Here is a 288,358-nt window from a genome sequence, read left to right on the forward strand (position 1 = left end):
TTTTGCATTATTTTATGCAAGAAAAGAGGACAATGAATTAGCAGAACAGCTTTATCCAAAAAGTTATTAACTATGAGCTTACAATTGCCTCTAACAACACTTTCTATAAAGATAACAAATCAGTAAGTATTACAGTCATTAGTGTTAATCTGATATTTTAAATCAATTAAACTATTTAAATATTAGTTTTTATCAATCATACTTTTTCTAGAAGACTTCACATATGAACTTTAGAATGAATTTGCAAATACCTATGTGTTTTATCGCTATCTGTGGGCTTCTTCTGGTCTCATCATTATGAAAAGCTGCACTGGGATGTTGATTGTGATCTAAAGATTGCCCAAAGTTTGGGTTGCTTGTTCACTCATGCACATGTTTATGAAGTTCTTCTTTTGGAGTTATCTTACTAATCTCAATGCAACAGAACTCTCTCTTCATTCTCCTGTGCTAGTGAGACCACAGCTTTCATCCTTCCATGATCCTCTTTGCCACTAAAAGAAAAAGAAAATTGGGAGGACTTCTCTGAATAGAAAAGAAGTAAATTGCTGGTGACATAGCCATTGGTTGCTCTGGGAGTACTCGTGGTATCCTTCAGTTTAATTTGCTTAATATATGTAATTAATTAAGCAACTACAAAGTGATAGAAATGTATTTGTGGATTCAGTCTCTGTAAATTAGTGATAAACAATTTGATACTGCAGGATGTTAGTGCTTTCTCTGTGGGACTAATGATCTCTAATGCCTCAGCAGTCGTTTGTGGAGCTCATCTTGTTTACCTATTAAAATGAAGTTATTACATTTTGCTGTAGAAATCTCAGAATGCTCTTGCTATTCCCTGTATTTGGCTGTGAATTTCTGATCATGAATAGGACCTGTATGTTTAGCTGAATCCTGGTGGACAGGACCCGGTGTTATGGGTAGATAGTCTTTTAGCTTTAGAGGGTGTTTATAGAGACATGGAGGATTCAGCTGAAGTATCAGCAGTTAATTCAGTGGTGCAGGGCATTCTGCAACCTGAAATTTAAGAGAATTACCCTTCTGTTTTTTTGTTTTGGGTTTTTTTTGTTAGTTTTTTTAAATTTTTGTTTGTTTGTTTGTTTTTTGGGGGTTTGGGTTTTTTTTGAAGCCTCATCTACTTGATCTTTCTCAAGTCTTCTACACAGCAACTATATGACACAATTTTTTAAGTGTGATGTGTTTTATGGGAGTCAAGGGATTAAGGTGTCCTCTTCAGAACTTGACTTATAAACATTTGGGTATGCACTATTCTCTGTAATGTCATTGGAAAACATAATGCTACTCAGGAGGACCAGTGACTTCAGGGTTAAAATAAGTATCTTCAACAAAGGCAGAGTGGTCTTCTAGAGGGTGGAGATTGTTTAAAATGTTTGGGCTGAATAGCTAGAACCTGTCTAGAGACAGCTTTAGTGTGCGCAGGTGCTGTGCCCACATTGTGTGCAGTTGGGGTAGCTACATATGCAGCTACTGAGTCTGCATGCACAAACGATAATTTTTTCTATATAAAAACCTGTAGAACAAAATTCGGAGGCTAAACTGAAAGAATTTTCAAAATTTAGGCTCAAGACCAAGACTTCCTACTTTCCTATACAGTATTTTTGCTGGTTTTCTTCCCTCAAACTATTTAAAGGAAACTGATAATTTAGCTGGAGTCCAGGCACATGGTTATTAGTGTCATCTGTACCCAAGAGATAAGTGACGTAACCTTAGTGCAAAGGAAAAAAAAAATTGCAACTTCACTTGTTTCTTGCAAAAGTTGTTTTTTTTTCTTGAGGAAATTCATGTGGTTTGTTGTCACTGTCAAGCAGTGTAACATACTTATGAACTTAATCTCTTAGAAAATATATTATTTGTTTATTTTTGCAAGCTGTGGCCTACATATACAGGAGATTTTCCTGTATGTGGAACAAAATGATTTCTCAATAGGGAAGTGTAAGCTGAAGGTACTGGTATTATTAATAGAGGTTAAAAATACAAAAAAGTTAAGATATTTTAGTTGGTGTCCTATGTCTGTAGCATATCTAGCAGAAGTGTTACGCAAGTCTCAGACCTAAATATTAGTGTTGTTTTAAAAAAATGAGGGTTTTTTCCTGCAGTTTTAAAAAAGTGGTGTAGTCAGAACAAAATTAATAAGTACAAAGATATGAGAGAGAATGATTTATCCCAAAACTTGGGCTGAGATGTGTGTTCTCCATCCCTTTTATTAAAGTTGAAGCATTGTGCAACAGAGCGCTTACAGGTCATGAAGTGGGATGAGAACAAGCAGACCCTTTGGCTCTGCAGCACTGTGTTGTGAAATCCAGCTTAGAGAAAGTGGAAGCATCTAACCAACAGGTAGCCCTAGACCATCGCTTCTGGTTTCACTGGGCTGAGACTGAAGCCATGACCTCGCTGTGCAGATTGAAGCAGTTCAGATCATGCCAAAAAAATAAGAGCTGCAGATCTTCAAGGAACGTTGCAATTGTGCAGGGAGGTATTAAGTTAAGAGTATTCCAGAGCCAAACAAATGAGCAAGAATTTGCTGAACTACGCTTTTAGCCTTGGACATCAAAGTCCTTTGAACCTAGTCGCAGTAACCTAGCACATTTTTCGCTTTACTTGTGCTTAATGCTCTCAAACCTGGCCTAAATTTTCACAGGGTTAAATTTGTCTGGTTTTGTGCTGTGAAGTGTTAACAGGGTTAGTGTAGCAAACACCTTGCTAAGTATGATTTCATTTGGTGCATGTGCTGGAAATGACATGCAGCTTTTAAACCCTCTGTCAACTAATTCCTTGTTTGATGTTCACATTGAGATGGTGGTCTTCAATCCTAGTACAATGTATTGTGCTCGGTACATCAGTTTATTAAAAAATGTCATACAGTTTGAATGGCAATGGCTACATAGAATTCTTTGCAATTGTAAAACACAAGCTCAGGAAAAATCCTAGCTCCATGGAAGTTAGTAGCATAACCACTCATTCCCAGTGAAAAGAGAATTTCAACTCATGCTTTTGGTTTCAGTGGTTGCTGACAAACTGTAGGTACGTGGAAGGAGTTTTTAAAGAAAGGCAAGCATCAGTGTCTTCCTCCCTCAGCTGGGCTTGGAGATCTCCTGACTTTGAGAAGCTTGGAACACAAAGCAAGCATCTGTGTATGTAGTAGAAAAGGACTTTGTGTGTTTGTTGTATCTTGATTTTCTGGACTGCTATTGCTTCAGGGAAAAATGTAGAATTCAGGGTATTCGTGTATCTTTGGCAACTTTAAAAGGATTTAAAATATTTAACCAGCTGATGTTAACTGTATTCTGAAGGGTAACCAGCGTCCTCGGTTAATGGGGCTTCCTCGCTGGGAACAGTATGTGACTGATGTACACATTTTCAATAACTAATCATTCTGTTCACATGAAGCAACAGGGCTTATGCAGTCGGTGATCTTGGTCCCTCATTATGTTGCCCGAGGTTTGGGACGTTTTTGCTGTCACTGATTTCCTTCACTGAAATTGAACTGCGAACAAGTGAACTAGGATGTCTGAGGCATGTGTCAGGCACTACTGAGTGCACAATACTTGCAACATTTTATTACGGCAGTCATGAAAGATGCTTAATTTCCTTAAAAAGAGCAGGATCCCAAAGGACCCACAGGAGCAGCTCTTTGAAAAGCATGATATAAAGATAAACATGTAAAGGTAGAACCAAATCATTGCTCTAGGCTCCAGCGCCGGCATGTTGGGAGAGGAAAAACCCCTTTGCTCCATCTGTGCATTTGTCCAGCCTATCAGTCAGTATGTGCTTTATTACAGATGTTACTGATCCAAAGCACTACACCAGAGTGCCAGTACAAGATGTACTCTGGCATGGGACTGTGTGCTACGGGGCTGGCGCTCTTTCAAGCTTTCCTGAACTTATCTTCTGTAAACTTTTTTTTCCCTTTGTGTGCCGTGGCTGAAGACTCTGCCTGGCTCCCTTAAGTAGTTGGGCCCTTTTCCAGAAGAGATCTGAGACACTGTGGGCTCACCTTTAGCTTTGGCCAAGGGCAGATATGCTGCCATGGTTGGCTGAATATTTGAGAAGCCGAGTAGGCTGGAACTGTGGTTTTGGCAGTTATGTAGGGATACCTGTGCTCACTGCAGGATGTGCCCGTTCCTCCTTTAGAGACACCTGATTACAGACAGTTGGCACTTTTACTTTGTCCCAGTACTCGTGCTTGAAAGTAACCTGCCTCAGATTGTCAAAGAAACATAAATGTGCCATGGTTTAAAAGCATGTCCTGGATAAGAGAGAGAGATTCTTTTCTGACTTGTGCAATTTGAGGAGCAAACACAGATGTTTACCCTGTGCCAAAATCTGCCCACATAAGCAAATCAGACTTTTTTTTTTTTTTTTTTTTTTTTTTTAAATGTTGTTCTGGAAGGTCAGAGACTATTTTGTTTGCTACAGGTTTTTTTTGCTTAGTGAAGCAAAGTTCACAGGAGCCACAGTAATGATTTGATTTCCAAGTTTTCTTCATTCTTCACTGTGTGTTTAGTTAAATATATCTGTGGCAGTATCGGCTTTGAGCAGTTGCAAGGAGGCTATAACTTCTAAATAAGCAATAAACTCCTTTGTCCATTTAAAACAAAAAAAAAGTAACTTCAGAATTAATGTTATAAATTGGTATGAAATTACTGGAGGGCTGTTTATGTCCTGAGTGCTTGGATTATGTGCACTGAAAAGTTACTATGCAGCTGTTTGAGGTTTTGCCTCTGAACATCTTCACGTGCAAAGATTCTGATACCTCCTGTAACTCTCATTGCTCTCCTAGACTCTGAAGCAGAAATTTGGGGTTAGACACAAATGCGGTGTTTAAGGATAGTTGACCTTTTGTATTGTGTATGTTTCAAACAGCACTGAAGGATTAAGCTATTGTAACATGTTAGGGCTGAATCATGAGATTGAGTCTCTTCGCTTTGCCAGAGGCAGTTTTTATTTGTATCTCTTTACCATTATGTCTCAATGTCTTATTTGCAAAATAGATACTAATTCTCTACCTGATAAGGGTACTGCGGCTTTTCTTATGTTTGTGAAGTTTTTACTAGGTGTGTATTTCTGATAAGCTCTTAGCAAAGTGGAAGCATAACAGTGTGGTCTGTGTTGTTTTGGTTATGTATTAATGCCGCCGGCCAGATACAGAGACAGTCAGCTAGGGCTGTTTGCTGCAGGGTTATGTGGCTCACTGATATATGGGATAAACTGCCCTGTTTATCCCAATACCCCCCTCCCCTTTTGGGGGGCAGGGGGAGAGATGGAGGAAGGGAGGTTAGAGAAAGGCTCAACTTCCCCCGTTGTGTAAAGGTTCTTTTGTGCTAGATATTCTGAGCCTCTTGTTCTGAGTTCTGTTTGATAGTGTTGAACCTCTGAATATATGTAATAGTGAAATGGAAGTACATGAGGCAGCTTTTATTACATTTATGCTGATTAAGCCTTTCTAAACTGGTTTTTGTGCTTACTTACACAGTGAAACTTGCAGAAAAGCTCAGCAATCAATATTGCCACAAGAAAAAGACATTTTGGTTTTCTCAGACATTTTCCCTATGTGTTAAACACTGAATAACTTAATTTCTAAAACATATAATTGGTAAAGTAAAATAGCTGAAGTAAACAAGAGTTGCCTATTTGTTTGCCTAGCATTTTCTTTATTTAGAAGTGATGGCTTCTTTACACCCTTTTTGCCTTACATCTGTGTGCTATTGAGCTAAAGTTACTAATATTTGAAGTAGGTTTCGGGACAACTGCGTCTGAAATCAGTGGACCTCTAACTATTTAGGGAGAAAATATTCCCTTTGTCAAAATTATGACTGACACATCCTCTAAGGGGGATTTCAAGCATGGAAACTGATTTCAAGCTGGTAACCTGAGGAGAGGGAGCTGTACCTATTGAGGATAAACAGAGTATCTCCTCTGCATTGTAACTTATGTCTAATTGTCCTAGGTCTGTTTTCTGCCATGGGGGGCATATGATCTCTTGTGGCAGACCTCAGTTTCATGGTCTTGGAAACCACTTTAAATTCAATGAACTGTGAGTCATCACATTTGGAAGAGGCTGTCCCGGGAGAGACCACAAATAGAAGAAACTCTGGGGCAATTCCATAAAGTACCAAGTGGAACCCAAAAGGGACACATGGAGAGTTACTTCCAAGATTTCTGCTCTTTCCAGAAATGTTACCACAAGCTGCTCAGAGCAATTCAACAGCTGATCTTCTTTTTTTAAGTTTAATCTTCTTCTGACTCCTAAGGATCCAGAGTTGAAGTTGCCACTTTTTTTTTTAATTTTTTTTAAAGTCATTTTGGCACTACGTTGTTCCTGAAAATAGAAATTGATTTTTGTTGTACTTCCACAATAAACTGGTACCACTACTTCACTTTTAGCAACCAGTTATCAGGATGCACTCCACAATCAGAAAATCTGTAATCAGATTCTTTTGAAGTCTTCTACGAGTCTTGTCAAAACACCTTTCTTTCACTACATGATTTCTGCCTGCACAAACACAATTTAATACGGAAGTTCATTTAGATTAGCCAGTGTAAAGTTGCTTGATGAGCTGCCAGATAGGCACGTGTATATACTTCAACTGAGATTTGATCTGTTGCTGCTAAACTTTCACTTGCCTGAGGTTTTCACAATCCATTCTTCCTGTACTTAGGGCATTACCTTGGCTGCTAATTACTTCTCTCATCATGTTCAAAATTGTGTTGTTTACCTTAAAGGTGATGCATCAGCTTCATCCCGCTTAACTTGCAGACCTACAAGTTAACTGCCTGCTCCTAGTTGTTCCCTTGAGGTTCTTGTTCTACTGGTTTCCTGTCAGCTTCTGCTTTTCAATTAGACTAATTTGGAAACACTTGGTTTCAGTAGCTGTACTTTTAGATTTTGGAATTTAGTAAATTTTAGCTATTGGGCATACCGGTTCCCACTTTGGGATGAATATACAATGTCAGCAGTTGCATATCTGTGCAATGACTGTACTTGATTTGCAAAAATACTTTAAGATACCTGTGTGCAAAATGTCATGGAGGTATACTTTGTACGGTGTTATGTCCTATAGACCAGGCCAAAGGAGAGGATATAGTTTAATCATTAGAAACCTTGGACTGAGAGACATGACTTTAGGTTTCTATTCTTGGTTTTAATGCTGACTTAACATGTGACTTGTGCAAGTGGTTTAACCTTTGTATGCCCCTGCCTACCCACACATCGAATGAATATTATAATCTCTACTTCTCATGTTTTATCATTAAAAACACTACAGTAGTCCCTCAATTGCAAGCACCCTGTTTGATAGCATGTTAAATATGAAATTCAGCTCTAAAGATTAATTTTCATCCCTCTGCATCCTCATCCCTTAATGGCACAGCTCCTACCTTACTGTGGTACTGGCTCATACACCCAGTTAGTGACTTCTCATAGCAACTACATTTCAATTAAAAAAAAAAAAAAAAAAAAAAGGAACTATAAACCAGAAGAATGAGGCTTGTGACCACGGGAGAAAGCGCATCTTTGGAGTATGGCCCGTGAATCTGCAAATCACTCCTACAAGCAGTGCTGGTAGCTGTAAACCTCAACTTCAGAGTAAAAGGAAATAACACACTACCTGAGTTTAGTCTTTTTGACTTCCCTAATCCAGACACACCAAAATTCAGTGCTTTTAGATAAGGAGAAGGAAGAAAAAGCCAGAGCACTGATTAATTTTTTGTGTGCATATTTTTGTGAAGTGGTCAGGTGACATGTTGCTATAAATGATGTATTTGGATTAGACAAAACTGTGACAACTGTGTTCCTCTATGGTCAATATGTAAACTGTGTGAGCAAGTTTTATTTCTGCAGGAGTTAATTTGTAAGTGGTATAGATTTACATATGCATGAGTCAAAATCTTTTTTTTCCCTTTCTCATGTGAGTAGACGAACTAGAGACAAAATGGACCTCAACAGGATTTGGCCCAACCGTGCATCTGTCTTATCTCTCTGCAATACATACATCTCTCACAGGAGATGTGAAAAGCTCTCTGGAAGTTCCTACTCTTGAAGATTAAGTACAAGCTAAAGTTTTGACAGTACTGGTTTAGATCCGTACTGTGTTCTTCCCCTCAAGTTTCTAATCTTAAAAATAAAGAAGGAGACAATGGAAGTAGAAGTTCTTAAAAACTGGAGCCAAAAGAGCAAAAGAACAGTTTTGAGTTTTAAGTGATACTCGGGCTAAGTTTAACAGTGGGGAAAAACTCAACTTTATGAGCTCCACCTTCATGTGCAGAGACTCTGCAAGAATTAGTGGAAAAGATTACAAGTATAAAAGGAGTATTATAGAATTAAAAAAAAAAAGGAAGAAAGAAAGAAGTAAATAAAAATATTTTATCAGACACAGCTGCAGCAGCATATTTCCAGGAAAGGCTGCGAAAAAAAGTGCTGAAAAGCCACATATTCTTTCCTTGGCTTTGTGCATCTGCTCAGCAATAACAGTCAAGAGGGAGACATTAAGGAACTACATAAACAATCAAAAAATTTAAATAAAATTTAATATATGAATGACTATATCCAATGAAACAACTTGGTGAAGGGACCAGAAATTCTGTGTATTAGTACAAAGCCTAACTCCAAGCCTGACATGCATTCTCTGAGCACTTCTGGAATGAGTGTTAATACTGATATAAAGATGACTGAGGCACAGAGTCTAATGACATTATTTATTATAACAAAATGCCTGCTTTACTGAGGGGGTAAAGATCTATTAGAGATGAAGGCTGAAATTCTGGCCCCACTGACTTTCATGGCTAAATTTCTACTGACTCTATCTCTGGCAGAATTTTACCCATCACCTTGAAATTTAGGCAGTGGAGGTAGTAGAAGACTACTGTGAGGTTGTCTTTCACTGTTTTGGTTGCTAATCTTTAGACTCAGACTGCAGTCAGATGTTTAATGCAGAATTAAGATAGATTTCTTTGACTCGTGTGGCTTGCTTTTACCATCCTCCTCTGTTTCGTTGTAGGCAGCCTGCTTGCTCTGGCACATTGAGCCGGCCACTGAGCCTTGTAGAGAAGTAAGTGAGGACCACTCTTAGGGTCCATGACGGTGTCTGCTGCTGCTATTCTCAGGCAGGAGTCATAACAGTGTCCTAAGATGCTAAAGATGATTCTGCAGCGAACAACTCATTGCTTTATTTAGATCATATGCAGGTCCTTTTTTTTAGCACTGTTTTGTATTATTGATGCCAATGGCTTACTCTGGTATGCTCCATGATATTCTTTCCTGGTTGACCATAGCTACATTAGTATACAACTTTATACCTGTAATGTTGAAGTAGTACAGGATGTAACCTTTTCTTTGTGTTTTCCATTAATTTCCAAAATTATTCTTCCAGCTACTAGCCCTTCAATTTTTCAATATTTCCTTTTAAAACATGGGAGTACATTATTCCAGGACAGTCTCAGAGCTACACTGCACACAGAGACAAAAGAGCATTTTCATTTCAGTTGCGTTACCTTCGTCATAAAGACTGGACTAGCTGCTTTTACAGTGCAGAGGGGTCACATTTGTTGAGTTTTCTACAGTAATTTAGATAGCATTTTTAATCGCTACTTTCTGAAACACAGCCCACCATTCTGCAAACATTCATGTTCTGTTCCTACATATATGGCCTTGCATGGCTTCCAAGAGAAATGTTTCCTAAAATATAAGAGGTAACAAACTTGGCTGTATAGGCAAAGGAAAACTAATTCTAGAAAAAACAAAAATATTGCCTCAAATCCAAGGAGTTTGAGACAGGAAAGTTTCTATCATTCCTCTTTAGAAATTAGAGCGCATTCACATTTAAGGTTTTCTCAGAAGCCAGTTCTGAACTTTCTTGGAAAGAATTCAGAAAAGTGGGACAAACAGCATTTCCAGTGATTCTTCAATCTTTTACAATGGACAATATTAAAAAAACCCAACAAAACATCATCATCCAGTAGAGGTGTGGATCTCTGTAGAGTAAATGCCGATTGACAATGGCTTTGCTAATCTGGATTACTTTTTATGGAGTTATGAGAAAGTAGTCTGTGAGCTCCCAAGGGGTTTGCAGACCACTGAGTGAAAAAAAACTCTGACCTAATCTATTCCAGTGTTTATAGCATAGCACAGCGGTGGGCACACGCTGTTTAGGTAATACAGATCAACAAAGTCTCCGGTCACTGACTCCTTTGGCAGTATTGAAAATTAGTGCTTGGGTAGGTTCCTGGAAGCTCAGGAGTGACATGATGGGTGTGTGAATGTAATTCTGGCAAGAAGTGGACTGTTCATCAGATAAAGTGATCTGGTGTGTTGCACAGATGATCACAAGTGCCTGATGGCTGTATCACTAATGGGAAAAAGCTAAGGCCTTGATCCCGAGAATAAGAATGACATCAGTGGCGCTACTTCTAATTAGACTGCTGATGTGTGCAAAGCTGCTCCGTCAGGTATCTTTATGGGTCTGGATGCCAAGAAAAGTATGGGGAAATGTAGAGAATGTGTGTGTTTTCTTATTTTCATGTAGATGAAAACAAGGGGAATCAAAGTCTTAGGCTCTAAAATCTGAAGATGCTTCAGGCTGTTCTATGAATAAAACCACCACTGTCTTATTTTCACAGTGAAAAAACACCTTGGGGGGGAAGGATATTTTTGTAGTAAAGTACAGCTTTTTACGATGCGTAGCAGTGTAAGTGCCATTTCATTATTGGGTAGGTAGGTGGGTGAAATGGCAGGATAAATGACTGGGTTTGCATGGAGGAATAACGACCCAATTCCTCTGTTGAACTTAGGTGTGATTCTTTGGCAGACTAATATTGCTGTGGAGGCTGCATTAATTTGTATTTGCATACTATGGGGATCACTTTCCACAGATCGCCTTAATTCTGTGTTTGAGATTATGCTGAATCTTCCCCGTGGTGTTTATTACCTCCTACTGTATTTGCTCAGGAATTCTGCTCAAAAGGGGGAGTTCTCCTTTGCTCAGGGAGCACAGGTGCATGGCGTAAGGTAAAGCGGTTTATGTGGAAAATAGAGAAATCCGCATTCAAACATACTTTTTTTTTTTTTTTGATAATGGGAAGTTTAGTATGTAATTTGGTGCCAACGTAAGATAATTTCGTTTCCTGCTAGAAGGACATGAACTGAACCGCAGTATGTGTTAGCTCTTTCTAGTCTTTGGGAAGTATCAAAGTTAGGGAGCTGGAGGGATAACGCCGGGGGCTGAGACTAGGGAGCCTGCAGTTTTATTCTTGCCCTGGCAATTACGCGCCATGTATGTGGCCACAGCATTTAACTCTTAACGTGCCTCAGTTTCTCCGCCTGAAAACCAGCGAGTTACGCGTTATGCATAGGGAGCCTGTGCAGCACTGTAATTCCCGGTTGTGAAATCCGCTTAGATTTCTTGGAGAGGAGAGGTAAATCGTTGCAGGGCACCGCCAGCAGTGCCACAGGCGGGATCTGGGCGCAGACACGTCCCATTTCCCAGCTGCCAGCCTCGCAACACCGCCTCCCATCTTCATTTCCGAGCCCGCCTGAACGCAAGCGAGGATGCGGGCGGGAGCCGGGCGGCCGCGCAGCCCCGGGCTCCGGCCAAGTCGGCGCAGCGGGGAGCGAGGAGCTCCCCGGAAAGCCGCCTGCCGCCGGGGGCGAGGGGGAGACGGCTGCGAGCCCCCACCCGGCAGGCGGGAGCCCCCCGCGCTGGCTGCGGGGCTCCGGCCAGGCCCGCGAAGAGTTAACGGCGGCTCCCCCGGGGCCGCCGCCGCCGCCTCCCCACCCCGGCGCTACGTTATTATTATTATTTCCCCCCCTTCCCTCGCCTTCTAGTTTTGGCAGGGGATTAAAGTAGCTCCCCCCTGTGGCAGCAGTGACCCAGAAACGAGTTTGATTCACGGAGTCCTTCCTCCATAACAAGTACAAACGTCAGTCAGAGGGAGTCTCTGTGTGTGTGTGTGTGTGTGTGAGAGAGAAAGAGAGAGAGAGAGAGAGAGAGAGAGCGCGAGCGCGGGTGCGTGCCTCTGTGTGTGTGTGTGTGTGTGCGTGTGTGGCGCAGGGAGCCGCTCTCCGCGCCCGCTCCCCGGCGCCGCGCCGAACTCATGAGGCGGCCCCGAGCCCTCCGCGCAGGGGGAGCCCGGCCGCGCCGCCCGCCCTCGCCGCCGCCGCCTCGCCCTCGCCGCCCCGCCGCCGCCGCCGCCAGCAGGTAACCGTGCCCGCCGCCGCCCCGCCGCCGCCGCCGCAGCGCCAGCCGGGGGAGCCGCCAGCACAGCCATATTTGATGGGTTTTTTTTGTCGCTCCGGAGGCGGCGAGAGAGCAGTTTCGTGCCGAAGGTCGCTGCCTAGTGGAAATAAGATAGTACGTCATTAACATGGCGCCAAGAGCCGTGCGGCTCGGTACGGGGCGAGGGGAGGCGGCCGAGTTGCGGCTCCGCTATCCCACAAGCAACTTGTGCCGGGCTGGGGCGGGCGGGAGGGACGGGGCGGTGGGAGGAGGGAGGGGAGGCTGTGCCGCCGCTCGGCGCGGCGGGCCGGTGCCGGCAGCGGCGGGCGGCTTTTTGTTCCGCTGCGGGCTCCGGCGCGGCAAGTCAGGACCGCGCGGCTTTCAAGGTGCAGCGGCCAAGTGAGCTCCCGGCTGAACCCGAGCCGCGCTCCCGGCCCCGCGCCTCGGGCGTCGCTGCAGGCTGCGCCGCGGGGGGCGCCCGGGGAGGGGGGCAGCGGCGGGCATCAGCCTCCGCGGAAAGTCGGAAGCGTCGGAGCAACTTGGTAGACAGATGGCAACGGCAGAGCGCAGGTCCTGCTCGGATATTGATGTGTAGGAAGGGGGCGGGGGGAGCCATGGCCAGTGTCTGTCACCGTGTCACCCACATGTCCACGGGAGCCGTCGCCTCTCGTCGAGGGCGGGGAGCGTGTGCGTGGGGGAGGAGGTGTTGGTGTGCAGGAGCAGCTTTGTAGTTACACCGATCACCCCCGGTCGCACTTGCCTTTCGCTTGTGTGTGGGGGGAAAATGCTTGGAAAGCATAAAAACTGCTCATCGGTGAAATTAAGCAGAAGTTGCCTTTCGGAGCGGGAGAGCCGCAGCCGGTTAGTCGTGTGCTCGGCGGGCGCAGGAGGGGGTGCTCGGGGGCACCGCTGGGGGGGGACGGCGGCGGGGCGGGCTGTCATAGGTGCTCCAGTGCCGTGTGCCCCCCTCTCCCCCGCCCCCCGAGGCGAGCGCACGGTGTCTCCTGCTAGAGAGCAACTTGCGGGAGCCCTGAAGTGCACGTGTTGGAGAGCGTTTTTCCGGGGGGGGGGGGGGGGGGGGGGGAAGCCGTGCGGAGCTGCCCGGGCCCGCTGGCGAGGGAGGCGGCGTCCCTGCTGCTGGGCCGGCAGCGGCCGGCAGGTGCACGGCGGCCCCGCAAGCGCCCTTACTCCCGCCCCGGGTCAGGGAGTTGAAGTGCGAGAGCGGGGCGCCGGCAGGAGCGGAGGACACGGCGGGGCCGGGCGGGGGGAGAGGCGGTGTAAACTTGGGCAAGGCGCGGCGGGACCCCCTCCCGCGGCTCGGCGGGTGCCTCGGGGCAGGACGTTGCTCTGCCGGCCTCCCGGCTGCGGCGCGCCGGGGTGAAGCGGCGTGGCCGTGCCGGAGTTTGTTGACGAGGGAACAGAACGTCACCAGCGGTGTCGAAACGCGAACGTAACGTAACAGAACAACAAGCGCGGGGGAGCGGCGGCGAACGCCTGAAGTTGCTCGGGCGGCAGTGAGGGTAGCTCCGCGATTTCGCTCTTCCCCCGGGGCCTGGCAAGCGAGACGGGTCTGGGCTGCGGCGTGCCGGAGAACCGCGTTCTGTCTGTGTAACGGTCCGTCCTCGGCCTCCCGCAGAAGGCGAGTGCGGCTCTAGCGATTATTCCACTTGCTGAAATTAGACAAAGCCGCCCTGCTGCTGCTGCTACCCTGCCCGTCACTGGGCTCGGGTAGTCGCCTGCTCGGAGGATGATTTTTATTATTACTATTTTTCTTTTTTCTTTTTTTTCTTTTTTTTTTTTTCCCTTTTCCCTTCCCGTTCGTGCCCGCCAGTTCATTGCCGATAGGCGGTGGGGTGTTCATTATTTTGGGGAGGGTGGAGGCAAAGGGTGTTTGTTTGTTTGCACCGCCTGCTGGTTGGTTTCCTGTGACAAGAGGTGATACACAGTTTCCAGAACTGTCTGGGAGTGGGAGGAGAGACAGACACAGAAAATGAGCTCAAGTCTCCTCCGTGCTGCTGCTGCCGCTCAATCCGCCAAACCACCGTCCCGTCCCGTGTCGTCCCCCGCCTTCCCCCTCCTCCCCCGGTCTCAGCGTGGAGCTGGGGGCGGGTGGGGAAGGTGCTTTGGCCGTTTTCGGCAGTGACAGGGGTTCGGGGCTTCGGGAGCGGAGCCGGGGGCACCAAGTTTGATTTGCAGCCGGGTCCGAGCGGATTGGTGCGGCCGGCGGCGGGGAGGAGCGGGAGAGGGAGCCGGGAGGAGGAGGAGGAGGAGGAGGTGGGGGCGAGCCGGGCCGTTTCAAACGGAAAGCGGCGGCCGTGCCGCTGCCCAGGAAGGTGCCACCCCCGCGGGGGAGGTGTAGCCCGGCGGCAGCCGGTCAGGGAGGCGGCTCCGTCTCCTCTCACCGCCGCTGTCCGGGTCTCGGCGGCGCCGGGAGCCCTCGGCGCGGGCGTTAACGGCCGGCGGGTGCCTGAGGCGCCGCGCGCGTGTGGGCAGCCGCCGCCCGGCCGGGAGCTGAGGCGGGATCGCTGCGGGAGGAGGAGGAGAAGGAGGGAGAGCCGCCCCGGAGCCGGCGAGCGTGAGGCGCCGCTTTTGAATTTACTCTTCAAGCCCCGGCTCCCGCCCTCTGGAAAGGCGGCCCTGAGCTGGCGGCCGTTGGCTCGGCGGGTGGCGACCGCTCGTTAGGATCAGTAGAAGCGCCTCTCACCTGTGAGACGGTTTCAAAAAGCCCCGCTTCCCGGGCGGAGTGCGTGCCTCTGACTAACTTCTCCCTCGGTCTCCTTATTTTCCTTCAGCTGACAGCTTTATTCCAAGAAAGTTTATTAGATTTCACCCGTAGGTGAAGTCCGTGGGCTTTTGAGACGTGTTAGTCGGTCCAGTAAGAACTGGCCATGTGTGACATGTAAACGACTGGTTTGTGCGGCTGCACGCAAGCGTTAAAAATAGATTGCCTCTCCTTGGATAGCTGTTAGGTAGTATTAGAAATTACGATAGCATTTAGCGACACATCTTAGTTGACGTTTTAACGTTAAAGCGGGAAGATGCTTTTATGCTAGCCCCATTTTTTCTTTTTAGAGAAAGATTTAGCTGTGATCGGGAATAATTTCTTTTTTGAGCAGGCGCTGTCTTTTAAGTAAGTCAAAAGCTGCCCACTCTTACAAACCTAAAACCTTCATAAAAGTTATGCCAAAATATGCTTGTTATGATTCTATTTCTAGAGGTTTCTCACACTCAGTGGGATATTGTTGAAACAGCAAGGGTTGTACGTTTTAGTGGCAGGATTTTCCCTCTGGCTTCAGATACCACTCGCTCCCTGCTTTTGAGCTATGTTTAATACATATGTTTAAAATAAAATAATAATAATAAACTCCCCTTTCTCCTCACAGCTGCAGATTTCCCTTCCAGCTTCTCTGGTTTCATTCCCAATTCACAGAATAGAGTAAAAAAAACTTCCAGTCTTTCCTCAAATGTTTTCTCCATGTGGTTAGTACTACTGCTTCGCCCTCCTGTTTTCAGCTGGAGCTGACCAAGCTGACAGCTTTTTCTAGATGGAAGAGATGAATTACAGTGGGTGCAGGGCGGGTTGAATTAATTCATAGAGCCCAATTTATAATTGCTCAAGATTTTGGGCAGTCGGTTTCACCAGCACACTTTGGGAATAATTTGCTGCCACTGCCCAGATTGTAAGGTAATGTTATGAGCTTACTTGCACAGGTGCATAAATGAACATGTGGATTGCTGAGAAGTGTTGGGCTGATACGTCCAAATTGTGTTTCTGCCTTTCCTTGTGAAATTTTGAATAGGTGCGCTGAAGGCAGTAGAAATACTCCTTGTGGAGAACAGTCTCGGCCTTGGAATATACTTTTTTGTTTCGTGAGACTTGGAGGATTTTTTTTCTGCAAATTTAAGGTCTGTGGCTTTTTTGTAGTGTGGACTGTGCTACATAATACTGTAGTATATCATTTAAGAACTCTTCTTGTATCTAAAATGTATAAAATGTAGCTGTTGAAGCTTTCATAGGTGATAAAGAAAAATTATAAAGTTTTAGATGGATGGATTTTAATAGTATAACTTCATTCTGATGTAGTTCCTTTTTCTTTGTTTTTGTTTTTTTTTTTCTGGGCATAGAAGGAAGAAACTATTTTTTTTCTTGCTATGTCAAGTGTCAGTTGGTGTCAGACGGGGTTGGTGTCATAACAAGGTATTTAAAAAGAGTACAGTAGTAGAAGCCAAATGTCTTCATCTACTATCCATTTCGTTAAAGAGTATGTCACACTTCACTTCCATTTGTACAATAAGTGTTTTGAAGCGATTTCTCGTGTACTAGAGATAATTAGGTCCTGGTTTCATTGCAGTTACTGGGCTGCTTTCAGGAGAAGCCAGTTTTTCAGTTTGTCTTCAGGGTGTACATCTGTCATAATTCTGCTTTCTTCCCATTCTGTCTCTGCAGCTGTTCAGTGCAGTTTATTATAGTGACATCCGTTAACACGGTTACAGTTAATTGTCTGTCAGAGTTTGAATTATGCACTCTTTTTACCCAGAGGTTTATACAGCCCTTAAAAACACTTTAGTAAGAGTTGTGCTATGTAAAACCTTTGACCTGAGGATGTAGATTTTTTCACGTATAATTTAAAAAAATTTGGTTCTGTTTAGCTATTTGCATAACAAAGACTGACACACTTTACATCTTTCTCTTTGATCATCTCTACTTGGGGTCAAACCGAGTGAAAAAGTATACAGTGTTCTTAACTGCGCAGCAGTAGCATAGAAAGTTCTGTGGTGTGTTGCACGTGGATGTACGTGTGTGCACACTGCCATGCCGGGGTAGTGTCTGGATTTCTGCTCTGAGGAAGCTAGGAGAAAGGATTTGGATTTTTTTTTCACTTGTATCTGTGCAACTCATGGGACTTCAGTGTGGGAGGAAAAAAAGTAAAAAGAAAGAGTCAGGCGTTGCTGTCCAGTGTGGTTTTTGGGTTTTGTTGGTTGTTTTAAATTAATCTCTTGCAGAACTAAGAATGCAGGAGCACGATAATGCATACTGGTAAAAATAGTGAGTTTGGTGTACTGCGTCATTCTAACCTATTGCACTGCATCTGCCAGCGAATACTGGGAAGTAGACAGAAACGTCTGTATTCCTAACTGTATCTAGCTATTTGTGTAGACTTTGATGTTTGTTGCCCACCTCTGCAAGGATATGTAAATCCAAATGTTATTTTGTGGCCTGACATTGATTATATTGGATTATCATCTAGTCATTTCATTTGCATAGCATTTTACAAGTAATTTGAAAAATGCTTAGTGCTCTTTTCAAAATAGAGTAGCCAGAAGAAGTGTTTCAGACATTGTAATCTTGCCTTCAAAAACTATCTGGGCAATTGTACCATGGAAGTCCAGAGGTGCGTTTGTATGTTTGAAGTTTGTACCTAATCAACAAGTAAAATCCAGAGCTTAGCTTTCAGAGCTAGTGTGATGAAAAAGGATGGAAAAGCCACTGGTGACGTGTCTCTGTAAAGCACAGTGCCTTCAGCCTCTGGAGCAGCACAGCAGAGCGCGTTGCAACCTGTGCCAGCCTCACCAGTACTGCCTTGATATGGGTAGCTCATCTGAGGGTGCTTGGTGGCTAAAAAGTCATGGCCTCTGCCCCATCTTTGCCATTGTGGTGGTGTGATTGCACAAAGTGCTCTTAGATACTTTGTCAACCCTTGGAAATTGGGTAACATTGCCAGCAGAGTTATGGTGGTTTCTATAAAGCTGTGTTTGCTTGAAGGCTGGCATTTGCCTGAGTCCACTTTAACTCCTCCCAATAGATGGGTAAATGTTATGATGGAGTTCTCGGGAGAAATAACTATCAGTGTGCTGTGTGTTGGTCTGTCTGATTTCTGAAAGGGTGATTTTAACATGAAGTAACAATCACCTTTCAAGGAAGGGAAAGTGAAACGATGTACAAAAAGGTCGCTGGGTTATTAGGAATTCACATGTGTCACTGAAAACTCAGGGAATGTTTGGCTTGGTGATACAGCAGCCTTTCTTACATGAAGGCTGCTAGACTCTGTTGTAGCTTTTCAAGTGTTGGGCTTACTGTGCAGGTGAACAGTGTATGGGCAAATGCCCTTTTGGGGCTTGTGTAAGAATTTGGGAAAAACAGCTGTAGAAATGTTTGTGATAGAAGATACAGGCTTCAAAGGCGCTGCTTCATTGGCTGCTTCCTTGCTTCAGAGAAGCATTCATTTTGCAAAGGGGTTTGGGAAGTTGTTCTGTGGCATGTGTGGGTGCAGTGAATATTTTGTGGAAACTTCTGGTCTAAACAGCAATTATGTGGTTGCGTGCAGTTGTTGGGAATCGAACTCAGTAACCTGGGTGGTCTCTTCCTGTCCTGCAAGTGTTGCAGGCTGAGTGCATAGTTTTTACTTATTATTGGTATGAATCTTAAATCTTAGCTTAAATATTTCACCCTTTTCATGCTTACATGTGAATTCTCTTTTGCTTACAGGCATAGTGATCATAGCCAATTTGTACCATTAAACTAGCTGTGGTACAATCAGTCTTCGTGAACCTGCCTCTACTTCTGACCCATTGGAATTGACAGATGTACTTCAGTTTCAGAATGTTTTAATAAGATCGGAGTTGGATCAGATGCATTTATATGCACCTGAGTATATTAAGTGTATGTCAAAATACAGTCAAGTGAAAAATGCCAACATTTTCATGACTGTGAAGAGCGAGAATTTGAAAGAAAAGTAATATTGGTGGCATTCAAATCTCAGATTAGGAAAGGAAAGAGAATGAAATAAGTAATTTTACTGAAAAGTTTGATAGTTTTTTCCATCCTGCCTTTTTCAGTGTAAAAGTACCTCCTTATTTTTAGTTAAGGATGTCCCATGAAGAATGAGTTACTATAGTTGTTTTGTTGGTTTGTTGTTTTTTTTTTTTTTCTTTTCTTTCCTTGAGTATTAGAAAAGCATTACTTGAATTCACAGTACTCTCTAAACTTGCTGGGAAAATGTGTATGTCTGGTTGAACAGGGGAAGCCTGCATCTTCAATCTGCACCTAAACCGTCACTATCCATAATCCATGTTTGTTTTTAATGCAGTTCTTGCATGACTTTGAGGTCACCATCACCTGATAGAAACTGGTAAGTCTTTGAGGCAGAGGTACTGTGATGCCCTTAAGAGCAGCAGCATTTCAATCTGTGTGGTTGTAATTCTTATTAGCTGTTCCAGTGTTCTCCCTAGAACTTATGTTCTGAACTGTGGATATGAACATCTGGTGGGAACAGTTTAAAATAATTTTAGAAGTTGAAATAAAGCTGGTTTTTTACTTCTAATGACAAAAATTCTAGGGAGTTAATCTTACGCGGTTTGAGACTTGCTCTAAGAAGCGAAATGCTGCTTTTCCATCTGTGATTTAGCTCCCTCTAAACTCAGGATCGGTTCAAAGATGGGAAAAAGAGATCCCTGGATTTTAACTCTTTTTTTCACATGCATCTATAAAGGAATCTCACAGAAGCGTCATCAAATGGGGTATTTCTTTTCATGATATTTTTGATAACACAGGCTTTTCAATGTGGCCAACTTCAGAAACCTGACTAGAGTGGATAAGGAAATTAACTGCCTTATCTAATACTCTGTGCTCCCGGACAGTGGCTGCTGTTCTGGCTTCTCTTACCTCCTGAAGAACTGTGGAGAGTGCTTGAATTGGGAGGTGTGAATACCACTCTCCTTTAAACAACAACAAAGATGTTTAGTTTGTTTTTTAAAGACACGTGGTAGGAAGGAGAAGCTTCTGGGTCTTTCCTTATTTTGTGAATTTGCAGAAAGTATGGCTAGGAGAAGATGAACTCAAAAACGTTCCAAAAAGATGTGGAGAAGCAGAATTTCAGATTTTATTGTTCATTGCAGGCTCATGAGTGTGTCTCAGTGCATATGCGCTGTGTTATTTTGCTTTACAGCACGTAGTACTTTTCAGACTATGTGGGAGCGAATCAAGAAGTTGAGGAGTTTGACCAGGAATATACAAGTTACATCTCTGAGATAATTAATTTTTCTGTATTTTCTTATATATCCTCTTTAACTTTGTTTATGGGAAATATTTCCATTCTAAGTGAGTATGTTCTTGTACATTGCTGCTGTTAATGTTTCTTTCAATTACAGGAAAGTATGCAAACTACTAGAAAAAGTACCTTACGGAATGGATATTTATCCCCCTGGTCTTGGCCTTGTAGAAGCTAATTGATTTTTCAGTTCTGTCTTACCCGGGTTTGGATCTGAATGTTGGCTTTGTGTCTTTATCAAGTGACTGTATCAGAACTTGGCTCTGGATCTACTACATTTATACCAGATCTGTATTCAGATGATTTTGATGGGCCAGGCTGGTCTGTGTATTGATTCATAGGCAGCATTTCCATCTGCTATACACACAAAGTTCTGGTCTGCTTCAAAGCAGTTCTTTTGAAGCGAATTCTTCTAGCACTGTAAGAGGTTGTCATTTATGATTCTTTATTCTCTGGCATAAGACAATAATACATGTGAACCTTCACTCTGTGAAATGTTGACAAAAGATCTTGGTGAAGTGAACCATTCAGTTTCTCTTTACCTTTAGTGAGCAAAGTTTTCAAAGACAGCCATACTAAGTCCCACTCTGGAAAGTCACTCAGTGGGAAGGAAGCTTCCCCCCACCTCTGTTTGCATGTACAATATGAAAAAGGAGGCAATCTTGCAATGCTCAGCCTATTACAAATATATTAAGTTCACTGGAAGTGTAAAATACAGTCTCTGGTTCAGTTGCTTGTGATTTGCTAGTGATGGTAAAATTAATTTCCTCAAAAAAAAAAAGCAGCTTATTTCTTTTATATGAATCACTTTTGGAAGGGAGGATATTTATGTGCTTTTTTGGAAATAGTGTCAGGCTTTGGTTAGGCTTTTTGGGTTTCCTTATTTTGGGAATTAGTCTTATAAAAGTTGAAAGCATTATTGAGTTTACTACAATGAGACGTGTTCTCAGTGAGCAAAGTTGAAGGAGTTAGCTGCATACTGAAGGGTCAGTGAAAAGAGTTTTGTTGAAAGGTTTCTTGGAAATCTCAACTCCCATGAAAATGAGGAGGTTAGATTTTCTGCACCTACCTAGAAGGAGAAAAAGTATTTTGGTATCTGATTTCCAAGTCTGCGCCCCAGAGGTATGTATGAGGGCTTTGCTGCTAGAACACCCAGACCTTGTTGATACCAGGATTGATATGTGGTAAGCAAAGACTCAGGGGATTTGATGTGCATCTAGAGTCCTTGTCAGTTTAACTTAGAGTGGATATGCCTTTCTGCACTTGTCTTGTCATGTTTTTTCTGCTCTTCAACTTACACTTTTTAATAGCTTTTTACATGTAAATGCTGACTAGCTATTTACAGGTTCCTTAATTTTTCTAATTTGATTTCATTCCACAGAGAATACATGCAAAAATACCAATGCTCTGTGAATAGCAGCTAAAAAGGATACAGAACTTTTTGCCTTTACATCACCAGTCCATGTGCAGTTGAACTCAGTATTAGTAGGAGTCTGGCAGTTTGGAGGAGCTTCTGTGTAATCAATTGGTGGTCTGATTCCTGAAAGACAGTTAGTGTTAGGCATGGTGCTGGAAATGTGCCTGCAGGAGGAAGCAACACTCTTACTTTAGAGGGTGGTGCCTTCCAGTGCATAGATGATGCATGTTTAATGTTTAGTTAATCTGGAAAAACTTGGCTTGCTACTGCTGATGTTTGGGGTTTTTTTATATGTAAGTGGATGACTTTAGTCTTTGATTTCATAAATCTGGCACTTTAAACAGGAATAAAATGGTGCCAAAACATACTAGCCAAAGTAAATATTTACACAAGCAGTAAAAATGTTATTGTATTGCGAATGTAGTGTCAGAATGGGCAGGGGAAGCTAAGTATGTTGACTGCAGATATTTAGTGATTTTAAGACCTTTCAGAACAAAATACACTTTTGTTTTGGGGTGAAAGTATTGGTGGGGTTGTCATTGGTGCTCTCCAGTTTTGTTCACCTACTTGTATGATGACTGTCTAATTAAGCATCCTCCTTGAGATACTCACTGTTCATATTTCAGATGCTGTTTAAAGTTGTTTGTTTTCCTTCGTGTGCTGTAAATCCTCGAATGCCATCAGAAACACAATTTGATGACTGTGTATTATTATCTTGGGTTAAGTGCTGTCTCATTGCTTTGCAGGCTGCCTGCTGTTTCCCGTGGAGATCATGAAACGACGTCGGCTTCCTAGCAGCAGTGAGGATTCTGACGACAATGGCAGTAAGTGCTCCTTTGTTGTAGAGTGCAGTAGGTTATGAGTTTGAAAACACGTTTTAATGCAGTGCTTTATGTGACAGAGGCATTTTGCATATTGGTTGAACTGGTAGAAATGTGTATTAATAAGGATCTAGTTTTGAACTCAAGTCATTCTGAGCACAGGTGGGCAGCAGATTTAGGATCCCTCCGCTGTATTGATTATACAGTGTTAGTAAGATAAAACGAGAAAAAGTCAGTTGTCCTCTTGAAAATCTTTGCAAGCAGTATAATTTATCATTACAAGGACAGAACTTGCATGGAGACATCTGTTAACATTATCCACAGCTTAGTATTTAATAGAAGTTTGCATTAGGATTTTAAATTTGCTCCAGTTTTCTCATACTTTCTCATGCAATGGAAAGGTATATTGCTTCAAACTGAAGTAGGAAAGATTGATGGTGCATAAAAGTTATTCCTTACTTCGTTTGAAGGTTATCTTATTTGAGGAATAACTTTCAAGAATTTGAATTCAGTAGATCAGTTATTTGGATACAGAATGTATTTAATTTTTTTAACTGTTTCTTTACTGACGTAACTAACACTGAGCCCTGTATGGTATATTTATCTGTTGTGTTTGGACTTGAGGGATTGATAATCTTTCATTTAAGCAGGAAAAAAAAAAAAAAGAGGAAGGGGAATAAAATGGCAGTTTGGGAAGTGTGCCAAGGTGTTTTATTTGCCCAAACAAGCAAGTTGATTGTACTTGACAATAGTGCAGCTTAGCCAGTTGTCCGAGAGATTTTCCTGGTTTTAATTTGATCTGTCTGGGTGCACATCTTCAAATCTGAAGTCTTTTGTGAGACTTCAGTCTGAAATGTAACAGAAAATAGTCAGGGAGATTTTCCAGGTGCTTTTGAAAGCTTTATTCTGAGAACCCTGTGCCTGCACTGTGGCCCTGCATAGGTGACTACTTCACCTGCATGCGTTTTTTGGGTGTAGCTGTGCTGCATGGGAGTCTGCTCAGGTATGGCCAAATCTGTGCCTTAAAACAACCTTAGGCAAACTATTGCTGAAATGAAGGAGTGATAGAAGGGTTGGAGGAGGTGAGAACTAGCAAGCTGATTAGGAGTTAGTCCAAATAAGGTTTGAGTAAAATCTTACTGAAGAGGTGTCGGATTTGGTTTGTTTTTGGAGAGCTACCTGCAGTTGGGGGATTTTGGAAGAAAAAAATCCTGAATCAGACCTGTTTTTTCTTGGTTAGAAGTTTACTTGCGGTTATAAAAATTTAAGTCGGTGTATTTCCTCAAACGTGACGTGCGCTTCCCCAAAACAAAGATGTGTTTTTACTTGTAAAATAGAGAAGTAGCAGCAAATGTGATTTCTTTCACTAGAATTTTGCTTTAACCTTTTTTCATTCCTTAGTGGCTTTATATAATAGTGTTTCTTTTTGATAATAGTGTTTGTTCACTCTCCTATCTGTTTTTTTTTTTTTTACTCTGATCCCTTCATGTGCCTTGTATTACAGGTTTTACCGAATAAAATATGAAGCAGATAATCTTGGAATTGAAGTTCTGAAATAGATACAATTGACTGATCTGTTGCTGATTATAATGCTTGTTTGTAATGTCATTTGATACATAACTATCTGGACTAGAGCTGTCGACTTACTGAATTACGTTTTCCAAAAAAAATGTATTTTCATCTGTTCCATAGATCAAGATCTAAGAAAATGAGTTAGGAAAAAACCCCCAAACTCTTGTCCTTTTAAGATCTCTCTATTTTAAAGACTAATGAATATGAATAACTATTTGTTGAATAATTTACATGGCAAAAGGCAGTGAAATTTGTAAAGTATTTTCAAGTATTGATTCAAGTACATACCACTTCCCTTTCATTACACTTTTTTTTCTTGACTTGATTATGTTTTTTGCCCCTTGTGAAGTTACTGGGCAAACTCAGGTACAGGTTCCTGCATATTCCTGCTGGTATTATACACGTCTTCAAAAAGATCAAGGGTTAGTAATCAGAAACTGAGATAACATTTAAGGGATGGTCAGCATCTTCAAGGCTTTTTGTCATTCACTCATCCCTGAGAACAATGTCTGGTGCTCAGGCCCTTTCTCTCCACTTGTCCTGTTACAGGAGATACCAGTACTTCTTTGCAACTGTGTTTGAATGTCAAGGGTCTCCCTGTACAGGTTTCATCTTCATTTAATCTTTTCTTGTCTTTAGTAGAATTGCTGATTACTCTTACTATTAATTTCTGTATTATCACTTTGTCAGTAGTATCTCCGAATCACTGTACTGATACTAGTGTTAGAAGGGTAAGCAAATTTTCTTGCCTAAAAAAAAAAAAAAAAAAAGTAAAAATTTATTTGAATTTCTGGGCTTCGTGTTGAAGGCTTTAAGTTTTTTGCTAGCTATTTTTCCTTCTCAGAGTTTCCAGAGGCAGAAAACAATTAAATAGACTATTCTGAGCACTTCAAACAGCTGTCTTCTAATTGAAAAGTTGAAATTTTAATCAACACTTAGTTGGAATCCTGTTGCCAAACATCTGTTTCCCTTCAGTCAGTGGCACCTCTTGACCCTCCAGTGCACTTTGTGCATTCCCATCATAGTGAACTCGATAGCCCTTCAGCTTAGAGCTCAGCACTGCTCTCCCTCATCTCACAAGGTGAGGACTGGGCCTCCAACTGTTGGGTTTCTTCGGTTCTGAGGTTGTCATACGGTGCCTTAGTAGACTGTGTGATCAGGCATCTCAGATTCATCATGAGTGTCACTGGATAGATGTTGTTGGAGTAACCTGAATGATGAAGCTTGTCTGGGGTAGACTCCAGTGTGTAGACTAGTGCCACTTGGAAAATAATTTGGTGTGAAGAAATACACATTTTATTTTATTGAACTCAGGAACCTGCATATTAATAAGGTAATTATAATGATGCTACTAATAATGGAATTTATCTAAAAAAATAAATGAACATACAAAGATTGTTTTCCATTAGATCACTGAAATGAATCAGTTTCCTTGGTAGTCACAAGGTGATAGAAAAACAAACCTCCTATGTCAAGCACTAAAAATGTATTATACTGAAGATACAAGCATATCTGTAGCTCTCCAGAGGAAGAGAAAGGTGCCTCTTCTTTTGTGAGATGAAAGAAGGGAGAATCATTTTAATTTAGGGGTGAAATATGGAACAGAATAATGCTTAACAACGTAGCTACAGTCCTAGAGAGCATACATGCATTTACTGACTTATGTAAGGTATTTAGTATGGGTGGTTATGTATTATTTGCCGTATTTTAAAGCCTTGCAGCCTGAAGACAGAACCTTTGCTTTTCTCATCACTTCTGTTTTGCCCTCTGACTTGATTCTTTCTCAAAAAGCTAAGTGCAGACTTCAGGCCCCTAAAAGTGTTTATTTTATGTCCTTCAACCTAACTACTGAAAATTGTTAAGCTGTGTCCCCTTAAAATCGGAGTTCTAAATCCTCATTTAGACATGGGGCCAAGACAACGTATTTGAAGCACTGAGCAAGAGGTGTCAGTGGAAGTTGTGCACAGCAGTTTTGCAGTTAGTCCCTGGATATCTGAGTGTGTTCTCAGTGATTTCATTTTCTGAAATTATAGGTCACTTTTGAACATTCTATCTGTGAAATATAATTGAATGAAAAATGGCTGCAGGCATAGTTCTGGATTTTGAACTTTTGTCTAAATACAGAGGAATGGTATTGGGAGAGGCTTGGGGAAGGGTTTAAGATTATTGGCACCTGAAAGTAATCCGTTTTTTTTGTCATCTGACAGCTTGTTAGTTTCTGTCCCTTTCCAGATAATGTATTACAGCAGCTATAATAGATATTAATATTAGACAGGCCCATCCTAAAAGCCTTGTGATGTATATGCCATCTTCTTCAAAACCTGTGTTAAGTAAATTAGTAACGTTTACCTCAAACTCATCTATGACCTTGTTATCTGCATGGCTGGCTAGGGCTTTGATAGTTTTTAAGCAATTTTTGTTACATTGTATTTCAGCTTGCTCCTCCATTGCAAAAACTCCTTCTCTTTATGATTCCAGGTCTTACTCTAATTAAATGCTAGGTACTGAAGCTGTTTTATTTTTCCTGCTCAGTGTTTGACCTTACTTTTTAGCCTCCTTGGTCTGCATATTCCACGTGCTTTGTTTCCTGGTGAGATAAAGTTGTGCAGTGGAGTAGTTTCCATTTATAGTTTCAGGGCATTCCTTTTGCACAAATTGCTTGGACATGTGGGCAGATTGTGTTTGAGGCAAGATCTGAAGCTCAGACAGTTGTATTGTAGGGAGCTTGGGTGAAATCCAGGTCCTCCTTAATGTCAAAGGGAGTTTGGTCACTGTTTTCCATGAGCAAGGAATTCAGAGCATGATCTTCTTCACATTTTACTTGCTCCCATGATGTCTTTTCATTTATTCTTGGAGGGGTTATCAATTCATCATAATCCTACATGCAGAGTGAGAGAAGAACTGAAGACACTTGCAGATGGAAAACACTTCTAAGATTTACAAGGTTTTGCATCAGTTCCGAGAAATGAAAGATTTAATACTTATGGATAATGGAATATAGTTCTGTAATTTAGATGGACCCTTATTCTATCTTTGCTAAACAAATGTTATTTTAAAGTTAAACATATTTTGCCAATATCCATCGCTCTGACTGAATGACGGGGATCTTGGGTTTAGAAAGGGCTTTTCATCCCAGTGGATTCCCGTTATGTTTGAGATGGATCCCAGAGTGCCTTCACAAAGATTGCCGAGTATATAACCTTAGGTGTGTACGTCATTTACCACAGAATTGCAGCCGCCGCTGGCCTGAAATGTGGCAATTACTTAGCAGCACGTGTAATACTGTGCAGCATTTTATGAAAAGGAAGTGAAGAATATTTTTCGGTTTTCAGTTGAACTGGCTGGTAGGTGAGGGATTGTGATTAAACAACAGAATGTAATGTAGTTACAGTGCTAGAATTTGGGCAAAGCAGCAAGTTTAGTGGTAACTACTATGCTTTTGAAAAAGGGTTGTGGCATTTGGAGTGATGACAGATGGTCAGAGTAGCATCTTACCTGAAGGTTAGGCTCACTGGGGCAGGGTGACTTTTGGTGAAGTTGTTAACGCTTTTGAGCACTCTTACAGAGTAATTTGAAAGACTTACCAGGGCTGATAGGATATCGCATCTGAGGAAGGGGACATCACATAATCATCACTGTTGTTTTTGGAGAGGCACATTTTTCTTTACAAGACTGCTAATACTGAGTACACCACTGGAGCTTTAAGGCCTGACAGCATCATGTTAACAACCTCTGAATGCTAGCTTGGGAGGTGCTTAAATTGACTTTGATAACCTGTATTAAACTTGTGCTAAAGCTTTGTATGCTGTTATGGTAAAACATTGCTACAGTGGGAGGCCTCGGAGCTAGGGAGCTAGGGTGGCTCTTGAGTCTTGTGATTAAAAAATAAGATGGAGTCTAGGAATTCCTCACTGTTAGAAGAGTGACATGTGCCTATGCATGGCTATGTGTGTGTTCTTTGAGATTATAAAACTCAAATCTGTGCTGCTGAGAAAAGGGATGATAGGAGGGAACTTGTATTGAGCTGCTGTGGCAGGGAGCTGCAAAGACTGTTCATTATGTGTGTCAGATACTGAGCAATTGTGCAACGTTGTAAAGCACTGCAGAGATCATATGGATCCATGCATTGTTCAGCAGCTGCAATTGGGTAGTTGTCAAATGACACTAAATTTTTAGTAGGATCGGTGTTGACTAGATAAAAGGCTGTTGCTTTTTCTGTTTTGATCTTGAACGAGATTATTGTATAATAATATGCTATTATATAAAGATAAGGAAGATAGATGGGCAAATCCTCCAGCAACAGAAACACAAGAAGGAGAATTTGGCTGTGTGAAATGATGTTGTAGGTTGTGTTTGCATACATGCTGCTTTCTCTGTGATAAGGCTTGGAGAGTTCTGCACAGACAGTTCTTTCTGTACCTAACATAATGGAAAACTGCCCTTAGAATATAGTCTGCTTCTGTTTTCTTTGTGCTGGAACTTGGTTCTAGACATGGAGTTATGTCTAAGTGACATGAAACCTTACTGTAAAGAGTTGTGGGCCAGGCACTAAATGGGGAGACTGAGCATCTATGTTTTCTCTTCAGGCTGCAGATCTTTCTGACAGAGTGTTGGCAGCAGCACCTAGTTGGTCTCAGAGTGAGTTGAGGAACAGTATAGGCATCTGGAAATGCCAGTGTTAAGTAGAAGTGACAGCTAGACATAGATCCACGTCAGGGATGTTTTGCTCTGTTGTGCTGCCTGGTGTAGTGGTGTAGCGGGAGTGTGTTTACGGTGGGAGAAATGCTTTCAGATGCCTGGTGATCTGAGGCTTTGAAGTGTTCAGAGGCTGTAGCAGAAGGTAGTTCTCCAGGGACACAGCTGGGTGCCTTGCAGGTGGTGTTACAACAGCCTTGTGCATGATACATAATAGCTGAGCCTTTTCTGCTCATGCTGAGTAGTATATTAGTTGTGGGGTAAAATTTCCTGAGGGCTTGAATTGCTTTATTGGTCCCAACGAATTTTCTGTTTTGTTAGGCTTTTTTGAATCAAAACATATTCTTGACAGATCATTTAAAAAAATTGATACAGTTAAAATTGATTATGTTTTTCCTTTTGGGAAGTGTGTGTTCTTCACAAATACAGAGAAAGAATTCACACTCCTTGATTGCTTTCTTTTATGATCAGGAGGTGTATGTGTTATATACACCCTGTAGCAGTATTATAAACCCACTATATTTACAGTGTAAGGTGTATATAATAGCTTAGGGCAACAGAAAGTTTTCCTACTCAAGTCTTAGAAGTTACCTTTCCAGCACCAGTAGTGTGCTAGAGCTTTTTCTCTCTTGCTGTGAATTACACCTCGTTAGTGGTTTGGGATTTCTTCTTGCTTTTTGTCTGTAAGTGGATAAATGCAAAGGGAAAACTGAGACATGTAGTAAGAGTATGATCCTCCTCCCATTGTTCTCAGTGGTGAAAACCTTTTAAAACACATGAACACCTAGGCAACCTGAAAGGATCCTAACTATAAAAGAATCAGAATGGTCTTGGTATATCTCCTGGAGTGATGATGCTAGCTAGCTAGGCTACTGTGTTCATCCTTAACTTGCACAATCATGTAGCAGGATAGGCACTTAATAATACACCTTTTATCTCTGATATCTAATGATGATAGTGATGCATGTTTTGAATGTGTTTGTTTAGCTTCATGCTTTGGAGTTGTGTATTTTTCATATTCACTGTTATTCACATGGCTTTTGGTAGTGTGGGCTCTCTTAACATCTCATTAATTTTCCATCTGCTGTAGAATTCATTTCTCCCATGAGGTATATAATATTATCTTACAAAAGTTCTACATCTTCCAAATTCCAGTGATGCAGACTTCCCTTGTGGTTTTTTTTTTTTTATTTTACCAAAACTGGGTTTAACTTTGTCTTGATCTTTAGTTGTTTATCTAGTCTTGGTGATCCTAATCCAGTTTGTGACTAACGCTAGTATTCGGAAAACTGTTGATGAACAATAGTAATTTTGGATACTTAACACAAGAGCATAATTTTGTTGAAAAGTGTCTGGAATCTTTCTAAAATAACTCAATTAGGTTCATGTGCTTCAATAATACAGAAGAGCTGTTTTGAATCCTGTGTTTGTTTTGACTACAGTAGATTGTTCCTTCTCTATAATCCAGGAATGGTTCTTACTTTGTCTATTTAGACATAAAAATCAGATCATTAATCACTGAAGTAGCTGTAATTACCTGTGAACTTTTTCCTTCAGTGAGATCCCTCTTCTGGATTAAGTATGAAAATATGGAAAGAATGCTTAAAAGACAAATAACATCCTTTATTTTCCTCTTGCACTTTTATTGGTATACTCAGAGTGGGTGGATTGCTTATTAATGAAAGCAGATTTGGGTAGTTCAGTGACCTGGTCTTGGCACTGTTGAAGGCAGTGATATTTTGCCATTAACTTTAATGGAAGCAGAGTTGAAGCTCTTATTTGAGATTTCTAAAGTCGTTAAATTTAATACTGTTATGGGCTGGATATTTTACTATCATTTGGCTGGCTCCTTCAGTTTTTGCACTTCTGTGTCTAAGTGGTGGTGGTTGTTTGAATCTGTGAATGCATGCCTTATAGTTGGGTTTTGTTTATTCAGTGAGTAAATGTTTTCCCTATTGAAGTGAAGCCCTTGCCAAAGGTCATCTGTTAGCTACAGTTACAGATCTTAGTGGGTAGTAAAATCTCAGTCCCAGGAGAAATTCTTCCACCTTTTTCTTCTAGTATTATGTACAGTCAGTTTACACTGCTCAAAAAAAATACAACAGTCTCTTCAGTAACTTACTAATAACATTGTGTGTTTTCAGTGTGTATTCACCAACTTTATGTGCAAGGGAACAGCTATTACAGAACTATGTAAGAAACTATTTTTTCCCTTATTCATTGTAGGAAGTTGGTTGGCATGGAAAAAATACTCATTATAATATATCCTGAGGAAGGCTGGCTGCGTTTGAGTTGTCCCTTATGCATGGAAATTTTACCTATTGTGCTTTCATATAGCAAACGTAATTTAAAATGAAGATCTGTAGTTTTGGTGCTAAGAGTTGACCTTTCATGTTGCATGGAGTAGTTAATTAATCAAGTGGCCTAACCCTTGTGTATATGGACTGTGTCTAAAGTAGAAGGACACATTTAAGATTGTTTTGATGTGTAGCATCTGTAGATGACACAGTAAAGAAATGGAGATGGAAGATATGGTAGCTATTATTGTATTTCTCACCCTTGTAGCTTCTCTGTGGCATGAGAGAGACCTGGAAATCCATCTTTTAATACTTACATTAAAAAAAAAAAAAGGTGGTCATATGCTTGCTTGCTTGTCTTCAGTTTATGATAAGTTGTCATCAGAGCTGAATTAAAAGCACACGGGTAAAGATCCAGAAGTGCATCATACTGCTACTGCTCTAATTTTGCCAGATGCATGAATTACTTGGGAAGAACTGCATTAAAACCTCCAGACTCACCAGCTCTACACCCACGGAATCAAACACCACTTCGCCAATACATCTTGTTGTTCTTACTTCATTATCTTGTATTCAGGCTCCCTCCCCCAGGTCCAACAGTGTACAAAATACTCATACCCACAAATGAATTAGAGATTTTGAAGTGTCTAACTCGTGCAGTGGTCCAACTAGCTGAATACCTCAGTGGCAGATAGTTGGTCAGATATTAATGTCTTGCCGATGGAAAATACCAGAACCCACGAGAAGGAAATACTAATCTGTGTAGGTATGTGTGTGGTCTATGTATTCTAGTGAGGCTGTTGGTTAAAGAAATCACATCTCTCTGAATGTTAAAATCTTAATATTGTTATATTGCAGGAAAAATCTGTTTCTCTGTTCTGAATTTTAGCTGTATATCTGACACTTTTTGAGTGATTTCACTTAACTCCCCTCTGACTTTTTTAGGTTGAGTTTGGGTATGGACTGATAGGATCCTCAGAAGGAGTTTATACTGCTGCTTTTGTTTTTTTCTCTAGTCTTCAAGAGAACATTTAAATAGAGTGGTAGTTAAATGATCTTCGAGTCTGGCTTCCCACACAGATTAGTAAGTGGCAGTTGGTCACTTTCCCCCCCCTTTTTTTTTCCGTTCAGAGAAATAGAAAAATACAATTGTAAAATAGTGTGGCTTAGGAAGAGTGCCCATGACTTTTTAAAAACCTTTCAAATCACCAGTTTTTATACTGAAACACTAACATTTGCTTAAAATAATATTTTCCGTGTTCTTACCTCAGAATATAAGATTTTTAGCTGTTTGCTGCGAACCTTGCTTCAATTTTGACAATTAATGCCCAGAGTTGCAAAACCTGTGTTCATCTGTCAGAGTTCAACATGTAGGTCCTAGCTTCCCTATCATATAGGCCTTACTACAAGTCCTTCATCTCTGCAACCCCTAAGGACTTATTGGCTTTTTTTCATTACTGCTGTGTAGTTGGCAGTGGAAAATACCTGCTGTACCTGTAAGTCTTACTGGATTAAAATTAGTTGATTTGCACAGGTGTAATATACTGTGGTGTCAAAGCACTACCTTGTCAATGGAGTGTAGATTCTTTCTCTTTTTCCTTTTCTTCTGTTAAAATATTTCTAAAAGCTGACAGAGACTCTGTCAAAAGGTTTCAAGGCAAAAAGGTGTAATTTGTTTGGAATGTAATGAATAATTATGCAGACAAAAATTGTACAACTATACTGAGAGATTTGCTCAGGAGAAGAAACTACAACTTGTTTTGCGGGCCCTACTGTGTGTGCATGACAGTGTGTGTCATTTTGAAAAGCCTTGCTCTGGTAAAAATTGGGTAACCGATACAGATATTTAGGACATCAATACATTAGCTTCAAAGAGTACATCTCAGCCTATCAGTGGACCTCCTGGTCAGTTACTAATTTGCAGAAAGTGGTTTATTGATGCTCAGGGGGAAGGATGTTATGAGGTAGCTTTCTTCAAATGCTGGGTGAAGGCTGTTAAGTGCAGTGCAGCCAATACATGCATGTATCAGTAGAAAATTATAAACAAAACCAGAATAGCGATCACAGAAGTTTACGACTGAGTAACTTATTTTCTGGCTCATTTTGAAAGAGTCTTTTGGAGGTTTGTCATAGGAGCCTGTCTTTGGCTTGACTTACTGATAAAGTCCAGCTGAACTCAGTTGGCTGCCTTGGGTGTGCAGAGAGAGTAAAGGCTTTTATTGATAGATGGCAGCGTGTCTGCAAATGATCATTTCTGTATCCTAGGTCTGTCCACCTGGTCCCAGCATTCCAGATCTCGACATCGGAGGACTTCATGTTCCAGACCTGAAGATCGAAAACCTTCTGAGGTATTTCTGGAATTTGATTTGCATTTTGTTACATCTATCAAATACAAAGCTGTATACATGTTTTGGTAATGGATCCATTTCTTCAGATTTACATTTTCTTTTCTTTTTGCTACATTTTAGCTGGCACCTGCCCTCCACCCCCCCCTTCTTACCAGGAGATTAGGGAGTTCAGCTGTTGGAACAGCCACTGCCAGCACCAGTTTCGATCTGTGAATTTTGTTAGTCTGACACCCATTCAACATAGCTGCTGAGTCTTTCTTGTAGTATTTTAGGCATCAGGGTTTATTTGTAGCTTGATTTGTGAACAGTGAAAATTTACATTAGGGGCATTTATTTCATAGTTTGTATTGGGTCTTGGTATGTGATCTTTGTTAAAGTGCTTGTCAAACTAGAAATCTGCTTCCTGACAGGTCTGTCTTGTGTAGTGCTTTGAGGAAATTTATCAAGGGAGATAGAAATCTTTGAACTTTCCAGGATGGATCAATTGTTAGTAACACATAAATGTGATCCAGTTCTTTGGAAATACTCTTGCTGAATCTCGCCTGTCTTCAGGCAAATACTACACTGCGGACTTTGTAGAGGTTGCAAAGAAAGCGTTAGCTTTGGGAGATGGAATTTCTTCATTTAACGTGTTTGCCCAATACATGTGTTTCTGATGCATTAGTGAGTGATTGATGATGAGAAAAAACTTGGTTTATTAATCTCCCCAATGACAGTATACCCAAGTCCCAGAGAAGAGTTTTCACAAGAAGAATCCCATTCATTGTTCAGTGTGAACTACATCTACTGCTGGTGGTTTCCAGCCTTTTTTGATTGTTGGCTGTTAAAGACCTTTTTTTTTTTTAGTTTGTGAATGTGGAGACCCCTGGTGAATTTATTCTTGCTGGTGATAGGCGTGATTTACTTAGTTACCTTTTCTACCTCCTTTGGAAGTAGCCCTTTAGTTTTGAGAACTACCTCATGAAAGGGTATCAAGAAATAATCCAAGATAATTACGAATCTTGTTGTTTTTTATGTGCTTCTGTGTTTTCCTCTCCCTTTCCTTGCATTTGTTGTCAGAATCTTTGCAAATTTGTGCTGTTCTCTCTTGTTTTCTCAGCCTGGATGGACTTCTCATATACTTCCCTTCAGCTTTGTTCGACAGTCTTTTACCCCTCTCGCTCCCTCCCTCCATTTGCATTGTTTCTGCTCATGACAGCACACTATGCTGATGATAAGTGTGCTGACAGAAAAGTGACGCTTGCTGAACTCCCTGGGTGAAATCCTGGTCTCACTGAAGTTGGTGGCAAAATTCCTATTGACTTCAGCGTGGCCAGGGTTTCACCCTTTAGCTTTGAAGTGTTCAGTGCTTCTGAGAGCCAGCACTTCTGTAAGCTCTGCTTTGCTCCAGGCAGTCTGATTGAATCAGAAATTAGAGCAGAAAGAATGGTGTCAGAGGGCCACTGGCCTGGGAAGGAGTTTCTTGGCTGTCAGGTGCTGCATTAGCTTTGCTTCTGAGGGATTTCTGCGACAAATTTATCTGAGAGCCTGAGTTACTTTGGCTCTCACGTTGAGCAAGTTTTGCGTCCCATTTTATATTTTTAGTCTTCTTTTCATTTGATGTTTGATTGCCTTAATTCAAATCACTTAGAAGTGCAGAATCCCCTGGCCAGCTGCGCTTGTTTGTTTTGTGAGCCAGTTTACTTTGTGGTTTATTTTTCATTTCTTGATTGGAGCCTCACAGGACTTGTAATTGGATTGTTTAAAACATTCCATTACATTTCATTACCTGCATTCACCCTTTCCTTCATATGGTAATATTATTTGTTATTTTTTAACGTTGGCAGTTTTTCTGAACATGTCAAGACAAGTGTTAAGAAAAATGTCATGATTTTATGCTATTTTTGTCACAAAACCAGAGTGGAAACAGAAACATACTGAGACAGAAGTGGGGTAGTATGTATGTGTGTTGGGAAGGAGGAGAGGTTTCAAGACGTGCAGTGTGGCAGGGCAAATCACGCTTTGAAATATTCTCAGAAGTATAATTAACGATCAGGTTCACTGTTTCCCTAAAATACTTCCCCAAAATCGTAGGGAATCTATTGAGATTTCAGATGTGTGAGTAGTGTATGACAGAAATTGCTGTCCTGGGGAGGCCTGCCTAATTAGCACTCTGTATAGACCTGGTTCTTCCTCAGCCATATGCAACAGTTGGTGGGAGCTCATGTAAAACAGTGTGGTTTGGGACTGGGAAGTTCTGTCACTTTCCTCCCCCCCCCACCCCCTGCCCCACCCCCCAGCAGCCCAATAAGAGAATGTAGGAGCACTGCCCTGGTAATCCATCTTTTCCTTTGTAACTGTGCAATGTGAGGCTGGGTGGATGTCCACCACAAACTGAGAAGTCTGCAGGGAAACTTCTCTTAAGACATTACCTATCTTCTTCTTGTCCTGGCGGTGCTTATTTTCTGTCACCTGGTTGCTTTTTAACCCTTTCTTTTGAATGTGGCATTGAGTAGTTAAAAATTTGTGGTTGGGGGGGGTGAGTGCAGTTGCTGTAGTCTGCAGCAGCCTTGCCTTACAGGGAGAGCAGTGTGGGGAGGGCATGAAGACATGTAAACAAGTGCAGGCTTGTAGTTCTGATGTCTGTGATAGCACCCTTTGCTTTCTGCAGTGTTGATAGGCAGTGGCCAACCAGGCTGAAGCTGCCACAACAGTACCACAGCATGGCTGCTACAAGAGTGAATCCCTTTTTATTTCATTCTATGACTTGTTGAAGACAGCATCGCTGCTTGTTCATGGCTGCTAACCCAAAAGTTGCCAAACATCCTGCTCATTTTAGAGGTGCATGCCTTTGCAAAGGCAAAGTAAAATTACAGCTGTGATGCAGAAGTGTCCGTAGCTGATCGAATAACAAGCACCTGTACTGAACAGAGAGCTGCCACCAGAATTCCAGTTTGGGTCTTATTTTATTTGATCTTTTGGGTTATTATTTTAAATACTTGCACAAAGAGTCATCTCCTTAGAATTTCCTCTTGCGGCTGGTCATGGTAAAGTCACGCCTTGATTTCTACCACAGGGAATTTGTAGAATGTCTTTGGGTTAGTCAGAGCTCCAATAATTAAAAAAAAACAACAAAAAACAACCAAAAAACCTTGGAGCAAAAATGAGTCTTCCTTGTGCTGCTGTTTTAAGACTCAAAGCTCCTGCAGCTTTTATTGCAGCCAAGACAGAGGTAAAAGCGGGTAGCACCTCTTAGCATTATGTCTGTAGTGCAGGGGGGGAGTGCCAGGGCTTGTAGTGCAGTTAGCTGGAAGTCATTCTGTCAGTATTTGCACCCTCAGCCACCCCTTTCCCTGCAATGAAGCTAAACATCGGTCCTGCAGTGGGCTGGGTTAGTTCATTGTTGATACAGTGACCTTGTTACACACTGTGCTCCATGGTTACCCTGAAGCTGTGAATCATAGAGTGTAAATATCAAATGTCAGTGTCTCTATTTTTCTCTCTTGGTCACTCTCTTTGCAGGTGTTCAGAACGGACCTGATCACTGCCATGAAGTTACATGACTCCTTCCAGCTGAACCCTGATGAATACTATGTGCTGGCAGACCCCTGGAGGCAGGAGTGGGAAAAGGGAGTTCAGGTGCCAGTTAGCCCAGGGACCATCCCAGAACCAGTAGCCAGGTATAGTTTGGAGGAATGTAAACAAATACACATACGTTTATGCTAGCAGCTTATGTCTACATTGCCTTGGCTTCTTGAGCTTTATTCCGCAGTGTCTAGCTAGAAAGCTCTTGGTTCTCGGAGACGAAGAGCAACCTGCCTCAGCTTTTTGAATGGTTGGAGAGGTCAAGAGTAAGGCCTGTTCTGCCTGTGTGTTGAAATATGAATGTCAGAGAATAAGTTTTGGCATTACATTAGGATGGAGTGTGATGACAGAACCTTAAAAATAGCTTCTGTTTTTCAGCCCAGACTTGACCTCATTCAGCATGGCTGGGAAAGCCTTTGTCTGAGGCTTCTTGTGTTTAGTTCCAAGCCATAGGTTCCTTTCAAGGAACAGTTAGACAAGCCAGATTTAAGGGCTAGAGAAAACAAAGCATTTATTTTGGTTTCACGTTATTTTTTTGGTTGTTTCATTTACTAACTTAGGAAATGGTTTGTTGTACAACATTTCACCTGCTTTAAGAACCATCCAGATGTCCATGTAACTAAAATACATTAATGTGAGATTTTCTAGCTTTTATCCAAGAAACCCTTATTTTCCTTACCTTGTTTGTTACGCTTAGATATTGTTTTCTTTTCAAATTAAACAGTACAGTTGTAAGGGCAGGAGTGTGTTGCGGCCCTTTTATGCTTAGTTGGGACTGGAGTTGGAGAAAGTGAGAAGAACAAGGATTACTGCCATTTAATCATACTAGATCTCTTTGAGTAAGTCCAGGCTGGCCCATAAGGCATTACCAAATGACCCACCAGTGCTGGTGGGGTCAGAACAGCCCAAACTGATACACAGCAGAAAATTCTGGGTGACACTACACTGCTTCTGTTAGGTCTGCATCTGCCAGCTTTAACCTTGGAGTAGGTGGACTACAGGAATGTTTGTTAGCGCTTTCTGTGTTCTGTGCACCAATCTGCAGGTGGCTGCACAGTGCTACTAGGTCTGTACAATGAGGAACTTACCCACACATCAGGTAAACCCTTTCCTTCCTTCTCCTTCTGAAGGATTGGACTGGGAGATCTAAGGAGAACTTGGCATTTTCCTCTCTGCTGTGCAGTTTAGAACATGGGAGCATATTGTTTCCCTGCAGTGCTGGTAGCCTACTTCACACTGACCTCACCCAGTCCCTGCATAAATGCACACACATTGTATCTGTGTGCTCACATTGTCTTCTCCTCACTGCTTTGTCTTTCAAGCACCTCCCAAGGCTGCAGGAGGGTCAGGAGACCTGTGGACTTTAGCAGAGGGAGACCTTCTGGGGGATCCCCACCCCATTTCTTTCAGGGAGGTGGTTTGGTGGCTGCATCAGATCCAGGTACTCACTTAGGAGAGAGCTTTTCTCTGCCAATCGCCAACAGAGATGTTGCTCCATATTTAAGATACTAAAGGAGATGGGGAAAGAAGACACCCACAGTTGTGGGTATCAGCTCAGGAGGCACCACTCTTTTTTTTAGGTGATGAGCTGTCTTGTATAGTCCTACTGGTGAGTTCCTCTTGGTCAGAGAGGTCCTCTGATGCCCGATTATTATCCTGTTTGCTCCCTCACAAAACACTTGGGGAGCCCTGTGGTGGTGCTGGAGCGCTGGAACTGTTCTGTGCTTAACTTTGGGAGGGGAGGGAGATGTTCTGTAAATTGAATCGGCAGCAGTCAAATAGTTGCTGGTGTAGAACGGAAGCAAAATACAGTACAGATAGCTGATGCTGTTGAGGTACATAATAGAGAATAAAATATTGTCGTCTTTTAGTGACTGGTCAGGGCAGCAAGAGTAGGTTCAGAGGGGTGAGGAAAGGAGCAAGTCTGTGTGGTGATTCAGTGTAAGCATGCAGTCAGATGGATAATTCAGTTGAATGTGCTTTTTGGTATGTAGGAAGTGTTGCTTTTTTTACTTCTTTCTATCACAGAAATAAAGAGATGAAGGTGGTTTGTTTTGAAGCCAAACTAGCTGTGTTTATTTCTTCTGTGCCACTGCAGTGGTATTTAGACAGCGTGTGCAGGGTGCTGCCCAGAGGTTATGATTTCTGCACGGAGGGCTACTTGGGAAGGAATTTATGGTACAGAAGATTCGGAGAGCAGTGCCCCGTTTCAAGTAAATTCTCTGTGAGATGTAGTGGTCTGTAATATTTTGATATTGTACAGTATGACCAGGAACAGTTTGAGCGGTACAGTTAGGCTGGCAAGATCATTCAGATTTGTATTCTTCCATAGTCCCCTTCTGCATCTCAGGAGCCCCAAATTCAGCATTTGGCTCTTGCCCACCATTTCTCAGATCTTTGTCTGAAATAAGCTAGATGAGGGGAAGATTTAGGTCTGTGCAGGAGACTGAAATAGGTAGAGGGTTTACTGAGACCTATGTGTGCAGATACAGTAGTGGCAGATGAGGGTCTTCTTATAGTTAACATGTTGGACCTCAGATGGGGGTAAAATAGGATGGAGAATCTCCTGCTTGTTGTGGAGCTTAGGCTATTCCCAGCACAAAGTTGTGTCCACATGGAGTGGTGCTATCTCCTCCCTTGTAGCACTAGAGTGCAAAACAATCATCAACACTAGTGCTGCAGGAGGCAGTCATTTGGCAGTGTGGCCTGTCATTCCTGGAGGTACCGGCATTTAGTTGTGAAGCGCATTTCATCCAGACTGAATTTCAATGTGTGCAGTTAACTTAAGAGAAGGTGCACTGTCCCCCTGCTGAGAGAACCGCACTGCAGGTGGACTGACAGTTACCTTGCTGTTTGCAGGCAAGTCACCAGCTTGCTGGTAGAATGACTGCTGTCCTTTGTGAATTGGGTGGTTTTTGCCCCCAGCTCCTGGCTTTGCAAAGTGGTGGCATTGCAGGAATCTGACCTAGAACAAGTTATGTGCTGTAGGTACTTCACCGTTTCCTGAACCAATGCCTGTGGTTGAACAAAATTTCAGTTGGCTTGCAGCTAAAATATGCTTTCATAGTTGGTTGTTGGCCAACTGGAGCCTTCAAAACCTGAGAGAAGGTAGTTTCAGCAGAAGCTGATTAATATTTGCACTTGGCCTGGCATGATATTAGTGATTGTGAAAGAGCAAATGCAGACCCAGGATGCCAGAGTTTGGATCAGCTTGGGTAAGCAAAGGTGAAGCTAGTTGCAAATTACTGATTCTCTGTGGAAAGGTCTCCTGAATTTCACGAAGATGGCAATTCTGTAGCTACACACACATGCGCACACACACACACGACAAAAAAATCAAACATACTGGGAGAAAGAAAACTTCAAATGTAGCAGGAAATACTAATTTTTTTTTTCCTTGAACTTTCTTGATCTTGGTATTGTAGTTAAACAGATTGATTTAAAAAAAGTCTTAAAACGGAGTTCAGCATCTCTGTATATGGCAGTCATCACTGCATAAATACAGTGTTCCTACTCTAGCTTTAAACAAGTGTGAATTTCAGGTAAGAGTAAGCAGAGCTCTATCCTCTAATCTTTTCATTTTATTTAGAATTCTGGTAATAAATTGGGTTTCTAGACAACTCCAATTAATTTCTTACAGTACTGCCAATCTGTTATGAAAGCGCACTGTACTGTTTTCTCTTCCCATCTCGGTGCAAGATGATTGCTTAGATGGTTAGATGGTCTCTGATGGTTGTTAGTCACTTAGAATGAGGCATTTTGAATTCTCTAGAAACAAGTCTCTCAGCAGCCCAGCATATCTGATGTCTGCTTGTCTTGTTTGTTTTAGGATTGTGTCCGAGACGAAAGCTGTCACGTTTACACGTCCCAGGAAGTACATTGTTTCATCAGGTTTGGAGCCTCCAGAGCTGGGCTATGTTGACATTCGAACCTTAGCAGACAGCGTGTGTCGCTATGATCTCAATGAGGTGGATGTAGCATGGTTGCAGCTTGCCAATGAAGAATTCAAAGAAATGGGTGAGCAATAAGTGCTTGTGGTTTTGTTACTTTTTTTTTTTTAAAGCTGGCAATCTTAATAATTTTAGGGAGGGCAGCAGTGGGAAGAAATGATAGATGTATGAAGAGGTAGTAATCATATGAGTGGGGGTAGCCACGGGAAACCAGGCCTGATGTGGTTAAGCCCTAAGATATATGCTTTCATTACTGCTGAGTTGTATCTGCTTAGACCAGGTCAGAATCTGGCCACATGGCTTTTTTCTATGCTGCTTTCTGTTTCAGAAGGGAGTTGTCACAAAGTTTCCATTTTGCCTCAAGGTTCTTGAAGAGAACATCAGGTAGACCATTCAGGTAGTTTTTCCAGTTAGTCCTTTTTTTTCACGTATTTATTTCTCTCTGCATCACACATCTGTATCATCTTTTTAGCTAGTGATGTTCAGTGCGAAGAAGTTAGACGAGGTTTAGAGAACCTACATGAGCTGAATTGCACAGGGAATGAGACAGTAAGGAATTCCCACAGTGATTTATTGGAGGAATCTCCCAAAACTTACTGTGACTGTGTGCTCCAGTTCTGAAGCAGAAAGAGGAGCTGTCATAAGGGGAGCAACTATTCCCTTTTCTACAGAATGGATTGTGTGTGGGAAGGGGCAGGGGAGCAGGGCATGAACAGGAACATTTCTTTGGTAAGGTGTGTGCTTCAGGAGAGGATTTCACTGGAATCGAAGAGGATGTAAGTCAGCACAAATTTTAACCACATTGTTTAGATAAGGGAAAAGATGCTGTGCCAGATGGAAGAGAGTTGGACATGTTGGTGAACACTGTTGATTTTTGTTTTAGCATTGTGGCTGTTCCCTGCTTTGGGTTACAGTTTAGTCATACAGGTTTTACCTGGCTGTAGTCCGTACTCGGCATGACTCAAGACCTGTTAAACCACAAACTGACCATTTGTAACTCTTTAGAAGTTCTCTGTTTTAAACCCATATATGGAAGAAACAGATGACCTAGCCTTGACCCAAGTCTCTTACCCAAGCCTTTTTTCCAGGTCTCAAGTCAGGCCTGCTCAGGTTTAGTGTTGGGCTTAGAGGATTTCGGAACAGTTCATGACTGAAGAGTTTAGGTTACCTGTCCAGTTATCTTCAGGAAAACAGCAGCAGCAAGTCACACAATCATAGAATGGTTTGGGTTGGAAGGGACCTTAAAGATCATCTGGTTCCAACCCCCCTGCCATGGGTAGGAACACCTTCCACTAGACCAGGTTGCTCAAAGCCCTGGCCTTGAGCCAGGTCCCCTTAGCTTTCTTCAAAATAAAATTAAAAATACTGTTTATGATTTGTAATTGATACCCATCTATCCAATGTAGATAACTCCCTCACAAAAGATAATTGTCTTTTGTGAAAACCAGAGGAGGGCTACTACAGTGTTACACTGGGGTGTAAACAGCATTAGCAATAAAACGGACAAGAGGGGCTCTTCCTCATGCAGATACGTACCTGTGCATAAAGCCCTGTGGTAGCCATTCTGCTACACCAGTGTAAGCCTTCAAAGTACATGTTGCACGTGAAACACTGAAACAGCTAGAATTTCACAGTTCTGATCTTCCATGCTGTATTTTGGTGCAGTTTGTTGTAGTTTGTTTGCTCTAATTCTTTATCCACTCAATTTTGCTGTACACAGACGGAAGGAAATGCTCCTGTCGCTACCAGGCAGTACATTGTGGGTCTTGAAACATGAACCTGGGTGCTCTGTCAGACACTGCACTCTGCAGATACTATTAATGGGCATTTGAAAAGTGAAATAGTTCCTGATTTGCAGTTGTAGCACTTCCTTTATGGTATCCCTGCAGCTATGAATTCCCTGTGTTTACTTTGGTATCTGTTGGGAGTGCTTCAGGTACTGAAAATGTATATTCTATCTTTAAAAGAATGAATGTAAACATTTGAACTGAAGCCACAGCCCCTTGATTCACTTTTTTTAACCCTTATAAATGCACAGCCAGTGATATATCTCTAAAGGTTGTTTATAAAGTGATAGCAATTGTGAGATTAGCATTTAGTTGCAAACTGGTATAAAACTTGTCAGCATCTGCTTTGCTGGTGCAATATTTCTGGGCTGCAGGGCAAAATTCACTGTCGTTCATCAGCAGGATTTTGGATGTTCCCTCTTACTACCTTTCAGCTGCTCAGTTTGGGTAGTATGGGATGCATTGATCTCTGCTGCAAGGATTTACCTGTCAGTAAGGGAAGCTGGAATTACTTTTGTAGAGTGTTTGTCTTCTGATCTGAGGGAGGTATAGAGTTTTTTTCCTTCTTTGTTTTGTGGGATTTGTGGCTCGGTTATTCACAGGGAGAGCTGAAAGGCGGATTTTCTTGTTAAAGCACACATCGTGAGGTTGCCATCTTTTCTGTATGTCACAGTAAACATTAGGTATTGGGAATTAGACCAGAAGTGGCATATCCTAAGCCTACCCTTCATTGTTGTGATTTAAGTATATGGCAATTCTTGTGCTAAACTGACTTTGCAAAAGGAAAATGATTATTTGCAGTAGCATAGCTTTCTTGGTTTCACTGGTCTTTGCATGGCATGATTTTGTGGTAAATGTTGGCATACTACCGACTTGGAAGTATTACAGCCATTGTCAGAGCAAATGAGAGATGGAAGCCAGAGGGGGAAGCACCGTGCTCTTTTTAGATACTTTTCTTGCTGCTTCTGTGATAGATATTTTTTCAGGTCTATGATGGTAATTTAATATAATGAACAAATCTGAACTGATAGAAATATAGAAAACTATAATGTAATCAGCCTGTAGCTGTGGTGTTATGAATAGTTTTCTGATGGATGCTGTTTGAAAAGACCAAATCCCAGATTAGATGTTGTATTTATTTATTGTCCCAGATTTGATGTTGCATTTATTACAACTGTGTTTTTCATTTGTTAAAACTAATTCATTGGTGTAGCAGGGTCTGATGGAGACCTCAGTTGAGGTTGCACCCATTTGCGTTGGAACTTGTAAAAACCCAACAACTGTTGTTAGAAACTGCAAGTTACAAGTATCATTAGCAAGTTTTGTCATTGATTTCTCCCCTCTGCCCCCATCACTTTTGGTTCAGAACACTCCCAAATCTTTCACCAAAGAGTCAACATCTGGGTTGCAAAATTGAAGCAAAAGCCATAGACAGTGCTGTCCCCGAAGGAAAAATGAGAATATGACCAGGAAGCCAAAATCAGTTTATGAAAGTTTTTCTCAGGATTTTGAAAGATTGGTTTGGATACTGTGCTTCTGTTTGTTTAATACAATTATAAGACTTCTCTGACTTTTTGGGTTTTTTTCACAGTTTCCCTAGTTCCTGCTGGAATAGGCATGATTGTCTAGGAATGACATGTGTACGTGTGGGGCTCAGCTCTGTTTACTCATCTGTTAAAAAAGAAGCTGGAGATGGGTGTGGCGGTGGTTATCACTCTTTCCTTTAAATAAATAACAACTCTTGTTTCCCAGGGATGCCTGAGTTGGACGAGTACACGATGGAAAGGGTCATAGAGGAGTTTGAACAACGATGCTACGATAACATGAGTCATGCTATTGAGACGGAAGAAGGACTTGGGATTGAATATGATGAAGACGTTGTCTGTGATGTCTGTCAGTCTCCAGATGGAGAAGATGGCAATGAAATGGTGTTTTGTGACAAATGCAATATTTGTGTGCACCAGGTATGGCAGCCAGGGCACAGTGTGGGGGGTGAAGGTGTGGTGACAGAAACTTTTCCAAACCATTAAAGATAACAAGATTCGATTTTTTCCAGTGACAGATGTTGATCTGTTAAGTTGTTGCAGAGCTCACCATTGAGTGGTGAGATGAATTCAGAAAATACGTAATTGAGAAAAAGAATTGTTACACTTAATTCTAGAAATGTCACGCTAAGAGGGTTAAAAATGGTGTTGCTTATGAGTGGAGGAAGTTACAAGGTGAGGAACTGCCTCTCCAAAACATACACATGTGTATTGTTGTATATTCTCACCTGGCCACTACTTTTGCTATATTCTTTTCCCCTCTTTCTGCACACTGCTGGGGCTAACACACCTCTAGTATCAGCAACTTTGGCTCAGCAGGGAAGGGAAAAAACTTTCAGGCAATCACTAGGGACACTAGTAGGATTTATTATAGTCAATTTAATTTAATGGAGGACCTACTGACCTGAGCTGAGCTAATGAAGCACTATTACATACCACCTTTTTGTGGCAGGTAAGATGTCATTCATCTTGCCATGAAAGAACAGAATTTTAGTGTATCTGTTTCCATGGATGCTTCTTACTGTAGCAGATGACTTCCTATCAGCTGTCTTTCCCTCCCAGCTTTAAGAAGTTTGCTTTGTCATTCAGTATTCGGAAAACTGTGGTGTCTGGTGAGCAAGAGTGGCATTTTCTTGCATGTGTTACTTAAATGCATTTGTACTAATGCTAAAGAAATATGCCTATGACAGCTGTAAGGTACAAATGGCTATCTTGCAAGATACTCTGATGTGGTGGTTTTAGATCTGCAGTGGATCTCTATCCTTAGTCTCAGATCACGTCAAATCTGAAACTTAAGAGAGGTAAAACTGACAGTTATTGGGACAGAGGTCTCCATAAAGACGCAATCTCCCGAAAAAAGTGGTCTTAATTAGTTGCTGTTCTGCACTTTTCCCTCTGATTAAGAAGTAAACCCCAGTGCTTTGGATTAACACTGAGTATTGCAGAGCAGAGCTCTTTTAATTTGCGGTTCTTGCCTTTTGAATTAGATACAGTCTAGTTCCTGTTACGTGTAGCCTTTGTGATACTGAACTTCATCGTAGATCACTGCTGGTAGGGTTGTCTGTCAGGAGTCCCCTTGCCCTTTGGGCTGGCAAACATGTTCTTCATTTCCCCAGTTGAAGTGGGCAGTGTTTTTTTGCCTAGCAGCTGGTCATGACTTCTGCTCCTTTCACTGAAAGATCTTTTTGGGGAACGAATGGGTAAAGTGGTTGGGTTAGTTTATGAAAGCATCCTGAGATCCTCCACAAGCTAATGTTTCTGTAGTGTTAGGAATTCCATAAAGAACATTTTGAGAGTTGCGAGAGGCTATGTGTGAACAGCTCATCCATGTTGTTTCCTTTGTTTTCTTTCCCTTTTCTGTAAATGGGAACACAGGCCTGTTACGGGATCTTGAAGGTGCCGGAAGGCAGCTGGCTGTGCAGGACCTGCGCGCTTGGCGTTCAGCCCAAGTGTTTGCTGTGTCCCAAGAAGGGTGGTGCCATGAAGCCAACCCGCAGTGGCACCAAGTGGGTCCACGTTAGTTGTGCTCTGTGGATTCCAGAGGTAGGTGCTGACCCTCTGGGAGTTCAGGGCTGCAGTGATTCTGGGAGAGAAGAAATCTGTCAAAAACGCTGTTCAACCTAGTGTGTGTTGCTACAATGAGTGTAGCATGTACATAGAACTTCTTAGGAAGACAGTGTAAAAGATTTTCAATTAGATGCAAAGTCTGGCAGGATGGAGCCTCTTCTGTAAAGGAAGTAATTACCTTTGTCAACCAAATTAGGCCTCAAAAAATTAGGCCTTTGCTGCAGGCAAAGCTCATTTAACAAGCACACAAAGTACTGTTATATTTTGTAAACAGAACTTTAAAGGTGAATCAGGAAGGTTTGGATGTGACAGTGAGAATTCTTGTGGGTTCTCATAATCAAAATATTCATCCTGTATGACAGTTTTAAATTGGTGGGCTTCACCTTGAAACAGCTTTGTTCATTCAGCGAGGAACTGGTTTTTTTTTAAAAAGGAATTTTAATTTTTTTAGTTCTTTATAAACTGAGGAACTTGGAACACGCTAATTTTGCATATGTGCCCAAGGAATTTAATTTCTTTGGTAAAATTGTTTCCCTTTTCAGTTAACAGTGTAATAGTCGCTCTGTGTTTTTTAACCTTTTTTCTCTTAGGTGAGCATTGGAAGCCCAGAAAAAATGGAGCCCATCACAAAGGTTTCTCACATTCCCAGTAGTAGGTGGGCACTGGTGTGTAGCCTTTGTAATGAAAAAGTTGGAGCTTCTATACAGGTAATTTAATTGCACAAATATCAGTGTGTTTTGTTTTGTCAGTTTTTGCAGATACAAAATGTGTATCCGCAGTAAACTTCCTTTGATTTCCTGTTTGTTACTGTGGCCTTAATTGCACACAAAGTGTTTTTGAGTATTGGTGTGCTCTTACCTTCTAGGCAGGTCATTCCATAAGAATTCCTGATTTGTAGATACGCTGATATGTTTATTAATACACTGAAATAAAACTTAAATGTTGTTGAGTAGAGGGGAAAAAAACCTGTATTTCTGTAATGTACCACATACAAAAAGGAAGCTTGAAAGCTGAAAGCTGCTGTGCTGAAACCTATCTGCTAGTCCTTATTTAGCGAGTTCTAAGACAAGTTGGATACCTCAGTGGGAGCTGAGTATTTCCTGTAACAGCCTGAATTTTGAAGGTGCTGAGCATGCCGAGCTCTCAGGGAAGTCAGTGGAAGCGAACAACTTCACTTTGATGATACAGCTAGTTGTAGCTTTGAATTTCTAATTTTGGCTACCGCTTAACATTGGACTGTTTTGGCTGTAACTATTTTTTCTTCAACTGTTTTATTGTTGGTCCAGCTTTTAAGTTGCTGAGGAGCATATCTGGTCATTTAATATTAGGCTTTTTGAGCAGTAGGAAAGAAAGATTGTTTGACTGGTCTGCCCTGAGATTCAAGCAAGCCACAAGCTGAAGAAATGAGCCCCATTTCCTCTGTTGATTGTAGGTAGATTCTGGAGCTCGTAGTCTTTCGAAGGAGAAAAAAAACTCCTGGGTGTGAGTTGCCCAGTTCACATTGCTGTAGCAGCAGTGCCACGTTACTGTTCTGACTTCTGGTGCTCACTTGAGCTCAGTGATGATGACTGCCCAGAAGAGCAAGCCGGGGCAGAATCAAAACGCATGTCTAGTCCTCCTAGTTCCAGAAAGAATGATTTCCGTATGCAATAAATAATTAAACTATAAAGCCAGCACAATGAAGCCATTTGTTTCATACCAACAACTCACATTCTTGGGCCAGTGCCAGTTTGTCTCATTGCATACTTCGGAAATTCTCTCTGCAGTTTCAGTTGGATTTGGATTCAGCCTTCCTCACCGTAGCCTGTGAATTGTCACCATTAAATAACTGAATTGATCTGCACCAGAGCGTTTCAGACTGGGCAGTGTGGTTTCACCTGCATATTTATATTGGGTTGCTAGCTGTAAAGCACTTGCAGATCCTTTACAGTGGAAAATCACTCAGAAATGTTAAATAATAATTTTAGGAACATTTTTAAAATCTAGAGAGATTGAGAAAACCCCTTACCAAGACCCAGATTTTTGAAAGAGGAGATTACTTGGTTTCCTGAGACACGAGACAAGACTTTGGTCTAGCTTACTTGAGAAGAAATGATGAGAGTAAGGACAGGTGACCCACTCGGAGTTGTGTTGTGATTGTGTAGAAAAAGACAATAAAGTATAGCTTAGTGTTGTGGTAATGTTCTTCACCTTCAAGGTGTGCTTCATATACTTCAGCAAAATGATCCTCAGAAGGCTCCCTGTGACAGATAGGGAGATATTACTGTCTCGTAAGGAGTCCGAAGAAGTAAAGCTCTTTCTATTTTGTGGCTAGGCTAATGTTACAGGATCCATGATGGTAAGACACAGAAATTTCTAAAGTCCTGCACTTTTTTAAACTTAGGTTTTATCCATTTCCTTTTTTCCTCTGCTCTGAGTCATTTGATGAGGTTGCCAGAAAAAGTTGTAAAACAGCAATGCAGCAGTAGTTCCAGTGAAACCTATCAGTCCGTTTCCATTTAAGGGATGTATAAAATAGTCAATGTTAAGTAGAGAAAATAAATCTGTCCACAGCATATAAATTTGCAATCGTAATACCTCCTTGCAGAGCTGTCCCCTTCCTCTTGGCCACTATTGCATAGTTGAAACTGTTTTGTCCGTTCTCCAGACGTGTTCTGAGGGCTAACTTACAGTAGTTTAAGTTAAGTTGAACACTTGAGTATTTATGTATGTTGGTGTGCAGGGGAGTGTCCTTCCATATTTCTTCTGATACCACCTCTCCAGTGACGACACAGGATGACATGCAGGCACGATGGCTACCACTTCAGACTGTTCTACATTTGAAATTATGGGGCAGAGGCAAACAAATTACAGTTTTGCCTGACATGTTATAGGAGTTGTATAAATCTCAGTATCATTAAAGCTAGCAGTGAGAAATACATAGATTGGTGTTGTGAAATTTCATACAGCAGAGAACAACATTACACAAAGCCACTGCAATAGAAAGGAAGTAGCGTTAACTGGATGAACTGAGAGAGATTGATCCTCCAGAGATGTTATGAGATGAGCACAACAATTAGAAAAGCCAGCAGCTGGAAGTATGTGTTAGGCTGGGCAGAGAGCAGCTGCAGTAAGCTGGGAAAAATGAGAGTGCATATTCTCCCAGGTTCAGCAGATTTCCTTCCAATGAGGCAGGCTTTCCCCTCTTCTCCCAAGAAAATATTAGCCATGCTACAAGCTGATTGTTCTAGACAATAGCAGCCTGGAAACCATGGCTTAAAGTACTCTTCTGTACTGTTTGGTGTTCCAGTTGGGCTGCTTTTGCCGTGTTTGCTAGTAAGAGTGGAAAGGGCAAAAGATGCTTTGGTATTTTTTAATTCCTTTTATATGTTGATTTTACTAAAGAATGTTCATTTGAAACTTTGGCAGTTTAAACTCTGTTGTACCTTTATATGCCATCTGGCTGCCGAGTCAACCTGAGCAGGAAAACCTGGAGGAGAAAAGAGATTTGGCTTCTTTACACAGTACTGTACAAACATCCTAGTGCAATGCGTTTCTCTTTAAGGTTAGATGACTTGTGTTAAGCACAGTTTTGTTTCCTCCTAGTTAATGTTCATTTCCACTTTTAACATCTTTTCACTGGAGGCAGAGGTGCAAGTTGACACAAAAGCATATATATGCGTGTGTGCGTGTACATACATACATATATGTAAACCTTTCAGTTTGCGGCTGGCAATAGCTATGACAGCATTTTGCAAGAGAAAGTTACATGTAATTGAAATGAAGTGCTAAATCAGTTGAACTAGTGCCTGTCACTCCATGATGGCTGGGTTCGCTGGGAGGGAAGAAAGATGACAAAAAATTGAATTTCCTGTTCTCCTCATCCCCCAGGTGAAGGCTGTAGTCAGTGAAGTAGTGACTGACAGTGACTTAATATTTCACATTATAAAATAGGGGTAACAGGAAAAAAAAAAAATTCCCTTTGGTGGAGGCCTTTTTGGTAGCACGGGGTCCAGGTGTTGGGAAAGACTTTTAATTAAAAGTACCAGACTGGCCTGGAGCCGCCGAGATGTTTTTCCCTCTCTCTCATGCTGGCACAGTCAAAAGGGGGAACGTTTTCCTTTGTGTATCACTGCCTTATGTGAGTGGCTCCGGAGACGGTAAGAACGCTCCTCTTGTGGATTTGCTAGTTATTGAATAGCGTGATTGGACTAGGGAGGGGTTAACCATTCCTGCCCCACTGGGCCACTTGATCATTGCCTGGCCTGAAAGCACTAAATTGTAAACCTAATTAAAAGAGAGCAGGAAAGTACATGCAGCTTAGAAGCAGAGCGCCATAACAGGGTTGTTCTTCCAAAGCAGTCCTGGCTGCTTGAACAGTTTTAGGTAGTGTGGCTTCTTAAATTTATATTCGATTAATTTTAATTTAATTTCTGTAGTGTTCAGTGAAGAACTGCAGAACAGCCTTTCACGTCACCTGTGCATTTGACCGTGGCTTGGAGATGAAGACCATACTGGCAGAGAACGATGAGGTGAAATTTAAGTCTTACTGTCCCAAGCACAGCTCCACCAAGAAAACGGATGATGAGACTTTCAGTGAAAGCCCAGGTCAGGAGAATGGGAATGGGATTCAGGACAGCTCTCTTCCTGCCCACATCGATCCTTTCCACAGCATGGATCAAAACCAGGAGGAGGCCCACAGGGTCAGCCTCCGCAAGCAGAAGCTCCAGCAGCTGGAGGATGAGTTCTATACGTTTGTTGAATCTTTGGAAGTGGCTAAAGCGCTGCGGCTGCCTGAGGAGCCGGTGGGATTCCTTTACCAGTACTGGAAGCTTAAGAGAAAAGCCAACTTCAATAAGCCTTTGATTACCCCAAAGAAGGATGAAGAGGACAATCTGGCTAAACGGGAACAGGATGTTCTGTTCAGAAGACTGCAGCTCTTCACACACCTCCGGCAGGATCTGGAGCGGGTAAGGCACTGTGCTGCCCCGCACCTGTGCGAGGTGCGCTAGCTTTCATTAGTCACCTTTCCAAACGACGCTCTCAGTTACTGCCCTCGTGTGCAGGCACTCCGTGCCGCATCTTAGCATTGTTATTGTCGGAAAAGACGGTTAACACTAAACTTCTACAGAGCACACCAATTACCCTCTTCAAGTAGAGGTTTAGTTCACAGGGCCAGCAGGTCTTGGCTTGTAGTATCCACTCTCCTTATAACTGGATTGTTGTATTTCTGCTTACGCTTTTTTACTGATTAACACTGATGGATGTGGACTGTACTGCAACCCCTGGCTGGAGCTTTTTTAGCCTTTAAGGGCTTTCTCTGCTCCTTTCCTGGTGCACAAGAAGGAAAAGATTATGGAGCTTACTTTGCTCTGCAGCAGATCTGTTTCTCATTGACACAGCATAGTAGGAGGACATTTCACTGGACTGTCTCTGTAGTAAGTTTAGGAGGCATATGATGTTCCACTCAGGTTCTGAATGTTTAAAGAACAGTTCTGTAGAATCAGTTTGGTGTTTTAAGTACGTCTGATCCTGCAAGGACCCAAATTCCTTCCTTTCTGGTTTTTTTAGGGGTTAACTAGTAGAATTTAAGATAAGATAGAGTGAGAAAGAGTACTGAAATTATTTTAGTTTGTTACATCCATACAGCATATGGCTCTTACAGGCCACGTACAGAACCTGGCTCAAGAGGTCCTACCTCAGTGTCAGTAACCTTTGGGAGAACTAGAGCCTTTCTTCCAGAATGCTATCTAGTCTTCAAATCAGCACAGCAGGTGCTCAGGCATCTACTGCATCCTTTGGTAGCTGCTACCTAGTATCTTTCATTTCTCCTCCGTCTGCTCAAGATTTCTTCTGATCTTCTCTGTGATCAGCTAAATAAGTTGAGTTTGTCACTGTGTTCTCTGGATCTTACATTATTTTGTAGGTATCCTTTCCATTTTTAAGTGTGATGTCAAAACAGGATACATCATTCTAGTAATATTTTTAATGCTTTACTACTCCGTTGTTCCCACTGATTGTACATCCAAGATAACTTGGATGAAAAAAAAATTAAAAAATGGGGCCTACGTTTTTTTCTCCTTGTCAAGATAAAGTCGGGTAGACTTCTTTATGACTTGACATTAGTGGCAGTATCATCCATCTAGACACAGACTTTGAAATAGTGTTATCCAGTTCACCTAATGAAACAGGTACTTCTGTGGACATGATGTATCCATTGTGTGTGCAGCTTGGATCAGACAAGGCGAAGAACAAAAGACCGTGGACTGTATCAGGGCAGGTACCGGGCTAGACAGATCCCTTCTCATTCACATCCACAGAGTAACGACAGTTAAGTAAAAGTACTGGCTGTCCTGGGACTAGAAGCCTTCAATAGAGCAGGACCTTAGCAAAACCAGTCATGCTTGTTAAATGTCTCCTCCTTACACTGGTGGTGAGATCAGCTGCCAAGGTTGTAATCCACAGGGCACCAGGCTGTATGCAGCTACACTGAACTGGGAGAGGAGCCTTGGGAACACCCACATATACTTCCCTGCGATTCCCTCGCCTCGGAAAGAAATAACTGCTGAGCTCTACTAGAGTGGAGGCTGTGAAACTTACACAGCTGTCTAGAGTTGCCAGTGACATTTTAAGGGCAGAAATGTAGCTTTCTTCTAAAAAAAAAACCCCTGGAGATAGTCAAACAATCAGTTTGTTACTGTTTCCAGTCCTCGCTACCTCTGTTGTGCTATGGCATGAAGAGACTGGCCTGCCTTCATTTTGATCAATCATACTGCAATGGCAGGGTCATCACGAAGACCGGTACTGTTGAATAGTTCTCCACATTTTCATGCTATTAATTAAGTATAATTCTGTGTTGTGTCTCAAACAATAATAAGCAACTGGTGCTAGGCTATTTAATACTGAGTCAATTTAAGCATTTCCAGCATTTCTTAGAGTTCCTGTCAGTATGTACAGGATTGAGGTGTTCACGGAAGTTACTTCTGTGCTGTGGCTCTCCCAAATCTGATGGAATAATCTGTCAGTTAAATGGTATTTAAGACTCTTTTCTAAGAAGTGTGTTGAAGAAGGTTAAATTTAAATACATTACTAACTTGTTTAAATGGTGTATAGTACTTAAACTGAATTAATTCAAAGCACAGACTGACAACATCACAGAAAAATAATTCCTGTAAAACTCATCAATTTGATGTCTTTTAGGTGCGTAATCTCACTTACATGGTGACCCGAAGGGAAAAAATCAAGAGATCTGTTTGCAAAGTTCAAGAGCAGATATTTAATATCTACGCAAAGCAGCTGGAACAAGAAAGAGTTTCAGGTATGCTTCAGTGTTAACCTTTTTCATGTAAGACCACAGGAGGTAGAAGCATTGAAAGGTTTGGTTACAGGCTAATGGCTAATTTTGAAGGACAAACAGGACCTCGTTTATTCTCATTAAAATCTTGTGTAGTCCACCATGCATCAGCAGATTGGAAGAAAAAAAATGAGAATCTGTGTAGCTCTAATGGGGGGCACATTGCTATAGAAACTGCGAAGTCTGTGTTCTTAGCTGTGGGGCACTGAATGGCTTGCTGCTTCAGAGCCTTTCTGGTGTGATTCTTTAATGACCACGTATGACAGAGAGACCATGACTTACATTCAAGTGCCATATGGTACCTAGTAAGTCTGTAGTTTATTAGTGCCGCTGCATTAGTGTTTAGTATGTGCTTCTTTGCATCATAGATGGCAGTTTAAAGAAACGAATTTTGAAAAGGTAGCGCTGTGGTTTTACAACACCGCTTTTTTTCTGCCTAATCTCATTGACAGTAGTCTTTTCTCAGGAAGATGAATACCTTCACAGTTACTGCATTAACTAGATTATCCTTAAAGTATTCAGTAACTAATAAACCATATTTCAGACAGAATCAATCAATCAGCTCCACTTGCTGATTGCTTTTCCTCCCCCTCTTCTGAGGAGTCTCTCTGTCCTAGAGGATAGAGTAGTGCTAGGATTTCTGTTTGCTACAAGTGCAGTTAGCTGCAGCACAGCTACGGGAAAGTAAACTACACCAGCAGTTAATGTTGTCAAACTATGACATAGCCACATAATCGTGACGTAAAGGTGCTGGGTCAGCAACCAAATACCCATCTATGCTGAAGAACATCAGGTGTGAGGAACAGAGTTCAAATAGGTACATGCAAAAGCGGTTATTTACCCAGACACGGAATTGCTTGACTTTGACTTAATTTGTTTCCATTTAGGTGTGCCTTCCTCATTCTCCTCAATGGAAAACACAGTGTTGTTCAATAGTCCATCTTTAGGCCCCAATGCCCCCAAGATAGAGGATTTGAAATGGCATTCGGCATTCTTCAGGAAACAAATGGGCACATCTCTAAGCCACTCTTTGAAAAAAACACACAAGAGAGACAGCGTAAGAAACAGCTCTGGGAACGACAGCAAACCCATGCTGCGGCAGCCCAGCCAAAGGGAAGGTGGTGCAGCTCCAGGTAGCTTTTTAAATTTTGACAAGACCTTTGCAGAAACGCGGCTTATATCAACACAGCAGAAAAATGGCATAGTTATACCAGACCACAGAAAAAGAAGAGACAATCGTCCCCAGTGCGAGGTGATCAAGGCAGAGCTAAAGGAAAAGACTTCTAAACACAACCACAAACCACTGAGACCCACAGAACTCTCTCAGAGGCAATCAGAAAATAAAAGGGCTGTGAACCACTCCAGTGGTAGGTCAGCACCTGGCACGCGGAGGGATATAGTGCCTAAATGCAACGGGGGGCTTGTCAAAGTAAACTCTACTCAGACAGTAGTTAAAGTGCCTACAACGCCCACGAGCCCAGTGAAAAACTGGGGCGGATTCCGAATTCCAAAGAAGGGGGAGAGGCAACAGCAGGGCGAGAGCCCGGAGGAGACCTGCCGCCAGAACTCCAGCTACCCCTACCTGGGCGTGGGCAGAGTTTCACCGAAGGACAGGCCAAAAAGCAAGCTAAAGCCTGACAGTGAGAATGATGGGTACATCCCCGATGTCGAAATGAGCGACTCAGAGACTGAAGTGGCTGAAAAAAAGTGCAGGCAGCAGAGGCTCAGTCCAAACAGCACTATCAGCAGAAGGACGGACATTATTAGGCGAAGCATCCTGGCATCCTGACTGGACACAGGGACATGGTGTCAGCACTGTGGTCAGTAGAGTCACTGCCTACAAGCCAACTCCACATTATTTATTGGTGTGAGAGAGGAGAGTTCTTAGACGTGGCTACAGATTGACAAATCGATAACCCATTATTCCTGAGCTGTATAAACATGTTTACATGCACTTAAAGCTGTTTTTTTTGCTCCCCCCTTCCCCCCCCCCCATTTTGTGAGAAGTTTGAATCTCCTTTATTTGCAACTTTCCTGAGTAAGCAGAGAAATGACATCACTACTATAATAGGATTTGTGATGAACACTAAAATAACTCCTGAAAACCTTTTAGAAGGGGCTAGGGTGGGTAGGGGGAAGTAGGCTGCATTCATCCCTTGTAGCTAAGAAGCTTACTGCTTTCCCCGGCCTTCTGGAAAAGCACAAGCTCTTAATTTAACTAGTGTGTATTGAATGGAAGGTGGTTGTTTAACCATACTGCACTGCTAAACCCCATTACAAATGGTCACTTTCCTTGGATGGTGGTAGGTCTTTTTCCCCTCTTGGCAGAGTGTTTTCTCTTGCGTTTGGTTTAAGCATAGATGGCCGCTCAAAACCCTCCATAAGCTCCAGAGTTTACATGTCAAGACGCTTATGAGATGACCAGTTTGAACCATGATGTTATACTGGAGGAGGAGGAAGGGACAGGTCAGGGCTGCAGCTGCCTTGCAGTGCAACAGCAGCTTGGAAAGACTTAGACTGAGCAAGGTCTGAGAAAGGGCACAGGTTTGTGGGTTGCAGCAGCCCGTGGAGTAACCCTTCACTGTTGAGTCAGTCACCTGCCTCTGGGAGTCTGATGACAATTCAAGAAAAAATAATTTCTAAGGCACTAGTCGGTAGAATTTCCCAAAGCCCACCACATATGCACTAATGGTATGAACTGGGAAAGCCGCGCTTATAACACTAAAGGGTTGCTTTAAAGTAGACATGAATATATATTTTTAAACAGAGTAAAATGGAGAGGCAATAAATTGTGATTAGCTCTTAACAGTCAAAAGAAGAAAAAATATTTCATTCTATTCTGGACTAGATTTGATGGAAGAGGGAACTCATATTCTGATAGTGTACTTTTTTTTTTTTTAAATAATTGCAAATGGCAATAACTAGTAAGCTGTGAGCAATAATATTAGCAGATCATTAGGATACTGTTTTGTACCGAGTAGAGTGCACATATAACAGTGGAGCATTAGGAACCTGTAAATTTTGGAATTCTGCATAGATATGTCAGGTATGTACTGGTGAAAAAGTTTCAGCAGCAACGTGTTACAGAAAGATAGGCATAAAGAACCCCCTTCCCTGCAACACCCCCATCCCTTGCCCCCCGCCCTTTTCTAATCCTAGCCTGCTGTTATCACATCCGCTCACTTCTTAATGTTAGACCCTTGCCTCTTGAGCAGGGAACATTTAAAACACAGTAGAACTCTGCCATAACTGAGTCTTCCAGATGATTCAATCACAAAAAAAAAAAAAAAAAAAAAGAGAGCACGCTTATTAACACCCTATCTTGCTATGCAAGTTATCACTTAATTAAATATTTCAACAGAGTGCATCCCTATCCTTTGTTTTAAAACTCAGAAGTCTTAACCTTTTGAGGAAGGGGAATTTTGCTTAAGATAGCATACCTCTAAAAAAACATTGCTGGCCCTAAGATGTTAGATTAACTTCATGACTTACAGAGGTGAAATTCAGTCAAACTGGTGAATCTGAAATAAGGTAGTCGCTCTTGGGATGTGTTAAAAGAATAAGTACTTATTTGATTAAACAACAACAGACAGACAAAAGGTAAATGCACGTAAGTTCTACTCAACATCCCAATTCCAGACAGGCACTGTTACTTTTCTGTAAGCAACTCATGACCGTATAGGGAATTGTTTGTCAAGCCATAGATGGAGTAATCTAAATTTGGATTCTAAGTAAACATTTAACCTCACACCAGTTTGAAAGAGGTACCTTGTTATTTTGCACTATTATGAATGCTAATGTTGTGCAGAATTAATGCCTTATCTGTTTTGCTCCCCGACATTTAGGTTAATAAGCTTTCTAATGTTTCAAGTTAGGCTGAACCAAAACCAAAAAAGCTGTAAGACGACCGCAGTGTGACCAGCTCTGTAGGTTAGTTTCATCTCCCATGCTTAGCGCTCAGCAGAAGAGGTGTTCTGAGTACAGCAGTGACAATACAAACCCAGCCCTGTATTTTATTGGGATAGAACCATTTGCTGAATTTCTGTTTTTAAGCGTTACCTTTCCTTGTGCAGACTGACCAAGAGATCTTTGATTATGATTGGTGTATTCTGTCAAACTGTAGGCTAGTTGAACTTCTGTAAAGTTGCCTGGAATGCCATTTGTTAGTTTATAAACTCACACAAAGCTAAATGAAGGGTTATACGTGTTGTGTATAAATCTTAATTTCAGAAATTTGAGAAAATTGTCATTACATTTGTAAAACCTTGTACAGAAGATTTTTCACTATGTGCCTAGCTTTGGTGTCCATTCAGCTGAAATTAATTAAAAAAGGTGCATGAAGACAAACAGATAGAAATAAAAAGTATATGTAGAGATGACTATTTTATATTACATGGCCCTATCCTGTATTTATTTTCTCCCTTTTCTGAAGTATTTATAAAGACCTAGTTGAAGACAGCTGTATTTTTTGTTAAGATATTCAGTAGAATTGTGCCTTTTTGTCTGTATGTGAATAAATGCTGTACATTTTTGCAGTTTCCTTGCCAGCAGTGTTTTAGAATTTGCAGTAGTTACTTTGGGTTTTTAAACACTTCACTGCAATGATCCGAACAACTTTCATGGTTAAAATAAGCATTTAATTTGGATTATTACAAAATGCACACTGTGGCTGCAAGAGAAAGATGTGTTTTGGTTTTGTGGGGGTTTTTTTTTGGTTAGGAATAGTATAGGGTCTTGTTACTGACAGCTGTGCCTATCCCATCAACAGAAAATTGTATGCTTTTTTCCTTGAGATCCTCAAAGATATGTTGCTTACCTCAAATAGTTTACATTTGTTGGTATATGATGTCCTTCCAAAGTCCATAATCTTCATACACGTGTTCCACTGGAAAAAGAACATGAGGTTCTTACCTGTGGATCTTCAAGACAAGACCACTGAATGTACATTCACACTACAAACTGCCTATAGTCAAGCAATGCTGACAGAGAACATTTGCTGCTCTAGCAGGATCTCTAGGACACAAGGCATGAAGGGCAGAGTAGGTCCTTTCCTCTTGCTTCCTCGAAACTCAAGATACGGACACATGGAACAGACTTGGAGCAGAGCAGGAACAGGACAAGGTTGTGAAGGCATATGTTTAGCAATACAGCTTGAAAAACAGCTATGGGTAAATACTGTTTCTCAGATTTTGTACTTGTATCACATGCATTCCCGTTGCGGACAGCTGTGAGTCGCACCCCTCAAAAACATATTTCAAAGAATAAAGATTAAAGGACGGCCTTCCTAGGAGATACTAGTACAAGCTCTTCCAGGTGTGAATAAAAGTCTGAAAGAGGTTCTTGCAGCTGCTTTGTAGATCTTGCTGACAGCAGCCTTTCTGACAGGCACTGCAGGGCTGGGGTTACCGAGTAAGAGTGGACCAGAGCTGAGGACAGCTTGGTAACCACTGCAGTAGACTTACGAAAAAGTTTCTCATACGCACTGATAGATCTTTCAAGATCCAGCCTATGCCAGAAGGTGTGTGGGGCCCTTGGGAAGGCCCAAAATGAAACTTCGTAGTCAGTTTATCTATCTCACCTGTTGAATGGAAGTAACTAACTATTTACCTAAAAACTTTACCTAAGTAAAGACTGTCAAGAACAAAGTTTTACTTAATGGGGAGCATTGATATCACACTAGGGAGTCTTTAAAACACTCAAAAACTGGTGTTGGGGTGGGAAAGGAAGGTAGGGGAAACAAACACTTTCCAACGGAAGGAAGAGTGACAAGAAATAACTTAAGATAGAAACAAATGTAGAACAGCCAAGACAGATGATTGAAAAGCCTGCTGCTCAATTCCATGAAACAATCTAGCATTGTGAGGGAAAGAGCAAAACTTACCTAACCAGCAAGCCTCAAATTTTAATTGCCTCAGGAAGTGCCTTTCCTCTGAAAGTCCAACTTGTGAGCAACACCCCAGCAGCCTCCTCTAGATGCCAAACAGAAATGAAAGGAGGTGGTGGCAAGATGACGAGCTTCACTTGACCACGTTCCCTTCCGTGGTTCAGACAGATGTGTTTGGTCATTTTTTAGCTGCTCAGAGTATCAGGCAGACAGGAGGGAAGTCTTTTTCTTTCCTGTGTCATCTGCCGTAATTGCTCTGCTGCCCCTTAACTTTACTATTAGGTGCTTTTGTCATCACTGCAGTTCATATTCTGGCAAGTAACCACTACACAAGAGCCACACCACAAGTTGAAATGAATATACCCATAACTAAAAGGGAACCAGGCAGGTGCCCTTCTGTGCCTCAAGGAACAAAACCACAAATACTGTTCCTCAAAAACTTACAGTTAACCTGCCGTTTTTCAGCCAGGCTTCACTTCACAGCTAGAGCCTCTCTTTAAGGGGTGAATGGGATTAATAGCTCACAGAAAATCTTCCAGGTGGTCTGTCATCATCTCAGATGTGCATTATGCAAATTAAAATAAGGTGCTTGGTACTTACCTCCCTCTGTATCACATCCACAGTTGATTGATGAAAGTTTCACTGCAGCAGACATTTGGAGCTGCTCGACAATGTATCCATGTTGCTTTGAAAAAAATCTTTGAAGTCTTTTAGCAAAATTAGAGATTATAATGGATACAGGCATGTATCAAACTGAGAAAGCACTAGTAAAGAAGCACGTGTGCGTGTGTGTGCGCATGTGTGTCTCTGTGTGTGTGTACAACTGTAGAAAATAGTAACTTCCTCTGTGGTAAGCAGAAATTTTTCTTGAGGTTGCATCCATCTTGCAGGCTGTACTTGAACAGCCAGGTTTTCAGGAGGTGGCACAAACTCTTACTTTCTCCATGTGGTGATCAACCCAGGTCTGTCCTCTAAAATGCACATGTGGTGAAGATCCACTGTGACAGACGTATGGGCTTCTTAGTCCAAACTAACAGTTTTTCACCAAGCACCGGGTAAGCATTATCCGTCAACTGAGTTAGAAGTTACAAACTAGAACTACACTCTTCACATTTAAGAGGAAGGACAAGAAACTACATCACGCAACTCCAAGATGGGAGCACTTCAAAATCAGTTAACACCTATCCAATGTTTATAATATCTGCTGAAAGAGAAAACACAGTTCAGCTCTAATTTTAGAATGGTATGTATGAAGTTTCTCAGCTACCAAAAACATGTACGCAAGAGGATTCTGACATAGTGGCATCTGTAGAATTCAAACACGCTAGTTCAAAATGCATAACAGCTGGATGACTTAACCGGCTTTGTGCAAACTGAAGTAATGGAGAACTGAAATTCCCAGACACATACAAACCAAGAGAGCAGATCAACAGGAAAGCAAGGAACAATTGTAAAACAGCAATCAGGAAGAAAATGCACAGCCAAAGAAAGATTACGGTCCTTCGACATGAGCTGTATGAGTAGCCACAGCAGCATTTTATTAACTGTTTCCCAGGGGCATCAGAACAAACTGAACCGAATTCTTAAAACTGGAAGGCAGTGGAGGCATTTTGCAGCTGTAATGCCTACTATAAAACCAGCAACTATTTGGCATTCATGATTTAATTAGTGTCTTACTACAATTCATAAAAGATCTTCAAAATGTTCCCAAGTTACTGCACTACAAAGAAAAATTAAAGGTATCGACTGTATGTGAGCAAAGCTGTTCATGAATTTCATTATAATGTTATCTGTTCCCTGTACACAATCTTGTCGTAGTTGGAGCTGGTGTTTAGACCAAAAAAAGACCAATATGCCACAGCACTGTATCAGATTGTTTCATCTGCTACATTAAAGGACTTTAATTACATCCTTTTGCAGTCTTCTTCCAGTCTTTACTATGCATGCAGATACAGTATCTTCGTCCACCCCCTTTCTTACCTGAATAAATCAGAAAATGTTTATCTAAGTTTTACAAGCCTTGCCATGCAGTTGACTTTAATGCTCCAATATGAAGTTTCTCCAGCAATCTTCTTATCGCCAACACGGCGTGAATGAACAATTCACATGTTTAAATATTTTCCAGATCCTTCAGGGAAGCAGCTTTTTTATTCTGTGTAGTTATCAGGCTGAGCTGTAATTAAAAACAAGCAGATAGCTTCTTATAGAATGTTTTTTAAGCTCCCAAGTATCAGCAGAACTTCAATATGGCAGGTGTTGTGAAGGAGAGGGAACAAGCATAGCTAAGTGGGAATTTGGGGTAAACAGTAAAATTCACAACGTGCTTTATAGATGACTACAGCTTTTGTCTCGTTTCAGATCCCAAAGAATTCACGATGATGAAAGACTAGGCGGCAGGAGTACGCTTTAAAGACATCTACATAGATTACACACATTTTAAGCCTGTGCAAACATTACCCTGTATTTATGTTTCTTCCTGAATTACTATTATTTAATAAATAGCTAAGATTTATAGTCATTGAACTAATCACAAGAAAAATGTAATTTCTAGACTCCCTAATAGTCCAGCTCTAGCCTGTATTGGATTTAATTTTACAAGTAAGCTGGATAATGGAATGAGAGTACACAAATTAAGTCAAGTCAGAAAGTAGCCCTCAACCTACAGGTTCAGAATACAGAGAAGAGTTACCGTTCTGATTCTGAGGAAGCGTGCACAAACATTCAGTCTTCTGAGAGCTAGAAGAGAATGAACACCTTGTTTCTTCAGATTCAGAAGAGCGGACGTTCTTGCAGCAGTACTCCTGGAGACTGCTTTTTCCAGCCTTTAGTGGGAACAGGGCTGGCATGTCTTTTGGGGGGTGGGGGTGGGGGGGTGGGCAGGGAGATGAAGGGGCTTGGCACGAAGTTCTTAAGTCACTACAAAGAAGCCATGCTCGACAGCTGGCAGCACTAACCTCTTCCAAGCCTGAAGATGGCAAGGCAGTTCTGAAGACCGGCAATAAGGTCTGGACAGCAATTTAGCTGCTGGACATCTTAGCAAGTCTCTTTGTTACCTTTCAGAGGGCAACTGGTGAGGAACAGTTAATTATTGAAGTTTTCAGCAACAGCAAGACCTCTTCCTATATGGGCACTGAGGCCAGGACTACTCCCTTGAAAGGTGCTGTGACCATTTTTTTTAAGGGAAGATAGCACCTCAGAAGTATTAGAGCTGCTGAACAGATCCATAGAAGAAACGGGAGGTAAAAAAACCCAAACCACTTTTTCAGAGCAAACCTTCACTGGTTGGGTAGACCTCGTCATGACAGAGAGCGTTTACAGCCAGGAAACGGGGCTTAGGTTACGACAGCTTGGCAGCTATGCCCCTTTATTCACTGCTGTTGGGAAAAAAATGCCCTTTGTCCTAATTGGACAATTTAGATCAACCAAACATTTCCTCTCCGCAACTCACATGGGATCACGCACATTAAAGAGCTATTAATTTGCACATGGGTTTCCTAAATCACTGTAAAAAATTAGGAGGCAGAAAGACCACCTTTACTTAACAGGAGACCAACTTGAGTAACAAATTTGCTCGGCAAATAAGCGAACCCAGTGTATAAGCCCCCCATGGGATTTGCTTCAAGATGTAGAGCTTGGACAGAATGGAAAAAAGAACACTGGATGGAAGAAAAAACCTACTACCCAGCAGAGAAAATACAGAATTCTAGGTAGCATGGCGTTTAGACAAAGCCCCAAGTCTCTCTCTCTGAAGAGAAGAAAACCTTTCCTCCCAATATCCCTAATGTCTAGAAATATTGAATAGTACTGCTCAAAGCTGGAACTGAGTTGTAGGAGAACTGGAAAAAGAAGGCAGCAACAATTCAGCTCATTAAGTGATCACAACGGTGCACAAGGAGGTCTTAGGCATGTAAACGGCTCTAATAGACGCACCTTCTCTGCAGTTTTCAAAAATCACTGAAACATGTACTAGGCATGTTTACTACGGTAGCGAGATACATACACCATCCCTTCTTTCCCCCCCTTCCCAAGGCCTGGAAAAAAGCAAGTATTTCCTATTCTGTCTGCACAGTTTTCAGTATTTTTGATATTACAGGACTTAGTGTGTCTGTTACACGTAACTGATGGTAACTACCGTGGGCTGTACTTCTCCTACAATCTTTGGGGACACAGCTACTGGAGGCTACTAATGAAAATGCGGGCAGACAGACAAGAAATTAACAACTGTGGAAGTTCTCATGACATGGCAGAAGGTACTCAGGGTTGCAACTGGATGAACACTGAGCAGGTCTGCACTATCAATTCTGTCTTGCAACCACTCCACTGCACGCCATTTCCCCATGCTCTTTGTGCGGCCACACAATGAATTGTACCAGGGAACTTATTTGGCTGAAAAACCCCACAAACAGAATTCCCACAAACCAGCTACTCTGCCTAGCAGTTTTTGTAAGGCAGTTCTCTAGTCATCAACTCAAGACGTGCTTTGTTTTACGTCAAACTCCCCAAGAGACAGGTGTAGGGATTGGCACAAAATTTGCTCTTTATCATGTGAAGCCACTGTTTGTGACTGCTGCAGGAGGTTACACCAAGCTAAAAAAAGCCTGCTTTATGTAAATAGGAGCTGCAGTTGTTTAAGGAGTTTTTTTTCTCTTTGTTAACTTGCTGCCATTTCTGCAGATGGAAATGATCATATACCTTCATTCACACATTTTGAACCATACCAGTTTAATTTGCATCAAATTTGTTTCCATAAACAAATCTATAATGTCACTTAAGCATCCTGTCAGAAGGTGGCACTTAATTGAATATGCATCAGTTTTGTGATGCCTCATCCAAAATACAAGCTTGTTGTTAAAATTGTATTAGTGATAATGCACATAAATGATCCCCTCTACCTCAGGAATGATACGAAGTGAGTATTTTTGTTGTATTCAATAGGATTTTTTTAATGCACTTGGGTAACATGTTTTTTGTTAGTTTTGTACCTTTTGAGATGCTGTAGCGGCCCTCTGTTCTGCCTGGCTCAGTCGCCTTTGAAGCCTGTTGATGTATTCTCGATATTCCATCATTAATTTTTCATCCTGTGTAAATGAAATACCTCATTACAAATGCAAAGTTCTTTTTACTGGATCCATGCATACTGTAGCAAAAAAGCTTAAAACAAGGAATTTAAGAAGCGGAACTGTTTACCACTTACAATAAGACTGAAGACATACTGCTGACACATTACAGAGAATTTCCAGCTCAAAATTGACATCATATGACTTTTCCAATCAGAGTAATCTGCAGAGGAAGTTTTACTCATTTCACCATCTTGAAGTAAGATGCATAAAACCTGACATTTTAATCCAGGTAATTTAATTTACACAATCTTACAATGTAAACGTCGTAGCTATAGTCAAAGGGGAAAAAGAAAGTACTAGATAACACAAGTGAGATGATAATCTTCCTACAGCTTTTTTCTGTTCTCTTCATCAAAGTGTATGTGTAAAGTATTACTTAACCGTCCTTTACTTACAGAAATCTATTCTCACACCAGCCGCATTCTTCTCCTCTAAATAATAGAGCACTACAAAAACCAACACAGAAGGACTTATCCTAGATAGAATTGGGTATTATCCCAGATTTATGAGGCTGACAGGATAGCTGTTTTCTAAAGTGGCCATTAATTATTGAACAATGCACATTCCAAAACAACCCTGCCCTTAATCTTTAATGGATAATGCTTTTATCTATATACATATATGCACATACAGTGTAAATTCTACTATACACATAGTATGCTGAGAATTTGGTATCTCTGCATATGCTACATTATCTGTAACACAATACCTACCCCTTTTTAGAGGTATGCATGCATACAGAGGCATAAGTGGCTTCAGAAACATTTCCTGAATTGTCTAAAATTGCTAGATTAGTAACCCTGAAAGACGATCTCTCCTTTACCTTTTCTTGTAATTTGAGAGTAAAGTTAATTTGTCTTCCTGCCATCTGAACATGTCAATCAGCAGAAACAGTGGGATTTTCCAGTTATGACTACTCCTGTCAAAAATCCTTACTTTTTTCTAAACCAGCAACATAAGTCATCTAAATAGGTTTCTGTTAAGATCCTAGTGTGCATGCATCAGGTTGTAACTGCAACTAGTTGTCATATCAGTCGTTATCTTACCTCAGTTACCTTTTCATTTGCCATTTCCAGCTGAGAAATGAGCTCCTGGCTACGCAGTTTTTGTTGACTCAGCTCACTTCTGTTAATCAGAAGAAAAGATGCTGATTAACACATACAGTGCATCAGTTATCAGAATATAATTTCATAGGTACTTTCTTGCATTGTAGGGGCTTATAGTGTATTTTTAATTACAGTGTTGCCCTTAAAACATTCATTTCAAAAGCACTACACAGCTAGCACTTCTTTGTGATGTATATTCAAAACTATAATGGCAGAGGAATGAGATGTATTTGTTTGAATCAAGAGGAGTTTATTTGACATTTTACGGGAGTTCTTTTCTGTTTATCGAATCTTATTTTGCAGGCACATTATCAAATATGCTATAAATATAAGCTGCATTTTCACAATGCAGTCAATATTTAGATTAACATTCTAATTTGTCTCTCACAACCAAACTTCAATGTGGACATTTTTGAAGTGCTTTGAAGTACCTAAAACCAAATCATACTATACTTGCGAGACAGACAGCAATGTAACACTTCATGAGGAAAAGGAAAAAAGCCACCTTCTTCAAAATGGTCTTTTTACTTTTATACTGAATGTTTTAGTGATCCTGAATTTGTGTAGTACTGAAGATAAAAAATATCTGTGTTACGGTAGACATCTTTGAGTTGGTGCTCAAAGGAAACAGTTCTTGCCTCCTGTCATCACAAGCCACTGAACAAGAGGTATGACCAAAGATGGAAATATCCAAACTTTGGTAATTTAGCCAGAGGAATATGCAAAACTAAATGAGCTGCTCTAACCTTTCACCAGTCTCTACTCCAGAAGCAACCGCCATCACAGAAAATGGTGTGATCAAGATTCTTGCCACCAGTTTCACCTTCTATACTGAGGTTCAAACATGTTTGTGAAGAAGAATTTGCAAATCTATTTGCCTTCCTTTGCCAAGTTGAAAGCATGCTGAAGTGTAACCACCTTCATGAGTATGTAGCACATTGACAATGCTCAGAAAGCTGATAGCTAACCTTTAGGTGCTCTGCCTATTACTGAAACTACATGCGCTGTAATGGAAGCTAAAGCCTTTATTCCTTCTGGGGAAATGGAAGTAAGGTAGGAGACACTTTAACATCAGATCTTCGTCTTAAAAGGCCTCTGCTCTTTTAAGGATGGCATTTAGTTCTCAACAATAATTTACCCCTAAAAAACTTTTAAACTTAGTATTTTATAAAATTTTGAATGGAAACTGCTATACAGCATTGAAATACGAGGTTGCACTCTATCTGTTAACCTACGGTTGATGAGTATACCTGGCTGGTAATTTCCACTCCCTTGTTGTCAACCAACCCCGTTAACCAGTCCCAGGTAGATACCATAAAAACAGTTCAGTGCTTTTTGACTAGCTGCTATAAAAATGAGAGTACATAGGCAGATACTTAAACCATGTTAGACAGTTAAAATGATATATAGATTATACCTGTATTACCACATGTGAACATTTTTATATAAAATAAGAATTAAAGATGGATTAAAACTGCAGGATCAAGATAGCACATTAACACTTAACACTACTATTGCAATTTGTCTTCTGTAACCAATATCAAGCAGCAAGATGAAGCATTTTTCAATATAGGAGCCCTAATGAACAGCTGTTTTCTGAAAGCTCAGTTTTTATAAACTGTTTTAGTAACAGAACAGAAATTTTATACGATTCCTGTCCTATCTTTTCTTACATACCTTTTTCAAAATAAACTCCCTGGCAAACTATTCAAAGACTACTCCTTACAATGTGTAGACTGCTTATGTTCAACTACACTAGCAAAAAAGGCTTTGAAAATAAATTCTTAAATTCTGACTAACCATCTTTATTATTATGTCATCTTAGAGGACTATCCACATAGATCAATTTTCTAAATTAAAAATTCTTAGTTACTGAAAACAATCTATCTCCTATACTTGTACTGAGGTGTGGTATTAGCATTCTTAGCAGCACAGGCCATAAACAAGAGTTTACAAGCTCATATACAGCTGTGTATCAAGAAATTATTTTTATAATTTGATCACACTGAACATGTATTTAAAGAAAACAGTTTAACCTTGTAAGCATAAGGAAACATGATGGCTGTTGAGCTAGACAGCTGATTCATTCTGATTGTTAACCCTCCCCCAAACACACATGATGAAATTTTAATATTAAAATTGAGCAGTAACCCCAACTGCTGAATAATCAAATCACTCCTCACCCCGTACTGTCTTTGTTAAGCGAGTGGGAAACAAAAGGTGAGCTTTTAGCATTTTGGCAGACGGGTGATAAATCCGCCAGCTGCAGCAAGTACGTTCTGCAGAGCTCTCATATGACAAATATAGCATGTGCCAGCTGTTTTTTCGGTTGAATTATACTATAATATGCTTCAGTTACTCTTAGTAATTATGAATTTTGTATACTGCCAGTACCTGCAGCTGTCTCTCATCCTGTTAATTTTTTTTCTTTAATGAACATCTTAAAATAAGCAGCTATGGCTGCCAAACATTACAGAAGTGCAGCCAAGAATAATGTTTTAGAAATGGAGGAAACTTCTTCATCGCAAGATGCCGTGCAATTCACTCAATGTACTACTGTACAGGACGGAGAGAGAAGAAGGCAGTCCTGGTCAATGCTTCATACACAGGAACCAAAAACGGTAATTCTTCAGAGGCAGATTCTTCTCAATTAAAGAAAAGAGAAAACTGAGAGCTCCAAAAAGCACACATGGCTACCGATGAGTCAGGGACTCTAACTATGACACAGAAATTTTTCAGAAGCAGAAACTGGAACAAAGACACCCAAAATAGCTGCGATCAGATGACTTAAGCTAAGTATTTAAATTTAAAAACAATATGGCAAGGATTCCCTTTTTGTAAGTACTGACAACTACAATTCAAGTGAGTATTAAAAAAATGAAGCCATTCAGTATACTTGCTCAAATATAATGGGTTTATGTTACAACAAATATTTTTTATTTTTTTTCCCCAAAATGTTGTATCTTACTACTAGACAATAGTGGCAGATGGTTAAGATTACTAATTTACCAATTTGTTCATACTATGTATTAGCATTAAATTTTATTACTTTTTTTTATTAGTTAAAGACTTAAGATTTTTAAAGCTCCTCACATGCATTGTTGCATGGAAGTAACATCTAAAGTACTCGCCCTCTTTATCATTTAAGCCAACGTTTATAAATTGTCTCACCTACTGTTTTGTAGATTCAGTTTATATTTCTAAAAAGAGAACAGACTTGTGTATACCTATTACTACCCGTACTCAGGCTCAACTGTACCTTAACTGAGCAATCATCCATGTGTCTAACAGGCCAAAGGAATATTCATAGCAAAGTTGAGAGGTCAATTTCCTGTAGAGTTTTCAAGTTACAAGATCTACCTTCTCCCCATCTGCAGTTTTCAAGATTGACTCCACTGAAGGGCATTCTGTGGATAATTCAGTCATTTGGGTGAATATGACACTTCACTTATCAGTGTGGTTCTTGTTCTGATCCCTAGTCCAACCAGAATCATGTTCAACAAAAATGCTCTTCGTGTTGGCCACTGGTGAGGAGTCCGGTAACGGTGTATGTATAACCACTGGTTATCTGCCAAATTCTTTCTCAGTTTACTCCAATTTTTATCTTCATTCTCAGGATTAGAACACAAAAATCTATGAAAAATACTGATATCCCCATTAGAAGGCATTAACCATCTACTACTACTTGTATTATGACCTCTTTTTTATTTATTTGTTTAACCTAGTTACCACAAGTACAGACCAGTCAAAGTGGACTTTACAGAATGAATGAATGAATAATCTGCCCTTATTCTTTAAACTTGCATTCGGTCTTTCTCTTTATTTTCTTTTAGTAAATGCTGGTAGATCCGATTACCCTGGTTTTGCTTAAATTCTGTTGTCAGAACTTTCTCTCTCACCCCTTCTTGATCTATCCTGTATTCTGTGTTACTGAAGTTTGTTTCCTTCCAATTTACAAATTTTGTAAATATTCCTTTGTTATTGCTGATTTCACTTTCTATCCCTGCTGTCGTTTATTCTTCTCAGCTTAAGTCTGAAGAAATATATAGTTTTATACACAATGCTGTAAGGTAATAAGAACAGTCCTAGCCAGTCTCTTCCCCCAAACATGGCCATAGGAACTGTTTTTCTAGGTTATAGTACTTCAGTGAAAGCAAGAGCCTTTAAAAGGATGTGTATGTGTTCCTCATTTCTTTCAAAATTAAAGTCTTTCAAATGAAGACAAGAAATGCAAAAGAAGCTGGAAGCACTTGGTACCCATTTTTTTTACCACAGCTGTCAAAGGCAGATCACTCAAGTCCCTTAAATTTTAGGATGTTCAAACTGACAGTGATCTTAGAGCTTCCAACTGTAAAGTTGGAATCTACACCCTGTAGATCAGCAGCAACAGCAACAACAACATGGATTGCTTAGATTTGTTATCAAATTCCACACAAATTTGTGGAGAAGTGACACTGAAGATCAAAATAAATTTTTAAACATTAAACCTAATTCCAGTTTGGTTATTTAGGTTACTTACAACAATGCTCCAGCTATAGGGGGAGAAAAAAAAAAATCAAATAGAAACTCAACTAAGTGTCAGTTACTAAATTAATGAACATATAATGGTTAAATTATTCACCAAGACTTAGAAGCTCTTTTTGGGTTACAAAAAAAATTCTCTTTAGAAACAAATTTGCTAGTTTTAAAGAATTTCTATACTTCTCTTACTATTTTCCATTTAAACCCCTATAAGGAACACGAAAGATGACTTATTGCCTCTCAGAAGTTCACTTCATTCTACTAATTATTCCTGGTCAGAACTGAATTGGTGGTTCAATCCCAGACCCTAGCAAAGATGCAACCGTCAAACAATGCAAGCCTGCTGAAACACAGCAAGTAACCAAACCAATTCAACTAAAATGAAGTGTTAATACGCATTTCAGTCTCAAAAGCCACATCTGTCCTTTGGTCTTGAGGTGGGTTGACCCAGCTGGCAAGTAAGCCCCCACCCAATTGCTCGTTTACTTCCCCCCAGAGGAAAGGGGGAGAGAACTGGAAGGGTACAGGTGTGAAAAAACCTCATGGGTCAAGAGAGACTGTTTAATAAGTGAAGAGGGAAAAAAAAAATTTGATAGAAAACCAACTACTCATCACCAGCCAACCAATGCCCAGCCAGTATCCAAACAACAGCTACTTTGGAAGAACTTCCAGCCAGTTTTATTGGTGAACATGACATCACATGGCATGGAACATCCCTTTGGTCAGCTGGGGTCAGCTGTCCTGGCTGTGTCCCCTCCCAACTTCTTGTCCACCTCCAGCCAACCTGCTGGGGCGGCAGAGTGAGAAACAGAGAAGGCCTTGACACTCCATTAGCGCTGTTCAGCAACAGCTAAACCATTGTGGTGTTATCAACACTATTTTGGTCATAAATCTAAAACACAGCACCACACACAGGCTGCTATAAAGAAAATTAACTCCATCCCAGCCATACCCAGTACAGGTCTTTAAGAAGCGTTAAATTCACCCGATCTTAAAATATAAAATTCCCCCAAACTTAATCTGAGGGTGATGGTTTCTGTATGTGTTTACAAAGAGATACAGATACGAGATTAATTTTTTATGTATATACACATTCTTAGAGAACCTAAATTCAACAGAAAAGCCCTGGGACAACTCATCTTTAAATAAATATGAGTGCTACACCACTTTTTTACAGCCTTTAACAGCCATCATTCATTTGCATAACTATTTCATAATTGTAAGTATTTGCTGCCTAAGTTCACTTCAGTAAATGTCATTAGAACTCAAAGTACATCTAAAATGGATGCAATCAAAAGTCAGAACAGCTTTGTTTCATAGTCTGCCAGCCTAGACATTTTGCAGGTATGAAGAGAATAAACACTAGCCATGAGCTGTCGGTCATGCTGCCAAGAGCAATGTTTTTATTTAGAAGGACGACCTATGTTGCAAGACGCACTGACCTTCTAAGTTACCTTCAAGATTGACTTTTGGCAGAAGTATCTCAAAGCAAAACTGGTTCCTTGCTGTCTTGCAAGGTGAAGGTGAGGTTTATTACCAGTCGATCCTTCTGAAGGCATACATCATCTTAAGATGCTTAAGAGGTGAGAAAACGCTTCTGATATATGAAGACTGTAATGTATTTTTATGAAGAAAATGGTGGAATTTATCTACAAGTATTCAATGCATTACCTACTGTTTCAGCACTGTTTTTTAATTCCAAGTTCAGTTTTATAGGCAACAATTACATGTTTAACTTGAACTGAGACCCAAATGTCAAAGAAAGCACAGAATAATTTTCAGTGATGCCTGAAAGTATCAATTTATTTATCAACATTTTAATATACAGGTTTTTTCACTGACCTACTATATTCTCATGTTATTTAAAAATGATCACTCTGCTCTAGTTACAGGTTGCAAAATTTACTTTTCCTTAATTTTTTTAAAATTAAAAATCACCTAATGTTCACTGATGTTGCTTCATTTCTTGGAAGTATTTATTTAATGCTTCCTTTATGCATATGGATTACACCTCACAAACAAAACACTGCAGACTTAAATGATGACAAATGAACAGTACAGAATATGGAAAAGTTAGCAGCAGCTGCTGGGAAGTTAGTAAAGATGCCAAAATGTTTCAGACACCTTCATATGGAAAATGAAAGTAATGAGGATAGAACTGAAAAACAGCAACAGATCATGAATTTAAGGCAAAGGAATGGGAAACACCTACACTAACAAATGCGACACTGACTCAATGCTTACAAGAGCTACCCTAACAGCAAACTTCTGGTGAAATGCAATATAAAACGCTTTTATGTAAACTACCTCCCCAGTATACATGGATATGACTTTGTTAGGAAGTTTGTAACTTCCTGAAAAACATTCACTTATATAGCACATTACTATGTTGTAAGTGTAGTAATTTTTATTAAAAACTGAAATTCAGTTACACATCACCAACACAATCTCTGTATTTGCTCACATGTTTACATGAATCCAATACATCAAACAGTAACATCATGAAGTGCCAAGGAATGTCTCAGACTGTACTCAAAATATACTAAATAACTGTGATATGCTGCTGAACTTGGAGAGCTCTCTATTTAAATCCCAAAAGGGTATGTTGATATCTTCATCTAAGTTCATAGCTTTGCTGCCCAGTTGAGACAAGATGAAGTTTCTAAGGAAGATACTAAGTTTTCCTTACAAGCTCACAGCTTAACTAACCTTCTCAAAACTACATAAACATTAAAATGTATGTATATAAGAAAGCTGGCTGAACATCGGCCTTTCACTTGGACCCTGCTATAAGGCTTGGTGATAGCATTTCCTGCATTAGCCTCAAGAGGACTTTCAAACAGAGCCTTTAATTCAGTAGATCCTGCTTGGCCGGTATCAGTCTCTTATTTAGTGGTCTTGCCGATACTTCCGTGATAAATGCATTTGCTGCAAAATTATTTTGCTTTTTAAATAATCAGAAACTTTATTTCAGTTCACAACAACGTAAGAAGTGATTTGCCATTTGTACTTGCACTCAAAATACTCAAAATGTTATTGTCATAAGATTAAAATAATTATTCATTTATAATATAAGCAAGGACTTTGCATTGAGTAACTACTACTGTGTAATTCAGGAGCTAATCTTCATACCAACTGCATTCTGCACTATATAGCTAGGTGTCTGGTAAAGCATAAAATGTGAAAAATAAGCTGGTTTTAAATTTTCTAGATAATACTTATAGGTTGTGTTGTAGCCACTTGTCACCGTAATATCAGAGCACCACTGCGCAGATTTAATTATGAAATTCCTTATGTCAGTTTAAATTACAACCTTCTAGCAGAGAACAAATTTGTTTCTATTGCCACCTTCCTTGTTAGGTAAAGCAAACGTCTGATAAAATCTTCTGCTACTAGCTTATACAGTATGTAAAAAGCATCACCTATGAAGACATTTTAAAAAGTAACTGTCTTTGCTTTTAGACTTGCACCAAAATATCTACTGAAGTCACAGAGAATCACATGGACTTAGTGTAGACTTAAAATTTTTAATATAAGATGAACGTTTTTTCTATTCTGCTCGTCAGGCAGTATTCTCTGATACAGGATGTTAAATTACTGCAGGAGTTTTCCAGATGATGCCACATAGGCAGTCTCTCACATAAACAGAGACATTTTCAAAATTTACTACCTATTTTTCATGCAGATTCACAAAGCAGACTTCCTCTCATGTCTGTTACATTTTCTATGTCAGCATTTTGCTGCAGATAAATAAAGTCTAAAGCTTTTGGTCTGCTATAACAACATTTTAACACTTAACATCAAAGCTTTAAGAAGGAAAGCAGCTGTTTCACAGACAACTTTAATTGTTTTGGAAATCTGCAATTTTTCCCTTTTAATTGGAAGTTGCTGAACTACATTCAGGATCTGTTATGAACCTAGATGCTCAACTGTGAGAGTTTTTGTAGTTTCATTTACAGAAAATAAACTACAAGTTTAACAGCTGAAATTTACCTTAGCATGAAGCACTACAAAATATTTTTCTTCTCTAGTTAATGCATTTACAAAAGATGTCAAAAAAGTATTAGTAAGACCCAGCTAACTAAATACAGTGAAGCTATACCACTGAAACTGTTGGTGAATAAGCACAGCTCCCAGTGTCTCACAGATGTGCTCAACACTGCGATGACTTCTGAAAGAGACTTATTGGCTTTTCAAAGAACTGTTTAGTAATCTCTGCAAAATGCAGTGTATTTTAAGGCAAAACACAGACAGCTTATATCTGGACAGATAAGGTAAAAAACCCGGTACTGCTTACTTCGGAGACATAAAAATGACCAGAGCAATTATGTAGGACTTGTTTTTCTAGAAGGATTGGCAAAACTGTTATCTCTAATTGGATTTAGAATGATTTTGAACTATCTGAAAAATTTAAACTGAACTAGTTATCATAGGTAACAATCCACTACTACTATAAAGTGTTCTGAACACTCAGAAAAAGAGCACCTGAAAGAATGAAAAGCAGATCAGTGAAGCTGCTAGTAAAGGTCATCAAGAAAACTTTTATCAATCATTCTTGTTTTTCAAGCAGGATGGAACTCATAGCATTCCTGTATTTGGACAGACAATAGGTACAACTAGTTAAGATAGACACTGTGTCACTTTGAAACTAGTTTCATTCCTCTTTAAAGGGAAGCACTACTACACACAAGACTACTGGAGGTCAAATTCACATACTTCTCTAAAAAAGATGGAAAACCAAGTTGGAGTAGTGGTAGGGAGATTTGTTATAGGCAACTTTTTCAGGAAGTTATTTCCCTTGCTCATGTTTAGAAACTTGGATCCTAATTCCGCTCACACCATTGGCATTCTGACAACGAAGAAATGTCAAGTTATGCCTAAAAAATTGTGATTCCAAAAATTGCATAGGATACTGGAAATATTATGGTTCGAGCTGAGAATATGTAAACCATTATAATAATAAAACATGAAAAATCCAAAGATTACTCCAAAGAAAGTAAAAGCTAGAATTCACAGGTTTCCAATTTTAATAGGGCAAAAGCTTTGCTTCCTTGTTAACATGGTAATAAGCAACTTCTAAAATCAGTCTGAGCAAAGAACTATACATGAGTGTATCCTGCGCTTTAAGTGACTAAAGTTAAAGGGTCATTTCAGGTTTCTCAAATTAACAGAGCTGCATGCTCTCAATTTTTCTTCTAAAAACCACTGAATGCACTACCTAAAAGATAATGATATATGCGACGTTATAGTCTTCTCTAACCATTTTAATTTTAAAGAAATGAGACTTACAAAATCAGGCTTCCTAGTTTAGAAGTTACTGTGTACCAGCCTGTCAATCTCCTCCAATTTTCACCCAATTTTGAAGAGGAAGAGATCTTGAGGACATAAAGCACCAGCTAGCTGGCTAACCAGATTGAGTGTGTGAGTGTGTCTGTCAGCTTGCAACTAGCCACAGTTTGGCTGTTACTTGCCAACTAAACACAAGACATGCGAGGAAGCTGAGGTGGAGGACGGCAATACCAGAAAAGGAAAGCCACTACAAATCCACTGCACACAGATCAATTCATTTACATTTTAACACTGTGCAATGTGTCCACACAAGCCAAGATGAATGTAGATGCTCTATCTACTTAATTTCATAAACTGACCAGTGTGGATTCTCAACATTTTTTTAATGGATATTAACATCCAAATAGAAGCAAACACCATCTACAGCAGCATGCATTTAAAACAAAGATAAGTTTGTACAATTTATTTCAGACATAACTTGCAAACGGCTAATTTCTCATTGGGACATTTCCTTCTCTACTCACTCATTTCCAGTAATGCCACTGTCTTCCCTAAACCAGTTGATGTCTGTCTGTATATAGGCTCACAGGCACCAGGTGCTTGTATTCCCCAGCATCTAGAAATGATATGTAATCTGTGTCTATTGCGTGAGATGCCCTTGTTATTACGCCCTTTCAAAAATGAAAATATTCTTATAGTCTGTGCTGGGAATATGAGCATCAGCTAGTTACGTGGCAACCTGTATGAATTAATAGAAAAGTAAAGTTTGTATCATATTTTTCCTTAGGGCAATCACACAACACATTTGTATCCTCATTTATGACAGCAACTGCTCAGAAGAGAACGTAAGATGTGCATCCCAGTAGGTTTTTTCCAGCTTATTTTAGAAGTCTGGAGACTCGGTGTTCAACTGATTTTGTAGTGACTGTTCTGAATAGCTATCAATATAGAGGTTTGCATAATCTAAAGCTAAAATTCTCTAAATTGACCGTGCTGTATCTTGAAAGACAAAATTAAAAGTAATATATTCCATTTACTTTTTGTCATTACAAAATTCACACACATCAACATGATGCAAAAGTTTTACTTCAGTGCTAACTTCATGAAGAGCATCAAAAGTTCTCTTCAGAACATTCTTCCTTGTTTTGCAGGAAGCACATCATCTAGTCTGGGTGGTTTGCTCTTCATGGTTTTTCACCACAGGTCTACTGCCATACACCAAACAGGAACTAAAACCGTAACAACTTCCAGAAGAGGAACAAAATTGCACTTACTTTAGCTTACTGATCCTGGCTTCTGTAGTTTCAGTAAGATTTTTTGTTTCTTCTTTCCACCGGTTTGTTGCTTTTTGCTGAGCTACTAACAGCCGTCTAAGTTCAGCAGTAGACTTTTGACTGGTATCTTCCATTTCCTTAAGTCGAGCTTCATATCCATGTTCTTTCACAGCATGCTCATGCTCCATTGTGCTTATCTAGAAAAAATACAAATCGGGTACAGTCAAGTCTCTCACTTTTTACTTTTATTTTTTTTAAACAACACTTGAGTTAAATTTATAAACATTTGTTAAAAGCATGTAACATACAATAATTAACTTGTAATTACATGCTCAAAGAGATACATGTTCCCAAAGCCAATTTAAGAAAATAGTACAACTGACAATAAAGGATAATGAGCTGTGTATGCTTATTTTTGTAAATAATCTTTATCCTTCTCCCTTGTGTTTTCTCCACAGAAACACGATCTTTCTTTTTCATCTAGCTAAAACGTGTGAGGAGTTTCTTAACTGCATCTAAAATCCTTTGTACATCAGAGGAAAATGAAAGCAAGCAATAAATCTTAACTGTGACTATAATGGAAGCCTGTCTGATTAAAAATGAGACAGACAAATATCTTGTAGATGCTTTATAACCACTACGTATCTGTTACAAGACTCTGATCCTTTGCTTTTAAACTATGTTTGACCAAAGGGTTCTGGAGTTGGAACAAGATTTCCTGTTTCATTTGACTGCTTCATTTATCTTGTGGTGCAACGTGAAAACTGGATTTGAGATGGTCCCCATTCATAACCTGTAAAACTGCTTACTGAAGTTGTCTTCAGTGCTGCAGATTCTTAGATCCCTTTTCAGTATCTTTACACTCCTGGAGTTAAGAGCAGAGGAGCAAGTACCAGCTTTATATGTTTAGAAAGCACATCAAGGATCAAAGCTGTTACTCCCTCCAGAACCCAAAGGTACCATGAATCTGCTGAGGTTACTATTAATTCATTATCCTACCTGCAGCCTGTTCAGGTGCATTTAATGGAACACATTCAAAAAGAACAATCACCCTTCAGCTAATTATCTTGTTTGCAGCTATCCATACAGTAAAATGTTCTCAGTCCAGAAAATACAGAACCAGTGTTTGACAGCCACACTATTAAATTAATTAGTTACACACTACTCTGACAACGTGGTGGACATACAAGTAGAGGAATCCCCTGGACTGAAAGTCATACAGAGATTCCTAACACATTACAGACAGCAGATAAATGAAGACCTGGAAGTGGAATAAGTGAAGTCACTTGAAGGAAAATATGTTATTATTTAATCAATTCATCTTACAAAAATCAAAGAACATTTGGGATCTTCTTATCAAGCAGAATTTAATACATATTAAAATACAATTTAATTAGCAGAGATTGAGTTACCCAATAGATTCTAAGGACACACAATGCTACAACAAAATTACTTTTAAGCAGAAACCAGGAAGCATCATTGAAACTTTCATCCTTAATTTAAAATTTCAATGATTTTTCTCTTAGAACTGCTGCCTTATTAAGCAAATATCAGTCTTATGATAAAATAAAAAGAACATATAAACCATACCTTTATTTTAGCTTTTTGTTGAGCCTCTATGGCCAGTTTTCTCAAGCCCTCCATTTCTTTTTGCAATTGTTCATTCTCTTGCTGAAGTTTTAGCCTTTGTTCACTGACAAAGGCACTCTTCTCTCTTTCTGAATCCAGAATGCTTTGCAATTTACAGATAACTTCCTGGCAACGAGATTTCTCTTCCTCAGAGCTGAAAGAGAAGAAAAGTCTTGTAGGTACTCAAGAGTTGAACAACTACCCTACTAAAGAAAAAAAAAAGATATATTGGGACAGATCTTTGGTGTGACCCAGTACAGCTGTTCCCATGTTTCTTCCTGAAAGTTTGTATCAGCTCAGCATGTTTAAGGGCTTGACAGCTACAACTATGCACCAGTCAGCAAAGAATTTTATCAAGATGATGGCATTCATAAAACCAATCTAATACTGTAGCAATCTCAGTAAAATGACAATGTGAAATAGAAGATTTTCATTTTTATGTTTCCAGATTCCCAACTGAGGATTGCTCTGGCGAAGTGACAGGATTTACAATTATCAGAGTGCAGAAATGACTGAAGCTTCTAAACAATTCCACACTTTTCATGCTGAAAACATGCACCATATTTACTTTTTACCATTGTATTATTGAAACTGCAATAATGTCTATTAGCTCTGAACACACAGACCTGAAATTCAGTATGCTATGTAAACACGGTGTTCTGCATGTACTAGGAGATACCACCCTGTATATGAATATATAAAGTAATAAATTCTGCCTCAATATTTCATAGAGTAACTTTTCCTACAAACAGTGTTTAAAAATGCAGCAAGATTCCAAATAATATACTCCTATTTTAATTTTTTTTGTCAAACAGCTGCTTGCAGTTCTCATTTTGTAAAGAAAATCTTTCATTCTATAGCACGTTATGCCCTCTAATTGTTTTACAGTGATTCATAATTGCCCTTGCTTCAAAATTACAGTATCTTGATACTATTCCTGCTACTGGTTAAAAAGATGTGACAAAAACCTAACACATAATCACCAATTTAAATAGTCAGAAATAATTTCCATTGTTTTCTGTTCTAATTTCTGTAACATCCATTACTTACTTCATTTCCAGTTGTTTCAGTTTATTTTGTGTTGTCTGTAGACTTAGCTGAAGGTCACCTTTTGTAGTTTCTGCAAGTAAATATTTCTGATGCAGTTGCTCTAGTTTTCTATTGTCAGATTCATGTCCTCTGTCTTCCCTGTAAATCTGAAGAGTAAACTTAAAATGTAAGACCATCTTCACCTTGCGCTGGTGATTGGCACTTTAGTACTGACAGGGAGGCTACTTACTCCTCATCGCATCCTATTTTCCAGTGATTTAAACCAAAACTGAATTTCTATAACTGTTGCTGCTACTTGGAAAAAAAGTTTTCAAAGATCTGGCATTTATGTAGTTTTCTGTCTATTGAGCTTAAGTTTAACTGGAATATGTACCAACATTCTTCTGGATTATGTCAATCATCTCTCCTTTTACTTCTACACTTATCAAAGAACCCTCTTTTTCAGCTTAGTATTACAACTTTGAAACACTTTCTGAATTTAAAAAACCCAAACCTTAAAATAATTACACAAAAATTTACAAATAAGAAAATCTACTCAAAAAATAAAATAAGAAAATTCAGGGAAAAAAACCCATGAGAAATGGGAAAAGTCAATTTATCTTTTCTTTCTGAAAAGAGATCTTAAACGTGATGCAAAAATGCATGCAGTTGCCTTACCTTTTCAAGTTCTTCTTCCACAGCTCTCTTTTCTCTAATGGCTCGTTCAATTTGACCCTGTTTTTCTCCACATTCCTATTTTAAAAAGTAATTTTTAAGTACATCTAATAAAAAATAACTCAAAATAAAAATTCAAGAAGTGCCAAAGCCAAAACCAAGCCATTGTAAATATAATTCTTGCTGCTGGTTTGTATGCATTTGATTATCTTTACACGCTCACTATTTTCTCTATAGGATCAGTCTCATTCACTATACAGACTTACACATGCAAAATGAAACCTTTTTTTAAACAAATTTAATCCATAAATAGGTGCGTATGCACTGAATGGTTTTGGTCTCCAACATAATTTGTTACAAGTTCCTGGTACATTCAAGAATCTGATGATTGTGATGCACAGACTTTCTCTTAGCATACTTTATCAACTTTCATATACTTCATTTCTACACACCCAACTACAGATATGCAATACTCAGCTTTCCATGCTTTATTTATCCCTGAAAGAAACAGGGATACTTAGGAAATGCCATCACGTGGGAAATATTTTCTAGAGCACAGAATCTCATTGTCAAGATGCTTCTGAATTATGATAAGAATACATGTAACTGAAGTAATAAACTTACACAAATGGGTGGACTTGCAGGACTGTATTATTTCATGCAGAGCCAGGCAAGTTCTCAGTAAAAGTAAGATATGACTGTACACATGTAAGGCAAATCTGTACATTAAAGATGAATTTTCAAAGCAAATATCCTTTATCCCTAAATATGAATCTTTGCATTGACTGCTGAAGATGCTGCACACAGCAGTTTTTGTCAAGTAGCATGAAAGATACCGTATGTTGCATTAATGTCTGGAAACATGCAGGATGCAAAGTACTATACAATAATAAAGCATAGTCCTGGACAATTACCCATTAATCATATTTTAGTTGACTGACTTTTACTTCAGTTTAGTATTTTACTTGATCAACAAAAACTAGAAGTCTCAAATGTTTTGCTATCAAAAATATTTTAATCAGTAAACACCATACCATCTGAAGAGCTGAAAGTTCTTCTGTTAGTCGAGAAATCTGCACATTATATTGCTTCTTTGCAGAGTCTAGCTGTGATCAAAACCAAAGTAAAACTAAAAAATTAATCCCTTGAACTATTTTTGCATCCTATTTTATATATATATACACACACACAAGAGTCTATATGTGGTGCATGTATATAAATATGGAAATATCTGGGACTGCAGTAACTGAAAACTCTTACTACATAAATGTTAGAAGAATGTTTATTATCAATCCATACTACTTTAACTGCAGGTGTTTGGAAAAAAAGCAGAAAGGAAGACATCATAACAAGGCCTTGCAAAACGAATAACAAGACTATCAGGAAAGCGGTGGTCCATTAGTTGCAAGATATTTGCAATTTGTGTTACAGATACTTTTAGATCACATAACAAAAGAAGTATTTGTTAATACCTGGAGAAACATGACAACTCATAGTTTAAAATTTTATTTCTTATGCTTTTGATAGATTCACTTCTACTGAGATAATTTAAAAATAAGAAATAGGGCATTTCTGAACTTCTAAATTCTGATTAGTAAATCATTGTCACAACTAGAAGGGTTATCCTAGTTGCTCTTTAGCTCTTGCACCTTCTCCAAACCATGTATGATGTTAAATATCACAGTTTTAAGTAATCCATACATTTTTTGTGACTCTTTCAGGTAACCACCGAGTAGAAGCATGAAAGATCTTTATCCTCATTTTAAAGGCTCTGAAAATTTAGGTGGTATGTTCCTGAAACCTCTCGAAATGAAAGAATTGGAAAGAAAAAAAATCCTTTCATCCCTATATAGTACATGTGCATGTTGTGTCATAGTGAAGAAAGTGAAAGGAGGCAAAATCAATTCACCACTGAAAACTTACAAATGAGATAATTGCTTTACACTGTTGTCCACTTGCAACAAAAGACATTGCCAACACATGCCTGTAACAAGCCTTTATTTCCTCTGGAGTTTGCCTCAAAATAAATCAAGACTCTTTGACACGATCATAATCACTGAGAACCTCCAGGTAAATTAGTCTGCATTTTAACTGCAGATGGGACACAACATGAAGAAAATTAATTTTGTTACTAGTTTTTTATCAGAAGAGCTTCCATTTTTCAGCTGCTCATAACAACAATAACAAAAATCACGGAGACCTCAACATTCTTTTTAGTAATTTCTCTACCAAATTCTGGTTTCTAAGTGTGCTGTAATATTGAGCCTCTTGATTGTTAGCTGTACTTGGTAAAAGAGTCTTACTTGCCTAAATAGGGGAATATTTTTAAGTATCAAGATGCCAAAAAAACGATAGTGTAATTTTCAACAGGTCCTATCATCTGAATGTACATGATAAGCTTCCATCAGCAGCTTCCAAGATGAGGCCATGTAAAAAATTAAATACTCTGATACCAATACAACACTCAGTCTGTTGACGTGCTACTGAACACAATCTCTGAAATTGAAGTGCCGTTCTTTACATTTTCACAGTGCAGCCTTCTCTATAGTAGTGTCTGCACAGATGTCAACATTTCTGGTTCTTGAGAGATTTAAGAATACTATTTAGTTCAGAAGAATATGTGTCTAGATAACAAAGCTGAACAGTACAGTACTGTCAGCATGCTGCCTTGCTACCAATATTATCAAAACACTTTTAAGAGAATTGCTCATGATGACCATGCACCATCAATAGCTTTTCACACTGAAGAAAACCAAAAATTCTTCCCATTCTTTCTAAACTTACTGCCTTTCTAATTCTTGCAGCAGTATCTTCTGCAAGTTGAGACATTTCATCTTTCATTTTTTTAATTTCCTCTTCCTTTTGTTTCTCCCCAAAGAGTGCCTAGAAAAAAATAACAACTTGAAATACTACTGATAATATTTCAGTGGTGACATAGTATCTAGCACTGAGAGAAAAAACCACAGTCACTGTTCAAAAAAGCTTTTTTCCTTTTTTACTTTGGAGTAGCTGACACCGAGACCCAACAAGAAAACAAGCACAGTGAGAACATTTTGCACTAAATGCACATTCTTATAAATCAGAACCACACAAAAAATTAGTGTCAGTAGATGCCTTTTTCTATTGGGACTTATTATTGGGGCTTTCAGATTTTGGCCAGGCATGGAATTATACAGAAGAAAGCATAGGAACTCAGACCAAAAGGCAAGGCTACTCTCCAATGTTCTGATCTGGGGCCAGGATCTGTAATAAAAAATGCCAACAATAACGCATAGAAAGTTCTCTGTTAGGAAACGAAATACCTGTATATGCACACACATGCTCCTACATATAGCTAAGCATTTTTTATGGTTGATATACTAAATTACTCATCTCCCAGAAAATTAAAAGTAAAGGAATAAAAATTTATAAGCAACTAAGGAATGTGTATCCCTTTCATAGTGGATAACAATGAATCAAACAGCTCTTTAGCATAAAAGAATGGTGAGAATTACAGAAAAAGGTGTAGCAAGGAACCCTTCCCCTGGAGGATGCAAGAAAGCTACTGATACTAAAGTATAATAGGAGATACTGGTCTGAAAAGATTACGGAATGTAGAATTCTTGATGGGTGAGATGAAAAATCCTAGATGGCACACAGAGAATATATAGATGCATAAAGGGAGAAAGACATAAAAATGTCCCTAAAGAATGATATAAATTCAGCCTATAGAAGGTTACTCACTTCAGGCAGTAACATGCCACTTGATTGGTCATACTCTTTTTTACTGCTCCCATTCAATTCAACTTTGTATTTTACTTCTCAAACCACTCTTTTAAAATTCTTCTGATGTCTTTTTGTAAGCTTAGCTTTGTGTGCTTTATAATGTTAATGTAACAGAAGCAGCATTATGATGACAGCCTGTTGATCCAAGTCCTCAACCTCTTACAGAGCAGGGAGAAGCCTCTGTGGCCGCAGTTTAAGACACAAAGAGTTAACTGATATGTATATTATGCTGCATTTATTTTATCCTGTTCATTAATAAACTTGCCATTTTGAAAAATTCAGGATGTTTTAGCCAGAGCAGTAAATTAACAAGTGTCTGCAAATTCCAGTTTATTCTCACTTACAGCATTAATCTCAACTGTTAGTTATAACAAGCTACTTATTTATCTGTAACTGTTCACTTACTGTCTTAGAGATACAATTTACATCACAATTTTTACTGGGTCACTTCCTTCTGTCAACTACATGCGAGTTCATAGCAAATGGCATCAAATCATCTGCTGAACTACTTTTGGATGAAAAATGGTGTTCCAACACTGCTCTGATGTACTAATACTTAGCAGATGGGAAACGTAATTTATACTCCTTACCAGTAATTTTCAAATGAAAGAGTGTTTTCTGGTTTTTAAACTCTGGAAAAAAATGATTTTATTTTTACCTTTTATTCTTCATATTCTCCCCCCATGAGGCTGTAGGAAAATGCTGTTAAGGATTGCAATATCTTACTAAGAAAAAGGAATTGACAAGTCCAAAGGTGGCCATCAAGAGCTACAGGATGTAAAACTTCATTTTTCACCCCTTTCTGAACCAGAGCCTAACAGGTAAAGGGAATTGTAGCAGATTGGTTCATAAAGTAAATGAGATGCAGAAAGTTATGAGGAAATTATGAAAAGGAAAAGATGCCACCAAAGGATTTCCTAAATGACTATAACAAGATGATAATCCTCTTTTGCATACCAAGATGAATCACAGAAGTTTAACTGTAGTAATGACCAGAACCCTAAGCATTGTCAATATTTTAATCTATTCTGGAAGCAGGCTAGAAGGTAGCAGGATCTCTTTAAAGAAGTTAATTCCCTTTTCTGTCAGAAAAAAGGAGGCAGGTCTGCCTCTTTTGTCACAGAACTGAAATCAGCGAGAGCATCACTAACTTCACTATTCCAAAAGTTGAAAGTAAAAAGCTAGTTTAGATACTCAGGAGGCTCCTCAAGTTTGAAAAGCAACTTCAGACTAAAAGGGAGCACTTATATCCTTAACTGCTCAACAGTTCAACATGGTAGCCCAAATAGAATCAGTCCTAAGATTCTCCATTTATTCCCACAGACATTAGCTACACTGGGTTTCACTTACTGATGGTTAGTCATCAGATGTGCATTAAAGTTCTGTCTTGCCAACAAACACAATTAATTAAATTTCTAAAAGTCTGACTTGAACTGAAGCTTAGCATTAGAACACAAAGAGTCCATATTAGACAAAAGTTTACCAAGCCCTGTATCCTATCTCCTAAAGGGGCAAATAACAGATACTTCAGGGAAGTTAAGAACTGGGAAAAGAGGGTGACTATTTTTTTTGATCAATAGACACATCAAGACTTGCTGGATTAGACCCTGTTCTTTAGGAAGTTTTGGTGGATTGTCCTGTCATGAATTTGACTGTTTTCATACCTATACTTTTGGCATACATATCCTATGGCATTTCAATCACATATTGTATATAAAAATTTGTTTTAAGGCTTCTGCACATGTCTAGTTTTCTTGGTTGACTCCTCCTGCACTTTCCTAATTCTCCTATGTCTTGCCTGAAATGGGCTGATCAAAATTGCACATGAAGATGCACTATGTTTAAAGGCATCTTTATTTTTAACTCCCATTCTGAACATTCTATTCATTGTATGAAGCACCACTGAGGACTGCATGACTGTATTCTTAAGAGACAACCACACCATCTCCTAAACCATTTTTTTGACTGGTAAGACTAAATTCAGAACCCAGTATGGCACATTTGAATTTCTTCTGCCATTTTATAATACACTAATAAACACCTTTGCAATTTTTTCCTGACTACAGACTTCACCCACTCATTACTCAGTCACTTTTCCAGATTTCTTCTGAATAATTAAGAACTGAACACAGAACTCACTCTCTTGGTGACCTATATCCATCATAGAACAAAAGTCCCTTTAGTTTTAGCTCTTCCTTCCTAACCGTTAATAAATTATAAATTCATAACAGGACCTTCCTTTTTATTCTGACAGCCCAATTTGTTTATAAGTATTAGATAACAATACTTGAATTTTGAAAATTCAAGTTCACGTACAGTATTATCACTTAGATCACCTTTATCCAGGCACCGAACATATTCTTTGAAATTTAAACTGTATGACAAGTCTAAGTAATGTATGGTCATTCACAGTTTGCTATCTTATGCATTACTAATTTTAGTACAACAGACATAAAAGAAGCTTGGTTGTGTATGTGTGTATGCCTGTAAGAATATATCATCAGGCACTTCACAACTGTAAGTGATGAAAGTATTCTAGTATCTAAGAAATATCTTCATCCACTGCCTTACCTGACTGTTCTGTAGGTTAGCTTCTTCTAAGAGCTGTATGCAGTCTTGGAATTTTGCAACAGCTTCACGTTTCTCCCTTTCTAGACTAGCATACTTTGTCTGAAGCTCTCCGATTTGTTTCTCCAGGGCTGTTCTTTCTGTTCTCAGCTGTTCAGCATCTTCGACGGTAACACATAATCTACAAGATAGTAGTAATTTTACTCATTTAACAGTAAGATGCTTAATTAATACTCTAATTCTTTCAAGCTAAACTAATGAAGTATTTATACATAAGTTGCCAAAACTGCACTCCTGGTTTTCTGCTTGTTTTTGGACAGAGTCTTTGACTTTAATATTCATCAAGTCCTAGAAAGAAACAGAATTAAAGGAGTTAATTCACATATCTGATCTCACAAGATCCTTAGAAGAATGTTGCTATCCTGGGATACATCACTGAAAATGTTCTATATTAAAACAGAATAGAACAGCCCCAGAAGGAATAGTTTCCCTCTGAGGAGGAAATGGAATAATTGGATGTGGGCAATGAAGTTGCAGCTATACCATTAGAACAAGAAAACCACTGGCAATTTTACAACAGCTCAGAAATTCTTATTGTTTAATTATGATTGTCAGTATTGGTAGGAATGAGAAAGGGCAAGATAGCCTCAGAGGTATCCTCAAAAAAGCCTCAGAAAGTTCCACAAGTGCTGCTGGTTCAATAAAGTGCACGGTTCCAAATATCCATAGCGAGCACTTTGGCAACACTTGGGCTGCCTTTTTGAGCAGCCATGCATTTTTATTTACTAACATGTTTGTAACAAAACATACAAAGACAGACAACCACTCTATTTCTGTAGAGCCAAAGCACAATTTTTGTTCTACAAAAACCTGAAGAAAATAATAAAACTAGCTAATTCCTTAAGACATTCTAAAATAAACTTTAGAGCCTCCACAATGCTTAGGCCAGTGAAATTCATCAAGTAGCGGTAGCCACACAAGTCTGTGCAACTCCTCAAGGCAGTACTTGACCACATGGTCACACGGTTGGTTCCCTAGTAATTATTTTGTTTCTAGAGTTACTTCAGAGTCTGCTAATCACGCTCAGAAGGCCGTGACCAAGAAGGGAAGATAAACCGTCACACAACTATTGCAATAAGAAATTTACAAATTCTTCTTAGTTATCAGGTCATTTGACCAATGTTAATAATTCAACAACTGTTTGTGATACTTGAATCAAAATCACTGTGCTCAGCTACGTGTCATATCCTTGGAAAGCGAAGGCGGGGCAGAAAAAATCCACACAAAAGAACCTGATTTAGTCTTAGATCTTCCAATAGATAGTGCTGGAATTAAAGTTCTACTCCTTTGCAGGTATTCAAACTAATTTTGTAACTAGCATTTATACTTAAGAAGTGTGCTTTAACAATTTTATTAAATGATCTTTTTTGTATAAAGATTGCTGAACTAAGACCTGAAACCAAATCTTATTTAACATGGAAGGAAAAAATCTGTATTCACCTCAAAACCAGCTAGTTTACATAAACATTTTCAAATTTCAGTGTGAATGTTTTTCTTTAGAACTCCACCTAAAGCTAACAAGAGTTGAGTAACTAGAATTTATGCACTAGAATGAAAAATATATGCTTCATTTTTTCTCCATTACAGTCAATAAAATCAGGTGGTCTGTTTTATCATTTTAAATACATTGAAATCAGAAGCTGTTCTGAAAGGTTGCAGAACAGAACAAATAAGATATAGAGCAGCCAGGTGTAAGATATCTGTATTTTGAAGAAACAGAATTGCTCAGAAACACAAAACCCAGAGGCTGAAAAAACCATAGTATTTTATGTCACTTGCATGTATCCTGCTATTAAAATCAATGAGATCTCTTTACCTTGTTTCTAATTGTTTTATACTAGACTGCATTTGCTGCAAGCGTTTGTCAGATGCTGTTTCTCTTTGCTGGGCAGATATCACATCTTCTTCCTGGAAAGAATATATGTATTATCCAGACATCATCTGATCCTCCCTGAACAAAATAAAGACACGCTAACATAAACCAAGTTAGAGAACAACTTGTGATTAATTTAACCTCAGCATTCAGATAACTGACTAGCCATTCAGTTGTAACAGAAAATTATTCCTTTCTCTAGCATACCTTTCTCTCCAATTGGCCTTGAAGCTTCTCTGTCAATCTGGTCATTTCATCAACCTTAGCATTTGCTGTCTGCCCATCTATTTTGGCTTGCCTGTATAAAGAAAACAGTCTATGAATTACATTTCAGTTATTATAAGGGAAGAAACCAGCTCTATTATATACAACATTGTTGAAGTAGCTGTGAAGGACAGTCAGATTTCATAATACTGTTCCTACAAGGCAGAAAACGTTTCCCCCTTTTTCTCCTTCTTACTATGTGGCACAGTTAGAAAAGAATACCAAATTCATTAAACAATTGTCCTGTGGAAATGACTTCTTAAGGATAGCTTAACAGGAAGGTGTATGTGTTGATTAAATATTTGGGAGGACTAGGCAATCAAAAAATTAAGTGATTCAATAACTTAAATATAACTGACCACAGATACTTAATGGAGAAATCTTTTTTAGAATTAGATACCACTTTTTAAAGCAATTTGACTAGGAATTAAAAAAAAAAAATCATTAACCACTTCTGAAGAATTTAACTGATGTGCTTTGTAATCTGGGTAGGTTTTATGAAATGAAACAGAAAAGGAAAAAAAAATGGACTAGTTAACGAATCAGACTTCCTCCTCAGTAGAAAAGCTTACTGAAATAAGCAACCCTCCTGCTCCTCTGACTTGGGAACAGAAAGACACAGAGAGTCCTTCACCTGGGGTGTAACCCAATTATTCAGGCTGCATATTAGGCTAAATTTAAAGACCAATAATTGAATGTATGATACAGTTAAGAAAGAGCAAACAGATAAGCTAATGCAATCTGGAGCACTAGCAGTCATGAAAGAAGCTAGAAAATATTTAATACTTTTAAGAATCAACTTCAAGCAAAAATTCCTTATAGAAATAATAATTTTGATTTAATGGCATAAAAGACAAAAGCATATTATACCTATATGAATGTCTTAAGCAAATTAAGCATAATCCTAACAAGTCTATAGCAAATACTTAATTTCAGCTTAATCAGAAAAACTAATTTTGTTATAATTTCTTTAAAAAGCAAAACCAAAGACAAAGACATTATTCTCAGACACATGGTCCTTATTGCAGGTCCAAAACTTTGATCTTACTCTATCTGAATCATGCACCTTTCTCCAACAAAAAGTACTGTTAAATTCATGAGGACATGAAGTTGCTTCCCCCAAAATATTTAAAATGTGCTGTAAAATAGAACAAAAACTCAAAACCCAGCATAAGAAGGGAAAAATAAGAAAAAAATGAGGACATAAAACTCAGAACAGCTTAAGTATTAAAAATGCATTTTAATTACTAGATTCAGATCAAATTCAGAGGTGTGTGCCTACAAATTGATTCTAAAGATACAGCTTTTATTCTTCACTGTGCAATATACCCTTAACATAATCTTGGCAAGTTCTGTTTAAAAGCTTTAAGATTCTGAAATGCAGATACACGCCCTAGCAATGCCAAGTTTCTTAGCTAGTATGTTTTATCTACAGATCTTTAAAAATATCTCATTAGCATATAGATTAAAACATTTTTAATACCTGCAGCTAAACTCAACAGTTCACGTCACCAGAGAAGACCATTTGATCACCGACTGTTAAGCAGCCCTTCAGAGACGGCTACTTGTAGTTAATTCAAGAGAACAATAATACAGTGAACTAAATGATTAACTGTATGCAAGAGAGCTTTGAAACACTAAAGCACTAATAGATGTTTTAATAAAAATTCTAGCATATAAATATGCGATGTCTGTTCAGTCCTCAATTCTCTACAGAAATACGTTAAATATTACATTATCTCTATGCATGGCAGCTTATGACCCTTAAAAGCTAGCGTAACAGTACGTAAATAGTACACAAATAGTACAGTGCAATTGTACATTTTATACTAAGTTTATGTTCACATCGATGAGAAGCAATGACTCAGTTCTCAAACACTTCTTAAGGAGTTTTTGCCCAAATGTCAATTTTTTATTTTGGGTAAGGTCAGCTTCTGATCTAAAGAATAAAAGCTATTATCAACCTGAGAATAATTTCCAGCAGAACTCTTAATTTTGTCTTCATTTTCCCAGATGACTTGCCAAAACTTAATCTAGCAGTCTTCCTTTAGGCATACATACTGGAAATATATGATGACAACATGTCAGGAGCATGTTTGAAGTGTTTTACAGCTACATGTGCTAGATTATATATTTTGCTATGTATTAATCTTAAAATACTTAAAATTTATCAACACATATAAGCTTAGCAATATCAAAAGCTCCAAAATGACACTCAATCTAGGCCATACAAAGCTAAATAAAACATAAGTTCTCTTATACGCAAGTTGTTTTTTTTTAAAATCTACTTTTCCTCCCCAAACTTGTTACTCTATCACCGTAAATCAATGTAAATCTATTAAAAACATCCAAAAGGATTAGAATTGTCTGCAATATATGCTATAAAATCCATGCAAACTACATCTATGTAACTTTATGTAAGAGAAACAACTGGTGAAAACATTCCAGACTCCTTTGAGAATCACTGCAACACTTACTTTAGAGCTATATAGAACTGCTGTCATTAGCTTTCTGAGTAAAACAGTACTGTTTTTAGGGCTGCAAGAACTTTTAGGTGATCCGAGATGAAAATGAGTGTAATCAGTGCTTGTAATTAGAAATGCAAAATTCCTCTGAGACCCTCTTTGCCCAAAACTGAGAACGCCATGGGGAGAGTAACAATGACAGAGGTTGCTTGAGATCACTGCCAGGCAGATTAAACAGTTACAAAGAGACTTCTGAGAAGATGACAGCTTGAAAGGAAACATGAAAACTTGTGATTGTGGGTGACAGACCTTAGAGTGACAGCCCAGCAGCGAAGCTGTGTTTGACCCTGCCAAGAGTCACTTCATGGGCATTGCCACCTTTCCACAAGTCTGAGAGCAGCCACCCCACCAGACTCCAGGAGTAGCCTGCAACCAGCAGACAGACTGACAGCCCAGGGTGAAATAAATGGGGACCAACATTATCAGGTGTGTGCACAGGAACTCATGGGGTGCTGTCTCAGCAGGGCACAATTAACAGACTTCAGGAAGCAGCGCAAGTACACATAAAGCTGGAGCACCCACACCTTCAGCAGGAGGGGTATGCACAGGGGAACACGTAAGTCTCAAAAAGGGAGTATCTGTGCACACATGCCCGAACTTTGACTCCATGCTTCCTGTGGGAGAGGATGTGCATACCTATGTAAGAGCAAGCAAGAAAGAGTGTGTGAGATCAGTCAGTACTTCACGGGATCAATTACACATGGCTGTTTACAGATTCGTGTTTGTTTATTCATATATTGCAAATGCCTAGTATCAGGGTTTACCTGTTATTATTAATATTGATCATTAATGTATAGGTCACTGATTGTCCATTTATTGATTAATAGCATGCAGTTAACTGCTTTGACTTAAGCCACATGTGTTGAGCAGTCTTGCCCAGCTAGAACATATTAAATCAGAAATCTAGTGTTCTGAAATAAGGAAGATGACTACTCTAGCCCTGTGGATACTTTGATGGAAGTCTACATTCACTCACAATTTCACTATTTATAAAACAGCAACTAATCAAAAATATGCATGTATATTTGGGCAAATGCGAGTAAAATTTCAGAGTAAGATGATCCACTAGCTTTCAGTCCATCTCAGGGACATCTACCTTTTAATATATCTTCTTCTGGAAGCAGTCACTTAAGCAGAAAACATGCACTTCCCTTCTACTATCCACGCTCATTGCCATACAGACTGTTAGACAGATCCTTCTGTGTATGCATGGCTATGAATCAAAGAGTTTGGCCATTTTGGTTGTCGTGCCATATTCTAAATTATTTGATCAAAGTGGTATCATTAAAGAATTTCAGATAGCTCCAAGGATCAAGCCTAAAAAGGAGTTTCCTTTAAAAAAAGATGATGTAATAAAGGTGAGACCAAAGGAAATCACATCATCTGTAATTTTGACAAAAATACTCAACTGGCTGTTCAACCAAAACGTAAATGATTTTAAAGTTGTTTGGTTTTGGTGGGGTTTTTTTGTTTGTTTTTTTTACATCAAAACCACTGAGTATTAGAAATGCAGTAATAAACTGAGTATTGATAGCTTTTGTTGAGTGTCTAAAATAGGTTCAGTTAATGCCAATTGCTTTCATATCCACTTATTAAAAGTCAACATAAACATGTCAATGCAATACTAAAGATTTATAGATGAATGAGATACCAAATGGTAAAATTCAGTACTAATACCCTCTGCAAGGAAAGGAATTCCAAAAAAGTAGGGATATGAAAATATTGTTCTTTCCCTTTAAGAATAGTAGCATGCACAAGCGAAGTGCAAGTGATGACTGAGTTTAGAAATACTTTATTTTAGCAAATACCCTAAATACCACCTTAATCGTTGATTGCTTGTCACAACATTTTCCCTCTCCAAAACACACTACTATTGAGAATAGTTTTTCCATGGAAAAATCTTGGCTAATAGAAGTGAAGTGCTAACAAGTTCCCCTCAAAAACACATCTTCAGTGATTGAGGTAACTTGGCATTTCTAAGCAGGTTCTGGTCCTAGATTTATTTTACAAAGGAAATGGAAAAATAAACATTGTTTAAAACAAATAAAATTCTTCTAGTAAGTAAACCATAAGGTACCAAGCAGGGGGTGGTGAAAGCACAATACTAATTTTTATTGCTCTAACAGAAAGTTTGGATACAACCAATCCTGAAAAAAAGACCAATTTTAAAGTTGATTAATAAATATTCAACAGTGACTAATATTCAACACTGATGAATCTGTCCATTCACTCTAAACCTGTATATTTTGCTCCGAGTATTGTGACACAGTAACTTTAATATCTACAAATAGTACAACTAGACTTATTAAATAGACGCTGAAATTTGTATAACACCCAATGTTTACAGTGATAAGCACTTGGCAGTACAACAGATACCAATTGCTCTTCGTGTAATATTTTGTATGGGTTTGGAAGAGAGGAGAGGGAACATCTGATGCAGCCGTTCTGTCTTGGAGGAATAAAACCAGTATCAGCATGCATTCAGCCAACCTAGGTGTCTAAATACCAGCATTACCTGCAAAAGCTGCATACAAAATTGAGCGCATGAACATGTGTGCATGCACAAACACACAGAGCCATCTGTAACTGTTTACATAAAAATGGAAATTTTTACCATTGTTGGGGTGACGTTCTTTAACATCAAACGATGAAACTAACTGAAACATCATAGCAGTCCAACCATATTAAATATTTTAATCAACAGTATCAAAGGAAATTACAGTAACTAAAATCAAAGGAAAAACTCATAATTAAAAAAAATTTAAGTACATTATAAATTTTAAACTTATAAAAGTTATAAAATATATACATTATTAGGTAATGCTATACAAAAAAAATAATATCACTGGTTGATAATTAATCCATTTCCTTTTTATTGTCAGTCCACAAATCTACCATTTACTGAAATTAAATATTACTTTGACCTCAGCCATCACTAATTAAAAGAGTTAACAGTTACAGTCAACTGGCACTGAACAGGCTTTGGCTGTAAATACAAATAATCATGAAATTGTGTCACAGATATTCCTCTCATTTTCTGTGATATACTTCAGGAATATAATTAACATTTCTCTTACCTCTAACTTTCAAAGAGCCTATGGTTTAGAGCTCTTTATTGAGAAACAGTGAATAGAAATTTTATTAACAACGTTAGAACTCAAAGCTACTTTGAACATTCAAATTTCAGAACTGCATTGAGTAATTCTGTAACTGGATTTTGAGCAAACTGTATTCTAATGAAAACCTATCTTCAGAGTCAATTTTGCTGTTATACTGATACATTGTTCCTTTTAAATCAAAGGTCAAATGTTAAATGTTTGAGGAAACAGCTGAACCAAACAATAACTGGAAATATGCTACCCTAATGCTAATGATGCACACATTTCTAACAAACTTCAGAGGCATTAACTGAAACCGTTGTATCACTATCAAGTCAGTTTGCAGTACAAACAAGGCCCATGATAGAGCAGCAGGTTACAAAAAGCTATAGAGAAGATATTAAATTATTTCTTAAATTGCCTGGTTTATACCTCAGTTGTTTTCGTAGCTGCTCTAGTTCCACATTCTGTTCTGCTACAGTTTTCAGAAACTGTTGATTGGTCTGCAAAATAAGGAGGTATTTGTAACATGTTTCTTACTGTATTGACATGTTATACATTCAGATTTGTCACAGGGCATTTCTACAGAATATAGTAAGCATAAAAATAGCCAATAAGGTCTGTTTAACACTGTTGCCGGTCTCCAAGCGCCAAGGTTTAGGTAGAGTATTTCAGAAAAGCAAATACAGAGTGATGTTACCTAATCCTACCCTTCTTTCCCCATATTTTGGTAGTGCAAGAACTTCCTGAGATGAGGAATTGTAATAAGTCAGACCGACCATCTGTATTCCCATCTAGTTTAGGTGTCTAGAATACCTTGTGACAATAAGTACCACAGTAGACCTCATATTGCTGGAAAGAATTCCTTTGGTTTAGAGACAGAGAAAAAATGAGCAAGTGCTCTTCCTTCATTTTTTCTATGCCAGCCATAGTGCTGGAGGTGTCATTCTCCTTCAATTGTCTTCTCACTTGAGAATCACTTCATATTTTTGTTACTCTACTAGCCTTTTCTAGATCTTATATATACATTTCATTGAGGTATTAGAGATGAGCACAGCTGCAGGCAAGCATTCAAGATGCTACTCTACTGCGGACTTAAGCACAGTATATTCCCTTTCCCTGACTCCTAATAATTGCTGACATTCTTCTTGCTTTTTTGACTGTGGCTAAGAATTGTTTTCAATCACTTCCTGCTTCTAAAATACCTATTCAAAGTGGTAACAGTTAATTTCAAGACCATCACAAAGTGAAAGCTCCCTCTTGCCTACATGCGTTATTTTGCTTTTATTAATAGCAAAGTGTCAGACAAAATTCACTCAGATACTCAGTATCATGAGATCTTTCTGCAAATTTCTGCACTTTACTTCAGTTTTCACTACCCCAAATACTTTAACATCAGTAGTGAACACTGTTGCCTTAATACTGAATCTAATTTCCAGAACATTCATAAATATGCTGAACAACTCTAACCTGAGCACATCTAGGAAACACAGCTGTTTTACCACAATAAAAAAGCTGACTAATTACTCTGTCTCTTCACTTCCTATTTTTCAGTTTGTTAGTTCAAGAAAGGCCATGCTTCTTTATACCATGACATATTTATATCTTTGGTAACAGACCTTGCCTAATGTTTTTTGGATAAGGCAAACAAATGGATTACCTTTATCTTATCATCTGTTTCCATCTCTTTCAAAGAGTTCACATATTTCACTCTCTCGTCTCCACATCATCCCTTTCCAATTTCATGACTTTAAGCATTCAGTGATTCTGTTTTGTGAGGTACCTACTACCAATTTGCTTCATACCTACAGTATTTCCAAATAAACAGGCTTGTATTTTAACAAGAGGTCAGATGTGAGGAAAAAAGGTTCCAGTGACAAAGACAAAAGAGAGTAGACAGCCTCTAGCAGGTTAGGAGTCTTTTCGCACTGCCAGTATCCAAGACAAACATTAATCAAAAAAATCACACAGGAATCATGTCTTTCAGAGAAGAAGCTGCTCAGCCAGAAACCTCACATTTTTCACCTTGATTTTTCTAAGATATTAAAATTGTTTGTCAATCCTGGAAGTTCTAGGCTAAAGCTTAGAAACTAAAAAGTCTCATAATCTATGGATATGGATGAAGCACTAGGAAATGATTAGAGCTCAGAAAAATCCCTGAAAAGGTCAGTGACAAAGACACTGAAGCCAGCAGAGCCAAACTAGGAATCGATGAACATGTGGCAGAGCTAGCCTATATAAGAGGTCATCATCAAAAGAAGCATGACCAGCAGGTCAAGGGACATGACTGTCTCCCTCTACGCCACTCTTCTGAGACCCCACCTGGAGTACTGTGTTCAGCTCTGGGGGATGGCATGGAGCTGCTCAAGCAGGTCGAGGGGAGGGCCACAAAGATGATCAGGGGGCTGGAACACCTCTCCTATGAGAAAAGGCCAAGGGTGTTGGGGTTGTTTAGCCTGCAGAAGAGAAGGCTCCAGGGAGACCTTACAGCAGCCTTCCAGTACCTAAAGGAGGCCTACAGGAAAGATGGGGAAGGACTCTGCAACAGGGAGTGTAGTGATAGGATGAGGGGTAACAGTTTTGAACTGAAAGAGGGTAGATTTAGATTAGATATTAGGAAGAAATTCTTCACTGTCAGGGTGGTGAGGCACTGGGACAGGTTGCCCAGAGAGGGTGTGGATGTCCTCTCACCTTGAGAGGTGTTCAAGGCCAGGCTGGATGGGGCTTTGAGCAACCTGGTCTAGTGGAAGGTGTTCCTGCCCATGGCAGGGGGGGGGTGGAACTAGATGGTCTTTAAGGTCCCTTTCAACCCAAACCATTCTACGGTTCTATGATTTTCTGCTTTGTGAACATGGTTTTGAACGTGTGACTTAAGTACACTCACCACATACTACAATTCTGAGTTTAAGTTTACCACTGAGTTCCTGAAGAAAGAGGTTGCATAGTATTAAGAGCTACCCTCTCAACCACCCTAACCTGCTGTTTGGAATTCAGGAAAAAAGCCATTACTACCTGATGTTTTACTATCCCTAGAGAAGTTTGCAAATCTGAGTGGCACAATTTCTTTTTTAACTAGGTATATATGAAGGACTTTTTGCTTTTCTTTTATACTTTGAGGCTCTGGTAGTGAAAAAAATAATTTACTAGGTCACTGTTCACAAGGTTTTACTTACCAACTCCATTTTCTCATTGGCTATACGCAGTTGCCGAGTCAACTGTTGAAAGCCAGTCAGTTGATCCTAAAAAGAGAATTCAAAGATTCTTGTAATCATCATCATTATCATAAAGAGTGTATAATTAGAGAGTTTCATAGTCAACAGAAAACATTTTCAGAAAAATTCATATGTGTTGCAGGAAATTCAATATGCCTTTGTAGATTTTATTTAGATTGCTTTTAGCTGCTGACCTAGTAATCTGGAAAATTAGATTTACTACTGAAAAATGTATCTGAATTTCACTCAGTTACAAATTGCCTCCTTCCAAAACTCATACACGCTTACTGTCAAAACATGAACGCATACACAAGTACTGCCTTTAAAGAGCCACACAGACTATGATGCTACCAGAAGCATTTTTGCTAAGAACAGGAGCAGACATGTACCCCTTAATTTAACAAGGCCTGTAAGGATATGTTTAATTTGCTTTTTACCATATAGGGTGTTTTGTGTCCATACAAAAAAAGTGTTCAGTTAAACTCTTGAGTCCCTGAACACGAACTCTGTCATCCTAGGAAAAACAGCATAACAAAGAAAAAAAAAAAAAAAAAAAAAATCATCTGCAGCACGCCAAGTGTCTTCAGAGCACACAGAACACTCAAGCCCCTGAGCTGGAGTATCTACTAATTGTGCTGCATTTATTTAACAGTCTGAAGGCCAAGTATATGCTCAAAACATATTCCAACAACTCCCTTATTTACTATGTCCAACCCTTACAACGATATCCTCTCTCATCTTTGCTTTCTGTCAATTCTAATTCTAGTTGATCTTACCTATTTCTATTTACCTCTGACAGCTATTTTCTGCTCCTCCATTAAAAGCAAAAACTAAAATAGGAAAGTTGATTTAACTGAAAAGCCATTTTCTGTGGGAGACCAGTGGCATTTAAGAATAGAAGGCAGCTCAACCTCGTTCTTGTTACAATGGCATTTAAATCCACCACAAATTTAGTTACCAATGAGAAGTGGAATCTGACAGCCCTAAACCCTCCAACAGCTACCAATAACTCTGTATGTTCTACCATGTGTATGTTACCAATAACTGACAATGCAACACAAGAAATAATCTAATAAAAGGAACAGGAGCAAAAACATGGAACTACATGTAGATAAGAGTCCTCATAACTATTACTTGAAATAACTATGAAACTTGAAAGCGTACAATAGCTGTACAGGTATTTTTCCTGTTTCTTGGAAAAGAACATATTGGTGAGGTGGACTTAATACCACAAAAGCACAAAAATCAGTAAAAAAAATTTCTGTTATGTAGGTAAGCTGTAATTGTGCCCACAAGTATAGTGTACTTGAAAATGGAAATGAAATGTTAAAAAAAATTTGTAACATCTCTTTACGGACCTAGAAATATCTGCAGCGAGGTACATACAGGCATGAAGTTTCTATTAGTTCTTCACGCTATCTTTATACAGCACAATTTTCACACCATCTTTATATAGCTCATCAGAGCACAACAGGTTTTCTGAACTAAGATTTCCTGACAGGTCTTCCCCAGAAACAGACTGCTAAACACAAGCTAGCATTAGAAGAATACTGGTGAACTTGAGTTTTCATTTGTTTCCCACACTTATTTACTGAATGACAACAGGAAACAGAGACTACTTTTTCCACTATACCACTGTGATCTTACAGACAAAATTCAGGATTCAAACATAGGAGAAAACATGGAAGACTTCCACCTCACAACTTGGAAATCTTTAGCAGCTTTTTCAGATGTTGAGCTCTACTGAAGATTTCCAACCATGCAGTTCAAACACATGATTATTTATATGCACATGCATATCTTGGGTACATATACATGCACCAAGACTCAGACTCAGTGCACTCCCCAAGTTCCTGCCCATATATTTGGAATAAAGAACTCTTCCAATTGTAACTGTATTTAGCTGATGAATCAGTGACCACATCTGACCACTCAACTAGATGACTATTATGGAAAATAATTAACAGTACTGGTAGAACCCCCCCACTTCTGTTTGACTACACACAAACCCAGAATCTCTACAGCATAGAAAGACATACCAAAATTAACAAAAACATAAATGAAAATTACTTTCTGCTTTTGCCTTTCAGCCACATGAATCTGCGTTTCAGTCATGCGTTCCTGGTACTGCCGCTGGAGTCGATCATGCTCCTGTAATACAGTCTGCCAGAGCTCTATTGCTTGTTCTTTTTCCTAAGTTAGAGAACAATGGTTTGTATAAAATATTCTATTATAGCACATTTACCTTCATCTATCATTCTCTAAAAAGAGAGATCTTAACTTCTATTTTGAAGAAATGCCAGTTTCTGTATTTTCTCTGCACACATTACAACTACACAGACAAAATACCAAATTCAGGTGCAGAAAAACAGATGATTACAAGTTCATCAAATTCCACCTACAAGTGAACTGCAAGTTTTCTACCTTTTTTTTTTTAATAGCTCAAACTTTCACACGTATTTACTGTAGGCCTACAGTATATATAATATTCAAATACCAAAATTCAACTGTCAGTTTAACTTGAACTTAATCATACGCAACAAAGGACTGATACATCATTGTAATAAGCTCAAGACGACTTGCTTACCTTTTCAGATTTAAATATTATTTTCTATACCCCACATATACTTGCTTCCTTGTATCACATGACAACGTTTTTGATTAAAATGACAAGCTACTACAAAAACTTGAATTGAACAAAGTACTTCACTAATTTCCTGGTCAGGAATTCAATATAAAGATCAAGTCAAGTACCTAAAGTTACAGGCACAAATTAACATAAAAAACTTATATTAATCTAGGAAAGAAGTTCCTTCAGGTCTTTAAGTTGAAAGTATAAGTACTTGTTTCTTCAGCTACAGAAAGTCAAGAGGACCCCAAAATAGTCTCAAGGAACTCTGAACAACGGAATTCTGAGCCAACAAATAAACCAGCTTCCCCTAATCTGCCAAGGCACAACAAGAGAAATAAAACAGTACAAATGTTTCATGTCACACACTTGCTTTGTAAGTTGTAGTTGTTCTTGAAGATTTCTCACTATGCCTTCATCTGCAGGAATATCAGTTCCCAGAGGCATGAAAGGAAGAGCCTCCAGTTGCTTCTCAAGTGCCTCTTTCAACTCTGCATGCAGCCTGAAATTCAAAGAACCAAGTTCAGCAAAGCATTTCTCCAACAGGAATTTTTTTTAACAACTGAAGTATACTGTACCTTCAATCTGCATGTACTATTTACTTCTAAGTCATATTTTAATCTATTAAATTACATTCTACAAACACAACAGATAATTTGAAATAGTTTAATATCTAGTTGTTCTAGAGATATGGTTACAACTCCTAAACCTGATGCTGTAATCTATATTAAGCACTTAAAGACTCTCACATTAAGCTCACGAGTATGAAGTCTTCAACTATTAAGTAGATTCAAAAGATTTCAAGGTCCTAGAAAAAAAGCTTTTTAGGGTTTAGAAATCAAGAAAAACAGCAGTAGTAACAGGGCAGTGCAATTATTTACCTTTCATTTTCCTTGGTGACTTGTTCAAATTTTAGTCTCATCTCATTCATTTGCACCTAACACAAAAATACGCAAGAGTAAGCACTCATTTAAGTGACACAAACTTTGGTGATTCTTTTACCTTTTAATTCTGACTGATACTGTAACAGATGGACAATTTAATTCAGCATAATACAGTAAATGAAAGTCACTTCCTTTAAGGAAAGTCACAGGATGCCACTTAAATTTCACAGCTGCTAAGTCCTGTTATACCTCAGCATTCAGAAGTTATTATGAGCATTAGAGTTACCTTTTGGAACTCTTATAGCTCCTACAGATGGATTCTTAACTAACTCGAGTTCTTTTAGGGATACAGTAGATAACTTGTCTTTTATGCAGTAAGCATTTGAGAAAAGAGTTCAGGAATTAACTGAGGAAAAACTTCAGTTACATGAGTCAAATGAACTGTTTTGTTAACTAAAGAGTGCAACAAAACCACACTGTTTCTATTGCCTTCTGAAATCAGCCAAGCTTGAAGACTGCATCTGCAGAATCTTTATGATGGACAGATCAAACAAATTAAGCACATTAAACCACAACCAGAGTATAACTTCTGCATGTAGATCACAAGTAAAAATTGCTTTCTGTATGCCACAGGTTTTAATTATTGAACATGTCATTTTGCTTGTCAGTGATCATATGAAGCACTCAAAAGTTTCATTTTTCTGTGGCTGAAATAAGGACAGTCCCCCAATATCTCAGCCTCCATGATAATAAACATTTAAAGAATTATTTGAATCTGAAGAATTATTAAGAATGAAAAAGGCTGGGTGTATCTACACTTGCAGGACTGCACTGGACCACATGGCCAAGGTCAGACCTGTAAGGAAAGAGAGAAACAGCTGCCTCATCTGAACGTCATCTAGGAAAATACCTGCAACCGTATAAGAACATCTAGAGAAATAAACCGTGCATGTTTCATTTCACAACACTACTTCTCCAAACACACAGTAATCTGTGCAATTTGGACAATCTCCCAACCTTTCCAGAGAAAGCTCTCTGTTCTTCCATTTGAGGCAGACTGCAGTCCAGCAAGTTTGTGAAGAATGGTGCAGGCATACTTTCCTTTATTGACAAAAGCTAATGGCCTAGATATTAACACTATAAAATATTAAGAATATACAGTCTGAAACATTAGGAACATCCATACCTGATAAAGCTGCAGCTGTTGTCTCATTTCTTCCAAGTGTTTATCATACTCTGTGATTAGAGTTGACAAGCTAAAAAGTTGAAATACATACTTAGAATAAATGTTAGAAACGCTGAAACACTGTTCTTTTATTTAACTAGTTTTAAAGAATTCTTAATCTAGAGAACAGAACAAAACAGTCACTTTTCTTTATTCCCAAGCTCAACATTCACCAGAATCAAATGAACAAATTTAATTACTACTTTTAAAGTATGATCAGTAATAGCAGATTTCCCGTATAACAGAAGTAGAACATGGGACATAATAAATGAGCATTAATGTAACATTAATATTTCATACATAGAATCCCAAATGACTGAAGACTAGGCTTTGTTACTGCTGCCACATGCAACAGTAAAGTGGCCTATAAGACAATGTAAAATAATGTAGTTCTACTTATATACTTTTTCCCTCCTAATATTTTTGTAATTTATCGTAATTCTCTGAAAATTCTGTATTAGTCCAGAGTGATAATGCCTTAAAATCTAACAAGAAAGGATAGGTTATTTTTGTAACACGAAATTACTATGATTATTAAACCATTTGCCAACAGGCAACTGTTAGTTGAAGATTGTCAGATAAGCATTTTTAAAAACATCCACCTGACCTCAACAGACAGCAGTTACCTGTGTTAACTAGATCAGCACAATCTTACCTGTACTTTTGTTTATTATCTTAAAATTTAGACTAGAGAATTCCTTCATTCATCTCCCACCTTTTATTCTACAGATTGGGGAAGAAAAGTAATAGATTTAATTTACTGAATAAACAGAATAGTGTCTAAAACCAATTGCTACAGGAACACTTTTACAGACTCCATTCACAAGTTCTCAGAGCTGTGAACACACATACATAAGACCAAGTTCACCTGGATATTTACACTTTTAAAAGCACATGTCAATTTCTTTTGAATTCTTTGTAGTATTCCCACTTATAATTTGCAATTAGTTACCTTTGGTCCATCATCCTGGATCCTGGTATGCCATCACCACCAGGGGCATTTTGCTGTAATGGTATACTTTACATATTAGTACCTGCACATGACTGCATAGAGTTTTAAATTTTTACATGCAACCCAAAGCTGCTGTTCTGCCTGTACTGTAATCATACACAATATCCCACATGACCACTTCCAGGATTATGTTCAAAAATCCTTGAGTGCTGGCCCAATTTCAAAAAAATCTGATTTTTTTTTTCCCCTGGAGATGCTCTGATATAAAGCATAATTGCATGTGAGGGGGAATAATCTTGCTCTTAAAAGAACTATCGTAAGTTTGTGTGCTTAGTTCATTTCCATGCATCTCGGCATCAGGAAAGTGCTGATGCCCTAGCTCCTGCACAGACTTTTAGACAAGCTTATGGTACCCAGCACAAAAAGTTAACTTTGCAGGAGACAAACGTCTTGGAAAAGAGAAGTCTATAAAAGTGAGAAAGTCTACTAAAGTAGAAATCAAGTATTACTTCAGGGGTATGTTCTCCTGCACATGACAAACTTTTCAAAATGCACCAAAACCACCAGAATTCACCATTATGACAGATTTATTCTGCTGCTTGGAAAAACAACAAGCAACTCTAGATTTGTGTGATGGACCTAAAGCAAGGCCAGCCCACATTAAAGTGGGCTGTGCTCTACGTATGCAAAGATGTTTGTCTCAAAACCTCATCACAAAAATTCTTACTTCCATCCCTGAGTTCACGTACTTGCTCAGCAGTAGCTCTCAAAATCTCATCTGTTTCATACTGTCCAAGTGCCACCTTTAGCCCCTGATCTGAAAAACACAAAGTTTGAGAATCATAGCTACAACACAGGCCATTATCTAGATAAACCAGACTGGCAGTCAGAAATATGTTTAACAGCGTAGTGCTTAGAAGAATTTTATGAAGCAGTTGTGTGCCTTCAATTTAGCACAATTATGTTAATGCAAATAGGACTTGAAAAAGCCTAAAGGCTGTGTAATAATAATGAATTCCATTTCTTCCATATTCCTTCTGTTTTCTTTTAGAAATTTAAAAAAAATGAAGTTTCTGCCTAGAAAACTCACAAATACACATCTTAATGATTCACAAGGTCTACATGCAAAAAATCACATTTTGTGTCCAATTCAACTAGCTGGATGTTTGACAATTAACCTGTTGTTGGGAACTCAACCCTGCAGTTCTTAATAAACATTCAACAAACTTAGGTCAAGAGCTTCGCTGATAAATGGATCTGAGCATTCAAGTATATCCAGATGAAACCAAAACAAGAATGAAGAAATGCAGTCTGCTAGTATCTGCTTTTTCTGAAAGAAGCAAAGAATAATGAATAATGAGATTCCACACTGCTAAGTTAGGAACATCAACTAAGGTGTCAGTCTCCCCCCTTATTCATCTAACTTTGGCTATTGGGATTTAATTTGTAGTACAATTAGTCTCTGAAAAAAACAGCAGAAAGTTGGAAAGGAGAAATAATAGCTCTTCTCTCTTGTTCATGGAATGTTCTTTCATCTAACAAAACCATAAGAATCTGAGTAACACCTTTGTAACTGGAATGGGTAAAGAGGAAGAAAAAGGAAGTCAGGAAGGTAATGCAAACATTTTCATTTAAAACAACTTCTTGCCTATTTTTTTTTTAAAATACACATCCCAATGGTTCTTTTTCTGATTCTCATCCTCTAAAGGAGGGTATAGAAAAAAGACAGAGGGTATAGAAAGGAGGTAAAAGTAAAAGGATGCCAAGGAACAGGAAAGAGGAAAAGTAGCAGCCCACATCAGCCAAAGCAGTCTGCAAACATGAGAGGCCACAGCTACAAAAGGGGACAAATCTTAAACACCCCTTACAGACATACTCACCCTCAACAGTGAATCATTAAATACATTATGATAAAAGGTGTATGTCTTCAGTAGTATCACAAAAATATGTATTGAAATGGAGGAATTATTATTTGTAGGGTTGGCTGCTGATAGTTCAAAATGCATTCACGTAAAACTCAATTTATAACTGATCAGTGCCAGAGACTAGCTTTTCATTTGGAGAACCTTTTTTACAGCTACATATTTAACACAACAAATATTTACAACATTAAAAATAATAATGCTTAGAGAATCTCTTCCTGTGTGTATTACACACATTCAGCATTTTAGAACTTCAATTTCACATTCATAAAACAGGAGAAACATCAATCCATATATCAGACTTACAGCAGGCCTCAAATAACTTATGTCTCAGGTGGCATACCAGCCAACTTCAAAGTTATCATTTGGCACCTTTCAAAATGTGTAAAGTTTTTTAAAAGAGAGAATTAAACTCCTTGATAGAAAAGGCAACTCCTACCACTTCACAGTGAACTTGGTCTGAGCTCTATTTAGAGCCTACAGATTTACAGACTAAAGAAGCTACACTCAGACAAATTAGATAGATATAAAAAAGCAAAATCCCAATATTTGAAAATCCATTATTTGTTCACATCACAGTTTAATAAATACTCATGCAAAGCTTGATAAAGATATGGGCTTTTGAGCCATATTTTTTGAGTCTGTTGGCTCAGACAGAAGCTCTTCTGCTACTACAGTCCTTGGAATCAAGAGCTGTTTTTTTCACCTTCGGCCACCCAAAGCTGTCATACAAAGTTTAATACCAATTGAAATTTTGATTTTTGAGTGATGCACAGCCATAGCACTTTATGCACTGTGATCTCATCCTACTTCCTGCTGTGCTATCAAGTTGTCCCACAACACTAATTGACAGTAACGTTCTTGGGACTACACATCAAACCACTCCTTACTTATAGTAATATAAACTTTGTAGAAGTAATTTTGCCAGTATTTTGCTGGTAAGGAATGAAAGTGTACTCTGATTCAGTCATATTAAGCTTACATTAAAATAATCAAAATTGTAACAAACAACACAATTAAAAATATTGATTTTAGTCTGTAAAAGAAATTTTATGAGTAACTGGCAAGACAGCTTTTTTGCCTTTCAGGTGGAAGACAAGCATAGGAAACACAGTAGTCTCTTAACTGGAGAAAAGAGGCATTATCACACAAAATGCACGTGGTTTTGGCTATTACCCTCAGCAGCAGCTTTTAATTATTACTCTTCAACTAACTAAAAAGTAGCTTTGATGTTGTTATTCACTATAGCGAACACTAGAAGAGCTACAGAATATCAATCTTCATCGCTACAACCACAGGCAAAAGGGTTTCTACCCTCTGTAGAAACTGACGCCAGCTCCGGAGAGGCAGGGTCCAGGCCTCGGCTACTCAGCTCCGTCCTTCAAACAGCCCCGGAGCAGCACCCGAGCCAACCCGCGATATGTCGGGAGCAGACAGGCAGCCCACGAAGCCGACCGCTCGCCGAGACCTCACCTGGCTCTCCCCCACTGCCGAGCTCAGTGGCCATATTTCCAGTGGAAAAGCTCCACCGCCGCTGAGAGTTCCTCCCCAGGAAAAACCTACAACAACCCGACGGAAAGCCGGTTATTTCAGCCGCTCGCCAACCCCCGCTGCCCGGCGGGCTTTCGCCTCTATCGGCGGATAAGAAAGATGAGAGACAATAACTTCCAAACATTGGAGACGCGCTGCCCCTCACCTACCAGCTCCCACTTCGTGAAATAAAGCCTTTGTAAGGCTGCAGCTGGCCGGGGCGGAGGCAGTAACCACGGCCTCCCCCTCTACACCTACCCCTTCCCCTCAGCCCAGCACGACAATCCCACCACCACCGCCCAGAGACGAAGAAACCACCCCAGGCGGCGGCTGGCCCCGAGGACACTCACCCCATCCCCCCCCACCGCCGCCTCAGCGACAGTTAACCCCGCTTGGCGGCGCCGCCCCAGTCACGGCGAACGGCCGAAGGCGGGGCCTGCCTCGCGGACTAGTCCAGCGCGCGCCCACCTACCTACCCCGCGAGCTGCTACCACTACCGCCGCCTTTTCCCTTAGCGACCAGCTCGGCTCCAAGCAGCGCGTCGGTCACGTGGCGGCGGAGCGACCGAGCCCGCCAACCTCGGAAAAGGGGAGGGTTAGGTTGGGGTGAGGGAGGGCGTCTGCGCATGCGCGCTGTTGAGCGGCTGCCGGTCAGGGGTGAGGGTTGTGGCGGGGGAAGGCGGGTTGGGGAAAGGTTCGGTTTGTTGGGGAGCCAGGTTTCTTTTCGGAGTCGCAGCGGCTGCTTGGAGGTGTGAGAAATTTCTTGTTAAACTTTTCTGAGGAGCTAAGGGGTTGAATTTCTCTTCAGGAAATGCTGCTGTTGTTAGTGGCTGGGGGCGGGGGCGGGGGGGGGGGGGGGCCCGAAACCGGGAATTTTCGAGCCCTCTGGGAGCTTGTGCCTGTGTCTAAGAATGAAGTCTTAGCCACATTAAAAGCTGCTGTCTCTTACTCGGTTGCCAACTTTCTCCCTGTCCTCTTGGAGCAATTAAGAAAAAACGCCAGCGTAATTACTTTCTCCTTGGTTTTGTCGTTGTTACCGACGTCGACAGGGTTTGGGATGGAAGGCGTCAGTCCTCTCGATAAGGAGAGACGAGGTGATTACAGCGACAAGCAGCAGCAGCTTTCTCCTTGCTGGTGAGGTGTGACGCTCATGTGGCTGAGGTCTGGACATATCAGCCAGGTGCTGTCAGCTCAGGGTAGCTTGTGGCCATGCAGTGCGAGTGCTTTTAAATAGCTGAGAAAGTACTTGCTGTAAAACTATTTCGTTTAGCGTTTGCATTTCTTTACAGTGTATTAACAACTGGCTGAGGTCTAGTGTTAAAAGGTAATTAAAGGTCTCCTCTTCCTGTTTTAATTTACTTTTAACGCCATTGCTATGTGTTGCTGGTTTTATTATGATTTAAAAGCATGCTAGTAAGCAGCTTACCTAAGTCCATGCAATGTAATTAACTTAAAACTTGTACCAAGGGGCACTAATTTGGAAAATCTTAGATCTGCTGTCCTGTAAATTGAGCAACCTTAGCACTAGGTAGACCTCTAAAAATAGCTAGTGAATGTTTTGCAATTTTCCTTAAAGCTTTATGGTTCCTTTTAAAATTGAGTGTTCTACAATTCAAGAGTAATATTGGTTTACAACAATGGGCTAAATCTTCAGTACATTCGTTTCGGTACACTGTAAGCTGTCCCTGGAGGAGTTAAGGTTTTTACCAAAAAAAGTCATCTGTCTCATATACGTACAAAGAGGAATTTGTGATGCATCTTGTCTCATCTTCATTTTAGACACTACAGTTACAGTAGTGTGTCTAAGGTTGTTTAGTAGATTCTATTATTTCACTGCTTTTTTTAAAACTTCGTATGTTGTGACTCTTTTCCTGAGACAACTTTTCAAATCTTGTGCACAAGAAGAAGCTTCGCATTGCTTACTTCAGTCAGGAATTGTAATAGCTAGTCATGTAATTCTCCCTGGATTTTAAGATCTTCCCAGGCTATTTTTATTAGAAGGCTATATTATTTTAAACCACTGTTGAAATCTGGCACTATTTTTAAATAGGTGTTTGAGATACTTGCCTTGACCAGTGAATGGAAATAACTAAATATGTTAGCACAAACTGAAAATAGAAGAATAGAAGGAAATGTTGACTTCTAAGTGCATAACGTTAATTTAATAGTGTTGTAAAAAATGGGTTCATAATGCTTTATTAAACTTTCTTAGATGCACCCATCTACTCTAAAACTTCATTCTTCTGAGTAAGTGATCCTGCTTGTGGAATTCTGTCTTGTTTCCTTTCACAGTAAGTGTGCGTAAAGATTGTGCACTCCATTTACAGGAATTCTGTTCATTTCAAAAAAACGCTAGGAATGGTCTTACCATCTGGATCCATGTGGATACTTCATGCTCCTGCTGCTCAGTGTTTGCAGCTTAGAAAATTAAAAACACAACACTTGTCCACATTTCCTGTGGATTATTTTTTTCTAGATCAGTTTAAGGCTATATAGCCCACTGGATATGTTTCAGCAGCTGTTCGTGTTGTGAAAGGGACTTGTTATTTAACATACTGCTTTTTTATTTGGTGGCGTACATTATAATTATTGCAGAAGAGTTGTCACTGTACTTGCCCAGAATACTTTTTCTTACTAGTTCTCTCTTTTTGTTTTAAACTGTGGGTGATTTAGCTTTGCCTGTTTGAGTTAACTGCCAATACTGGACTATGAGCCAGCTTCTGCTGGCTTAAGAATGCCGTTAGGATGCTGTTGGTTGTCTTCTCTCCCATGCTTTGTACACTGTTTTCTTTCAACTTGTGTCATCTTGGTTCCAGAAACTTGCTTCTTGAGTTGGAGTGAACATTAATGATGGTAGTCTTTCATAGTTTCTAGGGCTATCTCAGGTCTCTTGCATAAAGCACATCTGATGATGCTTGTCTAGCATATTACGCAGTTAAAATGCTGACATAAGAATTTAGTTAGTTTTCAGTTTATTTAAATATAACTTTGTCAAAAGTGATAGTCCCATATTTGACTTTCCTTTTTTACTGGACTTCTTAAATTAAGGCGTCTAAGTACTAAATCTATTGCTTCAGATTTTCTCTAATCTGCCACACTTCCTCGGTCAGATCATCTCCTTCACTGTGAGTATATCTACTTAACCTAACGTCATTCTAGCTATTTTACCAGCTTGAACTCAGGAGGTGTGGTGCTTTTCATCATGAACATCAGTGCAGGGAAATTGGCTGATGTGACTGTCACAGAGGGTATGAGACAGTTAATGTGTAGTCATAAGAGCAAGGCTTTGGCATATAGGGAAGTGTGATGCATGTGGTTACATTCTGTCTCATGTACTACACCTCTTGATAACACCTGCAGAATATGGTAAGTTATGCTTACCCTTCTGTGAGTCCCAAGAAAATGGGTATCTGGGTAGAGGTTAAATAACCTGATTTAGTGTTCCCCACTGAGGGAAATGTGGTTACAATTTAGCTACTGAGCTAGCACCTCACTGGTCACAGGACTTAGCATGTGCATAATTCTCAGTCAGGCTATGTGCTGCCAGTTCCCTTCTTGTATGGCTAGGAGATGTGTAAGGGAACAAATCAAGGATCACTTTTGTGGAGATGGGAAGGATCTCATAATAGTGAGGAGGAGAGGGGTAAGGGGCCATAAACTTGTTGGAAACTGGGCTCTGCTCGTTCTTTTGCTTATTAAATAGATTAAGGCTATTCCTAAGGTTTGTACAGTTATTTCTAAGTAACAACAGCTGTTGGAGTGCAGTAGTCTCTGTTCTTGCTGCTCTGCAAACGTTCAATGTGTTTAACAAGATGTGCTTGCAGTTTTCCTTGAAATCCTTTAGTTTGGCTGGTTTGCAATGACCATGAAGGAAAGCTTTAGCTAATTGTTTCGTTTTCTTGCATCTCGGATTCATGAAAGGTTTTTCTCAATCTGTTTTTCTCATGTTACCAAATCATCTAAGATAATGTAGTGGAGACTTTGTTTTGTTTATCTGTTCTCCTGATAAATACTTTTGATGGTTTTGGAAGGTGTTTATTTAGGTACATCATTGAAATGCCTTAAGCTTGGTAAGACTTGAGAGTGATTTGTAACCATGCAGGTATAAAAACCTATGAAAAGCATTCATGTAACTGTTTATTTAGTTGCTTTATAAAGCTAAACTATTTCAGTTCTTCTGATGTCTAAAAACATGATTTGATGATTGACTTTGTGCAAAAGTGTGCTTTTTTTCCTCGACAAGCAAACAGTGCTGTTCGTGCTGAAATGGAATCTGAGATCTTCTTTGACAGAACCTTCCTTTCTCATTTATGTAGTATATGAAGATGGAATTTACAATTAAACACACCTGGGATGGTTTACCAGTGAGCCATGAGCCAGTAACAATTGGGCTGAAGTCGAACAATGCAGGACTGCTAATGGAAGTTAATGCTCCTTTCTTTGATGACCCTCCAGCACCGCTTGGAGAGCCAGGGAAACCTTTTAGTAGACTGTGGGACTATGAGGGTAAGTGTAACTGTTCTGCTGCAAATACATCCAATTTGTGTAGACACTGATGTTCCTCTGTAGTTAATATGCCTCGTCTTTATTTAAGAATCTGTGATGGTTATTTTTTCAAACTGATCTAACAGTTGTGAGTGTATGACATATAATTCAATTCCGTTTCTTTGGTCACAGTACTGCTTTTAAAGATCAGATCTGAAATGCAAAGTAAAAGTTTTCCTTTCTGTTATATCCTGAGCAGTCTGGGAAAGAATACTGGGAAAGAATTTAGTTGTAATCACTGCCTTACCCTTAAACGGCTCCTTGAGTAAATATAAGCCTCATGCTATATTCAGCTGAAAACTACCCCAGACTGTACCAAGAGTGGTGCTCTTTTTCTAGGTGGTGAATTGATTTTCATCACTAGCACTACTGACTGTGAGTGGTTGTTTTATAGAAGTGCAACAATACAAATGACTGGGAAACGAAGGAAATACGTTATGTCACTCGGTGGCCATAAAGAAATGGAGTCCAATGAGCTGGGTTGATTTCAAGAATGATGATGTTGACTCTTCCTGATCCTGTCAATAGTATCGGCACTTAAACTTAGTTTCTGGGTTGCTGATATAACTTGTGGAATAACAGAGGCTTGTCATATTTGAATATCAAAATAATTTTGTGGCATATATATAAATGCATTTGCAGTAGGTAAATGGAAGTGAAATCCTAAAGGTAGGTTATACGTTTACTTTAAGAAGTAGAGAGCAATAGCTAAAATATGTCTATTTTAATCAGTTTTCCAGAGCCTATTTGACAAATAGGAAGGTGTGAAACAAAGAAATAGCAGCTGATAAAATGATTCAAAATTGTACCCGAATGGAATGGGGAATATTCTTATAGTAATCCTTCCTGTCAATGCTGTCACTTTTACATGGTGCTTTGAATAATGCAAGAATTTAATGATTCCAGCAGTTCTCTACTTCCTGATTATTGAACTATTTTGATTAAAGCTCTACTAAAGCAGTATTAGCACCAATTTGATATTGCTGTACTAAATAGGCTTATGTAAAAATAAATAACATTATCAATCATATCTAATTGTGATTCTAACTAAAACTTTCTAATAGTGTCATTGCTGTGAGAAACACCTTTATAGTTCTACCTTGTGGTCCCGAAAGGTGATTCGACAGTCACACGTGGCTTTCAGGTACACCTGGAACAGTAATCCCCTGTCCAAAGTATCAGCCATCTACAGGGCAAAACCATTTAAGAGCTAAATGCTTTCTTACTATTTCTGAGATTTAGCACTCTTAGTTACGGGGTGTCAGCTCTTCTGTATGTTTCTCTTTTCATATATATTTTTTTTTTCCTAGTCTCTGGTGCTCTGAATCCTCAGGCTACCAGGACACAAGACTTCTGCACTTAAGTGCTCTACCTGGAGTGCCTGCTGTGAGTGTGATTGACTGAGGTCACTCTTATCTTGGTCAGCTTTGCTCACAGCAAGCATACTAGGTGAAATAGCTGTGTGCTGATGCTTTTCTTACTCCATGGACAGCTAACGTTAATTAGCAGACTTGCCATGTTTTTCTGCTGCATCAGGATAAGTGTTTCCAAAGCTGGAATTGGTAAAGTAAATAAAATTAGTACAGTGCTTATAAAGCTCTGTATGATGATAGGCATTAAAAATAAAAGCTCTTGAATTTACAATTATGGCACAGCATTTTGAATAGTTAGGAAGCTGTCAGTAGCATGTACACAGCTAGTCAAGCTCTGGCATGGTACAGGCCAAAAATCATGAAAACAGAATTGGTTTAGTGGGTTATAAAAGTCTCAGGATATTACAAAGCAGTTAACATGAAATACTGACAGCCTGTTTTTTTTTTAGTTGTAGAAGCATTTTTCCTGAGTGACAGAACTGAACAGTATTTAGAAGTTGAACTTTGTCCGTAAGTACAGCACTCTGAACAAGTCACAAATTCAAATTTGCATTTCCAGTTCTAATGCTTTTAAGATAGATGTATGAGGAAGACTGGGTACAGAAATTGTGCCAGTATGGGGAATGTACATATTTGTGGCAGAACAGTACACTAATAACTTGGTATCAGTTTAAGAAAATTGTGCTCTGATTTTTTTGACAGCCATGGACAACACTTGTTGCTGCTGCTTTCTGGCAAAAGAAGAGTATGGAAAGTAAGTGGTCAAGTACTTTCATAATGTGCAGAAAAACTAACTGGTTCTAGGTACTTGTTGCCTGATTGGAAGATGACATCACCTCTTTCCCCCCCCCTCCTCCCCCTTTAACAGGAAGAACTTCCTTTAGAGTTTGAGGTGACCAGAATGAAAACCAAATGGGAGGGTAAAGCTCATCTTCCGTGGAATTATTTTCCACCATGCACTAACAAATTCAATGCATTTGCAATTCATGGCTCAGGAGAAGAGAGAAAATATGAAGCGCTTCATCCTGTGCCTCGACATGAACTACAGGAAGGACAGAAACCAGATTTGTAAGCTTTTTTGTAATATAGTTGCACTATTCTTGGAATACTTAAAGATATCTGGTTTTCAGATTGAGTGCTGCTAGTGTTTTAATTATAGTGCTTAGCCCCAGATCCATTGGTACCGTACGTTGTATAAAGCACTGTGGCAGATAACTTTTAATTAGTGCTTGATTTCTATATTATCCCCTAGGTTCATAGAAAATGATGTGTTCAACACCATTGGCATCTGTTTTATCACCTTCCTCAGCTAAATCATAGATAGGTTGTTCTACTTTTTCCTTGCCTCCAGCACCTCCTGAAATACCATTTAGTGTTAATTTCACCAGATACATTTCCAGTAAATCTCTTTTGCTTCTCCCCTACTGTTCTAAGCAACCTCGCCTCTATAGTTGGTTCCATATTATAGAAAAATTTGAAAATGCAGACTGAATGGAAAAGTATAATAAAAGGATACCCAATATCAACAGAAAAACTAGTATATCTTGATTTTTAAATTGTGCTTTGGGCCTGTTTATTTTCTTTGACTGTGAGGCTGAGATGATTTGATAAAAACTGCTACTTCTGGCCATTTGTATAAATGAACTAGCTCTAGAAGGTACACTATAGTTCCTATGCGAACTTGTTACTCAGCATAGAATGACAGCCAGGTAAAGTACATTTTAGTTAAGTTACCTTTTTTTGCCTTTATTTAAGAAAAACTTAGCTTCTGCAGCTGTTTATTTAAAAAAAAAAATCTAAGCTATTGATAATAAAATACATTCTCTTTATCAGTGTCCTAAAGAAATAGATTCTTTTATTTTTCTGTGGTAAACTGCAAAATGCCTGTAGTGTTTTTCAGGAAGGGATTCTTTCTATTCTTTCTATAATATCCCTTCCAAAAAAACCCCTTGAAGAGGTTGCTCCTTGCTACTTTCATTGCTCTTAGTTTGTCTTTACTCTTACAAATGATTTCCTAATAAGAGAATTCCATTTACCTTTTTAAATGATTAGTGTAGTGTCAGATATTCTGTCTACTGCTTGGTAGTTGTTTCATGTAAGTATTAATTAGCAACTGGCTTCAGTGTCTTCCTTCTATTGTGTCTTTATGGTAGCCTAAAGGAGAAATCTGTAGCAAAAACTGATTCATAATGTTTAAAAGAAAACAAGACTTTTAGTCTTATAGCAAAAATATATTTACTACCTTCATTATCCTATCCAGTCTTACTCTTTTCTGTAATGAAAGGATATTCCTGTGATACGATTTTTCAATTTTTACTCTATTGGAGTGCCGATAAGTCGTAAAACAGGGTCACTGTGCTTTTGCTCTGACTGCAGTTCCAGGCAACTTAAGATGAGGGAGTTTAAAAGGTGAGCTTTGTTAACTTCACTTTATGCTGTGTGATACTTGTTCATAGCTGAGGATATTGCTTTGTGTTTTCCAGTACAAGGTTTTCAGAAACACAGTAGTGTTTTTTCTTTATAAACTCAAGTTTTGGAAAATGAGCACGTGGAATGCTGGTTACATTCCTGTCCAAGAAAACCTGAAAATAAAAATTAATTAAACCTATTGAGGTTGCTGCCTTTTATTAAGACACATACTATAAGACTTACAACTTTTTTGTTTATTTCTCCTCTCTTTACAGTCATCGCCTGGAATTTTTCAAAGATTTGAACCTGAGAGGACTAATGGGAGAAGACTGGAAGCAGCCTGAATCAGATATATGGAAGTCTCTCACTAATTAAATGGATTGAGGCATAAATTTTTAAAGCACTCAGGTTGGATGAAGCTGTATGGAAAGAACTTCTTCATTCTGAGCAGAGTTTGTAAATATCAGATTACTAAGCCTTTCCTTGACACCAAAATCATTGCTCAATCTTAAAATCAACTGTAAAGTATCTGGGCCAGTTGATTTTGAACGTATGAAGTATGCAACAGCTTGTGTTTCAGTTCATCTGGGTATGGAGTTTTTCATCTGTGCCAGAGATGAACCTGCTTCTACTAATGAAGGGGAGAAAGTGTGCTAAAATTACAGCTGTGTTTTCATGAGAGCTCTAAGCTTGATGAGGCCAATATCTGGCTTGGAATCTTTCAGTTTCCTGTAGTTGCTGCATTTCTGCTGTATTTTGACTGCTGCTGGTTTGTTTCTTGGCTCTTGAATGAGATTCTTAAGCACCTAAATTTGTTGATTGCTATCAGGAGGAAGAATGCCTCCTTCAGGAACAGAAAAGAATATAGCTATCATGGCATTTTGTGGCCCAGTACTTGCATTGCAAGATGCTGTGGAGGTATAACACTACCCTTTCCTGTACCTTCCTATACCTGAAGTTTTCCCTTGCACAGTGGGGGGAACTTTATTACTTTATTAGCACACCTCTCTTCAAATTCTCTGTGGAATTTCTAGTGATTGTTAGGTATAGAGGATAGATTTACAAAAGGTTTTATGTATTGCAGGAAAAGTTTCTGGGGCAAATAATGTTTAGTGTAACCTTTTGATATAGTTGTGTGCCTACAAAAGCTCGTTTGTTCCAAGACCTTATCACATCACCTTAAGGATTCAGCTCAGACGTATGAGAGTTTTGCTTGCATGCCACCTAATATTGGAAATACTCTAAATGTATGTGCCTACATTTTATACTTATGGGCATGAATGTTTTTAACAGTACTGTATACTGTTGGATGTTAACATCTAACCTGTAAACTCTCACAGGATTTACAAATGAGGTGTTCCTTTTTTGTCTGGCATAGTAAGTGCTGCTTGATTGTGGCTGCTGACTTGATCCTATATAAATTAACTTAGAAAACGGGAAGCTTAGCTGCTAACCAGATCCTACATATGAAAAATAGGTGACTTTAAAATCAAACTTTGTTTTAGTCCAGAATGAGGATTCAGACCAAGACACGGTCCTCACTCCTTTACTAGAAAGAGGACTTCCTGCATCCTGTTGAAATGTCATTATCACAGGGTAAAAGGTGGTTGTGTTCTTTACCTTTGTGAGAAGGATTGTTTTGGGAGTCTGAGAGAATATGGCTCAGTCATAACTGAGGGACTATCTTTCAAAGGTTATGCCCTGAGGATGTGGTGTTGGGTCTTGTCCTTTTGTGCAGCATTTTCTACTGAAAAATCCAGAATCCTACAAGTTCCTGAAAGGGACTGGTGTTCTTGTAGTCTTAACATCCTGCTCAAAGCAGGGCTATTGTTGAAGCTAGATGAGTTTGCTCAGGGCCTTGTCAAGTGTTGAGTAACTCCAAAGGCGGAGCTTCAAATGCTCTGGGTAGCCTGTTTCAATACTCAACTAGTTCTGTTATGACAATTTACCTAATTGCCATTTCCTGTGCTGTAACTTCTGTCCATTGCTTTTTGGCTTTTCTCTGTGCATCTCCAAGACGAGTGACTTTTTCTCTATAACTACCAATTAGGTAACTGAAGATACCTGTTAGCTCCCCATGGATTTCTCTAAATGTCCTCATTCTCAGTTTGCCTTTTCTGACTCTCATTAGTAAGCACATTCCACTCAGATAATACGACAGACAGTGTAAAAGTGTAACTTGAGTTGAAACTCAGAAACAACAATGCTCCCAGGCCTTTCTTGTTTATTTAGCTCATAAATGGTTCTAAAAATCTTCTGTGTAGCTTTAGACATCAAAATGCCTGTGAAGTTTTGCACAAGGCTGCACTCTTAAGTCATATTACTAAAAGGATTTTCTGTTCTCTTCTGAGCTTGTATGCGTTAATAACCATAGTCTGATGGTCATGTTTTCTTTGTTGTCTCTAAATTTAACCCTACCTGTAAACTCTGCCTGAGAGGAAGAGAAGATAGGAATATCCTGCCTTTGTGGAGAACATCTCTGTGTGATTAATATCTGAGATCGAATGTTACTTCAGAGTTTTTATTTGACTTTAGATTCCCTCTTTTTACTTTCAGTTTTATAGAACTATACTTTCAAATTTAAGGATATTAGGCTTTTTCAGATGTAGACTTTGGCACGTCAATGCACTGAGACATCTGATTGTTTTTGCTCTCTTTTAATTAGACGCTATACATTCCTTGCTACAAAGTGCCATCTGTTGAAAATTATAAGTATTGTACATTCAATTGTTTGGCTTCTTCTCTACCTTCAATCCATGTACATTTTTCTAAAGGATGACATCAGTCTGAAATATTGAATAATCCAATAAATGTTGATTAAAAACATCTTCCAGATAGTGACATCTCAAAGCTGCTTTTGAAATTTCAGTCAAAAGCAAAACCCGTTTCATTAAACTTTTAGACTTCGTTTTAAACAGTGTGTCAAAAAAATGCATGCAAAGGTTCAGAATGAGTTTACTATTTTTCTCACAAAGGTTGTTGTAACGTGATGAATGATGTTTTGTATGTAAAGGACAGTAAATCAAATTATTTATTCAGAGGCTTCATCTCATATTCATTCCCACTTCAAACTGACAACTTCAGATTTGACTTTGGATGCAAATTATAAACTTTGAGGGAAATATATTACTTTCCCTGAATAAGTAATTTAAAGTAAAATAATTGTCTCTGCAGTACAAAATATAATGCTAGATGCTTCTGAAGATGGGAGTTATCATACAGGCTTTATTCAAGGCACATGCTACTCCATGCTACTGTCAGCTGTTTCACTTGGACGTTTCTAAGCTTTAAAAGTCTGTTTGCACTGTAAGTGCTGGCTTTTATCAAAGGTTTCCATATGGGTCATGGAGTGCAGAGTTGGAACCTATGTGCTGACATGTTTCTGAAGGTTTAAAGTTAAATTAATCCCTTGGTAGAAACTGTAGGATGGAGTCCTACGTAAGGCATATGTTAGATGGAAGCACAGTGTCTTGGCACATACTAGTGAATTTGTGGCTCATCAATGGACAATATAATGCTTGCCAGCATCACTTAAAGCTCCCATGACTTTGCAGGGATGGGTATCAATGTGCATTGAGATGACTAGCTAGTTTGTAGCTTTCTTGCTCTGATCTGCTTTTAACCAGGCCTTATTTTACACTGTGGAGGCCAATTGTAGCCTGTATTTCCTGAATTTCCTGTCTTTTTGATGACAGGAGGAGAAGACAAAACAAACTGTTCTGCACGAGTTCCATTTAAGTACATGTTCAATAATTATTAATCCTGGTATAGAAGGAATGTGATTCAATCCAGTCTAGCTCAGTGTATGTACATGCATACATATATTGAGGTATTCAGCATTGTGCTGGTTTTGTATGTCAAACTTTAATCAAGAATAATACAGATAAATTTTCTAAATTGTCACACTGGATATACTTTATGGAGGATATCAATTTGATAAAATGCAGAGCTGCATGATAGAAAGCACAGATCACGCAAGCAGTGTATCCACAAATCCATTTCACTTTGAAATGGATTTAAACACAACCCTGTGAGCACTTCTTATCCATTGCTCTCTTAAAAAAAATAATAACCTGTCTCATAAATGTTTCCTTTGGATAATATTTGGCCTTGTGCCAGTTACATCATGTGATGTACTGAGTCTAAGATGCAGGAATTTTATTCCTTCGGAAATGGGGGAATACCCACTGGGGAGTGCACAGTTTTTGATTATTTTTTTTAGCTCTGCAAAGGCTTAGGTAACCTTAAGTGTGACATTTTCACATGTGAAAATGTCAATGTTGTGGCAATTTTCAATTATTTTACCGTATTTAGCCAGAATTTCTAAGGAAGTGAGACCGTTGGGTTAGCATTACCTTCTTGTCTTTCTGGCAATGTTGTCATCACCTTTTCCCCCACTATCACAACAGGTTTTAAATCCATTAGCTAATTTCAGCTGAATCAGAGGAGCAGACAGCCTCAAAAGATACTACATTCTTGCAGAAGCGTGAACGTGGACACCTGGAAACAGTTCCTTGCTGTAGGACCCAAATTGATGAAAAGGAGAAATCATCTCTTAGTCCTTAACCCGTAGTTGTAGTGCCCCATACCTGAAGCAGTAGGTGCATGCTTAACTTCAGCTGTGGTACATATAACCTCTTACCTTTAGACTTTGATTAGGAAACTAGGAAACGTGTGGAAGTTAAGGAATATGAGGTGCTGTGTGCTGTATCACACGTGAGCTTAGATGTCATAGACCTATGCCCTAGCGTTAGTGATCTTGAGGTAAGAAGCTTAGGAGACAGACTGTATATATAAGACATAAATGTATGAGGAGCCATGTTTTCAGTAGTGCTGCTTTTTTTTGTTTTGGTTTGGTTTTTTTGAAACTTGAGGAAATAATTCCCCTGTTCTTGTCTTTTTTCAGAAGAAGATCCCACACAAAGGATAAGGGATGGAGTTTTCCAAAATTTAATGCCAGGGTTAGTTGGAAACACAAGGACGTAGTGTGTTGTATCAACTTGTCATTGCCTCTGAAAATACAATTCTGGTTTAATCCATTTTCTAATTCAGTAGGTTCTGTTGTGAGAATGTTGATCCTAAAGAGAAGCAGAATGTGAGCTCGAAAACACTGCTGTTGCTTAAAATTCCAAATGACATAACGGATATATTTCCATTGCTTACATAGTGCTCGATGCTACTAGGTGTGTTTTTTCCACTGTGGCCAGGTAATTAAGCAGAAAATTTTAATTAGTTCTTATATTCTGCTACAACCACCCCCCTGTCTATAAGGCAATAGAATTATCTGGCCTAGTCTATACTATTGCAGTATTTGATTTACTAAGTTTAATGAAATGCTGAGCAGCTTTGCTGTAATGTGTTTTTAATGTTTTTTTTTCAAATCTTCATAGTAAATACTTGAGCAGTTGAGGCAAAATGCGGATTTGGATAGTTGCAACCTCTTACTTACAAGATGATCAGACTGAATAACCTGGAAAATAAAAACACTGAGCTTCATGAATGAAAAATATACCTGTAAAGAGAACTTAGGTTTGTTTCAACAATTCTATCTCATCAGTGTGTTTCGAAGCTCCTTGTGATTAGTATGTTGTTTACTCGTGAACTTAAAAATGAAAACCAGAAATGAAAACCAGGACTCAGCCCTACTTATAATATCGGTGAAACTTTGTAGAGTTGGTGTTTGAAAACATCTTATGACTACACTCCCACAGACCTTGTTTTTTATGTGTCTTGCCACTAGGGGGAAGAAGAAGGTTATCAAAACTATGCCTTGGTTCTACCAGCCTAGTTAGCTTTAACTAGATCCATTGCTTTTTACTATATCCTTGATTTTAGAAAAAAGATGTTGCAGTCAAGCTGATGATGGCTTATTTTGATTCTTTTGAGACTTTATCAAAAGAAACAATATGCCATGCTGTGTAGTTACAGTTCTAATGTTTCTTTTCCTACAGCAGTGTTTCTATAAATAATTTTCAGACAAAATTAACTGAAGATAAATTCCATGAAGTGTCAGTCTGTAATATAAAAGTTAGTGTTGTGATATGCAAATGATTTGGTTTTGGGGTTTTGTTTTGTTTGGGTTTTTTTGGTCTTGGATAGTCTCTTGCAAACTTTTCTAAAAGGCTATATTTTATTCTGAAGGAATATATTTTTTTAAAATACAGTCTGGTTTGTAAGAGATGGTGCATCCTTTCAAGGGTGAGGCTTGAGTGGTGCAAATGAACACTCTGGAGTCAAGCTTAGAGAAGAATGTGAAACAACATGAAAACTTGCTTAAGAGGGACAGAAAATTGTTCTTCATAAAAAAATGCAAAAAGAAAGTTTTTCTTTCAAGAAAACTTGAGTGGTAATGTGTCCTACTGGCAGAAGTAATTTGTGCCTTAAATGCAAAGGTGGAGCAACTTAGGATGTGTGGTAGGTGATAAAATCTAACACTGCATATAGTGACACTGCACAGTGGGCTTTTTTATGCAAATGCTCTGAGTGGGAGTAAAATTTTGCTGATGTCTTTGTATACTTTCAAATAATTTTCTCTAATATGCCAAGTGAGATGTTAGAGCTAGTAAGCTCTAGCTTCATGCTGGATTATATGTTTTGTTTGCTATGGTTGGCATAGCTACTTTATTATATGTTCCAGTTAACTCATTAAAAATGTGAGTCAGTTAATGTTCGTACCGCCCAGCACTGTGATGATACAATACTGATGAATGTGATGTTAAGTACTATGTTGCTTGCTGTTCCTTTTTCCCAGGCTGAGGTGTTTTGTGCCTCTGAAAGGCACAGCACAAAACGTTTGTTGCATTTTAAATTCTGACCATGTAAAATACTTTCAAAATATGAACAGCACAGTGCATAATTTGTTGCACATAAAATTTAAAACTATTCTTTCAACACTGCCAGAGCCAACTCTAAAGTTGACTTCATTGCATTTAATTATGGTACATTTATAATAATGCTATTGAAGTTTGATAGTTAACCTGCATTTATTTTATTGAGGATTCCTTGCTTTTGCTTTCAGTGTGTGTTTTAGTTTAGTACAGTGTCTCTGAACAGTGCTTCAGTAAAAGCACTGGAAAGTGCTTTAAGCCTGATTATAGAACCCTTATTTACACTGGTTGTATAAACAACTATACACATGCTCATACAAATAGTCCCAGTGAGATCAATGCAACAGTTAAGATAAAGTGTATCGCAGTTATGCCTTTTCCCATCTACTTGTCTATCTGTTGAAATTAGTATCAGTATTATTGGGAGAATTCAGTTCTAGAAGCTAGTTCTATCAGAGCGTACTGTTTGGCACTGCTTGTTTTCTTTATTGTGGTTTAAAACAAGCAAAAGCCTTAGCTGCAGGGTCTGTGGGAGGGCTTTAAGTGATCGTTCAGGAGGCACTGTTTGTATCTGCACTAGCTATGAACATACAAAAATATGTTTGATTCATTTTCAGAAATAATACCATAGACTACCACTGACTACATGTGTAAATACCCTCTGCCAGTGATGTAGTTTATTTGCAAATACAAATGTATTCTTACAGATGTTGTAAATTGTAACTAACTAAATTGTGTTAAAATAGCACTGATATAAAAGCTAAATTATTGTGCCTTCACTGCTGTTTTAAAACCAGCCTAGTCAGACTAGTTCAGTGGCTTTCTTGGACTATGCAACAGGTTGTTGGGGGGGGGAGGGGGAAGGAATTTTCAGACATCACCTTTTTAAAATACAGAACTTCCCACTGTAGAACACACTTTTTGCCAGTTTAATCTTGTCTTTCATTTCATGAGTTTGTTCCCTTGAACTCAGTCACTGCAGGCAACGAAGTTTATAACTTGCTGCCAGTAGTAGCCATCATAAAATTATTGATCTCTTTAATTCCAGGCAATGTAATTGGTTCACTTCCTTCTTACTGCTCAGTTTGCTTCCATCAGCAAATTAAACATTTTGGAAACTGGTACTTTCTCAGTGCTTTGTAGCTTATACAAGCCATGGTATTGATATTAAATTGTGCCTGGCACTTTAAATAATTGGTTCTTGTTTTAAAGTGGCATATTACTTTCCTAAGTGTTAGCAGGGTGGTCTGTAACCTGTTATGCCAGTTATCTACTTAAACCTTCTTTAATTTTAGCAAAATACTTAGCTGTTTCAGAATAAGGTAGTTCATGATGTTAGAAGACAAAAATGTGGTCTTGTATCTCCTTAAATTCTTATGACTTCTAGAACGAAATCTTGAGATTTGGTAATTTTACTGGCAGGAGTCGTCTTTTGTAATCTCTGTGAAACAGCTTTTCAGAAACTTCAAAAGAGTTTTTTGCAGCTTGACAGGTGAATTCTCTGAAGATTCTGCTGGGAGTGGGCATACACCACTGGCAGGTAGAATTGCCAGGCTTTGACTTGTTCAATGTTGAGTGGTCTTTCTGCTTCCTGGTGACAGGTTATGTGATGGGGAATGTGCTTTTTTCATGTATATCTACTGGTTAGGCTAGGGCTGTCTTCAGCCTGGAAGAGGAAGTTTGAGGATGCGGTAGAGGGTTGCTGTATAGAGTTTGGATGGATGAAAATATAAAGAGAAGCTGGGTGGGGCTTGACTTGGATGGACCATCATATGAAGCTAGTGAGTATCACACTCAGAGCAGAGAAAGATGTTACTTTTCATAACACTGTGTGTTTGAGAGGTTTCTGTGGACTTAGTGGGAGACTGCGAAAGGTACTTGGAAGAAAGATGAAGTGGAGGTTTTTAAAAATATAAAACCAGGTTAAAGAAATCCCCTCAGCTGAAAATAATTGGAGGGTGGGAGTATAGGAGGATAAGCATATGCTTTCTTTACTTCCTGTTCTTACTCTGCTTTAGACATGTACTTACGGATAAAGGCCACTGTGCTAGTTGATCTGAAACACTGTAGCTATTCTTGTATCTGGAAACTCAACTGAAGTAATTGTTTTCCAATTCCCTGCAGTTGTTTCTCATTGCTTGTAAGTTATACTAGCACTGTCTGTTACAATGGAGGGACAAAGCAGCTCTTCTTGCTGATGTTCTCAAAAAACTCATGCTGAACCAAGGTAATGAGAGGTGGAAGAAGAAACCTGCCAGAATTCAGGAAATTGGGAAGCTCAGTCTTAGCTATTGTGGGATGAGTGTGAACCATGAAATGAAGAGTGGATGGGAGACCCAGGGTAGGACATGGAGCTATGAAGGAAGAGTAATTCTGAGAAAAGGATATAAAATATAACAGCAGCTGAACAAGAAAATAGAAAGGGATGGCTGGCGATACATGATTGAAGAACTAAGGGAAGGTAGGGGAGAGTAGACTTGGCCTGGCAAGAAGTCCAGGAGAGTCAAGGGAAAGATCTTTGAGGGAAAAGAGGAAATGGAGATAGGGACAGGAAAAAAAAGAAAGTAAGTTCAGTGACTTCTACAGGCTATTTTCTTTAGATCCAGGAATACTTTAATATTCTATTGCTGTTAGCAGATCACCATGAAAGCGAAGTGCTAAATTTGTCTTTTGTAGTCTGGTGGACCATGAAGAACAAAACTAGCCTCTCATTGTTTTTGCTTTTAACCTGTACTGGAGATTTTAACCTCATGAATAAAGTTGTAGAGGTGGAATGTGAGGCAGGATGGGATTACATTTAGTGGTCAGTTGTGAAAAGTTAGGTTTCAATGACTTGGCAAATATCACATAAAAATTCTGTGTCAGAGGAACAAATACAGTTCCATTTATCAGGATATCATTCAAATTACTGAACTGTAATTGAATCCTTTTGGTTTCGTTTTTTTGTTTGTTTGTTCTGGATATTCTTTCCAACTTCTCAATAAATGCAGAAGTCTTGCTAGTAGCAGATTCATTCCATGCATGCTGTCCATCACGTGAAATAAGAGTACAGAATAAATGTGGCAGTTCATGTGCTATATGTAATTCAATGTGATGTAGGATCATATAGTCATAGGCAAAAAACTAAATATGAAACGTATAAGGCTGCAGAGTACTTGGCCACTTCTGAACTCTTGAGTAGTTTATGCCACAGTGGCTTTTTATGCTCCTTTATTATTCTTTGATGGATCCCTTCAATCACTTCTGCAGGCTCTTTTGCCTTGAGGACAATAGGTAAAGTGATACCAGTCTGTATATCACAAATCACTGTTCAAACTAGTGTTAATCATGTTTTCCTTTTATTGTTAAATAGATCTGGCTATCTTATTTGAATTCTGAAATTGTTAATATAATGCGTGTAGAGTGGAAGAGAGTCAAATCTTCCTGTAAGGGACATCATACTTCAAACTCTGTCAGGTCACATGGTAATATTGTTCTTTGGGTAGGAGATGGTGACTGTGTTATATCTGTTTGGATACTGTTGATGACATGGTCGTTAGTGAAGTCTTTAGGATAAAATACGGTTTTGAAGGTTGAGCGCAGGCTGCTGCATAAGAGGGGGCATCTTTATCTTGCCAGTGCATGGGGCTTGATATCCCTTTTGTGCTTGCAGTGGAATTTTTCCAGCCATGAGTTGAGTCAGTATAGACAACAACTCCAGCTATAAAGAAGCAACTAAGCCCTTTCCCCACCCAACTCTGACCCCAGGTCTTCTCTCTGAGAGGGGGGAAAAACCCAGCACCAAAACACCTGCAAAAACCCTAATCCAAAATAAAGTTCAGTTGAATGAGTGTTGACATAACGAAAGGAACATAAACATGGATGTCAAGTTAGGGAAAAGGGATTACTACTACAGTTTAAGGTATTGGCAAATGTAAGGCACTTGCTTCCTGTCGTGGTTTCAGCCCAGCCGGTAACAAAGGACCATGCAGCCGCTCACTCACTCCTCCGCCCCCCTCCGGTGGGATGGGAAGGAGACAGAGGAGAGAAAAGGAAAAGAAACTGGAACCTCGAGGGTTGAGATAAAGGCAGTTTACTGGAACAAACACAAAGAAATTACAACAACAACAACGGCACTAATGAAAAAGTATACAAAAAGAGTGATGCACAGTGCAACTGCTCACCACCCGGGACCCGACGCTCCGCCACTTCCCCACCGAAAACAGAGACCACCCCCCGGCCCGCTCTCCATTTATATACTGAGGATGATGGCACATGGTATGGAATAGCTCCTTGGCTAGTCCAGGTCAGCTGCCCCGGCTATGTCCCCACCTCCCAGGTTCCTGTAAAAATTAACTCTATCCCAGCTGAACCCAGGACACTTCATTTGAAGGAAGGAGATTTTTTTATATACTGGAAGTTTCTTCAGACATGAGTCCATTTCCACATGTTACATCTCTGAGGTTTCAAGACTTACTGAGATTTAACATTCAGGATTGGAAAAGAATATCTGAGCTAATGAGAAGTGGAAATTTATTTTTTTTTTATTTCTGCACCTGTTTAGTTAGTTCTATTAGAGAATTAAATTGACTGCTTTCCATCTCAGTTAATCTGTGGACTTGATGCTTTGGTGAGGCTCTCCAGATTAATTAGCAGGTTTAGTAAATGATATAGGGAAAAGTAATCACATTCTGCATGTGTTAGTGTCACAGTGCCAAGTCTTTATTTTCATCCTCCTGAGTCTACAATGCCTGAAGTGCTTAAAATCATGATAGCATTGCTTATAAGATGTGTAATTTATCTGTTAAAATGGGGGCTGTTGGACAGATTACATTACAAGCATTGACTGTATTCACCCAATTTTGTGTTCACTGTAATGTGAGATGCTGAATTTCCCTCTTTGGTTATTCACACCTTCCTCCTGCATGACTTTTAAATGTATTCTGAAAGCCCTCTATAGTTTTCAACAATGTCTGGTTTTTTTCTGCTGAAATCCACTTTTTTCCTGATTAGCAAGAACAGAATAACCCCCTTAAAGTAGAACTTTGTCTGAAGATTTGTGCAACTTCTCTCCTTTCCCTGTTTAGCTTGTGTATCAACGTTTACGGCTCAAACCACTGGTATAGCCATTACAGCCCTTAAAAATTGGATTTTACTCAGAAGAATTGTCTGCTCTGCTTAAACTTCATGAAACATCTCCTCTATTTTTATTTCTCCATTCATGGAGAGATGATTTAATTAAAAAAAGATGGTGCTAATTGACAAACATAATGATTCTTTTAAACTGTTAGATATACTGCTCTTAAAATCAGGCATTTATAGGTACAAGTTAATGGCTAGTTAATTAGGACTACTAATTGTCTAGTTTTTTCAGCAGCTATAATGTAACTAATTATGGTCATAAGGACTGGATTGTTTAAAATGAATTCCAAGTATTATACAAGATGAGTATTTTGTTTTTCAGTAGGCCACATAATGGGAGCCACCTAGTATTGCTTTCACATTTTTTGGCATTTGTGGTCTTTTCTATCTCAGTTGTGATGTTCCCTAAGACGTATCACGAATAGAATTAATTGTGGATGGCTGGATGTCTTTCAGCATCTAATTAGAATGTACTAATTACAAGCTGTTTTGTCAAGCCTAGTTTCCATTGGATTTGTGTTCCATGTTCCCTCAGCCCTTCTATCTGCATTAGAAATCACTTAAGAATCTTAGGTCTTGTTAGAAGAATGACAGTTAAGGAGCTTGTAATTGCTGTCAGACTCTGATTGAGCTGAGTATCAGTCATCTGTTTCTCACAAATGGAGACAACAGTAATATGCTGAGATTTTTTTGGTGAGAAGGTTAACTGTTGCTTTGCTTGCACACATCAGCTTTCAGTAAGGTCTACAAGCTTGCATTTGACATCTTAGGATGTTTTTTGAAGCAGAAGATAGTCTGAAGCTTTTCACATTTGTTGAAGCTCTATTAGCACTGGTATTGAAGGTTATTTTTATATCTAATGTTTAAAAGTTGGCAGAATCCGAAGTGATTTTTGAGTCTGAAAGGCTGGGTGTTAGGAGATGTTGCACACTGGAAGAGCTATATTTTTAAGAAATCAACGGATGACACCTGTTAGCCACTCTGGAATATTAATATCTATGATGAGATATGTCAGGGCAATGAGTAAAATAAATTGCAATGAGTAGTACCATACAGCATGGAATGCCCATTTGGAATCAAGCAGTCTTGAGTGCAAGTATATTTGAAAACTGAAACCAGAAAACTCATGCCAAAGTTTGCACAGGGTGTGGGAGGAAATCTATGGTAGATGATGAGGTTGTAATTTCAAACGTCCATTCCAGCTTTGTTAAATCAGCTGTGGTTTTCCCAGAAAACTGCTGGAATTGTCTTGCTATAATGATTTGCATATCGATTGGATTTAAAGTATATAAGCATCCATAGTCTGAATCAAATTTGGGCCTGAGATTTGCTGAGGAGCATCTGCAAGTTTGTGATTAGCAAGAAGTCCATTCTAGTATTCTAGGAACTGTGAATGCTTCCTTTCTGACTCTGAAGAGCCCATGGCAGTTACAGAGCCACGTTACTAAAAAACCTCACAAACATGCAAATTATGTACACCAAGCTTTATTATGAACCACGAATCCTTTGTTGCATAATTCGAACATATTGCTTACAGCTTCCCAGAGTGTAGTTTCTTACAATTTTGTTTTCTGTGCTCCCTGTGCCTTTCTGTCTGCTGATGCCTATCTTCAGAAGAAGATAGTTTATTCCTGGAGCTATGCACGCAGTATTGGGGCTGATGGGTAATCTGCTTGATATGCTGGGTACATGTATCAGCTGATTGACTAGCAACTGCTTATTAAACAAAATGCAAATGACTGAAAATTGTACCCCTATTTACTTCATAGGGGCAGTAGCTTGAATCTCCATCTACCTATTCACTGTCTTTTTCACCACAAACATTGTAAAAGCTTGTTTATTGTTAATGCGGCCCTGACTGACCTTGTTTTAACATTATAATTGAAATTCTATTTTCAGGTGATTTTGTTTGACTGAATATGGAGGAACCCTCTCTGGAGGAGACTACTTTGCAGTGAGTAGTATCCTGCAAGGATAATTAAATGCCATCTGAAATTAACTCTTCCTTGTTTTTTCTCTTGGCATTATTATTTTTATTTCATTTTCTTAAAAATTAAAGGGCTTCTTATTTGTCTCCTTATCAATGAGATCAGAGAATTTTCACGGAAAATAACTTCAGAATGATGAGGTTTTTGGAAAGACACAATTCACATTGTTTTCATGCCTTCATAGCCTCATTAATTAGGAACTGCATTTCCCTTTAATTTACACACTAAATCCAGACTGCATTCTTGAGCTTTTACTGAATTAAAGACATCCTGATGAAGAAAGTTTTCTGCAGACAATGCTCCCTTTTTCTATAACTTTCCACTACATATGTGGAAAAAAAGGTAGTTATTTACATGGAGAAAACAATGGGTAAGGAAGTCTTAGAGAGGTCTCGGTGTGTTCAGTGCTTAGAAACAATTGAGATCCATGTGAAGAGAGTTCTATTCAGGACAGCAGATGGTTAATTTCCCAAAATACTGACAAAATCCTCCATTAATAGGGGACAATAATTGGATTATAAATAAGTTGGATACAGCTAATGGGTACAATGTCACTGACTTCATAGTTATTTCTATAAATATCACATTTCTTTGTAAATCTTGCATGAGAATTGGGATTAGATTGTGCCTTGCTGTAAATTCACAGGAGGAAACAGAGCCCTTGTACTTTCTCCTTGCTAGCCACAGTGATGAGAGTGGTTCCTAGTAATTTGCTGTTCCAGCTTCTTGGCCAGTAAGTAGAAAGTTGATGGTTAGAGGTTTTCATCCAGACACTGACGTATCACAATGATGAGTTTTGAATAAACAGGTAAGTATATGGGTTGAAAAGATACTCTGGTATTCTAATGTTAATGGTAGAGAAATAAAAGTACATGATTTCATATTTGTATGTTAAACATTCTGGCTGCACATGTGCTTTTCACATTAAAAAGAATTTCTAGAGTAAGAAAATTAGGTCTAAAATATTTTGCTTGGTGTGTCACTTTTAAAAGAGGTTTGGTTAGTCAATTGAAGTGTCTAATAAGACTTGAGGATTTTTTTTAAGGCTAGGGTTTAGAAATATTTTTCTCAGTTACTATATATGTAACAGCACTAGACAAAAGGAGACTCTTAAATCAAGAAATGCTTACTTATGCATGGTGCTCTGTTTTAAGTGGAAAATGAGTTCTTCAAGCTATTTTGAAGAGTACCTTTGTTCAAGCACTACAGCATAAGATCCAGGAATATGTAAAATATTTCTTATTTTTAATAATTCACACCTTGCCAACTATTTCACTTAGTAGGCTTCCATATAAAATATACTGTCTTCAAGGTTAAATGCAAATAAGTTTTTAATGATGTAAAAATAGATGAGAACCATCATGGTAAAATCAATTTCTCTACTATCTTTTCTTTTAATGTTTTTCCCAGTTTTTCCATTTACAGAGAGGTTTGCAATTTGACAATTGTTGCTCTTTTTACCGTCTTCTCTTTTATGATATTTTTTTTTTTCCTTCTGGTTACTAAAACCTGAAATTAACTTCATTTGTTTTAGTGTCCTAAAATAAATCATGAAATAATGCACTTGGCGTAATGACAGGATACCTCTGTATCCCTTGTAAGTGGCTCAGGTTATCCAGTTAATCAGAAAACTGTTCTGTGGATATCTCTTTATATTCAAGTTTATACTTAAGCTTTATGGACACTCTATGAAGACCTAAGCTGTTTTTTCCCTATTAATTATGAAAAAGTCCAGCCTCACTTAAACACATTGTGCAGAATACAAATATATTTTTTCAATAGCTCACACTTTCAGTTAACTGAAAACTTAAATTTTTGTTTTTAGAGTAATAGGATTTCTGTAATGTGTGAAAACTTTGGCAGGTAGCTTTTAGAATGTTTGTGTACTTGAATGAAAAGTATTAATTTAAGAGACAAGTTGTAAGAGTGTGTCATCAAGACTGCAGAAACTTTAGTTGATTATAGTCTTTCATTATACTTTTACAGTTGTAATCTGGCTCCTGTTGAATTAAATGACAAAACTCATTGGATTTCACCTTGTGTGATCAAAATGTTTCTTGTACTTAAGCAGCAATCGATCCTTTCCTGGCTTGTTTTGTTTTGTTTTAAATACCACTGCTGTTAATACAAATACACTGCTTCTGCTGCTAAGGTAAGTATTTGGCATGGTGGCTATCCCAAGGTCAGTTACTAACTTGATGCTTTCTTTTGCAGTATAACAAAAGGTCTTGTCTTCAGCTGGGCAGGTGAATTAGTTACTATTTTGTCACCTCAGGCTCATCTGAGTCTTGCTTAGCCATTCTTCTCTGATTTAGAAAATAAGCAACAGTTCCCTCCATGATGAACTAAATTACCAGTAGGGATTGGAATTTATGCTGTAGTATATCCAGTCATCTGGTCAGGACCAAACCAGAATTTTTCTGAAAATGCTGATTTGGGTATGGTTTTTTTCTTGCAAATAGAGGGGAGATTTTTAAAATATTATTATTATTTGCCACAGCTTAGGAATACAAGATATGCAGCCATAATTGATAAGGTTGAATGCAGTATTGTGGTAGAAGAATGGTCTTCAGAAGTAAAATTTCTGGCAATGAACTAGGTAAACTTTTTTTTGTCCAAGAACCTACTCTGCAGAATGTATGATGAAGCAAGTGGGGACACAAGATCTGTGAGAGGGGAAAAGCATACTTCTAGACTTCTGTAGGTGGTCTTTGCCTTTTCCAACTCAGTGTTTGATTTCATTTAAAGCTTTTTTCCGTGTCTCTCAACCATAGAATACCTGGAGATACTCTTATGCATATCTGAAGCATCTTGTGTCTGTGGAAGCACACAATGTAAATAAAGTTGGAGCCTGCTGTTCTTAAATGCACATAAATATTCGTTGTCATCCATCACTTTCTGTCCTAATGGGTAGCATTTACATTGTTGCAGATATTGTAACACCTCATAATGCAGTAACCAAGGCTAAAGAAAAGAGTAATTTTTCTGAGTGATCTTCATTTTTTATATTTGTCTGTAGTTAGACAACACGGTTGGACAACTTCATGATTGTCCTTTTATTTTTAATGAGTCTTTGAAAAAGCTGTAGAGGAAAAAGGTAGTACCTTTATCAGTACTGTCCACAGTAAGAGTGAATTTAACACTGAAAAGCAGTTATCTTTCACTGTGGTAGTAGTTTAGATATTTCTGTCTTAATCCAAAATGTCCGTACACACTGTTTTATAAGATTAATACAGAGAAACTAATTTATACCCTTACATCAATGATGAATTGAAAGATTGGTGGTTTTCAAATTGAAAATTTCAAATTGAGATTAAAAATGGAAAAACTGATGGTACCACTGAGCACTTCGATAGAAGGCCTGCACTCTTCAGTGTATATATGGACTTTATGAAGTACTTGTTACTGGTATGTACAAGTAACATAACTGTTTAGAAATTAATTTCACTATAACTTGTAAGATAAGATGTTGCTCCATTTAATAGCACCTGTAAATTTGTTTTTGTCAAAAGTTGATCCTTATTGTGTTCACAAACTTTTGTCTATGAAACACAACAGTCTGTGATGCTTCAGCTAGATGTGTAGTCTCAACTGCTATATCATTTTCCATTGCCCAGTTGTATTACAACTAAAAATGACTTTAATGATAATTTTCTCAGTTAAGGAATTACTGAAGTAACCACAACTATTTTAATAGCAAGCATGGGAAAAGTTCTTGTGTTGTCAGTCCCCATGTGCAATCTTAAATGGGAGAGGAGGAGGTATATAGGAATGGCACTATTTTGGAAGATGTTCTGAACAATCTGTTGTATCTAGCAGGAATTATTACTCAGTTATTTTAGTGAAGTTTGATCTCTTTAACAAAAACATTACATATCTCTAAGTATACTATTGGTATGGCAATTTAAAGAAAGTATACTCTTAAAAATTACAAAGTAATCAAAATCAGTGTCTATATTTCAACATGTGCACTTTAGTGCTTGCAACGGTAACATTCAATAATTCTTTTCCATAGGTAATCTTCTGTATTTATTAAACTTATATGTTGAAACTTTTGATTTCAGTTGAATCAGTTGAATAACCCCTAAATAATAAATAATAGGGAAATAGTAGAGAAACTTGGAGGTCCTTGTCCGAGTAATGCAGATAATGAAAATATTTCAGAGTATTTGAAAATGCTTTAGTTCAAAGTACTTTGCCAATATCACATTACAGATGAGGTTGAAATTTTAATGACTTACTTTTAAATGCCTTGCAAAGGGATTGATCTGCTATAAAAAGTGGATATAAGCTGGAGCAGTTGGAATGGTGCATCATTTATTCGTTGAAAGTATTTGCCACCTGAGAATAATTAATTCCACATTATCCATGGATATATGATTGGAAGAATATATGAGCATTTTATCCAATACTTAAAGAAGAGATTGAACTGGGTCAGGAGCCTGATTTGTGAGTATGAACAGTTTCTTTTTGCCAATAAAGCAAGATTGGGCTCTGAGGCCACCAAATTCTGAAAATAAGTTTTTTCCTTTTGATTTCAATGGAAATGGATTAAATCGAGACTGGAATGTCATCTGGACTGTCATCTGCAATGAGACTTTTCAGCTAATCAAAATATGGAGTATCCTATGTAAGTTGATCATTTGCATACAATTACAAGGAATGAATTTTCTAGAGGAAGTGTAAAAGCTATATGCAAACAAGTTGCAGAGATTATATTCAGCTATATTCTTTCTATGCAGGAACAGATTGATTTCAAAGCTCTGGGGCTGATTTATAGTGCTCATTGGACCTGATTTCAGAAATTAAACAGGATGTTGTTAGAGAAAAAACTACTGCAGCAGCAGCTTTTCCTTCATTTCAGGCTTGGTGGTTCTGTAGTACCTCAGAATTTTCTGGCTGCCTGAAGGACCCTAGGTGGTCTCTGTTAAACAAACTGTTAGAGCATGTGTTCCTATTCACTGTTGCAGCAAAGGAATTGGAAATTGCTCTGTCCCTGCCAAAAAAGCATATTTATTTGCTGCTTTAAAAAATCTAGTATTTTGATATCTAACTACTTGATTGGTGGGAATATAATAGCATTCGTATTCTTAATATTATACAATATTACTATACAATTGTTATTATACAATACTAGTTCAGTTAATGGCAATAAACTCTTGATAATTACTTGCAAAACCAACTCAAAACCTCATTGCATTTAAAGCAAAATTGAATTTTGCTGCCCTGAAATGCGTGGCCAAGGTGCAGTTGTATCTGATGAGATACATATGTGGCCTTGAATAACATGTTAGACTTGCAAGTGGCTCCATACAAAAGCCAGAAGCTATGAATTCTGGTTTCATCACATCTAAGAGAATTTAATTTTTAAGTGTAAATTAGTGGAACTCATAACATCTACTTGCACACTGTTTTACTGTTCCTTATTTTCTCTATTAGTTACCATTTGGTGTATTTCAAAACAAGTCAAAAATGGAATCTGGGAGGGATCTGGGAACCAGCTGCCTTACTATTGTGTATATAGATAAATCAGTTCCTACTGCCAAGTAATGACTCAAACTACTTGAAAACAAACATCTGGTCTGGATTGCTAAAACTGTGTTGTCTTATGTTGAAAGTCTCATTCAGGCATATAAGCAAATTCTTATCAGCTAAGGGGCTACACTTTAAGTACTTCTCAGGTTTTGCATTGGTTGTTATAAATTATGAATGTGGAGGGATAATTGGTGCTTAAAACTTCTCTTCCTGGGCACAACATGCTTTCCTAAAACATCCCCTTAACAGAAAATACTTGAAATTATTTTGACCAATCTTCTAAGTAGTGATGGTATTCATATTATAAAGCTATAGCTTAATCTCTCAAATTCAGAGAGACTTGGTTGTTTGTGTTCTATTACCACCAGCTGTAAACCCATGGGTTTTGTGACTAGTTGGAACATTTATTTATATAAAAATAACTGCTACTGGCTTTCATTTTCTTCAACTGTAGAGTAAAATTGTCTTCCAGAACATCAAAATATTTTTCAAAATATGATTTTTTTTTTTTCCAGTTAGTCATATGTGGTAGTCACAAAAGCTGTTATAACTAACCCTTTTGTAGGGAAGGAATAAGCCCTTTGTAACATCTACAGTTCAGTTATTGCCACTGCGTACCTGTTCCTTTTGGATCCAAATTCTGACTTTGCAGATTTTCATGTAATGTATTTCAGAGCGACTCTTGGGAACAATCTCGTGGAGCTGTGAAAACTGGATTCTTTCCGGTGGCAGAAACAGGATTCTCTCTAATGAGATTTTCAGAATAATAGTTAAACTGTGTAGTTGCCTCATTATTTGTGTAACATGCATACAGGAATGTAATGGTAAATAAGATGACAGTGGTTATGAACTTTTTATTCTTGACAGTCCATAACTTGCAGTTCATGGTAATGAGTTAACTTTTCTAAGATCCATGTGGTTTTTACAGGATTTTTGTGTTCTGGAGTGTTTCACCTTTCTTAGGTCTAAGTAGAACCTTTAAGATGAAACTCAGTAAAGAATAAACTGATTCATAAAACATAAAATGTTACCCAAAAAACTAAAAGCATGACTGCTTTATATAGACAATCCTATAATGTTTTTAGTAACTCCTTTTTAGAGCATGGCTGAAAAGAATGGTTAATAATAGGGCTTCTTTCAATTCAAACCAAAATAACTGTTGACTATTACTGAGCATTGCTGGGTATTACTGTTCTATTAAAAAGTCAGACATTGGTTGTCATTACAAGTAATGAACCAGCTGATGATCATCTGTTTTGCTGTAGTTAGGAGCACCTTTTCACGGTGACCTTTTATCTCTCTCTGCAGTTGAGAACATTCCCCTGGTGATGGAGTTCCTGTGAAGTGGAGGTCAGTTTTCCAAGAGTAACAAAAAATAGAAATGTGTTTAGACATGTTGCATCTTGTGTACTGTGGCTTGCATCAAACCTTGTCTTGGATTCAGTGCACCTATCTTCAAGTCAGCTGTGAGATTGAGTGTGGCTTGAAGTCTAAAAACATCCTCTGAAATTCCTTATAGTGCCAATTTAAATGTAAGTTTAGGAACTTTAAATGAAAGTGTGTAAAGTTTTCTTTGCAGAGTGGTATTAACTAGAGGGATTCTGGATTAATTTAGCAGCCAGGTCTGTTCTTTCAGCCATAAGCCATGCTGTCAGGGAAACTTAATTACACTTTAAGTGGGATGCAAATGAGTTGTGACACTACATCATTTCACATGAAAGGTTCATTACTTACATTAACTGCACAATGCTCTCTCCTAAGCATAGGGCTCATTACAATTTTTCTATTTTTTAACATGGCTACATCTGAGTGTGGCTTTTACTTTTAATATGTCTTTTCTTACTACATGTCCTTTCTTTAATCGTTTAAGCTTTAAGTTGTTGAGTTTATTAAACGAGTTGAACCTGAGTAGCATAGAAGGTAGTAAAATAAAGCCAGACTTCATAGGCATCCAAAACTCTGACTTTGAATTCATTTGTCCTCTTCTGAGTTTTGATGTGTGCACAGCTGTTGCATGGCATGTACTCTGATATGAGATATCTCCCTTAGTAGATATGTACATTTCTTGCTTCTTTCCCAGAAAAATTACAAGAAAATAGATGAAATTACAAGAAAATCTCAGTGATTCACCATGTTCAGTGGGTAATGATAAATAATGATGGTTCTTTTACAGTGGAATGAAATGTGCTTATAATGGCTCAAAATTAAGGAATTTTGGTTCATTGTTGGTCATTCACAAGTGAGAAAATAATTTATAATGGTATGTCTTAAACTCCTAGACCAACTCCATAGTTGCTTGGTAGGTTTGTGCCATCAACCAGTTGTGCCTATACTGGTGAAATAGGTTAAAAGGATATTTGTTGGAAGCAGTGTTTATTTGTCTTTAAGTCTTAATCCACTAAAAGACTTAATTTTCATCTTAGTGCTCCTCTACATAATGTCCTCTTTCTTGCTTTAAAAAGGGGAGGGAGCTGTGGGAGAGAATCTTGATTTTTCTGGCACAACAGTGAGTGGCTATTTAAGCCCATTAATTCTTCTTTCTTGCAAGAATATCACATCAGTATCGACAATTATCCCTCAGGTTTTATTTTCAACTTGCTAGTGCAACCGATTGATAGCACTTTGAAATAGGGTTGAAGTTGTCCATTCTTAGGAACTCCTGCAAATATATTTGATATGAAAATAAATCTTTGGGCTTATTTTATTGTCAGTAAACTTACTTTGATTGCAAGTTCACACTAAGCTAGATTCTAGTTAAACCTTTTATTGCTGCTTAGATAGGGTCTGGAAGGCAAGACTCTCAGGTACTATCATCATTTCACCGCTAATTTAATAATTGCCAATTAATCTAATAAACCCCATTCCATTTCACTGAATTTAGTGTTCATGAAAAATGCCAACATGATATCCTTGAAAATATCTGGCAATCCAAGGTCAGTGTTTTACTGCATCTGTCTTTTGTATAAAGAGCGACTTTATTGCCAATTCCCTTGGGTTCCTGAGGAACACGGCATAACCCTGGCTGCAGAGGGTGAAACAATTATTCTATCTCAGCACCTACTCAGTCTGTTGTCAAGTGCGGAGTTTGAATTCATGGTTTGGTAGCATCAGTTGTCCTGCTGAAGTCAATGGGGTCACTATGGGACGGAGTGGGACTATTCCTTGAAATCTGTGGGCCTTCCCTAGGTCTTGGTTTCATTATGACTTTGGTAAAAATGATACCTGAAAAAGTTCTAATGAAAAGTTTATTAGGTCGGCAGTCTACCTCTGTCCTAATTTTATGCATCTCTGAAGTATGGGTATCAATGGCTCATTAACTGCAAAACTGCAGTTTTAGGAAGGGTATCCAAGTTCATAAACACTGCTTGGCATGCTGCTGTGGACCTAAGCTACAAAATAACTTGCTTTTCCTTAGAGGGACCTTGGGTATCATCAAGCTGTCTCTTAATTTCATATCTTTGGCTTCTATTAGATTAGAACACAGGAAAGTTGAGTCTCATGAGCTTCCCACTAAGTTTGAAACAATGTATGCGGTAGTTTTGTGAAACTTGTGAGAATTATTACCCCAAATTAATGTGCTGCATTGCTTTTAAGTATGAATGCACCTATAACTATTTTCTGGGCTGAAAGTTGGTTCATACATAAGTATCACTGTACCATCAACAAATTTCGATGTTGCCCCTTCTTTGAAAACCACTCTATGAATATACCTTTTGTTTAAAAAAAAAAAAAAGAAAAAAGAACACGTTAGAACATGAAAACAAAACTTTTTTCAGGTATTTACTCTTTTTGATTAGATTATTCCTTCTCATGTTTTATCTTTTTTTAAAGAAAATTATTTGACTTGTCTTTACACCTTGAATTTTCTGAAGGCTGTGTGAACAAGCTGACTGTAATTAGATTCTAGAAACAGTTCACAAACAAAAAAGGCTACATACCTTGTTTAAATTCACAAGAACTTAGGTACTTCACTGGTTCATCTCTAAGGCAGAACAGATTCATTATAACAGAAAGGAGAAGCTTGTGCCATGGTGTCTTTCTGTAGGTTATGTGTTTGTGGATATACATATTCCCAGACCGAGCAAGAGGGGGACAGACTTGGCGAACTCTTCAGTGAAAGTGAGTGAACAGAGAATATGGTTTAAGAGCTTAGTAACCTGTTCACACAGAACAATCTTCACAAAGGTCACGTGATGCAGTTATGTGAATTACCTAGGCCAAAGCAAAAGCTGGTTCAGATACTCTATTGGAATGTTCCACAGGTTTTATTCTGGTACTATAAGAAGAAATAGAGAAAACTAGGTGCAGTCAGCTAAGGCAGAAAAAAGAGTTCATATGGAATCATTACGCAAAGCCAAGCAAGAAATGGGATTTTTAGTTGGCTTATTTCCCACAATTGCATGATGTTTTGGTATTCTTGGTGGACTGGAGATTTGAAAGCTTCATACTTTTTTTTATAGGTTGATGTGTTTTACAGAAATAGCATCCCTTAAGAACTGAAATATTCTAAAATACCAAAATTCACCTTAAAAACTCTTCAGACATTACCTTTATTTAGGTGTATAATGCAGCAGAAGGGGAATTGTACTTGATTTTCTTCCTTTAAAAAAAAGCCTTTTTTTTCCCACTCCCATCTCCAGCTTTTTAATACTTTTTTGAATCAGATATGTGCAAGAGGTAGTGGGCAGATACTCTGCTCTAGAGCTGAAGAGGGAGTTGTGACTCTAAAAGCAGGATATTGTTTACTGTGCATTCCCATTTCTGGAAGCAAGCTGACTTTAATGACTAGTGCATAGGAGGCTGGACTGAAAAAGAGTGTGGTCAAAGGTCCTTAAGAGGGAAGTGAATAGAAAAAACTAAGACAGCAGAGGCATAAGGAGTAATAATGATGATAATGGGGCTTTCAGGGACATTCTTACTTTTTTCTTTAGACACTGCACCATTTCTCTACACTATAATTTTTTCCAGACTTAGAATAGCTTGAGTTCAGGGTAGACGAAAGAAGAGAGACCATGCTGTGTATTAAGGAAGTTGAATGAAGTCCCTACAAATGATCTTGCAGAATGAGAAGTAGTCTTACTGAACAGGATTGGGCAAAGCTGAACATAAACTTGGAGGTATAAATTAAATGTAGTGAAATAGACACTGCATTAAACTAGCAATTATATTTAGGCACTGAGCAGCGTTACTCAAACATGTCTTTTCTGAAGAAGCAACTGTGTTAGTAGTCATGAAAGTAGTATTAAAGAAGGAAGGGGGTTCTTAAACACTACGAAAGTGACTTTGATAACTTTGTACTCCAGTTACGACTGGAAGCTTGAGGATATTGTGTCTAACTACTGTTAGAACAGTCAATTGTGAATTTTAATATTTCCACTTCAACTTAGTAGCTGATTTACTGAGAGGCTGGGGCTCAAGCCACATATATTCCATTCATGACTACCTAGATATGAATATGAAGGACAAATGCATAGATCTTCTGTATAGATCGTAAATAACTTTTGAGGGAAAACAGCTTACATTATTTTGCACTTTGGAATTGTTTTTCTCTTGTTAATATTTGAAACTTCCGATGAAAGTAGTTCTGTTCTTGAATTTTGTTTTATAATAAATGTAGATTTTTTTTTATTACGTAAGTATCAGATTATTATTTAATTGCACTTAAAGTAGAACAAAGTCTTTGCAATATCTGTGAGAACAGAATTATTCTAGGCAGTGCAGCTTGTCCGGTGCATTAACAATACGTGGATTTAAAACATTTGCCCCTTCACTAATTATTTCTATGCAAAGCATTAGACTTTCTGGAATACAATGGGAGGAGAATTGCTGAAAACTTTTGAAAAATGCAGCCTCATTTGTCCTTTCAAAAATGACTGCGAAATAGGTCGGAATGATCTTGAATCTGTAAAGTTGGTTACTTGTATTCAGCTAGCTAGCAAACTAGAGGCCATCTGAAATGTTTTGGTGTAAAATATGCTAAGCTGCCTGGTAGTGAAACAAAATACTGATAGAGAAGTATTCCTGTCTGATTTGATTGTGTATAATCTTGGAGGGGGGGACAAGACACAAGTAAAACATCTGGTATGAAAAAAAAAATAAAATTGGGGACTTTGAGATCAGCCTTCAAATATTGCAGTAAAGTAGCTGTAAAAAACATTCCTAAGGAAGCATGTATTGGGGAAAAATAGACTACTGTAATATATCATTAACAATTAAGGATCTCTAGCACTATTGTTCAGACATAGAATTGCACATAGAGTTAGAAATTCAGTACAGTTGTGGAGAAGTGTAATACTGAAAACAGTTTTGAGGAATAAAAAGTATACCAATAAATCACTTGTCAGTGTAGATAATAGAATACTGCATCATTTTCTATCAGCTAAAGTAAAGGTTATACACAATTGTTTACTCAAACAGTATGATCTTACTGGAATATTCAGCCTTGACTTCCACGGTTGCTGAGGGCCAGAATGCTTGGGAGTAAGTGGGTAAGTGATCTTCAGTGCAGTCTTCTGCATGATTGTTTTTCTCTGCTGCCCCTTTCTTTCTGTCTGTTGTGTCTATTGCTTTTGCTGAATGAGGTGAATTGAGAGAAATGGGGAATGGACAGCACTTTATATTTTAGTCTTTGCTGTACTGGCCTTTCTAACTCATGTTTGGGAGGGTGGACATGGGGAGGGGTTGGGAACTGGGAGGAAGTAACCTATTACTGATAAAGGTCTTGAGATAAAAGGTAGCAAGGAAATAATTGTAATTATTTCAAAGATCCTGCCTTCAGCTCCTTGTGAGGCACAGCAGTTTTGAACTGCCCAATTTATTATTTACAAGGTGCTTTTGAAATATTTTACCTTTTCCTGCAGTTATAATTTCTGAAAAAGATGCCATGTTATTTAATAGCAATGGTGATAGCAACATTTGAAAGACAATGATTATTGAACTAAGGGAAAGAAATTACTTTCCTTGAAAATATAAAATGTTGACTGTAAATGTTATTCAAAGTGTTCTGAATAAAAAAATTGTGGTAAATGAATAGCTTGTTTTGCTTTGAATAGTAAGATGTTAAAAATCACAAATATTTACATTTGAATAGAAGCACTAGGGTACTTCAGTGTCTTTACAACTGTATGGTCTGTAACCAGAAACACTATTTTAAAGTAGCCTTTATAAGTATTATTTTTCTGCCATGAAATTGCACAGAAGGTGGGGAATGTTATAGATTAAAAGTAAATTGCAGGAGACAGTTGAGACTAGACATTGCCACCATTATATTGAGTGGTATTTTATGCTAAATTAGTTTAAATGGGACTGTCTTGGGACTCTCATCTCAATAAGATTTAGCCTGAAATAGGAGTTGCACTATGCCCACAGTGGTCACTAATTTAATTTTTTCCTTTGTGGCTTGTCTTGATCAGAATTTTTTCCTGTGTTCTTTGATGTCATGAATTTTCTGCCTATGTTCGGAGAATATAGGGAATCTGACCCCGTTGCTGTTGTGGGGTGAAATTATAAATTACACCACCTTGTTGTTTTGTAGTTGCTGTAATCTCATGAAGACTCTTTATAAAACAAGGCTAAGGGAGCATTAAATCCTTTTAGCATGAAGCAATACTGTTTCCACTCAACCTCATGTGATAAGGAAGAGGCTTAATTCTGTCTGGTTTAAAGGTGTCAGAAACTGTGATTCATTCTCCACGCTGGAGACTTGAACTCTTTCTCCTGTCTATATTAACTGTCACAATAGCAGTGTAAACTATTAAAAAAATTGTTTACATTTTTGTATTTTAAAAAATGAGACAAGGCTTAGCTGGAAAAAAAGATATTGATGATACTACATGGTAAGTGGAATGTATAAACTCTGTTAAGGACATTTATGCCTGAAAGCTTGTTACCCTTTAATCAAGATGGCAAAAGCAGCTTGATATACTTACAGTATTTAATTTTCTCTTGCTCTTCAAGACATGGATACTCATCTCATGGTGTGTTTGCTTTGAGTAGTTCATTGCATCTGTGTTGTGGGGCCTCTGCTAATATCATCCCCCTCCTGGATGTGTAAGTAAAAGCATAAGAAAGCATTTAAATCAATGAAGCTAACAAATAAACAGCATGTGGCTGATGCATGACCTGTCAGTTAGAAAATACAGTGTGTAGGTCATATTGATGGCTTCTGGTGAAGAACCGTACTGAATATTGACAGCAGAAGTCTGTATGTGATAAACATCTAATTGGATTATGTTTACATGGAACTATAACAAGTTAACAATAGCGAGAAAAATGTGATCCAGTTTTCTGCTATGAAAAAACTATGAAGTATTACAACAGTAATGGAGTTAATATGTTCTAGAAATGTGTTTTAAAACTTAATTTCAGATATACAGGCTATATGAGCCTTTTATTTCTGTTCTAGATAAGAAAGAGGTTGGTGTGAATAACAGAAAATTATATCTTCTCAGGAATTCTCAGTGTATTTACTGTTTTCATTTTAGTTTCTAGCTTTCCTTGGATTACAGACTTTTTTTTTTTAATGTAAATCCTAGGATTTACACAGCATGTAAAAAGCAAACAAATAATATAGAGGAAAACAATCAAAAAAATCCTTATTACTACTTGGGTGACTGAATTTCTTTTAGCAGACACTTACACCCTTATCCAAATAATAACCACAAATATGCCCTGTTGATGAGGTGCTGATACGCTGTGAATTACCACAGGTTTCCCTTTTCAACAAAATAAATTCATGTTAAATTTTAGTTCTTCAGGATGGCTAATATAAAAAAAAGAGGGTCTGTGTCATGATGTCTTTTTAAAGGGATTTTCAGGAAATGATCATGTTAGTTCAAGGTCCCAGAGTAGCTGACTATTTCAACTTAGGCTACTGTAGATTAATTTTCCAGGCGGCCGAGTCCTTACTCTGAGTACGATGCTTTTATTTTGGTGTAATTTCTTTAGTAGTGCTGAAGTACTCTGAAATCTTGACATATAATGTACTGTTTTCTGGATTGCAGGTCAAATTTTATCAAGCTACATACATTCCACTGAAGTTTTTGTCTTGTCTTCCTCTCAAACTACTCTCTTCAACGATAAAGAAATATTACATTAACTGTGTACAAATTAATACCTACTTCAAATTCTTATCAGACCGGAAAGCAAGTGAATTCTATCTAAAAGAGAGGAAGAGTAATTGAGCCTTTTGAATTCCAAAAAGTTAAGTATAGTTCAGTATTTTTGTAAACACAGTGAGCACCTCTTCTGTGCATTTTTATAGCTCTGATATGTTTGTAATGATCTTAGTGCAGGAAATCAATCAAACTCATATTACTATGCTTTCCACTTTTTCTGGCAAGATCATTGCCAAGTGATTTTAGAAGAACCCAGTGAACGCACACCTCACCTTTAGCAACCTAAGTATTTAAGTAACTGCAGGAATAAAAATAAAAATGGAGCCAAATAACTTACCATATACACGTAATTTCGAATGATTTTTGGCAAAGCACTTCAGCTATAACATGGAAAGATGTTTGTATGTGTTTGCCTTGTAGCTTGCCATCTACAGATGCTTTGCCTGGCAAGGCATGATTTGTACAGAAACACTTGCCAGTAGGATAAACTCTGCAAAAGTCTTAACAAATTTTAAGACCTTGCTTGAATGTCACTAAACTTGTTTTGTGGTTTCTGTGATATATACTACCTATGCTAATCTTCTTTACAGAGAAAGAGTGTGGCAATGCCTAATCCAGTGTTACAGACCATTTCTGCCATGGTGTGTGATATGTTCATTTGCCCATTGTTACATTTAATCAGGGACTGAAAAATCTGGGGTGTAGATTGTAGACAATGAAACTGAGCTGCATCCTGTACTATTGAGATAGGAAGATTCATAATAAAAAAGAAAGTCCTAGTAAGGTACAGCCTAGTTTTCACCGAATCTTATTTTTTAATAAAAACTAGTTCTAGTAGCATCTCTTTTGGTGAGCTTTCCTTCACTGTTGTAAATTACGACTTCAAGATCTTGTATTTTTGGAGATACCATAAAAAAGTACATAGTATGTCTACAACTAGAACATACTGTTAGTCTTAGCAAGTTCTGAATCCCTTTACAAGGATGATAATGAGATAGGTCAGTATTTAATAAGTATTATGTCATAGCCAGTTAGGACACTGGCTTGGAGTAGGTCAAATTCATTTAGGTAATGAAGGCTGCAGGATTGTGTGAACAGCCCAAAAGGTGGTTAGGCAAACAAGGGACCATTGAAAGTGCATGTAGAAAAGGCAAGTGATATGTTTTGGAAATGGCTTGATGTTTGGATAGAGAGGTAAAGAACTGTTACCAGTGCATTATCAACATGGGTGTAGCTTTGGGATTATGACCAAGTATGCAGTCAAGAGAGTAAAGTACAGTACAGAATTAATACATTGATATAATGTCAGGAAATATCTAGAGGAAGGTAACAGAAAAGTTGAAAGAGATGAAAAGACTTATGTAGGAGGAAAAAAATGTCTGTTGTACATGACTTACATTAAGCAGGTATTACTAATTGTTTAGCATCCTAAAAAATTTTGCTCTAGTCTAATGTTAGTCTTAATTTTTGGACAAATTTTCTATAGTCCATTGTGTACAACTGTGCACTGTGAGACTTAGCACCTCATTACAGTTTTTGGAAAAACAAATTCCTTAATGATATCTGGTATTCCATCCACTTGAACTCGATCCTCTCATTAATAAAGGAGGAAGAAAGATACCACTACTACCTTCTCATTCTAGAGGATCTTGAAATTTTTTTTTTCCACTGCAATTATTGCCTACTTGTAAGGGGCTAGCAGTGTGCCTTGAATGACTTAACACAGTTTAAAAAAAAGGAAAATAAAATCCCAACCCTGTGAAATACTTCCATTTAATAACTGTTTGTTTACCTATTCTTTTCCTGGAATTAGGTGGAATAACAATCACAAAATACTCCTTTGGAATGAACATGTGCCATAGATATCTTTTTATAGGGTTTCCTCTGTAATTTAGCATTATACTAAATAGGCTATTATTTTAAAGCACCATTTTACTTTTCTAACAAGCAGCCTGCAGCTTTTGCATCTGTAAGCCATCGTGACACCCATGCTTGTGAATGGTGTCTGCAAACAGATTTTTGGTGTTTTTTTTTTTTTTTTTTTTTTTTTTTTTAAATGAAACGAAAGCCATGCTTACAATTTGAAATACTGCACCTCAGAGCAGAGGTGGACTTTCAGTGGATTACAGGTTTTTTAAACTTTCGGTTTTATAACCACAGCGTCCTGGAGGTGGCAGCAAAGTACACACAAGGAAAATAAAATGTACACTAACGCATAAACAAGCAAGAGATTAATGATGCTATGCAGTACTGATGATGACTCTGACTAAATGCATCAGCCTATTCTAGCTTAAAATGACAGTGCAGGTAAATAGAGGCTTGATGTATTTATCTATTGTTTTTTAATTATATTGGGTTTCATCCAAATGCGCTGAATTCCTCCTTTTACATCTCCATTTTTAGCAGAAGGTGGAAGTTTGCATGTTCTTTCCCTTTCTTTTCCATTATCATTACAAGCAACTAAGGCAAAAAGCCCTTTTGATTAAATTTTTTCAGTTTTGTGCACCAATCCAACACAGTTCAAAACCTATCTTCACTAGCCTGCCTGTATTTTTCAAATAGCTTTTCTTAATCTGGAAATATACGCATTTCAATCCCTCTTGGTTTTCATGTCTTCCGCATTCATAATGGTATGATTAACTGGCAAGGTGATTCATACTCTAATAACAGATTGCAAAGGACATCATATTAGACATCCTAAGAGCCCTCTTTACTCCAAAGTATACATACAATAATGCCCCGGAGACGTGAGTTATGGCTGCTGTATCTTGAATAACAAGAACAGTGAGTGCTGGCAGAAACATTATTAAAATGAAAGAGAGGAAATTCCTGGCTGCCAAATTGCAACTGTTGGTTTCAATGTTAAACTTGTTTGTCAAAATACTATTGGGTGGAATCAATAAAAGCTGCAGCCAGAGTGTTCTACAGGTTAGCAGTCTAATGCAAGAAAGTTCATTTTAGATCAATCTAAATGGGAGGTTTTTTTGTAAAGAATATAGTGTAACCTTTTGAAAATGCGTAGCTGGCTTTGTTGGTTAAAAGAGAAGGTCTGGAGCATGGAGCTGTTCATTTGCAGACACAATGTAGGCAGTAATGGAACAATTTCTCTGCTCCTGCTTTACCTGTGTGCCTAAATCCTAGCTTGCATGAAAACTTCAGGGGATCAAAAGATGCCAGGTTCAAGAGAAATCTGATGTTTGGCCTCTGTGAAACAACATGCACGCTAAAGCTTTGTATGAAGTGGTTACTGGGAGAGGGAAAGAGGGATGCATCTGGCTAGCATGAGAAAACAAGCTTTAAGGTCTTGCTTCCCACCTTTGGCATCAGTGGTGAGAGCAATGGGCAGCTGTAGCTATCTATTGCATGGAAGTAGTGCTAGTGGGGCCAGCACAGGTATGAGTAACAGAGAAGGGGGCTGTACCCTACAGCTGTGACATCTTTTGCTGGAGCTTCAGTGAAAACCTGTAAGGAAGCCTGAAAGCAGAGTCCGTTCTTGGCTACGTAGGGATACAACGTGCTTTTCCTCAACCCTTTAATATATCCAAAGGGAAGACAGGTATTCCTAGCACCTGTTTGAAGAGGAAGGAAGCAGAAAGCCTGACAGCTTTCTAAGATTTGTAGGAATATGTAAGGGAAAGGCTGAGCACTTGCAGAAGCTATTGCCAGGCTGCATGGTTGAATCATCTCTCTATTCTCTTGGCTTCTCTGTGCAGCAGCAAGAGTGATGGTGTATTTCTAGATTGCCCCTTTTGTGCCAGGTGTGACTGCAGTAGCATCTTGTCTGCTACTCCTCCTTTATCTACGAGTTGTATCTTGTAAGTGGTCTTGTTGGCTATTGTGGGACTACACACAGTACAAAATACTTGATCTGAATACTGATATTGCAATCTGCCTCACAGCATGACAATTCTTTGAAGGGGGAAGGTAATATGTCCACTTCCTGAACTCCCACATAATCTACTAGGTTTACTAATAGGCCAAATATTTATAAAAACTGAGTATAATTTTTTAATTTGAGCAGGCAAATATAAATCGATATAGTGTCTTGCTTTTGTGCATTCCTTTTTCCCTTTTTTAATCAGACAGACCGAGAATTCTTTCCAGCAGTAAGCCATCTCTCTGATCAGTTATCGTCCCCTAAGTCAGGTGCGCTCTGGGTGCATATGGAATATTTGAGAAATATTTTCACCCTTAAAGAGATCTCTAAATGACTAGCAAGAATGAAAAGATCAAATGGGCATTTTATTAAAAAGGAGTGTTAAATATTAAATTAAAAATAAGTGAGCAGTTCTTCACTGCTAGTTTTCTGTAAAGAAAAATAGTGTTGAAGATGATTGAATAATTTTAATTTGAAAAGCACCCCATAAATGTTAAAAAATTTAATCCTAAAATCAAGAAGGGGATGCCAATATAGAACTTTTAAATGAACAGATTAAGCCAAGTTTTTCATCCATAACTACAAATAACAATGTCTGACTAGGCAAGTAGCTTTTGAAAGGACCACTGGTACAGTCTTTATTTGATGTATTTTATAAACATATTGTGGGTCCTGCAAAAAGAATAGACCACTGCTATCCATGTAAGCTCAGACATTTTTTTTCTTCTTTTTTTTTTTCTGTGCTCTTATGGTGTTAAATGCTCTCTCTCCTTTGTGGACTTAGTCTTCATGTCTTATTCTTTATTAAGAGCTCAGGTGCTTAATTTGATAACTTCACAAGCATCAGCTCAGCTATAGTAACTGGTTCCCTGCACATTTTCAGTATGGTACGAGTGCAAATTTAGATGTCTTTGTTTGAGCTAACAGTTTTCATAGGTTAGCTGGCCAAAATCATGCAGATACACTGTGACTGCTGCTCAGTTGAATAATAACCCATTAAGCTATGGGAATACCGCTGTCTGTATGATCTTTGAATTCATGACTGATAGATTTGTATACTTTTTTTTTTTTCTCCATATTGGGCCTCCTTTCTGCATTGAGCTGCTCATACTTCTAATTAGGAGTAGCAAATAATAATTGCATATTTATTTAACTCTTTGGTCTTCCTACTCCATTTCCTCTGTACCTGGTTTCCTTGCTGGGAATGATGAATCAGACACTTTGTAGAAAGAATGATTGTTAGAGGCTAGCAAGACTGTTAGAGCTGATACGATGAGCTAAGACAATGTTAAGCTATATCAGTTATGGTCTTCCTAACAATCTGTGTTTTGTATGGGTATTTATTTCACTTGTGAATGACAATTTAGTGAAGCCAGAATTTAGCAGAAAGTTGAGAAGCAAATAGAATGGGCTATCAATTACACAGGATGAATGGCAGATAGCTAATACAGGCTGAAATGAGGACTGCAAATTCTTTGCAATTTATTTGCAGTTTGAAGCATTTATCTTCTGAACTTCAGTCCTTTGACATATGGATCCTTTTTAAAGGAAAATAAAAACCATACTGAGAATATTTTTAGTAATAGAGACCAAAATGAGAGTGGACAATCTTTATACCATTTTTACAAGTTGTTCTCATCACAGTCTTAAGGCTATAATGCTGTCATGATATTCCTTGGATAACGACCTCCTATTGGCATACTCCAGCTGATGAAACCCATTTGTCTGTTTTTTATAAGACGTGCGTTCAAATTTTCTCCACTGTCATTAAATCTCTACTGATTGCGGCTGTCATCAGTTTCTGTGAGTGGGAAGAATCTGATCAAATCTGTATTGTTGAGAGGTATATTTTAAGATGACATGTTTATATTAAGGTTGTAATACGTTACCACTCACAAAACTCAGAGTCCGCAGCTGGGAAAGGTGGCCTTTAGGTGAAGGGTGAAACTGTAGCTTCTGGCAAGAGCAGTGGTTGATGGCAGAGCCCTATTCTGGTTTGATGCTTAGCCCAGGTAATACCCCTGTCTCATGGCTTTCTAGCCTGTTTCAAGATCTAGGTTGTGACTACTTAGGTAAATCAGTTAAATGTGAAGAACTTACATGCCTTCAATATGCAGATGTTATGCATTTCTAGTTATTCTTTATCTCATGCAAAAATGCTACTGCTATGAAGATTGCCAGGGGTTGGATGAAGCACATTCATGGGTATAAACCAACTGAAGATGAAACTAAGAATTAAGTAATACTGATGGGCACAGTAAAGTATTTTGAGACATTTGCAGATTTGATGTGACCTTGGTAGAAGGTGATAGCTACGGTTAATAAATCTGGGCTATAGCTTGCTGTCATATAGCAGGAGCTTTCTACCTTGCTGTTGGTGGACCACAGCTTGACTTTACTGCTCAGTTTTCTGTTGCTCCTTACATGGTCTAGACCAGTGCTGTATGTATATTGGTATATTTTCAGTACTTAGGAGGTTCTACCAGTTAAAAAACGTTGCAACAGACCTCAGCAATAGAAGCACTGAACTCAGTTCTCTGGTGCCTTTCTGCAGAGTTTCGGAGTTAAGTCTTGTTTCTTATCTTCAGTGGGTTCCATGGCATGAATTTAGGATAACCAGGTGACTGCTTAAACCTTTGGGATAAAGAACACTGCTGGTATTTATGTAAAGGTAAAGACTGCTTTTAAGGGAGACAATTTCTGCAAGTAGTGGCTGAAGACTGTGGAATGAATTGAATGTGACTTCTGCCTTCCCCCATGGATAGTCACTTTTCTTTGAACTTGCCTTTTTTTCAAAAAAGAGTTCTTGCAGTTCTGTTCCACTGCAAGATCTCTTATGGCAGAAGTTTATAATGTATTTCTTGTCTAGCCTTCAGAAGAGGGAAAGAGAAAATGACCAAATTTGTCTCCAGTGCAGTCATGTTGTGTGATGTATTAATAAACAGAACTCAGAAATAAGTGTTCAACACACCAGGAATTTTTGTGCAGTATTTCTCTTTGTTACTAGTGGCCATTCACGTATCCTCTGCGTGAATTCAGTTGGTTTTTTTCATTTGTTTAAGGTGGAATTAATGGTAGATTTCAACTTCAAATACTTTTAAATCCACTGAGTTAACTCATATCTCGTAATATTTGAAGCAGATTTTTTTTGTGGTTTTTTCTCTTTTGGAACTTCTTTAAACCTGTGTAAAATCACTTCATTTGCTGGCAACAATTAATCTCAGAATTATCTTAAACATTTCTAGGCTGGAGTTTGAGATGCAACCCATGAAGTTACTTTGTTTCACATTCATCTGCATACTATCAAGACCCTGTGACACTGTTCCCTGCTGATATAAATAGAGAGCTAGTCAAATCAGTGGAATTTCTCTCCTTGATGCTGACACATAATCTAATATTTCTATTCAACTCTAAGTAAGTTTTATCGACATGAAAAAATTTTGGTGCAATTTAACTTAAGAAAAAATAAAGACTTCCAGTACCAAGTCAAATACTTTTATAGGTTTTCCTGTCTCTTCACTCTCATATAAATAAACAATCCATCTATCCTCAAGTACAAGTGCCTACAGTCTTATATAACATCAGTCTCTAGCCATTACTTTTCCTATTAAATTAGTAGATGTTCCAGACTGTTGTCAAAGACATGGTGGCACAACTTCAAAAATCAGGAATAATGCATCTCTGTTAGCGCAAGAAGCGAAAGTGATATTAACTTGATCCTAAAACCAGTAATGAGGGCAAAAGGATAAATAATACTATAAAGTGTTTATGTGGGCTTTAATAATACTGAAAATGAAATTAACCTAATCAGTGTGCTGAAATGGGATTTGCAAGATTCTTACAGGCATGCTGTATGGTCACCAGTTGCTTCTCTAGGTAATTTACGAGGCTTCCTGCTGTTTGATGAAGCACAGGTGCTAAGGCTGTCATCCAAGGCAATGACTTACTAGCTTTTGTGGTACTATAGGCCTCCTGTAACCAGCACTAAATCAAGTGTGTGTATACAGAAGTAATGTTTTGCAATGATGACCCATGGAGACCCTTTAGCTTTTCTTGCCCTTTTACCATTGCTGTTGTTTTTTGTCATCTCTCATTATTATTTTGAAATCCATGAGATCCACTTTATGTCTTAATTTCTTAGCAATGAAGGTTGCTTTACTGTAGTTTTATTGCTATTGATTTTCTGTTGATATGTCACATCACTAAGGAGTCTAAAGTAATATTGAGAAGGTGAGATACCCCAGGGCAAATGAGATCACTGAGAAATTCAGATGGCTGCAGCAAATCTCTTTCATTGCGCCAGTCTCTGGTAGTCTGTACCATCTTTCTGAGCAACGCTGGCATGTAGTAAAAATATGGCTCAGTTGTAGTTTGGAACATATTATCTACAGAGTTTTTCTTCAGGAAATTCACTCAAAGGTTTCATCCTCCAGTTTTCATGACAGTGACTATCAATCAAAGTCACTGCCTGTTGATTATCTGCGTACTCTTTGAGTAGACTAGAGAAATCCTTAATTACTATTAAATGCTTGCCAAGCATGGACATAAGGGGGGGGGGGGGGGAGGAAATCAGTCAGTCAAGGTGCAGGTCTAGTGTAGACACTGAATTATAATGAGAGGACACTTGGGAAAAGTAAATTAAATAAAATAAAATGAATTAGTTGGAAAAGCAGAGGTAATACACAGCGGGAAAAGAAGATTTGACAGGATAGCAGAGACTTTATTTTTATGGCCCTGGGTGCAAGCTCCTTTCCATCTTGTGATCTAATATCTGTGTCTGTAATTATAGGGATTGCATGTTGGGAAGGGAGCCTACTAAAAGAATGTTTTTTGTATTACTTTATATTGGGACTTTTGGGTTACAAACAAATGAACAGAGTTCTCAGTTTTTGCTCTTCATTAGTGTTCTTTCCTCCTTTGTTTTCTCAGGTTGAAGTAGCTTGGGTTTTTTTTTAATAATGAGCTTGTGTAAATGGGGCCATACTGTGCCAAAACCTGGATTTAAACCAAAGTCTTCTGTAGCTTAGGAGAGCCCACTAAACTAATGTGCAGGTTTTGTGTGTTGTTTTTTTGGTTTGTTTTGTTGTTGTTGTTTTTTTAAAGAAGCTACAGAGATATTCAGAAATAAAGGAAAACAGGTCAAGTCTAATATTTGAGGTTAGATTGACATTTCTTCTCCAAGGCATGTACTGAGTCAGTGAGCCACTAGCACAGTTTCAGATAAGGTGTGACCCAAAGTTAAAATGAATAGATTCTGCTGATCTATTCTGGCCCAAGTTGTGGGGTCAGATCAGGTGGCTTTGCCCTGTCCTCACAGCTGAGAGCTCTCGGAGCCATGCTGCAGAGATACACGGAGTTGTTCAAGAGAGGGTCAGGTGAGCTAGTGGCCCCTATTGGGTAAGTGCTGATACCAGGTTACATGTTAACGTCATCTTGCTTTACAACTCAAATAGCTTTGCTACAGCTTTTATTCAATAAATTAGTTGCTACAACACATCCCTACTCTGTAACAGAGCTGGGTTATAGTCTCCTGCTTGAGAGAAGTTGATTTCCATCCTTTACCTCCTTTGCTGCCATAAGGAAAGCATACGGGATAGGTAGAGAGGGATTTTGGGTGTGTGCGACCTTCCAGTCACAGTTGCGTTTCACGTGCAGGTATTAGGATTTTTTACATCTGTTTTCTTTGTATTTTATGTGTCTTTAAACATTACTTTTAGCTCAGACTGGATGGATAGATGCTCAAAAGAAATGGAGAAACAAACACTAAATGAAGTTATAGGAAAAAGGCAAACATGCACAACAAGTTGTTTACTGAAAACAAAAATATATCATCTCCCCATTCATAGAGCGCCGCTGAGGTATGAACACTTACGAGTTATAAATAGGAGGGTGCTACAAGGAACTAAGTTATACTTGGTGAGAAAGAGACATCAAATGTAATGAGAGCCAACTGAAAGGTATTTGAGACTTTGCTCTTTTGCTGTTTGGAGTGAAACCAGATTTTGAGTTGTAAAAGAAGTCTATAAGCATAATTCACTGAAATGAGAGGGTGATAAAAGACCTTTTGCTTTCTTTTTTCTTGGATAAATTACACTCAAATGTACAGGAATGTTCTTTTCTAGTTTGAGAGTAAGTGGGCTTGTATAATAAACATTTCTGTAACATTCAGCTACTTTAGCCCAGACAGCTCAATTAGGGCTGTGCAGTAAAATACAACTTCTGTGCACTTTGTGAGCACTTAATGTGACTGAAAGCCTGTTAGCAAGAAATCTCATAGAAAGTAGGTCCTGTCAAGTGTTTAAGGAAATTGAATTGGCATATATTTAACTCATAGATCTGAAAAGCAAGAGATTTCTGGATGCTAAGTAATTTAACTATATTGTCATATTTGACTTCTCCCGTTAGAGTCTCCTTTATTCATTATTTTTAATACATTAAGAGCTGTGAAAAAGGGGATGGAAGTTACTCACACAAGCTGACAAAAGCAGAAAATATAAAATTAAGCTTGACAACGTTTTCCTCATTTCATAGTTATCCATAAAATCCAGTCTCCTCAGTTGAGTGATGGGCTAATGTTTTTCAGACATGTTCTCTGAAAAAGAAAATAACACATTTTCCTTCCTAAGGCTTTTTGAGTGTTCTGATAACACTGAAAAAAAATTTTGTTACATTTATATAGCATTTTATCTATACCAGAACTTAATTATCTGTAGCATAGTTTTAATTAATCATAACATATTCTTTGTTCTTCTCTGAAACACTGTTGCTGTTGTCCTACAATTAGGTGAGGAATTACTGGTTGGCTGTAGCCACTACTCCATGAATGCTGATTCTGATTTGTTTTACTAAGTCGTGTGTTACTTTGGACAAAGACAGTCTCCAAGAGGACTTTCTCATCTTTAGCTATCTGAAAAAGTAGGTATCTCATTTATTCAGTGGTGAACAGATAGGTGTCAGTAATTCTGTATCATAACATTTGTTTTGGGATGGCATAAATTGCCCTCTGGAGATGCCTGTTTCTTGCTGTTGACTCTAAGGAGAGCCTAGAGGGCTTGCCTAGCCTATTGGTATAACCTGAGGTAGTCAAAGTAAGAAAAATCAGACTTCTCTGTTTACTTTTCATCATGAAAAAATTGAGGTTTGGTGTGGAAAAATAAGGCTAATGCTGAAGAGCCGCTTTCAGGCATAACTAAGGATTTGGGCCTTTATAGAGTAAGTATTTCAAAATAAGTGTCAGAATCTTTAAAAGAAAAGAAATTATATCATACTACCTATTCTAGGAACAGCACACTACCTAATTCTGTTATTTTGCCTGGTGAAGATGGAGATGAGATTCATAAATTGGTACCAATTGCGTGCCTGCTAGGTGGCAGCTGGCAAATGAGGTGACTTTCTATCTTGTAAATTATACCTAGTTGTGTTAAATACACATTTAATTCTAAAGAAAGGCGTGGGCAGGCAGGCTATTGTTACTACTTTAGACGAGACTTATTCCAAATGTTTTGAATGATCAAAATTGAAGTGACATTTTGGGTCATCCTTATCACTGCGTATAACTGATGAATTACTCTCAAGAGACTACATAGTTAAAGAGATATCTGTTAACTGTCTTCTACTCAGACAGGATGGATTTTACACCAGTGATAATAAACAATAAGAGGACTCATTTTTGCTATGGATCAAATAACCATCTGCAGGCAGCCAATGTTACTTTTATAATTGCCATTGTAGCATAAATGTCTTAGGAACTGTATATAACGTGAGATAGATGCTCAGCAAGTGCTGATGATAGTTCATGCTGATATAGCTTGAGGATGCCAGATCCATCTTGTCATAGTGAGAAATTGCTATTCGCTTTAGGGCAGAGAGTGGATAGGAAAATCAAAGTTTGAGATGCTATTTTAAAACAGTAGCATTTCCAAATGTATTTGCAATTTACATTTTCTAATTCACAAACAATAGGAATACAGAGATATTTTGGCAAATATTATTTTTTAAAAGGAAGATCAAGTGATTATGAAGGCACTTTTAATTTTCCTCTTTTATTGCTCAGCAGGGAAATCATCAACACTTCTGAGTGAAAGTAAATATTGAAATACTGCAATTTTCTTTTGAAGAACCAGTCAAATATTTACTGTTGTATATAGTGCCCTGTTTTTCATTACTTGCCAGAATACCTTGTTTATTGAATGCTTCAATTATACACTGAAGAAGGTGATTTTGTGTTATGGTAAGCAGTTTAAACATTGTACTGTTGAAAATAGTAGTTGAAGGCTAATAGAAATGGATTTAAAAATGGATCAAATAGGCTAGCCTGCTGTCTGCTGGTGCTGCTCTGACTCACAAATGCTGCTGTTTTGCTAATGAAGCTTGGCTGACTTATAATAATCATTCTGTTTCCTTACAAGGGAGTAGACACACCACCACTTTTTCTTCTTAATGAGTTCACTTTACTATGAACATCAAGTGGCATTATAACCTGTAATGATTTTATTACAATTAACTACATTTGATCTTGTTCAGTATGTTCCTGAAGAAACGCTTGGCAAGTCATTACTATTTTTACATGCAAGTCCTACATGCAAAGGTTTTAAAGCAAGAATAAAGGGCCATTTTACTGTTGGGCATTTAGATCCAGATGTAGGTGTTGAAATGAAGTTAGGAATGACTGTATAACATGGGAGCTGTTTTGAAGAGCCCTAGAAAGGATATGTGAGCTCTAAATGAGGTTAGAATGGACACTTGTTGGCTGTTGTACAGTTTGTAGCTCTGTTACATGCAAATGATGTTGATCAACTGGGTGAGGTCCTTACATTTGGTCTCTTAATACTGTTCAGTGTTTGATTCTGAGAGAGAAACGTGTGCACCCATGTTCTTTTTATCTAGTGTAACAGTATTTGATAGTCAGAAACAGCTTAGATCTTCTAATCACTTAACTTTCAGCACTATGCCGACATGCCTAAACTGAGAACTTTGTTGTCTCACGCTCCCTCTGTAGTCACTTAAAGGAGGTAAGCACACTCCAAAAGCCATTCATTCCTTTGAAAATCTGAATTGCTTTCTGAAAGTGTCTGTCTCTAATGGTTATAGACGTAGCTTATGGTTATTGCACACCTACCTTTGGTATCTCGGTTAAGTGTGATGAATATGAACCTCAGTGCTGTAGGATTCACACTGAATGATAGTCCCTTCTCTAAATGTAATCTGAAAATCAATGCAAATCCATAGTATTTACCAGAGCTTGATGGAGAAGCTAGGAGATTTTTCAGAGTAGCTTTGAGGTGTGGTTTAATTTTGCAGTAAATCTAGTAAAGATTGTATACCAATCCAGTAAAGATTCTATACCCTAAAGGCATTTGCAGGAAGCCATTATGGATCTTGTAGCTGAAACTGTGTACATGCCTACCACTGAGAGTAAAATACTGATTTAGATAGGTATGACGTTTATTTTGTGCAGAGGCAAATAATAGGATAAGATGGAAGGCTGAATGTGTTGCTTTTGACACTAGCTGAGACCATGGATGTCCTGATGCATCCAAGTTACCACGACATAGCTATAGCCACAATGACCAAAAAGATCTTAAGTGATGCTGAGGAAGATATTAAAGAAATTGGCTTCAAAGATTCTCAGAGCATGATGAAGGCAGTGCCACGATTTTATCTATATATTTGTAAATTTAAATTAATGTACAGTTTACTGAAAGGGGAAGAGTCCTCTAATTTGTCTGCTAAGACTCAGAGTGAGGAGCCCAAGATACCAGGCTACTAGATGAAAGAAACAATGAAATAAGGTTTCACAAGAATAGAAGCAAATAATAATCTGGAACTAGAAAGACAGGGAATTCTTTCAGAAGAAAAGTAAAGCACCAAGACTTGTATAACTGCACCTCTTAGCAAGTGCAAGGACATGCCTCTTAAAGGTAGAGTTGGGTCCATTATTAGTGGAGTGAGAGGAATATTCTGTATGGTGCAGATGTCCCTTATCAGTGCTTACAGTGTGTTTCTTAAGGTATTCTAAATGTTTAACAAAGCTTAAGCTGCAATAACACTTAAAACCAAAGCAACAAGAATTGTGACTCCCTAACAATGTTCCCTGTTGACGCTGCAGATTTCTTTGCTGGAAGCTGATGGAGAATTAAAGCTACTTCAGAAATAGCACTGACTCCCCTCACTTGCTCGCCTCCACAGGAAAACCATGCCAGAGGTGGCTGAGGGATAAGGGAGAGCAGTAGGAGACTGATGTGCTTCTGTGCCAACTCCTTTGTGCCACTGGGGCAAAGGTTCCTGTTTATAATTTAAGCCCTTGCTAAGAGGGCTGGTAGAGTGTAAGCATTTCTGTGTTTTTTACAAAGCCTAGTTAAAATGAGTTTGTGTAGAACTGATTCCTCTGATGTTTTTCAAAACGTAGTATTTAAGTAAAGGTATTAATTTTGTGAAAACAAATAGAACAGCCATAGAGACAGGGTTTTCTGTAAATATGTATGAAGATGATGCCACTTTATAAACAGTAATACTAGATAATTGATAATTTTATACATAATCAGTGCTGTCATTGAGCTAAACAAAACCCTTCAGAAATTAAACAGGAGCAACTGCTTCATCATAGCAGGAAATTGAATAGGAAGGGTTCAGGTTCAGTCCCTAAAGAGTAATCTAAGAGTTGAGTTGCTGAAGTAGGATTGGTAGACCAGGTTGTTATTTTAAAGAGTTCATTCAGTCTATTAGACCACATACGTAGATGCATTCCAAACCCAACCATTCAGGTGGAGCAGTCCCCCTCAGAAGTGAAGGGTTTGAGTGTGCAAAAAACCTTAGTTTTGGAAGCAAACTACTCTGTTTAACATTCTTTCCTTAAACTTAATATACATACTTTACAAACATCTGGAATTCCTAGTATTTTAAAGCTCTTACAAAACCCTTACAAAGTGATATTAATGGCAAATCTTAGTAAGATACAAAAGCATTTTCTAGAATTCAGATGTAAAAATGTCTTGCGTGCCAGTCACCTCCAGGATTTGTTGCATTTGTCTTTAGGAAGACTACTGGCATGTGAAAGCGGATCCATTTCCAGGGCTATAGAATCACAGAACCTAGGTTGGAAGGGACCTCAAATGACATCTGGCTAAAGCAGGTTGTTCCAGTCCAACTTGAATATATATATATATTTGAAGCAGACAAAAACATTTAGAAATACTCAAAAAAACCTCACCATTCCTTAGTGAGACCTGAGTTCAAGGTACTGTTTTTCTAACTGCAGCTGCCATCGGAATCTCTGATCTTTAGAAAACCTGATTCTTTGCCCTTCTTAAAGGATATCATTACAGTGGCAGAGAAAATCAAAACCTGCTGCTCAGCAGGTGAAAAAAAAAAAAATCAGTGTGCTATACTTTGAATCTTTTTCTGGTGGTAGAAAAAAATCACTCATTACCAAATTCCTGAGGTAGGAAGTTAAATAATTTTAATCTGGATGTGAGTTAATGTCAGTCTTCACATAGAATCTACAGATAAAGTATGCTTCCAAGGATATGCTGAGAAATACTTTAATGTGGACTAAAGCTAAAGGTAATCTGGTTAGTCTAATGATTTATGATGCAGATTCTTGCCCTATGCTACTGCTAACTTACTTTCAGCAAATTTTTGAAAACCATGATCAAAATCTATTGCCAACCTTAAAAACTGAGTTGACCACTGGGATGCAAATTTATCTTGTGTAAAAGGTAAATATTAGGAAATCATCTTTCTGTCTGTAATTAAGCTAGCTGGAGTTCTTTGGGTGGAAAACTAGTAGACAACCCTGAGCCAAAGTCTACTAGAGCCAATGGGAGAACTAACCAGATGCAATAGGTTTTGGATTGGTTCCTCTAAGTGCAAAATACAGCTATTAGTTGCCAATAAAAGACAACAAAACCTGCAACAGGGAGTTGAAATCATCAGCTCATTCACAGGTCAGTTTAAGTCCAATTCTAAGAATAAATAGTTTTCATAAGCTCAGAGAAGTCTCCAGAACGGTGAAAAATTTATTCCAAGCTCTGACTTTTAGATCTTTCCTTGGGAGAGAAGGATACAACACACAGGTTATTTATGGCAATATGTAATTTATATTTCCTGTGTTATATGAAACATAAGCTTCTTTATTTTTTGAGTTACTGAAGGATACTTAAATTCATATGGAAGCAAAGATATTTTTTTTTTTTCCTAAAGCATTTATTTCTTTTCTGAACTGGCAGAGCCATTTCTCTTGACACCTATTAAGCTGACTTGAAAAGGAATATTGAAAACAAAGCCTCCAAGATGGCATATACCAGGATTAGAGGCAGAACAAATAATGCAGAGTAATGCAATCAGAATTAGAAGGAATTGTTTCACTTGAGACTAGGCCAGCAGATGGCAAATAGAGTTCAATGTAGAGAAATGTAAGATAATTAAAGTTGAAGGAACTAAATAATCTGGGGAATACCTGCTAAGTGGAACAATCATCCAGCACAGTGATCAAGAAAAAGACTTGGGGATTATTGTGGAAAAAATTGTTGAAACCACGGTCCCATTGAACAGTTTCAGTAAAATAGGCAAACTGCGTATTAGGTTGTATTAGAAAAGTGAGATGGCATAAGATCAAGGAAGGGTATAGTGAGCACTTACTAAAAGCTACCAAAGTTGCTGAACACTTCCATTATAAAACCTTCTTTTGACAGTGCAATACATTTACTGAAGTGTCAGAGCAGGCTGTTGAACCCTTCTTTGATTATTCTGTCAGTTAAATTTGTTTTGTCATCCAAACTTGGGTTATGTTCCTTCAGTGATTTGTGCTGTAAGAAAGTACATTGGTCTTGCTGCTGTTTTCCAGCCATAGCTCTACAAATAAGGATTTCAGTGATATGGCTGTTTTGTTGTTGGTTTTAATTATTCTGGATTTTGGGCTGGATGCAAAGCTAAGTCTTGTCTGAAAGAATATTTTCATAGGCTTACCTTGAATACATCAGGTTAATTGGTCCTAGGTGGTCGCTTGTGCCGGTTGCGGGGGGGGCGCGGGGGGGTGGGATTTGTGAGCGAGTGTAAAACTATTCTAGGGCATGTTCTAGGGCATCTTTGAGAGTTTGCTATGAAATCCTATTTGTGATTTCTTTGCATGTAATTTTCAGATTGGTGTAAGGACTGCTGCTCTTAAGTTTTGGTAAGATAACCAGCTTGCAGGAGATTGCAATGTCTTCATGAAATACCTGTAAAAAACCCCTCTAGAACGCCAGGAACAGGAGGAATTTACAGTTTGAAAATTTGAGAGCCTCCCAGCAAAAGATTCCATAGTTTCCTGAAAATATTACTTTTTAATTTACCTGATTTCTCAGAGAGGCATGTATATTCCCAAGACATTGCTGTAGATATGTTTATGAAATCTTTAGAACTTACCAGAAAATAGGGAGGGTTGCTGGTAGGGTTTGTTTGAGAACTTGTTCTATCCTTGGTCTGAAATAGCTTTTATGCCTTTAAAAGGTTCTCTTGCAAGTGATGGTTATGATCAGGTTATTGTGTTGTACTATATTAAGCAACTCTGACCTGTTAGTCAGCCACTGAAGGGAGCAGGTCTCTGCCTGATTCTCAATTGGCTCTGATTACAGAACAGCACACTGTATCAGAAGCAAACTGAACTACACAAATACTCTGAGAGCAAGTATAGAGCAGTTAAAAGTTTCTTCCAGAGAGGAAATGTTCCAGAAACTGCGAGGACAATCGGAGAAGTTTTAAATGGCACTTCATTGTTTAATATATATAAGCAAGAGGAACAAGGAGGAAGAAAGATGGTCAGAAATAGTCTTATTTAAGATAACAGCTAGCTTGACTCTTTTGTGGTGTTTAGCTAGTTTTGAGTTACCTCATGCAGACGAAGCCAAGTATGAAACTGCCCTCCATCTAAAAATGAACACGATTGATAACTCTATTAATAGTGTGTGAAAGAAAGAGGGAAAGTCTGCTGAGTTTGTCTTGCATAAAGCAAACCCCCCATCTTTTTAAGTACTGCATTTATGGTGAGGGACAGGTGCATTCTTCAGTGTTTCCTGGGGTCCTGGTCCTGAAATGCCCAGTGAAGGACCTGGAATGCTACTCATGTCCTCCAGCACACATTCCTGGGTTTCTCTCCTGTGAAGATCAAGGTGCAACTTTCACTGCAGTATGGGAGTGCTTGCAGCCAGGGTATCTCTAGACTAGAGACCTTACTGCTTGTATATCTACCAGTTTAGATAGTGTCACTAGGGTCCTTGCTAAGAGCTGGTATCTTATCTGGGACTTAAGATGTTACACTAGGAGTGTTTTTACACAATAGGCACATTTATACTGACAGCTAGCTTGGATTCGAGCAGATATGTTGTGATGTTTGTCTAATACTCTGTCCAGCCTGATTAGCCCCACAGGGTACCTGTTTTAGCAGAGAAATCAGACCCATAGCTTTAAAGTTTCAGACCAATGATTTGGACGCTGGCAGACAGCCAACCAGGATCATGGCACACTGGTGTCACGGCTGTCTGTTAAAATACACTGCTTATTGTGGAAAGGGCTCTGCACATTTTACATTAGCCCAGCTTTGCATTTTGACTTGAGCTCTGCAAGCAGCATTAATTTATTGAGGTGACCATGATAGCCCTAGGCTTATGGTTAATAAGCGCAGTTTGCTACAGGTATTGCTAGTGTTAGAAAGAATGCATAGTGCCAGCTATAAAAATGTAGGTTTTGGCCATTATACTGTTGGAAATACTTAATAGTTGGGTTATGCTAGGTTCTTTGTTACAACATTTTTTTTTTTTCATTAGTCGTGCACAGCACTCTGAAAAATCTAGAGGCATAGTCAACTCTTTCCAGGTTTAAATTACTCAAATCTGAAATTACCCGCTTGATGCAGGTCTGTTGAAGGGCAGTGCAGGGCATATACTTGAATTTGAGACATGCTTATAGATTCAGTTTCATAAATGGTAAGAGAGCTGTACTTTTTGTGCTGGAAACAAGCGAGTACCATATCTGAGGATTCAGGTTACTGAGTTAGTAATTTGCAGTGGTGAATAAAGTTGTCATTTTTGAGGTCTTGCAGAGAGTACTGTTATATGTAGGACTTTTCTGGTATCCATTCAGCTGCTTTAAAGAAAGCAAAGCACTAGATCCACGAACACATCAGTCTCAGAAGTGCTTTACAAGGAAGTCCAGTTTCCCAGGGGTCTTTTGAATCTCATGAGGACTATGTTCCTCCATTCTCAGCTCAGTAATTAATGTCTTTTCTTCCCACTGTGCATACGCTTGCATACTTCAGAGATGGTAGAGCACCCAAAGAAAACCTGGTTTTGTTAATAAGACCCTATTTTTTATATATATATATTTCTATGTGAAACAGATGATAGTATTTTTAATGCTGAAGGTTATTATTGCTGTTATTGAATCTTGAGAGCTAACAGAAAAAAGCCAAAGCCTCCCTCCCCTAATGTACAGAGAAGTACAGTACTTCATTCTTGCCTAAAGGTTGTCTTACTATACTTGCCAAACCTTAGAAGGGCTGAATGGCATAGAAATAAAGTACTGTTTCACAGGAGAGTTTAAGTAAATTTCTACTTAAACAGGTCTCCACAGTCCCGTTTTCAGGGCTCATGGTATGGCTTTTGAATAGGACAGCACAGTTTTGTTTTTGTCCTGGAGCAATCATAGGATGGAGGAAACTTCAATGCAAAAGAATATAGATTTCTGTCATGGGCCAGTTCCGATTTGAGAATGGTGATGTGATTTTCTCCAACAGCCTTATTGGCTTTGAAGGCTCACTCACCTAATGGAAAGCTGCCTGCCATTTTCAGAGTTTGCTTGCAGCTCTTTCAGGAGGTCTGTGGAGCTATGCAGTCCTCTGACCTTTGTTTCTTGAGCATTAAGGAGTCTCTGCACATATAGAAGGCAGTTGTGGATTGCACCTTTCACAATGAGGAGCTGAAAAGAATATCAAGGTTGGTCACACTTTTTTTTTCTTGTCAAAATAATTGTCGTCTTTTTGCAGTCATTGAAAATCAGGCATATATTGGGCAGGTGTCAAAAGTGGCTACAGAAAAAGAATGCTGGCTTAGACTGGTTGCTCTTATGCATATTTTGAAATACCCAGTTTGAACTCGGAGTGCCTAACAGTGCCTGCTAGTGTATAAAACAATATGCAAATACAGAAAGAGTAACTGTAGTGAGGCAGGGTTAATATCTAATCATACTGTTTTCTTGATGTCTTGCAGATTTCAGCTGTACCCACTCTGCATAGCTAGTACTGCCTAACCACATAATTTTGCAGATGCTTGACTAGAGCTTTTAATCTCCTATAAAGTGGATGGAGAGAGACAAAAAAGAGTCACAGCTAGAGGATGCCATAGGTCCTCTGCCTGTATCTGTTCATGTATCATGTTCATGCAGCTCAGAGTAATAGGCTCGTAGATAAGGTTGCTCAGTAAGTCTTGCTCTCAGTGTCCAAATGGGAAAGCAGAAAATCCCAGGCATCACAAGAATACATATAATGCATAGGTATGTAATAGTGTAAGAAAATTAATATCTACCAGAGGAAATGAAGCTAGTGAAATAAATCCAAGCCCTTTTAAGCTTCTTCTTCCAGTGGAAACATACATTAAAAAAATGTAAACTGCAATGAACCAAGGATACATGGGGAAAACAATATCTGAAAGAAAGAATCCTCTTAGGAACAAAAATGGTATAGCCCCGTGCTTAATGTCTGGCCAAGTTTCTGGGGAGGACTTTCCACTTAAGTTCCAGTGAGACTGGCTAGACCTCCCTGAAGTCCCATCAGCTTCAAAGGAAGATGAGACCCAAGACAGAAACTTGCTTTGAGAGTCAAAACCCTTTGAGAGGGTTTTATAGTTTACATTTCTCTTTGCATACCTGTCTAGAGGGAAAGGCAGTACAGTGACTTGTGTATAGTCATAGTGCTAGAGCTGGGATAATAAAGCATTAAAATGACAAAATAATGCAAGTATTACTAGAAGATAGCTAAAAACAATGTAAGTCAGAAGACATGTCTCTTGCTGCCTAAAACCTTTCCCATTACAGCTTCCTCTATCTCCCCCCAAACCCACAATGTTTCTACTGTCTTGTGAGCTTGTGATCTGGTGAACAGAGAAGGATTTTCTCAACAGTGTACTTGAGATCTAGGGGTCTGAGGAAATCTGGGTGAACTTGCATTTTAATTCATGTTTTTGTTAGGAGTGACTCACTCCTGTAAGATCATGACTTCCTAGACAGGACAGGCAGGACAGACAGTTCAAGACTGTGCCAGTAATATTTATAAACATTTTCTCTGACCGATACTCATTTAACTGCCAAACTTGAAAGTGTGATACCTTTTCTGTGAGATGTGGAACAGCTTCAGCTGCTATTGAATGCGTGGGAATATTCTGGTATCAAGTCCTAGTTCCACTTCTCATGAGCCTCTGCAGGTTAATAGTTGCAGAGAAGATGGATGTTCCAAACTGCATTCCTCCTTCTTTGTAAATGTATAGTAGATAAGAGATACAGAACAACAGTGAAATCTATTGGCTAGGTTACTTTGAGTTCTCTGCTATGCAGGTGCATAGAGATTTAATGAAAATATGCATGGTACATGTTGCATGTTCATTTCTTCTCTTATTTCAGGCTGGCAGCTCTAACTAAATTAGATGTCAAGCACCTGCTGTTTTCTCCTCATCTATATTACAACATTATTTGACATTCTGGGACATCTCTCTAAAAGTATTCAGAAATGAATATATCATAATTAGCTTGTCATAGATAGCGACAGTCTTAAGGAAAGGGGAAGTAAGTCAAACAGAACAAATCACAAATTGGCAAGGAAAACAAGAAAAAACCCACAAAGGCTCCCTAAAGTTCCCAAGTACAGTGGCTTGGCTGCTCCCTGGCAGGGGAAGCTCAGCAGGACCTTGCATTCCAGCTTCATTTAATCACTGCTGCTGCTGTCACTCCACAGAGTAAAAACTGGTTTTGAACCAATTGCAAAACATCACAAATAGATTGCTAACACATGGAGGTCTGTACAAATGTCGCCAGAGAATATTCTGCAAAGGAAATGAATTACACATGTTTTAATTTGAAGTCATCCCCTCTTGTGGACAACTTTGCATTACTGCCATAGTCATATGGCTAACTCAGTGCTTTCCCATGACTTTACAGCAGCACCTGTTTCTGTATCAGTCATTAGCAAATGTAAAATTCAGCAGACAGAAGCTGTAAGATGTTTTCGCTTTGTAGCATATGTTTTGCATCTGTGATGGAGATGACAATGAGCTGCACACTGGAATTTTTGAATAAGCAATTCTCTGCCTGTCTTTTAATGACATTGCAATGGTGGGCTTATAGTGAAGTGCATATTACAATATGTTATGAAACCCGAGCCCACCAGTCAGTCTGAAAACTGTCACTCTACACCAATCGCAATGCCAGGTAGTCCAGAGCCTAGTAACTCCCTCGCTCTGCTAGTTGTCCGAGTAGAGCATGGAAATTAGAGCTCAATGTCTTTTGCTTCAAAAACTGATATTTGCATTGAAAGAGTTGTTTACTGGGCATTATTGAAGCTACTACTGTTGAACTGAGCGTCATAAGCAGGTTTAATATACTTTACCCATAAGGTTTATCAGCACGAGTAAACACTGGAGTGACTACCCTCCCCAGTCTTATGATATTTTTGAATATTATTTTATTCTGGAAGATTTTTTGTCTTCTGATGGATATAGTGTAGACTTCCACCTATCCACCTACCTAGGCAAGATGCAGCCTGAGTGAGAAAAGACTTGCTGAGATTTACTTTTGGAAAAAACACTGGAGTTTAAATAAAGGTGTTTGTTTTGTTTTGTTTTACTGTATTTTAATTTTTCTACAGTCTGTAGAATGATTTTACTGCTGTGGACTTTAGAACTGAAAAGGGACAGAACTGAACCTGCATCTTCTAGCACCTAGTCCTGTGCCCTATTAAGAATTGCTGTATCCCCTAATTATTTCACAAATGGAACTGGACACTTCAGAGGGGAGGGAACAAGGGTGGAAGTGGAAGGAAGCTCCAACCATGAAAAATTTTAAAATTTCTGCCTGACTGATAACTTTTATATTCCAGTGGTGGAATTCCCTTCATTTCAGCAGTTTCTGGAGTAAACAGATCTATCTATTACAGATAGATGAGTTGTCACTATCCTGTGCACCTCTGTTGTCCTGGGTTCTTTGCTGGAACTCAGGGAAAATGAGCCACCAGTGAATGATCCATGCATTTGAAGAAGCGTTTACTGGAAGCAACGGTGTACAAGGCTGTGTGACTTTCTTCAAAGGAATATTCAAGATAACTTGTAAAAATTAATCTTGCTGAGAGAACTGGTGAATTCCTCTAAAATACGGAAGCAATGCAAAAGAAGACCTTGATATCCTATGCGCAATCAACACCATGTGCAAGGAACAACTTCTGTTTGGAAATTACATAGGATAATTACTATGCTGGAAACATATGCAAAGCTTCTAGGAAACAAGGCTTATCTTTGTCTTTAATAAAATAATGAATTATTATTTTTAATATTTTATACTTCATTATTAAACTGAGTTCTCAGAAATTTGGGTAAAGCATTACAGGACCAGAATTTATTACTCAAATTTATACAATGGAAAACTTACTACTTTCCAAAACTGGAAAACAGTGGTTGGTGTGAAGCATGAAGGACAACTTGGTTTCAAATAATTGTTGCCTTTTGTAAGGGGAAAAGGGAAGAACAGACATTGAGAGAGCAGTGATTGCTGTACTATTTATGTGTGGAAGAAACTTCATATTTGTAAATCTGAAACCCAAGAAAATCTGAGTTGTGAAAGAGAAACTTCAACTGTGGGAACATAGCCCCAGCCCAAATTGAATCCAGTTTTCTGAAATGATGCTACAGGGCATACAGGCCAATATCAAATATGGTTAAAATTCACTCTATTCCTTTCATCCTCAAAACCCCCACGTTTTTCCAAGGGGCTCATTCTATTCTAGGCAAATAGTGGCAAACTAATGCAATCAGGACATTACAATTGTTTTTGTAATGCCAGGAATCATATTGTCCTTTATAGACAGAGGAGGAAAAATGGTAATGTCCTTACCTCAAAGGCTTGATTATTGAGAAATAGGAAGGTGTAGAAGAGTAAGTTGCTGAAAGGGGGATAAGATGCTGAGGATTGATCTGTCTGTGTGATATCTATTTTGTTAAAACTAATTGCTAAGATGGGACTCCGTTTTTATATAACTTTCTGCTTGTCAGCATAAAGCTTCTGGATGTAAAGCTCATAGCATCAGGCTAAAGCAGGACATTTAATAGTGTGGATTTATGCTGGAGTACTGGCACCAGCATATGTGGTCAAGTTGTCATTAAAGCAAATAATGGTATTAGTTTTGTGTTGTGGAGGGCATATATATATTGGTGCTGTTTCCTTGTTTGAAATAAGGCAGCAGCTGAGCTGACCGTACTTAGGTCAGGGAAAGACATCTTCCTTTAAATCACTTTGATTATTGTGCACTAACAAGCAAATTCTAAATACGTTTCTTGTTTAAGATGCTGCTGCTTTTGAAAATCCTGAGAAATCTGATGGAAGATATGGAAGATCAGTTGCTTGTCCCTCTCATTTTGCAGGGACTATCCCTCAAGGCTAGGTGTCAAAAACAGGCAGAATAAATTAATTTGGAATAGCTGAATTTGGAACATGGAACAGCTATTTTTCCCATGTGCACTTCAGAAATCAGTGTGTAGTTTTTTTTGTTTGTATCATAGTAATTCTTGGAGGCAAAGACCACAGTAAAACTTTCTTAAAAAAACAAAACAAAACAACAAACAAAAAAGGTAGCCTCAAAACTTTTGCAAGGTGGGAAGGAATACATGGATATAAGAGACAGAACACAAGGGAAAAAGGCCCAGAGTTACTGGTCAATAGTTGTCTGTCCAGTGGCTCCCTAAATTATAACTAACAGGTTTGGCATTTCTAGGACTGCCTACTTAACTAATTGTAAACTAGTATCAAATGTCACCTATTTTGCTGGTAATTATTTCACGTATTCCATCCTGTAAATAATTTTCATCAGATGACGTACCACTTCTGGTTTAGGTTCTAAGTGATGCTAACTTTGTTTGGTTTTGCTCCACAGATGATTGCTGAAATCAACAAGAATCATCCTGCTGACTGCTGAAATTCAGATCAGACGCTGAATGGATAAAGCTATGTTTTGGGGAAAAAAAAATCAATATGTAAGAACTACTGAAGCATCTGAAAACCTTTCAGTTTTTAATGTAAGAAGTCTGGACTTACATTAACAGTAGAGGAATAGAGAAAAATGTGAATTTTTTTGGTACAGTGTTGTCCTGGTTTTGGCTGGGATAGAGTTAATTTTCTTTCTAGTAGTTGGTATAGTGTTATGTTTTGGATTTAGTATGAGAAGAATGTTGATAACACACTGATGTTTTCAGTTGTTGCTAAGTAGTGTTTATACTAAGTCAAGGATTTTTCAGCTTCTGATGGCCAGCCAGCAAGAAGGCTGGAGGGGCACAAAAAGTTGGGAGGGGACACAGCCAGGGCAGCTGACCCAAACTGGCCAAAGGGTTATTCCATACTGTATGATGTTATGCCCAGTATAGTAACTGGGGGGAGGAGCTGGCCTGAGGGGCAGATCGCTGTTGGGAACTAACTGGGCATCGGTTGGCAAGTAGTGAGCAATTGCACTGTGCATCACTTGGTTTTTATATTCCAGTTCTTTGAAAGTTATTATTATTATTTTTATTATTATTATTTTCTTCCTTTCTGTCCTATTCAACTGTCTTTATCTCAGCCCATGCGTTTTACTTTTTTATGATTCTTTCCCCCCATCCCAGTGGCTGCATGGTGCTTAGCTGCTGGCTGGGGTTAAACCACAAGAAGTGCAAATCAAAACTTGGAGCTATTACATCTCTTTCAATTTAAATTGTTATCTGATGTCACATGTAGGATTTTCAGCAGTATGGTTTGAGAACTGTTGAATTATTGTTTGCAAATATTTCTCTGGAAAGACTGGTAGCTATAAGGTGTAGGGCAAAATGAACCAGCTGTTACAACTTGAAATGTGTAAGTAAACAGAGATCTGTGTGGATCTGGGGACGTGTGCAGGCAGGAGAAACATTGCTGGAGGAAGATGAGTGTGACCACAGAGCTGTTTGTGTGGTACTTTTCCCACTGAAGCCTGGCTGGATGAAGGGGTAGAATTGCAGCTATTGTTGTTGCCAGTAATTGCCAGGTAGACTGTTCAGCTGGAAGTCTTTTTTGCCCTGAGGTGAGCACTCAGAATAACTGTTCCCTGCTTTGAGTTCCCTTTACTACTCCAAACTGTGTGCTAACTACTATATCAGGAGATGGAAGGAGAATGGAAAGGAGTGACTATTTTCCTCCTTCCTGTCCGTATTTTGCCCTCAAATTGCTGTAATTACCTTTCTCCTAAAACAGATCTTACTGCACACTTGAAGCTTTGGAAAGGGGGGTGGATTTCTTTAGAGGGACTATGTTGGGGAAAACACTTTTTTTAAGCATTGGATTATTATTCAGTGATCTTATATTTGAAATAAAAGATGTCTAGTATACGTATAATTCTGCCTTGAAAGGTTATTTTCTCGGGCTTTACTGCAATCTATTTTAAAGCTGTATATACAAGTTCTTTCTTTGCTAACAGATTTTTCCTCTCTGAATTATGTTTGAATATATTTCTCAAGGAAATAATTGACATCTCAGGACTGAGTGGTAAGGACATAGTGAGTGATCCTGCATATTTAAGACTCCCATTGAAATTGATGGGATATCTGCATATTGAGAACTAAGACTAAACCTTGTATCTTTGGAGGAAATGGCAAACATACAGATTTTTGTCACTTTGCAAGCACATGAACAGATAGATAGCAGTTTCATAACAACAGCGTTTCTCATCATATCTCATCATAACTTGCTTATTTGAAACCTTCCCCTAGAAATGAAAACGTGGATTCACCTTGCATTTTATCCTTTACGCTTGTAGTGTAATGAATGCATGGCACAGCTGCCAAAAAAAAAATATAAATTATTATATATGAAATTACTGGGTACTGAATAAATGTCTTAAATGTGCAATTACTGCCTGCTGTATTTAGAACAAAGATGACTGCCTGCCCTTTTTGATGTTGTCTGGAAATATAAACAGTAGGGAAACCTGTTGCTTTGGTGTCTTCAAACTGATACAGGCTTCATGATATCCCCAAACATTTGTACATGCTGTACACGCAGAAAACTACACCTTTGCCATACAGTCCCTACTTCCTTTGTGAAATAATTTATCATTCGTCTAGTAATGAATATTGCAAGATAAAAACTATTTTGTTGCCTTGTCTTTTGCTCAGAAAATGCTGTGATTTTGCATTCAGCTGTGTGTACTTCCATATTAGAAACTTTATGGTTTTTTTATTTCATTACACCGTGTTAACATGAAGGGGCATTAAAAGAAATCCCTGTGAGCAAGTGATTGCTTCCCATGGAATAACCATTCCTATATGTATGCTCTTTGCCTCCACAGGGGGTTAGTATACAGCTGCCAAGAAACTGTTTTTAAAATGTCCCACCTTTATGTGACCAAATGTCAGCCTGGCAATCTGTAAAGGGCTAATTATAGCCAGCTGCAATTAGCCAGCCAGCCCCACAGGGGGCTCATTTTAGCCACTAGCAGCCACTGTGCTGACTGCAGAGGCCAGTGGGCAGCCTGGGATGAAGCAGGGGAAGAAAGATGTTTTTCCTTGGGACTCAGAGGGATGACTGGAAAGCACAGAGTCACCCAGGGAGCTCCTGCCGGTGCTGGCCTGACCGTGGGTCCGAGGGCAGAGCTGGGAATAAGATGGGAAAGAGGTCGGCTCACCAGCCCTCTGTTTGGCCGTCTTAACTGCAGAGGTGGCCTTCTGACATTTGAAAGCTTGCTGTTGTAATTTTTGTTCGAATAAAACGCGTCTTCCACTTTCAGAGCTCTTGGTACTTCTACTCGTGGGGGAAGGCTGGCCCACGCCTGCCCCCGGCTCCCTGACCCTGACCCGAGCTGACTCCCACCGCCGCGCAGAGCTGTCCTCACCATCCTGGCTGGCTCCTTACAACGGCAAAGTCCTCAGGGTTCCCTTTCGCGCAACCAGGCGACCTTTAACGGCACAGTGCCACAGCAAGCGGCAGGTAAAAGCAGGAATGCTAAGAAATAGTGTTTAAATTAAATACAGTGAGGAATTATGACAGCAGGGGATGATAGGAGGGAATACTTGGGGTAGGGAAAGAGTGCTGTTACAAGTGGTTTTCATTAGCAGCAGAGGTGCTGAAACTGCTGCCAGTGGGTGAGCAGCTGCATCTCCATGGTGCCCTGCGTGCTTGTGTCCCTGGTCTTCAGGTCAGGCTTTGGTTAGCTCCTGTTAGGGGTGTAGGGAGTGGGGAATGGAAAAGGGATGGTGCACAGATGGGTTTTGTCCTGGGTTGTGACTGGGACAGAGCTTAAGTATATACTCTTTGTAGACACAGCCTCTGACTGCACCCCTATTTATTTATAATGGGGTTTTTTTCAAAGCCATATTTTCAGTACTTGGCCTGTTTAATCTCAGTGACCACACTTGGGCGGAAGAATAATCTTCTGTGTGCATTAGGGAAATACTGTCTTTTCAGACACACGCTTATAAGACTTGAAGAAATGCAGAGGCTGGGGAAACAGGGAAATAGAGGAGCTGGGGTTTGCCCTTTTAAAGTGTATACAATGCCAGTCTTTTGTGATATCAAGTGTCATAGGAAAGCGGGGCATCTCATAGAGATAAATGTAGCTCCCGCTGCTACTAGAATCCATTTATTACTGAGTTACATGAGAATGGGGTCATGCCATACTGAGTTGAACAAACTAGGATGTTATTTTGAGAAAATTCTTCCTGACTCCCTCCTAGGATTTGTTTTACGTGGTGATATATGGCATTGATATGTCCCTATAAATACTTTGTCTTACTGAGATACAAATCATCTGGTAGTTCTTAAAATTAATTTTCATTTGGCACAGAGTTCTACTGATTATTCCTTAAACTTCACAATTTAGTTCCAATGTTGATTCACCTAAGTTTATATGGACTTTTTTTTCCCCAGGATGACTTCCATTCATATATCTTAATCATAATTCCTAATGTCTGCAGTGAATGGCAAGTATGTACTTCTTGGAGCAGAATTAGAGGTTATCCTTTAACATAAAATATCTATTAGTCAAAGGCAATTGCGCTTAATGCTTTTTTGGTACTAAGTTACAGCAGGCCCTTGACACTTAGAAGTTGTTAACGTGTTTCAGAAGAATAGTAGCATACATTTGCAAAATGCTTCCTTATTTTTTATTTTTACTAGGGGTAATTCAGTTTTTGAAAAATCCTCGAGTGTCTGATGGCATGTGTTTTGGGCTCTTTTCTGTAAGTGGAAAGCATTTTGGTTGCTGTAGCAGGAAATGTGAATGAATAAAAGGTCAGTGGCTTCTTATCTATTATATTATACGTAGAAGCTTAGAAACCATCTTCAACATTATTTAAAACCATATAATAATATCAGTGTAATATTTAGTTCTTACAATTTCTCAGTAAGGAAGCAGATTTTCCCTCTAATTTAGCATTTGTGGGAAGCATGGAGAGAGAGAAAGAAAGGGAGAGAGGGACTTTAGTAAACATGAGTCATAGAAACAAGATTTGGGGCTTAAGGTTCTGATTCATCTTCTAGGCCAACCTGAAAACTGTGTGAGGCGGCTAACCTTGCATTTGATTTTATGGTATTGTTTGCTGTTGTCATGTTTCCCTGATTTTTTGGTTGAAATAACATAAGAGCAGTTCACAACTTTTTGATAGAAGCCAAGAAATGTGCCCTTTTTTAGTTTGAAAAGAAATTGCAAGTACAGTCTGGGGCTGATTTCAGTATAATTTCATTTTTTTCTGCTTCTGATTGGATGTTTACATGCTGGGTTTCCTCTATCATATATTTTTCCACCACACGTACTCTTAGCTTGTGCTAGAAATAATCTCATCTCCCTTACTGTAGTAGCTGGGCTTGAGATCTGTTTCTGCAGGCATTCTACAACACACATGTTGTGTCAGTAGTGCAGCCGATCACATGGGAACATGACTGTGATGGGTTGACCCTGGCTGAACACCAGGTGCCCACCAAAGCCGTTCTGTCACTCCCCCATCCTCAGCTGGACAGGGGAGAGAAAATATAACAAAAGGCTCGCGGGTCGAGATAAGGACAGGAGAGATCATTCACTATTACCGTCACGGGCAAAACAGACTCAGTTTGCAAAATTAACTCAATTTATTACAAATCAACCAGAGCAAGGTAATGAGAAATAAAATGAAAACTCAGAACACCTTCCCACCACCCCTCCCTTCTTCCCGGGCACAACTACCCTCCCGGATTTCACCACCAAGCCCCCCCAGCGGCACAGGGGGACAGGGATGGGGTTTATGGTCATCACACGTTATTTTCTGCCGCTTCACCTCCTCAGGACGAGGGCTGATCACACTCTTCCCCTGCTCCAGCGTGGGGTCCCACCCACGGGAGACAGTCCTCCACGAACTCCTCCAACGTGGGCCGTTCCCACGGGCTGCAGTTCTTCACGAACTGCTCCAGCATGGGTCCATTCCACGGTGTGCAGTCCTTCAGGAGCACACTGCTCCAGCGCGGGTCCCCCACGGGGTCACAAGTCCTGCCAGAAAGCCTGCTCCGTGGGCTCCTCTCTCCACAGATCCGCAGGTCCTGCCAGGAACCTGCTCCAGTGCGGGGTTCCCACGGGGTCACAGCCTCCTTCGGGAACCCACCTGCTCCGGCGTGGGGTCCTCCACGGGCTACAGGTGGAGATCTGCTCCCCCGTGGACCTCCCTGGACTGCAGGGGGACAGCCTGCCTCACCAGGGTCTTCACCACGGGCTGCAGGGGAATCTTCGCTCCGGCGCCTGGAGCATCTCCTCCCCCTCCTTCTTCACTGACCTTGGTGTCCGCAGGCTTGTTTCTCTTACATGTTCTCACTCCTCACTCCGGCGGCAGTTTCTCCCTGTCCCAACTTTTTTTTCCTTCTTAAAAATGTTATCCCAGAGGCGTTACCACTATCACTGATTGGCTCGGCCTTGGCCGGCGGCGGGTCCGTCTTAGAGCCGGCTGGTATGGGCTCGCTCTCTCTCAAACACAGGGGAAGCTTCCAGCAGCTTCTTACAGAAGCCACCCCTGTAACCCCCCCCCCCCCCGCTACCAAAACCTTGCCAAACAAAACCAATACAATGACAAATTATAGTTATTACATTTTTGTCCATGAAGTTTCTACTTAGCAGGGAACTGGAGCTGGTGATACTCGTTTGTAATTAGCTTTGTGAACTGCTGTAATTATACATTTGGAAAATGACAGCATTTTACTTTTCCTCATTGTTCAAAAGAACAGATGACTATATACAAGAAGTACCTTGTAATGGCTCTGAATTACATTTAAGTGTTTGCTGTTTAATACTGCTTAATCGGTCTTATTACTTTTATTGTTTTTGAGTGTTTGCTTGCGTTCATTCTGATGGATTTTATAACATCAGAGTGTCTGATTGTTCTGGCTTCAAGTTCCAGTTAATATATAAACTATTAAGTTGTCCGTCAATGCTATTGTGTACATATACATGCCATATAATCCCATCTCTGTTTACATACCACGTACGTGAAGCTGAAAGGGATTTGATATCTTTATCTTGTGCCCCTGACTGCTTCACTTGCTCTATGCCTTTTAATCTCTCTCTCCAGGATTTACAGTGGTATTTCAGTTTCATGAGGCGTTGCGAATAACTGCCATTAAAAAAAACCCCAAACCTCAGAGGAAAACACTTTCTCTTATGGTACTCCTCCTCCTCCTTGCCTATGTGGAGCTCCACTCCAGCCCTAACGGAGAACTTCATATTTTGCCAGACATACTCTATAACTGGAGAAGTCCATGCTTCTGTAAGCTGAATACATGCATTTGGTTAGTGTATGTGTAATGGCTGAGTTTCGTTAGTGACCAATGCAGAAGTCTCTCTTGTAATTTTCAGTTTGTAAAGTACACAGGCATAGAATACAGATTAAAAGACGTAATATATGTTATTAAAACATACTTTTCTGAAGTTTCAAAAAGTTATTTGTTCTTTTTCTCAAGTTTTCTCCATAAAGCCAGCTTTATAAACCTCTTCTCTCAAAAGAGATGATTTACAGGAAGAGCTGCGAAAATGTAGGTGTTCAGATAATAATGTCCTGTGAAGTCATGTCATTCAGACAACAATTTCCGCCCAGCTCACCGCCCTACTGTGGGGGGCTTTTATTTAGAAAATCTACATTTTTAATGCGATATTTGTAAATAAATTCCTTAGACATTTTTTGTCAAAATGAGAAAAATTAGTTCACCTGTGTCAGTCTGAATCCCTTTTCCACCATTATTCAAAATGATATTTTGCTTACTCATAGACCTAAAGATGCCACCAGTATAACAGTTTTTTGCATGTTATAATACTGTACGTCTGTGTCTGATAGTCCATAGTCTTTCTGGCATAGGATATAATTTCTATATACCTTTTCTTAGCCTGTTATTCTTACTTTAATTTAATTTGCAGCCCTGTGACTTGTACTGGAACAGCTGTATGTGGAACCATGCTGTAAACTGGATCACCATCTGAGTGTCCTCCTCTCACAAAAGGATGATGTTGGCTGCAACTTTGTACATGCTTAGAGAGTGAATGCAGGTAGTGTCCAGAGGATTGATACAGACCTGTCTTATACTTTCCTCAGAATTATGAGCCTGGAAACATAAATTCCAATGTTTGTAAAGATCTTTGTAGGCTTTTATTATGTGTGCATCATGATACCTCAGATATAAATATCCACAAATTAGGGACTATTTGAAGTCTAGTATGAAGTCTGAATCTGAATTTTTGAGCAAACTGCTCAGATTTTAAAGGTGAAGATTAAAGCCCAGGATCTGAAGACCACTTCAGTTGCAGAGTAGATGTGACTAAGATGAAAATAATAGCATTTCTGTTTGGGTGCAGCACAAGACATTAACAGTATACAGTTTCCAGTAACATGATGGGTCATGAGGATTTTGGAGGGTGGCAATTCTTATTATAAAATCTAGAATAAATCTGTGTATTTAAAATACTAAGAACATTTTCTCCATTGCTTTTCTATAACTTCTATTTATGAACTTCAGTTATGGTTCTGGGCTTCATTTTCCTCCATGCACTAGAAGAAATTTGGACTTATTACATCCCAAGTCTTTTCAGCATCTATCACAAATGTAAATGAACAGTCTGTAGTGTTGCATGCTCTCTGGATTGCTCTGATGATCATGTTGCCATGGTGATAACAGCATACAGGTTCATGAGACAGTATTAGTAATGCAGCAGTTTGAAACTTAATCAATGTACTGCTACTTCTCTGTATTTCAATATCACTTCAGCAAAATTGAATTCTAGTCAGTTGTCAGTCCAGTTTATTTCCTATGGATTTCTTCTACAAAATTTCCCTCTTTATTCTAGGCACTGATCATGATATAGTAATTGAAATCTGTAGTGGTCTGTCATACTAATTATATGACCGTCTTGTAGCAGGCAATCTTTAGCTGTTGTATTCAGCAGCAAACTGGTGAGCAATATTGCAGGCAGAATACATAGATGATAACTTTTGTGAAGAAAAGATTCTGTTTTCGGAAGACTCATCTTGGATAGTTTTGTTAATTTTGGAAGAGTTTAAGCATAGTGTAGTACTGGAAAATGACTGTGCCTATTAGAGGAAAGTTGAAACTGTCAAAACCAACCAAATGAATGTTGTCTCCTAGATCTGAAAAAATGAAGAAAAGGTATTTTATCCTTATGAAACATTAATCAAAAATACATTCACAGCAGTACTTCAGATTCTTTTGCTTCTGAGAGAATTTTAACTTTTAAAATAATGCCACCAAATTATTATTGATAATTATTCATCTATTGATAATGTCATTAAAGGCAAAGAGCGAGATAGGAATCTATATTTTTAAAGATGAATGCTGGTATGTAGTTAAAAAAATGCAAATTCTTCCCATGAGAACAGCTTTGATCATATTTGTTCAAGGGTAGGATAAAAACCTTAAGTTCTCTGTACTGCATGTCAGTATTAAAAATTATCATTTGGTTTTTTAGAGTGCCACATTAATGACACTTAACATGCAAGGTTGTACAAAACTGAATTTATACCTATGAATCATAAACCACAAAAGCTCTTCTCAGAGTTTGTAGCATCAGAAAACAGTGCACATGTATAGCACAGCTGTCCCTAGAGTGAATATAGGCCTGCGATTAATTTCAGGGTCTCTTCTTCCACCACAAACATTCAGAAAACAGCTTTTATTGGTTTATGAGAAGTAGCAGACTGCAGAGGGTAGATTCAGTTAGATAGGATCTCCAGGGTCACTTCTAGAAATGGCATATACTCATAGAATCATAGAATGGTTTGGGTTGAAAGGGACCTTAAAGATCATCTAGTTCCACCCTCCTGCCATGGGCAGGGACGCCTTCCACTAGACCAGGTTGCTCAAGACCCATCCAACCTGGCCTTGAACACTTCCAGGGATGGGGCATCCACAACCTCTCTGGGTAACCTGTCCCAGTGCCTCACCACCCTCACGGTGAAGAACTTCCTCCTTAGAACTAATCTAAATCTACCCTCTCTCAGATTAAAACTGTTATCCCTTCGTCCTATCACTACACTACCTGTTACAGAGCCCCTCCCCATCTTTCCTGTAGGCCCCCTGTAAGTACTGGAAGGCTGCTGTAAGGTCTCCCTGGAGCCTTCTCTTCTCCAGGCTGAACAACCCCAACTCTGTCGGCCTTTCCTCATAGGAGAGGTGCTCCAGCCCCCTGATCATCTATCTTTGTGGTCCTCCCCTGGACCTGCTTGAGCAGCTCCATGTCCTCCTTATATTGAGGGCCCCAGAGCTGAATGCAGTACTCCAGGTAGGGTCTCACAAGAGCCGAGTAGGGGGGGCAGAATCGCCTCCCTCGACCATGTCAGAAAACATTGAAGCTGAAATGAGACTATACCAAAATACGTAAATCCTGAAAGTTTCTACTCTTTTTATAGTTAAGCAGTTCCATCTATATGCGACAGGTTCCAATTTTATGGTAGAGATAATTTAAACATCTGTAGCTCTTTTCATTTTACTTCAATGGATTTAATTATTGGTTTGTAAAAAAAAAAAGAGCCATCTTTCTGAACAGACTGAGGGGTAGAAGCTGCTGTTACCAAGTTACAGACTAGAAAGTGGAGTGCCAAAAAGGGGTCTCTCTTCTGTTGGGTTATTCGGGGAGTTGTCACCTTAGCAGGAAACAGACCTTTGAAGCCCTTGCTCATGATCTGTTCTAGCATCTGGAACATGTTTGCTCTTCAGGCCTGAACAGCTTGCAGTGCTGTGGCATACAGATTAGAGAAGGCAAAACTTTTAGTTTTGCATATACTTGTGTGTGTTGTTTTAAACTACTAAACTAAAACCAGTTTGCATTTATTTAAATTTGGAAAGCACAGGTTATGGAAAGGCAGAGATGAAGACCTTTAAAAATGCATGTGATTGCAAGGTGTGATGGGTTGACCCTGGCTGAACACCAGGTGCCCACCAAAGCCATTCTATCACTCCCCCATCCTCAGCTGGATAGGGGAGAGAAAATATAACAAAAGGCTCGCGGGTCGAGATAAGGACAGGAGAGATCATTCACTATTACCGTCACGGGCAAAACAGACTCAATTTGCAAAACATACTCAATTTATTACAAATCAACCAGAGCAAGGTAATGAGAAGTAAAACGAAATCTCAGAACACCTTCCCACCACCCCTCCCTTCTTCCCGGGCACAACTACCCTCCCGGATTTCACCACCAAGCCCCCCCAGCGGCACAGGGGGACAGGGATGGGGTTTATGGTCATCACACGTTATTTTCTGCCGCTTCACCTCCTCAGGACGAGGGCTGATCACACTCTTCCCCTGCTCCAGCGTGGGGTCCCACCCACGGGAGACAGTCCTCCACGAACTCCTCCAACGTGGGCCATTCCCACGGGCTGCAGTTCTTCACGAACTGCTCCAGCATGGGTCCATTCCACGGTGTGCAGTCCTTCAGGAGCACACTGCTCCAGCGCGGGTCCCCCACGGGGTCACAAGTCCTGCCAGAAAGCCTGCTCCGTGGGCTCCTCTCTCCACAGATCCGCAGGTCCTGCCAGGAACCTGCTCCAGCGCGGGGTTCCCACGGGGTCACAGCCTCCTTCGGGAACCCACCTGCTCCGGCGTGGGGTCCTCCACGGGCTACAGGTGGAGATCTGCTCCACCGTGGACCTCCCTGGACTGCAGGGGGACAGCCTGCCTCACCAGGGTCTTCACCACGGGCTGCAGGGGAATCTTCGCTCCGGCGCCTGGAGCATCTCCTCCCCCTCCTTCTTCACTGACCTTGGTGTCCGCAGGCTTGTTTCTCTTACATGTTCTCACTCCTCACTCCCGCGGCAGTTTTCTCTCCGTCCCAACTTTTTCCTTCTTAAAAATGTTATCACAGAGGCGTTACCACTATCACTGATTGGCTCGGCCTTGGCCGGCGGCGGGTCCGTCTCAGAGCCGGCTAATATGGGCTCGCTCTCTCTTGAACACAGGGGAAGCTTCCAGCAGTTTCTTACAGAAGCCACCCCTGTAACCCCCCCCCGCTACCAAAACCTTGCCAAACAAAACCAATACACAAGGTTAACTAGTTCATGAAATTCTGTGGACAAAATCAACCTTATGGACTCAAAACTAGTAGGTTGGAAGTGTAGGATCTATTTCTTACCAGGTATTTAGTGTATAAGCTTTCAGAAGTTATGTAGCCTCAGTGTTTTAGTTTCCCCACCCAATAAAACATCTTTCTCAAATTATATTGTAGGGCTACATTAATTCCTGGATGAAATAATCTGTAGCGCACAGTGGTCTCCAAACTCCTTACACGTAGACTAACTGTATCTTACATGATGTACTGAGGAAGTACTTTCCTTTTAACCTCCTGCTGAACAGGTGGGATGCCTGTAAGAAACAGTTGTCACAAAAGCAAAGATATAGAGGGCAGAACATGACCCGAGGGGAATACAGGGAGGAAAATCACTCTGAGGTGGACCTGGATGTACAATCACTCCTTAAGTCTCATTTCAGTTCTCCAAAATAGCTCTTATGAAGGTTACTAGTTAACAGACTGATTTGGGACCCGATCTTAACAGCCGAAAAAGTAAAGGCAAAGAGCTGTTACCTTTTCTTTACTGTCCTGTTTTCATGCATAGCTTTTGCCAGAAATCTGTAGGGCTTACTACTCTCAAGAGTATGCGTGCACAAGCAATGTCTACAGTCAGACCCCAGTGGGTTGCAGTAAGTGTTCTGTTTGACTCCGTCAGGGTTCTGAATAGCAAGCAACCACATAGTTTGCCCCCTCGTCCCCTCCCTTCAGATAAGCCTACTGTAGTTTAAAAAGTTTCGCAGGGAAATGCAATTAGTAACAAGATTTAATAAAAGCAAAACAACTAAATACGAGGAGAGGAGTCGCTCTTCTTTTGTTCTTCCTATGTAATGTAAGATAATAGTGAGAAAGCGATTACATTACAACTAAATGAATTAAACAAAGCTCCAAAACATAAATTAGAATTTAACTGTGCCATTAAAAACTAATTTAATTTGCAAGCCATCATTACTAGATAATAAAGACTTACTGCAAAATGCACAACAATCTCTTGTGAACACAGGAAAAAAAGCAAGCAATAAATCTCATTGAGCAGATGAGTTTCTGTTACATTAGTAGAGGAAAAAAAATGCTGAATGGATGTTTTAGTACATAATGAGAATGAGGAAGTAATGGAACAATTGGGCAGCTTAATTCTGGCCATAAATGGTTTTATAGTTAAGGGAAGACCCTAGGGAATATTAGAAGAAAATGTATGCAGTATTGATTTTCTTGGTATGAAGCTTTTTTGAATCAAAATAGCTTACAAATTTACAGTTACATTAAGTTAACATACACTAGATGTTATCCTTAGTTTCAGAAAAAAGAGCTGAGGGCTCCAGCCAACTTTTTATATCGAGATGTATGGCGTGAGAATACACAACATGAGTGCACGTACATTAAAAGATGCTCATTCTCCTCAGACAAAAATAGCCTTCAGGATGATTAATACTTTTCTATTTTGCTCGAGTTTCATCTAGTATTGAATTTGTGTACTAGCTGGGGTAGAACCTGCTTCCAGTTTGCAGATGTGAGCAGACATTTGCTCCGTTTCTGCAGTTTCCTTTTGCTTTTGTTTTTTCTGTGTAAACTTACACTGGTCCCTATTACATCTTGTAGTATGTGTCGGAGAACGTCATAATCTTTGTATTTCTTGATGCATTTAATATAGTTGCTGTAGGCAGCACGTGCCTTGGTGGTGCAACCCAGTGCCCTTATTTTGGCACGGTACCGCTGGCAGATAACGCCAATAGCCAAGTTCTGCAGGAACTGCCAAAAATAATTTTGTTGCCGTGCTTTCGTTATAGGGTAGTGCCAGTAGATGGCAGTCCGGTACTTTGCTTCTAGTCTACTAGAGGTCGGGTTACAAAACTATAGTTTTAATTTTAATGCAATTAATATTGTTGCTAAAAGAAATGCTTTTCGCTTGATTATTGCAATGTTTTTTTTTCCTTCTCTCCCCTCTTTACCAAGGCTTTGGGAGGAAGCCTGCCCCTCTGCCTTCTCTTCTGTGTGATACCGGGGTTCAAACTTTACCTCCAAACTGTGGTTGTGTGAAACTGAGAGTAGGTGTATGTCCCCATAGCATTGACAGGACTATATAATTTATAAGCTTCATATTTTAAGACTCATTCTGTCTGAGTAATTTTAATCACCCTACCTGCAATTCTCCCTGTAGTATCGTGAGGTCAGCCACTCTCTCGCCTCAGTGGCTGTGTCGTGTTGATGTATGAAGCTAAAACAGCTGCCATGCTCGATCACAGAGGCATAAGGAATGTAATTTGTAGTTTAGGCCCAACTCTTGCAAACACTTAAGCATATGCACAACTTCAGGCATGTGAGTTGGTTTTTTAGCAGTTGGAGCTACTCATGGATTTAGTTATCTATAGACTTAAACATCTTTGCAGGATTGGGGCATTGCTTGTAAATCAACATGTAGAAATGGTCAGGGTGCTTTAATCACTTTGGATACAAAAAGCTGTATTAATGACAGTTGACATGATTTTACTGAAAAATATCCTTTCTAACTCATTGTAGCCACCAGGTTAAGAGTCCTCAAAGAGAAAGAGAATTCTAATCTCTAAGCTTGCACTGTTCATTTTATTTTTGCTTTGTTTATTATTTATGTGTTGCCATAAATGCTTCTCATGCTGCTTCTTTTGGTGCATACATAATACTCACCATAAGAACATCTTCCAATAAAACAGCATAGATCTTGTCTGTTTGTTTAGGGGTGTGACTTTTCCTGACAAGAGAGAGCATTTGGGAACTCAGAGGATTCTGGAAACTGTGGCTGAGCAGAATAATTACCCATTATCTCCTGGGCTGTCATTTTCACCAACTTTTCCCAGTGCAGACTTGTGCAGAGCAGCGGAATGGAATGTGCTAGAGCGTTGGCAGAGGTTTCCAGAAGGAGCTTGAAATCTCAACACACATGATCGCATTTGGGAAAAAAAATTAATAATATTTTAAACCTTTTTCCAGTATCACTTCTTCTTCTGTCTAGACATGACTTTACACTGGAGGCAAAGTTGGTGACATGCATTAATGATATACACTGAGTGTAACTTCATTTACACAGATGTGCTACTCCTGAAATGAGATGGTCAACACCAGTGACCAGCGAATAGACTTACATGATGAACTAATATAATCTGATCTCAAGGCCAAAGTTTTACTGCTTGTGTTGCTTTCCCTCTCTCCAAGCTGCGTTGACATTGAATCCTCAGATAGCATTAAGCTACCACCACTGTGTTTTCTAGAAGTGAAAAAAAGCTAAACATAAGCTAAGAAAAAGAGATTAATAAGTTACAGTATCGCCATGGGATGATGCTTAGAGAGTAGGCTTAATAATACTAGTAAAGTACTGTTATAAAAAGTTGGAGTGGGTGAGAATATGTATAAGAGTACTATGCTGTACTGTTCCTTCACTCTTGCTGTGACACCAGTCTTATCTGAAAAAGTACTACTTGATCAGCTGCCCCTGAATTAAATAATATCTAACCCTGTAATTAGTGGTGTGGAAACCAGCTGGAGTTCAGAGTGCATAAAATGTTGGCATAATTTGTCTCAGACTTAAGGTATGGTGCAATACATGCTTACTGGTAAATTGCCTTTACTGGTATGATTCCACTGAAGAGAAAAGGACTGCTTGTGTGACTGCAAGTACTATTGCAGAATTAGTCATTAGATTGCTCTAGCGTATCAGGACTGAGTAGGTTATATAATGCACAACTATAACACAGAGAGTGATTAAAAAACAGGTAATCACCCATAATGCTAATGAGCTTGTTGCCACAGAAAATAAATGTCAATTAAAATTCTTATGAATTATTTACACAATCCCTCTCCCTCCGTCCCCCACCCCCCTCCCCAATTTGATTCGAAACTCAGTGTTAGCTTTAGGTCAGAGTTTAATGTGGAGATCTGTAACCCTTCTGAGCTGCATATGCACTCATTAGCTGCAGGCACATTTGCAAATGTGCTGGAGTTCTCTCTTGTAGCTGCCAGTCTATTAAATAAAGATCAGGTTCACTCCTTGAAGCCCTGCTGCTATGTTGCCTCCTACTGGAATGTGCCTTACACAGTTCTAAAAGCTTTCTCGGCCCAAGGATTCTTTATCAGATTTGAGGAGATGACCAGCTGTCAAATTAACAGCTATGAGGGTTGCTTTTTATTTTACTTTGATTTCAGGCAATTAGTATTCAGCGTCTAACAGTAGTGTAATTATCCACAAAATATTAAAAAATTTGCAATGCTCTCTGTGTGTGTAATGCCTACCTTTACTCCTTGTTGTGTGAAACAAATGAGAGATGCAATCATCTGAATAATTCTTAAGTAGCGATATTTCACAAATGTGTGAAACTTCTATATCCCTCCTGAAGCATATGCCTTGAGGTATTTGTCACACTTGGCCTCTTTAACATGGGGGAGTAATACATGTCACCTTTCTGACACTGTCACGATAGATTAAATGAGAGGATTGGGATGTCCTATACATGTTTCAAACATGTAAAAGGAACATAAAGGATGGTAACTTTTTAAACTGTCACAGTGAAAATTGTGGAATTAGATTGGTTGGTGGTTTTTCTTCTGTTCTGTTGGTTGTCTATAGCTGTGATTTGGTTTTGCATTTCAAAACAAGTATCTATAATCTGAAGGTGGCCAAACAACGCTTTTCTTGTTAGCCACTAGTAGACAATTGGGTGGCTCCTGTGAGGACAAGTGGACCACCATTGAAATGGAGCCTGTGTCTTGTCTCCCAAGAAAATATAGTCTTTCCTCTCATAGGAATCTTTCTCTCTGTGTTGTCATATCTGTTGATTGTTTTTATTTTTTTTTTTTATTTTTTTTAGGAGCAGCAATTCAGACTTGAAAAAATTCAGTTGCAAGTGTAGTGTTTACTAATGAGCAGGATTTTGTTCTTTCTCTTCTATTAGTGGCATTGCTGGCCAAGTTTCATTGGCTGGATCAGTCAGATTCATGGCCAGTCAGGTGATACAAAGACCTTACAAGAGTACGATGGACGTAGGATCAGTTTGACTGTAATGGCTTGGGAAAAACAACAAACCATTACTGCTAATATTTAGATGTAACGGAAAAGACCTCATAGAGTCTTTCTGGTCCAGATAAACTTTACATTGTTGGAAGTTAAAAAAGAGCCTGTCTTTGCATGCAAAGTGGGTGTATTTGGCCTAGGAGTCACTGAAGGACAAAATGTTATTCTTTTCCCCAAAAATAACTGCAGAGCAGACCTAAGCCTTCATTAGCTGTCTCTTCCCCAAATATTTCCCAGTTTGGAACATTACTGGAGTCTTTTATTTGTTATTGGTAATTTATTATTTGTTAAAAGGCGGTTTCATTGCATTGTTGAGCTTTCAGGATCTGGTCTTTTATACTGCCTCTTCCAGGGACAGTGGCATGTATGAGAGAGGACTCATGTTCAGGTACTTGTTACAGTTTGTGGATTCTCTCTGCTGTAGCTGCTTGTGTGAAGTAGAGAACCGGTATGTTGACCACAGAAATGTTGGTTCTGTTGCTCTTGGGGAATTCTGGGAGGTTTTTTTTGCCTTTTTAACATTTCTGAATTGAATGGAAGAGGGGGGAAGATGAGGAGGCAGACTTACATTTTTTTGCTAGTATCTCACTTTTGTAAAGTCCTGCTGCAATATAGCAGGATGGAAGTTACTGTTTTTCTCCTGAGATGTGTTACGGTACAGACAAAATACTTGAGGTCTTGTCTTTGCCTCAACAAATATTCAGGTATTATGGGCAAAGTGGAAATGTTCCCCCAGAAAAGGCCAGCAGAAATTCATCAGAGATTACCAGGCAACAGGGCATTTAGGACAGCCTCCTGCAGCGTGGGAGAAGACGACTCAAAACTTCCTTCCGTGTCAAGCCTGGAGTGGGATCCAGATTTCAACTGCACAGTGCAGGTAGGTTTCCTGCCTGAGGGGATATTGTGAAAGAAAGGGACGTTCCAACTTTCACTACTTTTTCCTTGGCTTTGTGATTTTTTCCTATCTCCATTTCTTAATCCTCCCTACCATCTCTTCAGAACAGTTTGGTAGCTAAAGCTATACTACTGATGAGTAAAATATTCAATGATAATGGCTTCTTACTATTACTGGCATGGTACAGAAGGTTTGGGGTCGAAGTGGTGTTACCAATGCTTGGGAGCTCTCAATAGTACAAAAGTTACTGGGATAATGCTGACAGCTCTGGGATTTTGTATTTCTTAGTAAATCCTGTCTCAGATGTCAGGATTTGGTTTTTATTTTTCCTTTTTCCTCTTAACAGTATGTTTATGGGTTTCTCAACAATATCCTGGGATTTGTGCTTCTGTAAAGCCAGTAAGAGTGATGTGGTTAATCTTCCTCACTGCTTTCCAAATGTATACCCTGTTTCTCAGAGTTCCTAAATAAGTATTTTGTGTTAGCCTATGTATAATTCTGCTTGCCATCTTCTTCACATCCTACTTCCCAATTCTGTTTCATTTTATTAATCAGTGAGGTACATATTATAAATGTCACTTTCATAATACCTAATCTGGCCCAGTGTTAGAATAATCTCCTTTAATTTCTATGTGATTAAACATTGTTTCTTGTCCCCCCCTTTTTTTTTTAATATAAAAAGGAGCCAATTGGCCAAAAGTTGAGGAGTTTCACTTATTATTTTCAATTCTCTCTTCTGACTAGTGCCTTTTACCATACAGCAGCAACTACTGAAAAAAAATGTGCTGGCAGAAAGGGAGCTTTTTTAAAGAAACCTGAGTTTATAGCATACCATTTTCTGCATTGGAATGTTAAAATGCAAACCTTTTCAGCAGTCGCTTCTCTGTCCATTGAAGATGGAGTTCCCTTTTCTTGTTATTTTGTCTGTAGATTCATTATCTTACCTTTTTCCAAACTGAATTACATAAGCCACTTATCTGCCCATGATTCTAGTCTAGCCAAGTCCCTGGAATTTTATTGCTTCCCTATTGTGTATTTGTTGATTCACCCATTTCATATCATCAGCACATTTCATCACTTTACTGCATTTTCCTCCTTTCAGGTTTATAAAGTAAACAAAATCAATACTAACATTACGGTATTCCACAAGTCAACTCCTTCTGTTTGGAACTGCTTGTAGTCATAAGTACCTTCTGGCTCTAGTATGCTAGCTAGTTTTTATCCACTCAAGTGGCTCATCTCCTAGATCTCATGTACTAAAGTGAATATGCAACAATTTGCAAAGCATCTTACAGCATTCTTCAGCAGAAGCCGAACACTGCTTCCAGTCAGGACTGAAACAGGCTGACCAAAAAGTTGTGTAAGCTCTTCAAAAAGCAAACAAATTCAGAGAGATTATCCCTAGAGGTTACTTTTAAACAACAGAAGAACTCTAAAGCACTCATATCTGCTGCCTCTTTGCCCATTTTTGTCTCTGTGTTACGAGGCTTTTCTGTATATCATTACATGACAGGACAGTCAGTTTTTAGCTCATGAAAATTGGTGAAGCTTGACTAGTCTCAATGGTGTTATGCGGACTTATACGTCATTAGCACCTGGCTCAGGCTGCTTAAGTGATGAATGACATTAGAGCCCTGCCATGATGATATTTGCTATCCCTGAATAGGATTTTGTGACATTAGTATCAAGTATCATGGTTACATGTACGCATGGTGATCTTCCATAGTGATCAAATTCAACATTCTCTATACCAAGAAGGCAAGTGCCGGACATTTGTACAAGAAGGGCAACTGTTAACTCCAAATGAGTAATAGACTGTTGTAATTCCTTGCACTGGTCACTGAAGAAACTAGACAAACAACATCAAACTGCTTCTTGTTTTCTCCAGAGCAGACCCAGCTAATTCTCCAAAATATTTACAGTCAATATAAAAATAAACATGTCTTTACAAAGTCATAAAATGTTACATTGCAGCAATGCCAGCTATGGCATGTTTTACATGGTATTTAATGAGAAGCTTACACCTGAACCTCCATCTGGAATGAGATTCATTAGTCAATGAACCTATGAGGAAAGAGCTTGTGAAAGAAGGAGGGAGATCTATGTGTGCTTTTCTTTTTGCTAAAATGCACAAAACCAGCTAGCATGAATGAATATGTTCTAGGGAATTTAATTTTGAACGAGGACTGGACCCTGACATGACAGTTACCTTTAGAGTGGGCACTTGGTCTCATTGTGCCAGTCATTTCACACAAAAAATAATAGTGAGGGACAGTCTACCCATAGAAATATAGAGTTTCAATAAACAAGACAAAGTCTGGAAGCAAGGGGAGGGAAGCATCAAGACATGAAGTAAATTGATTACAGTCACACTGTAAGTAAGTGGCTTTAAAGGAGTTTTATTTATATACCTTGAGAAATAATACATTTTAAGCGAGCCTTCAAAAAAAGCTGAGAGATTCATATCTTTATGAAGTCCATCCTATTATATCCAGTGGCACGTACAAATCAAACAGAATTTCTTCACTGCCCTTTGACTCCACAATAAATTCCAAACACAAGAGAGATGCTATCTTTTCATTTCCACAATATGAATCTTATCTTCCCTTCTATTTCTAGTTCATGTACTTGTGTCTGACATTAACAGGACTGTCTGTTGGCAATAATGCCTAAAAAAACTTCTGGTGTAAAATATAGTGGATGTAAGGGCTGGTCTGCATGTTGCAAGCATTATTGGCTGAATTTATTTGCCTTTAAAAAAAGAAGTCTATACTTCTGCTTCACCAGAAGCAGTACCGTGTCTACAACTGTCTGGCTTTTGACATTTACCCGATTCAGTTTTAATGCTTAATTGTTATAAGGTGAGCTCTTCTTCTTTGTCATTATTTCAGGACTGTCCTCAAGGTTTCTGAACAAGGTAAGAAGCAGGATAACAGCAAAGAGCCAAGCTGAGCCACGTTTAAATCTTTGTCCTTTCACAACTATTCTTATGCCTCCTGTTCTCTCCCTGAATTGCACAGCTTAATTGTGTTTGTCAGCAAAAAGAACAAATTGGGTTTTAAAGGTGCATTAGGGTTTTTCCTCCTGACATGTCTGTTGGCTGTAATGAATGGAAGCAATGCCTCCTGCATTTTGCAACACATTTGGACTGGAAGATCTATCTAGTCACTCATCCACTTCATTCTTCTGTATTCTGTGTTTCCTAATACTCCATTGAAGTGGTGGATTCTCTCTTCTCATAAACCCATCACTCAAAATTACTATGTTCTTCCATCCAGGAACCATCAGTGTTACCATTAATAGAAATGAGAAGACAGCCAGTCACCTCACTGAGACCACTGCTTGGCTTAGTGAACCTTATGGTTTGCATAATGTGTTCTGTAGGCTTGATTCTCCATTGTTGTCACCTTGAGTAGCCACGCATGCCCATATAAAATGAGTCTTCAGAATGGTCTGATTTAGCATCCAGTCAGGATAAATGTCAAGGAGTGCAGGGCAGTGTAGAAGCAAATGTTTCTGATTTCAGTGTATTTCAGTGAAAATGAAGAATGTTTTTTCTGGGTATAATTTCCTTGATAATCCTGTTTTGAGGTGCCATTCTTAGTCAGGAATGAAGGGTATAATTCAGATACTGCCCTTCACAATTGTATAATGCAGTATGTTTTACGTATTCTTAACTAGAGTATAACCACCTTCATATTTTTCTGTGCGGTGTTAATTCACCGCTGCTACCATAGCAGGCAAATACCTTGCGCTATCACAGAGCACCTCACTGGCTAGCTGAAGGAGAGAGTCACAAACTAATTTACTAATTTTGTTGATCTCAAGATATTTCAGTCCAACAGGATTTCACAAAGGAAGCAAACACAAATACACTGTAATATGAAAAACATCTAGGCAGTATTTTAATGGTTGCAGCTAGGTTCGTACTAGCAGTCCTTAGTCCTCAAACATGTTTTTGTTTTGAAAATTTCAGAGTCAGTAGAGAGAGGAACCTGTGAGTTCCTATTAGCTGTTACAAGTCCCACATTGGTCTTTAATTAGCAAGTAAATAACAGTGATGGAGACCAAGAGGACCACAATTCACAGTGAGTGTTTTTGTGAGACAGCAGTAATGAACTCTCCCTTTTGAGGTGCATTAGCGACGCAGTTTCATTACTTGCTGACTGTACCCTAAGCTACAAATTAATTTCTTTTGTTCCAGATGCAGTTAGCCATGTACCCATGTGTCAGCCGTCTTGAGAATGTAACCGGATTAGGTGCTGGTGGTGAGGAATGCTCCTCCAGTTTTCATAGCAGCTGACCCATCACGTACACTAAATGGAGTTCAGTTGCTCTGTGGTCAGAGGCAGAGTAAATTAAATTGGTCAGATTAAAGTAGACTGTTGCTAGTAACGCATTTCATGGGTGCCTCCTGCTCTCTGTCTGACTTGGTCTCTGTGAGGCTGCTACATATAAAACACTCAGAAAAGACAATTTTATATATTTGAAAGAGAAAAAAATCATAGCCTGAAATAGCACATTCTTTCTTTCAAACTGACAAGCAATATCATAAAGGCAGCTGCTAGGAGCATAGCATGTCTGTCAAAATGTAAATTGTTTGTGACTGAAGCACCCTTCTGCAGAGATACAGAACCTGCCTCTTCAAAGGAACTTCTTTGAAACAAAACTGTACAGATATCATACCTCATGGTAGGAGAGCCTACAAGTGAGCCTTTAAAGCTATCTCCCATGATTTCCTTAGAATTTATGGTAGATTGTATTCCAGGATATGTTATTTTTAGTGCAAATTTCTACAAAGTTGGTTTAAAAAATGTGTAGATGCAGTGAACCTGAATGGAGTCCCTACCTTCCCCCAAAACAGCATCAGAATGGAAATATTTTGACTAACAACCTGATCCTTCTCCCTTTCAGAAAATTGGCTAGTGCAGATTCTCTCTAGATGGCAGTGGAGCTCTTTCAATGATAGATCTGCTTCCTTCCCCCACCTTCTTTCCATTTCTTCTGGAGACTCATTTCCAGCTGTACTGCACTGTGATTTAACAGGGCTTTGATGCTGTAAGATGTTGGCGGGCACAAATCAGACTTTTTTTTCCTAAAAGGATAATATACTGCTTTTTCAAAGTCAATTAACACTTAGGGCAAATGAAATGGGGAGAGCTAAAGGTCAATTACTAAAGGATGGCCACGAAAACCTTTCTGGTTTACACAGCATTCATCCAGGGATTGTAGATCACTGGGAAAAGAAAGGAAATAGTAATTAGCTCATTTCATTTCTTGATGGTTACCAATAAGGTGGTTTAATACGGCTTATCTGTTTTATTTTCAATCAAGTGTGACTGGTGTTAATAATCATTCTGACCAGCCCGAGACTGTGTTGTTTCAAGGCGTTGGACCATCATCACAGTAGCTGCAAGATTGTTGTGGCAATTTATGCACCAGGCAAATATTAGCATAGAGAATAGCATTAAAACTTCAGGTTTGGAGAGCACTTAATAAGCTTTATGGGTAAAAGAAATATTGTAGCTGGGCAGTACAGCCAGTAAACAAACAAGGGCATGAAAGAGATGAACAGTGACTGCCGTTTTTACCGTCATTCATCCTCCTATTTAAAACAAGCAGGTAAGTTAAAACTGGGCCTTTGGAGGTATGTGGTATTGATTCATTGGCTTACCAGCTGCTGACTTTTCGTGTCATGACCATGATGCTGTTTTACAGGTGAACTGCTATGGATATAAAGATTTAATCAGACAGGGCTCCAGTGCTGCTTGGATTTATTGGCCTTCATGTTACTCATGTGAGTCACTCTGACATCAGTGAGGCAACTCACCAGTGTAAACTATGAGCAATGTCTAAATCTTTTTGAGATGTGTGCCTTGTTTGGAAAAGGGAGGTTCATGTCAAGAGAGCATACAGCTTAAAGGAGCCTTTAATAAAAATAATAGCAACAACCCCAAATTAAAGGACCATTCATAACAAAATGAGGTAGCAGATTACTGTCTTGTCAGCTTAATGGTGACTATACATGAAAATGGCCAGACTTGACTTGAATCCGTGCTTTCCACTTGCCTTTTGTGTGTTGAACAGCTTTCCAGGCAAGACTCACACTTAAGATTGCAGTCACAGTTCATTTCTATCTATTTTAAAATAACTCTGCTGAGTTTAATAACCTTTTCCTTTTTGAATAAGGAGTTTCTGTTTGCAGTCACATGAAAAGAAAAAAAGGCCAGTGCTACAGGCGGCAGAAGATTATTTCATGCCTACCTAAAAGAGGGGTTTACAAGTGCACAAGGGCTAGGCAAACCACATAATGAGCAAACTCTTGTGAGGTAAATTATTATTTAGGATTCTGAATGAGCCCTTAATGTGTGTGGGAAACTATACTGCCAACTAGTTGTGTGTGACACTTGACTTGCAGGTAAGTAGCAACTTATCTGATAGCTGTCATCCCTACCTCATTTCACTGTCTGAGAGAGCGGGGAAAGGAAGAAAAAAGTGCTGGACCTAGAAGTCACGCTCCCTTGTTTGCTGCTGTGTCAGAGACACAGACCTCTTTGTAGCCAGGAGCGTCCACGTGTAGTGTGGCCAGCTAACTTTGTCCTTTTGGTTTGCAAAGCACAGCAGCCCAGCTCTTGAGCAACAGGCACTGAGGCACAGTGCCTAATTTGTTTCCTTGAGTTTACAGAGGAGCTCCTGTTCCTCAGCTACACGCTAGATCCCACTTTAAGGATATATGTAAACTTTTGTTACGGCAGTGACTGTAGTGTGGTGACGCTTGAGCTAACTAGGGAGTACAGAGGCTGCAGGTACATTTGCATTGCACAGTCCAATCCAAAGTGAGACGTTCTGCTTGAAAACGGCAGCTGCGTGGGTGCAGCGTTTTCCCTGCACTGATTCATGCAGCTGGAAAGCAGAGAGGTAGCTGCTGTACCTTACCGGGGAACTGTAGCATGTACGGCTATTTCAGTGGTGTGTCTGCAGTAGCAAAACACTTGACCGACTTTCTGGGCAGCCTTTACAGCACGTGCTAAGCTGTGTACTGGTGTGGGGTCATGCCTAGCTTACTACTTACTCCGATGTTCATGTTTCTCTGGCCATATCTACTTATTTTGCAAAAGATTTTTGTTCAGGCAGAAAACAAGGGTTCAGGATATTTGTTTGGAGTGCTGAATGTCCAAAAAACCAGAACATGTCCACTGAGCACGTTCACATCAGTTGTACTGTACCTACAACTGATCTGCATATGTATCATAACTCAGTGCAAGGGCCACATGTGGTGAAGAATACACATGTATCTTTTTGTGAAGGAAAAATGCCAGCTCTGCTGAGGTTATTTCAGGTTTGTTACTGTAATGACCCTAGAGCAATTTTGGGGAACGGTCCTCAGGGTGTGAACCATTTCACCACGGTATCTGTTCTGTTGGCCGCATATTGGGGAGCAAGAAATTCCAGCAGAGTGTGTGTCTGTAGATACACATGCAGGGAGATATATTTTCCCACAACTAGCAGAACTGTGAGACTGACTCCCTTCGCTCCCTTTTTTGGACTTATTTTGTTCTCCATTGAATGAGATAAGATCTGTACTATGCTAGTAAGGAAAAAGGAAATTTGGATGCAACTTTTGTCTTCACAGCTTTAAATTAGTAAGCTTGTGAGAACAGCTGTTCTTTATTTCAGCAAAATCAGGAAACGCAGAGATGAGCAACAATAAAAAAACCCCTGGGTGATCAAAACCAGTCCCTAAAGCTTTGTTTGTGTATACTGTCTTTGCATCTGAGCCAGCACCCGTTGAAATCAATGATACCTCCTTTTCTTTGTTGTTGATGGAAACAGCCTCAGGCAAAATTGGCAAGGTATGTTAGACCACAGTTTCCCAGTGTGTTATGTTTTAGAGAACCCGCTCTCCTACCAGCATATATAGTGTGAAATCCATTGTTTTACATGGAGTAAGCAAGTGAGAAATAGATATACTGCAAGATTTTCAATTGTTTGGTTTTAGTGTATGGATTTAGCAAATATTTTTTAAATATATTTTCAATACATTTCCATCTAAACCTTACAAGCTAGAAAAAAAAAAAATTAGTTATAGTTCTCTGCAATAGTAAGTTTCTTTAAAAAAAATGAAACCTTTCCTCATGAGCTGATGTCAAGGTTAATTTCAGGCAATCTACCTGAGTAGATGCATAAAAACCAGGACGGCATGTGGCCATTGCCTTTTAAGACTCCTCATGGTCCTACTTGTGAGCCACTCAGATCAGTCAGAACCTTTCAAAAAACACGCATTTTATTCTCCAAGCCAAATGATCAGGTAGCTAGAGAGAAGTGATTTATGAGAAAAGATTAAAGTCTCCCAAGAGTCAGTCAGTAATGCATTTGCACTCTTCACTGCTTTGATCGCTGTTGATAGTAGGGCCAGAGCTATGAATGTGTGTTTACTGGATATTTCTAGTATTTCAGTATTGCCAGTGGATTGTAAGGAGCGTACCAAAAGTGAATTTAAAATAACAGAATTAATATTTCATGCCTCTTAATTTGATAGAGAGGATTTTGTGAGACTGACAAGGCTCACTAATTCATCTGTTCTCCTGGTTGGAAGATGTGTCTTTCATTTTCATTCAGGCTATGAAAGAAACAACATTTTGGCTTCTTGACTTCCTTGGAATCTGCTCTCTTGTGCCTCTTGCCTATTATAAATAGGGTTTGGATTATTGGAAATGATTTTCTGGGTCTTTTGTTAGACACTGGGCTAGTGTGACAAGGTCAATAGGAATCAAAAAAAAAAAAAAAAAAAAGCACAGAATTAGTGTCTGTTTTGCTTATCCTTTGTGTAGCTAAGAAGATAATTCAGAAGGTCTGTGAAGGTGTTCCTGGAATGGAAAAAAAAAACATGGCATGAGGATAAGGAAGTCTAATCACCTGTATGCCATTTCTCTGTCATCTTGGAGCTAGTAGGAAGTCTTAGGGTATCAGAAACCACATGGAAGCATGATATCTTATGAGCTGCACAAGTTTTGTCAGGACTGGGAATATTCACGTGCATTCCCAGTCTTTACTTTCCTTTTCATGTAGAAAGACCATGAAGGGTGGTTCTTCAGGAAGCTGTAGCTACAGGAGTCCGAGGCAGTACAGCTTTGGGGGAGGAGGTTGAGAACATAATGAACTGAAAGTGGCAGGTGTATTTGTGGAGGAGGCTCCCTGATGGAAAGCTAATGGTAGTCTCCTTTCCTTGGACAGATCTACAAGAAAGAGGGCCTTTTTTTTTTTTCTTTTTTTTTTTTTTTTTTAAATTTTTCTTTTTAAGCCGTTTTGCAGACCAGCCTGAAAAGAAGGGAAGAGGCTGTGATACAGATCTTCACCAATGGGGAATTTAACTGAAATAGTGTGTCAGCCTCATCTGATGCAACAGCCAACAGACTGTGGTTATCTGTACAGGATTTGAATGCTAAAGGGGCACTAAAGATCCTTATCCAGTATGAACTAGGTTTTGAATAAATATATGCTGCTGCTTTGGTTCAGGACAGCCCCAGAAATGGTTGCTTACCTGTGTGGAACCACTCTCGATGTGGGTATTTGTTCTTTAACCGAGAGATCCCTAAAATACTCTTGGAATTTGGAGCAATTAATTAATTAATCACAAAATTGAGTTCACGGTGAGCCAACTTTTTAACATAGCCCTAGTTTCATGTGCTTCGAAAGTGAAATAAAACCCCACCTCATTCTGTTCCCGGTGTCAGACTCAGAACAGTCATTGCCATTCTTCTTGCTCCTGGAAAGATGCAATTAAAAAAAAGTCTTATTTTGCAGTTCCTGAGGGAAGGAGTAATACTCAGGTTTTACTTTTTTATTTTATTTTCAGCAATGCTTTAATTCAAGTGCCGATTAAGCAGCACATATTGAATGATGCTGAATTTCTCTTATGTAATTCATATGGTATTTATAACACATTTCCTGTGGAATGAGTTTTAAGCAGGGGATTTAACCATACCTTCCTTGTCAAGCAGATACATGTTGATTTTCTGAGGGTGTAAAATTACGTTCTCACACTGCTGAAGAAGTGATCTATGACCTCCTTTCTTGACACACCTTGGAAAATCTGTGAGATAGTCCATTTGTGTTGCTCTGGGTTGAGTGTTACATGTTTTATCATGTGATTCTAAATCTCTTTTTTTAAAGGGAGAGGCTCTTTTCTTCTTTTTATTATAATATAAGGAATGATGTGCAAGAGAATATAGAGCGTGTCAGAATCCTTTCAGATTCATCATTTCAATATTTCCTTTTGCTACAATGGTTTAATTAGAGTAGTCTTCTTTTGGTAAGGGCTTTTGTATATCTTTAATGAAACTGAAGAGCATGAAATGTGGTTTCCCTGCTTTTAAATGAAGCCACTTTTAGAGAAATAAAATGAGAAACGAAGAAATTGTTGAAGTCACAGTGCATGAAATTAAGAGAGCCCTGACTATATTGGCAACAAGTTTTTTCTTTAGTATTTTGATGACCATATAGCTGAGTGGTTTTGGGCTAATTGTGAAGAGATTTTCTTGCTTTGGTTCATATGCCTTTGACAGTTATATTTGCTTCAGGTTCATTTGAGCAATTCATAGTCCCGATCCTGCAGTTGTCTTGGGGCAGGTGGAGCTTTGTGCTCTGGTGGAGCCTCACTGGCTCCAGCTAGGTCTTCTGTGTATAGAAGTTGTACTTGCAGGCAGGTACCTTGAAATCAACAGGGCTCTGCACAGACCTGTGTCTTTTCCTGGATACAAAGAGTTGCAGAATGAGAGCCAGTGTTAGGATTTTTGAAATTGTTCAATGTAGTTGCAAATTCCCAATCCTCTGTGAAAAATCTAGTCCAATGCAGCGGGGTGAGTTAACCTTGGCTAAGGGCCAAACACCCACCCAGCCGCTCTCTCACTCCTCCTCAGCAAGACAGGGGGAGAAAACAAATAGGATGAGAAAGCTCATGGGGTGACCTAAAGACAGGGAGACCACTTAGCAGTTACTGCTGGGGGCAAAACAGACTCAACCTGGTGAAGACTAATTTATTGCCAATTGAAATAGATAAGAGCAGTGAGAAACAAAGACAAACATTAAAACAATGCCTGTCCTCCCACCCTCTCCCAAGCTCATCTTTACTCTTTTAGTTTCTCTAACCCCACTGAGCAGTGCAGGGCGATGAAGGCATGTGTCATGCTCTGAAAAATTTTCCTTTCAGAAGTATCTCCCATGAAGAAATCTGCTTGTTCGGAAGCAAGTTGACATTCCTGTCTAAAAGAAAGATTATTTTTAAATAATAAAGAATTCTCTTTTTTTTTTTTTTTCCTGCTTCAAAGCAGACTTGCCCAAAAATGCTCACTATGGCAGTTTTGTTCTGCAAATTACACTTTCATCTAGATCAAAATGTTTCACAGAAATTTGCCATTTTGAATTAAAAAAAAAAAATTTAAAAGTAAACACTCAAATTGAAATTGCATGTTATTTACACATTTTGTATTAGAAGTCAACTTGGCGTCTAGGAGCATGTGCTTAATACCCCATAAACAGGGCTACACAGGACTTTGTGGCCAGCTAGTGTGCTGAGTACAGTAGTACTGTCATACAAGATGGTTCTTTATGTGCTTTTTTCACTGCCCGTGAGTCATGGCACACACCACAAACCACAGAATACCTTCAATACCTTCTAGCAAACTTTAGACTCTTCCAGGGCTTCTGGGGACTCAAAAAATGACAAAATCCTACAGAAAAAGGGAGGAGAGAGAAATTACATAAATTAAAAAAAGCCAAGGCCTTAAAAAAAAAGGGAGAGTAAAAAAATCAAAATTCAATAGAGTTAACAGTGAGAAAGGGAAATTAAACATTCTGAGAGTTTAAAACAAAGATAAGGTAAATTTCAAAATGCTACCTTTTTGGACTCTTTTGGAAGTAGTATTTTTTAAAATGGAACAGAAGTTCTGATTTTCCACCACAAAAAAAAGTGCCAAGAGATGTTTTAATGAATAGAGTCCTAATTTTGAATGAGTACTCATCAGAACAGATCAGTATTCTACCATTTTTGCGAAATAGAATATTTCTTTTTAAAAGCACGTTGACAGGTGTCAGCTTCTTTTGAATTGTGACATTTTCCCATTAATTTTCAGTTTTGCATGTGTCTCTGAGCACTGTTTCAGTAACCTAAAAGACAAGTTCATATTCTTGATCACAACAAAATTGTGATTCAGCAGTCCATTAGTATTAGCAATGTCCTTATACCACTGTTGAACTTTACATGTAGAGTGACTGACTTCAGTGAGACCTCAGTGCCGGGCTGATTTGGGATCAAAATCAGCACGGGTTCCCTGAAGGCAAAGGAGCTGTATTGATTTAACCAACTGAAGATCTGACCTCACAGGAACACAACCTTACATATTTAAATCAAAATTCAGTGCCTCTTCTGGTAGTCTAATGGTTTGAAATATATATCTCCAGTAATTGCTGCTTGGTAACATATCATCATTCAACATAAGAAAGCTTGCAAGCTTCAAACGCTCATAAGCCAGTTCCATATTGTTTTAGTGGGGAAAATGAGAGAAGACCAACTTTTCTTGGTGAGGGTGAAGTGAGAATCCATGAGGTACATTAAGAATTTAGCAGAGAAGAACATTATTTGGTCACGTAGTTTAAACTGCTAGCAGTGTAAGCATGACTGTGTGTGGTGACTAAATGGCAAATCACTAACCCCTTTCAAAAATGCTCAGTCTTTTTCCCTGTCTTGGAAATTAAGGATCGATTCATGTAACAGAAAAATGATGGTAAATCAGGAGTACTGATGCATGAGAATGGAAATAATTTTTTGTGGTTTTCATGAGAAGATTGCCGGTTTGCAGGATTTAAATTGCATGCAAACTGTTTTTTACATCTCTAATTGAAGATGTGTTATCTTTAGGGAGGGTTGACTTGACATTGACAAACTTTAACAGAATACAAAGTCATGAAAATGGGCTTGTGTTTGCCTTGAAAGTGATTCAGTGGCTCATACCGTGATGTTCCTTTTATTCCTAGGAACGCCATAGGATGCTAAATTTCCTTCTGCATGAGACTAAAGGTGCTTCTTACACAGCAGTGGTAAGAGGTGTTGAAGCACAAGCAGGCCATGCAGAAAGACTTTGATTTGCAAAAGAAAAATCTTTTATTTTTGAGATTCAAACAAGTACAAAGGATCATTTTGAAGTGATGGTGTTCATGAGTTTTCTTTTTAATGAGTAAAATTCATTCTAGAGCAGACACAAGATGTTCTATAGAATTTATTGTTTAAAACTTGATACTCATTAGACTAGGAGGTCTGTGTGGATTTAGGAGAGCTTCATCCTGTACAGACATAATTTGGGGATCTTATCTCATTTTTTGAGGTGATACATCAATGTGTATTACTCATATTTATTAGACTATAATATGTATTGTTAAATAATGGACTTTTTCTGAAGGTTTCTTTTTTTCAAGGTTCCTGTATCTTTTTCATTCTAAAAATTGTACGTTATGCTGTTTGATTTTTTTTTTATTTTTTTTTTTTTTTTAAATATCTAAGGGACAGGATTGGAATTCTTGTATACCTGTTAGGATCACTTGTTTTTTTCAGAGGAGTCATTGCTATAAGATTTGATACAGTGCATTGATATAGGATGGTGTAGTTCCTAGGAGCTGAACATTTTGTCAATAAAAGTCAAGGCATGATATAAGAAGATAAGGAAGATAGTGTGAATTCTAAAAAAAGGGTGCTGTTAGCCCAAGGACATTGTCTTTTGATATGGCTAAGCCAAGACTGAATTGGCTTTCCTGAAGTTGGCTTTGAACAGAGACAAAATTTGTTGCATTTGTCTTCAGCTGCCTGTGAAGATGTACTTATGTTTATTGCAGCTATATGCTTTAATACATATTATGTTGCTGCTAAATTAATGTTAGCCTAATTTTCTTGCTTTAGATTTTTAATAAAAATAATGCATAATTACATATTGGTATTAACTTTATTAAAAATGATGCTAAAAGCACAACTGGAATGTGGTAACTAGTAATGTATAGCACATTTAATTTGTGAGGCTACAGATTTACAGCAGGGCTGCATTCTGTAGTATGTTGAATGTAGAGTATAGAGCAAATACATTTGCAAGCATTGATACAATTTTCTTAAGAAAACAGAGTAAAGCATATTATTTCATGGCAAAACTACTTTATACAGATAAGCAAATTATAGAAACTAGTTCAACAAAAGGTTTAGTGAATGTTCATCATAAGAGAAGCATACCATTGATAATCTCTCCTAGCCTGGAGGCTGGAGATGCAAGAATTACTTTCTGTTCTATTTCACCCACTCAGTTCTTTTCTATTTGTATGAGAAAGACAGGAAATCAGCTAGAAATTACAACCTAACCTGTATTTTCAAGTGGCAGTTTTTGAGAAGGGAACATCAATAATATGTTGTTAGAGACCATGAGACGATACAGGCTTATAGGGGCTTCTAGAGAACTTTTTTGTAATGAAGATATGTTTCCTGACTGTAATCTTGAGATTTACATTGCCTGTTTAATCATCTTGTCTGTCTGTCTTCTGAAAAGGGATAGAAGTGAATGTAGATATAGCAGGTCCATAACAAATAATAACGTATGGCTGGTTGCTCAACACATGCATTTTCATCTGATTGTACTTGAAGATGAATGAGTGGGTTATTCATGCCTTGTCTAAAATAAATTTGCATTTATGAATTGGCAGAAACAGACATATTCTCTGGATGACTGTTAAAGTGCCTGGTACACCACCAAGGACCTCAATGACTAAGCTGTCAATGGATATTATTATTAAATCCTAGGGACTGAAAAGCCTCAAAGAATGTTGTTACAGTTTTATGAAGATTAGATTTTTATCATCTTTACCTGAACTGGGTTTCACCTTACTCTGTGTGTAATCCTCTGATTTCTTAGTTTGCTCACAGAGCGAGAGTCTCTGAAGTATGAGTAGCCCTTAGGTTAAACATACCTTATTACTATAGTCTGAGCTTGGCCCTTGACCCTCACCCCTTGTCCCTGCCCAAGAAACTGCAGTTTTTCGTCTAGCTTTAGATCATGAAGAAAAAGAAGGGCAAATTTCTAGAGAAGAGCATCTTGCTTTGTCAGGGTAGCATGTTGTGAACACATCTATTGTGGTCAATTAAACCAAAGAAAAAAAAGAACTCATTGTAATAATACTGTATGTTTCAAAAGATTACTTAAAATATTCAATATGCATGTAAAGAGTATGTGAGTGTATTATATTATTTCATCTTGTAATATCTTAGTGTAAGTAGAATTGCTCCTCTGAAGGGAAAAATTATTAGAAAAGGCACTTGCTGACTCTGCAGAAAGAATTGACTTTTAAAAATAAGAACACAACTACAAATACTGTCTGCCAGCCTCTCAAGGAGGAACCATACATGTGACAGGGCTCCATACTGTAAAACAAAACAAAACCAGAGCACAATGCATTCCATCGTTTGAAAAAATGGGGGATTTTTGCATTTATGTCTGATTTCAAAGTACAGTTAGGGAAAAGGATGTCTTGATTTGGCCACAGGTGCTAACACAAATATTAACATTTTTCTTCTTTCTTAAAGCTCCTGCACAGCAAGCAAAGGAAAAGAGATTTTCTGTGAATATATAAATTTCACATCAGGCAAAACTTAAGATTTTAATTATATTTATCTAAATGATCTTTATTCACATTGGGAATAATTTATACCTAAAATAATAGGTAATAAAGTCTTTATTGTTTCTTCAGGTAATATGCATCATTTCAGAGAACTGGAGTAGTTTCAGGAAAAAGCCAGCCAACAACAAACACAAAGAAAGCACTTTTTTGAGCTGTAATTTTGGTGCACGCACAATCTGAACATGTCAGTGCTTGCAAGAGGGAATGACAGATTGGCTCTTAAAGAACAAGAACTGTATGTTAACTTTTCATTCTTTCTAGCCACACATGCAACCTTGAATTAAAGCTCCCATGTATCTGCATGCAGCCTGGGTAGGATATTTAAAAGCACTTCTTATTGGCCTTCATGTGTTCTGGTGGTTTCAGGGAAATCTTTACAGTAGATTTAGTGGAAGCAGAAGCTTCCCAGAACAATTAGTAAGTCTGACTACTATTTACACTTGTTGTTTTATTTTACATTTGAACAAAACCCCCTGAAATATGGCCAAATAAAAAAAAAAATCATCTGCTTATTGGAAGTCAATTTACATAAAATAATCTCTTCAGTAAAATAGCTACCAGAATACTTTGCACATATCAGAATGGTAAAATAAAAGTGATGCAGCTTTATATCAATATTAACATTTCATTGACACAGTCTCCCTGCACCTGCAGATTTATTATAAAGCATACTTATCCATGTAACTGTTTTAAATAATGTAAATCATATTGTAACAGCTTTCTAGAGTCCAAGGTGTTGATTTTGTTGAGGGCCTTTGTGTAAAACTGTTTGTTTTTCTAAAGTATCCTGTTTATGGGACTGTTCCCAAGAAGGGAGAGCTCAAGAAATCTCTGTAACATCTTTGGATGAAATGGATACCAAAAAAAAGTAAAGAGAAAGGATGAAGCCCATCGGTCCCCAGATTGGATTCCCTTCACTTACATCTGAAAGAAAACGTTGTCTTTCTGGAGGTAAGAATTAACTGTGTGCTACTTCTTTCCCATTCCATTTGAAATAGTAATACAGCCCTTTGATATTTCACTTTGGCATATCTTCAGTTAGATATACACTTTTTTAGCTTCTTTGAAAAATAACCTGTGTAACTCAGAGGTTTTCCTGGACATTAGTTTTAAAAAATGATAGTAGGTCCTTAGAAGCTTTCTGCTCAGAGTTGTTTGGGACTTGTTGAGGTTAACAAAACAAAACAAAACACAAAAAAAAAGAGGCTGAAAGTGTCAGGTAGTCACTTGTTTACTCTTAGGCTCTTTGGGAGAAGCATATGACTTTCTGTTGGAGACTATATGTATACCATGTTATACATTAGCTGATGCCTAATACTGCATGTTAAAAAGTGAGTCTGTATTACTTTACCTCAGCTTCTAGATTCAGCAAATTAATTTTAATGCATGTCACGTAGAGTATGAACCTTTAAGTGAAAGTACATTTCAGATACAGAAGAAAAATCAGGCTAGTAATTAGAACCCAACTTTCCTTGCATTGACAGCAGCCAAGTCATTTATTAAGTCAATGTAGCAGAGTAACACGGCAACATCACACTTGATTGAAATCTTGGCCAAGTCTGACAGATGTTTTCAACTCATTGTCAATCTCAAGTATGTTTTAATGAGTTTCAAGTGGCTGGAGCTCCCCTCTGCAGATGCCACTGTTACTGAAACCGTGAAAAGAATCTTTAGGGCAATGACAGCATGGAAAATTCTTTTGAGTAAGTGGTGTGTCAGAACAAATCCTAAATAGCAGCACCAGTGCTGTTCCTGACAATGATCCTCACCTTTTGAATATGTTGAGCTTGTGCAAAATCAGCTGGGTTTATGTGAACACCCCAAATTCTCAAAGCATTTGATTCTTGAAAAGAAAGGTGACATTTTGGAAGAGAGAATTATTCAAGGGTTACTGATAATTCCTCTTTCCATGTTACTCAGAAAAAAAATAAATTGTGGAACAATCAATTTTTCTCCTTATACTTCTGGGTCTGGCTAGGAGTCAGAAGAACAAAAGCATATCAGAATAGAAACAACAAATATTTTATATTGGGCTGAGTAGAAATGATGCTGGCTCTTCAACTGCAATAGCATGATAGATTCACACTGGATCAAGTGCAAAGCTACTGATCGTAGCACTTATCTAGTTGGATAGTGGGTATGCACTGCAGAGCAGATAAGTGGGATGTCTGAGACAAAGAGACTGAGATACAAGGGATGCCTAAGGTGGCAGTCCATTTAATTCTTCAGTTTGATAAGGTTTATTAAGTTCTTTGCTGGGCAACAGACCAAACTGATGTAAAACGAATTTTGAGCAAACCAAGTTTTGGTAGGTTGCCATATGAGTAAAGTAGACCTACCTAAAAATTAGTGAAGCATAAAGTGACGGATTGAGCCTTTTCATGATAATTTTATCTTCATTTTCCATCTACCCAAATGAATCTGTTTGCATGTTCTTCCTTGCTCTTTCTTCTTTTTATGCACATTTGCAATGTTAGAAGTCTAGTATGTTGTAGGTTATATTTTAATATTTAGATGTATTTAGAATTGAATAAAGTTACAAGAGACCAGTTAATATAGAGAATGGATAAGTTATTTTCATCCTACTTTAAAAATTAGACAAGAGCAGGTTTATTCCTGAGTGGATGATAAATTTTGAACACAACTCATCATCTTCATTGGGCAGTTGGATGTGAGCAGCATTATGTCATTTAACATATTTGTTAACAGCCAGACTGAAACACCATTAAATTTCACAGTGAAGGGAAGTCTCGACATTTCAAGCTTAATCATAATCATCCTGAACCAAAACCATGTCCTGGAAATTTCTCATTTAGAGGTCTATTAGTTTATCTGTCTATCACAGTAACACTTAAATTCATATATGTAGTTTTGAAACTAAAACTTTGTGGTTCAAACACAGCTCTGTGGGCTTTTTTGTTTGTTTGTTTGTTTTGGGGTGGTTTTTTGGTTTTCCTTGTTTCTTTATCACCTTAGCAACCCATGTGAAGGGTGAAAAACTTTACCTGATAGACAGAAGAAAATGTTTGGGAAGTATGAAGCTGTAGGCTCTTGGTTAACATATTCTTTGTTGACGTATTTGTCAATGTATTCTTTGTTGAAGCAGCATGTCAAATGGAGTTCAGTATTGCCCGATGTATAGCATTCGATTTTATGTAATGCTTGCATGGAATTGAGCATGTTCCAAAACATCCTTTTAAAATGTAAATAACCTACTAAGTGTGCTAACTGAAAGCTTTGCCTGCTTTAATGACTGTATAATGTCAGGGCAAGGAAGAGGGAATTGTGAAGAGAAACTGGCCAAAGTATTTTCTGGTTTTAGGGTATTTTTTGCTTTAACAAATCATGCCATCTTTTAACTCTGGTTTACAATAGTTCCTGAATAAAATATTTTTTCAGAATCTTTTTGCTGATACTAAAACCAGACTAAAGCACTTTTTGAGACCCAATTTGAGATGTACATAAAGTGGTAGTATATAGAAATTCAGAAGGAAACAACCCATACAGAAGAGACTTGGAATTATATTCTAGGTCTCAACATGTATCAAGGAGGACTCAAATTTATCAAAAGATTTATTTTAGATCCTTAATTAACTAAACTGTGTAAGTATAGAAGGATATAATTTCTGAAATTATTGTATTTATTATTAGGTGATTTAACATACAGATGCTGTTGGGACACCTATGCAAGTAAGGGCTTCCTTCTAATGAAAGGGTTTATTTGGCATATGTAAGAAACAAAAAAATCACACTTTAATTAGGTTTTGCACTGGTATCTGAATTTCATGTCTTGAAGAAATATGTTAGAAGTAGTGTTTCTTTCAGAAGGTTTGAGTTAGGTGCTCCAGTGTTACTGGAACCTGTACTTCTGTCTCACTGAGCTATATGTGAAAATATGAGCCTTAAAATAGCTCTTACAAAAATTCTCTGATACACAAATAAAGAAGTGAGATACCGTAATTTCATTGAGAAAACTGTTGCTCAAATGAACAGGGATTTGGTCATTTGGCTGTTGCTTGTGTCAAGCTTGTGGAAATTACATAATTCCTTTTTGGGCCTTTCTTCTTCTTCCACCTTTACTGTTATCATCTGATGCACACCCTATGCATGGCTGGGGAGCATGAGAACGAGCAGTATATGTCCAGAGGCACTACATAAATCCACGAGACTTCATTGCAGCCAATTACAATGGAGAAAATAAATGAGCACTGAAGTGGTTGCATCAGGTTTGGAGGTGAGAGGACAAACAGGGAAGAACTGTGTTGTTTGGGGCAGTTTGCTGGGTGCAGCTGTATGAAACGAGGCAAGTAGGTATGTGTCTGTTCCAATTCCAAAGCTGTGGCTATCAGGCTGGACTGTAGAACTGGAGATTTTTCTGGCAGTGTGTCAAACCAAAGGTGTGCTGATATTCTACAGTATAGTAATTAGTATCAGCCTTCTTAGGTAGTCACAACCTGCACAACCTGTCACAATCAAGTACACAACTTATTATTTACTTTAACCAGTCCAAAGAAGAAAGGACAAATTTCCAATATTTTAAATCTGCTCCACTGATCTGTTCATCTGTTCAAATAATGTTAAGGTTACTGGGAAGCTTGCATAAAAAAATAAGTAAAGTTAGCTTGCATTTTCACAGCCTTAGTTGAACAACAGTGTATTCTGATTCAGTGATTGTGAAAGTAGATCTCTGAGAAATCCAGCATTAGAAACCTGGGTTCATGTTTTCACTGGAATAAACCATACTTTGAATTTCAACTTGTAAGAAGGAAAACCAGGCATTTGCTTGAGAAGTCTCTGGTGCCTCTGAAACACATGTGCTGATTAGTACTGGTGTGTCACCAGCTGGAACTACTTAAGCTAGAGGGCACTTTGTATTCTCGCCCTCTCCATCAGTAATTGGCAAGTATATTTTCTGCCTACAATCAATTGCTTTTATATTCTGAGTAATATTTCTAAGTAAGAAGAAATATTACAGCAGCTAGAGAAGCTATTGATTTTAGGTAGAAAATGCCCTTTCCAAATGCCACTCCAGATGACTGAAACATAAAGAAAATCTGTGACATCACTAACATGGCCAATAAACCTGTCACTTGGCAAACCAGAGAATGAACACAAATAAATGTGGTTCTTGACTTAGGTTCCATATGACCCATAGCATACAGACAAGGGAAGGATCAAATGGGGGCATCACATGTAAAGATCACTCTGTTGAGCTAGTAAGTGAAAAAAGCCCAGATGTATATTGTATAAGAGAGCATCAGATGCCCTGTTTTGTTTTAGCAGAGAGAGAGATTGGAACAGCAAACATAACTTTCACTATCCTGGAGACCAACAAGAGATTAACAGTGCTCTTGCAGCCCATGGACAAGTACGTATGTTGTGGTACAGTTCCAGATTCACAGATGACGTAGTTTCAATCTTTGGTGTATTCACCTTGGTCTTTCTGAATACCATTATCTGTATCTCTAGTGATCCTTGTCAAAAAATTGATTTTAGCTGCTATTGGAAATGCAGAATGGAGAATAACGGGAGCAAGTATCTTGGAGGTAGTATATCCACTTGAGACTTGGCTCAGTTTAGTAGAGGTCAAGAGAAGAGCCAATACAGTCTTCTGGTTACCTTTTTTAGCTTCAGTGATCTATCTGGTTATAATGTATCTGTGTTATTGTCCTGAAGAACTACATAGAATTTTTTTTTTGTTGTTTAGAAATTGTGCTCTGTGAAAGTTCTAGCAAAAGAAGAGGAGTAGGAGGAATGATTTTTGGTTTTTTTTCCTTCTGAAATGTGAAAGGTTTTTGATCATCTTTTTGTGCTTGAGGAAAAAAGTTGCTTCCTAAACTGAGGGACCAGCAGTTTCTAGACTAGTGATCTTAACTCGTCCAGTGCCCGTCCCATTGTTCTTACAAATAACAAAAATCTCAGAGGAAATTGTTCATGACAGGAAAGAAGGCTTGAAAATATTCAGAGATATGAGTCCTTGAGAATTATGAAGCTCAACACCTAGATTTTAAATAGAGGCTTTTATTTGTCTGCAAGTCAGTTTACTGACAAGAACACTGAAATGATAATTTAGCATCCCCCCATGTTAACAGTCTGGTTGCTGCATTTTCAAGTACTTGAAGCGCCTACGTCTTATGTCCCGTTCCACTCCCAAGTGGTGTACACCCCACAACTGAAGCTAGAAGCTATGAATGTAGGAACAGCTTAGGAATGGTCTGTGAATGCACAATCCCTTGGTTCTCTCTAAAAGATGTTTCTGTATTATTTTAGGATCATCACAAAAGGCTCCCTCTGTATCTCCTCCCCTCTGTTTAAAAATTGCTTCTTTGTGAATTTTATAGTAGGGAGATCCATGAGAACCAGCCTGGTTTTTCCACTCTTCAGTGGCACTGTGCTCTTGCTGAATATTTTACGAGTGATAAACAGAAAAAAGAAATACACTAAGGATATTCAGTGAAGGAACTGCTGCATCAACCCCCATCCATTCAGAGGAGTAAAAGAATAAATTGTGAATTTTGAGTCTCCTCTGTGGTTTTAACAAATCTCCCTGAGGTGACATGCTTGGCAAAGGTATGTTTTATTCATTGTCTCTGTTTTAGTTACTTGTGCATTTTATAATATGGTCTTCAGTGTCACAAAGATCATGGTTCTTCATGGTAAATTTTCTACACCTCCCTTCCAAGTTAATGTTAAGCAACGTACAAAAAACAGCCAACGTGTATATGGCATAGTATTATGTGTACAGTTTAACTAGACTGAAGCAAACTCGCATAATTTCATTTTTAAGTGCCTTCTAAGGTCACTGGGGCTTCCAGGTTTCATATGTCACTGGTATCTGCATTGTTGTTGTCAGAAAGCACTAGTCTTTCTATTGCAACAGTACTATGTCTTAACCAACTGCCTCCAGAAGTCAAGGGAATTTAAGTCAAGTATTCTGTCCAAAACCACCTTGGAATGATGCCTGTTCAAGGTCTTTTTGGGCAGAACAGTGACTTTTACCCCATTTACCTCTGGAGGCTGAAGGGGCTGCCTGTCCCTCTCTAGAAAGCATGTATCTAGGGTCACAAAATTGTGAATTAGTGGTGTAGCCCTGTTGATGCGTCCCTTCTAATATGTGTTATTGAGTATCATCGTAGTAATTGTACACTGTGTCACTTCTTTGCACTGAAGTCACGATAATTTTCTCCTTTTGACTGTATCTTTGAATAAATTTTCAAATTTTGTTTCTTTGATATCAGCTTCCAGCATTATAAGCGTTCTTGTTCTCAATGTTCTGTTAAATGAAATGTCAACAGGTGATGACTCATGCTTCACTGGTGCAATCTATCACTTTGTAATGCAAGATGTGCATTTTTTGACTGCAAAATTTACTATTTAGTGACACTATTTAGGATTGTTATGAATTTATGGCTTCATGCCCAAACCTTCTGTACTTCTCTGAATAAAACATAAATTCTAAACTGCAGCCTATTGCCAGATGTTATTGTAAATTTTTATCCTGTGATGTAACCCCAGATTTCACAAAAAATCTGTCACTATGTCAGTGCTAGTATCTTTATGAACAGTGAAGGTGGAATTTCTAGTTAGCATTGTCTGCACAGGTGCCACTAGATGATTGGCATGGGAAGATGGAGCATCCATGAGAAATGATGTTGTTTTGTGGTCCATAAATGCTAGCAGAACTCTTGTAAGATGGAACAATGAAGTAGTTAACAGGGGTGGGTAACTACTCTGCTTCTGAGCAGCTTCAGTGTGCCTGCTCCTGAGCTAGGCAAAGATCTTGTCCTCTAATCAGATGAGCATTTCAGGTTTCGTTTTATTTTAGTCCTCAGTCTGAGGCTGTTTTTAAGAAGCCATGAGCTGCTGCAGATGAGGATGGCTTTAGGCATCTCATTAGAACCCCTTTTCATTTTCCCACAGGTGGCTCCGTTGCTGTACGAAGACAACACAGGCACCACTTACTGCGGGATGTGTTTAACCTTAACTTGAAGGCTTTGCCAGTCTAGAATTTAAATAGTATGTCAACAGAGGAAGCCAGGCCCCCAAATATTAAACAGACTCAAAATACTGAGTGTTAAGGAAGTGAAATATCCTGCCTTTCTTTTTTGGCTCTAAGTAATAGGCTCTTTGGAATGAAGTTAAAGTAAGTAACTCAGTACGGTAGGAACCTGCTCATGACATTTCTTGTGCCACAATCTTTGTTTGAAGCAGGAGGCTGATGAGCATTTGAATATGTGACCATCTTGTATGTGTAGGTTTTAGAGCTGAGAATTAATAACCTCACTGGAGAGAAGCTTCAGTGGGCTGTGCTGAAAAACCCTCTTTTGATATTTGAAAATGGAACAGCCAAAGAAAGATTAAAAAAAAAATTGCTACAGGCTTCATCTTGCAGGCTTTCATAAAAAGGTGAGATGAAAGACAGCAGATGGATTTATCTTTTTACTTAGCAGCAAAACTACGAATCAGCTTTGTATAAACAGATCTCTCAGCCAAATATAGCTTGACAGTAATTCTATAAGATTCATCAAGTCAAGGGAAGTGATTAGGTCTGATGCCATGAAATAATGTGAAAGTAGGATATCTCATACGATTTCAATATTTCAGGCTTGAGTCCATTAAATACAACTTTCTGATGAAAATGCTACCCTGTCTTGCAACAATTTTCATCTTCATGTATTCTTTTGAATGCTGCATAATTCTTATACCTTTCAAATTCTCATTTCCAGTAATCTTAAGCATTACTGAAACAATTTCCAGAGTGCAGATAATACTGTGACTTTCAACTTCCGTAAAATGGTGAAGGTGAGTTTTTAAGCTTTTAAAACAGTTTCTTGGATATTAGTTTAACAGGTATGTTTTACACATTCAGGCTGTCAATATAATAGTGTCTTAAGCTGCAAAAGCTCCAGACAAAACACATAGTTTAAGATATTTAATGAGATGCATCACAGCCTTGCTTTCTTCTTTTTGTAACACCCAAAGGTGGGTCTGCACTGCCATGAAACAAACTGAGGCATTTCATGTTGCATCAAGGCTCTCAGATATAATTTATTCTAATGAACTTTCTCTACGCTTCTAAAATGGCAAATTTCTATTTAACAACTTCTGAAAAAGCATAGATTTAAAATGTGCATTTAGATTCTCATGCACTAAATCATATAGGCTCCTAACTCAGTAGGAATCAGATGCCTAAAATAACTTTGTAGGTTTGACTTAACTTCTCTTACATGTTTTGCTACATATAGAATCCAGTAATAATGATGTAGTCAAGCCCTGTTTTTATAAATGACTTAAAGCAAATTTGGAAAAAAAAATATTTAGATGCCTTGTAATAAGTTTGCCTTCTCAAAATCACATATGTACCTAAATCCTGTTGATTTTACTAGAAGTGAGGTAGCTAGATGCCTTCTGGATGTGGTTACTTTTAGATTTTTCACATTAGTTACCAGCATATACTAAATAAGAAGTGTGTGGAAGTGTTTTATTGCTTTGCTTACTTGTATCTTTCTCTTGTACTATTTAAAGCACAGTGTATTTTTTTTTTTTTTTTGAAACCTTTACAAGGTTTGTGTACTGTTTGATTCAGCTGTCATATGTCTTTGAAATGATTAATTGATAACCCAAAGCACAGCACCAGAAGAGGATGTCCTTGTGGATAAGTCTGGAAGATCAGGTCTGAACATGCAGTGCTGGGGAGTTGTGCTGCAAAATCTCATTTACACAAACAGATGGCAGGCAGAGATGGCTTGCGCACAGAAAGAATACTGGGCAAGCCGAGGAAAGAACTGGCACTATAGCCTACAGAAATTAAGCTAGTTGTTGGAGTGCACGAACTCGGCAATCTGATAAGTGCCTGGTTGTAGGAGCTCTACCAGAGCTGTGTATAGATGGGTTTTGCTGGTATTACAGTGCCAAATCACAATTGTCCAACTTGAGGCCAATGACTGTGATTTAACAGGAAAGAAAAGGATACCAAACCTGCCAGGTTCTCTGTAATTACACTGATCTCAGGCAGAGTAATCTCTTTCCTAGCTGTACTGAAGAATAAAAATCTAAAAAGTTCTATAATGAGTAGGAAATTTGTGAGCAAATGAATAGCATTAGTGATGTTGGCAGTGTCTCATGGAAGGGAATGATTAATAACAATCCTTCTTAGTGACCTCTTTCCCACTGCAAAAGAGGCTAAGTATGTTTTATATGGACAGATTTAAAGCAAATTTTTCTGAGCACGTTTCGAAACCAAGCTCTTAGGGGAATGGTATTTTTCGAAGCAGATATCTCAGGTTAGATATCTAACCATGTTGTTAGGCCCTTAATTAGAGTTCTGTTCTGTAAGGGCTCCTGGGTCACTGCAAGAGTCGCTCTGCAGGGAGCTCTTTATAAAGGTAGGTGTAAGTGCCTCAATTTTCAGGCTTCACCTCCGCAAAAGAAGCCCTGCACAATATGTAATGGATTAAACCTGTTGAGCTCTGTTTAATAAGGTTCTAGGGACCTTCTTTAAGATCTTATAAAATGCTGGTAAAGAGTGAGAGAAAGCAAAATGCAAGAGAGAATGTAGCTTTCTTTGAACTCTTCCATGTCAATTCACTGTTTTCAGAGTGGACTGTTTTAATAGCTTTATTTGGATATGTTCCTAAGGATAACAGCAAAATGGGTTGCCGAACGTCTGCTTACTGTAGCAGAAGGGTCTATACTGAAGTTTTCACTGTTGGGTGCAATTAAATAATCTGTTCAGAGTCTATCAGTTCTCTGGGCATTATATACTTTTAAATCGCATAAGAGAACTGCCCTCATGCTTGTGAGATGGTATTTCCTTAGAAGAGTGAGGGCTCAGCCATCTTGGGTTCCCCTATATGTGTTGACTGGGCTGCAGAAACCCTTAAGGAAGTTCTTAAAAATGACAATCCCTAGATATGTCTATTTGAAAGGTTCATGCAACATACTGTGGGGCTTTTGACTCTAAAATGTGCAGTGTTGCTTGCCTTAAGAAGGGGGAAAAGGCAAAGGCAATTGCCATAAACTTTAATGCAGTATTAGGGCTGCACAGTTAAAATCACAGTAATAACAATGTTAGCACTTTGATCAGAAGTTCATCTATGTATTTTACTCCGTTGATTGTTGTTAAAAGCACACTTGGTACATTACTACATAGTGAATGGCCGTCATCATAATGAATACTGAAGGTACTGTATAGCTATGCTTCAAGTTTAAATCTTACAAAATTTCCCAGTTAGTTTTTTTCAGATTAAATCATGGCAGTTGTGGGTGAGCTTTTGTTTTTCTGGAGCATATTATTGGATACTGACTCCTGTGGTACACTGGTTAGCAATGCTATAACACTTCATTGATTACATTGTCTGCCTAAAGTGAGCGCTGGGCATGCTTAGAGCTTTGCTGCATTCAGGGACTAAGATGTAAAGTTTAATGCCAGCAGCAGCAGGAAAAGGGGTATGTGCTTGGGTACTGTAACTCCTGAAAAGAAGGAAAGAACATAACAAATATGAAAAGGGGGAAGATCTTGGAGGCTATTATATTCATTTTTCATTTAAGTCTAATGAATAATGCTAAAAGGAGGCTGAGGTACTGAGCTTGTGTACTTCACATGGAATAAAAAAAGGCTGTTATTGAAAGAAATGCTATTGGCTACAGCAGGTAATATATCGCAGCTCAGCAACGTTACATACTTTCCAGTGACCATATGCTTGGCTGATACAGAGAGAAATAAGTAGGGGAAAGAGCTTCCTGCGAACTTGCATTACATAGTTAACAATGTTTTTATTTTATTAATCGGAAAACCATCTTCTTTGAAAATTATCTTATTAGCTAAATTCAGTCCCAAAATTTAAGTGCCTGCCTTTGATAGAACACATTCTATACACTAAACTTAGCAAGAAAGGAATAGTCTACATCCTAGTTTAAAGCAAATAACTTGTTTCACCCAGCAATTAATAGCTTAGTGCTCTGGTGGGACAGAAATGGCCTTCAGGTGAAACTAATGAGTGCTCCTGACAAAAGGGAGGCTGCCAGGTGCTGTTAGTGATTGTATATGAGGAAGTCAGGCTTAGAAGTTTCTTTCATTTTCTTTTTTCTTCCTTTGTGCCTGGAGGTTTTGCTTTTGTCTCTCGGAGAAGGAGGCATGTTTGTTCTTGTAGAGGCAGAAAGGCATTCTGTACAATGGAGCCCTTTCAGTAGTTTTCACACTGAAAAATGCTGTAGGACTTGTTGAGCCCTAGACCGTCTGATTGTGAAGGTATGTTTCCTCTGGGGGTGGAGTTGGGCAACTGCCTATGGTACAACAAATGTTTGTGCCGGTTCCTCTTATTGTTGTTGATTTAGAGATATAGATTAAGAAGTGTAGTGAACAACTTGATTTTTCCAGTCTTTGGCAATCTGGTAGTCGCCAAAATAATGCTGTGATGACCAGCTGAGTATTGCTAGTAGAGACATCCTTGTAGTACTGTAAAGATATATATATATTTTTCTTTAAAAATGAGCAGTCTTCTAACAAAGCTTGTCACGGGAAAGCATTAACCTCTTCTGGTTGAATTGTTTAGTGTGGCGCTTACTTTAAAATAACCAGAGTTTTTGGCATTTACTTATGTAAGACTTGATTCAGTAAGAAAAAAACACTAAAACTTTTTTTTTTAATGTTTAGAGCCTTTCAGTTGCTGTAATGCAACAGACAACTGTCTTAAAATTTGTGAAGTGTGAATACTAATTGTTATTCCAATAAAACACTACTACTCAGTGCTGCTTCACAGACCAATTCTGGTCCTTGTTTTCTCCTGCTGCTCCTTTCTCTAAGGAGATTTTACTGGTGATGGCTACAAGGTTTCCCATAATAGAACAAAAATGGTATTGTAGAAATTGCTTGCTGAATGAGGGTCTAGTGTCTCTTACAGTATATGTAAAGTTGACTTGGATAAAGCTTGCTTAAGAAGTTGGTCTTGGAACTTACTAGGGCTTCAGCTTTAAAGTATTTCTCTCTGTATTCTCTCACAGTTTGTGTGCCATGTTGCTTCTAACGTGGTAAATGTGTGCAGGTGCTTTGGCTCTCCTGGGTTCCAGGAAAGACTGGGTTACCCGTGAAGACTAAATGAAATCAGGAGCTAGTCATGACTGATTGTGGCTGCTGTATAGATAAGTAAATGAAGAGATACTTTGGGGCAAGGATGCTGCCCTCGAAATACCTCACAGAAAGACTTAACACTTTCCATATTTTGTACTGAGGAGTGAGCTGATCCTGTGAACTCAGATATACGTGTATAACTACTGTTTTTTACTGTTACTGTGTGTAACATCTGTTTTTTGTCGGTTTATGATGTTGTTATGGAATACTAGATTCAAACCATGATGTTAATAGTTGATGATGTTGTGAATGCAGATGAGGTCTTTCAGCCAAGACTGGGAAATATTGTTTTGTGGTGTAGATATAAACTAGCTTAAACAACTAATGTTGCCTTTTTTTTTTTTTTTAATATTGTCAATAGTACTTAGAAATGTAGGAGAAAAGATTTGTCACTTTCAGAAGTCGAGACCTAAATGATTGACAAATGAACTTTGTGGAGATTATAAAAGAATAATTCATGGTGCATTATGCTGAAATGAGTATGTATGGAAGGATGCAAATAATTTATGGAACTTTCCTTTATCTTCAGGAAAAAGTTTTTTCATGCTGTTAATATGGATGATGATTACTCGGATCGATCTATTTTGTTGAAATTTTAACTATGCATTTGTTTTGTTGCTTTATGTAAAAAAAAAAAAAAAGGCAGTATAATCACTAAATTTCTCTGCCAAGAGGGTAAGGATTTTTATGAATCTCATTTCTACCCGTGCCATAGTGATTTTCTGGAGATCAGAGATGATGATCATTAGTTAAAAGTGTCTTTAAGATTTTGTAAATTCCAGATCATGCAAAAACAGTAAATGAGGAAGTGTTGGTAGTTGTCAGTGAATTCTTGGCACTACAATCTACTGTCCTGGACTTTCATTGCCATAGTTGTCTACTAAATTGTAAATCGCGTATTTGATTCAATACTACCTAACAGTTTGATAGTAAATTGTGCTGTATGTATTGATCTCTTAATAACCCACAATTCTAAAACTATGCTAATAGCTTATTTTCTTTCTGCAATATAGAAACCAGATCTTGAATATCTCTTTTGCAGCATGGTGACTTTTCAATACCAGGAAGTGGTTTTCCTATGTTTACGGGTTTTTTTATTCTCATGCTTTTCTCTCCAGTTGTCATAGAAGAATGTGCTCCCATGCATACATCCCCTGCAGTAATCTGTTAATAACAAAGCCAAAAAGTATGCCTGCCATTCGTTTACTATGTTGTGTGAAAGTAGTTGTTGACAGCATGCACAGCTGCTGCCTAAAATGACATTTTTTGGCAATCTGACAACTCTTGAATACTTGACTCCTTAAGTAGTATTGAGGCCCTCAGTGCCCTGTTGTATTCGTACACAAATGCTAGAAATCAGCCAGCTTTTGAATACTGAGAATATGGTTGTTATGTGTGTCCCTGTTGTCTTCAATCAGCTCTTTCTTTTATTTAGGGATGTTTAATACTGCTTAATAGTGTTTTCAAAACTCTTACTAGTGAAATCGTAATCCAGAGATGGGTTAACATGTCTTGCTGTGGAAGGTACTGTCAAAAATTAAATACAATCTTTCATGTGTTTCTGGTGATAGGGTCAGAAAGTAGTTCTTGTGAATGAGAAAATGTGCTTGTCTAGCAGTGTGGTGGTCTGTCAAGATTTTTTTTGCTGTCAAATTTTACTCAGAACATATACATACATACATACATATATGTATATATGTATGTATTTTCAAAAAAGCAATTCACCTTCTATTTATATTTCCTGAACTCAAAGCATTTTTTTAACAGACACTGACAGGAAGCTAAAAACAAATAGGTCTTTTTAGCTGCTTACTCCCCCTTACAGTTCTGCTTGACTGTTTGTACCTGCTCACGAAACTTCAAATCTTCACAGCATTTGCTTGAGATAGACTAATATATTGACAGGACTTTATTTTTTTGCTTTAAAGGCTGTATGTTGAGGTCTTACTTAAATTCTGGGTATGCTAAGAGGACACAAGCTGAGCAGTGTGGAATGAGAAAGATGTCCCTTAATTTCTGAGTGAATGCCATATACTCACGTTATCATCTGGATATTGCCTAGCTGGTTGTATGTGTTAAATGAAAAGGGAAGAAAATTTTGAGAAAATATGCGTGAAGAATATTCACAGCCAGTTGTTAACATTAGGAAAAATCAGCTAGTCTACTATAAGTCTGGTTCACAGGTCTGTTTCCATTCTTTGGTTTCCATTGACTTACTATAACACATTCAGAAGAAAGGTCTAGTCTAATATCTTAAGACTCTTTTGGACAAGAGAGACACCTATTTAGTTACCATAAAGGAAACAGAACCATGTAGAGAGATTTACATATGATAGTAGCTTGAAAGTGTCTAGTTTTGCTGCTACTTTAGCATCTCTGTTGAAGTATAAGGTAGCTTAAAAAAAAATAAAAAAAAAAAATCAATCGACTTATGTCTCTGGGGAAATCAATGTGTTGAAAGTAGATGACAATGAAATCTGCAGACTGACAGATACTTTTAATCAGCAGAGGGCTTTAGAGCGAGGAGGTGCAAGAACTTAAAAAGAAGCCAGCATGTCTGTCTCCCTCCCCGCATGGAGTTATGAAAGACAGTAGGATAATTTTAAAGTGGCCTACAGTGGTAACCGTATGATATATCTCAACAGATTGAGATGTCACACGGTGGCTCTGCTGAATATAAATTGTCAACATTGCATGTAATTCTTTGCCTTTTCTTGGAGCACATAGTGGGAAAATGAGATGGCTAGGTGTCTAAATCGCATAAATGACTATTTTGTCTGTCACTGTTATAGATAAAAGCCAATAACAACAAATAAAATAAATGACCTGAAATAGAATTTTAAATCAAATAACTTACCACTTTTGTATCTCTACTGATGACATTTATTAAGAGAGCTCTCGTAACAATATGCAGCAACATATTGAAGCACGCTTTCACAGCAGTACAGTAGGGAATGCCTTGCTTTAGTCCCATGACTGCTACCAGAATTTAAGGCATTATTCTGTACCCATTATTTTTGGCAGTTTTACCCCATGGAGTCTTAAGAATTTGAGGAACAGAAGGATGTCTGGCAACTGTAGCCTGAGAAGTGAGAGCTGAAAAAGTAAAGTATCCAGCTGCAAGACAGAACTTTCTTTAAAAAAAAAATAATAAAAAAAAATATATATAGTGTTGCTGCTCAGTTGGGATTCTCTGTCTCTTGAATAGAACTGCTTTGAGCAGATATTTTTCTTATCAGGTGTGTGATACCCAGAGAAATTAAGTTGTAATTGCCATTCAGAAACCTTGTATCTGCTGGTTAACAGGTGAAAGTTAAGTGAAAAGTTTTCACTTACTGTAAATTTTTAAAAAGTTGGGGAAGTGAAAATATTTTGTTTTCTGTGCTTAACATATCCATTTTGAGTAGTGTCACTTACATGATAGATACAGAAATTAAATTTCAAAGACCTTAGGAATGTGCTTACCAACACCTAGAATCGTGAAGCAGCTCAGTAGATGCTTAGCTTTAAGTACTTGTGCAATCCTGTTGATCTCCTCTAAGCTAGTGATATAACTAAGCAAATACTTTCTAGTATCCTTTAGTGATGCAGGCCCAAAGCACCCACTCTTTCATCCCTTTTTAGTATCTAATTTACTTAAAATAATAAAGTTGGATCACTATTTTGATCTCTGCTGATCTCCTTATCCCGGTACTGTTGCTTTTAATAGTGCCTTAAGACTTAACAGCTTGCAAAGAGAATTAGTTGGGAGTTTTTGACTGAACGTTCTCCATCGCAATACAAATTTGTGAAACTTAGTTATAAAAATGCATTCTGTTAAATTATTGACATCTATGGTTGGAAGAAAAGACCAATTCTAGAAAAGCTATGTCATTTTGTGTCTTATCTCTGTATATGGCAGCATGCCTCTGCTCAAGGAAACGGTTCATTATTGGGCCATTTTTTTAAATTGAAATTAGTTTACTTATTTGGCAATAGCTCTGTTTGAGTAGCTGTACCTTGAATTTGTGAGGCTAGTGTCTGTCAGTTTATTGTTTGTTGTGAGCATGGTTTGCTGAAGAATGTAATTTAACTGAAACTGTGATTAAAGACTATTTCAATTTTTGCCAAGTTGGTTGCTTGGCAAGGCATCAGCATAAAATCAGCAGCTATTGCACATAAAATAGCCCGGTTTAAGTCAGTGGTATATAGTGGGTCATATTTAGCATTGGCTTAGCTCTAATTGGTTCTCTGGAAGGTGTACCTAGATTTAATTTGACTCATTATTTTAAGGCAAACCTGCATTATTTGCATTGGGGGCATCATTAGGGTTTTGGGGAATGTAACTACTGTAACACAGTTAAAGAATGACATAGCACCAGGTTCAGTTGCCAAGATTTTTTATATTTTTTTTTTTTTTAAATTCTTCTCCCTAGGGAAAACTTGCCAAATATGTTGAAGGTTTAAACCCAACTGTTTTATTTGAGGAAATCCTGGGCATCTGTCGAAGTTTAACCCCAGCCAGCAACTAAGCACCATGCAGCTGCTCACTCACTTCCCCCCCACCCAGTGGGATGGGGCAGAAAATTGGGAAAAGAAGCAAAACTTGTGGGTTGTGATAAGAACGGTTTAATAGAATAGAAAAGAAGAAACTATTAATGATAATACTAAGAAAATGGCAGCAGTAATGATAAAAGGATTGGAATATACAAATGATGCACAGTGCAATTGCTCACCACCTGCTGATCAATGCCCAGTTAGTCCCCAAGCAGTGATCTCCCCACCCCCAGTCTCCTCAGTTCCTATATTAGATGGGACGTCCCATGGTATGGAATACCCCTCTGGCCAGTTTGGGTCAGCTGCCCTGGCTGTGTCCCCTCCCAACTTCTTGTGCCCCTCCAGCCTTCTCGCTGGCTGGGCATGAGAAGCTGAAAAATCCCTGCCTTAGTCTAAACACTAGTTAGCAACAACTGAAAACATCAGTGTGTTATCAGCATTCTTATCATACCTAACTCAAAAACATAGCACTGTACCAGCTACTAGGAAGACAACTCTATCCCAGCTGAAACCAGGACAGCATCCCAACAGTGTTCAGATTGCATTTTGTCAAAATCCCTTTAGTTTCAGGAGGTGTCTCAGCCTTTGATAACATCCTTAAAATTAAACTGTGTTCTTTGTGGGAAAAGATATGGAGGGATATGTTTGGAAAGCAATAGCCCATGGCCTACGTTTTATGGTTCCTTGTCAAGTTGCAAGGTGATTAAAAGCATGGTATTATTAAAGGCTTTGACTACTATGTGACTGTTATCAGTATCACGTAAATACCTTTAAGTTAATAGTAAGTAGTTTCATTATATAAAATGAGGATTAGGTGTTTATACAGCTCCTGTATTACATCTTTGCTAATTCCCAGTATGATTAAATAATTATCAAATGTTTTATATTAAGTGACAATATAATTGTCTTGGTAGCTTTAAATAACATGTTCCTCAAAAAAACAGAATTTAAAACATTGCCATTATTTTCATCAGGGCCACAAAAACCATGCCACAGACAGATGTGGTTTAAGAGAAATGTTTTGATTTTTTGTTTGTTTGTTTTTTTTAACTGTTTTGGAATTGGTTAGAATCTCATCAAGGAAGGAGTAATGATAACTTAAAAATTTTAGTATATCACTGTGGTGACAGACAGTACGTGCTTGTCACTCTAAGTATTCTGCTGACTTGTGCTGGAACATTTCATGTGTTGCTGCCTCTATTGAAGTAAATTCTGTCTGTGGCTAATGGCCCTTGTCTGATGTGAACAGAACTGAAAAATAAAGAAATAGTAATGATGTAATGCTGTTAAATGACACTGTAATGGTCTGAGAAGCCATTGCAAGTGTGCACCCTAAGTACGCCTGTCCAGGAAGATAGGGATGTCTACATATAGTGCACTGAAGTCTTGGGAGAAATAAAAGTACATGTTTAATAGACTCCTAATCAACTTTCCCTTATTTATGGCTATTTGTGACTTCAGTGTTTATGTGACTTGATAATACTAAACCATGTTTTGTTAAAGATGGTAGATTAAAATAGACATTTTTCTGGTAATTGCCCTTAATACATTAATGAAAGGAACTTGCAAGTGGCTAGCTTTGGTTATTTCATAGACATCTTCTGAGTTGAGACAAAAATGACCGTATCCATGTTTACACAATTTATTCTGTAAGGGGAGATGTTTCCATACAGTGTTTTGGATGATAGTGCTAGTTCTAATAACACTCTTTCGTAAGTGATATAAGAAGTAAGACTGATGTCAGCCCGTGAATATAGTAGCAATAGTTTCCAAAATTACTTAACCTTCCCTCAGCCCAAATCCAACAAACCCAAACAACCCACCCAACCCACCAAAAAATCCCCCAAAACTTACCTCTCCTCCTCTCTTAGAAGAATCCTTTGAACACTCCAGACTCTATTCTACTTGTCAGGCTTTCACCATGACAATAACAAAAGATATAGATATCTTCTAATTTTCAACAGATTTATTCAGGTTAAATTTTGCTAGGTTGCAACCACAGAACAGTGGGCAAATATGAGTTCAAAACTCTTCCCTTCAAAACCAGAAAGTGCAGGCAGAGGGTTAGCTGCAAACAAAGTTTTACTCTTCTGTGCAGTGCCCCAGAATTTACAAAAATATAATGTATGTGTAAAAAAAATAAATAATAATTAAAAAAAATTCTCTCTGCTAATATGGGGAAGGGAGGAAAAGCTTTATTTCACACTGCAAAGCAGTGGTTCTTTCTGTGAAGACTGGTTTTTTGTGTCATTCCAATGTGTGTGCGTAGAACAATAAAACTTTCATTCATGTATTTTCAGATTTTTTTGTAATCCTGCAACTGTGAGATCCTACAGCAAATGATAACAGTGGAGATGTTAGAAAAGGGTAAGATGTTTGTGTGTTTGGTGATACCTGCTTAAAAGTTAAGAGAAGGTCTGGAAAGCAGGGATAGTGCATCTGTATGTGGGCTTACCTATACACGGAATTCTTGTATTAAAATTTGAATCTCAGTAATTTATGTTTCAAAGGAACCTCTGGAGGTTATCTGTTCTAACACATGCAAGCATGCACCCCTCCCACCCCCCGCAAGGTCAACTCAGATGAGACTTCTCAGGGCCTTGTCCTGTTTGGCTTTGAATATCTGAAAGGCTTTCCACAGCCTCCCTGGGCAACCTGCTCCAGTTTTTCATTACTCTTCTATTAGACATTCTTTTTCTAACATCTTATCAGATTTTTCCTTGCAACTTTTCCCATTGCCTCTTTTCCTTTTGCTTCATACCTCTCAGAAAAGTCTGCCTCCATCATCTTCATACCCTTCTAGTAGATAACTGAAGACAGCAACAAGATTGCCCCTTCAGTAAATTCAGTTTCCTTTTTCCTAAAGTCTTGATCCTTAAAGAAGATATCGATCAGTATCTCTTGTGATGAGATTTTTTTTTTCATTCTGAATTTTTGTCAGTACTCATACAGAGCTGTCAGAAGTAGCTGAAGACATTAATGGCTACAAATAACACAAATATTTTTAATTATGTGTGTGTGAAACTCAGAAAACAGTGGTCAGTGATTCTGAAAGGTGAAGGAAATATATTTTTATTCTGAAGTACTAGCTATTTATATTTACTTGCATCTTTAGACATATGCTGATAAGGTACCCCATGCTTGTTTATTTGCGTGTGGCCCTACTGGGCTGTTTCACAGGTGTGAAGGTGAGCACTGTATCTGTTCGGGATTAGTACCTTATGGCGCACTTAGGTTAGCTTGCACAGATACAAAGCATCAAAAAGCTGTACAGGAACACAGGTGTGAAGAGCCCTGACTGCCAGATATTTAACCTGTTGTTCCTTTTTAGGTTTTTTTTTTTTCTCTTTTTTTTTTTTTAAAAGAAGCACTGGGAATATATAACAGTAAGCCTTATCCTCCAGTAAGGAAAACTGGCAGAGAAAAACCTCCTCCATAAAGCAGGATGATAAAGTAATATATTAGAACTAGTAAACTTCTTAAGCAAAGGAAAATACTACTACTTTCATCTGTCTCTGTCTTTGGATACATTAATAAATATTCAGCAGTTGTTCATTAGAGTTTTTGTACTTGTAAAAGGATTTTGGCAATTCATTTCTAAACAGCTGTTGAGATAGCTCATCATACCATGCAAGATGATTATTTTTTTTCCTGTATTGAAAACTAAGAAACATCATCAGAGGAGGGATGTGTGATACATTTTTCAGCATGAAACACATCAGCAGTAAGCATTTTTCCATGTCAGGGTCTAGGTTGGTGATATTGAATGCTTACTGCTGGTTTGTGGAGAGGAGAAGGAAAAAAAAAAAGATACAAATGAAAAAACTAAGCAGGACACAAAATAGGTAGTTGGCACAAAATTCCAGGATATTAAAGTTTTTGAGATAATTTACACTGGAAAGCATATGCTTCTGTATGTTTCTTCTAAATTAACAGTGAAAAATTTAGAAAAATTTCCCTTTTAATGGATTATTTTATAACTAGCCATTATGGAGATTTAACATGGCTATACTATCTCATGGTAGGATTTCACTGACCACAGGATATAGAATAACTTCTGTAGAAATACAGCAACAGCGATGTTTGCTGTAACACTATTTGTTCCTGTTTGAAAAGCACCTATGGTACAAAGCTAGTTATACAGTGTCTGTAGGCATGCTGGAATGGCTCACTAAATAGGTAATACAGATATTAAAGAAATCTGAAAAGCTTTTAGTTGTTTTATGTGTCTTTGTACAACATGTGGATAAAATACTTGCAATATTTACAAATGACGAGTGCATGTAAAATACGGGCTGTGAAAACATGTAGCACTGTTTATCTCCCACTAGAAAGAATTGTTAGGAGGTCTTGAAAATATGTTTTCGTTCTTCCTGTTGCCAATATGACTGTCAACTGAAAATTCAGATTTGGCAAAAAATTCTGAATTTTCATGGGCCATTAGCAGGATGCACATGTTTTCTGGCAATCTCTGGGTAAGTGATGGGTGGTAACAGCAGAGTTTCCAGATATTTATGCACACACAACTGTTTCGGCTACCTTTCCTCTAATTGTTCTCATATATGTGAAAACAGCCCTGTGCTTGATTTTGCTGATGACATGCTAGGGTCTCATCCTTTTAATGTCAGTTCAGAACACCATTCAAGAAATGTGTTTTATAGTGGGGCTGTGCTGTAGGCTTGTCTAATACTGATGAAAGCAGGGGTAGCACAGAAGTGAAAGTAATGTGTCTTCAGACTTTTGTGTGCTCTTTCTGAAAAGTTACCTGTAGTTGATATCACAGTTGTCTTGTTAGCAGTATTTTCTGGTAGCTGCTGTCACTACGGAGACCTTTCTGCCACAGTCTGACAGTAGCGTTTGGTTTGCTGGTTGCTCCTTTTGCAATAGATTGCATGTGCACAAAATCATACCAGCTCCGAATAAAGGCAGTGTCCTACTAGATTACAATTTTTGCTATTGAATGTGTCTAGACATGTCAGGGTTATGGCGTCTCTAATTTGATGCTGTAGCGCTCTCAATTATGCTGCTAGGACTCGTGAAGACATTAAAATTATTGCAGAAACTAGTGTTTGGATGTCAGCAATACTAGGTGTGTTTATAAAGTTTTCTTAGTCTAACTCATTAACAAAACAAACCTTATAAATTTATTTATAAGCAGATATTGTGGAGAATGTCATTACATGCACTGATCTCCTGCTGTAGCCTGTTATGCAGCCAGCTGAACCTGTCAATAAAGCAAGCTGTTAGAATCACAGGGGGGGAACAAAAAAAAAGGGGGAGGGGGAATGACAGACATTAAATTATATTAATTAATTATTAATGTTAATTAGGGAAATATAGCAGTAGGGGGGATTTATGAAACAAAGATAGTAGCTTTGAAAATGCAAGTTTTTCCTTTTAATTTTAGAGGGACATTGGGAGGAACAGAAATGAAGTAGAAATGTGCAAATCTTAAGTTCATGTAGAAGTGAAGACTGTGAATGGGAAGAGAGAAGCTGCTATTCATTTTTCTATACTGATTTTGGTATGTTGGATCTTATGTCATTTATAACAACATCAGTGGAATGCTGGAATGAATTGGATATGCTCAGCAAAAACTAGCACTTCTTTTTTTCCTAGTCTACCTAGAAATACAGCCCTGTTTGAGTGGTTATCCTAAAAAAACCCAACCAACCAAACAAAAAATCACCTAAAAAACCAAAACCAAACTGCTAATAGTTGAAACAGTAGCTCCAGGGATTCATTAAAGCATACTGCTGTTGTACAAACTCGTACTGTTTAGTTTTGATGCTTTGGTCTTTACCTAATATGTAATTGCAGAGCTTAATCAAAGCTTGAATTCATGGCCTTACCAGTACACTTTAGTTTTTTTATTATTATTAAACAGTCTTTTATTTCTTTTTTTAATCTTTTATACCTTCATTAAGATTCAAGCAATTTCTGCTGTTACGTGATTGCTAGAAGTGCAATAACTATGTTTTTCTCAAACTAATGAAGTATCTGTACTAAATCTTCAGACCAGTTAGATTTCATTAGCTACAGTTTAGACCAAAGAAATAGGAATCTGAGTAGGCCAAGTACTTGCCTTAATATTAGTTTCTCTGTCCTCAGTGAGAACTGACGTATATAATGAAAGAGAAGATTCTATTATTCCTTGGTGCAGTAACTCAAGGTGTACAGTTTTTCAAGCAAGTCTGTCATGTTTTGGGGGCTGGAGGAGACTTGCCTGTGCCAGATGAGATGATTGATACATTCAGCCTATTTTCATTTGGCAGCGATCGTTGCGTTTTTAAAGACGGGTAACTCTTGCCCAACATTACCTGACATCAAGCTGCAAAACTATTCACGGATTGCATCAGGTGACATACTGAAGAATTATGTGATTACTTTTGTATTACTACTTCAGCAATGAAATGTCCTGTTTGCTCTAACTTATACTTCTACTCTTGCTCTTTTTCTGTAAATCTAAGTTTGGACTTAGTAGCCAGTTATTGTCACTTAACTCCCAATCAAGGGCTAGAAAAAGTTATTTTTCTCTGAAATTCATTCCTGTTTTCTCTGGAATAACTGCTTAAATGCACTGTTAATAATCATTGACAAAAACTTGGATGAAAGAGTAAGAGAAGCCCTGTACCCTGGGAAATTGATGGTGAAACTCCAGTGGACTGCGTGGGGCAGGATGTTACCTCAGTTGTACAGAATGTCTTTCCAAATTCTTTTACAGAACTAGAAGTGCAAAGCTTTAATTTGTGGTATTATTTTCCCTCTTTGTGCAAGCTACAAGTGTCTGTGCTCTGCCATTTGGAGTCTTCAGTGTACGTGGACCAGGGACATAGATGTTTGTGGCTCTCTGTGTAGTCTAATAGGTTTGTGTGCGCTTCTAAAGCTGCTAACTCAGGACCAACCTCTGATCCTGAACTTAAGTGGTGCAGTGTGGACTGGATCCATCCATATTGCATAGCTTTTGCCCAGGTCCATTCTGGGTCATAAAAAAGATTTTTGTCTTTTTTGTTTGTTTTTTTTTTTTTTTTAACATCAAAGTATATGAAACAATATATTGCAGTCTACCAGAGCAGTGTTGTCTGACCTGAATGTTCAGGGGAAAATCTGAGTGCACAGTGCCAGGTGGGATTATGTTGGAGGCCTGGTTGGGTACAGAGTGCCAAACCTAATGGGATTTCACCTGTGTTGACTTACAAGAGCAATTCCTGGAGTGAATGCTCCCTAGAACCATGATCAAGTTTTGGTTTTTTTTGTTTTTTTGGAGGAGTGGTTTGCACCAAAACCAAGCCCAAGTCTGAAGTAACATATGTATGACACAGGCGATCAGGGGATCTGAACTTGAGCTTTAACTACGTAGCTAACTTATCTGACCATGTGGATGTACCCAAACTCATCTAAATATACAGTTAAGTTTCAAAGAAGGTCCATCAACACTGGTGACCCATTTGTGGTAACAGGATAGATCATTAAAGCCCTTTAAGTGCTTTGAGACTTCTGAGATGTTCCCTGCATTGTTTCTGTTTATCTGAATTATATTAAGCTATTCAGTTGAAACTACTGTATGAAGGAAGCATCTAGTTACACAAAGGTGAATGTAGGTGAATATCTGTGACAAGTGCATGTACAGACAATAGACATCTGATCAAGAAGGGTGTGCGGCATACCTCATCCGTTTTTGACTCTTCTATTCAGTCTGTTTGGTGTTTTAACAGGGCACAGTTTATCGAAGACTGGATTTAACCTGCCTGTGGGACAGTTTTGAATGAGAAGATTAATTTATAACCATCTGAACCATAACAAAATACAGTTTTCTACAGACCCTAGTTTGCTTTGTGCCTTCTAAGCCCTCAAATGCCTGCTTTGGTCTTCCATAATACTCTCTCCCTCTGGTTACCTAAACCACCTCACCCTTCAGTGTCCCTTACCAGCGTGCCTGAGGTGAGGGCTGTTGCCTGAGCTTGATGGTTTGAAGCTGCGTACACGCTGAGTTGACTAGCTGGAAATTTCACTGGCTGGTTGGCTGCTTTCTATGGGAAGACACAATACCCTTAGTGGAGGTAATAACTGGGGTATCTATTCTCTGTTCAGCAGCTGATTTTCGTGCAGCATCGAGTATTCTGTGTCTGAGACTATTACCCTGGTTTTGTATTTCAGCCAGATTTTACTAATGGGTTCTGAACTTGTTGTCAAGTGGGATAGCATGCTACCTTTGCTTCCCTTAAAAGACTAGGCTAAAAATCTGCTTTAATAAAACTATTGGCAAGAGAAAAGGCTCTTTTTCAGCAGATGATTGCCTGCCACTGGTTTTAAATAATTTTTTTTCTCAAAAGTCAACTTCCATCTTTCCTTGCTAAAGTAAATCATGGTTTTTTTTACTCCCAAGTCTGAACTTGACTATTCACGTTTAGAGGAATAAAAATGGAATGTGAGTCCCTGAGAGTTTTACATGGTAACTTCATTAGAGAGACTCAGTTACTAGATCTGTTTGACTTCATGTTTCATGGAATTTTATGTTTATAATAGTTGAGAATTTAAACCCCTTGAGAGAAAAGTTGAAAACCTATGTTTGTGGGGAAGAATCTTATGTATCTGCCATTGTTTATTGCTTCATTTTCTTAGTGTAAATAGTACGTTGACCAGGCACTACACAGAGACAAGATTCCAGGAATGGGGTGCAACTCGGGTGCAATTTTATTAGCTCATCTACTGTATGTTGTCATTTGTGGTAATCCATATATGTGAAGACAGGCTCTGGGAAGCGATTTACATCATCCTATGTGTGTTGAGCTGAGATGTCTTTGCTGTTCCCTTCTAAAATAAGGAAGTTTACAGAGAAAGGGAAGAGGGTTATTTATTTAACATCTGTCCTGCTTTCAGCTGGGATAGAGTTAACTGTCTTCCTAGTAGCTGGTACAGTGCTATGTTTTGAGTTCAGTATGCAAAGAATGTTGACAACACTGGTGTTTTCAGCTGTTGCTCAGTGTTGTTTAGACTATAGTCAAGGATTTTTCAGCTTCTCATGCCCAGCCAGGGCACCTGACCCAAACTGGCCAACGGTGTATTCCGTACCATGGGATGTCACATCTAGTTTAGGAACTGGGAAGTGGGGGCAGGGAATCGCCACTCGGGGACTGGCTGGGTGTCGGTCAGCGGGTGGTGAGCTATTGCCCTGCGCATCATTTGTACATTCCAGTCCTTTTATTACTACTGTTGTCAGTTTATTAGTGTTATCATTATTAGTTTCTTCTTTTCTGTTCTATTAAACCGTTCTTATCTCAACCCAGGAGTTTTACTTCTTTTTTCCCGATTTTTCTCCCCCATCCCACTGGATGGGGGGGAGTGAGCGAGTGGCTGCGTGGTGCTTTGTTGGTGGCTGGGGTTAAACCACGACAACATCTTAAGATGTTTCCTGTTGAGCCAGGAACCTGACTGTCTGCTGAATGGGCAGTTTGTCTGGGAATCTGCCAGAATACGATTTCTGCAGTCTTGTGTATGGACATGTCCCTGAACTATTGGAAGATGGTCCTCCCCTGCCCTCTAGCTAAACCTATATCTAATCTGACAGAAAAAAATTTTCTTTGCTCTATTGTTCTCTTCCAGCCTTCCTCCCCTTCCCTCCCTCCGCAATAACTGATGTGCGTATCAGGATATTCAAATGCTTTCGATGTACGCCAAGGAAAAAGAACAGTTGTGCAAAACAGACTGTAAGCCAGTAGATTTCTGCTGCTTTTTTTTTTTCTTATGATGCAAAAGGGCGAATTTTCTTTAGCGTGACTAAATATCTTCTTTGGGAATAATGCTTAAAGGCACCAAGTATCATCTTAGATTAATGGCCTGATAGACCTGATAAAGCTACCTTGCTTTGAGACTAGGTATGTTACTAGGTGAAACTAGGAAGTTTGTCTGGTTTGGGTCCGTCCCCCCCCCCTTTTTTCTTTCTCCTGAAGCAGTTTCTGGACTTTTAATTGCATTTGGGGGGGCTGGTTTATACTCTTGTCCTGTTATAGTGTGCAAGGATTTTTCTTGTCTCCAAATTGTGCAGAGTAGTTTTCGTAAGTATTTCTCATGCACAGAAAAGCCTATTTGTGTATTACTCTGGAACTATAATACATCTCTTGTATTTGCTGTTCTAAGATTTCACTGCCACTGCACTATTTTTCACATGTATAATTTCTATTACTACTTATAATGTCTGCTAATTTGCCACCATCCTCCCTTTATTCTGTGACGCTTGAGAGTTAATTTACTAACCAAACGCAGATAATGTGACCTATGAGGCCCACTTCAGGGAAAGTGTCTGCCCCAAAATCCCCACCCTTATTCTGTTTTTACTTTTCCTTTCTGAAAATAGAGACGTTCAAGGAGCTTTAGATTTCTGTTTTATGCAGAAGACTCTGGTGCATAACACTGTACATTACAGAAACTTGCAAATCGCTAACTGTGTTGCATCAGATTCTTACTTAGGATGCTGTACATGCTTTTCAGTGCAACTATTTCAGATAAGGTCCTTATAACTAAAAATCATGGCCTTAGGCTTTATTTTTTCTATTTGAGGGTTATTAGATACAGTGCATTATATTATTTCTTTGCAGTGAGCTTAGAATAGCAGTGTTGCTAGGATGGTCACAATTTGGAAAGGAAGCCAGTGTATAAGCTGCCAAGTTGTGCAGATCCATTTTTTCCAGTTACATATTTGTTATTTGTCAGTGGTGGTGTGGTAACTGTGTAGTATCCTCCAAAGCAAACAACCATGGAAATAAAATGTTGGCGTCACTAGCGTAATGAACCATGAGACTGGAACTTTGAAAAACTCAGCAAATAACACTCTTCCCGCAAGCAAACAGTTCCAAGACTGTGCAAGGCAGTCAAATCATACTGGAGTTCAGAGTTGGTGAAGAAAAGAGTGAATTCTGGTGCCACTGCAGTTGACAGTAAAACTTCGCTGGACCAGGGCATTGGCAGACTTCCTGTTGCTCAGCACATACAGATCTATTAAGAATCTTCTATTTCTTGGCATTTCCCTACAGAACAACTGAAAAAATTCATAATGAAACATTTAAAGCCCAGAAACATTAAATTAACTGAAGATCTGAAGCCCAATGCCTATGGCTAGTTTGTGATTCTATTGGGTTGATGTAAATAATTCACAATGTTGGCAATGGCAAACAGTGTTGGCTTTTTGAAACTTTTATTGGGAAATATTGATTGAGGGAAGGAAAAGAGAAAGTTTATCAGGTGTTCTGTGGATTCTGCTTATCAGGTTCAATGCAATCGTCTATCTCCTTCTTTTCCTATCTCCTGTCATCTGAGTTTTTATTCATCCATTGGCTCTAGACTTAAGCTATGTGCTTTTGAACTATACTATCTCTTTGCTGCAGCTGTACTGTGTGTAGTAGAGAGGGAATTAGGCCTATAGGTGTTACTGGAACAAAACCAGATAACAAGGCTATTGAAAGAAAAAAATTCTGATGTTTCATGAAGTAGTGCTCTGCAGTTGATACATGAAAATGAACTGCTCCCATGTGTTCTGATTGAATGATTGGCAAATTACGTTTAGAAGAAAAAATAAATTGGAGGACTGGAGGGAACCTACACATCCTTGTAATGAGAAAAGCAATAAAAAACCCCTTGAGTGTCTTGTATGCTGTATAGCTTAGTGCCTAAGCAATGAAAGGTCAGTAAGAGAAGACAAACAATATGAAGTAATGGAATTTGTTTCAATCATGTTTAACCTTCATAGTTCTTTAAGTTCCTTGTCCTACCCAAAATATATAATCTTTTGACTTTTAGCTTGCAAAAAACATGTAAAATTGTGAAAGCTTATTGTAATTTCTAATTTGCAACTCGTTTATCTATAGTATAATTAAAAATGGAGTTTGAACTCTGTTTCTTATGTTCTTGGTAAGGACACGAATTCAGAGCAAAATTTGCATAATAACATTTGCTTTTGTCGATGTTCAGAGCGGGAATATAATTAAAAAGGTGAAAGGCTTAAGAGATGATGGTTCATAATGTACTTATTAAAACTCTGATTAAAATAAAATGTCTAAGGAAAAAGGATTAAGATGCTTTAGTGTTTCATTTTTGATTTTTCTCATTATATGTATGGTGAGCAGATGACTTAACAGGGCTGTAAGAGAAAAAGCATCCTAAGCTACTGCTGCTTGGGCAAACCTATTCAACTGGAGTTTTTAACAGCTGTTCCCAAGCTTCATTAAGGCTCATTATGAGTTGTCATGTAGTAGAGAACTTATATTTTCAGATGATCTGTGCACAGCAGTAAAGATAAAAGTCTATCTTAAGGCTGCACTAAAAAGAACAGAAGATGGTACATATTAAAAATAGATTACTGAAATTCCCTAATTAGCTAGCATAGACCTTAAAAGCAAAGCACAATCAGTGGATTTTAAAGAGAGATGGAGGAAAGTGACTCATCTATGGCTGGACTCTGACTGAAGCCTGACATACTTATTAATAAGGATTATTTACCAATTATCCTTTAATAATGTATGCATACTTAAACATATGTTTATGTGTTTTTATTTCCCAAAAATGTAATGCCCAGCTGGTCTGTTAAGAATTGTCTTCAGATCTGATTTATGTGACAACAGAAAGGAAAATGGTAATTCCAGTCTAATTTTTGATTGAAACTGTGCAAAATATTTGATTCTAAATTGATGTATTCTATGAATTTAAGTTTTGAGCCTAAGTAGAGTTTCAAATGTGAATATCTGTGACATTTGGACAGGACAGAATCGGGAAGGACAATGGTAATAACTCAGATCTCAGTTTTGCAGCAGTACAAGCTGGTTTCCATGTCTCATTTAGTCTCCTATAAACTACTAATATTTATCACTCCTCTATTTTGAACAGCGGGAATTGTAGACATTTTGAAGACAGTGAATATGTCTTCCACAACAAAGTCAGGAGGAGAGATGTGGCAGGATCAACGAAGTTATTCCTCTTAAAGAGAAATGATCAAGGTGAGAGGAGACTTGGCAAGGGATGGTCACTCTAGTATTTTTACCCCATCCCTCTTCCTTGAGGATGTTCATCAATATGGGCATAATGCTACTCATTTGCTTGAAGTGATGATTCAGTGTGAAAACCTGAGCCTTTTCTGAATATGCTGGGGGATATTCAGCAAGGGAAAGGATAGGGTGCAAATGAGGTAGTCAGTCATGGGAGAGACATCTCACCACCGTTGACTGTGGGTGCGTTCCCTTGCTCTGAGAGGATTGAGCAGGATCAGAGACCTGCAACTAGAATTTCTGCAAGTCTTTCTGGTGATCTCATACCCCCTTGTTTTGATATTTACGATGAGGCGCACTAGTATTTTCAGACTCTTCTGTTAGTGTTAGAAAATGATCTGGGAAATAAATTGCTTTGAAGAATATCTATAGTTTTTTAATGAACTTGTGATGACAAAAGAAAAATTCCAGTTAAAATTAATCTGCTGCTGCTGGTCTGTGTCACAGGCGCCATTTAGCATCAGACTAAAAATAAGCATTTCCAGTCCTGCTGCTGTTATTCTGCCTGTAATGCTTAAATGCACTGATACTTACATTCAGAGTTGGGTTCTGATGGGAATAAAAGTCTGATGTTGTTCATCTTCATAAAACAACTCTTCCTCTTATTGCAGGTATTTTTATTTGGGTTTTGCAGGTATTTTCTAATCTCAGTACTGACAGTGCCCTTAATTTGTAACAATTATTATGCAGTAGGTAATTTCATTGACTCTACTGTATGTTCGTTACATAAGACTGGTACACTATCTGGTATAATAAATAGGTTGTTCTCACTAAGGACAGACCATCTAATGGGCATAATGATGTCTTTCAGGCCAAGACTGAGATGTGTTGGCAGAGCAGCATACTGTGCTTGCATAGTGCCTGTGTACAATAAAGGCTAATAATAATTAGAGCTGTCGGTGTCAGCTTCCTCTGCAAAAAATTTCCCCCCAGATTGTAACATTCTGTGAGCCAAGTGTGGGGGGGGAAACCTGAAGTACTGTTTTCCTTCTGTGCAACTAGAATTGGATACAAACAGGATCTCTTCTTTTTGGAAATGATGTGTAGTGGAAGGTCTGTAAATGAGAAAAATACCTGAAGCAGATGGATGTTGTGAAACGGCAACCTCACAGCTGGGGAAAACTTGTAGCTACTCAAAAGTGAAAGTCTCTCAGGATGCAAGGGCAGATGTGGAAGTGCTCTGTGTAGAGTGCCTGAAAAGATACCTTTTAACAAAAAGGCCTGGAGGAGAAGAGTAGAAGTGTCCGGCAGGAAGCTACAAAGGGCACAGAAGATAAGAAACCACAAAATCACAGGAAGAGCATGTTATAGATACCATCAAGAAACCTTTTATTGAAGATTAGATGGGATGGAGAAGGCTAGAAGGGAGACAATATGAGGGAGAAGAGAGAAAGAAAGAAAAAAGACTAAACCATTTTGTTCTTAAAAATATGTTCAGACAGAAGTTGCTTCATTTATAAAGAATCTTCTCCAGGCAGTTAATTAGCTTTGTCAGTCAGCTGTCGTAAACCAGATTATTGAACTGTTTCATATTTGAAATTCTTTAAACTAACATCTTGACATTGCCAGTAGGTGTGTTAATAATCTGAAGACATGAGAAGAATTTATTAGCTTTGGTGTGCCTGTCTGTGAAATGTAGTAGAGAGTTAACTTCATATTATCCAAACACAGCTTGAGCTTTCTCCTGAAAGGGTCTAATTGCATTTTGAAAATGCTATTAGCTTACTTTGAGGTGGCAAATAGCAATATCGTTGTGTGGGAGGCTCTGTGTACATAATAATGAATCCTAATGGAGCAAATGGCAGCTTCATGAGTGCCACACTGCTAAAGAGAAGAGTGAAAGGGGGAACGAATTTGTAGTATTATTTTCAGCTAGCAGCTTCCAGTGTTCTCTGCAATGATTTGAGTACAAACTTAAGATGTTTTGATTGCTGTCTAAATCCTGAGTTGGGCTGAAAGTGTGTTGTAAATGGTCATATGGGTTTATCTGTTTGGTATGGTTTTTTTCTCCTAGTAAAATGAAAGTCTTTATTGACAATAGAGCTATTGATTTCAGCAATACATATTGCACAGGAATATCTAAGTGTGTGTGTGCAGCATTTACTGCTTAAATTTTAAGGGCTTTCTTCCTCCACCAGACTGATTGCTTGGGTTTTTTTGACCATACTCATCACCATATAAATTTCTAGTAATAAAAAATGTTATCATATGTCTCATACAGAGTATCATGCCCTTCAAATTGGAGTGTGTTAGTTTTTTCATTGTTTAGATGCTAGTGTCCTATCCCATCTCCCTTTTTGACTACTGACTTAGTGTTCTGGACAGGCTGGTCCCTGCTTCCTGTGGCTACTGCCAACTGCTTTGAGCTTCAGACTCTTTGCTAAGTCAGTCTTTGTTTTATTTAATTTATTAACTTCCATTTTCTGCATTTTATTTTCTTAATCTATTCTGTTCACACCCTCATGTGGTTAATGTTAGGTCTTGTCTCATGTCTCTTAAATCTGACTGATTCCTCTGTTCTGCCGATTTCCTCATGAGAAGAGTCATCTCAAATCAGAGAGACCTTGTGGCCCATAGCAGCCCAGAGGATGCAAAATGAAGGGAAATTCTGCTCAGATCTTGCAGCTGCTAGAGCATGTCTAGAACGGCTGCATTCTTCAGGGAATTTAACTCAAGTCATGAGATTGTGTTCTACCATGTACAATCTGAGTTAAAGTAATATTTTTCTGAAGTCTTACAACTTGCCCAAATTCACCTCCTTTGACCTGCTGGCCACACTCCTTTTTATGTAGTCCAGGATACGACTTGCTTTCTGGGCTGCAAGCACACATTGCTTGTGTGTCATGTCCAATTTTTCATCCAGCAGTATCCCCAAGTTCTTTGCAGGGCTGCTCTCAATCCATCCAACCCCTAGTCTGTACTGATACAGGGGATTGCTCTGACCCAGGTGCAGGACCTTGCACGTGGCCCTTTTGAACTTCCTGAGGTTTGCATAGACCCACTCCTTAAACCTGTCAAGGTCCTCCTGGATGGCATCCCTTCCCTCTAGCTATCAACTGCACTGCTTGGCTTGGTGTCATCTGCAAACTTGCCGAGGGTGCACTTGATCCCACCACATCATTAATAAAGACATTGAACGGTACTGACCCCATAAGGACCCCTGAGCGACACCAGTTGTTACTGATCTCCATTTGGATATTGAGCTGTTGCAAACTCTAGAGTTAGAGCTTTCTAAGTAGTGTTTTGTAAAATAAATTAATGGACTGTTTTGATAGGTGGTTTCACAGTTGACTGACTCTTGTTTCCTTCATGTGGGATTTGATGATCTGGGATCTTGCCTCTTGCTACTGGCACTTGCAGCTATGTGAGTCAATGCATGGGTGAATTCAGAATGCTGTCACCCAGATTGGTACTCAAGAGATGCCTGTTGGAGTTTTTGGGGAAAGACCTGTATTATCGGAGTGTTGGCCAGCTACTGTTTTTCATGGTTCAGTAATGAGATAATCATCATGAGATCCTAAAGCATGAGAAGAAAAAAATCAGTATGATGTACATGTTTTTCTATCACCAAGATTTTCTCAATTCCCATCTAACAGAATCCTTTCTTGTATTTCCTGTGAAATATTTTGTCATACTCTAACCAGTTTTATAGTGTATGATTCATGAAGAATAACAAGAGTGTAAAAATATTATGAAATTTTTCTCTCATGTTCTCCAACTTTGTGTGGCAGATGGTAGTACTGCCTGTAGATCATTCTTTACAAAGCAAGCAGTGCACAGCTCTGCCAGCTTTATCAAGCTGTACTTCGTACTCATCTCTGGCCAGCTTGGTACTTCCACTTATAACTAATAGTCTCTGAGGCTCAGCTGTGCATCTAACATTCCAGACTTAAATCTTTCTTATCATCCATCTTACCTCCACTTATCTTGCATGAGTAGCCTATTCCTATGAGGTGATAATTAAGCTCTCAGTTTGTCTTTTTTAATCCTCTTTTGACAGGCCACTTATCTTCTATCTCTTTTTTTTGAGAATTTTTGTAAAAATTCATTGTCCTTCTCCCAAGTTGTTCCCTGTGCATATCTGTCTTGTGTCTTGCCTGCAATAGGAGTGCACTCCTCATTTGCTTTTGGAATTTGATTGAAGATCTCAGTTCATCGTTTCTCTCGTAGTTTATCATTGCATCTTCTGCTCTTGCCGCTCACCTGCCCTTTTCCTTCATTCTTCTGTTCAGTGTAACACCTGTACTTAGGTAAGCTTGTGTGCCCTTTTACAGTGCTAACTTTATCCCACTTCTATTCAACTTTATATGTAAGTCTTTTGGATTGTAGTAGAATACTCTATATTTAATAATCAAATTATATTCAATGGGTTCCTCAGGTATGCGGGTAGTCAAGATAGAAGATAAACAGCTAAGTTAGCTCTAATGTCTAACAAGATTCAGATTATGTCCTGCTCCTTTAAAACTGTAATTTCAATAGCATTTGATATATGCACAGTAGGTATAATCAGGTAGGTTGGAGCAATACATGAGTTAATCACCATTATAATTATTACAGTACTATATACCATTGATTTTATTTTCACCTGATCAAGCTTTATAATTACCAAGTATGTCAGTCTTCAATGTTAGAAGACATGTGTGCACTGAAAAACATAAATCTTGAATATTTCATCTGGAGGGAAAAATAATAATAAAGTCTTTGCTCTAGAAAATGAGTCTTAGAAAGGATACATGTAAAAAATAGCTGCAAGAATTACACATCCATATTTTAGGAGACTTGGTTGCAATCATAGTATTTGGAAATGAGGACCGCTGATGCAACTTTGTCCAATGAATGGTCATGCAAATTTTGTTAGAAAATTCAAGGAGTCCAGGAATTTATCCCATATCTTTTATAGAGATTTTCCATATCCTATGTCACTTTGCATATCAGCCTGGATGATAAATGATGCCATTATTCCACAGAAAAGGTACCCTTGAATTTCTTCCTCTGGCTAGAATGTTAAAGAAAGATTAAGATAAAAAGAATTTTTAGGCTTCACTTTGCAAAGCTGCCTAGAGGGTTGATTGCCTTAGTTTAATGTAAATCATTTTGAAAAGCTCAGTCTCTCTCTCTCTCTTTCTCTCTTTTCTTTGTCCTTGGGACTATAGAAATACTGGTTACTGTTACTACTGATTTATTTGTAGTAGCACCAGACCTCACGCTGACTCTGTAGTGTAAAAGAAAACTTTTGGTCCTTATAGACTGGGTATATTTGAATAATTGGAGAATTACATAGCATTGGAAAGCAAATCAAGAGGTTATGTAATTTGCTCACTTCTTTCAAAGTTTGCTTGCTCCTACAGTTTGAAGAAAACAGACTGTCCTGCCTCTCTCTTGCAGGATCTCATAACAGACTCTGAAGGAAGAATGGGCACCATCAGTTAAGATTAAATAAGAAAAAAAAACAAACCACAACAAACAAAACAAACCCAAAGCTCCCCCAAACCCCCACTAAACCAAAAAGAACAGTAAAAGATGGCTACCTTTTTATGATCTACAAGTGTGTTTTCTTCCTGATTTTTAACTTCATAAGAGAGTGTTAATTACTTTTAAAAGAATAATTCATTATCACCAATAAGTACTAATCCAGCAATGCATTAATTACTTGCACTTTGTTGCCTAAGGTCAGTTCTTCATGTGAATTATTTTGATTTGTATGAATTCTTGGACTTCAATGGATAGCTTGGTTTTCTGCCAGGAAGAAACACGTCAAAATGTCTTGGTTTTTATGAACTGCTTTAAGAGTATAATCCCAAGTATAGTATCTATCACGGTAATATTTAGTACATATCATTTTTGTAGTCAAAATTGGTAAGCTTTGCCAATGTATCTCTAAACCCTCTCTTTTTAAGAGGTAAATCCCAATAGTTGATTAATTTAAACGTGAGTTTCTCATGTGAAAACTTTAGGATCCAAAGACTCTTAACCTGAATAGAAAAAAACATAATGACTTGAAAATAAGGGTGATCAAGGGTCTTAACATTCAGGATCCACTATGCTTTGGTGCTTTGATTTGTCATTAGCAAACTAGTCACACTTTACCATTATATGCTAAATAGATGTACGATTTGATAAAATTGCAATAATTTAGTTAGAAAATATTTGATCGGGAAATTGCATCTGAATTTATTGAAAATGCTGTTAAGTTTCAAGTCTTCTCTTAAAGCTGTTTCTAAGTTGTCCTCTATTACTTTTTCTGATAAACTTTATCATTTTGAATAATCTTTATTCAGAAATAGTATTTTTGTTCAGAAACAACACAGAATCTTTCTGAAAGTTCTACCTCTGTTTATAGAAAAATCTAATTTTTTTTTGGTTGCTTTCAGCTCTGAACTTGCACAAACTTCTCAGAACACTTTGTGACAAGATCTGGGTGCTTCAAACTTCCTTTAACTATTGTAAATCACCCATTTTGCTTTGTAAGCAGTAGACTAAAGATCAATTCTTTTATACTGGTGAATGTACAAGAGCTGTTCCTACCTGAGGCTGAGCAGGAAACTAGATGCAGCCCACCAGCCGTCGGCATAATTGAGAGTAGTTGCAAACGATGGTGGGATCCACAAGGTAAAGGTTCCTGGGCTGTGGTGCATTACAGCTGCACCTGCTGTAAGCCCAGGCTATGCCAGCTGTGTGTTATCAGGGTCCTTCATGGGCAAGGGACTTGATTTACCCTATTAGTGTGGTATTAGTTGAAGAAAAGGATGCTTTGCTTCAGGACAAGTTTCTGTCTGTGTCGTATTTTTTGATAACTGCCTTGATACAATACCTTTGCTACAAAAAAATGCCACTAAAGCATTCTTATTTTGAAATACGGTGACATCTTTCTTATGGATATTCTTGCTAAAGGTTTAAGCATGCAAAATCTGTGAAGGCCTACAGATAGCTCGGAGGTCTGTTCTTTTTCTTATATTGAAGAAGAGAAAGAAAAAAAAGTAGGAGAGATTCCTTTTTACTGTTAAATTATGTTTGTGCCGTTTGCTTCAAAATAATCACTTGGACTTACAAAAGTGATTGGTATCTTTAAGGAAAGAGCAAATACTACAGTTAATTAGCTTTTCTGGAAATATTTTTAAATCATCTTCATACCTTGTATTTTTATTCTCATTTAATTAGGTTTTCATGTGATGTGAAATGTTTGCACCTATGCTTCTGTAGGTAGTTTGTGTGTAGTGTAGTGATTTTTTTTTTTTTTTTTTTTTTTTCCTTGGTACTCTGGGTGAAGGACCCAATTTTGGTTTTACGCCTTCAGTTTGTGATCAGCTCTCCGACTGCTTGTAAAAGTTAGTTGTCTAAGTCTAATGTATGCTGTAATCAAAGTAATGTACTGTGTCTGTTAAACTTGGTCTTAGAAACAGGTTTTTTTCACGGTTTGTGCGTGGAAGCATGGATGAGGGATGAATTTGAAAGCAAATGTGTTTTTCAGCTGTCTTATGTTCTATAACATTAATCAGTCTGAGAAATTGGTGATATTCATGTTTGTTCCAGGTTGTTTCTGTTGGGAGGAGAATTTGGTGACGAAGGCTGGTGCTTTTGCCACTCCTTATCCAAAGAATGTGAACATGTACGATTTAATTGACCTGAAAGCTATCAACTCTTGTTTAAAAACTTGCTGGTCCCCTGGCAGGAGTCTCTCATGGCTTCTTACAGCTTTATGTTTCTAGTGCCCCTCTGGGGGCATTCACATTGTGGAGCTTCTTCAGCTCCTTCCAACCGCTTTGGAAGTGCAGACAAGCATAACTCTGCATTGTGCTTGCATTCTGTTTTGGTTTTGGTACTTTCAAATCATTGTTGCATTTTGTAGTGAAAGGGAGCTTCGACGTCCATCGGTGTTCAGTGAGCCCGTGCCTGCGTGTGGAGAACATGCTTTCTGGGAGCCACTGCTCTCCAGCAGCATATTACACCCCAGTTGAGACTATTGAACCATAATGAACTAGGATGTTATTAATCTGCAATTTCCCCTGCATTTTAAATGTGAACATGTGCATGAGAGAGTAATGCTGAAGGAGTTCAGTGTACAAGGGCTGAAGAAGAGAATACTGCAGTGGATGAAAATGTGTTCTCTGACTCAGGGTGGAATTTGAAGATTGTAATTTATCATTTTGGGGGCAAAACCAGCTGATACAGGCAAATAATGTGTGGTTTTGTTGGATTTTTTTTTTTTTAAGATGCTTTAATACACGTACTGTTTGATAGCTCAGAAAACCTACATGTTTTAAGTTGCACATATTCCTTAGAGTGACCTACTGAAGGACATAAAAATGTTTTGGGGGATGGTGACAGTTACAGAACTGTTGAAGCTTCAGAGCACTACATACTGAACAGCAGTTGTAATGCCTTAAAATTTAAAGTAGGTTCTCAATGTATGGGTGGACTATAATACAGGTATTAAAAAATATTTTTATATACGTAATAGTATACATTAATATTAACTATTATATACAATTTCAAACCCATGTTTAAAAGTTCGTCTAGATGTTATGTATAAAAAAATTTCAGTTTTTTTATACAGAGAGAGGGAGCAATTCACATACTGAGGGAGGAAATGGGAGATGGTTCATCTGTACTGTAAAGAAATTATTGATGTTGCTTTTACATGTATGGGGAAGAAAAAGGACTGAAGGGTCACAAAGAAGGAGAACAGAGGGCCCACAAAGTTTGGAAAAGTGTTTGAACTAAATCACTACTTGTTTTGACATTTGATGTGAGCAAAAAATGTTGGAACAGCTCAACTGCTTTAAGGATAGAAAGCAAAAGGATAAAAGTTATTGATTCATAGTGGGCATAAATGACAGGTCACTTATGAACCACGCAGATCAATATTAGGTGTGGGGCTTTTTTTATTAGTTCTGTGTCTAAATGACTTAGAGTGGCAAATCTCGAAAGTGGTTAATTCTTCAGTAGGACAGAACAGGAGGTCTGGCTGATTTCCGTATTTGAATGTTTAGTCTAATTTAAATCTCCTTAGAGATCCGAGTTTGAGCAACTCTTTCAAAGCTGAGGATGTTAAAGGTAAGGCAAGGCTTTCCAGCAGCATTCAGTTGAGGACAGATCTGACTTTGGGTTGAGACGTTATAGCAAGTGCAGTCTGCAGGGGTGCAAAATATCTGTCGGAGCTGTACCCGAGCCAATCTGTCGGAGTCCTACCAGATTGCTCCTGGAAGTGGTCTATGCTGGGGGCTCTGATCCTTACAAACTTAAATGAAGGAACTGCATGTCTGTCTCGCTTCAGCACTCTCAGTAAACGTTTTCCTTCTATGGATTACATGACTGGCTTTATTGATTAGGTAGAAAAAGCTGGCCTGGCAAGCTGGGCACTGAAGTAGGTCTGGAGAGATCTGGCGCAGTTGCCTGGCTCAGACGGGGATCCTTTTTTCCATTTGAGATGTTGGCAAATCACTTGATCTGTGCCAGTTCCCCAGGTGCAATCTGCAGAGAAAAGGCTGCTAACCTTGAAATCAGCTGAATTCTGGAACAGCTTTTCTATGTTGAGTAAAATCAAAAACCTTCCTAACCTAATCTGCTTTGAAGGTGGAGGGAGAAAGTGCATGAAAGTACTGTGATTTCCTTTCTTGGTCTGAGCTCCTATTGTAGGCAATAACAGGAAATTTATCTCTTTGTCATGTCAGAGACTCAAACAACTGTATCCAATAGAATTTTTTTCCATAAAAATACTTGCAGTTCTTTGAGTTTCGGAAACAGCCAGGAAGTAACTATTTCAGTGAAAATTCATCCTAGCACCAGTGCACCCTTCTTGCAAGCTGAGGTTTTAAGTCACCCACTATGTATTCCTTGGACAGATTAAATAGCACGTGTCCAAAGCGGTTTTGGTAGAGAACAGTCCATAGGGAAAGTATATTCCTGCAAATCTTTTGCTGACTGATTCAAAAACCAAAATGTTGAAAATAATGTGTCTATTTATGGCTTTTTTTTAATAGTAAAAAAGTACAGCTCTGGGCAATTTTGTGATTTGCATTTCCGTGGTCCTATTGCTATGGATGTTGACCAAAAACTCTTAACCCACTGTAATCATATGAAAAAGTGTGCGTTACCAGGACCTAATGAGCTACATGGGGATTTTCAATGCCAGTTTCATTCTAATTCTGTATAAGTCCTTTTTCTTTTGTTTCAAAAAGGGGGAAAAATAAGAGAGAGATAATAGAGAAGGTGGAAAAGATGTACAATTCATGTACTTAATTTCTTCATCCATCCCTCTTCTTTTTCTCCTTGCAATTATTTTAGTACCAAGAAAATAATCAGTAAAGGACAATCAACTGTCATCAAAAGTTTGAAACTCAATGTATTATCCTTCTGTGCTGCTAAACTTGACAGTAACTTAGCATGTAATGATGCAGAAGGCTGTCACTTCGCTCTTGCATATACATAGACTGACCATATTTTTTTGTATCCTGCAAAAAACCAACTGTTACTGAAATGTGCTACTGAAGCTAACACTCAAGGCCAATGATATCCATGTCCTTGTACTCAGATTATTGTTTCATAAGGAACAGCTCTGCAACAAACACTTTAGCTACTGTAAACTGGACTTTAATCCTTGTGTCATAGCTCTAAACTTTAATTCTGCTTCCCTTGGTACTTTTAAAATATTGTTGTGCGTGTGTATATATATAAATATTTCACCCAAAATGGGTTGAGTTTTCTTTCACATGATTGTTGTATCTGTGAATTAAACTCCAGACAATTATATTTTTTTTTAACTCATTTCAATTGTGACTTGGCAATTGCAGCGGGCTAGTAGACTTGGAATAAACGGTCTTAAAATGACATGGGATTGAATGCCTCCAGTTGACATTACTGCTTACAGAAATAAAGGCTGCAGGTTGCTGTGAACTGGCAAGGAAGACTGCAGATCTGGGACTCGTTCCCCAGCTTTTGTCAACTGGCAGTGCTCTGTTGACTTAGAGCTACACTTGTATAAATCAGTGGGGTAACAGGCTTTGAGGGGTAGTCATGACCTTCATATCTGCATATGCAGATCACTTACCATGCCACTGATCATGTACAGCAGTTTTTAAGTCACTGCTTATCGTTGTGCATGTAAGAAAATGCACTGGCTCTAGTTTAAGAGTGTCAAGATGATGTGTGCCTATGGAAGAATTTTTTTCATAGGTGTAGTGATGGAAGCACTGTCATCCCGTCAGGGTGGTCTGATTATCGTATGTTTTATATTGTTAGCACATTGTCCCCATGCTTACTACAAAGTTCAAGGCTTTCCCCACAATAGCTTTATGTGGGGTTTCAAAATGGGCTCAAGTATGTGTAGCACTTGATTAAAAAATGGCTTTATAGCACTGTGATTCTCAGTAAGTTTTTTTTCAAGTGCATTTTCAATGGATACCTTCAATTTCCTTTTCTTTGTGCAGACTCATATTTTAGCAAAATATGAGCTACTTTCACTCTAGTGAAAGCTTTAAAATCTATTTCAGAAGGCTTTGTGGCAATCTCACTTAACCTAGAAGCAATATTGGTATCTTTCTCCTTAATTACATGTGTGTGTGTGTGTATATATATATATATTATTAATGAGGCTCCCCACCATTATTCAAGCAACAAAATATGTGCTTTTGGTCATGCTGTTTTACTTCTCTCCCTGCATGCTGCTTTTTAAGGTGGAATGCTTGCTGTGCTGCGAGCAAAACCTAAGCTAAGTGGATGATAAGACACTTAACCTTCTTCCTCTTCCTTCAAAATTCTATTTAGGGAAAACTTTTTTTTTTAAAGCTGTAGTTAATTTTTTTTGGAGATGCATGCTGAGGGACTTACCTGCATACCTAAACAGGTAATGCAAGGAAATCGAACAAGGGTTTTGTTTTCCTTCATGACTTTACACTCTCCTCTTTTTTTCCGCAGTCTCTTAAATATTATGAATATTTGGGAAAAAAAAAAAAGACATTCTACTTTTATGGCTTTATAATTGCTACTAGACCTAAATGAGGACCAGGAAGAGTTCACCTCATGGAGTGTTCGTGATATGAAGTCCCTGGGCTACCCTGGAAAATGTTTTTGACCATTAAGCTCCTGGCAAATCTAGCATTACTGGTACTGAACAAAACCCTGAGGCGCTTTGGCATTAACGAAATTGAAGAAGCACCTTGTGACTCCAGCTTTAATCACTGGAATGTGTAACAAAATTAGTTGCAGTGAATCTGAGATCAACCACAAGAAAAAAAAGCCATTTTTGCATAGGAAGAACTCTATAGAATTATACATTTTAAAATGGAGTCATAGTACATACTAATCCAGACTTACAGAATTTGAATACACATTAGTTGTTTTGGGGTTTTTTTCCTTGCATCTGGTTATTTTACTACAGTATTATTCCTGAAAGCAGGAGAAAATACTCTTCTATTTTCTTTATTCTGAGAAGACTATAAACATCGAGGGGGAAAGGTGAAATCCTTTCTAGCTTTCACAGTGCAGTGCTGAGAAAGATATCCATGTCACAGATGTGTAGACACGTAATATCTTCTGGTCTGCAGTGTGTGTGATTGGAGAACATCCTGTTTCCAGCATGCAAAACCAAATATTTAAGTTAAGTATTTACAAGGTGCTCAGCTGTCAATTCCTCTTAAACATTGAGTCACTGTGTATCTACTCTCCTTGGCTAGAGGAAATCAAACTTTGGGGCTGGTTGCTGTGCTTAAGGACTTACAGCTAGAGAGACCTCTGTTCTTCTTTTAAGGTTCTCCAGTTATGAAATTCACTCTTAACACTTTTTCAGGTGATTGAACAGATCATTTGAAAGGTTGTATGTGTATAGCTGAGTGTTTGGGGAACATCTGAATCGAGTTTTGAAAATTTTTTTCAGCATTTACAGAACTGTAAATATATTGGGGAAAAAAAGGCAAACAAAAATAAATCGGCTTGAACTTATGTAATCACGTGAGGTTAGGACCTGAGGATTTGAGAAAAACACAGCAGACTGAGGTGTGGGATAAAAAATGTATTAATACCACTGCATTTAGATTTTGTGTTGCAGGGGGTATTTGGAATAGTTACTGTTGTGGGAGCTTCACAGAAATAAGCTAAATACACGCTTAATTCTTGCCATACTTGAGAAGAATACTATAGGCTTTTTAATATTGGTTAGTAGAAAACTGACAGAAGTTTTTAATGCAAAAGTTGTTAAAATCCAGGAAGAAGTGAGTTCAGGATACTGAAGGAAAATATAACAGTTAACATTAGCTTAGCTTCATGTTGCAGAACAAAACCTTTCCATGTTGTCCAGATGAGTTGGGGGGGGGGGGGGGGGGACCAAAAAACACACCACCACCCCCCCACCCCCCAAAACCTGAGGGTAAAAGCTGTTCTCATTTCAGTTAAACGTAGCAGTAAAATAGAAGGTGAATACTTGTTTGTTGTACATCGGTGACGCTAGCTGAACAGCAGTGAAAAACACATTACGAGGGGAGGAAATCCAGAAGTGACTTAAGGACGGTAGCGCTAAAGAGCTGGTCCTTGACCTGGGTGATGTGAAGTCGTGCTCCTGGTCCTCGAAGCCTGATGTGCAAGCAAAATGCGCCAGCCAAAACCTGCACCTGAGCTGGGAGGTCCTGAGGATGCAGATACCTGTTGATTGCTTGGGTATGTGCATGTCTTTAATCTTCTTGAAAGTATTAGACCATGTGTTGAAATTAAAGCATGTTTTGCTACATGACTGGGCAACGATGCATGCGTGTGTGGTGGACTGGGCTGCTTTGAAGTCTGTAGGTGTTACGAAGATGCTGAAATACAACTGTTCAGACACGAGGCTGAACCAAGACATAGAGGCAACTCTAAATTCCAGCTGGTGTGTAATTAGTATTAAAATTTTCTTAGCTGGTTAAAAATTTTGATGTAGTCTCTGACCGACCTATCTTTGTGTATGGCAGTGGTTTTGTTCTCTGTGTTCTCTTGTGTGGTCAGGAGGCAAAGGTGTATCAGTATTTTTCACAAGACTTAGGTAAAGGTAAGCAAGAAAATGAGAGGAGCTGAAATGTGACCCTCCAATTGGAAATGCCAGATGTGAAAACAAGTTGTTGATGTTTACTCAAAGGATTTTCTCCTTGCCAAAAGACACTTATGCTTACAGGACTAGATGTCCCAGCAGCATATGATTAGAATTTGTGATGGCATTTGGATGTCCCTTCTAGACCTAAAAATTTTAATGCTGCTTCTGGCTTCAGTGTCATAAAATTTAAATGAGAACCTCTAATTCTTTTAGAGTGCCAAAAATATTTTGTAAACAATGTTTTGTAGCGGAGAGCCTGGGCTTCTGGGATATTGAGAAGAGTTATTGTTAGACAATAGTCTGTCTCTAAGTGAACCTATAAAGAGGATGTAGCAAAAATGGAAGAAATGTGAACTGCCTCTGAAATAAGTGAACTCGGTCATATTAAATAAAGTAGTGGAAGCGAGACAAAATGCCAGATCTAGGCTTTATGCTGCGATGCGTGGAATTGTCTATACTAGGTAAATGGGAAACTGTGTATTCAAATATACACTAGCCTTTGGTTTCAAGTTCATGAATTTGATGCATTTGACAGTAAAGTTAGCTTCTTAATTTGGAAAAATTCCAAAAGTTTTTCGCTGCTTTGTTCCTTTCTCGCAAAGCAAGTTCTCTTTGTTATTTGTAACTTTGATTGCGAAGTCAGAAAGATCTCTTTTAATAAATGCTTGCTGATGTATTTAGGTTACTATCCTGATAGGCAGAGTTAGGAATCAGTCTAAATTAACCTAGACCAAATTCATAGTTTGTAGCTAGTTTGGAAACTGGTAGGATAATGCCTAAGTATTTCTTAATCCTTTTTCTCTTGTTCTGCTTAAGAATGGAATATGATTATTTGTTAACACTTACATTCAAAGTAATTAGGATACGTGTTCACATTTTTATCGAAATTTCAACAGAAATTTAAAACACTTCTTGATCTAATCTGGCTAATGAAAGACCTTTCTCTGTTGTTGAAAAGGAATGCAAAAAATTTTTGTGAGAATATGAAAGGAAATGTTTCTTTTTTTTTTCTTTTTTTCTTGTTATAGGTTTGTACAGATGGCAGGGGAAACAAGTAACTTGAGGTTGTGACTTCTTGGTGTATCAAAGCCTCATTACATATACTTATTTCAGGGAAGCAAGTCTGTAACTGAAGAACTAATGGATTTTTTTTAACCTTCAGATATACTTAAAGTTCTTTAAAAGAAAATTAATGACCTTAATTTCTTGCATTGTGCGATTGAAACATTGCATAAGCTCAAGTGTGTTTCTAATTTAGGATAAAAACAGATAAAAACAGTAGCTCGTAGTGTTTATTGAAAAGAAGTGACCAAAGAAGTTACTTACACATTTATGTGAGAATAATGCAAATAATAAAGAGGAAAATGAAACTAGCAAGTATCAAAAGTGTGTGTGTGGGGAGGGGTCAGGGGGGTAGTTTCTCACTAAAAGAAATAAAGGTGTATGTGTGGTTTTATACATAAGTAGTTATTAAATAAAGAAAATGACTTACAAGTTGAATTGTGAATACTTACCAGAAAATTAAATATAAAGTAGGAAGAAATTAATAGAATTTTGATTTTCAAAAGGTCTCAGAATATTAGGTAGGTTCCAGAGGATTGCAAATAAGATAATGCTGTGCCAAATTTAATATGGGTAAATTCAATGACCAGGATAATTATAGGCTTGTCGGACCAATATTAATCCAGGCAAGATAATGAAGAGCCTGATACAAGACTCAATTAATACAAAATTAAAAGAAGTTATAAGATAATTAATGCCAATTGGCATGTATTATAGACAATAGATATTCTTAAACTCACGTTATCTCTTCTGATGAGATAACACATTTGGCTTATAACTGTAGTGTTATTAATGCAATGGAAGTATTTAGAGCATTTGACTTGCTACCATCTGGCGTTTTAGCTAAGAAAATAAGCAAACGTGCAGTCAGCTAGTGCATATTAAATGGATGGAAAATAGTAATTGGTAGGGCTCAAAATGTACTTATAAAATCAGAAATCATACCAATGAAGTGGAAGAAAAATGAATTAATTATTGGAGAAAGTCTGTAAACACAAATGACTGAGGTAACTAAATCTTTGGGAGAGGGAGGAAAAATAGAGAACTGTTTGTTCATGTTGATCATGTGCTGTTACATATTTGGAAATAGCAAATGCCTGTCATATGTCCTTGGTTGGGCTTGGTAGTAACTTTAAGAAGTTGTGTCTCGATGGTACATGCGCTCTGTCTGTCTACCTACCTGCTGTAATCTCATTAGGTCAGCTTCAAGAAGAAGCCCCTGTCTGTAGCCTAGCAGGTAGGAAAGCTGAGAAGATATGTCCGGGGTTCTAGTTTGTTCTAGGCTGGCTTGTGTGTGTTTTGTTGTTTATTCGGTGGTAATCGCTGTAGCCCTTTTGGCACGTGTCCAGCCTTTTCCCATACCTGGCCGTGGCATCCTGTACCATCCCAGCCAGGCACGGAGAGATCGCTTCTGCTGCTGTCTGTTGGCTGGGAAGGGTGTGTGGATGCCTTGATGGGGTGAGGCAAGTTGGTTCTGGAGAGCAAGTGCTGCTGTGGAGAGAGGGAAGTGTAATGTGGGTGATGGAGGAAGGCCTGGTGCCCAAAGTGGGTGTCGGGTCCCTAATGGCCCTGATAAACCTCACCTGGGGTGTCCACCCACAGCCCCTGCCCGTGGGCCCAGGACAGAGCCGAAAGACATCTCACTGGGCTCCCTGTCCCTTAGGAAGCGGCAGTCCGTCGTCTGCGCCCTACCGCGGGTCTGGCTCCTGCAGTTGCTGAGGACGGGGTGCAGCCTTGCCGTGCTCTGACAGGCACTGGCCTTAGGTATGTGTTGTGCATCCAAAGGGCAGATACCGAACTCCCTCTGCCTTGGCCTTGGGTTTAGGTCGGTCTTCCACACAAGCCGGCTAGATCTGGCTGGTTTTGAGTGTGCCCGAAGACATAAAGTCAGGTACCTGGGGTATTTCGTAGCCAAATGGGGAAACAAGGTGTTCAGGTACCTTCTTGGTTTTATGCGGCCAATGTATGGTATGTAATTCAGGCAGTACATGCTTCATCTCCACTAATTCTAGGAACGTTACTATTAGGGCCAACCTTTTACTTTATAACGCTTCAAAGTGTGCATGAAAGCACTGCTCTGAGGCTGGCTTTATGGCTTTTTACTTTGTTCTGCTCGTTGCTGGGCAGCGGAGTAGCCTCGTGGGAAAATGGGCCAGGCAGGAGCACCAGTTAATAGCCCACCCACCCACCTAACTTCCAGAAGATAGTTCACTGCGATTGCCATAATTTGTGTGTGCTGTCAGGTTGGCTGTTTTCTTGGCGGAAGATTATTCAGTTTCATTTCACAGTTTTAATATTAAAATACCATTGTTACTTTTGACCTCAAATAACGTGTGTAAGTATGTTTTAAAGCCTGCTGCTCCATATTGTATGGTCTTAGTCTATGTAGTTCACATAAAGTTCATTATAAGCTGAGCACTGTCCTCTCTGGGAAGCAGAGATAATTCCTGATTTAAAGGGAAGACTGATTTCATTTGCAAACTAGGGGAATAATGAGCCATCCAGAAAAGAAAAGAAAAAATGAAGGGAAATGTAGATAATCTCTTTCAATTGAAAAAACAGTTCAACTGAAAAAAGATGGATAATTCGATAATATGTTGTAGTGAGATGTTGAAGTGGAGCATGCTCCTCTGAAGGGAGAGCAAGATGTGTTCAAGTTTAAACAGCTGAATAGGTGTAAGTGAAACAATTTCTTTAGTAAAAGTTCAGTCTGGTTTCCCTTGTTTTAAAAATTCAGCTTCATTGCTCTATTGTCTAGATTCTATTTTGTGGCAGAATGGCTTCTATCCAGGGATGGATCTGTGCTTTAGAGAGATGTTTAAAGAAATTATCATCCCTGGGGGGAAAACAGATACGTGCAAAAAGAGTGTGTTTATGGTAAGTATGCTTCATCACAAGATAAAATCTTCTCATTTACATGTAGTGCCCGTTGAAAAATTATAATTGTGTGGTAAACAAAATACTCTCCATAAGAAGATAATCCTGCCTCCCCCCCTTAAATTTAATACTAGTGGAAACTAAATCCAGTGTATGGGTGTATATATATATTTGTATATGTATATATGTGTTTGAAAAATTTGGGAAGGCAGGAAGCTTGAGAACATCCTTTAGCATGTTTGGGCTTCTTAACTGAAACTTGAGTGTTTTGAATTTGTTCTCTCCAAATAACGGCATAAAAAGGAGATGAGAAAGAAAAACAGAAGTGAAACAGGAAAAGAGGGTTCAAAAACATTCCTTGAAAAGGCAGAAGAAACTTTCTTCCCTAAACTCATGGACTGACAAGGCTGACCTAGCTAGGTGGTGGCTGGTTTCTGTTTGTCATTACTCCTGACTGATTACAAAAATTTGCTTTGCTTATTTATTCTGCTGTTGTCATTTAGGTCATAACCTTGTAGCAATGAATCTCACAGACTAATTGCCCTATGTAGGGAAAAAGGGATGATAAATAGGAGTTTCGAGTTTTCCTTTTTTCCCTTGTCTGAGTGGTCAACTTTTGCAAGAAAAGGTGAATAGAAATTCATAAATTATATTTTCTGTCAGTTTATTATATTTCTTCAAGAATCTTTTCCTTGCCCAATCACTGGGGTATAGAGACTGAGCACTTCTAATCACATCTATCACCTGCCTCTGAATTAATCAGCTATCATCTGTTCCTTTTGAAATGAAGAATCTTCAAGTGAACACAATATACCGCTTGAGTATAAATTTGATTTCTGTGATGACTTTATACTATCTTTCACTTTATTCCCGTTCTTATGTAAAATAGCAATGTATTACTTTTTTGACTGTTACGGTACATTGAACAGTATTACAGTAGTTTCAAAAGTGTTTCATTTGGGATTCAGACATTACCAGAGCTCAATGTGTCTTTAATGTGTTAATGATTCATGTGTAAATGTTAGTTTATAACATCTCCTTCACGACACATGGTTTTCCTTTATTTCTTCGGCAAAGTTTTTCTCAATACCCTTTTTAGTATCTGGAGGATGCGTGAAGTATCTCATACTAACTTTATTTCATGCAGTAAATAGAATTTTATGGATGGGATTTTCTCCTAGTCTAGTCAAAGTACTCTGAGAAATCGTACTCGGCAAAATTTTTGGACTCATGCTGTTCTATTTGTGTATTACTTTAGAGTTGCCATGATGCAGAAATATAACTCCAGCCAGCTACTTAGGGTGATGACATGCAGGTTCCTTTTTTCATCTGAGCTGACACCAGGGAAGCAATTTCTGGCTTGATTAGGTGCTTACCATGACTTTCAGGCTGGTTGCTTGAGGATCACCTGTACTTAAATTGTGAGGAAACAGAGTTGATTTTCAGCTGGTCCCCACTGCCTTCTGAATGATGCTCTGGGCTCTGCGCTTGCTCATGGATGGCAGCCTGGAGCAGCCCGCTATCACGGTGCAGGGCCTTTTTGTTGTTTGTGGTTCCAAATTGGCTTTTGGTCACCTTCCTATTTTGGGCAGATGAACCTGGCCCTGTCTTTTGTAAGTCTCTAATGGGGTTAGTAGGAGGGGCGAGCTTGGTCAGTCGTGTCTTGATAAGCCTGTGAGAGATGTGAGATGCGGAAGGAGGAATTTGAAAAAGGGAAAGCAAAATGCAGTTGGGAGCAGATCCGTAGCTCCTGCTGATGGAAATGTTCTCTAGATCAGCTGGTGCCTTCCTGAAGCAAAGCACTGATACTGACTCAGCACGTGGAGCTTAGAGATTTGTCCGAAGAAGGAGGATTCATTCGTGACCTGATGCTTTGATTTCCTATGCCCTACAGATAGTCCTGAATGGGTGGGCTTGCTTGGGTTCAGCAGGAGGGTGAGACTGACAAACGAATCTGTATGACACTAGAATTTCAATTAATGCTGCACCCTGTTAACTCTGTAGTTGAAGCCTGGGAAGAAAAACCCTTTAATAAATCCACAAATAACTTTGGGAAGGTTGGAAGGTCAGTGGTAGAAGTAATCCAATCAGGATTTTATGCTTTCATCTTGTTCAAAATGTCGTTTTGGGAATCTGCTGAAAAATCAGCTATTTTGTTATCTGTACAGTTCAAGTACTAAACATTTTTTCCTTAGTATTGGAATTTTTAACTTTTAAGTTGTGCTTGAGGACATTTAGGGATTTTTTTTTTAAGAGTTATTAAACAGTTGTTACCATAATGTTACATAAAAATGTGACACGAGATACAGCATGATTTCTTTTGAGGCATATGCAATGTTTATAAAGCCTTTTAAGGAAAGAAGTCTACTGATTGCATTCTATAACTATGAAATGTCTTACATAAAATACCATAAACATTAAAGCTTCTGGTTCCCTTAAAAGGTGATAATGTATGCAGTTGCCTCTAGTGAGGGACACAGATATGCCAATGGCACAAATACTATTCTAATGTCTTAGAAGCATACTCTGAGAAGTGTAGTAGCTGAGTAGCATTATATTATTTTACCAGTACTTTCTTGGTGTAGGAAAATATTTAAAGCAAGTAAGAGTGGAACTTGAGAGGAGATTTTACTGTCTAGTCAGATCTTGACAGTCAAAGAGACACAATTCTTGCTGCTTTAAGCAGAAATGGGAATTTGATTGGCATGGTTGCATTAGGGGAACCTGCCTTCACCCTTCCTCTTTGTTCATGACCTACAGGGAACTATCTAGAGCGCAGGCGATTAGTACACATTTGCTATTACGTTTTTTCTGGGCAGGCGAAAGTTTTGTCTTTTGATACAATTACTCTTCTTCTCCTCTGCACCATAGAGGAAACTAGCTCAGAAAAGAGAGTTATCTTTAACCAAGGTATATCAGCAGCTGCTTAATCCCCTCTCATAAAGGGACTAATCCCTTGAGGATGTTTCTGAGCATGGGACTTCTCACAGTGGTTTGTCTTGTCTAGCTCTTAGTTTAGGGCTGTCTGATACGTTCTCGCCATGTCTCCTTATCCAGAGAATTTAGCTAGATCTGTTAAAGCTATAACTTATAGCAGTTCTCACAGTGGAAAAACCTAGTGTCTATGAGCTGCTTACCATTCTCGGGGTTACCACTCTCAGTATAATATTTTTCTCTAGTCTGTATGTAGGATGTTACTGTGATATAATATACTATGCACCTGTGACTCACAATTGTGAACAAACCTGATTTTTCTGTTTTGTGCATGGTCAGTTTAAATGTAATGTCTCAGAATCATTATTAATAGAAAAAAGTAGCAAGTTGGTGTGTTAGACTCTTTTAGTGTAACCTACTATTTTACTGAGTTAAGTAAATGGTGGTAGTGGGGATTATTACTATCTAGGTTTGCCTTGGTATGTCAGTTAAAACATGTGATGCTCATATGGTGTGGATAAGAGTTTTAGCAAGGTGAAGTGTATTCTCATAACAGGATTGACTATTACAAGTAAAGAATGCCCCAACCTAGGAGGAAACGTAGCTAGTTGTGAGGATGCTTATTTGCAGGTGGGAAGACCTGGGTTCCCATCTCTGCTTACTAGACTTTTCTGAGCTTTGAATAATGCGTGTTCACTGCAAAATACCTAAGTTGCATTCCAGACCTGCATGTTCATGTCCTTGTGCAATAGAGGCCTAATGGTAGTTGTCTTTTATTCAGTATATCATGTAGTTTAGATGTTATCTTCTTTTTAAAGAATAAGGCCTGTAATAGTAATTACTGGGCTTGGTTGTGCATCCTGTCTTTTAGGAGAATAATATTTTTGTAGCCCTTTGTCAATATAAGGTGATGAGGCCAAGAAGAGCGCTGTTCTTGTGTTTTCAGGCTTGGAGGCACACAGTGTCAGCAAGTCAGGCTGCTGGCTATAGAAACACCTTTTGTTATTTTCTCATTTAACTACAAGTGAAATTAAATGGCAATAACAAGAGAATTTATTTTTTCTCTCCTGGCATTTGTTCTGCCATATGGACTGCCATATTTTTGAAAGGCTGCCTGAAGTTGTCCCAGATGTTTCTTACAGCAAAATACAGATGCATTAATACGAAGGCAAATTCAAGGTGAAAACACATGTGCTCTTTAGATGTTCTGGATCTGTTGAATTCAAGTAAGGTAAAAGAAAAGTTTGTTCCGTATGAGAAGAATATTAAAAAAAAAAGTGGCTGACAATTGCAGTGAAATAAACTGTTAAACATGAGGGACTGAAATTATCATCATACTGATTAAAAAGGGAAAAGAAAAAGAAGTACTGATCTCTTGAGATTTCATCCAGCTTGGGTTAACTTTGAAGTACTCCTAGAAAATAGGTCTTATCCTTCTTTGAATTTGAACTGCACCGAAAATGTTACAATAGCAGCTTTGGATCAAAGAGTTCAGGAGCAAACTTTAAATTTTAGGAGATTAATGGCTGGATTTAAGATTCTGACTGTCTTCCGTTTCCGGTAGTGATCAATATCTTGATTATTCTTTTCCTTATGATATGATAGTATAGCTTCAGATGTGAGTGGTGTCGTATTAAAGGAGTCAAGTGGGAAATTTTTCTCATCTGAGTTTTTCTGTGTCTTTGGAACAGATCAGTTGTTCATAGAAGCTTGTTGGTGGTATAATAGACAACTAAAATATTAATAGTTGTGCAAATAAACACCTTCTCATCAGTTCCCTTTTTACAAGTACTTTATTTAGTTTCTACCCTTACACTTTGTGTTCAGTTAACCATTTGATCATTTAATGTTGTAATTATGTTAATCTATGTTAATTAGGTATTAGAAGACACTGAATTTTAAAAAAAAAAATCATTGGTGAAATTCACAACTTAATGGCATACTCCATTTTATAGTGAGAGTATTTATACCAAAAATATATATGTCGTCATCTGTAAACAGAGAGCCATATTGTAGACTATAAATTTGGCTTTTCTTTTAGCGTGTATCCCTGTGTCTACTCCTGTTATTCTGATCTCAGTTTTAAATTAAAGCTTGAATCGGATTGGAAAACCTTTTTGCTGGGGTTCACCAGTATATGCTCTGTCAGCAGTTTACTTCTTGGTTTATAATGAAATGTGTTTCTTCAGTGGGGGTCCCAAGACCTACGGAATTAAGGAATAGCATGCAGGTGAATGACCTCTATATTTCATACTGTTCAGCTGGGGATAAGCTTAATTTTTTCCATGTTTTATTGCATTAGTGAACAGAGGAAATAAGCTTCTATGAGAATCGTTTATCTAAATCAGGCAAGTGGATACATATCAATATTTGCTGGAATTAGATGTAGTGGTTTACACTAGGCATAGTACAATAACAATATTTAGTTTAGAAAATGTCTGTCTTTGCAATGGCAGGATATTTTGTTTTACTCCACTGTATGTCTGTCTTCTGAGCTCACTGTATCACATCAGAAACTGGTGGCCTGGAAGTACTAGCAGCAGATTGTAAGAAATTACCTGCACCTGGGAATACAATTGTCTTGTCTAATAAGAGCAATAATAAAGTAGATTATAAAGTCATGTTCAAAAGTGAAAAGCTAGAATGAAAAAAATGAAGCTAAAAGATAAAGGGAGTCTTATAATGGATTTAGGTAAGTCTGATGGCATGAGATTTATGTGACTAAATATATGGGATTAAAAAAAAAAATAATCACGATTCAATTTCTTGCTCCCCCTGCCCTGGGATTTCCATGAACACCTGCAGTGTTTTTCAAACCATGTTTTCAAGTGCGAGGAGTGGCTGTGATTTGTGCTAAAACTTCAGTGGAACACCATCTATACCTAGGCTAACTTGGCTTTTAGAATAACTTTGTAATTGCTGAAGTTTATTAGCATGTTTACAATGTTTGTAGTGCATGTGTTAAGAAAACCTGATGCGTTTTATTTGCATGAACACTGGAAAATTAGTGCATGGAATCCTGTAATTCACCTGAACAGACTGGATGCAAGTGAATCGGGTCTAGGAAGGTAGACAAATAAGAGTGTGTCAGTGCATTAGATCTCCTTATGGGAAAGCGCGTGCTCTCTCTTAGCTATAAAGGGGGCATTAAGTTCCTAAATTAGGCATATGGTACACTTAAACCTGGCACCTCTTTCAATATTAAAGGAGTTGCTTTCCCCTGTGTGTTGGTTTGGTTTTTTTTTGTTTTGTTGTTTTTGTTTTTTCACTTTGCAGATGATTCGTGCAGCATAGGGACTGAATGCGAAGGTTCCTGCGGTTCAGGTCTCAAATGTGACCCAGAGAAAACAGAAGTAGTTTCAGGAATTCACATGGCAACCTGAGGAGGGCCTTTTTTTCCAATAAAAGGGCTCATAGATCAGTGTTTATCAATTTGGTGAGATCCCACTTCAACAGCTTGTTGATGGCTTTGTGGGGTGTTGTTGAATTCCATGGCTGAACTTATTTGGATTCTGCAGCTGCTTAGCACCTTGTTAGTTTTTGCCCTTACAGGAAGTAAAGAGCAGAATTGTCATGGTCATTTACTAACTGTGACACTCTGAAAACAATTCTTGTCACTATTTCCTTAAGCAATTTGATACTTGCTTTGTTCGAGTGTGTATGTTTTAAAGTCAAATGTTCTCCTGGCTGACCAGAGGTGCTGAGTAACTGCATTAACCTTGGTGTGCTTTGGCAACAGAAAGGAAAATAAAAGTCAATAAATGTCTTCTACAACACCGATAAACTCTGAGGACACAAAGCGAGGTAGTTATGAGCCGTGAGGGATAATTTGAACAAGTGTATCTTTCTCTTCAAATTACCTATTGCCACTTTAATATTAGATAAGTGTGTTTTAAATCAGTTCTCTTTGAATGGTTCGTACTGTTTGGGTTGGCATGGGGGGCTCTGTTGTTGACAGATTCACCAGTGTGTGTTTTCCTCTGTTATCTCCGAATCCTACATAGAGAACTTAAAATCACTCTCTGTTTTGCTATATTTGACGTAACTATTGACTGTCCAAACACTGTCTGCTTTTAGGAAGCTAGGCTTTGTTTGAGCATCTGGGCCATCCAATTGCATGCAACCCCAGATTACTTTTTACCTTGTTGGTTGACTTAGGTTAAGCCTTTAAGGCTACATAGTGTGGGACTGGTAGAGGTAAGCAGTTAGGTGTGTTAACATTTACTTGAACTATACAATGGTGTGGTGAGACTCTCGGGGTGGGGGGTGGAACAAAAGTATGTCCCTGTGCTTAGGTGTGGTGTCTAAGAGCCTGGCACTTGGTATCTGCTTAATTTGCTCCTGCAAGCTTTTTGTACTTTTCAGAGAGTGTGGAAGGGACCCTCTGCAGGGTTGGAGAGGCCTGAGCTTGTTCTGTGCTGGCCAGGAGCTGTGTAACCACTCATTCAGCACTAAGCCAAAGCATCAGTCCTGCTGAAAACTGTGGTGTGAAGCTCAGGTTTGGTTACAGCCAAGCCACGTTCAGGTCACTTAGAAGTGACCTGATAACCAGGGTTGCCTCTCATTGGCAGAATAACTTAGTGTGCATTAAAATCCCTGGACAGTACAATAGAAGGTTGAAAGTGCAGTTGTACAGGTGCTGAAGTCAGCCTAAACGTTGCTATGATCTGGTCCCACTGCTTATGGTGTTTTCCTTTTCTGTCCCCTTCCACTTTTACAGCTACGTGTGTAGTGCTCCTTGAAGGGTGGTTAGGAGGTTCATCACATGGTTATAGTTAAACAATGTTAGAAGCTCTGCTGAATGAATGAACTTGATCTTGAAGCTAAATATCTAATTCACCTGCTTACAGCTGTGTGAATATTTTACTGAATATTCTGAAATACTCTGAGTACTGAAACTAGCCAAAGCTTGTATGTAATTTATTTTTCCTGTTTTTGATCAATTGGCAAGGACAAACCTCGAACCTGCCGGCTAAATTTGGCAAAACTCCATTTGACCTCAGTGGAGCAGAGTTCTTATCCATCCTATGAGCCTTTGATTTGCTAGTCTTTGTGGTGTTGGTGTTTTTTTGGTTTGTTTGTTTTGTGGGTTTTTTTTCTGGATATTGGAGCTATTTGAATGGGTCTGTTAAGGGGCTGTGCTTGATTTCAGTCTTTGTCAGTGGAGATTTTACTTCCCAAAGACTGTATGTAGCATGTGTCTAACAAGAAAGGAGAAAAGAAACTTAATCTATTTAAGGTTCAGTTTATTGGTGTTATTAACCATCAATCTTAATAATATTTTAACTCCAATTTTTGCACAAATGCAATAATATGAATACTTTCAGTGTCTTGGAAGAGTTGCAAAACCAGTTATAAAAATGTCAGAATTTCCATAAGAAGATAACCTTCCTCTTAGCAGTAGCAGGTGAACAAAACAAACTGATAGTGATTACAGTGTCAAGATATAATTGCATTTTCTTCCAAATAAACCATCAACTCCCAATAAATAATTAAAACAAGCCATGTTCCTCAGGATGCAACAGTTCAGTAGCTGTGATTAAAAAGTGCTGGCAGCCATTATTAGATTTCTTATGATAAATATTCTCTTATTGTCAGATTGTCAGATTTTATTACCTTGCTGTTCTTTGGGGTGTATTTTCTTTTCCCCAGGTTTACTGGGAAAGCATAACTTGTGTCACAGACTGTAATTAGATATATACTTGTCCTGGGTTCAGCTGGGATAGAGTTAATTTTTACAGGAACCTGGGAGGTGGGGACATAGCCGGGGCAGCTGACCTGGACTAGCCAAGGAGCTATTCCACACCATGGGACATCATGCTCAGTATATAAATGGGGAGCGGGGTGGGGGGTGGTCTCTGTTTTCGGTGGGGGAAGTGGCGGAGCGTCGGGTCCCGGGTGGTGAGCAGTTGCACTGTGCATCACTCTTTTTGTATACTTTTTCATTAGTGCCGTTGTTGTTGTTGTAATTTCTTTGTGTTTGTCCCAGTAAACTGCCTTTATCTCAGCCCTCGAGGTTCCAGTTTCTTTTTCTTTTTCTCTCCTCCGTCTCCTCCCCATCCCACTGGAGGGGGGCGGAGGAGTGAGCGAGCGGCTGCGTGGTCCTTTGTTACCGGCTGGGCTGAAACCACGACAGTCCTTTCTGGCGCCCAACGTGGGGCAGAAAGGGTTGAGATAACGACAGATCTGGCCAGAGCGTGTTGAAACAAATCTGTGAAACGCATTTCTTAGATAAATGGATGTTAGTCACAATGTTGTTTCATTTGTTTACATGGTGGCGTTTTGTAAGCTCTTATATGCTCTATGTATTGCCTGTAGTTGCGTATCTCATCTCTGGGAGAGTGATTGGGATTATCATTTTGCTGTACTGGGCAATGTCGACTTGTGAAATGATTACATCACTGGTCATGAGGTTAAGCTGGTATCTGTATGAGGCAGTGATATCATTTCCATACTTTGGGCACCTTCTGTCGGATTTTATTGGTAATTACACCCCATCCATGGGGAAGTTGGGGGGGATACTTCCCCCCCTGTCCGTTCGCCTCCCTTTCCTCCTTCTGACTAATTACAACAGTTTTTGAGAATTTTGAATATCCTTGGGATGCGCAAGCCAGTGTGCTGTTAGTGCTATGCCTCCTGAATATTTTTCAGGTCTTGTTTAGGGCTACAAAAAGGCTCTTTAAGAGGACCACCCAGAGATCTACCCCAAAGCTGGATATTCATAGGTGGCACGGCATGTGGGAGGATATGGGCAGGTATCTAGGGAACTTCTCACCTCCAGTGGCTTGGAAGTTCACTCCCAAACAACTACAGAACCCTCATGAAGTGGTAGAATATTTGCAAGACAAATGCTGTGGCTATTCCAAAGACGTACAACTTGCTGCACTGTGCCGGGCCCTGGCCAGTATCTACCAAACACTGCTTGATACTAGGCAGCACCCTCGGGGGGAAAAGGGGGAAAAGATGGAAAACAGGACAACAGGCACCGTGGCTACCCCTACCCCAGTGACAGACACTGCAGCTGAACCAGAGAACCAACCTGTGCCAGTATCAGTCGCCCCTGTACAGAAAAAGAAACACACAAAGAAATCAGTTCACATAGTGAGAGATGAAGATGAACCAGGGTCATCGCGAGAACAGGAGGAAGAGCCAGAACCTGAAATAATTACCCAATCCCTATCCATGAGTGAGTTGCGTGACATGCGAAAAGATTTTAGCCGCCACCCAGGTGAGCACATTGTTACCTGGCTGCTCCGATGCTGGGATAGCGGGGCTAGTAGTGTGGAATTAGAGGGTAAGGAAGCCAAGCAGTTGGGATCTCTGTCTAGGGAAGGGGGCATCGACAAGGCGATTGGGAGAAAAACACAAGTCCTCAGCCTCTGGAGGCGACTTCTGTTAGGTGTAAAGGAAAGATACCCCTTCAGGGATGAAGTTACATGTCACCAAGGCAAGTGGACCACCATGGAGAGAGGTATCTAGTACCTGAGAGAATTAGCCGTGCTGGAGGTGACTTATAATGATCCAAAACATGCGCAGTCACCCACAGATCCAGATGAGGTCCAATGCACACAACCCATGTGGCGGACGTTTCTACGAAGTGCACCACCACCCTATGCCAACTCATTGGCAGTGATGTCCTGGAGAGAAGGCTATGGACAAATGGTGGATGAATTGGCTGTCCAACTCCAGCAATACGAAGGGAGTCTCTCTTCCTCCCTACGGGCCTGTGTCTCAGCTGTAGAGCAGTTGTCCCGAGAGTTCCAGCAATTCAAAGTAGATCTGTCTTCCTCCTCACCTATACAGGCCCGCATCGCAGTTATTGGGAGTAAGCGTTCCTCTGCCCAAGAGAGAGGAGAGAGAAAGTACACTCGACGGGCTAACCTGTGGTTTTACCTGCATGACCATGGAGAGGACATGAGGAAGTGGGATGGAAAACCTACCTCAGTCTTGGATGCACAGGTACAGGAGTTGCGAGAAAAAGCAACCAGAAAAGAGAATTCTTCTTGGAAAACTGCTGCTCCAGTTTTCCGTGAGCAGTCCCCCAGACGCAGTAGATGGGCTGATCTCATTTCTGATCCCCTTGAAGGGACTTCTGATTCACGCGTGCAGAAAGTGAGTAACGGATATTCTAACCAGGATTAGAGGGGCCCTGCCTCCAGCCAGGTGGAGGAGAGGGACAACCGAGTCTACTGGACAGTGTGGATTCGATGGCCTGGCACATCAGACCCACAGGAATATAAAGCTCTAGTGGACACTGGTGCACAATGTACCCTAATGCCATCAAGTTATAAAGGGGCAGAACCCATCTGTATCTCTGGTGTGACAGGGGGATCCCAAGAGCTAACCGTATTGGAAGCTGAAATGAGTCTAACCGGGAATGAGTGGCATAAACGCCCCATTGCGACTGGCCCAGAGGCCCCGTGCATCCTTGGTATACATTATCTCAGGAGGGGGTATTTCAAGGACCCAAAAGGGTACCGTTGGGCCTTTGGTATAGCTGCATTGGAGACAGAGGAGACTGAACAGCTGTCTACCCTGCCAGGTCTCTCCTAAGACCCTTTGGTTGTGGGGTTGCTGAAGGTTGAAGACCAACAGGTGCCAGTTGCTACCACGACGGTGCACCGGCGACAATATCGCACCAACTGGGACTCCCTGATCCCCATCCATAAGCTGATTTGCCAATTGGAGAGCCAAGGAGTCATCAGCAAGACTCACTCACCCCTTAATAGTCCCATATGGCCCGTGCAAAAATCTAATGGGGAATGGCGACTAACAGTAGATTATCGTGGGCTGAATGAAGTCACGCCACTGCTGAGAGCTGCTGCGCCAGATATGTTAGAGCTTCAATATGAACTGGAATCAAAGGCAGCTAAGTGGTATGCCACAATTGACATTGCTAATGCATTTTTCTCCATTTCTTTGGCAATGGAGTGCAGGCCTCAGTTTGCTTTCACTTGGAGGGGCGTCCCGTACACCTGGAACTGACTGCCCCAGGGGTGGAAACAGCCCCACTATTTGCCATGGACTGATCCAGACTGCACTAGAAAAAGATGAAGCTCCAGAGCACCAGCAATATATTGATGACATCATCGTATGGGGCAACATGGCAGAAGAAGTTTTTGAGAAAGGGAAGAGATGCAACATATAGATGGGCTCGAGATCGAGGGGTGGACTTGACCATGGACACTATCGCACAGGTCATCCATGAATGTGAAACATGTGCTGCAATTACGCAAGCCAAGTGGCAAAAAAAACCCTGTCGCATGGAGGGCGATGGCTGAAATATAAACAGTGGGCGGCCTGGCAGATTGACTATATCACACTCCCATGAACACGCCAAGGCAAGTGCCATGTGCTTACAATGGTGGGAGCAACCACTGGATGGCTGGAAACATACCCTGTGTCCCATGCCACTGCCCAGAACACTATCCTGGTCCTTGAAGAGAAAATTTTATGGCAACACGGCACCCCAGAATGAATCGAGTCGGACAACTTCCGAAACAACTTCATAGACACCTGGGCCAAAGAACATGGCATTGTGTGGGTATATCGCATCCCTTATCACGCACCGGCCTCCAGAAAAATTGAACGATACAATGGACTGCTGAAAACTACATTGAGAGCGATGGGGGGTGGAACTTTCAAGCATTGGGATACACATTTAACAAAAGCCACCTGGTTAGTTAATACTAGAGGATCTGCCAATCGGGCTGGCCCCGCCCAACCAAGAGTTCCACATACTGTAGAAGGGGATAAAGTCCCTGTAGTGCGCATGAGGAGTATGTTAGGAAAGACAGTCTGGGTTAGTCCTCCCTCAAGCAGAGGCAAACCCATTCAAGGGGTTGTTTTTGCTGAAGGACCTGGGTACACCTGGCGGGTGATGCAGAAGGATGGGGAGGTTCGATGTGTACCTCGGAGATTTGAGTTTTGGGAGAGAAGAGCCAGTGAATTGGACTGTATGATATTTAACTGCTAAATAACCTGCCAGTGCATGGCATTGTATCTATAGTGTCTATAAGCCATATCAAGGGTATTATTGTGAGAATTATCCAAATGACTACAGGATGGACTTTTGAAACTGAGCCAAGTACTACAGCGATAGAACTTGAACTGGCACCCAGCAATTTCCTCAAGATCAACATCTTCGACCTGCAGACCAAGGGCATGAGTTGCACCAAATGTACTAGCCACAAGTTCCAGAGGCAGCGTACCACAACCCAGCATCTCACACCATCTCTCTCTTATCCTGAAGAACTGTTACAACAGATAGAGCCCCAAAATCGATGGACACATTAGAGGGATAGCCCATAGGCTAAAAGAACACCGTGTGTGTGTGTGTGCGAGGTCGAGGGGTGGAATCCATATACTTATATATAAGACAAGGAGAGTAGTAGTAGTTGATTGGAAAAAAATGTAAGATCTGGGCATGATGTAGATGGTATAGAATAAGGGGTGGATAATGTCCTGGGTTCAGCTGGGATAGAGTTAATTTTTACAGGAACCTGGGAGGTGGGGGCATAGCCGGGGCAGCTGACCTGGACTAGCCAAGGAGCTATTCCATACCATGTGCCATCAGGCTCAGTATATAGATGGGGAGCGGGCCGGGGGGTGGTCTCTGTTTTCGGTGGGGGACGTGGCGGAGTGTCAGGTCCTGGGTGGTGAGCAGTTGCATTCTGCATCACTCTTTTTGTATACTTTTTCATTAGTGTCGTTGTTGTTGTTGTAATCTCTTTGTGTTTGTTCCAGTAAACTGCCTTTATCTCAACCCTCGAGGTTCCAGGTTTTTTTTTCTTTTCTCTCCTCCGTCTCCTCCCCATCCCACCGGAGGGGGGCGGAGGAGTGGGCGAGCGGCTGCGTGGTCCTTTGTTACCGGCCGGGTTGAAACCACGACAATACTCCATGATGATTTCACAAGTGACCTTTGAATGGTCTCTGTTCTAGAAAGAAACATGTGAAACTAGACTTATGAATAATATTTAAATACTTCAAAGCAGAGTCCCAAGAGCAATAATATGTCTACCTAAAGCTTTGACATATATTAAAGAGTCTGTTTCTTTATTTTTCTTCATATTGTCTCTGGCTAATTGTTTACTATTTGGTGGCTTAGTAAGACATTCAGTTTTAATAAACAACATAAAACCCGGAAGGACCTAGGGAGTATAATATAGCCATGAGAGCGGACTGTGTCCTGCTCATTGGTGATGATGAAGCATGAACTAGATTGAAGATATTTTGAATTCCAGAATCCAGGGCCATTTTGTGGGACTGTCAGGTTGTGCTGGCCTTAAACTTCAAGCTGCTTTATTAGACACAATAAACAATGTATCTTACAGTGTTGTTCTTTTATTAATTTTCAGGATAGAAGCCCAGCTTTTAAAAATGTGATCATATGTTTTCCTAAATCTTTTTTTTTTTTCACTTAAACTTCCTTTTTTCTGGGATAGCATTTTTTTTTTTTCCTCATCTGGGCTGGCTGCACAGTCTTCTCTCTGAATGATAGAAACTGTTGAAAACATACTTATTTTTTTCCTCTAGAATTTGAAGTTTAAATATGAATCTTAAGTTTTCATTTTGTCTCATAAAATCTCTTAATCTGATTAAATGTCCTGAGCAGGTACAAATTAAATGAAAAGTGAGTAAAATGTTCTGTAAAACAAGTGGTTAGCAGAAAGTTGTCATTGGTTGGTCTCTATCTATTTTTAATATTGTATATGTTTTTGGCCAGTGAATAGGGACTTCTTTTTAAATCTGGTTGTCAGAAACTTGCTGTCTGTGCTCTGTTACAATATAACGTCTAAATCATTTAAGAGCAACATAAAAATAGATGTTAGTCTGTATAGTACTGCCCAGTCTTTGACAATTCTGGACATTTGAAAGAATGGAGTTTTAGATACCTGGAGAATTTAAGATACAATTTGAGAAGTGTAGGCTCTTTTGCAACTGGGCAGCAGTTGAGGAGGGCTGCTCGCGATCGTAGTTTTGGATATAAGCCACAGAATTCAGCTAATTCTCCAAGTACTCCATTGAAACAAAAGATGTTCTTGCTAGAAGAGTGAGAGTTGCAGGTTCATAGCAACCTATGGAGTTAGAATGACAGTAAGTGTTCCCAATGTATTTTAAGACTAGGTCAAGTAGGGAACAGAATTCTTTAAAGGCCAAGTCAAATCTTTTTACTGTTATGATTAATCACATCTGTTTCTTTGGGAAAGATTTTGGTTAGTTTGTTGGATGTCATTCTCTACATGATACCAGTACTAAATGAGAGTTGCTCTGAGAAACTGGTACTTAGATATCCAGATTTATAAAGGTGTGTAAGGAAGGAAGAACGAAAACTTCTTCCAGCCTCTTGCTATCTTTGTGAAGGTGTAAACATGTAACTGATAGATTCTTAAGCCTGGGGTGGAGTGGTTCTCTATAAATGAACATTTTTAAAACTAGCAGATGGGGCCAATGGGTTCAAAAACCTCTCTGTAAGTGAAGACTGTTGCCTTCTCTTTCCAAGCCCAAACATTCTCATGCTAGTGTTTTATCATCAAATGCTTACCTGTTCTCATGCTGGTGGGATAAATTGGATCTTCTCCTTGGAAACTTTTCTAGTTTCATTTAGTTTTAGGAAAGTGAAGTGAATGCAAGCGATCAATACACAGCATTTGATACCAATGACTCTTCTACTTTTAATCACATTTTGAGTGTAATAGCATAGTAATATCTGCTGTTCTCAGCACCTCAGATCTGTTCCTTTTGAGTGTAAACTTTTGCTGAAAAATTGATAGTTTACTAAATATAGAAAAATTTTCATGCTAATAGCTGATGAGCAGCTATTCAATAGCTAATGTTATCCTGATAGGTCACACTAAAGACTTGTCTTGCTCTCTGGGAGTTGATCTCATTGGTAAAAAATAAAACAATTTGATAATTTGATGGAGTCTATATATTCATTTTTTCATCTCTCTATAGTTCTATACTTTCATTTAAAACCTGATCCATGGCTTGTACATTTCAGCAATTTCTTGAAGCTTGCACAAAGTATCCTGTTCAGGTCTACAGAGATGTTTCAGCAGGATGAATGTCTGTGATCCACACAAAACTGTTTTCCAGATCTTCATTATTGCTGAAACAAATTACAGGGACAGACAGAACTCAACCATTCAGCAACATTAACCTGTTTTCCCATATGCTGATCTCACCTTGATCAAATCCTCGCGCTGTGTAGCAGGCTGTAAAAATGGAAGTGCCTTGCAGCATATCCTCCAGGTCTGTTAATGAAGTTTAATTCCCACTGGGGAACAGATGACAGCATGCTTCAGAACTGAAATATGCTTCAGAAGATTTAATTTATTCCATATTTGGACTTCAGGGAACAAGGCAAGAAAGAGCTGAAAGAAGCTCTTAAATAAAACAAGCATGTTGCTGATGTTTTTAATTCACTTTTACTAAAACCAAACAAACCTGAATATCACTAGTCTGGGATGCCCTTGCAGTTGCCCCATAACAGCATGTACGTTGCAGACCTCTTACCAAATGTGCATCCTTCTCATCTTCCTTCCTCTAATAATGTATCCTGCTGGCAGCTTTTCTTATTTTTTTCTCATTTTTCTTCTGCCTACCCTTTCTTCATTTTTTTTTTTCCCCCCTTCCTCCTACTGGATCTCACTTTTGTTTGCCTTTTCCCTCTTTCCCTGTCTTCCACAGCCTCTTGTTTTCATTTCTCCAGATCAGCAGTCCTTGTTGCACCTTTTACGACTGTTGTTCTCTAATAATGATTAGGAAATTCATCAGCACTATTATGATCTCTTTTTTTTTTTTTCATAAAAAAACAAATTCCTTTCTGGATTTTTTAAGGTAGATCTACACATCGAGGTATTTGTCTTTAGACTAAATAAAAATTCTTCACCAAGAAATAGGCTATTTCATTTAATTGAGAGGTGGGAGGAACTAAGTATCTGCATAGTGGCATTGAGTAAAATGCATTGCTATACCCCCTTTTCTTTTTCTCCCAGACAGTTTAGAGTTAGCAGGTGGTATTATAGAGGGTCATTTGGCTGATCACGACATACAAGAGCAGCTGTGGATATACAAAATAGCAGTTTGTATTTTGTGTAGTTATGGTTGGAAGGTATAAACTGCAACAAAAATAAGACATTTTAAAGTACTTGAGTTTACTGGGATTTTCTCTTGATTGAACAAGTCCTCGTGATGGCGTGTCTGATAGAAGCTTGTGAATAAAGTGGAAGAGTCATTTGAACTCTTCTGTTCAGAAGGGGTTAAAACAGTTGCCCACTGGAAGCTTTGTGTTTCAGCTGAGAACAAGAGCAGGAGCGCGTAGGGACCGATGACCTCAGACTGTCGAGAGACATCTCGTGGGATAACTGCGGTTCCATTTCCTTGGGTATGGACAGGCTGCAGCCACCTGCCAGGGCAGAAACTTGAATAAGAGATTCAAGCATAAACAGCAGAAATATTTTTGAACTTTTATCATCTCAACAGGCAAAAAAGATTAGGTATCAAACGTGTGAAGTAAAAGATCTATGCTGTCTCTTTTTTTACTGGCAGGCCTATAGTTTTGTGATATACTAGCACTTACCTGTTAGTAGTAATCTTTGGGGTCTGTCATGTCCTATTTTGTAAAGTAACGTGCCAATACTTATGTGACTGGGCTAAATTTCTGGAGACTCTCTTGGTTTTGGTGGTGTTTCCAGGAGCAGAACATGAATTGAATTAAGTTTTCTTCTGGAGTAGGGTTTGAGCCTATTAACTTTTTTTTTTAAAGAATATAACACTAGTTATACCTCCAGTGTCCTTTCATAAAGAAGCCAGCAGTTAGACTACTCGGAGAGTTTACACTTCTGATCATGATGTTTCAACTCTTTCCTGTATCCAGGGTTAACTCAGAGTATCTCCCTATACAGCAACAAATATTGCAGGATCAGTGAGCAAGCAGAATGGAGCAAGATGTTTGCCTCTGTAGTTAGAGGGGACTCCCCCCCCCGCCCCGAAACCCCCAATGAAAAAAACCCACCCACTACCACTGAGGGTTTGTTGTTTTTTTTTTAAAAAAAGGCAAGCTTGGCATCTAATTTGTTCTTGTTTTCACAGGTTAAGTGATATAGGCATGGGACCTAAATTTTCAGTTTGCAGCAACTACACTTGTCCTAACAGGCCATGTGTGTAAATAGATTAGCTGAAGTGATTAAAGTAGGAGAAAACAAGAAAGGCAACTCTTGGACTGGGCAATCATACATTTAATTTTCTGAACTGGCTTGAAATTCATGAATATGACGAACACCAGAAATAAAGTGGATTATTTTGTTATTTGGTATGCCTGCTTTTCACCTTGGAAATCTTCTTCTCTTAACTTCTTTTCACCATCTTTATGTAATTTCACACATAAACAAAATCTTCTCCTTCTCCGTATATAGCTTTCTGTTATGCTCCAACGTTTAGAGGTTTGAGACTGTTTCTGAAGATGTGGGTGTATAGGAACTTTGAAGGCTTGCACAGAGTAAAAGCAGTTGCAATGCCACTGCCAACGCTGATTTTTTCCAAGCGATGCATTTTCTGATCCAAAGAGGCTATTCTGCGCTCTGTGAATCTGATAACATGGTATTTATACTTTTAAATGTTTGTCCCTTTCTAAACCTGTGTGACTGTATGAAAGGTCTTTCAAATAGCTTGCTTTCAATCATTGCAGCCTGTGTGTATGTGTTTTACATTGTGTATTGCCAGCTGAGGGACACTTTCTAAACCAATATGTGCTGTAGCATTCCATGTATGATCTGCACGGGTGATCACGACTTATCTGTTTATCTGAGTATACATACCTATCTAAAGAGTTTTATACTGAAAGACTGAAGTATAGTACTTGGAGCACTTTCCATGTAAATGTGTAATAATCTTGTGAGTTAATAATCACTGCCACAATATCATTTCTTGAAAAGATTTTTTTAAAAAAATAATTGTTCAAAGACAATTTATCTCATCTTGAAAATTAGCTGCCAAGTCTTCAAGTCATATGGAGTTACATTCTTCATACATTTCTCTTCACCTAGGTCATCTTTGGAGCTCATTTCTCAGTTCCATCCCACGTATTTTTATCATTCTAGCAGAACACCCAAGCTGTAATTTTTATCTATGCTCTCTCTTGCCTCCCCCCCCCCCTCCATCTGACAATTATCACACCTACTGACATGTAATTTTACTGGCTTAATGGTTGTGATTAAAGTCACGATTTCAGTAGACTCCCACTGAAATCGCCTTAATCTTGACATCTTAAATGCAGCTTCTGTGGCCAGGTTCTTGCTGCTAAACAAGCTGTTGCATGACTTTTGGCGGTGGCAAGTGGCTGCAGTTGTCCAGGGACAGAGAATTCACCTGGGAAGTGGGTTTGGGTGCTGGGGACATGCATGGCTGAGATCAGACGACTCTTGTGGTCAGCTATAATTTCAGGCAAACCTCACAGTTCTGCTTTAGCCTTAACTGTGTGCTGCGTTTCCCAGCCCAGCTTGATGTACCTGCAGTAGCTCAGGGCTCCCAGCAGTGGATATGGGGTCCTGCATGGCTGTACAACTCTCTTGTACCCATGCTGGGCTGCACTGAAATCCAAGCTCATGTGAATTCAGAGGTTTTGGTGTCTGAAGTAACTATATTAAATGCAGCACTTCAGCTGTGGCAGTCACAGTCTTGTACCACAGGCATACTCTGTCATATAAAACCAGGCTCCTGGGAGGCAAAGATAGTTTAAAATTATTCATACCTTATATTCTGCCTCAGCAGTTCTAACTAAGACCCTGTAGCTCAAGAAAGCACTTTCTTCCTGATCATATTCTTCTAGTTTTGTAACCATCTGTCACTCTTTCTTTTTCTAAGTTATAATTACATGAGTAAGTTCATACAGATGTGTATTTCCTCAAAAAACCCAAACCGAAACAAAAAAACTTTGTTCCAGAAATTAGGCAGCTGTGTTACTGAGGCAGGGTGCCCAAGCTAGCTCTGCTGAGAAGCCCTGGAATTTGTAGGGATGTGGCTTCGGGACTAGGTCTGTCTGGCTTAGGCTGAAGGTGCTACAGCCACCTCCGTAGATGCAGAGGTCTCTGCAGAAGTACAAGTACAGGTTTCCAGTGCACCAACCAGGTGATGGATCTTTGATCACTGAAAGGCAAATAACTTTGCCAAGGCGTGTAATAGCTTACCCTTCAGCTTATTATTTGCGGAAAAAGGGTCTGAGTGGTGGATTTACACTGGAAGAAATCACAAGAAACTCTGGTGATGCCAAGCAAGTTGTGGAAAATCAGAGTGACATCTTTTTCATTGACTACAGAAGTAAAACGTGTTCTGAAAATCCTGAAATGATACTCGTACACATTCTTCTGTAACGTTTCCTGGATGGAAAGCTTAGGAAGTGTTGAAACGAACAGTATTCTTGTTGCGAGTTACTTTGGCTGCCAACTCCAGCTCAGATTCTCTGAATAGACATAGCCAATTAGCAGTATTTCCCATCCTGGTACTGGATGTAAGTGATTTCCAACAGAGAACAACTTAAAGAGGTTCCTGCAGGATCAACCAATTATCAACATCCCGATGGCAAATCTAGTAGCACTACTTCAAGAGCTGTACTAAGCTGGAAGCCATTCTCACCTGCTATCTCATGTCTTTGTTTTACAGGTTTTTACACATTTCAGAGATGCTGGTAACTGCAACTAGGAAAATAATGCTGTGATTGTGATTTAAGATACTGTTTCAGCAGTACACTCTCTCTTGTTAGATTTATCATAGCACACTGGTAGGTCAAGAAAGTAGGGGCTCTATTCAGAGAAAAAGGTGTGTGTATATTCATTATGTGTACATCATATATACACACATATGCAAGAAAGTAGGGGCTCTATTCAGAGAAAAAGGTGTGTGTATATTCATTATGTGTACATTATATATACACACACATATATGCCTATACGTATTTTTTTCTTTGCATCATGTCTGCCCTGTTAAATTTAGGCTGATAATAAATGTGCTTTGTGGATACGATCTTGTAATGCTTACACAAGTAGTGTTTACTCATTCTAATAATTCTACCCAAGTGGCTACGCTTTCTTGTTTGTTGTTTGCTTGGTATTCTGAAATGATGTTTGCTTTCATTGAGAGCAACTTGCTATAAATTATTTGTTGTTTACTCTTGCATCTGTTCTTGATGGCAAGTCTTTGTTTTAACAGTGAAAAGGGTCTTAGTGTGAAAAAGGGTCATGATAATAATGTACTAATGATTTGCTTGTATGAAAACACTGTATGTAATCTTATTAAAAGAGCATTTCCGTTCAAGAGGACTTGGACCTAAAAAGGTAATTAACAGTGTTAAAGGCCACAGCATCTTTAGGTTTAGAAGCAAAGAAAAATAGTCTGAAATATACAGCAATGAAAAGTAGGTGTTCAGTGGAAACTTGCAGCTATTGCTGCTCAAGAGTTGAAAGTTTATTTCATGGTATTGTGATATAACATTTTTCTATTAATATATGAAATATTTTTTCCAAATTATACTCGGGCACAAATTCTGGTGGTTTTGTTTTTTCTTCCATCCTTACAAGGTTGTCCAAATATAGTTTTACTAAATCAGGTAAAAAACTTAAAAATTGGTTCACTGCTTTGGTTTACTCTTTTTGTTTTGCCTTGTCAAGCTTGGAGGACTCCTTCAACGTGGTAACTACTGTCCAGCATAATATTTAATTAAAATGCATTGAAGCTAGAGATGTATGTGCTGCCTAATTAAATCACTGTGGTCACTGTTTTACTAGAAAGCAAAAGGAATATTTATATCTTCAGAGGCTACTGTTGCCTTTAACTGTTCTAGATGATTAAAATATCCAAGTCAATATTGCTCAATTTTAGTAATAAGCTCAGGGGTCTGGAAGCAGTATCTCTTTATTTATTTATTTAGGTCACGCTCATATGTATATAGCGTATGAACCTTACTGAACCTATAGCAGCTTTTGGCAGTTTGAAAGTTATTAAGTAACCTCTCTGCTTAAATTCCTGCAAGCTAAACTATAGTTGATAAGTTATTATGCTAAAAACAATAAATCCTGAAGCTATTTCATAAACATAGTCTTTTAACCTAAATTAAATGCTCCACCAATGGAGACAAATCAATTCTTTAATGCCATATTTTTAAGATTATTTTGCATTTAGAAATACATCAGTATTTGTATCTATGCATCTCTGATTCTGGGAAGTAGAGAATCAGAAATGGGATGGGAAGCCCTGATGCACATATGGATCTTTACAGAAATGGAGGTATCCACTGACCTAGCCCTGCAGTTGGGTTTGTTGGAACAGTGTCTGATATAGTGCCAATATTTGGCATCTTTTAATATTTTGCAAAATAACTGAAGTACTTGTTTCATTTTTTTCCTCACTTCTTAAATCTATGTGTTATTTATGTTGAACATTTTTATTGAGCTGAGAAGAGAATTTCTCAGTTTGATGTGACTTCTTGGAGTTATTTGCAGGGGATTGTAATAATAGCAATGAACACATTTCCCCAAAAGGATAAGAACAGTACTTACCTGTTGTAGAGTTTAATTGAATGCTTAATTTATTCTTCAGAAAGCAGTCTGTTCTCTCTAGAGACCTACCGGTTGAAGTTTAAAAAGTACTTTTAGTTCTCTGATCTCGGAGAACAAATAGCTGCCCTGTGGTTGTTCAGATGGGAACAGCTGTTCCCATCCTTTCAAAGTCTGAACCGTGCTCCTTTTTTTCTGGGGAGGAAGGCTCAAGAAAGGAGATCCTGACCGCTTCATGGTATTGACCACTTGGGGATCTTATTCCGAGTGGAGAAGGTTCTGTGTTTAGGAAATGAGTGCTGAAAGAAGGACTTAGTGACTTTGACAGCAAAGTCTTTCCACACAGAGATGCAAAGAGAAGAATTCGAAAGCCAGGTCTGAGGAACATGTTTTTGTACAAAGCTGGCACTGTATTACCTCCAGACTGACAGTGATCTCAAAGTATGCCTGCTCAAATTCATTGAGCAGAATGGTGTGGGGGAAAAATTTTGGGTTTTCTCAGAAATCTGTGAATCACTTTCTACCGCTTCCTCTGACTTTGGAGCAACTGAGAATTCCCACTTTGTGCTGCCATTTATAATTTTGTTTTGGAGAGTGCATACTAAATTTTAATAGTGAGGGTTTTTTAATAGTTTTTTAGAAGTGACATAGAAATATTTTTTTCCTTCAGCTGTTTTTATTGAGCTAGTATAGAACTGTGCAGCTTAAAAACCAAAAAGGACATGAACCTGAGGTCTGAAACTTTATTTGATGGGATCTAAGGAAAATGGTTCTTCTTGCGTGGGCAGAACTGATAACAATTTGATATAACTTGGAATATTTGAGTCCCAGGTAAATATACTTCTCTCCCTCTCTCTTGTTGGTCAGATGAGTGTACTAAAATGTGATTTGAAGATGACTTAGCAGTACACTGCATGTGGAGAAAGTATTGTATGTCTGACAGCATAGTGAACAATGACAAGACTGATCTTTAGAGTTTTCAGTAAAATGTAAAACCTGACACACTATTTCTTTCACTGTCCTTCAGCTTCTTTCATTCTTTGCAAACTTGTTTGTGTGAGATGCAAGGGACAAAAAACTTATCGCTGCAATAAATTTTTTTTTTTTTTTTTTTGCTGATGGACAGTTGGGGAGGTCTTTTCACTTGGGGATACTGTGTTGTTCATCAGTTGGTTAAGTTCCGAAATTCTGACTGTTTCATTAAGCTTGTTTTACTGGAGCTGTTTGCCTGTACTGTGTTACGACATGGTTTCTACAACATTTAGTAATCTGAAAACTAACTAGAGTTTCAAGGGGGGTGATTAGGCTGCAGAAGACTACTTGCGTGTTTCTGATGACAACTTGGTCTCTGTCCCTAGACTGCTAAAAGTGTAAGTGAAAGAGTGAGAGGCAAAGTAGAATAAAATGGAACAGCAAAGATGTGAATTAATGTGCCAGATACTGGTGGAAAATGTGTAATAACCCATTAAATAAAAGTATAAGGATCATCCCAACCTTTGTATACTATTATCAGCTAGGTAGTTACTTCTAGAAAAGAGGTGTTATTCGATACAATTCCTTAGGTATATTTTATGTAAAAGAAATTTATCCTACCTGAGAGGCTTGAAGTTTTGCTTGCTAATCTATCTCAAAGTGCTGATATAAAAAAATATTGCTTGGTGGTGGTTTTGCTAGAGCAGTATCAGTGGCGTTCCTGCTGCTTACGCCATCCAGGCGCTCATGGACCAACGGGCTGCATTAAACTTTCTGGGGAGCCTCTATGATTGGAAAAGCACAGTCTGAGGTTGAGGTCCCATACTCTGCCAGAGATCTCATGTATCTATAAAGTCAGTTCTAGCTGCTGATGGCTGATGGCCACCCCCTGCAGCAGGGAACCTCTGCCTAGAAGTGCACGATGTCAAAACCTGTTCTCAGTACAGGGATATGAGATGGAAGCATGCAAGCAAACAATTGTAAGCCAAAACTGGTGACTGTTGTACCTGCTTAGAAAAAAAGCTTCCCTGTAGCTCTTCTCTTACGTATTCTCAGTGTCATTTTTCAGATGACGATGGATAGAAACTGCTTTTCATTTTGAATAACACGAGAGTTGTTATAGAATAGAATTCTTTTATTAAGACTGCTGTGGAATAATAACTAGAAGTTTTAAATCATTCTTCCACAATTCCTGACCTTTCTGCTGGGTGGTAGTCACATCTGCATGAAGTAGATTTTTAAATGCCATAGAAATCTATTGATGGTATTTTAGACTTCCCTTATGTAGGTATAATAGTAGATGAGCTGAGAATGGGGTCCCTGCCATAGTCCAGTAATCCTGCAAAGCTCTGCTTATTCCTTTGCTGCTGTTGCCCCCGTGTCCGTGGCGGGTGTTCCTTCCCCAGTTTCCCTGACGTTCATGTCTGAGTTGCCCACAGGTATGTCTGGAGCGCCTTTGGGATCCAGCTGCAGGAGCAGAGTGTTTCTTTTCCACAATTTTGCAGGATAAGTGGGCAGGGGTATTGCAGGGAAACTTCCTACTATGTTTACTTTACTAAACAAAGGACATAACCACCTTTTATCTTTCAAAGCAATACGGAGGAAACTTCCAGCATTATACATGTTTACTAATATCTTTTTAAGTGACATGTCCCATCGTTTTACTTTGTTTTGCACGTTGCTGTGTGAAATTATTTCAAAATGAAATCTAGAAAAGCAATCATATATGCCAGATTATTATTTAAATCAGATGTTGTTAATGTCTTTAATTTTTATGTTTTGATAATAAAATTAAATAGCTTTGCATGAAAAGTGAGTTGGAGGCTCTGCTAAGAATTCTTATTTCTGTGGGGACTGGAAATTACTGTGAAGTGCTCTGAATATTTTAAAGAATCTCTCTTCAGAAACAAAGTTCAGGAATTAAAGAACCAAATTTGCTTATCTTCTGTAAGTATTGCCTTAATACATTTTTATCATTTGGAAACATAAAATTCAGTTATAGTAATAATAATTTTTTCACAGCTATAATGGCTAGGTTGACTTGTATCTTGCTAAATATGTAAATAATGGAAAACTCGGTGACAGAAGTTTCTGTAACCAAGGGGACTACACTGTACAGCAAAGATACAAGGGCTTAGAAAAACTGATCTCTCTTTGATTTGTCATGGAAAGGTATACCATATGTTAAGCTGTTTGAAAAGTCTGATCTTGTCTTTTATTTATAGGGTGTGCAGAGTTGAGTGGAAGTTGTGGAATTATTTGAGATGAACTTGTCAAATATAATTCTTTTCTGTTTGTAAAATACTTCTGGGCATCTTGATTGTTTTTAAAATAAGTTTTCTATTTATTATTAGCAGTTGTTTAACATGGACTTTTCAAAGCAATCTAGAGGAATTGGGTGCCAAACTTCCATTTAGTTCAGTGAGATTTGAGCATCTTACTACTTTAGAACCTTTACAATTTCCAACCTTTGTGTATGCTTCTGAGAATCATGGGTTAGCATCGGCTTAGTTTAAGAGAGTTTTCTGTTTGCACTGGTTATCTTGGTAAGGCATGATACATTTATAATAATAACTAATAAGAAAAGAATGTTTTATTTTAAATTTTGAAAGAAGAGAAAGCAAGATCTTGCCTAAGGGGTTGTACAAAGTGTCAGGCCTTTTCTGGAGTTAAATGGGTCAAAGGAAATTCATGTGTTTTAAGAATTTGATAAGTTAATCTGATTTCATTCTTCTGATTTCCCTCCAAGAAAAGTCCTCTCGGGGCTGAGGATTTTGAATGATGCAGTATTTTAAGCTGATCCATTTGGCTGTGTATGGCTTATATCTGCTGATTGTGGTACCAGCAAGTAAAATATGTTCTCTAATTTCTACCTGTTCCCCCTTGAACTTATGACTCTTTTCTTGAGACTCTGAGGAAGTTGTGTAATTCTACTGGGGTCTAGCGTTTGGAAGTAAAGCTTTTTCTGCTAAAAATCATCACATTTATGGAGTGCGTGTACATATGTATTTATTCCCCGGTTCTTGCTTTTATCTTCTGGTGGTGCATATGGATATTTCTAGCCTATAAATAGTAAGGCATTTATAACTGTTTTCTAATCATATTGAGTTCATCTGCTACTGCTATTACCACCTGCATGACATAATGTCTCTCAGACTTCATAGCCCTTTGCCACCTGCACTTTAGCCACTGCTGCTCTCTGCTCGTGGCTTGCCAAATGCCTTGTCATGCTGCCATGTCAGGGTGAAAGAACACGTGGCCCAGCTGTGTCTTACCCAGTAGCTACAAGTGAAGCTAAAGGATCCTTGTATATGTTATTTGATAATAAGTTGTAACTTCTCTAATCCAAGCAGTAAATGGCTGAGTTTTCAATGTGTGTGTGTTTTGAACTAATTTTTGGCTTGCATGCAGTATATTCCTATATGGAATACCTTGTGATTCTGGTTCTATACGTAGCATATAGCCATGTAGGAGCTATAGCTGGGTAGAAAACTTATTACCTATGAATGAAAGATTGTGATAAATTATTGCAAAAAGAAGTAAAGTGAATTTGTGTTACACTTAACTGGCTTTTTTTTCTCCAGAACTCTTTTAGTCAAAATTCTAATATTTACAAATCATAAATGCATGCTAACAGCTCCTGCTTAATACTTCAGTTTTGTGTATGTGATGGTTTCACTGGGAATAACAAGAAGGACTTTAAAGATTTTGTATTCCCGTCATCTGTTTTTATTCCCTTTCTGGTTTTTGTTCTCAAGGAAAGACAGAAGGGAAAGCTTGCTTGAATAAGGCATTTAGAAAGCCTCTAGAGCACCATCCAAAAACTTTTGTGCATTCCCCAGGCACTGCTCTCTGCAGTCTGAAGCTGGGCACTACAGATCAGTACATTGATCCAAAGTGGAAACAATTTCCTAGAAAACCTTAGTTTGTTAAGCATCTTCCCTAATTTTTACATGTTGTTATGTATGGCTTTTAAAAGAAACATCAATGATCCAAATATCTTTCGCTTAAATTTACTTGGGATTTCGTTTAGTTTTTGAATAACTGAAATTATTTTACTAAGTACATAAATAGCCTGGAAGATGGATAGGTAAGGCATGCAATAGTGGCTCTGATAACCAATGTAGAGTGAGACAACATCCCTTAGTATTTTTGTCACAGACTGCAGTGTTAATTCTTTAATACTTCACGGTTTAAAAAATATTTTGCTTTTATTATGTCAACACTTTCATATGGCCTGTCTCAAGGAGGAGAATGAAAAGCAGGTCTACTTTGTCCATGAACCAGCTTCTTAAGCCTCCTCGCAGTGTAGGAAGGTTCAAGAAAGGAGATCAAGTTCTGTTTCTCTGATTTGATCAACGATGACTTAAAGCCAAATTTGCGCTTTCTGAGATACTTCAACTGATTTTTCACTTATTGTGGGTCTGAAGGGAATAGTTAGCTTGCTTAACCCATAGGTTTCTTTAGGGTTCTCATTTGTTTTTGTCAAAAGAAATGTATGACAGATTTAAAATAGTCATTGGGAAGCTTTTTGGTAACTGAATTGCATTTTCTGCTGGTATTCACTGGGATAACAGAATATAAACAGAAAAATGGCCCGGGGGACCTGAAATGAAGTATATGTGGCTGTAAACTATAAATACATGCTACAACTGAATACAGATTAGTTCTTTTAGGAGTCATAAATGTTTTATTATAATCTTTTTCTTCTTGTTGTTGTTACTCTCGGAGTCTGTAAATGATTCTGGCTGGTGACCACAGATGTGTGTTCAGATAGTGAGGTGCCTGCTGCCTGTCACACAGCTCTGGGTTGAGGCCAGAGTCTCTGCTGCTGGGTTCCATGGAGTTCAGCTCTCGGCTTCCTCTTCCACCCTTGGCATTTCCTCTTGCTGAATATTGTGAAAAGGTTTCTTGGGGAAAAGCTTTAGGATGACATGAAGTGTTTCTGCTTTCGGGATTTAGGGCATATTAATTTAAGATGTTATTGCAGGAACATCTTCGTTAAAGAAGAAACTTTAGTAAAGAAGAAGTTATAAATGCATCTAAGAATAATAAAATATAAAAAGTTTTTATGGTGGAGCTCAACATTTAGGAGGCAGACCAGAAAGATAAGTCTGGTATCGTACACTGTTAAAGGCAATGTCTTAGACTTACACCTTCAATTTGGGCTAATGAAGATAAATATTGTCAATGAAATACAGTATTTGATGATTGCTTTTACAGAGAAGTACCAAGTAATTTAAATGTGATCTAAAAATCATATCAAATGGAGGCAAGTGTGCTGAAATAAAAAAATACACCCGAGAGAAGAAATCAGTCGTGCTCAGCATTTGCAGGCACACACAGTAGAAAAAATTCCCAGAGAATTTATCATCCTACTGTGCAGGAAATATGTGGGTAAGAAGGGCACAGTTGTTATTCAATTGTATAGCTTTGTTAAAGGCGGATATACACAATTCCTGTGCTGACCATCACTGTTAATATAAAAGTCTATTCAGATAATTAGCTGCTAATCTGTTTGCTCCTTTGCTGTTGAGGTGTGGAGGCCACCTCAAAGCCTGATACAAATCCTCAAACTTGCTAATTAGCACAGATGCTAGTGACGTATCTCCTTTTTCTTCACCTGTTGTTAACCTCAGAAACATCTCCTTCTTTCCTTGGGAACTTCTAGATGCTTTTTTTGCTCATATATTCTCCATTGTGTTATGTGTCTGGTTATTTCCAGTTCCTGCATTTATCATCCTAGCTGTTTTAGTAATGCCCTTTTGCGTGTTCCATAAAATACCAATTTTTTTTTTGTCCCAGTATAGCTGTCAATAACACACTGCTCTGAGTCAGCTGCACATTTTTCTTCCTTTAATGCTCTTTTTATTTTTATCTTATTCTTCATTTGCTGTTTAATCCCTGCCTGTATCGTTATCCTTTACCACAGAACGGTGGAGCTTCTTCCTTTGATTTCATTAATGTGCGTCCTTCTTCAGACTTCTGCTTTATATGCTTTTTCTTGCCCGAATATCTGTTATCTGTGGTTTCTGTTCCTGGACTTAATACTTAAAGCAGTCAATGAATGGGATGGTCAAATGTTAGTGTGTGTTGCAAGTAAAGATAAAATATGATCTGCTAACCATATGGCAAATCTCAGCTCAGGTCTGAACACACGCATTCCCCCACTGTGAAGACTATTAGTTTAATAATGAAGTTGTTTACATTAATTCATTCCAAATTACAGGAAGAAAAAACTGAAATGGCTGAAGAAAGTTAATAGAAAGTAAATTGGCACATGTATCTCTCTAACGTCTCTCTGTTGCCTTCCTAGGTTTCAATATTTAGTGTCTTGTTTCTTAAGCAGGAAAAAAAAATGGAAACAATAGCCCAAGTAAGTTATTTTCCAATAAATAGGAATGTTTTCTCTGATTAAAGAATAGTAATTGGCTGTTGTATGTTAACAGTGTGGCCCAGAGCTATTTTATAATAACCTTCTAAGTGTTTGCAAAAAACCCCCAAAACTGACCCCCCCCAACCCCCCCCAAACACTTCATTACTTTCAACAAATGCAGTTACTGCATTTCTTAATTCATTTTAGTGAGTTGTCAATAAAGTTAGTCCATTAGATGCAGAATTTAATTAGCTAGGATCATGATTTACGTGATTTCTGACTTGCTTGCTATTTACAATTTCTAGTAAATGTTGCCCTTGGCAAAATAAACATACTTAATTTATAGCCAGTGGTGAGCAATTATTTTTCATTTTGGTGACACTAAATGTCACTAAAATGCTGTCTGTTTTAAGGTTACAAATACACTGTTCTATTGCCAGAGCCTGCAAATATGTTACAGTAATATAGACTCTGGGATCCCTAAGCATCAAGGACACACTGTAAATCCAAAGTGATTTATTGTCTTAAGGAACTGAAGGCATCATCTTACCAAGCATGACATCTGTGTTGGGCTTAGAGCTGGGAATGAGGAACCCATTTTCTTTCCCAGGTTCTCCAAGACTGCAGTTCATGAGAGGTTTTGAGGTGCCTTGTCTTGATGGATGGTTATCCTGCTCTTGGGTTTAAGGGGCTGTGATCTTTTCTTCGAGACAAAATTGACAGAACTCTTTATATGTGCAAAGACTTTGCTGGAGGAAAATAAGGAACTGAGGGAAAGGGATAAAGGCAGTTACTGAGTTTTACAAAAGGCAAAGGCAAGGGAGCACGTTTGCCCTCATTTTTTCAAGCATTATTGCTTGACCATCCTCCCTACCCAGCTCTTGTTCTCCCACAGTATCTCTGATCAGGATCTGTTTCTAGCTCCTTTCTAGTTCCTTTTTGGTCTGTGCGCTGCATGCAAGATGACTCTGCCTGTGCTTTCCCCACCGTGGGAATGCTGTCCTGGGGGCTGCTGGCAGCACCTGTGTGTGGGTTGCCTCGCTGTCAGCAGCAGCACAGGCCACCGACCGTGCTTCTGGACCTAAGTCAGCAGTCCAAGCCTTGACCTCTGGTCTGTGGAGGTTTCCCGGACCACCCAGCCCTGACAGAGGCTTCTGCCAGGTCCAGCGTTTCTCTGCTAGTCTCCCTTGCGTGAGATAGGTGTATCTATACTCACTTAGGTACGCGCTGATCTTTCAGCGAGATGTGCACAACGTGAACCAGTGCAAAACCTGGCGATGTTGAAGGGGAGCTGAATGTCGCTGCAGAAGTTTGACATTACGTACGTCTTTACAGGTTTGACATCCACCTGTGGTTTGCCAAACTGTCATGTGTACCAGTACAGTGTGCCCTGCAAGAACTGGACAGTTTGGATCACAGGTGGTGTTCAGGGAAGAACATCTGTCAGTTAAGACGGTAGTGAAAGTATGCTTTTATACGTCTCTAATTAAAGGTGGATGGTCTGTGGTTTTCTTCTAGCCTTTAGTAAAAAAAAAAAAAGTATTATTCTGAGTGGCTTCAGGTCTACTAGCAGCACAGATATAATTCTGTGCTAAATTTAACACAGGGTTATAATTTACAGCAAATTAAAATTAGAGATTTTGATTTGTTGTTATGAAAAGAGGTTGTTTTGTAAGCTTGGTAAAACTTGCAATGTTTTATTCCTGGAGGGGCCCAATCACTGAATTTTTTCCATAGTACCATTTGTGAAGTATGTTGAAGTACTGATAAACTTATGTTCAAAGAGTGCAGTTAGTCAAGTCAAGGCAAGAGTTTGAGAGGCAGTCTTTTATTGAGATGCATGAAGAATCTTCACCGTTCATGTTTAGCCACTTTGAGTCCAGAGCTGTATATCTTACACATTTGGTACTTTGGATATTCATTACATTACTACTACTAGTATGAATATGTCCTTATTAACGTATATAATGCCTAGTCTATCATGCTTATTAATATGGAGGAGTAAGTTTCTGAAAGCATAATACCTGCAAAATGACAGATGGAATAAAAGTCTTCACGCTGACCGTAAGCCCAGTTCTCTCGTCTTTATTAATAATATTGTCACTGGGCACCCATTATTCTAAATCCTCGGTCAGTTCTGAACCTGCGCAAATCCAGGCTAGCTGGGGGGATTGTAATGGCATATGGTGATTTACCCTCAGTGCTCCAAGATGGGTGGAAAAGGGATGGAATGGTGGAAAAAGCAAATGTTTTTATTTATTTATTATGCTGAAATTCCAAAAAGTCTTTCCTTGTTTATGGAACCAGTGGTCACTTGTCTCTGGGGATTGTTCTCCAAGAAACTTCCATGGAGCTCAAAAATGCCCAGTGCAGGAGGGAGTGGTGCGTGCTGAGAGGACGAGACAGAACAGTCCCTGCTGCTGGAGAGGATTTTGAGGCATCCAGTTTTGTCAAATCTTTAAACTTTTTAGCAGGTGAAGCTTGAGAGCACTGAGAAGGAGGTTTAAAATTGGAGGCAAAAGTCAAATATCTGTAAGATAAATGTGAATAAAGATCTGTAAATGTAGTAGCTTTACGAAATAAATCCATATGACTATAAAGAAAGGAAAAGATTTTCAAAAGGCTGTAGAAAATTGTGAAAGAAAAAAATACAGGTTTGAGGATTTTTTTAGAAGGAGGAGTGTGTGCTAAGTATTAAGGTAAGACTCGTGCCTTTCTACAACAGAAAATAATTGCAGGGCTCATAGGTAGAGGAGGGCATGAAGTTTTTTCTTTACCACTCTTATTCTCAGTTCAGGTAAACATGGTAATACAATTTCATGACTGCACCATTTTGAGTAGAAAGAAGAGTCTTTAAACAACAACAACAACAAAAAAAGCAAGCTAGAGAGCTTTCTGATCTTACTCGGGGAGAACATATGGTGCTCGTGTTTCAAGACCTGTCATGAGCTATGCTAAGGAATAAAGACCTGAGGAAGATTATAGTCAGTCTTGAAACAGAAAATATAAAACTGGATTTTTTTTTTCCTTTTAAACACATCAAGAACAGCAGTACATCATAAAGAATAGAAAATACAGGATTAAGTTCTTGAGAAATTGGATCTAGTGGAAGAGTATGAAAAATTCAGTTTCCTTCAGCACAGAAGGTGAGAACGTGCCAAAGTACAGATTGCTAAACTGTTAAGCTCAAGAGCAAAACGATCCAAAAGACAAAGGGGAGGGAAGATAAGAAAAATATCAATACTAAAGTTGTTAGAGATTTGTGCTACTCCGAACAGTAATATGCAAGGAAAAAACTGAAGAAGGGAATTATGACATGGAGATGATATTTCATTTCCTGTGATGATGATGAAGGTGGTGGCAGGAAGGACACATCCTGACGCAAACAGAAAGGATTAGACAGGAGGTGAGAGAAGGAAGAAAGTGTGTGGGGAGGAGATGAGATAGGAAGCGGTGTGGGGGAGAGGCATTGAGTGTCGCTTGAGAGCCTGGCCCATGGGGTACTGCAGTGCAGTTGCCTGGCTTTTTAGGGTCAGCCGTTAGGGGTTCATGGGGCAGAGGCGATAGCACTAAGCTGGGGGGGAGGTGAGCTTGTTTCTTTTGGGGAGAGCAGAAAAGGCTAAGAGGTACAACAACAGGACACGGTTAGGGTTTTGGATTGTAGGATGTGGGACTAGGGCTACCCCCAGGGAGTGGGCAGAGTTCTGTGACTGTCAATTTAAGTGTTGTCATTTTATCTCCAAAAAAGAAAGCCTATGGAGTATTGGCAGAGTGTAATTATAGGTAATTTTATTGGTGATGCTTCCCCTCGTAAAAGGACTAAACCAGAACAAATGAAAAAAACTTCCTAAAACTGCAGAAGGCTTGTCTCGTAGGCCCTTTCATTCCTGGAATTAAAACATAAGCAAATATTTTTTTTTTTTTTTCTTCTTTCTTTTTCGTCTTTTTTTTTTTTCCTTTAAAGAAATTAGAGATAAAGTTAGTGATAAAGCTATCACTGCAAAATTATAAAGCAAAACCAAGATGACGTTTATCTGAGAAGTTATGTGCATGTGTGCAAATAAAGTGCCTTTCAAGGGGTTATATATGTAACTGAACTTCTATGTAAATGAAAAAAATGACATAAGCATTTCTGTAAACAGGTAAATATTAAATGTGTATAATAGAGTTTAAATAGTGAATAAAAATACATAAAGTTATAGCAGGATATTTGTACAGAGAGACTTCTAGCAAGAGATTTTAAGAAAAAAATTATTGATATAAAATTTCTGGCAAGACAGCTAGTAATTCATAAGAGGTAACAGATAAATTTGCACAAGTTTTATTATGAATTATGTGCTGCAGAGAAATACAACCCCCAAAATGGCAATTAAAATAATTACAGCGTCTTAAGTATCTGTCCACTCATTGAGAAATATGAGAAAAAAATTCTTAGTTACATCATAAAGTATTACGTGGATGCTTGTGTAAGGATCGTAAGATAAGGTAGCAGACCTAGGTATCCCTGTATCTTCATTTTACAAGACACTCAAAGAAATTTGAACTACTGCATTGATAGATTTATTTGTTATGTTCATTCATGGAGGAGGCCGCCTTCCTTGGAAGGAGGTAAGGATTTTTATAAAAGCCAAAAAGGAGACAGCTTGACTAACTGCTTATAATGTAGGTCTATTTCATGAATAAATGCTGATAGAGGGATTTTTGGTAGTGTACTGGCAGATAAAGTAGGAAGTACTTTAGTTAGATATGTGCACCTAGATCAATTGGGAATTATTGTAGGCAGACTATTTGCAAGTGCTATTATGAGAACCCTGGACCTGCTGTATAAAAGGGATAAACCAGTTATTTCACTTGATGCAGAGCAGGCCTTTATTTGGATAGAATGACAATATACACACAGTGTATTAGGCAGGCACAAGCTTTAGATGTATATTTGACAAGGATTAATAAAAAGTACAAATGTGGAACTTAGGTGAAAAAGTTTTTTTTTCCTTAAAGTACGTGCAAATTTATTGCTGAAAGGTATGGCTAGGAAAAATGGCTAATGGAAGACTCAAAAAGAAGAGGAGAGAGAGAAGCTGGAACAATGAAGGGAGGGATGGAGATGAATATACCTATTAATACAAAACTTCTTACAAACTGCGTTACTGGTGATGACTGTCTCTGGCAAGATGTGGATGCATACTATCAGATATCTTGTTTATGGATTAAATGTGTTTGAGGACCTATAAGAAGCCTATAAAAAATGAATCATAATAGTGACTTGAGCTGAATGACAATAACCTGTCAGATCTGTGGTTTTGTCTATTGGAACGTTTTAAGAGTGCTCCACTCGACATTGTGTTGCATTACTCAAATTTTGAAAGTAACATCACTCTCCATTGAGTAATATGGATTATCTTTGTGTTTAGTGAAGATGGAAGCTCACCAGTTCCTAGCCATGTTTCTTGTTTATAATTTTGATGGATAATTTTTCTCAGAGTCTTTTTCTATTTTACTACATTTTTAGTACCTGAGGGGTTTTTCTGTCCTTCATAAGTATTTCACGTTGTTATTACTCATGACTTCAGCCACCTAATTCTAATATGTTCCACATATGTTTGGTTATGTTGAATTTTGGATGGTCAGGTATAGTTTGAAAAGAGGCACAATCCTCACACCTCCTGTGATTAGAAGTGTGCATGAGGTTTTTTGGTAAGGTAATAATTTTAAGACATGCCTTACTCTAGAATAGTTTTTTGCCGTGTGGTTGATAAAGGCTGGAGGATGATCTACATCTTAGATACTGAATTGTCAAAGTGCTTTTACAGCACTCACCAACTTGTGATGCTTTTGTGAGAAAATCAGGTGAACGTCATCAAAACCTTAAAGGTAGAGATATATAGGCGGACTGATTGTGTGCAGAGGTGGAGTCTCAGATGGGATTAGCTTCTATTTCCTAGTCCAGTAGACCATAACTCATCTAATGAACTTGCTTTGTAATTTCCTTTTAGGAGACCAGATGGTTTCTTTAACTGGAGTGTATCATTACAGTCTGAAAGAGTTGGAATATCTAGCTCTCTTATACCTATAAGGGACACGTGCATGTTTCTGTGTGCTTTTACAGACAGCAGACAGGAGGAAGCAACATTAAATTGGTATATCAGGTGCTCCCTGCCTGCCTACTGCACTGTGAGTTTGTATGCAAAAAATATGAACTCTCTTCGAAATTGGAAGACAATAAACCACAGAAAGTTGGCATCCTTTTAGTGAAGAAGGATCCTATAGAGAAATTAAAATGTAACATATCTCAAGAATATTTTCAGACCTTTTTTAGTGGAGGATGGATGAGCTGAGGCAGATGTCAAGAGAAGTGTATTTTACACCTCAAAAGCTGTCACAGCAGAAGTGCTAGCCTGTGGTTCAATGATGGAATATGAAGATAACAGATGGTGTCAGAACACAGATATCTGTCAGAACAGGGCTGGAGAAGCCGAAAGCTTCAAATAAGTAACAGTTTTGACTGTGTAGGTTTTAGAAGTGAACCAGGGAAAGGTAAAATCAATATGCCACATTGTAGACAGTCAGTGAAAAATGCACAGTGAGTTTAACATCATCCTAACGGATCAGTCAGCAAACACCCAGGTTAGCATACTGCTTGCAAGCCAAAGAAAAGGGCTGGTTGAAAACCCATATAAAAAGGAATTTCAGCAGATTTGTCCCTGTACTTGTGAGTATAGGTGCTACAGCCACAAGGACATTGAAACCGCATTGGGATAGAAATAGAAGGGGTTTTTGTATCATGGCCAGCTCATTCCTTTCTGCATAAAAGCTGCAAAACCAAACCCCTAACCTTGTGATTCTAGTGGGCCTCTGGAATATATAGAGGCAAAGATGAGAGAAATTCCTGAACTGAATGAGAAATTAGACTTATTTTTATCCCACAAGATGAAGAGTAAACCACTTTTGGTGTTTTATTTCCTCCAATGGCAAATTCATCCTGATAATTTCCATACCTAAGGATGAGTTACCAAGACTGTGGGCTGGACTTGGTGAATTGTTAGTGCTCTCAAACTCAAACTTGCTTTACAAGATATTATAACGACTGTAATTTTTATTTTAACTATAATGTAGTGACTGTAATTGTTGTTATAATATTGTTAGCCCCTGAAGTGGTCAGTTAGTTGGACTAGATGATTGTTGTAGGTCCCTTTCAACTGAACTATTCTATTCTGTTATATTATTATCAGAAGGGGCTAGGCAATAAATCCTGCGTTAGAGACCCGAAAACTTTGTGGGTCGCTGTGTTTTACCTGTCTCTTAGATGCCACCCAATGTTGGTAGGCCTTCCAGTTACCACTTGAAATTTTCTTAAAAGCAGCTGTAAGAAATTTATATTAATTTCTATGAATGAAACATACAAATGTGTATCCAAAACCCCAAAGAGATGAATTATGACTGTGGTCAGTGCAAAGTAAAGCTTAAAAAAAATAACACTACCCAAGATGCCTTTCTCAGGTGAGTATCCCCAGAAAGGCAAAAGAGTTGATTTCCACTTACCTTTTCTGCTTGTTCCTGTGGGACTATCTAGTCTTAACCTTGTGGAAGACCTGCTGTGTAAGTTATCCCATGATATTAATAATTTATCATCCTCCCCTCCCATTTATATCAATCTTTTATCCTTCAATAGACCTTTCAGATGAAACTTTGTGTATAAAAAGACAATAAAACCAACAATAATGCATTTTTTTAACCTTTAAGCATAACATAATGTAAAGGTCAATGTATTTGTCAATGTAATACTTAAATGTAGAGGCAGTAATTTAGTTTCCTGACTGCTACAGGTTATAGTTCTTTATTATGCTAATAAGACTTGATAACTAACATCTATTATAAATGCCATAAAATTAAA

At 38.7% G+C, this 288,358-nt stretch overlaps 3 protein-coding genes across 13 annotated transcripts; 2 read left to right on the forward strand and 1 right to left on the reverse strand.

The window, feature by feature from the left end:
* Nucleotides 1–558: 558 nt before the first annotated feature.
* JADE1 (jade family PHD finger 1) lies at nt 559–56,563 on the forward strand. Of its 8 annotated transcripts, none has more exons than XM_049814702.1 (11): nt 559–584; nt 22,439–22,516; nt 33,343–33,425; nt 36,927–37,084; nt 40,819–41,006; nt 44,479–44,690; nt 46,146–46,313; nt 46,928–47,044; nt 50,756–51,286; nt 53,517–53,634; nt 54,558–56,563. In XM_049814702.1, exons 2-11 carry the CDS (start codon nt 22,465–22,467, stop codon nt 55,457–55,459), a joined length of 2,529 nt encoding a protein of 842 aa, XP_049670659.1. In that variant the 5' UTR covers nt 559–584; nt 22,439–22,464; the 3' UTR covers nt 55,460–56,563. The 8 variants fall into 8 exon arrangements, 7 of the variants coding, with proteins under 7 accessions (XP_049670659.1, XP_049670657.1, XP_049670655.1 ...); XM_049814700.1 differs by lacking the exon at nt 559–584 and adding an exon at nt 11,976–12,209; XM_049814698.1 differs by lacking the exon at nt 559–584 and adding an exon at nt 12,247–12,362.
* Nucleotides 56,564–59,984: 3,421 nt separating this feature from the next.
* SCLT1 (sodium channel and clathrin linker 1) lies at nt 59,985–107,242 on the reverse strand. 4 transcript variants are annotated; one of them, XM_049814706.1, is made up of 22 exons: nt 107,173–107,242; nt 106,648–106,733; nt 104,002–104,069; nt 103,253–103,305; nt 102,262–102,331; nt 101,073–101,128; nt 100,561–100,693; nt 99,633–99,755; nt 97,524–97,589; nt 94,783–94,853; nt 88,671–88,761; nt 88,407–88,498; nt 86,534–86,711; nt 82,982–83,080; nt 81,232–81,303; nt 80,201–80,275; nt 79,544–79,689; nt 78,455–78,647; nt 76,865–77,061; nt 65,721–65,799; nt 64,537–64,632; nt 59,985–61,727 (listed from the first exon to the last, which is right to left on the reverse strand). In XM_049814706.1, exons 2-22 carry the CDS (start codon nt 106,679–106,681, stop codon nt 61,665–61,667), a joined length of 2,055 nt encoding a protein of 684 aa, XP_049670663.1. In that variant the 5' UTR covers nt 106,682–106,733; nt 107,173–107,242; the 3' UTR covers nt 59,985–61,664. The 4 variants fall into 4 exon arrangements, with proteins under 4 accessions (XP_049670663.1, XP_049670662.1, XP_049670661.1 ...); XM_049814705.1 differs by having other exon boundaries at nt 107,177–107,239; XM_049814704.1 differs by lacking the exon at nt 107,173–107,242 and adding an exon at nt 106,875–107,039.
* A 148-nt stretch (nt 107,243–107,390) lies between these two features.
* Nucleotides 107,391–122,682, forward strand: C12H4orf33 (chromosome 12 C4orf33 homolog). The gene is made up of 6 exons (XM_049815308.1): nt 107,391–107,452; nt 111,020–111,209; nt 113,071–113,131; nt 113,324–113,375; nt 113,490–113,689; nt 115,306–122,682. Exons 2-6 carry the CDS (start codon nt 111,023–111,025, stop codon nt 115,403–115,405), a joined length of 600 nt encoding a protein of 199 aa, XP_049671265.1. The 5' UTR covers nt 107,391–107,452; nt 111,020–111,022; the 3' UTR covers nt 115,406–122,682.
* The last annotated feature ends 165,676 nt before the right edge of the window (nt 122,683–288,358 follow it).

The sequence above is a fragment of the Accipiter gentilis genome, chromosome 12 (assembly GCF_929443795.1).
Source record: "Accipiter gentilis chromosome 12, bAccGen1.1, whole genome shotgun sequence".
NCBI classification, from domain to species: domain Eukaryota; kingdom Metazoa; phylum Chordata; class Aves; order Accipitriformes; family Accipitridae; genus Astur; species Astur gentilis.

Bases quoted from the DNA above. Each gene is read 5' to 3' on its own strand.
- JADE1 (XM_049814702.1), top strand. From the start codon at position 22,465: ATGAAACGACGTCGGCTTCCTAGCAGCAGTGAGGATTCTGACGACAAT. The intron at 22,517-33,342 runs GTAAGTGCTCCT...TCTGTATCCTAG, and splicing joins GGATTCTGACGACAATGGCA to GTCTGTCCACCTGGTCCCAG. The intron at 41,007-44,478 runs GTGAGCAATAAG...CTTGTTTCCCAG, and splicing joins TGAAGAATTCAAAGAAATGG to GGATGCCTGAGTTGGACGAG.
- SCLT1 (XM_049814706.1), bottom strand. From the start codon at position 106,681: ATGGCCACTGAGCTCGGCAGTGGGGGAGAGCCAG. The intron at 100,694-101,072 runs GTAAATAATTGC...TTTGAATTTCAG, and splicing joins GTCACCAAGGAAAATGAAAG to GCTGCATGCAGAGTTGAAAG. The intron at 81,304-82,981 runs GTAAGTTTAGAA...TTTTGATCACAG, and splicing joins CTGCAAGAATTAGAAAGGCA to CTAGACTCTGCAAAGAAGCA.
- C12H4orf33 (XM_049815308.1), top strand. From the start codon at position 111,023: ATGAAGATGGAATTTACAATTAAACACACCTGGGATGGTTTACCAGTG. The intron at 113,132-113,323 runs GTAAGTACAGCA...TTTTTTTGACAG, and splicing joins TTAGAAGTTGAACTTTGTCC to CCATGGACAACACTTGTTGC. The intron at 113,376-113,489 runs GTAAGTGGTCAA...CCCCTTTAACAG, and splicing joins GCAAAAGAAGAGTATGGAAA to GAAGAACTTCCTTTAGAGTT.